The 268,926-nt window shown below is 41.4% G+C and overlaps 14 protein-coding genes across 26 annotated transcripts; 7 read left to right on the top strand and 7 right to left on the bottom strand.

Annotated features, from left to right (window-relative positions):
* The first annotated feature begins 49,318 nt into the window (after positions 1-49,318).
* thbs1a (thrombospondin 1a) lies at positions 49,319-58,096 on the top strand. 2 transcript variants are annotated; one of them, XM_027274665.1, is made up of 22 exons: positions 49,319-49,478; positions 49,576-49,661; positions 49,930-50,489; positions 50,604-50,682; positions 50,813-50,902; positions 50,996-51,105; positions 51,434-51,559; positions 51,934-52,024; positions 52,129-52,299; positions 52,394-52,570; positions 52,664-52,837; positions 52,923-53,203; positions 53,289-53,507; positions 53,613-53,720; positions 54,161-54,320; positions 54,413-54,531; positions 54,892-55,126; positions 55,291-55,518; positions 55,607-55,878; positions 55,970-56,067; positions 56,165-56,304; positions 56,401-58,096. In XM_027274665.1, the coding sequence occupies exons 2-22, from the start codon at positions 49,598-49,600 to the stop codon at positions 56,406-56,408; spliced, it is 3,510 nt and encodes a 1,169-aa protein (XP_027130466.1). In that variant the 5' UTR covers positions 49,319-49,478; positions 49,576-49,597; the 3' UTR covers positions 56,409-58,096. The 2 variants fall into 2 exon arrangements, with proteins under 2 accessions (XP_027130466.1, XP_019128729.1); XM_019273184.2 differs by having other exon boundaries at positions 49,319-49,481; positions 49,578-49,661.
* A 1,856-nt stretch (positions 58,097-59,952) lies between these two features.
* Positions 59,953-88,611, bottom strand: fsip1 (fibrous sheath interacting protein 1). 4 transcript variants are annotated; one of them, XM_027274667.1, is made up of 10 exons: positions 88,321-88,608; positions 87,655-87,712; positions 87,377-87,546; positions 87,202-87,283; positions 87,040-87,129; positions 86,220-86,359; positions 85,875-85,994; positions 82,882-83,043; positions 70,227-70,379; positions 59,953-60,843 (listed from the first exon to the last, which is right to left on the bottom strand). In XM_027274667.1, exons 1-10 carry the CDS (start codon positions 88,480-88,482, stop codon positions 60,736-60,738), a joined length of 1,245 nt encoding a protein of 414 aa, XP_027130468.1. In that variant the 5' UTR covers positions 88,483-88,608; the 3' UTR covers positions 59,953-60,735. The 4 variants fall into 4 exon arrangements, with proteins under 4 accessions (XP_027130468.1, XP_010748802.3, XP_027130469.1 ...); XM_010750500.3 differs by having other exon boundaries at positions 86,220-86,317; XM_027274668.1 differs by having other exon boundaries at positions 87,202-87,280.
* Positions 88,612-88,685: 74 nt separating this feature from the next.
* On the top strand, positions 88,686-95,955 carry LOC104934766 (sushi domain-containing protein 6). Of its 3 annotated transcripts, XM_027274666.1 has the most exons (11): positions 88,687-88,877; positions 89,379-89,400; positions 89,493-89,635; positions 91,061-91,252; positions 91,375-91,566; positions 91,874-92,065; positions 92,722-92,913; positions 93,578-93,772; positions 93,857-93,989; positions 94,112-94,515; positions 94,603-95,955. In XM_027274666.1, the coding sequence occupies exons 3-11, from the start codon at positions 89,518-89,520 to the stop codon at positions 94,626-94,628; spliced, it is 1,644 nt and encodes a 547-aa protein (XP_027130467.1). In that variant the 5' UTR covers positions 88,687-88,877; positions 89,379-89,400; positions 89,493-89,517; the 3' UTR covers positions 94,629-95,955. The 3 variants fall into 3 exon arrangements, with proteins under 3 accessions (XP_019128734.2, XP_027130467.1, XP_019128733.2); XM_019273188.2 differs by lacking the exon at positions 89,379-89,400; XM_019273189.2 differs by lacking the exons at positions 89,379-89,400; positions 92,722-92,913 and having other exon boundaries at positions 88,686-88,877.
* Positions 95,956-97,073: 1,118 nt separating this feature from the next.
* On the bottom strand, positions 97,074-101,581 carry LOC104934767 (sodium/bile acid cotransporter). The gene is made up of 6 exons (XM_010750503.3): positions 101,373-101,581; positions 99,433-99,837; positions 99,089-99,293; positions 98,549-98,727; positions 97,256-97,455; positions 97,074-97,131 (listed from the first exon to the last, which is right to left on the bottom strand). The coding sequence occupies exons 2-6, from the start codon at positions 99,831-99,833 to the stop codon at positions 97,082-97,084; spliced, it is 1,035 nt and encodes a 344-aa protein (XP_010748805.2). The 5' UTR covers positions 99,834-99,837; positions 101,373-101,581; the 3' UTR covers positions 97,074-97,081.
* A 13,713-nt stretch (positions 101,582-115,294) lies between these two features.
* LOC113744583 (protein max-like) lies at positions 115,295-120,113 on the top strand. Of its 4 annotated transcripts, none has more exons than XM_027274873.1 (5): positions 115,295-115,507; positions 117,492-117,599; positions 118,202-118,231; positions 118,562-118,685; positions 118,819-120,113. In XM_027274873.1, the coding sequence occupies exons 1-5, from the start codon at positions 115,472-115,474 to the stop codon at positions 119,001-119,003; spliced, it is 483 nt and encodes a 160-aa protein (XP_027130674.1). In that variant the 5' UTR covers positions 115,295-115,471; the 3' UTR covers positions 119,004-120,113. The 4 variants fall into 4 exon arrangements, with proteins under 4 accessions (XP_027130674.1, XP_027130673.1, XP_027130677.1 ...); XM_027274872.1 differs by having other exon boundaries at positions 118,547-118,685; XM_027274876.1 differs by lacking the exon at positions 118,202-118,231 and having other exon boundaries at positions 115,298-115,507.
* Positions 120,114-121,939: 1,826 nt separating this feature from the next.
* Positions 121,940-127,774, top strand: LOC104921403 (ras-related protein Rab-15-like). Its single transcript, XM_027274870.1, has 7 exons — positions 121,940-122,211; positions 125,088-125,148; positions 125,248-125,308; positions 125,408-125,485; positions 125,683-125,772; positions 126,726-126,791; positions 126,900-127,774. The coding sequence occupies exons 1-7, from the start codon at positions 122,082-122,084 to the stop codon at positions 127,047-127,049; spliced, it is 636 nt and encodes a 211-aa protein (XP_027130671.1). The 5' UTR covers positions 121,940-122,081; the 3' UTR covers positions 127,050-127,774.
* A 513-nt stretch (positions 127,775-128,287) lies between these two features.
* Positions 128,288-129,990, top strand: gpx2 (glutathione peroxidase 2). The gene is made up of 2 exons (XM_027274871.1): positions 128,288-128,660; positions 129,273-129,990. Exons 1-2 carry the CDS (start codon positions 128,439-128,441, stop codon positions 129,624-129,626), a joined length of 576 nt encoding a protein of 191 aa, XP_027130672.1. The 5' UTR covers positions 128,288-128,438; the 3' UTR covers positions 129,627-129,990.
* Positions 129,991-132,921: 2,931 nt separating this feature from the next.
* On the top strand, positions 132,922-166,134 carry LOC104921325 (signal-induced proliferation-associated 1-like protein 1). Of its 2 annotated transcripts, XM_027274814.1 has the most exons (22): positions 132,922-133,127; positions 148,007-149,726; positions 149,829-149,959; positions 151,050-151,238; positions 151,359-151,533; positions 152,302-152,405; positions 152,697-152,854; positions 156,439-157,018; positions 158,048-158,322; positions 158,407-158,667; positions 159,380-159,523; positions 159,613-159,770; positions 159,873-159,955; positions 160,074-160,492; positions 161,269-161,484; positions 162,079-162,241; positions 162,924-163,125; positions 163,364-163,513; positions 163,713-163,830; positions 164,035-164,113; positions 164,220-164,332; positions 165,949-166,133. In XM_027274814.1, exons 2-22 carry the CDS (start codon positions 148,235-148,237, stop codon positions 165,953-165,955), a joined length of 5,217 nt encoding a protein of 1,738 aa, XP_027130615.1. In that variant the 5' UTR covers positions 132,922-133,127; positions 148,007-148,234; the 3' UTR covers positions 165,956-166,133. The 2 variants fall into 2 exon arrangements, with proteins under 2 accessions (XP_027130615.1, XP_027130614.1); XM_027274813.1 differs by having other exon boundaries at positions 164,220-166,134.
* A 4,226-nt stretch (positions 166,135-170,360) lies between these two features.
* Positions 170,361-212,914, top strand: LOC104921326 (regulator of G-protein signaling 6). Of its 3 annotated transcripts, none has more exons than XM_010733823.3 (17): positions 170,361-170,714; positions 173,732-173,831; positions 199,830-199,929; positions 200,721-200,771; positions 200,888-200,994; positions 202,349-202,400; positions 202,880-202,944; positions 204,397-204,473; positions 205,137-205,218; positions 205,533-205,607; positions 205,881-205,982; positions 206,122-206,294; positions 206,609-206,734; positions 208,480-208,666; positions 209,339-209,428; positions 211,027-211,083; positions 211,352-212,914. In XM_010733823.3, exons 2-17 carry the CDS (start codon positions 173,745-173,747, stop codon positions 211,400-211,402), a joined length of 1,482 nt encoding a protein of 493 aa, XP_010732125.1. In that variant the 5' UTR covers positions 170,361-170,714; positions 173,732-173,744; the 3' UTR covers positions 211,403-212,914. The 3 variants fall into 3 exon arrangements, with proteins under 3 accessions (XP_010732125.1, XP_019119029.1, XP_010732126.1); XM_019263484.2 differs by having other exon boundaries at positions 211,024-211,083; XM_010733824.3 differs by lacking the exon at positions 211,027-211,083.
* Positions 212,915-216,077: 3,163 nt separating this feature from the next.
* Positions 216,078-232,829, bottom strand: LOC104921327 (zinc finger protein DPF3). The gene is made up of 11 exons (XM_027274693.1): positions 232,720-232,829; positions 226,573-226,733; positions 225,558-225,665; positions 223,199-223,326; positions 222,397-222,492; positions 222,147-222,207; positions 221,074-221,115; positions 220,394-220,537; positions 219,552-219,665; positions 218,647-219,438; positions 216,078-218,126 (listed from the first exon to the last, which is right to left on the bottom strand). The coding sequence occupies exons 1-10, from the start codon at positions 232,749-232,751 to the stop codon at positions 219,278-219,280; spliced, it is 1,047 nt and encodes a 348-aa protein (XP_027130494.1). The 5' UTR covers positions 232,752-232,829; the 3' UTR covers positions 216,078-218,126; positions 218,647-219,277.
* Positions 232,830-233,378: 549 nt separating this feature from the next.
* On the bottom strand, positions 233,379-242,706 carry LOC104921328 (zinc finger FYVE domain-containing protein 1). Its single transcript, XM_027274692.1, has 11 exons — positions 241,256-242,706; positions 240,622-241,126; positions 239,473-239,687; positions 239,214-239,320; positions 239,004-239,112; positions 238,777-238,874; positions 238,450-238,567; positions 238,133-238,303; positions 237,713-237,893; positions 237,462-237,575; positions 233,379-235,692 (listed from the first exon to the last, which is right to left on the bottom strand). Exons 1-11 carry the CDS (start codon positions 241,763-241,765, stop codon positions 235,460-235,462), a joined length of 2,361 nt encoding a protein of 786 aa, XP_027130493.1. The 5' UTR covers positions 241,766-242,706; the 3' UTR covers positions 233,379-235,459.
* Positions 242,707-244,683: 1,977 nt separating this feature from the next.
* Positions 244,684-245,955, bottom strand: LOC104921329 (rho-related GTP-binding protein RhoV). The gene is made up of 3 exons (XM_010733829.3): positions 245,532-245,955; positions 245,400-245,458; positions 244,684-245,317 (listed from the first exon to the last, which is right to left on the bottom strand). Exons 1-3 carry the CDS (start codon positions 245,695-245,697, stop codon positions 244,868-244,870), a joined length of 675 nt encoding a protein of 224 aa, XP_010732131.2. The 5' UTR covers positions 245,698-245,955; the 3' UTR covers positions 244,684-244,867.
* A 12,134-nt stretch (positions 245,956-258,089) lies between these two features.
* On the bottom strand, positions 258,090-259,857 carry LOC104921330 (glutathione-specific gamma-glutamylcyclotransferase 1-like). The gene is made up of 3 exons (XM_010733830.3): positions 259,422-259,857; positions 259,250-259,285; positions 258,090-258,889 (listed from the first exon to the last, which is right to left on the bottom strand). The coding sequence occupies exons 1-3, from the start codon at positions 259,590-259,592 to the stop codon at positions 258,497-258,499; spliced, it is 600 nt and encodes a 199-aa protein (XP_010732132.2). The 5' UTR covers positions 259,593-259,857; the 3' UTR covers positions 258,090-258,496.
* A 1,070-nt stretch (positions 259,858-260,927) lies between these two features.
* On the bottom strand, positions 260,928-268,235 carry LOC104921332 (delta-like protein 4). Its single transcript, XM_010733831.3, has 11 exons — positions 267,785-268,235; positions 267,432-267,683; positions 266,955-267,012; positions 266,215-266,478; positions 265,199-265,259; positions 264,833-264,963; positions 264,582-264,751; positions 264,102-264,321; positions 263,265-263,994; positions 263,042-263,150; positions 260,928-262,921 (listed from the first exon to the last, which is right to left on the bottom strand). Exons 1-11 carry the CDS (start codon positions 267,836-267,838, stop codon positions 262,916-262,918), a joined length of 2,055 nt encoding a protein of 684 aa, XP_010732133.2. The 5' UTR covers positions 267,839-268,235; the 3' UTR covers positions 260,928-262,915.
* Positions 268,236-268,926: the final 691 nt, after the last annotated feature.

Below are 268,926 nucleotides of genomic sequence, written 5' to 3'. Positions count from 1 at the left end.
CACCATTGAGTTTCTAACCTTTGACCGCGCTGTACTCGGCATATTGTTGTGTCACACTGAGTGAGACACACGAGGAAGAAGTTCAGACTGCAGAGACCAGCGGGGGGGTCTCAGACTTGTAGCCTAGATTGAATCACTGCATTTAAAAAAAAAAAATTTACAGTTGCGAGCGACCACAGTTATGGTTCAATAAAGGTTGATTGTTTTCCAGGCAGCCATCTGTGTACAATGTATATAAATGCAAAAAAAAAAAATGGATAGAGGGTTCTTGCCTTAATGTGTCACGTGTTCATGCACATTCCTCATCATTTAGTTCATGTGATTTCCTAAAATCCAGTTAAAAAAAAAAAAAAACATTGATCGCAATCCAGGAAAAAAAGAGCAAGGAGAAAATAACATGTCACTTCAGATCGCATGGCTGTTGCTGAAATATGATGTGCTTATTACCGTTTATGATAGAGGAACAGCAGGTTTGTGGTAGCGTGGTTGAAGGGCTTTGTTGACCTGCCTTTAATAGGGCAACAGATTTTCTAGCACTTCCTCGAATACTCTCAAACTTTGCAGGCTTTGGCAGGTCAGAAGTCCGACTTGTTAGCTTATTTAAAGAAAATCTACTTTGACGAATTCTGTGTTTACACTTTGAGGCATGAAGCAGAGTGATATCCATTCGAAACACCATGCTCCTCACTGATAGTGTGCGTCAGTAGGTTTGTTGTAACCAGTGACTTGTCATGTTAGGCTTCATCAGGTTGGTTTAACATTAGAAATCATTGTCAGTTCATGACCTAGTAAAACTGGAGCTGCTGTCTGGTTAGACTAGAGACCTTGACATGACCACATGGTCTTCCCACTTCAGTTAACTTCATTGCAGCAGACTAATTTCTAATGACATATCAACAGCTTTTTATCCTTTCCCAAGCTTATGGTTCAGTAAACCCTAGAAGTAATGAACTCTCTCAAGACCGCATTGAAATTGGAAAGCAGATGTCTCTTTCTCTGCACCAAAACAGCCCTGAAGCTTCTTTATAAGACCTCTCAGAGCACCCTTCAGTTAAACTCTGTGGCTTACCAACATTATTTATCTATTTTCAAGAATCTCTAGTAGCTCACACTCAACAACAAATTCCCTCAGGAGACAGGAGAGGAGATTCTGTGTGGTATTTCTTTCCACGGGTGATCAAGGGGCGGCACTTGATCGCAGGGTTAAACCATGGAGACTGGGGACATGTGTAATGAATTCAAGGCGCTCAGATGCTAGATCTCGGGGATATTTCATCAGTCCAGAAGCTCAGTGTTCTTCCATAACCAAAGCGCCACTATTAAGCAGCCTCAGACCGCCACCAGGACAAACAGCCAAGTACAGTCTGCTCAGGAACATCTCTGCACATTCTTGCCATAATTCCACTCTCAACATCAACACCACAATGACTTACAGGGCTTGAGAATATGCCACCACCAGGAACACAGCGTGAGCTTTGAACACGCAATATTGCCGCAGTAAATCTGAGGTAAACATGATAGCTTCCATGCTGAAATGGGGTTTTGTTTTTATACTTGCACAAAGTGTGTGAGGGAAATACAAAACACATTTTCTCCATTAGAAAAGCGTAAACCGAAATAGATCAGACTCTGGGTCTGATGAAAGCAGTATATTATTTCTGGAGATACGGGAGGCAGGCCGCCTGGGTGAAATAACACTGAAAGTCTCAAAATCCTCACTGATGAACCACCACCGGGGAGTCAAACAGCACGTGTCCTGTCTCCACACAGCACTCATGTGTGTAAATCACATCACTATAACAAAGACTGATTGATTACCTTAAACACAAGTACTGTAAGCTGTAACCACTAGTAAAAGCCAATGCAGCAGATGCTCTTCATGTCACTATGCATGAATACACTGAATCCTACATGTATCCTCCCCTGTTAACCTTCAGCTTCAGCTGAATGATTACCAACCAGGGTTGTACCCCACAATAAAACACACACACATTAAATATCTGAGCAGTACATGTTGTAACTGGGAATGTGTAACTAGTTAGCAGGTAATCAGAGACGTCTAAACAGTTAGTTAAAGGTAATAAAAGTGGTTGGAAATGGAGAACGCTAAGCGTAATGAATAAAACTGATGAAATCACTTTATAATGGATAAATGGCCAAAAAATATAACTTAAAGTAACATACTCAGTGGTAGTAGATTGTAAACTTGACCAAACTAACAATACAATATTCATCATTCATCATCATTGTTGATGTTAAATAACATCCTGTTTAATCACAGCGGATGTATTTAGGGCTTGTACCCATATGTTCATGTTGTACATCAACAAAATGTGCAAAACATTAAAACCCAGTATTCAACTGAAAATAGTACAAAGACAGCCTTTTAAATGTTCAAACCGAGAAGTTCTATTGTTTTTGAAAATTTGATGCCAGCAACACAGATCAAAAAAAGTTGCGAGAGTGGCAATAAAGGACTGGAAAAGTTGTGAAATGCTAAAAGAAAAGACCTGGTGGAACAGCTCACAATTAATGAGGCCAACTGGCAACAGGTCAGTAACATGATTGGGTATATAAAGGGCATCCAGCTAGGAAGTCTTTCTGAAGTAAAGATGGAGAGAGGTTCACCACTCTATGAAAGACTGTGCTGGAAAATAGTGCAACAATTTCAGAAAGTTTTTCTCAACTTAAAATAAAAGAATCTGGAGATTTCATCGCCTCGAGTTCATAATATCATCAAGAGATTCAGAGAATCAGAAGAAAGCTCTGTGCGCAAGGGACAAGGCTGAAAACTAATAGTAGATGTTCGTGATTTTCCAGTCCTCAGACGGCGTTTCATCAAAAACAGACACAAATCTGTTGTGGACGTCACTGCATGGGCTGAGTTGCACTTCCAAAAACCATCGTCTGGGAACACAGTATGCCATTGCAAGTAGAAACAGGACTGTTGAGATAAATCAACAATAAGACAAAGAAGGCTGAGAACCACTAATAGAAAGGATCATTCTGTACGGTAGTATGATTCAACATTTAAAAGGAAAAGTGCCGTTCTGACCACAAGCACAAACAGGTAACTCAAAAATAAAGCATGAGTAACAGTCTCTCTGCAGTCATCCATCCTGATTAGTAATGCTGCAATGTATCAGGAAGACATTAAGTCAAGCAAAGAGAACTCAGTATAGAACTCATCATCATCATCAAAATCCTGCAACAGTCAAAGGATTTGGCCCCTAATTTTTGTGCCTTCCTATCTTCTCATTCTCAAGTCATCAATCTTTCCCCTTGAGCAGGAGAACCTCAGGATACACAGGTCATTTTGTTCTGCATACAGACGAGGTTGTTCTTGAAAGCTGCAGCAGGCCAACCTGAGACTCCTCTCAGTCTGCAGGAAGCGCTTGCTTTGTGCCAGGAGGCAGAGATTCAATTCATTAACTCTGAGCCTCAACACTTGAGGGGTCTTGAGAGCTGAGTGACAACAGCGGTACGGTACCATGTCGGCTGCTGTTGGCAAGCAGAACTCAGGCATGTCACTCGGTTCAAGGAGACGGTGTTCTTTATTCAGCAGCCTGCCTAGTGTGCAGAAGCTAAATTCTTTAAGCCTGATCTGTCAACAGTATGACGTCGGAGCTCTTGCAAGTGACTAATTGTGAGGAAAGCCTCGCCATGCTGAAATAAGCAAGATTATGTATTGCGGCGTGCATTCCTATACTTTCTAAAGAGGTTATGTAATGGAAACTCTCTTGTTGTGGGCTTCCCTATCACCTAGATGTCACAACGTCAGCCTGTGATCTCACCTAACCTGCGGAATGACACCACTGCTGAAGACAATTACCCCTGTCTTCTTAGTCAGACCACAAGGATCCAACTCATTTAACTACTGCACACGTTCTCGGGCTCCGTCTTGCCTGCCTGGTTAAGACAAATTGCATGGCAAAGTTTGTCTTCTCTCACCGGCTGGCACTGCTGACCAATGAATGCAGTGTGCTGTTGAGAACAATGACAGGCTCCTGTGGCCTAAATGTTGCGAATACCAGCCAGTCTTTCTGTCTCCTTTAACTTTGGTTAGTGTTACGTCCTCACTCGCGGCTCCAAATATCAATGAGGGTTGTCATTGTCTAACAATGTAATGTTCTTGTCTATCCTTTTTCCGCTGTCAGATCTGCATCACTATGGAGCAGGCTGTGTTGAGGTGAATAGCCTGCCTTTGTCATTTTGGGTACAAAGCCATCACTCTATCGGCACTTGAGATCTGAGCTCTGGCAACGGAAAGGTCAGCGAGTTGTTTATAATACATGTCCAGTATTGGTAACACAAGAACCCCTTTAAAGCTCTGGTTTTAAAACCATTTAGATAGGAATGAGGTGATTAACAGTCATGATGGATTTTGCACTCAAAAATTTACTCTCTTACCTCTTAGAAAGCCTGAGAACCTTTGAGTGTTCTCAACCTTCCAGGCACGGGTAGAAGTCATACTTCACTCTCCTCACATTGGGAAACAAATAGAAGGGTGGAAACCGCAATCTCTTTTAAGCATGCCTGCTGCTACTATTTGACATGACAATTACCCAGTGGTAAGCAATCCCAGCAGTGCCTAAAAGACATCATTTAGCTATGTAAGACTGTTATGACAAAGGCATAACCTGACTCTAGAAATAAGACCATATTTCAACACCTTATTTCCCATGGGGAGTTGACGCAGGAACACCAGTGGTATCCACAATGCTACTGGCGGGGTGGCAAGCACTGATAGATTTTTCAGCACACTGCAGAAAAGACAGCAATGTCAAAGCTGCTTTTTTTCTAAACCACCTGAAGTAAGTCTGGCATTTAAAACTGTCCTCTCAAGTTCATGTGTCAACACACGAGACCTACCGTGGTTTGGAGGGCAGCAGGGATAACAAAAGCACTCAGGAGTGCCCTATGTGGACCCTGGTACAGGCCAAAAAGGGGTCACGAGCATAAGTGCCTGTGTTTGAGAACTGAGCAAGGGATAAAATAGAAAGAGATTAGGGGCAGCGCTGAAAGCTGTCTCTGTCCTAAAAGCCACATTACAGGCTGTAAAGGTAATCATCCCATGGAGACTGTATCCAGTGTTGTTTTTGAATGAGTGTGATCATACTAGACTGTCTTATTGATGGTAAAGTGGTTTTTAATGTTTATGGAGAGATTCAAATGAATGGGCAATGTAGATCTTCAGTGTACCTTGAAAAAAAACCCTCTCTTCACCAGCCTATTGGATGGGAACTGAGTGACTGGCCTGCTACAAAAACACAGATGTCTCAAATCAGAGAAACGAAAGTATTCAGAGAATCTGTCCAGAAATAGCAGGCGGTTTTGTCATTACAGGGCCTTGATGTCCTTGGCCTGATGACATGCTACAACTGGACTCATCCAGACAGGTATGTCCACTGTCTAGACCCGTGAGGATACCTTACGTCTCTTAACCTGGATCATCTGGATGAATCTGGCTTAGATTTAGGGATGAGACTTGGTGACACTTGCCACAGATGAGTTATAATGTAACCAAAGAACAAGACATTGCACTGTTTATTTCCATTCCATCCATTTCTACTGCAGTGTTCGGTTTAGAAATATGTCGCATTATTATTGTTATATTCATTTTTTTTAATAAACTGCTGGTTGGTCCACCAGGTTGGTTCAGACTGAAGTATCTCAACTCAAATGGATCGGAAAGGAATGGATAAACATTTGGATGGAAATTCATGGTCTTTGGGAGATGGTGACTCCTGACCAAGCAGCAACCTCCATAACTGTGAAGTGAACCAAGAAATGTTTTTGGTCTTCATAGTTAACTTGCCCGTTTGTGACAACTGTACTGTGTCTACATTTTTATGTATCTCACCTATTCAATTTGTTTTTTTTTTAGATTTAGGTGGAAGAGGCAGGACTACCATCATGAAGGCTTTAAATGGCTCTTCAGACACCTGCGGGTAACCTCAACCATTTTTTTTTCTCTAGCACCACCATCAAGTAAGATTTATTACTTGTTTAACTTTGGTTTGTGACCAAATACCTGCATACATTATGATATTCCTCCAGCTGTACTTTGTGTTTTGTGCTAATCAGCAAATGTCAGCATGCAAAATGCTAAACTGAGATGGTGAACATAGCAAACATTATACATGCTACCTGCTGGTATTGTCAGCACATTTGTTTAAAGCACTCCTGTGCCTAAGTACAGCTTCACACGTGCTTGCACGGCTGTGGACTCTTGGATTCGGTAAATCAGAAATGAAACTAGGATTTGAATTTCTCTGTGAATCCACAAAAACAAACATAAGCCACACACTGACAGCATATTACATTCTTCTTAGGTGATAACAGAAACAGGTGGTTGCACTTTTTGTACCCTTTCATTGCAAGCAAGCCAAGAGAGTTAACAAAACCATGACTTCAAGTGTTTGTTCTACCTTACAACAAGTATGTTTGACCACCCATTAAATGGACCAAGGCATGATTTTGGGCAAAGAGAAGCAAATCATCCCCGTGGCTGGGAATTGGTTTTGTGTGGCCACTGGCCGCCAGAGGAGCTTGTTTAAACAGACCCAGACTGAAAGACTTAATGACCATGCTGACAGCAGTCATTCGAGATGTCTAGTGAGGCTGGAGTGCTGTGGCTGTGAGAGAGAGAGAGAGAGAGAGTCCTACAGTTGCACAGAGAAAGGGAGGGATGTTGTGGTCGCCGTGTCTTTATGTAAGCTCCAGAGAAAAGAGGCGCATGAGATTCATTTTTAAATCTGACTTTGATATTTGTTCTCTCGCCAAACCTAAACCAACAGAATATAGGATATACAGTCCCATGGCAGCCTGCTGTGTTTTTCCTGCCACCTCAAACGTGTTCTGCTGTTTGCTCCAATGTCATTTCAATTAAACATTAGCATGTGGACGGAGAACAGCTCAGACTTAAAAGTAGGTTTGTGTTTTTGTAAGGTAGTGGTGAGTTTGGATTGCATCCTAAATATAATCGCACATATTTTAGAGTACATTCTGCTGATTTGATTGATTCCCCAAAACCCATGAGCTATTTAGACATCCTTAACACGTGCTGAACAGCAGTGGATGTGCACGTAGACCTTCTGGAGATTTTGTTTAAGTAACCCGAAGAAAAGAGCTCGATATTTTCACTTCAATTCTTTAAATGTCTTGATAATATCAAACACTGTTCCTCACTGGTTTTGACCCGAGATCCTGTGGGTAATTGTTATCTTCAGCCCCACCATTTCCCAGGCGTCACCCCTGCAGAGGAGACCACATGTGCATGAAATGTCCTCAGGTCTTTGGGCCTCTTTATCTGATAGAGACTTGGTCTGCTGCTACGTTTTAATCCCTCTAACTTGGACCAGGCCAACACAAAGAAGAGGATCCAGATATCAAGAGCTCTGAAGATCCTCATCATCAGTAGCCTACTCTGCACTCTATATACAGGCTTACTGTATGTAGTTATGAAACCAAACACTTATTATTGAAGATCTTTTCTTCTCTCTAGTCTCCCTAGTCTATGAAAGTAAACTGAGACTTAAAGTAGACCTCCTTGATTAAAGAATATGCATAACTTACATAACATTTTCAAATTAAAAAAAAGTAGCTTCAAAGCTCCAATAATTTGTGAAACATTTGTGAAACAATATAAATAAATAACAATAACAATAGAAAATCATGACCTCTTCCTGCGGACATACTGTTGAGAAGAGACTTCATTAGTGGAACCACTGGAACAATCAGTTGGTTGATAATTCACTGTGGGCTCATCGTTATGAGCACAAACACATAATAATGTGATTGTTAATATGAACAAAAATAATCATTAGAGCAGCTTTAAAGGCCCTTTGTGTAAGAAGGGGGCTTTATAAGGCCAAGGCAGGATGGGAGAAAGCATGAGTCTGCAGAATAGAAGTAAGATTCTGTTGGAGATTTAAGACTTCCCAGTCTGGATAATCATGGCTATCCTCCACATTCCAGCCTATAAGAGAGCAAGATTAAATACTTTTGGAGAGCGGTGTTGGCTGTCCTTCCTGCTGTGGTTAGTGCAATCGCCTTCAAGTAGAGAGTCACAAAGGTTATTGTGATGAAACTGTTTCCCTCTGCTTGTGGAAATCTGTTTTGCTTTATCTCAAAGGTCATTGAGCGTTTGTCCCAGACTCAGCAGTCTGCAACAGTAAGACCCCCCTCTTCAGTAAAAATACCTTCATATAAGAAATTTAATAATATGACATCTGTCTTCACTTCTGGGCATCTGGTTATTGTGAAGAAAGAAACAGGTTGATTTTTCAGCTGCCTGTAAGGACACAGTATATCATGTGGGATGCACATGATGGATCAGACGTAAAGACGAACAGTAAGCAAAAAGCAAACTGAAACACAGAATGTATCTGGAAGAGATTACTTTGACCAGTCTACAGGAAGTGGTGGGAGAAATAAACAGCGTCAGCAGCTCATCTTTTTCATCTAACATAGTCCTCTCGTATCCCCTCAGTTTCTACTTTTAGCTTTGTCTGTACCAACCTGAGACTGGCATTGGGTCATCTATGGCTTTAGCATTAAAGTGAAATGTTCCTCTTGTGTTTGGTTTAGTACTTCCTGTCTTTGCCCTGTGAGTCCACATAATTTCTCGTCCATGGTATGTAAACTATCGTAGACTGACTGCACATAGACCGTCTTGAGATTGAAACGAGAGTCCATAAAATGAAATAAACAGTGATTACAAATGGCCCATAACAAAAAGCCGCACATGCTCATCTTTAACTATTTTGCATTTAATTTACATAATCCTCCTGCACATTTCATCAACATCTTCAAACAGAAATTGACCCGTTATAATGTGCATCGGTCCATTTATTGATATGCATGTGTGACTTTCGACCTAACGGGTGTGTGGGCTCATCAACAGACACTCCTGTCAAGTATACACATGTGGAGTTTCTTTCCAGTCATTGGCTTAGATTCCAGCCATTTCCACGGCTGTGACGGATCCAAACACCTGTCAGTCACTGACCCTGCGGCAAGGCGTGATTCACTCCTTTGTGCTGCGTGACTCAAAGCCCTCTTCCCTGCCTCCTCATCTCCTACTCCTACTCCCACTGTCCTCCGCGGACTTGGGCTTGCCATTTGACCGGTTGCCAACTTGGACATGCTCCCCTAATGGTCAGCTGCGGGCTTGTATACGACATTTCTACGTAACCACAGTCTGTGGACATGCACTCTGAGGCAAAAATGATAAACAGATGGCTGTGGAAGTGAAGTGATTTGCATCTTTCCAAATAAAATGACTGGTTGTCCTTTTCTACATATTGACTCCATATACTCCAAATCAGTATTGAACCAAGAAGGGCCCTAAATCAATCTGATACAGGCACAACACTGCCAACTCTAGTGAGAATCTGCACGTGCAGATTGTTGGTTTGGATTAGATTATATTATACTTAATTTATCCCACGAACAGGGAAATTGAAGAAATGACTCTTTCATGAGGTGGCAGTTCAAAAACCCTTCAAATTGGTCCAACAATGAAAAAAGCCCACAAGTTGCCAGGTCCAGTTGAAGTATCATGCAAAGACTGAGCCCAAACAGGCGGATCTACTGCTGGGGTTAAAGAGGACCAGATGATGGGGCGAAGGTGTTTTCAGCTATGGGGTCTCCGAGAGCCATATTTTCTGAGAGGATGGGAAGAGAGGAGCAGAGCTGCAGATGTCGACGTTTGTTCTACTGCCCTGAGGTCTTATTTGTGTTGATCTCAATTCAGACTGGAGTACTAACTGAAGGCGATTATGCAAGATCGTCTCTAAACCTTTGTTGGCCCCTTTTATTTACTGATCTCACTGGACTTGCCACTGCAGCATATTTAAAATGTGGTGTGAAATGATCCCCTGGAAAGAACAGACACCAGGTCAGACGAGGTTGAAACGAAACAACGTCAGAATCCAGAGACCAAAAAGTTGCTCTGAGAGTTTCCAATGAGACACTTTCACTCCCGAGGATGCTGTAAAAAGCTTTCCTGTTCTTCTTCTCTTGAGTTTTGAACTCTGTTTTTCATTTTCTCACCAGAGTTGTGCAAAAAATGAATGTAAGACTATAAAAAAACAGTCACTGAAGTCAAAGGAGAAGGAAAGTTGGTCTGGCCAGTTATACCAAGGCATGGTGTCATGTAGGCCTGAGAGCCAAACACCACAGTGCAGCTCACACTCACAGGGAGGGGCGTCCACATTTGTAATAGCCCATTTTAGGATATACTGTGTAATGCCACTCAACATCCAACAATAATATCTTGATTATCAGTAACTGTTGTTAATAGACGGCTCAACAAAATCAACCATCCAGAGTCAAAAATTACCCTTAAGTGATCCTTTGTATTAATGGATCAGTGATTACTTTTGAGAACAATCAGCATCATCATGAAATCAACCCAGACATCATTATCAAACCCATGCTGAAGTTAAACTGTTGTATAAAATAACTATTATAAAGTAACTCTCAGCATAGATTCTCCTGGGCTTACAAATCCAGCCCACTTGTTACCTCCATTGCGGAGATGTTTGTTTTTGTGCCTTTTAGCAGGATTACAGACAGATAGGCCCGATTTTCATGAAACTTACTGGAAGGGTACAGTATAGCATGGGCCATTACAGAATCCATTACATTTTGGAATGGATTCGATTCATGGGGCGAACATAGCCTGTATATAGAAAAACAGATGTAGTTTCCGTGATGTAATTGGTTTCTGAAGAGCACAAGTGTGGTGGCTCTGACCATCGCCACCCTAGCAGTCCTGACACGCTGACCAACCAAAAAATGGGAAAAGGAATAAAGCGTGGGTTGAGCTAAGCCGGAACAAATGAACCATGCTTGCTCAAACAAGCAACCTATGATGGAACCTACCTGTCACTAAAAGAAGCCATGACCCTAATTATACACAATCTTAAGCCTTAATGAGATTTAAATGGTAGAGTTATATGAAAATGCATCCTCAGTACAGTTGCCATGAATGGGGAAACTAACTATAGAGACCAAAACCTATTTTGAACCAGGCTGTAAACATATTTATTTCTGCTGTGAAGTTTGGCACTTTAACATTGAGGCTTATGGAGATTGACTCTCTTCTGATGCCAGCCTCAAGTGGCCAGTTGAGGAACAGTTTTAGCACTTACATGTTGACCACAGAGGTTGCTGCCTGAGGGAGAATCCCCACTGAGAGTCCCCACTGGTTGCCGGTAACTGCTCCCAGACCAATAAATAGGCTAGCAGATATACAGTACAGTACAATATCAAACTAAAACCAAACTAGGGTTTGGTAGGCAGACTCTATTTTTGAATAGCCAGGCTAGCTGTTTCTTCCTGTTTCCAGTCTTTGTGCAAACTAAACTAACCGGCATCTGGCTGTAATATCACTCTTAGATATTCTGTAATTCTCCTTTACTAACTTTACTTCCTGTTGCTGATTTTTAATTTGATTTTGATTCTGTTTCACCCTGATTAGTTTTCAACTGTGTCTTGTTGTCCTGCCTTCACTTGTGTGTGCTTTGGTTTTAGTGTCAGTTTGTCATTGCTCTGTGCTCAAACGTTCCAGCCATTCCTTGTATTTTGTTTCCCAGTGTTGTTTGGATTGTCATATTGTGGTTTATTTGGTTTAATTCACACATTTTGGTGGATGAAGTATTTATTTAAAAGGTCTCTATTCAAGAGCAGATTTTTTGCCTGTTTGTTTAAATGCCATAAATGTTTGTCTTGAGCGAAAGGGGTATTGCCTTTTTTTTTTTGGTCAAGGGGAGGGGTTTTTGTAGCTTTATTTATGATTTATGAAAAATGAGATTTAGCCCCATTTCCCACTCAAATTTGACTATTTGTACAGTCTCTGTTAATGAGCCAATGCACAATGCTGGTTAGCGCACATGCGTTTTGTTACTCCCTGTAATATTTAAAACTGATGAAAATGACTGTTTGTAGATATATTTTTAATAAACCATAACAGCCAGTGACAAAATTGTTGCACTTCCTGTGACTGCTTCACAATAAAAGCCTCCCCAAGTTTCGCCAGTGGAATGCTTACATATGAAGCAGCCTTTGCAGGAAATGTTCAGTCTGCATTGACAGTAACTTAATCTGTAGAAGCTGTAGGAGAATGAACAGAAATGTTGATGTCAATTAGATAAAATCAAAAAAATCGTTAAGACACCCATGCAGTTAGGGAATTTGAATCCAGGGTGGGAACGGTGCCACTAACACTGAGTCCTATTATATAGAGAGATAATTACAGACTGGAAATATATTGAAATGCTGCCCATAAACACGATCAAAAACAGGATTTGACGCACAAAAAGGCCGGCTGGCTGAGTTTGCATGTTCCCTCTGTGCCTGTGTTAGTTTTCTCTGTCTACTCCCATTTCCAGTTAATTGCCAACTCTAAATTGCCCATAGCTGTCAATGTGAGTGTGAATGGTTGTCTGTCTTGTGTCAGCCCCATGACTGACCGGCGACTACAGTCACTATTGTAAATATTCACGCTGTAATTTCTATTATAGAACAATGCCAACTCTTCTACTGTAACTAATAGTTATATTTAGTCGCTATGGGTTAATTCTGCAAAGCTTTCAGTCACCAGAGACTATTTCAAGGAGAAAGGATCTGTTGAAGTAAATTGTGTCCAGTCATCCTTAAAGTCAATGTTTTGGATCAATAAGTGTCTTTGCTTTAGGCCCACTGTAGAGCTGAAAAACAATGGCTCACTGTGCTCTGATGCTAAACTATCTTCAGCTTGCCAAAGTCAATAAAGCTAAAAGTTTTTAAAAGCTAGACAAGTGGCTCCAAGCAACAATTAATATGCAATGTAGAGATTTTATCTCCTACTCTCCAGAAGAAGAAACACATTAGGGTCTTTCCACTGGCTGTTCTTTTTTTAATAAGAAATTGAGGACAGATGAGGTGGAGCGATAAACTACCCATAAAATAGTGGAGAAAGAGCTTCGGGTAGGTCCAACAGAACTCCACCTGGAAAACAAAACAGGTGAGAGGATGGAGAGAGATCCGTCTGTCTCCAAGAATTCGGGCTGTATTTTCCACCAGGCCCTGTGGATAAACATCATTCAAGAAAAAAGGGGGTGTTTGAGAGTGAGCTGTCAGTGGGCAGTGACAGCATGGTCAAAAAAAGGGACAGGAGATTCCATAGCGACTCCTCAAATAAGCAGCACGCGGCACGACACCTCCCTTCTCGGGATAACGGGAAGGAAGAAGAGATGGCGCGAGACAGAGACCTGCCTGTCCTTGGAGCCAGTGGAATGGGAAAACTAAACACCTCGGTTTAAACATTCAGCGATGGAATCCACTCATGCGTAATCAACAGCCCTTACAAAAATGAAGAACTCCCTTTTGTTTTTATGATTCATTTTTGTTCTATGTAGTAAAATAATAAAAAGTATTCGGTCTGAGTTCCAACTCTTTGGATGAAATGCCAAAATAAAGTTGACCAACCGCAGGTTGTCGGATGAAATGCCAAAATAAAGTTGACCAACCGCAGGTTGTCTACCTCCTCCATTCCAAGAGTACAGCTGCTTTGTGAATGCTTTTGTTTTGCATGTTCTCTCTTTTTTTTTTTTGCATCCCTAGAGCCATGCCACTAGCATGGAAGTCTTTGTGCAGACATTTATTGCTACCCAGAGGATGAATCCTATGAATTTTTGTGATCCCCTAACTTTTTCCATCACCATGCCTTAATTTTTTCTTCATCTGTCCAATACTTTATGATAAAATACCTAAAAAATGAATAAGCTTAAAGTTGAAAGCTAAGTTTAATGCTAATTTGCAATCACACAAATCTAAGCTATTGGACATGGTATAATATTGGCTAAACATCATGTCAACCATCACTCAGGCTCAATTTGAATACTTCTGTTAGTACACTTCTATGTAATACTATGTACACAATGTACTTATTGGTGTAGTGCTCTAATTTCAGCAGGTTGAAGGTGATGATCCCAATATTTACCACTTCGATCGAACCCTAGGGGTTCAGTGAGTCGGTCTCGGGTTCGGTGGAGCCTCCGCCCTGGAATTTTTTATACCATTTGTTACAACATATCTTTGTGAACAATCGTTTTCGAGGATGCTGGACATAAAAACTAAGAAAAGGAACAGACTTTGCTGTGAAAATGACATGAGACTGGCACTTGCCAAGGTGAAGCCACGCATATCTGAACTGGTCTCTCAAAGGCAACAGCAGAAGTCACACTGAGGTAAGTTGTTGTGAGTTCATGCACTGTGTTGGTTTTGTTATTTGAACAAGGTGATGTTAATGCACGGTTCATTTTGTGCACCAGTAAAAAAAATCAGATTTTATTTTTTACTAAAGAAGGGTTCGGTGAATGAGCATATGAAACTGGTGGGGTTCGGTACCTCCGACAAGGTTAGGAACCACTGGTATAAAACATATGTACATATTTGTATTTTGCAGTATTCACCATAACCACTTCAGCTCCGGCAGCTTTCATGGGCCGTCATTTTCACAATGCCTTTGGTCCCTCCCCTACCGTTACATAGCCAAAATGGCTACCATTGAAGGCAAGAAGTTTTCAACTTTTTTAAGCGTAGGTACTCAAAGTACACTGCATTTTGCTGACATTGTAAATGCACGTATGTACTCAAAATGGTTACACAAATTGAGAGACAGGGCATGTTTCTATGCTAGAGTTAGTTTGTTTCCTATGCTTTCATGTGTGGTGCTTAGTATAACAGATGATGAGAAAGTCACTGTAAAGATGCTATAATGCTTAGAGGTCCTTAAGAGCGTCTGTTATTATAAACCCCTGCCTGCTGTCGGGGTTTCCTGCTGATCTACAGTAGGTGGCCTCTGAGAGAAATATGGCGCTGATCTTTATGATGTACAGTGCACCTTCACAACAAACTCTTGAAAGGCGGCAGTAAAAATGATTTTGCAGCATTGAGCCTTCCGAGGTTGAACACACAGGGTTTGTTTAAACAAAAAGCCATTAAAGAAACGTGTAAATTACAGATCAACTGACATGAACAGAAATCTAATCATCATAGATTTTTATCATTACAGGCCTTTTTACCCGGCAGCAAACATGTCCATAAAAGGGTAAAGGGGAAGTGATGTTGTCAGAGTGTAACGATTCGGCAGCTGGTCTCCTGTGGAATCCTGGGCGATATTGGGGATGACGGAGACCAGCTGCTGACTCAGTGACTCATTTTTACCTCAGCAGGGAGAAGAAGGGAAGGAGTGAAGGAAATGGGAGAGCAGCAGCTCCCGCCCAGACAAAGAACAGACACAGCCAGCTCCAGCAGGAAGAGTGGCCAGTCTGCTATATCAGTTTGTTCCATCCTTTTCTTTTGGCACCGCACTTGATCCTGTTGCAATGTAATCATTTGGTTTATAAACAAGATATGATGAAAGAGTCATTGAGAAAGTATTCATCTTTTGGTTAGTTCAGTAAATAGTGCAGGATGACTGGAAGCTTGAGGAGGAGGAAGGGTTTTTGCGTGTAGACTTTATCTTTGTGGTTAAGTGACAACAGCTCTCTCTGCACCAGTTTTACTCTCATATTATGTGTGCAAGCCTGTGTTGTGTCTGGTTATTGGCATTAGTAATAATGTTATGTTCTGACAGATGAGAATGGATCAGTGGCTCTCACTCCTGGCAGTCAAGCTTTAGATTCACGGTTGGAAAGAAAAGTTGAACAGGCTATTCACGCAAAAGTGAAATTACTTGGATTGAAGAAGTGAAAGATGAACTTCAGTGTATTAAAACAATGTTCAAGGAAAAGTCAGAAGCCCTTTTTCAGACAACTATTAAAAAAACGAACATGTCTTAAAAACTTGCTCATGTCTAAAAATGCATTGTCATGAAGTTGTTCTAATCAATATTTTTTATATTTGTAATCACCTAACTCTTTATAGTGTCTTTCAGCTCATTGTTTTTTGTTTTGTTTTTCTATCTTCTACCTTTAGTAGTTGGTGGAGACCAAAAATAGAGCTAAAAGAGAGTGAATATTGGACTTACATTCAACAGGTGGACACAAATACAGCTCCAGATTAATGCCAACATTGCTTTGTGTTTGCTAAATGGGTAAAAAGGAGTAAAAGAGTTTGCTAACACGTTAGCTTTATCAACTTTGTAAGGAGATTGTAACATTGTAATGTAGTGTTTGCAGCTTGTCGTGCTCCCTCCAAGTAGCCAAACATTATTTATTGCAGACTGTTAAGATTGTTTTTCAGCTCCAGAAAAGTTAGTGATGAAATCATACGATCAACAGCAACATTCAGTGATGCTGTCATATGGTAACTCTTCTGTCAAATGGCCCTAACATGACATGCCACCACTGCGTTATGAAATCTGAAAAAAATTTCAGTGGCACTTATGCCTAAAGTTCAGTTTGAACTTTGACCACAGAGTGAACCAAATGGCAAGCACACTGCAAATCACATTGCGTCTGAAAGAGCCATTAGAAAGTTTTTCTTTACTGAATTCCTTCAATGACCAGCGTGTAAGATAGCGTGGAAAAGAAACTACTTTAACATGCAATGTGTGAAAAATGACTTCCTGTTCAGTGTCAGTGTTTTGCTTTCTGTTGTGGGTTACTGTAGGAACATGACGGTGCAACATGGTGGACTGGAAGAGAACCAGCTGTGTCTGTAGATATAAAAAGCTCACTCTAATGTTACAAAAACAAATAATGTGATAATGATGAAAATCAAAACATAGTTTCGACTCCTCCAAATAAGCAGCACATGGCACAACACCTCCCATTCTCAGGGTAACGGGAAGGAAGACGAGATGCGTATTAAATTCCATTTCTACCGTATTCTGTAAACAGATTTCCCCCAGTGTCTCACACAATAAACCTTTAGGAGGGAAAACGGATGAAAGCAAAGTTAAAAGAAAATAAACAGACACGCAGACACTTGTCATAGGTGGAAACAGGTGTAACAAATAAAATTCATGATGGCTTTGTTCCATGAAGAGTCCCAGTAATCCCTTCCAGTGAGCCAGCGGACAATACCCGGAACCTGGAACATGTTCAGCTAAATGGAATGCAGTCATCATCAGTGTTATTGATTACTACAGTGATTTGTGCTGACACGTCAAAGGTCTCTATCGTCTTGACAAGACGATAACCCTACAAGTGCAAGTACTTAAAAAAGTTACTTAATTACAACAACAAGTACTTTTAAACCACCGGTATTCTCAGATTTACCTCTGGCTCCTTAAAAGTAACTTAGCTCCCAGTTAAGATAATGTAATTTAAATGAATACCCTGGAACATTGTTGACAACAGCTGAAGCCAATCTAGAGCATGAACCCTGGCACATCCCAGAGAGACCACACACTCACACATGCACACATACAACACACAGATACACACTCTTCAACACCGCAAATTTGAGACAGATCTTTGTCTTTTTTAAATCTGGGAAAAGATGGTCTTCTCCTGTGAATTTCAGATTATTGTAAGTATCACACAGCGTCGAATTCCACTCTAATGCTGTTTGTCCCAGATGTTTTATGTCACAGTTCAAAAGTGGCAAATCTTTACCGCAGAGAGTCTGGGAGGGTTGTGAGAGTGTGTGCGTGGGTTTCTTTGAGGATTAATCTAACTGATAACAGTCTTGACTTCATAGCCACTATGCCTCCCCGACATAAATAAAGAGAGACACGTAATTTTTGATTCAACTCTTTTCCACAAACACTCTCCCTTAATCATCATTAGACAATACAATGAAATGTCGTTGCGGCTCAGTAGCACATCTTCCGCTACCACAACAAATATGACTCAGTTTGAGAAACCATCAATCAGTGTGCTCAGTGAGTTAAACTCTCACGACATCAGCGGTGACTGCATTGGAAAGAACCGCTGAAGATAAACAAATCTCGGCTCAAGGCTTGTAGCACAGTCTCGGACAAAAACTGTCCCTCCAGGAAACCAATGCAAAACTAAAATGCAAAAAGGGACAAACAGGAAACAGATGCACATAACAGCACAGATGAAAGACAGTACAAGTACATACCATTTCTGTGTGGGAGTGTGTTTTCTGGAGATTATGGGAAGCTCTGCGATGACACGGTAGCCTTTCCCTTATAAGGTGAAACCTGTCCTCATATTGTGTCCTCCTGAGAGGGACAACGACTGTAAAAAGTCTCAGAAACAGCAGACTTCAATTACATAACAGACTTTGCAGTGACTACGTGTATGCTAAAGGATTAAACCTTGATCCACACAGATTTTTCAATAGAGGTGGCTGGAATGTCTGGTATGGGCCGGTGGTACCACCAGCATACAAACCAGAATAATCTGCTGTTTGTTGATCCAGCAAAGAACAAACAGGCTTGCATCGTTGCTCAAAGTAAATTATTAAAGGTGTGTAACTGAATGAAAGTAAAAGACAAACATATAAATGAACATGCCAGACTGCGGGTCATGACACCGATACCAATAATCATTCTGTAAAGACGTGACGTCTGCAGTCGAGGATCAGCGAACGACTTCTCGAAATAAGTACAATCAAGCTTTTCCACTGAGGAGGCCCTTTGGATCTTCATTATCTTTTACCGAGAATCACCATGAGTCAGAGGATTTTACAAAAATAAACGGCCTGTTTTGATTATGTGTAATTTTTGGTCTGCTTGTAAGCGCTTTGCACCTCTTTGACACACACACAGACATATTTGGAACAAGACGTCCACAGTGAGTGAGTTGTTTGCCATGTTATGATAAATTATGTAAAAGCATCAGTGACGCTGATTCCGAACATGAGAGATGAAGATTCTGATTGTTACTGTAGTTTATTGGAAGTTTTATTGCTCAGTACTAGACAGAAGAATGTGTATTTTTTTTTTCCAAGCACTTCTTATCTTACATCTGCAACATATTAACCATATATGTATACAGCCAAAGAAAGTAACACAGATCCCTTGTAGCAGTGCTGACCAGTCTCTGTGTTGATAGACATGAATAAACAGAGTTGCTATGCAATGAAAGAAACTGAGGAAAACCCTCAAAACATACCAGCTGCTACTCCAGCTATTCATATATCTATGTACACTATATTTAAAGAGACTTACATCTGATTCAGTTTGTTTACAGCATGTACTGACCCGAGTACCAACTAATACTTTGACGTTTTGTGTTTGGTGATAGGATTACATAAACAACTGTACTTTTCTAGCTCATATGAAAAGTAGTTAAGCACTTTTTAATGAGTCCACCACAGAAAAGGACAGACAACACAACAGAACAAAAAGCCTGAGGCGCTCCAAAGCTGGTCAGTTATTACTGGCAGTCAACTTTAAGGGAGCCAATCACTGGGTAATTTGCAATCTGTTGTTATTTATATGTCTGGAATGCCTGGAGATATAATATGAAATACTTCAACTGACCAAAATGTAGCCAGCAGTCCAAGAAAATATGAAAAGTAAACTTTCCCGTTCAGGGTGCAGCATGTGTCAGTAAAAACATGTTCCATCTTTTTATTGGACAAGTCACTGTGTTGGAATTTGCCAAAGGAAGTGCAAATGTTCGATGAAAGGGGGTTCGGCCCGTCTTTTGTCATCGTTTTATCGATTACTGGAACTGCTTCTCTTCGAGTCCAGTCTCCTGAATTAAAACCACTGTGTGAGGGATCACAAAGAGGTCAGAGTGTTCCTCTGCAGGAGTGTTAACAACATTGTTGTCATTGCATTGGTTGTTAAGTATTAACTGTGGTAAAAGTTTGAAAAGAAAGATATTTGTATGCTTCATATGGGAATTTAACAACAGACAATTCATTTATAAGTGACACCACTGGAAACCACTGTCTAATTCACTTCAACCGCTACTATAGAATAGAGAATTTATCAGATTTTCCTTTGTTAAGTGGCTATTGTCAATATTTTTGTATTACAAAATGCAAAATTACACAAGTACAAGTACTCCATGCATGGAGTAGTTTTAGTGTCTTGGTTTTTCTGATTACTGTTTTGGTTCACAGATCTCATTGTTTCCAGCAGCAGAAGGCGGTCATTTTAGGCAACCCCATAGACAACATAAAACACTAACATAGCATTCGTGAGGTCACCCACAGGTTTCTGAAGAGTCGGTGAGAAGCTCAGAGTGTGGTGGCTCTGTCCGTCGCCATCTTTGCAGTCACGACTCTGCCAGGCTTTCCACTAATTCTCTAAATTCAGACTCAGTGCAGTTGTCATGAATGGTGGACATGATCTATAGAGACAAAAAACATTTTTTGTACCAGGCTGTAAACATGTTGGACATTTTAATATGGGGGCTTATAGAGATTGAGTCGTTTTGTAGCCAGCCTCAAGTAAGCTGCAGTTTTTGGCACTTCCACATTGGCTTCACTTCACAGTCATGGAGATTTCCATTTGGTAATTGCTTTTAAAACCCGCTGTTTGCTACCTGCCCAGCACCAGATGACAAACACACAAAATTAATGGCTGCTAATGAACATATATTAGTATTTACAACTAATGGCCAACACCAAGTTTAAAGATCAAAAAGCATCAATGTTATAAGAAACCAGAAACTATTTGATGCACGTGATGATAATATCTGATGCAAATGATACATATCTTGTGCACACAGGCTAGTAGGTAAAGACCAAAAGCCTGTGGGCTTCAGTTTTTGGTATGACAATGTTTATTTGGCAGGTTATTTTACACTGGCTTAAAAACATTGTGTACATTTCCCAACCATATGTTGAAGTAAAGCTTTCAGCGTGGGACGTGACATTCTGCATTAAATCTGGAGGGAGCTGCTGCGCTAGGTGCCCATTTTAGAAGTAAATGCAGCAAAATGTTGCACCAAGTCAAGGCAGCAAGTTTCATGTAGAAGAAAGAGGCTTTATTTTCCTCTCCAGCTGTGGCTGTTCTTGTTGGCAGCGTGTTGCTTCTTGAGAAGAATCCTGACCGCAATCTGAACAGTCTCTCCAGCTGAAGCTTGAACTCTGGGCTGTGATAAATGAGCAAGAAGTGCTGTAATTCACTCTTACTCTCTGGTGGGTCCTTGAAGACTGGTGGTACTATTTTCACCCAGACAATTTGCCTGGTAGCTGATATTGTCACAGGCTGTCTTGAATGTAAGCCCAGTTAACGATGACTGAGTACAAAAATCATTTCAAAAATTTGAAATAAATCTGAAGAAATTAAAGGTTAGTGATGTATTTCTAAAGTCGAGGGCTTGCCTGTAAACTTTAGAAAGTCAGACAGTTGACTCAAAGCCCAGTGAGAAACCTGACATGATATATACAGTGTTAAAGCTGTCTTGTTTAAATTATATAAAACCAGATTAAAACAAGGCAACTCTGTTTATGCAAAGTTTCTCTCCATCCATAGCTGTGGTTAGCCACAGCATTCCTGCCACAGATACCAGTCATTTAGTCATACCTGCTTATAAGCACAAGCCGCAGCAGCAGACAGACATCCAAATAATTATTCCATTTGTCCAGATGACTATACCATTCAGCCACCCAAGAAATGGTGCAAAGTTGAAAACTGCTTATATCTGAGTGAAGGAAAGTCAGAATATTTAATCCCAATGAAGAACACAAAAGCTCATGAACTATTAGTAATCGTTCCAGCACTGATTCATTACAATGAGAATCAGAAGACAAAGTTCTTGTTCCACATGGAAGTTTAGCTTGATTTTATGATGGATTTATGGAAATGAGAATTCTATAATAATGGCTCCATAAAGGGAGCATTTGGGGAAAAATAAATCCTGGTGGTGTGATACGCCTTGACTTTAAAGATGGTGCGGTTTTTAATTCCTGGTATGTGGCATGCTAATAAATGTCAAAGAGGATATGCTATCTGAAGGCCAATGTGGTAATTGGGGCTCATATAAAAGTGATTTACAAATTATTTTACTCAATTTATATATGAAGACATTTCTTCTTTCCTTTTCTAATTTTAAATATAGCGAAGTGCTGAGGAAAAGTGAAGCACTGAATGAGCAAATAACATGACTAAGGTTAACTCCCTTCTTCAACAAAAACACATACTAGATTACATTATAGTGAGCAGTAAGTTCAGATTTCGGACACTTACTTATTATCTGTATCTATAAAATATGCCACATTCCATTGCGGGATTGTTAGTGGAAAGTACACGTCATGGTTCTGTATAGTGGATTTATTCACACACATTTTTAGCCTCTTCTCATGCTAAGATTTGAGGAGAATGTCATTAGTTTATCAGATTCATGAAAATGTCCTAAATGGACAATTCAGGTATTTTGAAGTGTGTGTTACTTACAGTAGACAATGGTCAGCGCGCTTCAAGTTTGGAGAAGCAGAAATGGATCCCAGAACAGAAACAGAGCTATGCACTGCTGTAGACAGGGTCAGCAGAAACACATCCACATAAAAAGGACCACCTTAAACATGTATGTTTAAGTGTATGCTACATTAAGAATATTTTACATTCTTTAGTACTAATTGTACAACTTCTGTATTCCTACACATCAGCCCAGTTGTGCCGTGCACTGTATTACGCAACACATAAACTGTTTGGATTAAAGTTATAGCAGAACAACAAGAAAACCACAAACAAACACCATCTTTGACATTTTAGGAACATGAAATTTAATTTACCTCTCCTCTTGCAACTTTCTGACCCAAATAGATGATCTGGAAGTTTGGAAGATTTACAGAAGCATAGCATCAAAATAAAGACTGTTGGTAGGATTCATAATTTCAACCTCATAGATTTCACTTCCAAATTTCATAGCAATCCATCCAATAGTTTTTCAGAATTTCATTCTGGATGACAGTGGTGGACTGGCCAACTTTTACGTCTGTAGAGCTGCTGAAAACTTGCTTCTGTATAATTGTGTATTCATGACATCACTAATGAAATGTATGGTATGATGCAGATCAGCTTTGCATGAGTCATTTTGTCCCTTTGGGTGGCAGTGTTCACCTTCACAGCTCTGTGAAGTCACTGCTCGTTTCAGAGAATACAGGTTGTTCTGAAGATCATGCAGATTAGGTCATAATAACCTGATACTTTCATCAAGCTTTTTAACAATCTGGAAAACCTATTGACTCAATCTCTGTGATTAGTATAAAAATTCAGTTTCTGGTCCTTTGACGGTCACGTCTTCTGCTACTGAATAGACTTTTATTCCAAAAGGTATTGTAGACTTTGTTTTGGCTTTGAAAGGTCAACATATCATGTGGCATATTGAGTAACACGTGCCTCTGAGACATTTTTATTTCTGTAATACAACACTTTTATTTCATGTGCAAATAGCATTTTCCAGGAAAATCACTATGGGTCACAAATTCTGAACACTTTCATTTATTCCTTTAACTCATGTTCAGTGTCATATGAGGGCAAACTCCAGGGAAAGGGTTCATTATTAAAACACTGTGACCACATGGTGACCAGTGCATTTATTTTATTCAGTCGCTGTATGATTAATGTGGATATTTGAATAATAGACTCCCTTTCACAGAGAGACACTGTTGTGCTTCTGTCGCTAGGCAATAGGAGGATATTACAGTGGTCCTTTCAGTATGACACTGCAATTATGCAGGTCTGCTTTTCATCGTTTTCATCTGACGTCTGACATTTGTCAATTTTCCTTAATGACCGATTGAAGGCCAAAAAAAGATCTTCCTCTTACAGAATACTGAAGAGCTGCACTTTCACATACAGAGAAAAACGACACATTATCATGACGAAACTATTGTTTAACACTTGTCTGATTGATGTAAGCTAAATACATATACAATACATATTTTAATTTAAGGAATGTTTGGTTAGCTTAGCTTCACATGAGGACTGGAAACATGAGAAAACAGTTAACCGGACTCTGTCCAAAGGTGACAAAAGCATGTTAATTTTTGTTTGTTTAATACAGACAAAAAGCAAACTGTAGAATGGGGAGATTACATGTTGGACTATTTCTTGGCTGGGACCAGTACACTGTACTCATTTTTAAGTCAACACAGAAGCTGAACATGTTTTAAAAATAAGTATTTATTGTTTCCGTCCAAAAATGTAACCTTAGGCTCTTTCTGTTATTGTTAACCATCCATACAGCTGCAAGTCTTTGTCAGTTTCCTTACACCTAAAGTACATAGTAATTCTTATGTAACATGTTGCTCCAGACATCTAATTAGAGCCATTTCAGAAGCCATTCTGTACGAGTCGTCTGTTTTGAGAAGTGAAATGTGTGCCAGGGGCATTCACATGATAAAACAGAGTACAATTTCATGGAATACCCATGGAAAATCTCCTTGTTAAGGAGGATAATTGAGCTCCTGTGGTTGTCTCATATTTACTTCCCCTGTTGTGTCTGTTTACAATGAGACGCTCTTCGTAAACAGTGAACAATTTGGGTGTTGAGTGGAACATTTTATCAAATTTTGATGTGTTTATGGCGGTCCTCTCTTCGTCTTATTGTTAATATAACGAATGCAGTCATCCTCGGAGGGGGGGAAAGGCTGAACCACAGTCCTGTTTGTGCATACACTCAAACCTCACTTGTTCCACTCACGAAACACGCAGTCCTATCCAGCGTCTTTAAAGTCTGGATTATTTGAGATTTTAATTTATAAAATATTATACTATGGTGGTGCGGAGCAATATTTTCCCTCTTTCAAACCTCCATAAGTTTACGGCATGGTACAATAGTTTTGGTCTCTGTAGCTAATTTCCCTGTTACTGTACCGAGTCTGATTTTTTTCTTTAGCTCATCCAAATTATATTAAGTCTTAAAGTTAAGCCTAATTAACAACGTGTCCACTTTGAACTGACAGGTTCTTAGTGGACAAATCCAAAAATCAGCAAAGGTGGGTGCCATTACAGATTTTTGGATTTATCAGGAGGTGAAGGAGGCAGGACTGCTGACATGGTGGCAGACAGAGCCACCACACTCTGAGCTTCAAAAACCAGAAACCCATGGGTGACTTTATGTATATGCTGTCCATTTTTTAGAATGTCATTGGCCTTCTCCTGTCTCTTTAGCTGCTAGATGAGTTCAACAACTAGTCACTAACATTTTCTGTGTTTGCCATTTGGTGCTGGGCAGGAAGCGTACAGTCCACCTAACAGTGGTGTTTTTGTTTTCGTCTGCTGTGGCTGGAAACAGGATCGAGAAGACCAGAGAGCCTGAACTGAAACAGTTGCAGGCCATAAAATAAAGTACAAAATCTGAATGTTCTTGAAATGCTCCACAGGTGATAATTCTCTTAAGGTTTATTACTGTGAGCAACACCTTTCACATTAGCCCTATTTGTGACCTCAGTCATCCAGTGTACTTTCCCCTAATTTTAGGGCAAAAATAAAGCCATGATTTATTTTTCCACCTATTATCCAGCAGTGGATTGTGTCTTCAAAGGTATTTTTGTCATCTCACATAGGTCTATTTTGTGCATGGAATGATAAAATGTTTGCTCAGGGCGAAACCAATGTTTAAATCCAATATTTCCACAGACTCTGTCATTCCGCTCTTTTTCACTCGAACATACATTTATTCTGCTGTGCAGGCTGCAGTAGTGTCTGGCAGAGTCTATGGAAATATTGTATTTTAACTTTGGTTTTACTAAGGGCAAACATTTTAAAATTCCAGGCAGAAAGTAGACATCTGACATGGTGTCATTTCATCCATTCATTTCATTCATGCTGCTTCAGCCACATTCATAGTCAGAGTATCCTCAGGTTAATGACATTACCATCACTGATATCTGCTTTAGTTTAGAAAATGTGTCACTGAGCAAAAGACAACATGTCACCCTCTGGCAAGTGGGCTGATCAGTAAAGCATGTGTTGTTTTTATAGCGAGCAACGGAATAACTGATAAGGAGCCATCACTCTGTGATCTGGACCTGAACATGTATTCAAATGCTTTTCCCTTCTTGTCTCACATGATATTATTATGGAGAATACAGATGGAGAACAATCCATAGTGTTCCCTGATCCAGTTGTAGGCCACATGTGGTGTCTTTTATCAAGATCCTGTTATAGGAACCACAAAATGCAAAAAGCAGGAGGCCAACATTGGTTTGAATGAGTCTGTATGGTGACTTCAAGCAAACTCACAAACAGCCGCTGTGAAGTAATCTGTGAGCCTCAGACATGACGTGTTGGAGACAACCTGGCCACTGAGAAGGCTTCAAATGTTTATTAATGAGCTCCTCAGACTCACCACAGTTATGTTGCTGGATGCTTATAAAGACATGATCTAATTCTGTAACCTTCTCAAGCCCGTCGGATTACAGCTTCACTCTTCTCCGCGCAGCCTGCAGATCACTTTGTACTGTCATCCAAGATGGTATTGTCACAGAAGTTAACCGTCATAATAGGCAGAGAGTATTTGAGAGTGAGGCAGTGGTCACGTTCGCTGACTTTTTCTTGCGTGCTGAGGAAGTTGTGTTGGAAATATTAACATGACGCTGAGGCCAAACGCAAGTCAAAATCATTAATGGTCCAATACCCAGCATTTGTGGTGTGGATATCTCTTTCTCTGCGTCTCGAGAGCGAGATCAACACAAAGGCAGCAAAGCTATCGGAGCACTAAGTGATTTAGCAGAAGGAAATTGGTTGTCTAATGTCTACAGAGAGGTTTGTGCAGAGGTATGCTTGCAAGTTTTCCATGATTGCATGTTCAAATCACAATAAATATCCCTCTCTGCTGAGCTACTGAGCCCGAGGTAAAATGTTTTGTTGCCCTGCCAGATGCAATTGCCATTTAGAGAGCCTGGTGAGGTGCTTAGGGTGTAAAACACATGCAATGGTGCTTACTGCTCGCACCACTAGAGGGGAGAATGTGTGTCCTCTGGCTGCAGAGAAATATGCATCATAGCTGAGTAAGTATATGAGCACTGTGTTTGGTGTTTAGCCTCTATAGAAGCACAACGAAGTGTGCACGTTTCATTGACACATACTTAGATAGATTATCCTGCATGAAAGTTCATGAACAGTGCAGCCTTGTTTCCGTGAATCTAAAGAAAACTTTTTGGCTTCTCGAGTAAAACAGGTGAATTCTTCCTGAGTTTACATTTTTATTTATTGCCCCTGCCCTCTCCATGTTCTCATATTTAAAAACAGAAGACTTTCCTATAAGAACCATATAAGAACTGTGTCATAAACTCAGCCGTACGGTAAATGATATCATCGGAATAAAGCTAGAAACGAGGTATAAAAATGGTTCATAACAGTCCTGGAATTCTTTTTGCTGTAGATAATTTGCAGCACAGACAGACACCATATGGGATTGTATTTGTGGGGCTATAGTCCCAACACAGCTACATCAGAAAACGTGACTGTAAATTCTTGCTGTTTCATGTTCTGAAGTTATATGTAATAGAAGGAGTTCAGAAAAAAGACTTTGTCTCAATTTAAAAATCACGCTTAGAAGACCCCTGAGGTCAACACATACAACCGCAGAGTAGAGCTCGATGCAGGAGGCTGCTCTCAGCATGTTAATCCCACAACTTTCCAGAAGACTTTTTTTTTTTTTTGCAGCTCGGTTGAGTAGACTTTTGGCTGTTAGGTCCCCTATTACTGTAGAGGTATAGGCACAATCAGCTTTTCCATGTGGTGGACATTCCAAGCCACATCTGCTTTCAGTATAGCGACACATCCAGCTGTTCAGACCTAAAGGCTATCCGTCTTTTCCCAGTCAGTCCACTGAAGCTATGAATGTGAATGGCACCAAGACTGTACAAATCCACGCAGTACTGTGTTGTCATTGAGAATAGATTTTTTAAAAAGTAATGATATATATACTGTACACACATATAGAGGAGCAAATTTGTCCAAAATAATGAGAACATTGCACATCAGAATCCACCAGATTGAAATACGACTGTAGACAGCAGAGAGTCATGGATTAATTTAATTGCTGTTGTTTACACATTTCATAAGCCCATAACCACATTTATCACTGAAGTAGCATCCAGAGGATTGTCATTTGCTTGTAGACGTTAACAGAAATTACAGCTCTCTGTGGAAGGAAGCGAGCATCTGCTTTTGACGTACAATTTAAATCAAAAGAAACAACCAAGTCATTGCTTGTCTAGCCACAGTCGCCTGATGAGTCTCACTTCCCCTCAGTGTGTTATTTCCTTCATCTCTTTTGCACTTCCACACATGCAGTACAACTGCACTGGGACACAGTTGTGAGAAACCGATAGAATCTGCATCAGATATCAGCGGCTACCGCCTGGTGAGACAAGGGCGTATACGGTGTGTGATACTGAGAGAATTACAGGGGGATTTTTTATTGTCTTAATCTCTGTAAACATATAAATACCCCTAGCAGATTTATTCAAGGTCGCATTCCAGTGAAAACTGTTTTCTTGAAGGCTGCTTTCACATTAATCTTCTGAAGTAGGAAAGCTGTTTGGGAACCATCGGGCGTGGGTGACAAACAGTTTCCAAAGAAAGGTTCATGGGAAGTTTTTTTTCTCTTTATCAGAAGTAGGGATGTTAACCACATGTACATTTGCCAAACCAACCAGTTAGTCATCCAGTCTTTTCTCTAGTAAAACCTAAAAATACTGGCTAACACTTGGTTTTACAGGTCTGCAAATGGTGTGGTAAATGAGTGCAAACTAGTAAGTAACATATTTGAAATTTCTTAGAAGATTACGCCAGTGTGATTTAATAATTATAGTCTGCTATTTCCTGATAAGAACGTAATAAATAGCTGGTGATTTCTTCAGTATATAAGCAGGAATGTAATACAAAGTTAATTATTACACAAGATTTATTGTCAGGTTGATAATAAACTAAAATTAGATTTCCCATTCAGCAGTTGAAAGAGGTCTGGAAGTGATCTTTGCAGCATTTCTCAGCAGGTCTGACTGTGAAATTTTATGATGCAAATCTATGATAAGGTCTCTCAAGAATGAAGGCAGACAGCTAATAAATGGATTTGGTGTACAACATGTCCGTTTAAAGCGTTAAAAGCTGTTTTTAACACATCTGATCAGCGCAGCAGAGTCTTCTTTCAGTCTATCATCATCGGCCTTCTGGCAGAACCCTAGAGGAACATCTCTGATGACTTTTCAAACACTGAATTTACCAGCTGTTGCTGAAGATAAACACCATAATCACAAATGCTATGTTCAGCGACCAGGTCATAAAATGTCCTGCCAGTTCACTGAAGGTACACAACACATTCAAAACTAAAATTAAATGACATATTTGCCAATTCTGCAATTCTGTTTTCCATGTGTACCTTTATGTAACGTGTCCGTTACCACCTTCTTCTTTGTGCTGGCTGTCAAGCAACTATTCCCTCCCCTCATCAACCCAAAATAGCCCTTTGCTATCAACTCGCCATCACCGACTTGAGAGTTCATGTGGTGATAGAGTCTGGACTCATCTGACCCTGGTTCTCATCTGGTCTTTGGAGCTGTGTCAAGCTGCCCTGGAGGGGAGCTAGTCAAAAGAAAGATCCTTTCCTGGGGTGCTGCAGAGAGACTGCAGCCAATTGTTCTTTAGCTGTTTATTTGTCTTTTCCCAAGCAAACTTTTACACATTCCTTGTCTTTTCCCATGTTTGTTGACTAATTATTAGATTTTCTGGCCTGCTGGACCAATGGCTGTTTTTAATCATCCTGTTAGTCAAACTAAATCACACCCAGTCTCAGTCCAAGGACTCAAGTCATGATTTACAGTAGTTGACAAACTCTGCTAGTCCTATATATCCAACTGCTTAAGTCAATAATGCCTTGATCTGAGTCCAGCGCAGCCTCCCTGATGTTAAACTGTTTTACAGACGAGAAGCACAATGCTATTTCACAGCAGATGAATTTACCCCCTGGAGCAATGTCAGCATTTTTTAAGGTGACAGCTGATGCTCGCAGGTCAAGTTCTCCTGTGTGTTTAAACAGTTCTGTTCAATCAAAGAGGTCAGTCTCCTCGCTGATCCCTCAGGTCAGAAGCATGCCGCAGCTTCCACCGGTCAGTGCAGATGGTGAGGAGTCACGCCATGGTAGTATGATGCAAACATAACGCACTTTTAACATTTCTTTACTCTCGACTTGTCAAAACTCACCCAGTCAGGTGGACAATAGATTTAAAATTTTCCACTGGAAAGGCATTTGAAAATAAAACACAACTATAAAGAGCTGTAAAAGTGCTGCTGTGTCAGCAGTTTAAAAGCTGAATTCCAGATAAATAGTGCTCCCGTAGGGGAGTGAATTTCCAGCTTGGAAACTACTTGTTTTTGACTCATCAAATTGCTTGTAGAAAGATGTACGGCGTTGCTGTTTTCTTGTTCCTCTGTCAGTTGTTGCAGTGTCAAGATACAAACTGCTCCTATACCGAAACAGGAGCGAGCTTACATAACAGAGAAGTGAGAAATGTAGAGTAAAATGATATAAAAGCTTTACAGTGGAGTCTGGCAATAATAACGGAAAATGAAAGTGGTTAACACTTCCATATGCCGTGACCAAAATATTTACTGAATTATAGCCTTTCAGGCATTCTTTCAATTCATGCCCCAGATATGCCATCCAGGCTCTTGTCTTGTAGCTTAACAAGTTGCCATGTTTTTGTTTTTTTTCAAGTCCCCCACTCCAAAATACTGTCATAAGTATTTTCCACTGTTTCACTTAAGTGGAATTCTTAAGGATCCCTGACAACAAGAAGAAGAAGAGCAAGGACACATCCTTGTTTTATCCTGTAGGCACAGAAACTCCAAGTAATGGTGGTTATTTGGTTTTTGTACTGCATTCATATTCCTCTGCAGGAAGACATCAGCAATCAGAGGTTAGAGCAGGAGGTCAGAGTTTGTTTGTATTTTATAAAAGAGCAACCAGCTAATCTGTTAGACCCCGACTATAGTTTTGTTTTAAAAAAGGCCTAAATCATACGCTACTGGTCACTATAGTTTTATCTAGAGTTAGTCAAACAGGAGTAGATCTTGTAATCATTAGGGACTATTTTCAGATGTGGATGAAGATACAATTGCTGGACTATTGAGTATTTACAGGATGGATTGACTAAAATAATAATAAATAAACTTGCCTGTGTTCATTGTATACTGAACAGAACCATGTCACCTACTGTAGTGAAACGATGGGACTCATTGATGTTTTTATAGTTTTTGGACACCACTGGAGGTGTATGGAAGAGAGGAGTGATACAGTAGGACTAATTCAGTGTTGGTTTTTGGTCTTAACATGGTTTTAACTATGGATCTCTTAAACAAAGGGATCCTTTGTTTTTGTCCCATATCTGTCAGTACAATATAGAGTTTCTAGGACTGTTTGTGATCCATCATTTTGTGATTGCTATCCTGAGTGGCACTTAAGCAGGAGCTTGTCCAGCTATCATTTACCGTCATCAAAACTGAAATGTCCATAACTCCAGTAATTCCCACTTTGGAAAACTAAAGGACTAAAGCCACATAAAATCACATCTCCATATTTCGGCAATTGCATAAAAATATCACTCACTCTTGACCACAATCCCTCAATGGCCTTAAAACAATATTATGATGGAAACTGAGCAACACTGCCCTGTCTAAATGCGAGACTTCAAAGCTATGAATTTTAAAGATGACATTTTCCAGTTATACTCAGTCAAGGGTCTTCTTTGTCACAGATTACAACGCGGCTCAAATTCTTTGCACATAGTCACACGTTACAAAGCGTCTGTGTCAAGCTCATATACTATTCAGTAGGCAAATTCAAACATCGCACATCTGTCGGACGTGTTGCCTGGTGTTGAAAGGAACATTGTCAGAAAGAAGAGCTAGGACATGGTAAAAGAGCAGTTTTGCATGACAGGTCATCCAAACAGATGTTGAAGTGATTCATGTGCTGATCAGGGATGTGAAAGACATTTATTTGTCCTTTGTAACGCTGAAGTTTGATGCTTTCATCAGGCCTCTGTCCTGCTGGATAGCTGACATTCCTGGCTGTCTCTTAGATCCAGGATCAGTCAGACACGACTTGCACACACAGCGCACACATAAGGTCACTCTCCCTGAGGAAGACCAAAAGGTTATTTGTGCTAAGGTGCCCTTTATTTTATAAAGTAGTCATGGAAGTTTCCTCTCACCGAGCTCCCCTTGTATTATGTGGAAAAAAAATTTGTGTTGAGATTAAAGTCAAAAGAACCTCAGGTATTGAGTACTGACGCTGTCTACTTTAAATTACACTCTACTGTATCTATTAACAAAATCTAATAACTCTCAAGAGCTTCTTGCATGTGTCAACTTGTACATATCTCTCTAAAGGTTGACTGTTATTCTGACATAGCTCTGTCATATCTGCCTGTAACACTTAACTGCAGTAAAGCTGGACAATATCAAAGGGAAATCAGAAAACAGTTCCTCCTTGAAATATGATCAAGCTACACCAAAATCAGTGTAACGTAAAGTGTTTAGTACATCTCGCAGGTGATCATATGTACACACATACATAGTGCCGAAACGACAAATGACAAAGAGAGAGACCATTAACATATTACATGTCAGTGTAACATCAAATTTATTTTTAAACTTGTTATTTTATGGTAGAAAAGTTACATAATGTTTCTTTAAACTTATAATATCAATGTATGCGGATGATACAATCTTGTATGCACGTGGCTCTCTTCCAACTCAAGACTGTAGATCACAGTCTGCCTTTAACGTCAACTTTGCTAACTTTGTAAACTTGTACTGAATGATTAAGACAAAATGTGTTAAATTCTTTAAGACAAGAGGATATGATAATAATAATAATAATAATAACAATAATAATAATAAAATAATAATAATAATAATAATAAAATGAACCAATCCTTTTTTGTACTTCTTTTTTGTACTACTGTCTAATCTTCATGTCAATACAGACAGGTAAGGTAACATACAGAACACTCATCATTTGAACATAAACCTGACCAGCTCAGTCTCCATGGTGGGCCTAACTGGGAGTCCTCTCATGTTATCTACACCCATCAGACATCCATTCACCCAGAGGGTCTGTCAAGTACGCATTTTCTACAGCCTGAGACAGACTGCATGCCATATGACCAGTTAACAAAGAAGCGAGACAGATAAGTGTACCTTTGCACAGATTCCCTTTTACAATTAGTGAAACAGCATTACACAGAGGTGACTCAGTGAATGTTTGCTTCTGTTGGATGTGCTGGAGCCAAGTCTGCTAATACTCAGTGTGTTACTCAGACAGCAGCTGCTGATATTAATCTTCACTGTCCAATCCAAGCATGTTAAGTTAAAAAGAGGCTCAAGAAATATATATATATATGTTTTAAACTTTGCTGATCATAAAAATACTATACTATTCTGGCAGATATATTTGATGGGACCCTTCATTCAAAAGGTCAAACTTTATTCATCTTTATTATAGTCAAATGTTACAGTTTAAAAACATTTTAGCATTCTACAAGGACTGGCTGTTGTGAATACTCACCTACCTCCAAACTCCAGCCCTGTACGTGAAAACATTACAGCAGACACGTTACACACAGTCCTTGAGGTTGTGGTTGTTTGTATTGCTGAGGTGTATAGTAGCAGCCGTCCTGTGTAGACAACAGAAGCTGCGGCGCTGGCTGGGAGACATAAGAGCCCCTCTGGAGGAAAATGGGATTCTAATAAATCCTTCAGCCTGGGAGAGGGAGCTCTATAAAAACTGGCCTCCATTAAAAACACTCAGCTGTCATGGCTTGTCTTTGTACTCAAAGAGTTATTTCATTGTCAGCTTTTTTTATTCTTTTTTTTTAACCACTGGTGTTTTTCTAAGAGCAAAAGTGAGTGGGGGCAATTAAAGCTAAAGTTAAATTAAAGTTGCTATTTGTTTAGGCACTGCAAATGTAGTTTTGGCAAAAGTTATATAAGTTTTATAATCCCATGTGATGACATCTGGCTATTAAGTCTTTTTGTTTTTGTCATATGAAGTAAAACATTTGTGAAGGTGGGTTTGAGGTTTTGGGACATGCACTTAAAATTCAGTGTAGCTAGAGGCATAGCTGGTCTTGCATTTGGTCCAGGCTGAAAAATCTCAACAACTACTTAATTGATTGCTACCAAACATTCACGTTCCAGAAGATGAATCCTACTGACTTTGATGACTTCAAGGCTTACATTTGTGGTTTTGACTGAAATGTCTCAACAACTAGGATTGATTGCCATGAGATTTAGTACACTAATCCCATTGCAATTAAATGTAATAACTTTGATGATCCCTGGACTTTTCATCATTGCTACATCATCAAGTTAAACTTTTCATTTATCCATCCCTGCAAAACTATATAAAATGTTAGAATGCTGAACTATGTTGTTTAGCATGTTGGCATTACCATTTAGTTCAAAGCCCCATTGTGCACCAAGTACATTCTCACACAACAGCTAACATGGTTGTAGACTTATATAGCATTAAGAAAACACTACAGTAAGCTCAACATGATCATGGAAACTTTAGGCCTTGTCACATTATAAAGTGCTAAATATGATGCTAGAGGCTAGTGCGTGGACACTTGTTAGTTTGGTCAACCAAGCCGCCAGACTAACTGATAACAAATTAGGAAGATAGAACGTAGCCAAAATGGAGACCACGAGGGCACCATCAGGGTACTCAAAGTACAGTGACTTGTCTCATAACTGTCTGCAAACCATTCCTCCTTTTGGTGCATTTCATATTTAGAAAGGATATTCAGCTAATAGGCTATCGAAGCTTCCTCCATTTTACTGCGCAACTTCCTCAAATATTTTTCTATGTTTCCACTGACCAGTGAATTTGCTGCAAAATTTTGCAGCAAATGCTGCTGACTGTTTCTCTCTATGTCCTATAAATCTCGCAAAAAAAGAGTCAGAGTTGTGAGGGCAGACTAAGCTGTGAGGGATATGATCTTAGTTTGTTTGGGCATCAGCATTTTACCTTCCAACTTGTCTCGAGGCATGATAGAGACGACGATTGTAAAGGCTGCTGACAAAGCTCTAAGTAATCCTTTTGATGTCTCAAACACTAGTGGCTTGATTTTTGTTTTAGACCGGTCCGCCAAAGCAGGGTTTATAGAGCTTTAGCTGTTTTGGGTTTTCCACCACTTCAAATGTCAATGTCACCTTTTGAAGTGCAGAGATCAAATTACAACATCACAACCCTTAATCCATGAAAGAATGATATCCTCTTCCTCTCTTGTCGTTGGTGATATTTCCTGAGAAAACACACACTGCTCTTGTGTTGATTGCCATCTCTTTGTGTCCTGTTGTCAATTTTCTGAATTGACATGTCAGTAGTTTGTCATAGTCGTCACACAAAGCCATCAGGTAATGAGTGGCAGGAAAGTAGCCACATGATCCTGCCCAAAGTCTGGTCTTAGTCTTCTTATTCAGGACACAGTTTACTGATTTGTTGTAGCTGTGGTAACCCATTAAATCACCAGTTTCACATTCCCCAGTGGCACTCGAATGCTCAGTTTTAATTATAGGGTTTCTGGAATACATCAGCCAAGACAGCAAACTTTAAACGTAAAATATTATGAAAGTTTGGAATGAGATTACAGTGATTTATGAAAACTAATTGGGCTCTGTTGTCATTATTTGGATTACTGGTATTAGGGGCTAATTCTTCATGATACATTGACTTCTTGACGTCTGCGTAGATTGGTTAGTGGGCTATGGATCAGGGCCCAGAAGTGAGATTGTATGAGTCTGAATTAACTATGAATTTTTTTTTTTCAGGGGTAAATAATGAAGTACATAATAATTGTTATTATTTTCAACATTTATATTGCACCTTCTGGCCTGTTCCCACAATGTGTTTACATAATTTTGATTCATAATCAGGACCTTGTGTCAATTATGTATGCATGGCTTTATTATTTATTCAGGAAATACCCTATTAAACTTAATTACAATCATAAAACACAATATCAATCATGTTATTCTTATCCCTAGATACTTTAGAAACAAGTGAATAATATGGGGCCTTTGGATTTTTCTGCAGAGCATCCGAGACCTACCGGCAGCTTTTCTTGGCCAGGTTTCTGCCTCCTTATGGAGGTCTGGAAAACATATATCCCTGTGAGGGGCTTCAGTAGATGCTGCTGCTCATTGCTGCGGCCCAGCAGGCAGCGCACCCCTGTATTATGCCTCCCAATGGGAGCACCACCGGAAAGTGTCAGTCACAAGACTCTGGCATCTGCAATGTGAGGGAAGCAAAACACTTAGCTTCTGCTTCTCCACTTTCCCTGACACAGCACATCGCCAAGGGCACGTGCCTACTGTGTAGCACCTCCAGTGGAGTATCACACGCAGTGTAGTGTGTAGGGAAATAGTAGGTGTACATGTTTGGCTGTTCTATGTCATGCCTTTTTCAAAGTCTCATCTATTAACAGCCTCAGTTGGCTTGTGCCACATCTTCTTTCAGCAGATGACAAAGTACGCTTACAAGGCCAATATTCACAGACCCATCTGTCTGTACACACAACATTTGGTATCATTGCATGGTAAGAATGCCAGTCCAAGTGTTTCCTCGGGCCACACGGAGCTTGGTACTGCATATCTCTGACTTATCCTGGGGCTGTGATGTTGGTTCTGGTGCAAAGTGTGGAAAGCCTTGTGATGTGAATATCAAAATTAAAAAGACATTTCAGACGAAATATCCTGAATAAGTGACATGGGGGTTGAGATGTTTCCTGGCACACTTCTTGTTCAATCAGTGCTGTCTGAGTAAAGTTGTCAAGTAAAACAAAAGGGCTTCAGTGCAGGAGTGCAGCGTGAGGCAGTCTCTGATTGATTCACCAGTTCGTCTTCATCAGCATTTAGGGGAGTTTGATGAAAGAGGCTTTGACCTTTCTGCTGATTTGGAACATTATTCATCCCTTGCTATTCCTTAAAGCTCTAGATGGAGTTTTCTCTTCTCTCCTTCCGTCTGGAATCATCTGCTAAATAAATCTTGCTTTCGCCTTTGGAAAGGATTTGGCCCATGAAACTGCACCAAGGACTTCAGAATAAAAGTCACTGATAGAGAGGTCCTTTCCTGAGACAGAAAATATGATATATTTACTAACAGTGATCTGGCATGGGCTATAAACCAAACAGGTACTGTAATGTATACTGTAGGGAAATGCATACTGTAATAAGCCTGAATTTAAAACCAGCAGGAAGTCAGGGGGCAAATGCAGGAATGTGTCCGAGCATGTGTTTTTGTTTAGTAGCTCTATCTGTTACCTTTCACCAAAAACAAAAGACATGAATTACACTGATTCCTGCACTGCTTCACAGCTACGTCTGATGTCAACCTGCATCAAAATCTAATGGAATAATCACTTTAAAGTGGGTTCATGTGTATGTTGTACAAGCAATTAGAGCTCCCAAACGGAAAAAGTAGCAGCTGTCAGGTGACTGGTTGTATGCCCATGTGCCGAACAAATGACACGGCTAAATTATGGTTTATAACATTTGTGGTTGGCAGTTCATCAGACATTATTGCCTATAGGAACAGCAGTGCTCCAAGTTTAAATCTTTAAAACTGTATTTTTTATGTCATAGTATCTACAATAATCATATGCAACAGCCCTGCAGATATAACACTATTCCTTATTTGGTGAATAATCTTCCTTTTTCGTCAGGGAAAGCCTTTTTCCCCAGGGGCATCCAGACAGGGGCCCACCCTCAGTTCACTTCAAAACAGCCAAGTAAAAACATGGAGTCTCCATTTGGTCCCCAGAGACATAGCTGAAGCATGCTTCAGCTTTACCGTAAAGGCTCAGACATGACAGCAAGAGTTATAACTCCACCACTGGAGGGAACCTCCAATTTTGTGGGGTATGGAAAGATTTGAACAAGTGACGGGGGTGGGAGAGGGGTTCCCGGCACTCTTAAAGGGCAATGTCCTGATATTTCATCCCCCTTTTCTGAGAAATCACTTTTTTTTTTTTTGTCAGAGAGGGGTGAAGCCCCCAAAACGTGTGGGAAATTCCTCAGATTCTTGTAACTGTTGTAAGGTGTTCAACATGTTCTTCTATTCTTGTGCTTTTTATAGCACACTTGTGTGTCATGTTTGTTTCCAATGCGCCTCGTCACCGCACAAAATTCTTATCCCAATGCTGGACATATCTCTTAAAAATTTATTGACTGATTACTGGTGGATATTTAACGCACATGTGGCAAACACGTGTGGTGAGAATAATCATTTCTGTATCTGAACACAAGTGAAATGACTCTTATTATTTAATATATTTATTTACTAATCCGCTTAAAAAAAAAAAACTATTTGTAGTTATGATTAGAAAGCAGATTTTGAAATGATTAAATAACAATATCACCATCTGACCAGTTCATTGTTTCAATGAACTGCTAAAAAAGGAAAAAGAGTCTTTTATTTTTAAAAGAAACAATATTAAGCTGTGTTATTTACTACCTGATGTGCATAAATTATAGTTGAGAGCCTTCCAGTGAACATCTGCATGTGTTGGCATGTTCCCCATTACAGATGACTGGAAGTGATGCACAGTTCCTTTGAGACTTGCAAAGACGGCCGGGCTTAATCTGCTTTCACAATATGCTTGTTGCCCAGATTTCAGCCAGTACACGAGTCATCTCTTTATACAACAGAGGCTACACTTCATGTTCACAATGTGCTTTTAGGGACATGGATTGGAGCTCAGTCAGAGAACAGTAATCCAGTGAGACGCTTCCGGAAAACAGTAATATGTCATGTCACAGGTAGCACCTGTCGCTTGTGACGGGAATCTCAGAAAACATTTACCCTGCATAATGGATTTATTATATCCCAGATTTAAAAGTAAAAGCTGTGATAAATATTTTGGCAAAGAAATCTTACAACCCTAAAAAACTATTCTTTTATATTCTTTGTACGCGTCTGTAACTTGATGTACGACATGCTACGCCATATTTTTCATTTTAACATGACTGATTCCCCAATAGTCACGCACTGCTCTATATTTATTGCACTTCTGTATTTTAAACATGGTGTGTTGGTTCACTGATGTTGAACCACAAGAAAAATAATCAGACTTGGCCTGTTTTAGTGCCCTCTTGAGCAACCAAGACAACATGAAGCTAAGCTCGTGCCCCAGGCTACTGCTGAACAGGACTCATGCTTGAATGAATTATTGTATGTGAGCTGTTCGACAGTCATACCTGGCACTACAGTAAATCACCCACATATTGACGCTGTAATGTTTGCAAAGACATGTTAGGGCCATCTTTGGCTCAGCAGCCAATGACATGTTTGAGTCACGTTTAATTGGTTCCTACGTATTTCTCTCTAATCAGTGTAAAACTAGTTAAACCACACTGGGCTTACAGTATCATTCAAAATTCACAAGAATGATACCTTTCAAAGAAAGAGCTGTAATAACTCTTCTTAATGTACATGTTATGCCTGTGGATGAGAACGTTTAACTCTCAACAACCCCCTGCAGCTGCAGGAAGAAAACTGAGGGGAAGTGCAGTGATAGATTTTCAAGATGTAGGGACTGCAAACAGTAGTCAGCATTCGCTCTAAGTACTCTAAAAGCTGTTGCGGGCCCTCACAGGCCGAATGGTAACAGATTCAATTGGAGAATTTTTTTTTTTACCAAGACAATATCTGTGTTTGAGTACATTCTTAGGCAAAATTCCCAGACACCGACAGTGGCTTCGATGAAGCTTGGAGGTTGCTCTGGCCAAGTTTTTTCCAGATACAGGAACAACTGGAAGATTGTCCAAGTAGGTGATTGATGGAAGGAATGAGGATCAAATGGAATAGATGAGAGAACGTAAGAACTTCATGTCATCTCCAGTGATGGTGCTGAGAATAATCCATGATGTGTGCATCCAGGTTACATGGCATAAGAATCCTTTTTTCTATTAAAGTCGGCAGTGTCTCCGATTTTCTTGTGAAGCTTGGCAGACATCTTGCCAATGACTGGAAGGAGCAGCACAAGTGGCCGTAAATTAAAAAAAAACGTCTTTATCAAGGACAAAGGAGATAATAAAAGAAAACCGCTGCCATTAATTAGCTTCTTCAGTGTGACCCTGACAGACCCTGTTGATTAGTTTCCTGGAGAAGAGCAGTGGAATGGCTTAAGATGGCACACTCCCCAGAACACAGTGGACACTTACTCGACACAGCCAAGTGTTTTGAATCAGCGGTAAATACTTCATGGTACAATGACAGACTTTAAAAGTGGAGCAAAATAAGAGAAAAGAGTGCACGCAATCAGTCTTCACATGTGAATGTCTGGACAGGGGCTGTGAACATGACATGGACATGTAAACAAACAAGGACAGTTTGTATTATGTCTATATGACAAACTAAAATAGGATAAACCAAATAGGGTTTTAAAGTTGTGCACCAATCGCCAATTGGGCCGTGCAGCGACAGGCAAACTTGATCGAGTGCTGTCTGAGCTGGGAATTCCAGGACAACTCGTGCAGAAAGTGTATAGCCTATAGCTTAAGGCAAATCTGCTACTGGAAAATATCAAAAACCCACCTGGTTCTACTCAGCAAAAACATCTACAAAAATGTAAGGAATTTGAAAGATAGGGCATCTTTTGCATGATTTTGTATCATAAAAAAATGGTGCAATTGAATGGGACAATGTTGATCTGAGTCCTGCAGAGAGCGCCCCTGAAATTGGCACGGATGACAGCACATCACTTTTAGAGTTGTTTTCTTTTATTCAGGTCACAAATTTAAAGCTTCTCCTGTCTCCAAAGTAGGTCAGTCATGTGCCATGCATCGTAAAAGGATCGTGAATGACACATTTACTTCCAAAGTTCCCCCAGTGCACTGCGGGGTGAAGGATATTCATGTCCTAAAACATCTCTGATCTTCTCACCTCAATAGCAAAGAATGTTCATCCAACACATGTCCAATGATGTTTTCCAAGCATGTTTGCGAATTGATTTTTACACCCTGTTATCTCCAAGCACACGTGAGTAAGTCCTAACACCTGGGATGAAAAGTGCCACTAAGGCTCAGGATTGTAACATTTAAAGCTACAAGTTGTTACTTATGAAGACTTAGTGCCAAAACACACACATTAAATGTACTTTCTCCTTTTTATTTACACCTTGAAGGTTTCTTAGCTGCACTAATGCATATTTTTGTAATGAAGAAAATGACTGCATGTAATGTGAAAGGAGTGGTTTGCAGTGATTATCGCACTCAGCTCTAGTGAGAACACCTTTCAGCATATGTCAGCTCATTGTTTTTGCATTATGGCCCCCTTTACTGTTCGAACTGCTTTACTGTTTTGATTCATTCTCACCAATTTCAACATTATCCACCAGCAGAAAAACAAAAACGCTCAGTATACCATGTGACAAAGAAACTAGCTTGCAAAGAAACTAGAATTTAGCAGCTATAAAGCTAGTTAGGTGTTCGTAGACACCAAAACAGCTAAAACAAGAATGAATATAGGAGTTATATTTGCCAGATGGCTGCTTCATAAATAGGTAACTGCTGGTTACACGTTAGCCATAGCAACTTTATAAGCTGATAATCATTTTTTGTTTCATCCACAAAGTCAAATTCAATTCTGGTTATGTAAGTTTGCTTACAAGTTGATAATATGCAGACTTTGTGTTTACGACTTGTTTCACTGTCCCAATTTGAGTTCAATTGTAGCTAATTTAGGCAAATTTTAAAAGTTAAGAACACAATCTAATTTCTATATTGTTCCAACTCTATATTCATGCTATATCATGTTAATGTTGAGTTAAAGACCCAGTGTCCTGAAGCCAAAACCCTACCGGACAAGTCTCTGTCACATCGTGGCCACGATGCTGTTTTGGTCTGTTCTCCACCTGAATTCAAACCCCAAGGAGCGTTTCAGAAGGGGAGTGCTTTGCCCACCAAATATATGCAACATGCTTTAGTTTGCACAAGGTGTTTTATTTTGAAAATCAACTGGATCCTCGATGCTGTTTCTGCGTCTGACTTATGGCCACCTCGAGCAGGTCTGTGCAGCAAGATCAGCTCATAGCATCCATCAAAAACAGAACAGCTACGCGTTCTCGGTGGAGCCAAGCAGAGACCTACATCTGGGACTGAAATGGACTGTGACGCTTTAGTGGGGTTTGAAACATTGACGAGAACATCCTGGTGCACACGTCCGTGCCCGGTGAAATGCAGCCGTTATAATCTACCTTATTGCTTTTTTTCAAAAAAATCTCTGCTCCACTAGAATTTTAAATTGTCCCAAGTTTGTCTGCATGACTGTGTAATGATTGCCACACCATTTTGTCAGTGGGGTTGAAAAAGTAAAGTATTTATTTGCATGTTTTTAATTTAAGCATATAGGTAATAGTGGACTCGTATCTAAATACATTAAGTTATTTTGACAGAATTAGACCATGTGCATCATCACAGACCTATGATGTCATGGGAAAGATGCAAAGTGGTATACTGTACCGACTGAGCGCTGTGTTTCAAATGGCTGTTTAGCGTCTGAGAAGGTGGGAGCATTGGGAACTTTGGCCTCACCTGGCTGCCATCACTGCAGGTCGTTTTACTGCGAGTTTAATATCCTTCAGGGTCGACACGGCGAGAGCACACTTCCTAAAATCGGTGTGGAATTTTAATAGAAGGCCAAGAAAAGCAGGGTCACATAGCAAAATGAACAGTAAGTGTGTGTGTGTGTGTGTGGGAGGATGAAATAGTGCCATTAACTTTGAGTTTGTTCTGTACAGCTCAATGCACAATATCATCAGTGAGCTATTTTCTCTGTAAAGCTTCTATTTCCTTCTGAGGAATTGTGGGAGAGACGGGCTCTGATGGTGCTGTCCTAGAAAGGTTTGCCTTGGAACTTACAAGAACTTCACATGAACTGAAAACTGATGCACAATTCACATGTGGTCCATAAAAAAAAAAAAAAAGGAACACAAAAATAGAACTGTCATTTTCAGTTTTGCAATAGTACCGGATGTCCTCTAAAGAGCTGATGATTCCAGATGAATCTCAGCACGCGAAGAGCACACACAGTACTGAGCTCATCGTGTTACTAAGAATGTAACACGATGACTTTTAACTAAATATTTCCATCTTTGCATCAGAATATTTAATGTTTGACAAATGAAATGTTCCTGATTATCCATAAATCTCTCTGATGATGATGACACAGGAAGCAAGGGATTGGAAATTTTCGGAAAACCCAGAGTTGCTCCGCTTGTTCTTTAGACTTTGGTTGTTTCCACACAAAAATCTTTCAATGTAATAAAAATATTTTATTATATTATATATCATTATATGTTTTATGTGCTTCAAAGAAGAGTTCAACATTTCGGTATGAACACTTTCTTCCTAAGAGTGAGACAAGAGCAATGATGCCTCTCTCATGTCTTGCACATTAAATATGAATCTACAGATAACAGACTATTAGCTTACATTAGTGTAAAGACTTCTTATCAAAGCTGCTCAGGGGTGCATGAAGGCAAAAAAAGTTACATTTTTTGGGATAAAATTTCTCTTTAGATCAAAAGACCTTCTGCCTATTGTGTCCATAGAGCAACCAAGCTGCCACCTTCCTGTTTAGACCTCTGTTAACTTAAATGGGACTAAAATGACTCAAAGAAATTATGGGAAACACTATTTTTGGGCCAGTGTGCATCAGGTGATCATTGCTGCCATTACACAGCTTGGTCACTATGTCAAATTGACTTCAAAGGTCAGCACGCTTTTTAAAGGCAGATAGGAAGTTAGTTGTTGGGCTAGTTGGTGTCCTCTGCTACCATGTGTAAGTTGCACAATTCCTCCCTTCCCAGTGTTTTTCCTGTTGTTTTCCACTTTCCATTCCACATTTCTGTTGTGTGTTGGTTTCTAGTTGGTTTCACTGCCCATTCCTCATTTGCCAATCAACCACTGGCCACCCTTGTTCTATAACTATATCCACAAAGTCTTGCAAGTTATAGCTGTCTCTCCTAGTGTTGTCTTTAGGTGGACTTTTCCGTCATAAGAGTACTTGTTGAACCATTTGGATGCACTTTCCAAAAAGTCGTTATTCACTTGTGTGGTCATTGGTAACTCCAGTGTGATAAGCTTCAGTTCTTTCACAAACAAAACATTGTCTTGTGGCTCTTTCAAAAGACCTTTAACATTCCTGTGGACAGTTTTCTTCTTACAGTTGAGTGGCGTGTGGTCCGTCCACTCATTAGTCAAAAGTGTACATTTAGCAGGAGAACAGCAGCATGGAGCATTTACTGCCGTCACTCACCAAACCTAAAGCCCTCTGTGCTTGTACAAGTGGCATGCAAGGAGCACCATGGATGACTTGGTGTCAGTCTGTAAACAGTAAGAGAAGACAAGCTTTCAGAGCATTCGTCCAACATAATCAGACTCTGACATCACTTGCCGGAATTGAGCAGACTCGCTGCAACCAATTAATCATTTTCTTCCATGCATACATCCAAGGATGAACTAGCTAAATGCCACCGCAATCCTTCTCTGGTTCTTTGCAATGGTGGTGTTTAACTCAACAGATTCTCTGACAATGAAATTCTTTTTTTGCAAATGCAGTTAAACGTCTAAACACCAAGCACGATTGATGATCAGTGATGCATAAGTGTAAAATATTGGACAGCGTTTACACGTCTACAATTTTTCTAAAGGTTGTATTTTACCACAGACTGAGCAGGTTCTTAAAATGCTGTTTCACAGAACATCATTTTCACCAAGCTATGCCAGCTCCAAAGCAACCGGTAATGTCCATGTTTCCCTCTCTTATCCCTTCGAAGCCAAGCTTGGATTACAATCAGTGATTTACAATAGCCAATGGGTCCAAATTATTTTAGTGTCCTGGCATGTGGCGAAGACAAAACAGCTGAAAGAACCAAAAATAAATTAGTTTAGTTCTGGTAACAAATTGCTGTCAGTTCCTGTCATAAATACGTCTTTTAAACCTTTTTTGGAAGAACATTCAGCCATAAGTTCTACTTTACTAGTTTGTTTATCAGTGACTCATGGTGACCAGTAGCCATCAAGCCATCTTATTCTGTCTTTCCTGTTTTATTTTGAGTTGTTGTGATTTGCTTTTCACTACTTACTCCTATGACTTACACATGTGCTCCCCTGGGGCATGTTTTGTGACATGAACAGTGAAGAATGATTCATTTGAACACCGTCTGCTTGCCAAATAAAAGATGTTAATACACGCAAGTCTTTCATACACACCTTTATTTTTGTTCATGTTTTTCTGCTGTGAAACTTACAGCTGCAGGGGACGATGAAACCTCTCCAGTTTAAAGGTGGCACAGACTGGAAATGTTTGATGACTTAGTCATAGCAGATTTTAAGAGAAGTTCTTGTCTATGCGTTAACACTTGCGTCATACGTTATACGTTATTAATCCTATAAACTGCCCATCCTCAGATGTTATTCCAGTCCAGTGTGCTGTTTCCATGCTCTCATAAAAACACAAAATTGATGCAGCTTTGAAGATGGAAAAAACCCACATTGACTTGATATGCTGAAGGTGAAGTGTTTATAGGACACAAAAAAGATTTATCATATTGATTTAAGCATTTAGAAAACATAACAATTCTGAGTATAATCCTGTTTTTATTATTTCAGAGTAACCCAGTAACAGCGATGAAACTATTATTTAATTTCTTAAGAAGTGAATTGTGCAATCACTGGGTGTCCTTCATCTGACACACACAAGTAGTATAAACAAGCGTTAATATCATCATCAGAAGCCTGTGACCTTTAAAGACACCAAACTCCTCTTACAGCTTTAACCATGTTTTGGTGAATGTCTCACTAATACCATACAGTTTCTTATCAGGCTGGTTCAACTACATTAAGGTTAAGGCAATGTAAGATTGAATACAGTGCGGTAATACCTTTTTAATGTTATCTGAGCTTTCTCACTATTAGTCACCACTTAGCTCTCATTGTTGTTTCTAAGATTGTCTCTGTTGCCATAGATATCTTCATTGATATCTGTCTGCGTCATTCCTTTGGATTTGTTTGACTGTTTTGACAGTTTAAGGCCTACTCGCCTACTCTTTTTATTATATCAGTCCACATTATAGTAACAGTGTTTGAGCACTATCTCTGACTGTTTAAACCCAATGATCTCAGGTAAACACTCACAACTGGGTATGTTTGAGATTGTCCGACCATCTGGTGCTCAGAGGAACACTATAATGTTTTGGGGAATATTATTTGCTTGTTGAGAGTTAGATGTTTATACCGCTTTTGTCAAATACGTTATATATATATATGTATAAAGCATATGCAGTTTTAGAGGTGTTGGTAGGTTACCTTTGGACAGGGCTGGGCAAGCACCTTTTTTCTAGTCTTTGTGCTAAGATAAATGTCTGTTAGCACACACAACTGGAAACCCCTAGATTTCCTGTTCTGTGTCACTCATTATTACCTAACCCAATATAAAAAGATAATGTGCCACTTGTCTGAATCCAACACTGATTTGTCTGTATGAGTGTAAAACAGTCAATGGATTGTTGTCCAGGTTGTTGCTAGCCTCTTAGCTGGTTAATCATCATGCCGAAGAGAAAGCTGACCTTTTCTAAAGAGTTTCAGGAACCTTGGTAACAAACCCGGCAACAAAATTGCTGTGTCTGTGACGTTCATGTTGTTGAATGCTGTGCTAAGTGCTGAAATAATTCTGTATGGTGTGTGTATGCACAAATGTGGGGTATACTTAAAGTATGGTCCTCCTGTAAATGAGAGTGGTATCAGTCTTCTCATTTAATTCTGTGTATTTCTCATCATGTCTATGAAATTTACATGTATATTTCTTCAGGTAGTCCTATTTGTCTGCATGTATTGTCAGTGCGTTCCTAATACTGGCCATTTATAACAATGCCTTTGAACTGGGTCCGAACCCTTGAATAATGTCATTATATACTGTGCTGCAAGACAGAAATATATGTATGAATATTATAAATGATTACATTAATATAAAACATACTCTGGACGTCTATCCAATAAGGTACAGAAACAGATTAAACTAGATGAGGTCATTATTTTCTGTATCAGGTGTTTTATCTAAAGCTCATGCATAAAAGAGCAGAGAAATTTGGTGATTAAACATAAACCAGCTTTCCCACTGATGGCTGTACGCAAGCCCCACCACAGCTGATGAGCAATGCTGGCTAATACACGCAGACTAAACACTTTTATCGAACCATCTATCCATGTATCAGTAGTCCCCGCTGTAGTTTTGGCTCGCTTTAGTGGACATTCACCAGAACTTGGCAAGTCTCTTAACCTCCAACACAGTCTTGTCAGTTACACCACCCACGCTGTGAGCTCACAATCACACCCACCAGGATGTGCCCAGTCACACCTGCTTATGATATCTCCAAAAGTCTTTCCCATGAGACCCGAGACTCTGATCCCACCTTCATTCCATTTCACAGCCTTGAAGCCATTTTCCATTCAAATGACAGCTTGATCGGTGATGCATCATGAATGCCTTATTGCTTCCTGTAGGCTTATATTGTCCAAGCTTAATACAACATATATATAAAGTTCCTTCGGTATGTGTGCACGGGCTAAAGAACAGGTATCCAGATGTTGTATCTCATCACAATCACAGGTCCATATATCTAACCTATTTTTAGACAGTTGTTCTATTTTAGAGTGTAAGTCATCACAGCGTGTAGGCGACTCTGTGGTTTTTCTGTTTTTCCAGAAGTATTTCATCTCTGTCACACACATGCTCTCTCTTTCCTCAACTTTCCTCTGTATCTACAAGTCTCACTGGTGTGACTCAGACAGTTAGAAAACACTGATTTCTGTCTGCCATAAGAAATATGTCTTTACATGGTCTGGGAAAAAAGAGAGAAAGGGCCCATAGGTCAAGTGCTCGTTGATAAACCTTAACCTTCATCGGTGTGGTAATGTCACAATTTGGAAGGAATCTGTGCAAATATTTAGTTCCTAAGAAGTTTCTAAGATTCTAAGAAAATGTTTGTTTATACATATTTCTACTTCACCACATTTCTGTGATATAGTGAGTTTTAGACCACTACATTGGTAAGTTCATTGTCTTTTTATGAGGTTCTGTTGGTCCATGAAGAGGTTCTAGGAGTCCATTAGTAGGTTTAATTAACCATTGATAATGTTCTAGAGGTTCTTTGGAAGGTTCTGTTTGTCTGTAAAAAGGTTCTTGGGCTCTTTTTTTGAGGTTTTAGTGTTTTTTAAAGGTGTTCCAGTGGTAACTGAGATTTTTTTACGGGTCTTACAGCATTCCTTGTAATCTTACAAGAGGTTATAAAGGACCTGTAGGGGATTTGGGGGGTTCTGTAGATGACTGAATATCTAAAGGAGATTTTGAAGCATGTTAGACAGCACTCTCTGCCACCATCCTCAAATCATTAAATGAAAGAAAATCTTTTGGAGAATGCTGCTCATTCCTCCACTAGAGTTCATCACAGTTGGAAAAACCTCTGCCAAAGAGCACAGAAACTGTTCTGGATACTCGTAGTGGAACAACACCTTACTTCACACTTCATATTGTTGTTTTTTTTCCCCTTTAATTTGTCACCCATCTGCACATGGATTTAATGGGTGCGGTATGCAGTTAAGTAATTTCCTTCTATTTCTGTCTGCAGTTATATTTTTAGTTTAAACAAAACATTCTTTTCCACTCAAGCTTATTAAAGTCTACCTTTGGTAGTTTAGTGCGTATAATACTGAGATTACAAATATATTGTACACATTTAGCATTTTTACTTAATAAGTACATATCAAGCTCAAAACTTTGTGTTACTTAAAAAAAATACTTATATTAAAGGTATATAAAGAAACTCAGAGACCTCCCATCATACCTCTCATTCTCCCAGACTTCACACTGACATTCATTACTCAATGAGTCCCCTAGTGGTCACACTGGGAATAGCCAAATGAGCAGCACTCACCATAAACCATTGACAATCTCCTGCTGTGTGTATCATAAATATGAGCTGGAATTAATACGTGAGTGTAGGATATGGAATATAATTTAATGTTTTATATGTCTTTTAAATCTACTCATAACTGGTTTTGTATTACCAGTCTACTGAATTAATTGGTCTACTTATTTTGGATCATATTGAAAATAAATCTTTACTTTTTTGTGAAAAAATGAGTTTAATAAAAATAAGACCATTTGGCGGATAATTAAACTTTTATTTGACCGGAAACGACCAAGTCTTGGCTCGGGTGCGTGTATGAAATATTTGTCCGGTGATGGAAATTCAGCTCAGGAATGCATTTTTCCCCCTCTGTGTGTGCGTCTCTCGGATATTACTGTGACTGGCTGTGAGGTAAGACTCAAGTCCGTCCCTCTCTCTCATGCAGCCAGCCTGATTGGTCCAAACGGGACCTCAGGAATGTCCTCAAAATGTTTAAATAGCTGTTGTATCGGCAGGAGAAGTCAGAAGACTAAGTCCAAACACCGGCATAAAATCCGGAGAAGAGCTCATAGAGACTTTGGCACTCAAATTACGGGATAAAATAATCGGAGAATCGAGGACTTTTCTTCTTCTTTATCTATTTTAAAAAGGGGATTTTTCTTTTTTTTTAAAAGGTTTGTACACTATTTTATTGCCTTATTGTATTTGTTGATGACATGTAGTCTAGATGTGTCCTGTAACGGCGTGTTCGTTATTCTTGGCTGCATTAGGGACCACAGGAGATTTCGAGATGATGCTGTGTGGCATCTTTTTGCTGTTGATGCTTTGGACTTGTGAAGGCGCAAGACTGGCAGGTAAGAATTACCAGAAAAAACTCTTTTTTTATTCATTCTTATAGAGTCTTTAACTGTGACTGCTAATTTATAGCCAGCTCATTGATGTTTAACTTTAATAATGTTCTATAAAGACAGTTATGCTTAAAACATTTGGATAGTTTTATAGTTCTTGTAAATATATTATAGCTTATAACTTCTGAGGTTTCTTTGTTTTTCTGCATTTTCATGAACACTGTCATTATGGGAGAAAAAAACTGAACAATGCTTTTCTTTTCTTTGACCACAGAGGCTCGGGATGATAACAGTGTGTATGACTTATTTGATCTGGCCCGGGTAAGCAAGAGACATAACGGAGTGAGTTTGGTCAAAGGCGTAGATCCCTACAGCCCTGCATACAAGGTCCTGAATGCAGACCTGATCCCCCCAGTCCCCGACAGCTCCTTCAGGGACCTCCTCGACTCCATCCAGGCTGAGAGGGGCTTCATCCTGCTTGTCAACCTCAAGCAGATCAAAAAAAGCAGGGGCAGCATTTTGACCATTGAGAAGAATGACCAATCTGGACCCATTTTCGAGATCATTTCCAACGGAAGGGCAAACACTCTGGATGTGGTCTACTCCACTCTGAACCAGCAGCAGGTCGTGTCCATCGAGGATGCAGATTTGGCTACTGGACACTGGAAGAACATCACACTGTTCGTTCAGGATGACCGGGTGCAGCTTTTTGTCGGCTGTGAGGAGATCGATGTATCAGAGATGGAGTTGCCAATTCATAAAGTGCTGTCCCAGGAGGTGGCAGACATTGCCAGACTCAGGATTGGAAAAGGAGCTGTGAGGGACAAATTTGTGGTAAGTTGTATGGATAGGAAAATAATATTTCATGCAGTATTTTGTGCTCTGATGTAAGAAGACTGAGGTTTAATAGATTTATGTGCCATTTAACTGGAATTTATTGTCTCTCAGGGAGTTCTTCAGAATGTACACTTTGTCTTTGGGACCACTCTTGATGCCATACTGAGAAATAAGGGATGCCAGAGTGGAGGTAAGACTGAAAAACAAATAAAGTATATCAGTATATCAATATCAAATTTCCTTAACTGAGTCAATGTACAACCACATTTTGCACCAGTGAATAGAAATTTATTTGTCTTCTCTCCTCTCCCCCCCTGCAGCTGCCTTAACTGATGTCATGACCCTGGACAACCCAGTCAATAACTCCAGCCCTGCCATTAGGACTGATTACAATGGCCACAAAGCCAAGGGTAAGACCTCTCCTTCCCCAAAAAGAAAAGTTAGTTCTACTGTAAACTTCAAGAGGTGGTGTAATTTATTGGACTCTTCTCTCTTACATTCAGATCTGCAGTCTGTCTGCGGCTTCTCGTGTGAGGATATCGCCAGCATGTTTAAGGAGCTCAAGGGACTCGGTGTGGTTGTTAAACAGCTGTCAAATGATCTCCGCAAAGTGGTAAGCTCTAAGGGCCATCAGGGCCTGCTCTTTGTCATCATTCACTCCCTCTTTTCCTCTCCTCTCCATCTTTCCCTCTGATCCCAGTTAACGCATTCCCAGTGCGTAGCCACTTGTCGCTGTAATGGCACTCCCTGGCCAAGTTCTTAACGAGTCCCATGTGAATACACAAATATGTTTGGCTGTCGGCTGCATTTGCACTGCTTCGCTAGAGTCTAGCAATGTCTTAATCATGGTGTCGGTCAGTGATTCATTTGTATTGGAACTTTGGCAAAGTGAAAGTTTTCCATCCTCCATCCTGAGCAGTCCCCTTCTCTCTTTCCCCCAGTCTGAGGAGAGCACTGTGCTGAAAAATAAAATGAACATTCAGCATGGAATTTGCATCCACAACGGCATTGTGTACAAGGACAAAGATGAATGGACCGTGGATGGCTGCACCGAGTGCACCTGCCAGGTAAGTGTCATCACACCTACTGGAATGTAACCTTTAAACAAGTCAGGAGGAAAGTCGTCTCTGTGTTTCTCTGCTGTAATGAAGTGATAACAGTGTTTATGTTAGCACCTCCTGTAATAATCACATTGCTTCTGTCTGAAAGCCATCAACACTTCTTCACAAGTATCAACAAAGCAGCATAGGGCTGTTTTTCATATTGTGTAATTAGTTAGGTGTTAGTGATGATTATGTTTTCTATCAACACAGCAGCAGAGTATCATATCCCTGATAAAGATCAGTCCATTGTGAAATATAGCAATTAGGCTTGGAACAGTACCAATAGCCAGTCAGCTCACTTATTCTTCTTGTACTAATTCAACTGTTCCTCTATCCAGAACTCTGCTACCGTGTGTCGCAAAATCTCCTGCCCTCTGGTGCCCTGTGCTAACGCCACCGTGCCCGATGGAGAGTGCTGCCCTCGTTGCCGTAAGCTTCTTTTTAAATCTACTGCACCTTTGCAGAACTTGGATCTGATTTTTATCTGAATTTCTGTATTCAAATGTCCATACTTTATGTCTTCCCCCCTACAGCGTCCTATAAAGAGGATGGTTGGTCCCCCTGGTCTGAATGGACCCCTTGTTCGACAACTTGTGGTCGTGGCATCCAGCAGCGCGGACGCTCCTGCGACCGCATCAACAACAACTGTGAGGGCACCTCTGTTCAGACCCGTGACTGCTACCCCCAGGAATGTGACAAACGCTGTAAGTCACTCAGCATTCTTAACACAGCCATTGTAATAAGAAATATTCTCAATTTCAGAGCATGGTGAATTAATTCTGTATGTATTGCTCACAGTCAAACAGGATGGTGGTTGGAGCCACTGGTCTCCCTGGTCTTCTTGCTCTGTGACCTGTGGTGAGGGAGTCATCACCCGGATACGCCTTTGCAACTCTCCCACACCCCAGATGGGTGGAAGGGACTGCCAGGGAGAAGGACGTCAAACTGAAATCTGCAGAAATTCCCCTTGTCCTAGTGAGTTAAATTTCATTAGCAAAAATATGAGGTATGTTAGTGTGTATAAATTCAGGGAAACATACTGAATGTTGTGTTTATGATACTTTTCAGTTGATGGAGGTTGGGGACCTTGGTCACCATGGGACACCTGCACTGTTACCTGTGGTGGAGGAATCCAGAACCGCAAACGTCTCTGCTCTGATCCTGCCCCCAAATACGGAGGAAAGGATTGTATTGGTGATGGCACTATGACTCAACTGTGCAACAATCAGAGCTGCCCTGTTGGTAAGCATTTAAGATTAAACATATATTTTTAAAAAAACTTCTCACAACAGAATACCATTTTAAAGTATATTTTTTCCCCCTACAGATGGTTGTCTCTCCAGCCCATGCTTCCCTGGAGCAAGATGCATCAGTTTCCCTGATGGCTCTTTCAAGTGTGGCAAGTGTCCTCTTGGCTACACTGGAAATGGCATCAAATGTAAAGACGTCAACGAGTGTAAAGCTGTTCCTGATGCTTGCCATACACATAACGGAATCCATCGCTGTGAGAACACCGAACCCGGTTACAACTGTCTGCCCTGCCCAACACGTTTCTCTGGCCCTCAGCCATTTGGAAGAGGAGTGGAACAAGCAACTGCTAAAAAACAGGTTTGAGTTATTACTTGCTTGTAGTGCTTGTAGATAGTAGTCTTGTTTCTTGCATTTTTTTTAAACTCTCTGTAATTTTCTTTAGGTTTGCAAACCCCGCAACCCTTGCCAGGATGGTAGCCATGACTGCCATAAAAATGCAAACTGCATCTACTTGGGCGTCTACTCTGAGTCCATGTTCCGCTGTGAGTGCAAGCCAGGATATGCTGGGAATGGTCATATTTGCGGAGAGGACAGTGATCTGGATGGATGGCCCAACACTGACCTGCTGTGTGTGGAGAACGCCACCTACCACTGCAAGAAGGTAGCCAGGCCCCACATGAACAGAAATACAAAAGGCCATTATTACCCATCTGGACTCTATTATTGTGATGATTGCCTCCTTAACCACTCCTTTGTTCCTATATAGGATAACTGCCCCGTCCTTCCCAACTCTGGACAGGAAGATCATGACAAAGATGGCCTGGGTGATGAATGTGACCATGATGATGACAATGATGGGATCCCCGATGATAGGGTGAGTCATCACAGTAGCTTTTTTTAGCTCCAAACTGCGCTCTCCTCAGAGACCAAACATAGCAATCAGCAACAGCCATCCTTCCTCTGGGCAATAGGAATGTGAAGTCTCTACATTTGTGTGCTTATACCAGAGAGTTACAGTGGAAAGCAAGAAGCATAGGAATAGTGTAATATAATTTCAGCATAAAGCCAGACTTCAGGATGAGGTGGCTTGTTGCCCATAATTCTTAGTGTGGATTTGGAAAGTTGGGTAAGAAAAATGCTGTGGTATAAATTACCAGCTCGCTTGCAGTGGAATATCACATTCCAGCAAAAGTGAGAGAAAAAACAAGGCTTGAAAAGCAAGACTTATTTTCCGATATTTTTATTTTTATTTTTATTTTTTGAGTATGGACCCATTTTAGTAATTGTGCTTTTGATATTTCTTTATAAATTTAGGACAACTGCCCAAGAGTGTACAACCCTGCCCAGTATGACGCAGACAGAGATGATATTGGCGACCGCTGTGACAACTGTGTGTTCGAGGCTAACACTGACCAAACTGATACTGACAACAATGGAGAGGGTGATGCCTGTGCTGTTGACATTGATGGTGATGGTAAGTCATTTATCCAAACTCCATCTTTCTGTAGCTTTAAAATGCATTCCCATATTCCTGAAGGCTAATATGAGTATATTTTGATTCAACAGGCATTCTGAATGAGAATGACAATTGCCCATATGTTTACAACGTGGACCAGAGAGATACTGACAGGGATGGTGTGGGAGACCATTGTGACAACTGTCCTTTGGAGCATAACCCTGATCAGGTAATGTCAGATTTCATTTTTCCATTACATGCCATCCACAGCCACTGCACTCACTTAAATGGAAAGAGAGGAATGTTACATCTTTGAGGAAAAAGTGTGTAATGCTCCCTCTTCTCCTCTCTATTTATCCACCTTCAGAAAAAATCTGAATTAGTAATTTTCCTGAGGTACAAGGACACTGGACACTTGTCTGAAAGGACATTGCTTGCATGCCTGAAAACAAGGGGCTACATTTAAATCCCTAGAAGCACCTCTCATATCGGGGAGTGAAGGAGTGATTTCAAGTGAGGACAAGAGTCCTATAGTATGAGAGTCCATCTTTGGTAAATCTCATCATAAAGGAATTTTCTTCTCCTACAGATTGACTCTGACTCAGATCGCGTAGGAGACAAGTGCGACAACAACCAGGACATTGACGAAGATGGTCACCAGAACAATTTGGACAACTGCCCCTACATACCCAACGCCAACCAGGCAGACCACGACAAGGATGGCAAGGGTGATGCCTGTGACCATGATGATGACAATGACGGCATTCCTGATGAGAAAGACAACTGTAGGCTGGCCTTCAACCCTGATCAGGTCGACTCTGATGGTGAGTCAGTCTCTCAACATTCATATACAGTCATATGCGGTCTTCTGAAACATTTGTGCCATTAATGTGACAAATACAGAGAGTGCCTCAGTTAACTGGATGTTCTTCAGATTTTGTTTGGTAGAAACATCTCTGTAATTTCCATGTCCAATTTTTCCTCTTAGGTGATGGCCGTGGTGATGTGTGCAAAGATGATTTTGACCAAGACAATGTTCTGGACATCTATGACGTGTGCCCAGAGAACTTTGCCATCAGTGAAACAGACTTCCGCAGATTCCAAATGGTTCCTCTGGACCCCAAGGGCACATCCCAGATTGACCCCAACTGGGTGGTCCGGCATCAGGGCAAGGAGTTGGTGCAGACTGTCAACTGTGACCCTGGCATTGCTGTTGGTAAGCAAGAAACAATGCATCTCACTACAGGTACATGGACACAAAGTGTTACAGAACCAATTCTAAACTATCTATTTTCTTAATTCAGGTTATGATGAGTTCAGTGCAGTGGATTTCAGTGGAACATTCTTCATCAACACGGACAGAGATGACGACTATGCTGGCTTTGTGTTTGGCTACCAGTCCAGCTCACGCTTCTACACAGTGATGTGGAAACAGATCACACAAACCTACTGGTCCCACACACCCACAAGAGCTCAAGGCTACTCTGGCCTGTCAATCAAAGTGGTCAACTCCACCACAGGGCCTGGTGAGCATCTGAGGAACGCCCTGTGGCACACCGGAGACACAGCAGGACAGGTAAGAGTAGTCAATTAAAAGGTTAAAGATATAATTTAATACAATGTTTGACACTTTTCTCATCCTAACTATTGCAATTTATCCTTTTCAGGTGCGCACTCTGTGGCACGACCCCAAGAACATTGGCTGGAAGGACTTCACTGCCTACAGATGGCATCTGATCCACAGACCCAAGACTGGACTTATTAGGTGAGTACAAAACCTTAGAAGCATTTTAGTTTCTCCATTTCCAAAATGTATATTAAAATGGCAATGAGCTCATGTGATTCCATTTTCTTTTTTTTAGAGTAATCATGTATGAAGGCAAGAGAATCATGGCCGATTCTGGAAACATCTACGACAAGACATACGCTGGTGGGCGACTAGGCTTGTACGTCTTCTCTCAGGAGATGGTTTACTTCTCAGACCTCAAATATGAATGCAAAGGTAGGCACATAAATGATAGTTTGATATTTAAAAAAGAATGGTTTCATCACCTGATACTTTATTTATAACATGTTTTCTTTCTGTAATTTCTTTCAGATACATAATTGGACCACAGAGCCTTCCAGACAGAATCAGTCTGTCAGTATGACTATATATATATATATATATGGGACCTGGATCGATATCTCTTTAACTTTTTCTTTTGAGAAATGCACATTGGAGGAATGACGAGCAAGTGAACTAACGTGAGGTAAACTGACCTCAGGACTTTAAGCCAAATGAAAGTTCAATGATGATTCTGCACCACTGCACCAAACTCAAATTGTGAGCGCAGCTCTGCTCAGAAGAATTGGCCCTCTCATTTGTTGCTCTGATCTGCATTGATGGGGGGGCACGTTTTTAGCTTTGCACACCTGAACTGTTGTTAGTTGGCGGTATTTCTCCCTGGATGAGGGACCAAAGAGAGAGAAGAGTGTTTTATGTTTTTAATTATTTTTATTATTATTTTTGAGCATTAATATACATCTGCTGTGGACTCGAAGAGACTAGTGTCAGTATGAAGAGAGCAGTGAGAGAACTTTCTTAGGACGGGGAAAATATACCCCTTGAAGGAACTGTTGAGGGACCATGGACAGTATGGACTGACTGTTACTATCAAAGAGAGTGAATGTTGTTTGTGTGTTTGTGCATGTGTGTCAACCAACAAGCATAATTATGAAGACAACCATGTAAGTTTTTTATCTTTATTTCTCACCCCACTTTCATCCAGACCTGTATATACGTAGGTCATGAATTTAGTCGAGGCTTAGGGCTGGCCCAAAACATTTGTCTTCTCAGGAAAGAGCACTAGAAGAAACAAGGAGAGCACAAAATTCAGGACAGCACAGGGCCCCAAAGCAGGTGCACTGAACACTGCTTTGGAACAGTAATTATTAGCAAATATTACGTTAATATCTCTAATCTTTACTGACGGTGTTAAGGGACGTAAACAGCAAGGGCCAGTCTATTTCCTGTGATAAGTAAACCATTGTAAGTATGGCTGCTAATCTGGACTCATCTCTGTGTCTTGCCATATTAAAATCAATATCTAATGGCAAGATCTAGCATTACATTAAAAGGTAAAAGATAGGCATCATGTACAGTATCTCTGAATATTCTGCTTCTGCACAGTGTGCTTGACTTGTGTGGCTGAGCTTGTGTGTACATTTCTGACAAAGAGAATAACAAAGGAAAAGGAAACCCTTTATGTACAAATATTACCTCATTAATTCTTTTTGTATTGAGGCCAGCAATACACAAGAATCACTTGTCTTAGCAACAGAGTATAAATTGGTTGGCTTCTGTTTTTTTTTTGTTTTTTTTAGCAAGACTTTAGTATCATTTATATGCTGTATATAAGATATTTTTGTAGCGAGAGAAGCGCCAAACAGGAACGTAAAGGATTAAAGAAATGTTGTCTTGACTATATTGTGCTATATGTATTTCCTGTGCATTGTTTTGATAAATTATTATGTCTGTTGTATGTTGAGGTCATTTCATTGTGTAGATATATGCTATTTAAATAATTTATCTAGAAGCGTAGCCTCATATGGAAGCGTTTCTGTCTGTATAAACTTATTTGCACACTGACATGAGGATGTCTTTGTTGTTTTGTTTTTTTGTATGTCTTTTTTTAATTATTAGTGAAGCTTTTCTATAAACTTTGTACTATAGTTTCTACCCAAAGTGCTGTTTATACTCTTACCTGGTATTTTGTAATGTCAAGTGAACAATAAACATTTCTGGAAAAAAATATTGTCTTGGTTGGTTGGTGTCTTTTAGGGGAAACAAACAGTTCAACAGTTCAACAGCTGAAGACCTAAACTTCTTAGTGATTTTTGGACTTCATATCTCTTTTGATTGAGGTCTTCTCCTTAGAAAAACAAAGTTGGGCCATGCTGTGTAAGATGACTGGAATCCATTAGTTGAGTCTAGTGAAGCTTTGGAGAAAGGGAGTATCCTTCGGAGTCAGCAGCAGGAAAACTCAACATGAAGTATAACCCTCTTAAATAGCACATCCATAAAGATCTGATTACACGTTACAAAGGCGTCTCCTGACACCTTCAAATGACAGTTCACGTAAGAGGTAGACATAAGGAATTTTACTGAAAGTTATGGCTGTATCCCACTCAGAAATCCCAAATTTTCATAAAAATGTCTCAATAAAACTTGTAGATGAAAGTAGATGAAATATCCATACTCAGTCTGCAGCTCGACCCTGCATCAGTATATCATCAGCAAGTAGATTTCAGACTGCTAATTGAGATCTTTCACAGAGCCAGAAAGAGCTGTAATCTAATGCACCAGTGAGGGTCGTGCCAGAAAACCCAGACAGTCTCCGTATGCCTTAGGTCTCTTTACATGAGAAATGACCTCATTCTTACCATACTGAGCTCACTGTGTTTCCATTACCCCACATAAGCAGCATAGTCTATCTTCCCTACTGAAAATATAGTGCGTTAATTACAGATGGTACTAAAACAGACAAAAATACTTCATACTTATGCTGCATAACTATATATTACATTATTACAAATTTATCTCATGCAGTCAGTCTGTTTGCATGCTGAGGTGTCTGTTAAGATCACAGACAGATAGTGCTGATAACTGAACTCTCTTGTTGGGATTTGACCTTGGAGGCTCACCTGGCCGACATGTTTCAAGTCCAAAGGAATGTGAGATAATTCCTGCCGTTTAGACGGGGTCAGAATGTGTGGGTGAGGTGAAGAGTGAGACGAACAGACCCGTAGGTGTCCAGTGCCAGGAGAGAGGAAAGACATGACCTCTGGGCTGAGGTCAGCCAGGTGCAGATTGGCTAACTCACACTGTGTAAGCAGGAGCAAATAAGAATTGTGTCAACAGCTCAACAAATCTCCTAAACAAACCAAAAAGTGCAAATCTCAAAGCTGGTCATCTTTTGTCAGTGGAGTCCTGTTTCTTTAAATAAAAATGAAGCAGGAAAGAGGTCACGCAGGGTCCAATTTCAGAAGATCCTGCTAATCTGACTCACTCTGAAGAAGATCACCTATAGAGGCAGGAATGAAAGGAATGCTGGGAGTTGAAGTGGATCTGACGATCACGCCTGTGTAACTCACATCATCCTTCTGTCCTCAGTAAGAGTCACATGCTTGAACACACATTACTAACAGATACACAGAAGAGGCCTTAAAGTTAAGAAAAATAAAGTGTTCAGACTGCTATCAGCTGAGTGTTTATGTGTGCAGAAGAACATTCTGTGGCCACCGTACCCAGTTATTAGATTTAATGACAGCAATTTTCTGTTCTCATCTATGATACTAAGGTTAATACAAAGTGTGGCCCTGCTGCTCCTGTTTCCTCATGCTCAGTGCTATAAACACAAATAAAAACAATGGGACACAATCCAGCTGCATATTTGAGACAGAGAGAAAAAAACAAACAGTTGTGATCCTAAGTTAGCTCGTTACTACTACAATTTTGGACACATTGTGAAACATGCTCATAATCAATATATGTTACTGTATATAAGACAGGTTAGTTATATCAATATAAATCTGAAAGCTTTACAGTGTCCGAAGTTAGAGTGTTTTTTGCAATCATGAAATATTCTGGTATTAAATGTGTTTTTTGTTTTTTTTATCACAACCCCATAGTAGCCTGTTGGCCACTGTTGTGAAGAAATCTTTTTTCGCAGGTGTACAAGATGTCTGAGGGTCTTCTCAGATGGAGAGCGACTGACGCGTGGACAATCTGAAAGGCGGAGTGACAAGCGGGCTCGATCTTGTGAAACTGTGACAGTCATGCTCGTCTCGCGCACACGCCCGCTGGTCGATATTCAAAGCTGTGCCATTTCCATTGTTACCACGAGCAGAGTGCCTCACATTTACTCATGTCTGCTGGTTCACATGAGGAACGCAGTGAGAATGGAGAATTTATCAATACACTCCTCATGGCATGATGCCGCCTTAATTCTGAAGAAGCTGTCCTCTCTCGTTCATCTATATGCCCTCAGAAAAGTGACACACATGATCATGCTCAATTGGTCTACATGCAAGGAAATATGTTTACTCTGTAGTGGTCCAACACGGTTATCTGACTGTAGACACAGATACAGATAGGTACATAATATATAGACCATGTTATGTTATGTATCTATCTGTTGTGTCTAGAGAGGGAGACAGCCCGTTACCACATTAGTGATCAGAATGGCACTTGCTTTCCTAAACACAAGCATACAGCTGCTCTGTATCTCAAGGAGAGGAAGTCAGTGTCCCCTAACAGTCTAAGATTAAACACTATCCTTCCCTATGACTTCAGGACATAACCTCCACCCTGTGTAATGCTCATATGTGCCATGCTAGATTCACATCCCTGCATTTATTAGCAGGGCTTCAGGTGGATCTCTTCTTGGTGTCATGGTGTTGTGTCGATCATCTCAAGAGCCTCGGCCCTGATCTCGGCTAGCTCACATTCCTCCAGCAGACCACGTAACTGCTCCTCAGTAAGGTCTGGTGACTCATTCTGTGGGGAGACACAAAGATAATGTTTTAAAAATATATCTTAATATTTTAAAACCACAGGGTTAAATGCATATACTGTAAAAAACAACACCCAGAAGATGTGCAGGTGTGCGTTCTTACTCTTTTACAACAGATCAGACACGTACAGTAGATGTCTGGCAGTATCGAGGTCACACATCTCTCTTATTACCACAGTGATGACAGAATATTTTTAAGATATCTCCCTAACATCCTCCTTAAATTAGAAAACCAGACAATGTGCTGTTTTAATCGGTGATCGGTGATAACAGTGGCAGTTCATAATAATATATTTCACTGCTGCAGTCGTCCCCTGTGCCTAGTTGGAAGCTTCCTGGGAAAAAACACTTCCAGTTGGATTTAACGTTTGTTTTTCTACTGATAAGTCAGACTCCTCACAGGAAACCTTCTGGGAGTGTATGTGAGTTCAAGGACAGAAGCCAACCTCAAACTGGGTTATGAGGAAAAGGTTTCAGAATTTTAATAAATTCCAGTATCTTTTCATTGGAGTGATGTGCTGTCTGGCAGCTGCAACTGTAATTTCTGATCACATTCACATTATTTGGCTCTATACTATTATTCCTTTATTGTAATAACAAGGTGAGATAAGACCAATTTACCTATGCACGAGTGCTCAGGGAAAGTTGTTGTACTGTGCTTAGACAGCTGCAACTCAACAGTAATTTTGTACACCAATAATATTGACTCTTTACCTTTAAATCTCATGAGCATTATGCCAAAAACGTGTCCAGGAAAGCCAGACCTTAAATCTCTTATGAATAGTAATAATTGTCATCATTCTCTCAGCATGTGCGTTCATGTTTCTAGCTGCCATCCCACGCTGAACAGAATGTCCCTGGCCTTAAGGAAGGGATGTCCTGATCCAGTTCTTCTGTCACTGATCTTAAGTCAAAAGGCAGTATTCATTGATTCTTTTGGTCATTTTGGGAGCAGCAGATCAAGCTGCAGACACAACAATAGCATATCACTTGTAAAGTTAACTCCAAAAAAACTTTATCCACCAGACACGGACACACATTTGGAGTCATCTTTTTAATCCATCTATAAATATTCACTCTCCTTTTGGCTCTGAGGGAAATATCTTGGCTCTTTAGCTACTAAATGTTCCACTATATTCACTGTCTGTGTGTGTTGTCAGTTTGTGGCTAGGAGTCACAGTGGTGCAGTGGTTAGCACTGTCGCCTCGCAGCATGGGGCCTGCCTGTGTGGCGTTTGCGTGTTCTCCCTGTGTCTGTGTGGGTTCTCTCCGGATACTCCGGCTTCCTCCCACACGTTAATTGTCGACTTTAAGTTGCGCGTAGGTGCGAATGTGAGCATGAATGGTTTGTCTCTATGTGTCAGCCCTGTGATGAACTGGCAACTTGTCGAGGGTGTACCCTCACCCAATGCCAGCTGGGATAGGCTCCAGCCAACCACAACCCTGATAAGGATAAGAGGAAGGAACTAGATGGATGGAAGTAGCTTAAAGATGGGAAGCTGGGAAACAGTTAGCTATCTTAACTTGTTTTTGCACAGATTAAACAAAGATATGAAGTGTTAATTAGTGAGATTTCGAGGTGTAGTCTAAACTAAGCAACAGCTGCTCTTATTGTTCTTCAGAGCTTATTCTTGGCAAGAAAGCAAACAAGTGTCTAAATGTCAAGTTATTAAGTTAATATAAAAGTATTCATTAGTGCAGCTTTGTGATCCACAAATACAATGTTCAATCTGCAATCAAGTTAAATAACTTTTAGTTTCAGCCAAACACACACCTATTCAAAAACTGTCTAAAAATATGTGTTAGAAAAAACACAACCTGATGTGACTCATTCCAGGCACTCTGTCCTGAAATAGAAAGGAAATTATGGTTGTTTTCACGTCTTCCCTGCCATCCCGCTGAGTCATTCGAGATAAAATCACATTCCTGTGTCTCATCTATCCCCACTAGCTGAAGCTAATACTCTTCATCGATCATCTGTACTCCTCCTCTGACCAGACCACCCTCTGACACTCTCCAGCCCCTCGCTAGGATCCAGTTGCTAATATACATCTCTAGCAGACAGTCCTGTCCATGTTCAAAGTCTTTTAGACTGTAATGATGTCCCTTAGGTCATGGCAGGTTGGGCCATGTTACTCAATTATCCAGACGTTGCAGATCATCTCCTACCAAAGGATAGGAGACCACATGCAGTATGGACACATTCCAGTGTGGATGCCCCCTGCAGTACTGCATGTTTATGTCCTTTGACATGCAGGGTCGCGCAACATGGCCCTTTGCCTGTGGACTTGACTTCTAAATGATAAATAAAGATGACGAAAAGCCATTCGTATTCTATATGTTTTATTAGGTGCATAAATGGAAACTGTAAACTAATGACACATTTAGTTACAGCTTTTCTTCCATGTTTATTCTACAGTAAGTTAAAATAAATTATACCGGGCATGCCTGTGATGCACTCGATGCCCATTCTAGACAATGATTGAAGTGCCGCAGCATGTTTCATAAGCATCCGGTATCCGAAAAAATCAGCCGCATCATACAGCACAGTGCAGATCGAGCTGGCTGGAAGTCCGACAGAAAAACATTGAAAATCTGGTCAAATTTTCAAAATAAAACACCCTGTGCAGACTCCAAATAGTGAAAACGGACAAAAGTGCAAACAATCTAACTTATGCAGCCTACCTATGGATGGTAGAAGCACATATATGAAGGAAAAAATGACCAAATCTGAGCATATTAACAAAGTAAATAAAGCCGTGTGGAGAACAGACTAAAACAGCATCCGTGTCGTAACGTCACAGAGCTGTGCTCGAATGTAGAGGTAACTGACACCTCACTCACAGTAAAAAATGATTTGCTTGGAATGGCAACTGTAACATAAATTTGCACAAGCATAAGTGAGCCATTACTGCAACCTGAGACGTACGGCACAAAAAAAACTCACTGGTCATATACTGGCACGTTGGTGTGTGAGTGTTCATGAATGGGGTGATAAAAAAGTGCCCCACTGGCTGGAGTATTAATGGCCAGAATCGCCTTTAATCAGCACCAGCCGTCTTGGACCTGGGAAACACGAGTTAGACTTTCCTACAGAGAGGAGAGAAAAAGAGATGGAAAAAAGAGCGTGTTGGGTTTTTTTTGTTTGTTTTTTTACTGCTGTGACTCTTTAAAAAGTGGTTGACCTCAGGTGCTCTTAATACCAGGGAGGCCAAGGGTGCCACTTGAACAAAAGTCTTACAACCACTTCAGCTCTTTACAGTCGAGGGTTTCCCAGCAGACGCCACATTCATTTCAGTAAACAGCTGAGTAAAACGCTTCGAATACAGGAAATCTGTCCAAAGAAAATACATGATCTGTTAAACTGAGGCGGTTCCAGAGAGTACCTTTCTTCCATTGGGTTATCACCGGGACAGGAATAACAATGTTTAGCCCGGCTGGAAGTTGGTAAACACAGCATTACTATCAAACTGTTTCTACAAGGAAGCGGATGAAAGGATAAACGTTTTAGAAAAGTGGACAAGCTTCTGCTTTTGTGCAAAGCATCCACTAAACACACTGCAAAAAAGGATGTAAACACACATACGTTTGTATTCTTTAATTACCATTTCTCGGTAAAAGGAAGTGTGCTGCTGTGCGAGCTGCTATGCTTGAGGCTGGAGTTACATCCTCTGGCATAAACATGTGAAATACAAGCTGGGGGGAATCTACGGACACCTATATAACACCTATGTTACAATAACACTGACTTTCTGAACACTGCGAAGAAATACCAATTGGAGAATGAAAGTAACAGAAAAGCATATCCATGAGGATAACGTGCTTTGAAAACACACTCGACTTTCAACTTTTAAAGTGTATCCACAGACGGCTGCATTTTCAAGGTTCCTCCCTCACTGACTGCCTGCTTCCCTGCTGCTCAGAAGTTATTGTGAACATTTTCATTTATTGGAGTCAGAACAGTACATCAACAAGGAAATGGCTTTGCCGTGGCCACTCGTGAACCCAGACATTGTTAGATAATGATTTATTATTCCACAAATAAACAATCAAATAAATTATAATAACAGTTTCTGCCCTGGGCAACATTGGTTCACTTTCAAGATGTGCATCATTCATGACTGACGCGTCTCTACAGGCTTGGAAAAGACACCGTTCTGGTCAAATAAATCCTCCAGCACTATATGTCTGGTGGTTATTGTCAGAATGCCAGCATTACTGCTCCAGACATCTCATACTGCTCATACTGTGCTCTTGCACTCCCACCTGCTATCCAGACCCAGCAGGCTTATTGTATCAGTCTGGCCTGCAGCCACACTAAGCCATGTGCAGAGAAAGTAAGTGTAAGGGAAAACCTCTGTCATTGCCCTGTTTAGCAACTCTTTATGCTGCATGGACTGTAATTTGTCATTTCACTCCCTTGTGGATTTGAATAGCATCAACAGTGACAAATGAGTTCAGGGTGTTTCTTTACCCTCCGGACAGGGGAGTCCAGTTCCACTCTCAACAAAAAATGGTAGGGTGGGTGAATCCCCAACCTTTGGTAAAAGATCAAGCGTCTTGGTCAAAGTCTTGTATCAGTTTTCCACCTGGAGAGGAATCTGACAAAGCCAGAACTGTTCAGCCCTCCAGCTATCTGACCTGCAATGGACCACCACCTCTGTACAGCTCACTGTTGGCTGCTGTACACACAGAGTGCGGGACCGGCTTACCACAAGCGTGGGCTGCTCAACTTTCAAGGTCACCGACTTCACTCACATACCTCAGCTTTATCGGCTACAGACCCAGGGGCCAGTTCTCCACTAATATATGACGGAATTCTATTCATTAGACTCGATGTGCTACTATTCAGATGTTGAGAACAACTCACAATACTTTGAGAAAGAAGCCTCTTGGGTGAGAGGTAAAGCGTCTTCACGGAAGACGAAAAAGAAGAAGAAAAAACAGGTTCATCATATGTCAGATAATGTGGATAATATAGCCCGAGGGACTCTCTGAGGAACCTCATTACAGTCAGTTTGAAGTAAAAATTCCTGGCTGAATTGGAATATCCTCATTTTACCCCATCATTTCCCCACATGGAACCATGCACACGCACTGCATGAATGACAATATCGTGCACTTGAACTTGAGCCTTGTGCATGTGACTCATACTTTGCTCTGGTTGTTGTGACTTAGGCATTAAATGATAGATTGGTAACTTGGACTTAAAGGTCCAGTGTGAAAGATTGGGAGGCCTCTATTTTCAGAACAAGGCAGACATGGAATATAATATTCGCAACTATGTTTTCATGCATGTATAATGACATAAATAAGAATCATTTTAGTTTTTGTTACTTTTAAAATCTACAGTGAGAGCGGTTCCTCTTCCATGGCTGCCATGTTGAAACACGATGTTTCTACAGTAGCCCAGAACAGAACTAAATACTGACTCTAGACCTGGCCTTTCAAGTGTTGTTTCTCCTTTACACTAGGGTGTTTTGAGCAGACTGCAATGCAGTAATTACACCACTAGATGCAACTAAATTCTACACACTGGACCTTTAAGTTGGAGGATAGGTGGCCTAGAGACAGATATCTTAAATTGCTAACTGCTAATGCTCGTTTGCTACACCAGGCTATGATGTAGCACGCCACATTAACAGCAGTCTAGCAATGCTGGCTCTCAAATATCAGTTAAGAGCTGCCATGGTGGACACCCACCAAGAGGCTTACAGTAGACGTTGTTTCCATGAATATGTCCAAAACTCTCTGAACCTTCTTTTGAAAAATGTAAAGTACATGCTGTAAATAACTGCACTCTCATCATAGTTTATAATTCTTTACAAAAAAGACGGAAGAAGAAGTTCAGCTACAACTTTGAATATTTGAAATTGATCTGAACAACCTGAAAGGTTTAACAACAGCAGTTTTTGGTACTGCAGTACATACATAATGGTTTACAAACTGGAGATCATAAAGTAGCAAAAAAGAGCAAGCAGCCTAACAAGTCAAAGGCAAACAGCTAGAAGCCATGGATGGAATGAGGTAAAGAAGAGGGTGAGACAAGCTTAGAGCGAGAGAATCCCTTTTTCTCCATGGCTCCACTTTTCTGGCAAACCTGACTGTGGAAAATTAGTTGTGAAACTGCAGAGTTGGCACAACAGTTCCTGAACAGATTCAAGCCAACGAAACAGAGTTGAAAGGACTTTGTGTGTTCGTGCACACCCTGCTCTGCTCCTCTTTCAGTCTGATTTTTCTGCAATATACCAGGATGCTATAGTTACTCTTTGTGGTTTTAATTTAACTTTCATCATCCAACCACACTTCAAAAAGGCAAAAGAGATTTGGGAAGTCGAAGTTGAAGAATTGAAAATCAAATATATTCTAGTCCAAATATTCTTGCAACTAATGTGAAGACATAAAGCTAATAAAAAGAATCAAACAGTGTGCTGTCCACCAGAGATGGTAAATATTAATGTGCTGTTTGTCTGGCATAATAGACAAAAATGAAAGCTGTGTTTTAAAACTTAAATTGTACTAGGGAATCATGGCTAACATCAGAAAGACTGCATGATTAATTATGTCAGCCTGACCAGACCAAGACTGCCCTGCACCATCCTGTCTTACTGTAGCTGCTGGGATTGTCCTTCCTTTTGCAGTTGATCTAGGAGTGCAGCCAAATGAAGTGGCAGGAAAACTAGCAGCAGATCAGCAAATCACAGATTCAGCTCTGACAGCTGAAAGAAACCATGCTGAACTTGTGTTATCTTTTCTTTCTGGAAATGTTTTTGGCTGTATTTATGCGTCATAGTGCATTAACAGGGAACAATGACATTCATTTCATTAATGCCTTTCTTTGTAGAGGACAGGCCTTGCTGCACTCACAGGCAAATATTATTAACAGTGAAAAAAAAAAGAAACTGGAAAATCAAAGGTGAGAGGAGAGATTCTTTGGCACACATCACTGGAATGGGGGATTGTTTGGATTGAGAGAAGCGAGAAGCCGAGCTGACGCACAAAATTACAGGTCTCAGATCTGAATCCAACACAACTTGGCTTTTGTTTGAATAAATCACTGCGAAAAGGTAAATCAGGTAGATCTCTAGATAAACACTTGGATTCTCAACATACTGGAATCAATCAAACTGAAGTAGAGCAGAATCTGTCATCTCTGCTACAACGTATGAGAGTAACCTCTTGAACATTTTCCACCTTTACAATAAGAGTTACACTCCAGAAGCGAGCCAGACTAAACACAGAGCACCATACTTCCCATTTGGAGGGAAAACATCGCGGATACCCAATCAATCCTGGTAGTTTTTGTTTTAGAGATATTGCACTGCACAGTGAAACATTTTTCAAACATATTGCTAAAGCAGATTTGTGAACACTCAAACTCTATGTTAGCTCTATGTTTCATTCTCTAGCGCTTCAGCAGACGTCAACAGACACTAAACAATAGCATCATCTGCACCACAGAATGTGTCTGTGGTTTACCACAAAATAAAACGTTTACCATTAGCCTAACCTAGCCTAAAGACTGAAAGGAGGGGGAAATGGCTAGCAAAGGTTCAAAAATACATATATCTTGTATAATCCACACATAAACAGAAATGTTAAAAATGTATCTTGTAGTTTTAGTAGGTGAGTAGTTTGTTGTAAATATTTCGTAGGGAACAACAGCTGAGCGCAATGACTTCCCAAAGTTTTGCCATCGCCGTACGCCTGCCGACATTCAGCTGAGGTGCTGCATAGAAATGTTCGGCAAATAAATAAACTGTCCCGTTTTCTCGAATCATAATTTTTACATTTCTCTGTGTGTACACATTAAACTAAGATGGGTGTTGGTAAGCATATTGTTTAGCTTTGGACAGAGCCAGGGCAGCTGATTCACATTGTTTTTAGTCTTACCACTCAAACATGACTTTTAAACAAAGAATGATGAACTAATATTTTCATAGTACTAACATAGCATCACAAGGAAAACTGCTTGCTCTGGCTCTGGCTTTGACTAAATTGTTCAATTTAACACAACAAAAAACTCATTCTATCCAAAAACAATCTCTTCTTGCTCTTATAGTACACTGCCTGCAGATTTGGTACACACCTCAGGTGCAAAAAGACTGTGAGAAGACGTCTGAGTTATGGATGTTATACAAATCAACTTTATGAGTAAAGTGGAGCTGTGTGAAAGTGTTCGAGAAAGCCCTTGCAGACAAATTCCAAATAAATCTTCTCTAACCACAAAAAAAGCCCGGTGGCACTAAGAATATACACAGTGAGTGTGCTGTTTACATCGCAGTTGCTCCCTGGCTTCAATCACTTAGTGACAGTATATAAAATGCAGTGACACACAGCTAAATGTAAAGAGTGTAGTAAAGAGATGGTGGTTTTGATGTTTTTTTGATCATAATGAGAGAATGGGCTTGGCTTAATTACCAAAAAATTCCACTTGTGTCTCCTTTATTAGGCCAGGAGTAGGTTTTTTGTTGCATGGCATTGTGCCGTGTTTGATGTAAGGGTGTGGCTGCCATTTAATGTTTTTACTACCTCACTGTTTATAGGGCATCTTTTATGTTTAAATTAGGCAAATATGCATCATGTTGTGGTCAGTTCGTGTGAGAAGTGATGTGTTGGTAAAGGTTAAAGGATAACGTGTGAATTTGTATTCCATCGACAGCGGCGTCATGAAGACGCAAACAGGTAGTTTGTTTGTGGAGAAGCTGCCTGTTCAAACAATGACAAAGTCAGACCACTACATTTATCTGAAATGTTTTTCTTTCCTTCCACAAAAAAATGTAAAGTCATAAATGTCAGAGGAAGCCGAAATCAGAGCTATCGACCTTTGTTCTTGAAACATTCTTGTGTTGTGCCTTTAGCTACGGGGTTTGGGGAAAGAGTGACAGTTTTGTGGTTGTAACTCTGCAGAGGCTCCTAAAAGCAGACTGAGATCAATGGTCTCTAGGGAACACTGTGGAGCGTGGACATCATCTCAGTGAAGAATGCTCTAAAGTAATTAAACACAGTGTACAAAAGCAAAGCAGAGGAAGATGCTTAGCTCCTCGCTGAAAGTCAAAACATATTGTACACGATACTGTAAACTGTAAACTGATTGTGTAAGTGACACAAGAAGAAGAAGGAAAATGAAGAGGAAAAAATATTGGCCTTAAGAGACACGAATATTGCAAGTGATTTCATCGTCCCCTGGTGAGAATGGCTGAGAATGAACTGTGCATTTGTAATAATTTGTCACACACGTGTCTACAGATATAAGCACTAAGGGGTGTTATAATGTTTCACACAGACACAGAGTGGATTAACTACTTATGTGAATTTGAGCATGTGTTTTGTTGTGTGTGAACGAAACATAGCTGCTTTGAACTCACAGTCATCTCTTGGCTCTGGTCCAGGATCTCCAGCTGCTGTTCGATCTCTTGAAGCCGCCTCTCCAGCTCTCTCCTCTCCTTTATATCCTGCAGGACCTTCTCTCCTGGCTGCGGGTCCCCATCACACTTCCAGCTAACCTCTGAGCCATGGCCCTGATACACAACAGACTGAAATTGACACCAACAGACTGGTTCTCACGAGGAGCAAACAACTTTTCTCACATGTGGACGTGCTTGGGTGCTCTCCTAGAGCTGCACTCACTTAACTTATGGCCATCACTCATGAGCATTTAAATATGGATCAAAACCATATAACAGTACATCAGAATTGATTTAGGTGAAAGGTTTCCACTGCTCCAAGACTCCTAATGATGAACACCAATGGTTCTGCTTTTTACAGACAGCACAAAGTGTGGTATTGGGCTGAGAAAGCCACAGCTACAGTCCACATGAGGTCCAACATAAATCACACATTCATTGTATCCACGTGTGCTAGGTTGACACAGTGAACCGCAAACTGCATCCAAAGCAAACTTTGAAAAAGGGTCAGAAGGGAAATGGGTTAGTCATGAACGGAGGACCAATCCACAGCGAGCTGATAAGAGAGAGGCGTGACTTTCTGACCACGACAGATAAATGTAACGTCATCAGACACATTTAGATTAGGTTTATCACAAATATTTAAAAGTCTGGGTCAAACTGTTAACATCCTTCCCCACCCCAACCATGATTTATGTCTTTATAAAGAAGGATGGAAAAACATGACATAATTAACAACAATGTACAGACTGACCAGTGAATGACCTGTGCTACGGTCATATTGTGACCTCTAAAAATACACAGTTACTCTATAAAAGCAGCAGCTAGTTCACAAAAATTGTTGGGTCTGAGAGGATGTTGCCAACCGCAGGGCTGTTTTGGAGTGTCAGTCCAGCGCCATGTGGTTGAAATCTCCATCTCTTTTGGTTAGTCTGGATGCCAGGCAGGCGTATGTATGATCTAATAATGTTGAAATTGATGGATATTTCATAAAATGTCGACGTCTCAATAGGGACTTGCATACGGCGAAATGGTAGGTTACCGGAGACAGCGGGATCCAGCAGAAATCGTGAACTTGAACACTCAGTTACTAAATCTATTATGACACATTTATGATAGGATGTAATCTTAGTTAAACCCAGGGTAGAAGGGGAGTTCAGTTAAGTCGAGCCAGTATGTTGAGAAGAAGGATAAATGCTTCTTAATAAGAAAAACAGACGTGCATACTCGACTAATATCATGTCCTGCATTTACACAGATTTTAGGCGACTGATTGATACTGTGATACAGTGTGATTAACTTTAATATTTATATCTTGGCAAAAACAAGAAGTGTGTGTGGCCTCACCTACCAGTGCCCTCCGTCTCCCTATAGGGAAATAATGACAGCTTCTATCTGAAGCCTCTTTTAAGTGGTCGTTACTAGAGCCCGTCAGTTAAGACTCCCTCATCCAGACAACAAAAGCCAGGACCACGACAGGATCAGACTCCTGTCATGCACCAGAGTGAGAAATAGAGCATTCCAACCAGGAAAAATAAAAATTAAAGTCTAGCTTTACCACCATCCTCACACCACTAAATGCATGTTTCTAAAAAAGCCAAAATCTTCGGGAGAAACAGTTTATTTAATTTGGAAACAACATCTGCCCTACTTTTCACGAAATATAGACTTTAAAATTGCCTGCACGGCTTAGCGATGATAAAGCTATCACTGACCAAAGTTTGAATGAATTTGGCATGTAGGTCACATATTTTCACTAAACCAATTCTCTGTGGCTAAATTAACACCCTGCGACTTCTGGTGAGTGTGAAGGGGAAAGTCCACAGTCTCTTTGTATAAGCTTACTGACTTAACTCTAATCACAGAAAAGATAGATGGTCCACCAATTACACATCATCTTTCCTGGCTTTCACCTCATCATTAGTGTAACTCTGACTTGTATTAGCTTAGTTACGACAAAGGAAAGTCTGAGAGATTTACATAGTTTGTGACACACGCAACTACTGTCAAGTCAAGTAACACCTGGGTCTCACTCACGCCCTTTCCCCAGATTCTCTTTTCTCTCTCCCACTGAAACCAGTAATGACATGCATACATACTGATACAGACTGTTTATGGGGCCAAACTCATATTCCACTTTTACAGCATGATTTTCAGTCGTCTTTCTCACACGTGCCCAACAGAACAGATACACTTCTCTTGTTATCAGTCCAGCTTGGCTTGCATTGTACTTGTGTAAAGGAGACACACTTCAAGTCTATTTTCTTTTATTGCACATGTAACTACACTGACTGTGTGTTGGGCTCTGAGCACTGACATTTAATACTGGGCTTGCTGCTGCTCTGCAAACACGCTGCTTACCTCCTGTGTAGATGCTGTGTTACACTTCGAGTGAGCTTCACATCTCGAGGGAAAGCACTTTAAAATGCAAATTATAATCATTTTTGCAGGTTTTTGGTCATAAACCAAATTACATTTTGACTTGATTATGGTGCCAAATAAAAAGTTGCATTTGGATGTCATGCCAAAAAAATGTCATGCCAATCCGTCTGATAGTTTAAATATTTCACTTAGCCACAAATTTGTACCTAATTGTGGCATTAGAGAAAAAGTCAGGGGGTCACTAAAGTCTTCACCGTCTGAAAACCTTGAATATTTAGTGCCAATCCATCCAGTAGATGTGCAGTTATTTAACAAGTAAAACCTGCTGGTGGTGCTATAGGAAAAGTCAGGCTACCACCCTAAATCACCAAGAAACCATTAGGATGTATTCTCTGGGCAACATGAATGACAACATAAATTTCATGACAACCCATCTAGTAGTTGTTGAGATATTTCAGGTTGGATCAAAGAAACCAGCCACAGCGCTAGCATGGCTAAAACATCACGGCAAAAGTAAAACTATATTGTATCAGCATTGTGCAAGTTCATCTATACACATTAGCTCTAATACTTGAAATGAAATGCCAAGATAAAATAGATTAGACATTGTTAAAAGTTGCCTGAGATTGTAAGTGTTGAACCGATCAGGGTTAATTTTCTGTTTCATAAAAACAGACTTTGACTTATTTGCAGTACTTTGTCCACAATGTTTCTAAATATATAATTGATTAAGCTGTAATAATAAATCAGTGCAACAACTTTAGATCCATTTCCAAGTCACTGGCAAGAATAAACAGTCGATTTCTGCCAATTAAATTGTAGTAATGATTCAGTTCTTGGAAAAGTCTATGGGAATAATTCTTCCAGACCTTAATAGACTCAAGCGATTGTTCTCTTACATGGCAGTATTTATGCTTCTTCTCCTGGAATGTGTGACAGCTTTAAGCCAATGTAAGGTTAGACTGACAGGGGGAGAGAGACCAAGGCGCAGTTTATCTTAACATCAGTAAAATGCTGGTAATTGTCTTTCCTCAGAGTATTCACTTGACATGCTGTTGAAGATCTCCGATAATCACATCACCTATCTGGGTCACAAGACCGCTGGAAGGCTACAACGATACAGACTTTGTTTTGTTTATGTATGAAGAACATGTCAAACATAATTATCTCTTGTACGAGAAAAGGTATGTCAGCTTATCGATGATGAATGTATTGGAATTTGATGTTGCATTGGTGTCATGAGTTGATAGAAAGTGAAGCATTGTAGATACAAAATATGCCAAGTGCAGTTGAAGGCAGAATGAATGTTATTAAAACAGAGGAAAGGCCCATTCATGCATGATACGACAACTCCTGAGAAGCTGTCCTTGTTTTACCTCGCGGTTCAGATTTTGCTTTCCCACAGTATGAAAAAAAAAGTCATTTGCCAATTGTCATGAGTAAATCATCTTTAACTGATTATTTGTATGAGTTTTAAATGACTTAAGTCAAGCCTGCATTACATATCCATTAAGTGCTCATTGATATCCTGTAATCAATTTTAAGATTTTAGATAGATGAAATACATTCCATCCTGAGGTTGTCATGGTGGTCAAGTCTGAAACAGCTGCAGTGGTTGATGGATGATCCACTGCTGACGAAAATTAGACAAAATATAAAGAAAAAAAAAAGCGAGACTGAGTGTGCCGTTTCTTGATGTTCCCATTAAAAGGAACATTTAATTCTATTATATCAATCATACTGGTTTCGTTAGACAGAGGAGGGAGCCATTGAGACTGGTAGTATGTAGCTTCTTCTCTGCTCCAATATGGGTTGCATCTGTGGTGTGATTTGCCAGATCTAACAGCTGGATCGTCTCATGCAGACACATGCAAAGAAACGTCTCAAAAACTGCAGGAAAACAAGACAAATGACTAGGTGACCTTTATGTGTTATAGTGTAATGTGCAACGTGTGTGTTATATACAAGAGGGCGTACCAGCCCACTGTTTACTTCAAGTTCCTTCTTACATTAGGTGTTACGAATTAGTGCCTGAAGCCAGATGAAGACCCGCTGAAAGAGCTTGATGACCTTGTTCACATGCTCCAGACAAGCTAAACTGTGTCGGCGGGCTCTGAGGAAGCCAATCCAAAGAAGTGTCAACATCAAAATCATAAACTTCACTGCATACTCCAAACAAACTAATTTGTACAACATGTGGTCTTTTCAACCACAGTCTCCATACCTTTTTTTTTTCGAATCCAGCTGAAGCCAAAAATAAACCGAGAAGCTACATGTCATGAGGAAGAAAAATAGAGACTTCTGGGCTTCTTTTTTTTGCAAAAAGTTATTAAAATCAAACAATGGGAAACAAAAATACTCTATGTGATGTGGACACTAGCCAACATTTTACACGGCAGTTTGTTTTAGTCGGCAGCCACAAAATGGCTCATTGGCCTTGAGTCGGGGGGTCTTTCTTATATTAGGAATGTCTGGTGGCCACTCAGTCTTTAAAAAAACAGCTACACAAATAATAGAAACAAGTTTTTTTTTATGCCATTTCATTTGGTAAACTATCAGTCCAATACAACAGCCCCACAATAATTCCTTCTTCTTTAAGATTGGAACTGAGGTGTTGATTTAAATTTACAACACAATGTAGTCATTTTAGCCAGTGCTGGTTTATTTTTGTTCTACAAAAACTAAACATGAAGCTTCACAAACGTGGATTTAATCAGATATTAAAGATGCACCTGACTATTGGTCAATCAGTGTACCTCTTTATAATACAATGAGAGTCTCATTCTCCAGAAATGGATTGCTATTGCCTGGAAAAGATACTCCTCTGTGTTTGCAGACAATACATCTTGTTAATGACCTTTGGCTACACAACACTGCAAAGGGACAGTGCTATTATAATGAAAGAGAGCCAGCCAGCGATGGCCAGTGTTGTTCAGAATCATGCTCCTCTCTTTCCCATTCTGTTTCTCTCCCTCTGCCTTTGCTCAAATCTGAAGTATAGTAGGAGCTCTGGCTGTGCCACGTGGACCCAGGCTACCTGCCAAGGCCTGTCCACATGCCTTGCCATGAGCGCTCCCTGTGAGGGGAATAAGCTGTTCGGAAGCTACGGCTGTGAGTCTCTTGACTTCTCTCTCTCTTTTTCTCATATTTCTTCCTCTTGTGTCTCAGATTGTCATTTTTCCCAGCTATGACCTGTGGTCATCTGCCAAGTTCTGAGGCAGAAGCGCTGTAACACAGATCACAGATGTCTGTCACACATGGTATATACCTACCTGCATTCTAATGCTTGGATAGGAAGCAGCGTGATGCAAACAAATGTTTTTGACCCTGCACAACTCACCTTGGACAAAGGCATAGTCTAACTCTTAACACCACAATTCCTTCCCCTCCCCCCTCTGAAAAGTTGGACTAAGAATTGATCTAATATTGCTCCATAGGAGACAATGTGAGGGTCTGTATATCACCATCTTAAAAATGTCCTAGATATGAAATTTGTTTGAATCCACGTTGTCTTTTCCATTTCCAGAGGTCGTGATTTTACATCAGTATTTTGGATCTGAGTAGATGACTTGATGATTGCTGAACATTCCTGAAGTATTAGAAGATTCACTTGTGGGTCATCTGGACTTTATACTTGTTTTTTTTCAGTACTCAGGGTGGTCTGGAGCAATCACTGTTGCACAGATCAAAACCTTCTGGTGCATCCTTTAAAAAAGGTAGGTTAAAGTATCCACACCACCATGTGTGTTTTCAGCATTTTAGCATCATCCAAAGACCAATCAAAGGTCGAGAAATACTTGATCTGTTTGAAGTTTTCACTTTTTGGGTTGTGGAAAAAAATCTCTCTCCTAACCGTTGCAAATACTTCACAGTCAAGAGAGACTCATAGGATCATCTCCACCCAGCATCACTTTGCTAATATAAGGTAATTTCAGTGTTTGCCAAATAATGACACAGTCAAAATAAATGTGAACAAAGAGCTTAAGAAGCAGACCATAAATATTTATCAAAAGCATCTGGAGGGAAAAAACGTCCAAGCATCTTTTTGCACCTCTCGTCCCCCAATGACACACGCTGCGCATTGTCAAGCACAATATCTGACCTAGATTTGAGCTGCTAAAAGTCTTTTCGGTTATGAGAGATGAAACGTAGGACAATGAGCGTTATCTCATTCTCATTTCCATCTGTGTATTTTTATTCTGGGAGTCCACTAGATAAGCTTTGCATGATTCATGGTTCAAAAACATCCTTATTTATCTTATACTTGCCCTTTATGCCACCCCTCAGTTCATCCTGTCTGAAACAAGCCGTTTTAGCTCCAGTTTCTTTAAGGCCCCCCCTAAAAAGCCAACTTTCTTCTGATTGGTCAACTTCTCGTAACCTGATGAGAGGCAGCACCAGTGACGGTATATCCAGCCAGTCTGTAACCACAACCAATCACACTCACATTCACATGTATGGCCAATTTAAGGTTACCAATTAACCTTGACCAATGCAAATGCATGTCTTTGGACTGTGGGAAGAAACCGAGGTACCCGGAGAGAACCCATGCAGACATGGGGAGAACTCCACATAGAAACGCCCCAGCCAAGGGATTCGAGCCAGATCTTGCTGTGAGGCCACACCACCGCGTCGCCCGTGATAATATTCCAAATTTTTAAAATGTTATTTAATTTGGATCATAAAGGCAGGAGATTAGCGAATATTTTAAGCATTGTTTATTGTTAGCAGATGATTTTGTGAATAAATAATCCTCCGTGGAGTGTCATAATGAGTGGAACAGTCAAAAGTTAGAAGCATGGCAGGGAAAAATCTCTCTCAACCACTTAAACACAACTCCTGCTGTGGGTAACACCAGTGGGAGAGGCGTTTATAAGAAAACAATAAACTGGGTCTCATAGGAATTATAGGGTGGGGAAGGGTGTGGAGTCTATTCTTTTTATCCAAGCTAACCTTGTGAATAACACCAAGAATGCCACATGTCAAACCTGTCATCTCAGTTCTCACCATGCAGCTGTAAAGAGATACTCCTGAAAAAATATGTGAGCCACAGGGGCTGCAAAGATGATATTTAGTATTAGCATACATTCTGAATTAAAATTCCAACGTTTTTCTGCCAACGCACTATAAAAAGAACACATCCCTTCACAGTGAAGCCGGCTGACATTGTGATAAGTGCTGAGTGCTGGTCTTAAAGCCAAACGTCAGTCTCTGGTGAGGAACAAACTACAATTACATGCTTTTCTGGTATGAATTAGCATATTTTCACAATTTCAGTCAGGACATGAACATCGTATTCTAGAGAGAGAGGACAGTTTCTTCCTTAGCACAGAGGATACAATGTCTTTTCCTGCTGTCACCACTCTTAATGAGAAACATAGTGTTCTGTTAAAAATCGACTGCCTTTGAATGCCTTTTCTCTCTAGTCTGTTTTTATTTTTTTATTTTCAAAGCGCATGCATATTACATGTATACTATCTGTATCACACTTCTGAACATTATGTTAAGGCCTGCCTGTATCCTGACTCCCTGTCATGAATTCTAATACAGCTTACACTTGATGATATAAAATAAAAACTAACCTACATTTTAGATGAATATAACATGACCAAAGCGTTTCCACAGCTGTTTAATTATATGACCGAACCAAATAAGATAAATTTGCAAACTATCTGCTGACCACATTGTGTCGGTCAAGAGGGCGTTTTCTGCCCAAAACTCTGCTCTCTCACTTAACATTTGCTGTAGTTAAAATCATGGGTGCTCATCAGCAACCACACAATGTGACTAAGTGACCTCATGGTCTTACATCAAAATATAGCCAAGCGATACACAACAAAAACACAGCTGGAGTTACTATGCAGACACAGAAGGAGTTGGGGGAGGGATCCAAAGCAATCACAAGCAGTGGGTCACTGACTGAAAACTATACTGTACCATTCATTAATTTTCATTGTAACCAAACACATTTGAGACAATAGCATGCGTAATTCTGATCTGTGAAACACACACACACACACACACACACACACCCATGTCACAAAACACCCAACACCAGCTAATTCTCATGACAGAATCTCCCCTTCTTCTGGCTTCAAACTGTGGGTGGTGCAGGCATTACCACACAGTGGTACAGTAGGAGGGGTGCACTGTACATTAGTCCTATGTGCCAACAGATGTTTTTAATGACAGAAACGCTATTTCAGCTGAAGCCTGAGAAAAGGAGAAAAAAAAATTAAGAATGCATAAGGAGCAATGCTGTCATAAGCACAATATTGGCAGGGTCCAAGGAAAACACTGTTCAAAACTGTATTGTGCTTCCATTCACCCCACATAATGAACGCAGGGTTTGTAGCTACCTGACCTAGTTCCTATCATCAGAAGTCATCAAAAAAGAGCCAGAGACCTTTTCTTCAAGACTTTTCACCATGCAGCCATATGACAAGTGCTTTCACTTCCAATACTGATTCTGTGGTCTATGGCTTTTTTCAGTCCGTCTGTACAATGGCACTATATACAATGGCAAAGACGTGGGTCATCGTCAGACCTGACGTGGGCTGTGACCCCTGGGTGCTCAAACAAGCCATCTGTAGCGGCACCTACAGTCAGTAAATGTGGCCATGCTGTTATTTAAGCATAATTTTAAGTTTTGATATCATTTAAACGAGTGAGTTATATAAAAATGTAGACACAGTAGTAGTAAATTAGCAATACAGACCAAAACCGTTTTTTGTACCAGACTGTAAACATGTTTATTTCTGCTATGATGTTGAACATTAAAACATACGCGCTTATGGAGACTAACTCGTTTTGTAGCCGGCCTCAAGTGGCCATTCAAGGAACCACAGTTTTTGGCACTTCCACATAGACCTCACTTCACAGTCACCGAGGTTGCCACTTGGTCAGTACAATGCCACCACAGGGTCGGACTGGGAACAAAATTCGGCCCTGGCATTTTTCCTCTGGACCGGCCCACCACTGGACCGATGAACTCGCCCCCAAAACACATGCACTCAAACATTCTCCCACCCACCCATACTGAACCCCCAAATACCCCATAAATAACACAGAACATAGTATGCTTAATGAAGATCATGTTCTACATGTCTACACCTCATTAAACTTTGGAAACAGTTTACTTACAGCACTGATTTGAGCTACAGAGCAGACAATTAAGTTTGAACATATAGGAGTGGTGTTTAGCTCGGTAGCTTAAGCAGCTGCTCCATATGCAGAGGCCCAGGTTTGACTCCCGACCTGTGTAGCCCTTCCCCGCATTTTAACTCGGATTTTCTCTGCTCCTCCTTTCCTCTTTTTAGAACCTCTGTCGTCCATAATTTATTGTAAATAATATTAGTGCAACATACAGTATGAAGTTTATCTATAGACTAGTCTATAGTCTATCCCTGTTTCAGTTTCACATAAACCTAGCAGCTGCATGGACGCATCCATTTGAGGGGGCAGGGAAGGGGGGGAGTAAATCGTAACTTCTGAACCTGTCAGGCAAATAATAACCGATATTAGCCAGTGCAACCCAAAGCCTATTCCAAATGGATGCAAATGGGCCGTCCGAGCCTGTGCCACCACATTGCCTTATAGGCATGGAAAGACAAATAGCTAGTCCCAGTGCACAGATATGTGATTTATCACTAAACATGCAAGTCTAAAACCTAGAATCCACAGGTGACCACATCTGTCCAAGACATTTTAGTTTGTACAAGCTACAAGTAGATGACTGGTTGGCATATATGGCTATTTCTATCCAGTATACAGTAGTCTTTACTGTATATGTAGTAAGCCTTCACGCATGTGTTAATATCACCAAATGAAAGGGAAAACCTTGTTCCTTTTCTGGAGCTGGCAGTCCTCTACCTCCACTACCTCTGTAATTAGGTTCTAACGGGGGGCTGACTCTCCTCTGTGGCAGTAACCCAGCTGGTGCCAGGCCTCACAGACTGTATCCGCCCTCACGGAGTCAAGCAAAGGACCCGTTTAGCCAGACAGGCTACTCCTGAGGTGACTGAACAGGAATGCAAGAGTCGCTTTTCCCTTAGAATATCAATCACAGCTTATTAGGAAAAGGACACGATCATTTTCAGATTCAAGCCCTAACTGATCCTTCATGAGCAAGTGCTCACTTGGGAGAGGTGAATAACTCTAGAATGGTCGATCTGACGCAGCCAGAGAACAAGAAACAACAGAAAATGTCAAAATCTAGGCCTTGATTTAATATGATAGGGAGAAAAAATGTTTCAGTGGTGTTGAAACAGGGATCTGATGATCTTGTTTGTGTACATTACAATTTCTCTAGAATGAGCAGGCGTACAAACAGGTTCCTGCATCGATGCCAAATGGTTTCAGTTTGGAATTCTGACTGATGCAAGCTACCGCCAAGAAGAAAGGTAACCGCAAAACAAAAGCATATTTATTTTTATGGCCACCTTTAAGATTTATGGGCACTGATGTGGATGAATGACCGGCTCTGAAAGTGATTTACTGTGAGTGGAGTCTATCTTTAATATATGCCACAACAGTGAGACGAGGCAGTGTAAGGAAATACAGGTGTGGTGTTTGCCAAAACCTTTTTTTTTTTTTTATTCACCGCACGAAACCACTAAAGTACAGTGATGTTTTATTTTGTTTGTCATGTTAGCAATCTGAATCATCTGCAAACAGTTACTTGAGAGAAAGAGGTTTTGTGTCATTGTTTAATTCATATTTTACATCATTTAAAAAGGAATGCCTGCATTAGCCATTTTCAGCACTAATGGAGAGCAGATGATGGATGGATGATGGGGAATTTTACTTTTCCAAAAACTTTTTTAACCAGGCAAGATGATTAAAGGGTGGGAAGGGAGGGGGAAGTAGGTTACACAAAGTAACACATCCAGCCGCCCCAGTAATATCACAGTTTTGTACTATTGGCTCAAAATCCAGTCCACATCATGTGGGGAGCACACAAGGGAGGGTGACAGGGTTATACTCATTCACGCTAAGCAGCAGCTCAACTATTACCACTAGATTAAACATTAGTTCATGAAATTTGGGAGTTTCGAGAAGCAGTAAGTCATGTCTTCTAATCTAAACACTATTTCAGCTCTAAATGTAGCACCAAATTTTACAAATCACTCTGATCATATATTTATTTTAAAGCTACATCCCACTCAAGACAGTTGATTGAGAATCCTGATAAGGCACATTGTACTGTACCGTTCTCTGACCTCAGTGCCTCAACTTAAAATTTTAAGCTTTGTTCTGCCATCTCCTCATAATATCAGATGAATTACTCTTGTATGTAAATTTACAGTTGGAAAGTGAAATGATTAGCCCAGAAATATAAATATCCCAGACATTATGACATTGCTTATGTGTTATTCCAGCACTGGCATTCAAGTTTTTCCTTGACTACATCCAACAGTGATAGTAGAAAACAGCATCCTGAGTTCACAAAACTGTGTTGTAAAGTTTTTATGACTTCAAAAATATCATTTTACACTGACAAGCTACGCAGGTGATGAGCATACCATATGGCTTTTAAAATGTAGTGAGATAAGGTCCTGAGATAACTCACTGAGCTCACATCAGGGAGGTTGGTTCTCTACTGTCTGATGTAGTAGTGATGTACTGATCATACTCTGAACTCAGACAATGTATAGTATTTAAAGATGAGCATTACAAGTTGGTACAAACTTAATTCAAAATGTATTGAATATATACATGCAACCCGGGGAAGGAACAACAGTGTAGAGTACATGGACAAAAGGTCATTTGCATTAATGAAAATGATGGATGTAAACGTACCGTGAACCACATCAGCATGTTGAAATGTCGAAATGTATAAGATTTGCCATTGCTCATTTGAAAATAACTTGAACCTTAAAGCCATAATAATAGTTTTACATAAAGTTTACTAGCAGAAAATCACTAGGGGCTTATAGTATGGAGTTCATATGGAAACGTGTAAAAGTGGATGGAAAACTGAGGCAATTCTCGGTTCCAAATTACAGCATCTTACACAATACTATTTTCTCTGACTTACAAATAGGGGTGTGACTCCCTGAGGGTCAGTAACAAAAAATTTTACAAGATGTTGCTGTCGATGCCCGGCTGAGCTGACCTTGTAAGAATTAATGACCTTGCCTCAGAGGAGTCCTGGGTGGTGTCTGGAGGAGTTAATGTAATAAACCCATTGCTGTTCTAAGTTGTGTAGATAGTAGTGGTCTTGGATACATACCTGGGACAAGACAAGGTCTGTGTATGAGCTTTGTACTGAGATAAATTCCTCGATCGGAAGGAGTCGGCGAATTTTGGAGTGGATGTCATTCAGCTGCTCCAGGTCAGAGGGCTCTGGGGTGTAGCCCTGGCCTGTCAGCACGGACACAGCCCACATGTCGTCCTGGAGGAGAATCATTGCTGAAGTAAGTCATGGTCCACAGGGTATAATCCTAATCCTTTATTTTGTGGCAACCTTAACAAGGGGGTGATAAACATTATCTATCTATGACTTATAACAACTTTGTGACAGTGATGTCTAAAACAGGGAAGAGGTACAAGCCTGACTCCAGAACTTGGTATTCACTTCTGGATGGTGAACAGAGTGATGATCACTCTTCTCCACACTGCATGCCAGCTATATAGTCAAATGCCAAAACTTTTTTGTCTCTTCCTCACAGTGACATCCCAGTGAGACTCCCCTTACATCCAATGGGAAACAGTGGGTGGGTGGTGAGCTCATCACAGCCCACTGGTGAGATAAGAACGTGTAGTAAGTTTTTCATTCCAGAGAAGATCACAACTGTGGAAAGAAAACAGCTGCGACCTCTCAAATTGTGAGGGAAGAGCAGAAGAAAACTGGCAAATGACAACAGACACAGGGGTCTGTCAACTAGGTGGATCACCATACAAAGCCAAAATTTAACAAGAGAGACACAAATTCTTCTGACACTGATTCGTGTTCCATATTTGCAGTATATTATGTTTAAGCAACTCCATGTTTTAACCATTGTTGTGGTTTACTTGGATTTGGAAGAATACCTCACTCCGAGACTTCAGACAGGCCTCGGTTTATCCTTCGTGTTCACATACATCTTTTATGATCATTCTATGAGTTATTACACAGACATAACATGAGTGAAAACCTTGTTAACACCTTCCCAGGGATCGGTTCTACATAAACAAGGAACACAGATAACAAACTAATTCCATTTTTTAATTTTTGCTTTGAGCCATTAGTTTAGCTTAGACTAGAAACAGGGGGAACGGCTAGCATGGCTTTGTCTGCCAAACAGCTGCTTGATGTTTTGTACAGATTAAATAAAACTAACACAGGAATTAAAGGTCCGGTGTGCAAGATTTAGGGGATTCGATCTTCAGAAAATGACAGACATGAAATATAATATGCATAACTATATATTTTTTCTACAGTGGCAGCAGGTTCTGTTCACAGAGACTCGCCATATTTATTCTAGGAAGGTGAAGCAAGGGGATTGCAACGCAGAAATTACACCAGATGCAACTAAATCCTACACACTGGTCTGTTAATGAGTTTTGGTGCTATATTAGAAGGATTTCTTTACTTTTGGACCAAATGTCCTGCTTGCTGTTTCCCCCTGCTTCCAGTCTTTATGCTAAGCTACAGTAAGCTAATCGTCCCCTGGCTCCAGCTTCATGTTTAGCGTGAGATTGATATATTATATTTCATCTAACCCTTGAGTTCTTATGGTACGCTAAGGTAACTAGCTGTTGGCTGTATATACACAAGAGTGGTATTAATCTTCCCATCAACTCTTGACAAGGAAGCAAACAAGCGTATGAACTGTGTTGAACTTCTATTTGAATTTTCACAGCTAAATCATAATTTTGACTAGTCAGAATGCCTCAGATAATACAGATAATAAGTGTCTTTTTGAACATCAAACAGATGTTCTTTAATCTCCATAATGAGAGCTATTGTTCCTTAAGTAAAATTACAGTAAACTTAGCGATTATATCACTTCTACAGTACGAAAATGTTAAACGATTACTGACTGCTTCTGATTTACTGCCTCAGGTTACCAGAACCACACCAAACTGTGGAGCTTGTCAGGACAAGAATAACTACTATGAAAAAAAACGTGAGGCCAACAACAGAGCAGCAGCTTGTGATTGATGTGTGGGGGATTCTGCCAAAAACTGTGAAGTCCTCAAAACTAAAGACACTGGTGACATAAATAATGTGCTTTGCTATGTTATGGCCATTCTTAATAGCATGTCTTGCAATAACAGGAAGTCTTCTTCCAGCCAGTGAAAAAACACAGCACATCTGCACTCCCCTCAGTTTGGTATCTGCCACCACAGCTAGAGCAGTATTGTTCTAAAAGTGAAAGTAAACATCATAAATAAAGCATAAAAACCTGGCGGGCTGTCCCACGGATGTAGCGCTGTCGGGGTCAAGCTAAATGAAACCGTATGTAAAGTATGTTCCCTTTTGCTTCAGGCATCATCTCATCTGAGTTCAAAATGTCTTGACAGCTGCCAAAAGCTCCAATAAAGCAAATGAAAACTAAAACCATTGGAAGTTAGGATGGTGTAGGTGAGTCTAGTGCTTCAGGTGGCACAAGGTCTTAGGTGAGAAAAACAAGACACCTCAGTCACTTAGGCTCCATCAGCAACACCCTCACTGTGAGGTTGCAAATGAAGCTCATAGCACGGCTACATGAAAGTTTCCAGCCCCTGAGTTTTCCCAGAAACGCCATAGAGAGGAATTGTTATGAAAATGTGATAATAAAATGAATCCATGACATTCCATGTGTAGCACATACAACACATCTGGTTCATAATGTGAGCTGTTTTTAGGAGTCAGAATCTTCTGCCCGGAGGCTCTCTCAGCTGCCAGGCAGTCATCAAAATACGGATATCTGACCAATGCTATGTGCTTTTCCAAGGTTACATAATGTGTTTAATAATGCCATTCAAAAGGCCAAATATTAGATAATGATGCCGATTCCAACAAGATCACAAAAGGAACATTTTATAAATACCAAGATTGTATTAAAAGGCGGTGACTAAGTACTATTTGCCTTCTATGAGTAATTAACTCATTGTGTTCTAAGTGTAGTTAATATAAGATCAAACTGTTGGTAGCAGGTCCAGATTTCTGGGCCTACTTCAGGGGGAAGCATTAAGAAACTTGAAAAAGACACTCATCCTGCAGCATATGTTGTCTGTTAGGGCTTCATGTCAGCCTACCTCGCTGTCTGCACCTCTGGCACTGTCCTCTTCTGTTTGGTCGTCTTCTTGAAGGAGTTCGGCCAGACGCTCTTTCTCTGCCTGGGTCAAAATCACTTGGCCCCCCTCACCGTTTACTAGCTATTGCATTACACCACATTTGGAAAAAAAACAGAGAATGAAAATCATTATTTGCACAACATTTCTACTCTCTTTAGTGGTGCCCTAGTAGGCTTAAAATATGTCTTTCTCTTGAACGAGAGACAAATATTTTCCTCACTGGAAAAACAAACAGTTGAGAAACTTGCTCCAAGTCATGCGATATACCCCAGCACTGCATTCGTGCCGACGTGAACTTTGACATACCTCAATGTTTCTCTTGACAAAGTCCTTCTGTTTTTTCTTGCCTTTGGAAGCTCCACAGTGGCTGCCTTCAAATTGCTCCTCTCCAGTCTCCTCATGGTCTATTTCAAATGATTCAGTCAAACTGTATGGCATCTTTTCACCTGTCAGATAAGTCACACTTTTAAAATTATAGCAGATAAATATTGTAAAAGTAAGTCAAAGCTTTAATAATAACCATTAGCTAAATCTGATAAAAGTCACAGAATTTCTGTGGGAGTCATTTTTAAACCGGGAGTACTTCTTTGGTATTCAGAGTTTGCAGCTGACCAAATAATCTTGAAAGAAGGTGACATATAAATCATTTGTAAATAAAAATACACTACTCTTATGCCAGCTGTACAAGTTGGCATAGTGGATGGGAAGACCATGCTTTGACTGAACTGTAATAGTTTAAAGACCCCATGATGACGAGCAGCCAACCTGCCTCTGTGTCTCTAAATTCCTCATAGTTTCTGGGCTGATATGGTCCAAGATTTTTTTTTCCTTAGAGGATCAATATCATAAAAAAAGCCCACAAGATTTTGATCAGGAAATTGTTCATGGGTTGCATAGTGGGTAAACTATTACGCATTCACTTCTGGAAAACTGCTGTAATATCTGAGTTAGTGCGCTACTGTCTGCACCAGGTTACCATGAAGAGGGAAAACAACAGCTACAAGTTCCCTGAGCTCATGGCGCCATCAAGTGCACAATATAGGGAGTACAACAGATTTTTTTTTTAGAGAGACTTATAACCAAAACACACCACATTTTTTGACATGTTTGATTTTCTCTTACTTACTTTGCTCCCAGTATTGACTGCCTCTGCTTTGCCCACAGTCAGGGACCTGAGTTTCAAACACAGGCACAAAGTCGTCCTCCTCTTCTGTCCCTTAAAGATAAAAATATATTTAAGATGTCTCACAGTCTCTGATGCTGATCTGTATACGGTTACTAAGCTTACCAGAGAGTTCTTCCAGAGCCAAAAACAACCTTGTGTTTAGAGATTCCTGGGCACATTCAGAGCGACCTTCAGGTTTATTCTGCTGCAGAGAGATACACACTATAAGATCACACCATAAGTAAGTCAAAAGCAGTGCCGATCTAATGTAAGTACAGTGAATACAAAGACTGTCTACCAGGAACTCTTGCCAGAGCTTTGCTTGAAGTTCTTTCCTTTGTCGCTTCACTTCTTTCTCTTTGCACATTTTTGCAGACAGTATTTCATCGAGTCGTCTCATTTCTTCAATGGCTCTCAATAGTTTGGAATCATCCTTCTCTTCATCACTTACATCAACCTGACACTGACCTAAAAGAAGAACAAATATGACTGTATTACAGTGTGTGATGATTTAATTAAAACTAGACCACCCTAAAAGTGAGTGCAGTACTTTATTTTATTATACAGAATACTTACTTTTGTCCTGATCTCTGGTTGTGGAGTTGATTATGCTTTCTGTAGAGCTGCTCCGAGCCTACGGGGAATATCTTTATTATCATTAGTGTCAAGTTTCAGGTTTATTTATCAAATGCAGGTTAACACAGGGTCAAGAATACAACGAAATGTGTTGGACAAGAGGAACCGGTCAGCTCAGCATTAAAAGTGTGTAACAGATAGAAATAAGCTATAGAAGTAAAGTACAATACTATTTAAAAAATACATATTCTGAATTTTATATCAAAATATAAAGTATACAAAATATAAGAAAAATATAAATATGCATAACACACTAAAAAATAGAATATGTTTGAATCTTCTATACAATGTACAAGGTTGTGACAACTATATTCAAGTATTACTGTATTAGATATGAACATACTTTATAAACAGGATATATTACACTACTGGAATACTGACTGTAGAGTAAAGAGACAAATTTGCAGACAGAGTAAAGAGACAAATGTTTTACAATTACAATTACAGTGTCAGTAACAACTTTATTCTGTGTATTTCTTATTTATGAGCAATTCCTTATCCAGCTTGTGTATATGAGCTGCTGTGACAAGTGGATTCCACATTTATTTTAAATCAGTAACCATGAACATTGCACTGTCACAGTGTGAGTCTCCAGTTTTACTTTACCTGGATGTCAGCAGCATCGTTGCTCAGAACAACAAGGGAAAACTGAGTTGTAGGAGATATCCTGTCACTATGAGGCAACGACACGCTCGACACACGGCTACCTGTCTGCTCACTCGACGCAGGTCGTGAAATATCATCTAAACTCCCTCTGATAATTTCCATTGCGGGATTTTTTCTCTTTCTTTCTTCCAAGAAAACTAAATATTTTTGATATTAATCTTATTAAACAGCGGTTGGCCCAAGTAAAACCGCTTGTCAACAGAAACTTCCGCCTGTTTTCGGTTACTATGGACGCAAACAGTCCCGGATGTTGTAACTATGGACATATGCTTTTGTTACTATGGCTACCGGACGAAGTCGAGGCAGCCCCAGCTGATGCTTCAATCGATGCGGCTAGCTAGTCGTTTAGCCGCAGTAGCACCCCGTCGGCTCGTTAAACCGTGTCCTTGTCGTGTCCGCGATAACGTTAGATGTCTTCGGCGTAGCTCAGCTGTCGGCGATAGATGTCTACAGCGTGAGGAAGCGAGGGGTGGAGGTTTCGAGGCCGTGTCTTTGTGGTAGGCAAACGATTAAGCAGCAAGCCTTTGTAATGTCTAGCTAGCGTAAGCAAGCTAAGAAAAAAAAAAGAAGCTAATATTGATTATCGGGTAAATTAGCTGATAGCCGAACAATGAAAGCCAGCTATGGTTTGCTCTGTTGGGCTTTAATTCTCTGTAGGAGATAGCACAGTGGCTAGCTAGTTAGCAACATCATATCTTTTGTTTTGGCCTTGTTCTCTGTGACGTTATCGAAGCTAGCTATCATAGCTAATAAAAAAAAAGCACCGAAGATGGGTGTGTATGCGCTTGGACGGAACCGAGTTATGTTTATATCACATATTACATGTATGTATGTGTAATTAGCTAAAGTCATTGCTTCGTCAAAAAGGAGGAGTATGATATACGCTAGCCTGCTACATGCTCACACCATTATTACTCGTGTTTTTCTCTCTCTGTGTCCTGTCTTGTCTTTGTACCACTCTCCCGTAATCACACCCATTTCGCTGGCATCTCTCCAAGCTCTGCAGACTACCTGCACCAGGCAGGTGTCAGCATATGGTCAAAGCTATGGGGGATTGTTTTTTTGTGTGATATATTTAAACCTTTTTTGTTGTAATTTTCTGATCATACCAGGTTGAGTTGACTCTGCAGGGGGAAGATGTGCAATGGAATGATAGAGTCAATATCAAAAGCCCCCCGGGCCCACACCTCAGCCACTAAACGGTCCCTTGTGTTGCTGCTCGTACTTACTGTAGTGTCTACTGGGCGAGGCTCAGGTAAGAGGCATGCATTTATGTTTGCACACTCATACAATACGGAGCTGTGTTTATGTCTGTATTGTTTTCTCTGTTGAAGATATCAAATTAGTTTTGTCATTAAAAACAGACCAAATCTGCCTTTTTCAACGTATATCACAACGGATGGATCATTAGTTATAGCACAGCCCCATAAATACCTGATATGATAATGCTGCCTCAGTGTCATTTGTGTGTTGTTGTTGTTGTTTTTTTTAGTATAGCTTACTAATGAGCTATATAATTTAACAAAATAATGAACTATTCGTGAAAGCAAGAGCTCAGCTCTTCCAGATTTAAGCAAGCCATAGATATATTTGTCTACATTTGTCTACACAAACCACAGATTACTATTCCAATAGGAAAGGAAGCAGTAAGGATGCGCATGGGTTGATATTGACCTCATTAAGCAGATCAGATATCCGCCATAACACGGCCAATCCACACTGAATGGAGTATGTCGGTTGCTCTTTGGACCAGTTAATGTTTTGCTCCATGTCAGTGTGTAAAGAAAATAAATAAATAAAAACGAACGCTGTAAAATTTCTCATTCTCTCTTGAAGATTCAAAGTACTGATTGTGGTGACTCATATTTTACTGCTCTATCACCGAATTTTCCACTCCCACATGCTACTGCATAATAGGAAGACTGCGACGACATTTTCTTTTTTCTAGGCACATGAATTCTCTCCTGAATAACATGTTTTAAAATGTATTTGATTCGTGGTTATTACTACTGAACTTTGGTTAAGGTAAATGAACGTGCGTAAAAATTGTGGATATGAAACAAGATGTTACAAATGAGCAGAAATTTCTACCTTTAATGCAGATTACATTATATTCAAATAATTTCCTCTGTTACATTTAATTTTCCCTTGTTTTATATGTTTAAACACACGTAGGAGCCAAAGTGTGTGTGTGTGTGTGTGTGTGTGTGTGTGTGTGTGTGTGTGTGTGTGTGTAGTTTGCGTTATTTATTTTGTTTCTGGGTCACCTTTAATTCCGGTAACTGGCACAGGGGCTGTGGTCGTGGTTACACCTCGTTTTTACCTGTGCACTTTTTTAGACAAAGAGGGTGAAAGGCTCCAGTATTTTCTATTGACCGTCTCACTTATTATCATGTTTCACTACTTATTATCATCTCAGCACTTATCTCGTTTCATATTATATCATATGGTATCGTTTTGTCTAAAAAACAAAAAACAGCTCTGTCTGTCTGCCCCTTGTATGTCGCAATATGGCAAAGCCTTTCTAGTACAGATGGTTACCATATGTCACTCTGTGTGTTTGGTACTGGTGGCTTCACTGGGTAAACAAACAAGCTCAAGTATTTTTTAGTTTCATTTCACTGAAAACCTGAGCAGTTTAACAGAAATCCTTCGTCTTTCTTTGGAATTTTCTTCCCAGGATGTGTGAGGCCATACATGGTCCAGAACAGCTGGGTAAACCTCACAGAAACCAACAGGGGCTCCTTCCCCGTGGGCACAGTACTGCAGTACAGCTGTGACCCTGGTTACCTGCCAGACGGACCCAGCATCCTCACCTGCACCACACTGGGGCGCTGGTCCTCTGAACCTCCTCACTGCATACGCAGTGGTGGTAAGATATTCTCTCCACCACTGTCTTTTCTGATCTGTCTTTTTAAATCAGCTTGCTGTTGTATGAATTAACGTTTTAGATTTTACATGTTGTCTTTTTTTTCTCCCTCTTTTGTCCATCAGCATGTCTACCCCTCTCCAAACCCGAGAATGGGGGCTACACCTGCCACCCGTCCGCCTGTCGAATGTTTGCCCATGGCACTGTGATCGAGTTCTTCTGTGATGACGGCTTCGTCCTCAGTGGAGACTATAACTACCTGACCTGTCAGGACGGACAGTGGGATGGTCCCATGCAGATCAGTTGTGTGAGCCAAGGTTCGTCAGTCCTCAAACTCACATCTATCAAAAGTGTTGTCTGTCAGCAAAACAATGCCCAAACAATTAGATTTTGTGTATAAGTCCGTCATCAATGAGGTAGTCTTAATACTATCACTATACTAGAGTCTCAGCTGTCACAGTTTATGACCCTTCAGCTATTTTAATTGTTATTAAATGTTTTATATTTTTAACTTGCTCATTTTTGTAAAATATGCTACATCAACAAAATCTACGTATATATTTATTATCAAAGACACAAGTACAGATATTAACTGTATTTTTGAATGTTGTCCCATTTTTTAAGGTTGTAACAGACCCTCTACAGTGCAGCATGGTTCAACTAATCTGACAGACACCAACAGGAGCTTGTTCCCTGTTGGCACAGTACTGCAATACAGCTGTGATCCTGGTTATCTGCCAGCTGGACCCAGCACCCTCACCTGCACCACACTGGGACGCTGGTCCTCTGAACCTCCTCGCTGTATACGCAGTGATGGTAAAGACTCCTCATTGTAGTACTGTCTGCAATTCTAAACCCTGTTTACACCTCAAATCAACGTGTACTGTAACCTGAACCAATAGAGAGTATCTGCTTTATGGTTAGAGATTGACTGTTTATGTCAGTGTGGTCAGAGCACACATTTGGGCTCTGATCATAAAATCCAACAGAGGCACATTTGTATATTATGACCAGCGTACTGCAGATTGTAGCATACTCAGAATTTCCATGGAAGGATGCAGTTTTTATTGCAGACAGATGCACCCAGATGAGACATAGCGAAACCTTAGTGACACAATATACAGCACTGGAGTTGATCTCCATATCAACCAAAAACCTGGGGACTACACCTGCCACCCATGCAGAAGACTTTGTCATGGCACTGTCGTTTAATATTTCTGTCATGAGGGTTATATTCTGATGAGGGGGGCTATAAATTATATAGGTTATATCAACGTACCGATGAGTGTAGGAAATGGGACAACTGAAAGCCAATCACTTGCCTCATGAAGGGAGCTAAAGGTAGATTAGCAGACACATTTGAATTATTAGATTAAAAAAAAGAGTGAGACTTTTTGCTTATTTTAACTCCATTTAATTTTAACTCAATTCCTGTTACAACTATTAACTGTATTTTTGACCTTTTTTTTAAGGTTGCGTAAGACCCTCTACAGTGCAGCATGGTTCAACTAACCTGACAGAAACCAACAGGAGCTCGTTCCCTGTGGGGACAGTACTGGAGTACAGCTGTGATCCCGGTTACCTGCCAGACGGACCCAGCATCCTCACCTGCTCCACCCTCGGACACTGGTCCTCTGAACCTCCTCGCTGTATACGCAGTGATGGTAAAGACTCCTCACTGCACTGTCAGCGTTTGTTTTTTTTGTTTGTTTTGTTTTTTTACTGTAGGCAACAAAACAACGTGTACTGTAGCCTGAATTAATAGTTAAGGATGTACTGGGCCAAACTCCACAGGAGGTCAAGTTTTTGTTACAGATACACAAAGAAAAAGTGAGATACAGTAGAAAAGTTAATGCATCTTCCAACAACAAGGCACCTAAAGATAAAACATGTTTTCTAAATCCTGCTGAGACACGCAGACTTTGAGTTCTTAATGTATTTGTAAGATGGAGGCTGATTTTAGAATTGTCTTAATCTAGTGGTTATCAAAATTTAGGCCATGGCTTCACCAAGATTTCTGGTTTCTTTTAAAATCCTCAAAACGATTGAATGTTTGGTAGTTTTGAGCAGGGCCAAAGATGTTTAAGAGATTTATGCAGAAAACAAAAGCCAAAATGAAATATACATTTATAACAGACACATGAGGGTTAAAGATTGAAGCTGAGCTCTGACTGTTGATCATTCATTTTTGGCTTCAAAACAACATTTAGTCACATCCAGTTTAATGTGCTTGCTCAGTGCTTGTTTGGGACTGTGCTGCTTTCCACAACGTGAGCTGACGAGTCTAGCACAGATAGCTTACATCATTGTACTCCTTTCCATTGACAGTATGCCAGCCTCCATATGAGCCAGAGAACGGGGGCTACAGCTGCCACCCCTCCACATGTGGAAGACTCTCTCATGGCACTGTGATTGAATATTTCTGTGATGAAGGCTATATTCTGAAGGGAGACTACAAATACCTTACCTGTCAGTATGGGGAATGGGACAGCCAAGTGAAGCTCAGCTGCCTTATGGAGCAAGGTAAGAAATATTAGGTGATACATTTAAGTAAATAATTGCAATCAGTTCTGTATACATAATTGTTGCTGTTTACCTGTCTCAAAGACAGCAATCCAACTCTACCATTGGGGATGCCCGCCTTGTCTATAGTGGCATCCACAGCTAGCTCTGTGACCCTAATCCTGCTCTTAGTGGTGCTGTTTGTACTCCTGCAGCCAAAACTTAAGTCCCTCCATCGGTGAGTACACCCTTAAAATGTTGCTTATACCCGAACCAGAGGCTGTGGTGTGCACTTATCACTAAGCAAACTAGTCATAGAAGTAGATACATTTTCATTTTCCTCTTGTTCTCCACACTTAGACGTGATCAGGGTGTCTCCGGCCAGCCCGTGTCAATCATGGTTGAAGGTGTCCAGGTGACTCTGCCCTCATATGAGGAGGCTGTGAGTGGTAGCGGCGCTTCAGCCTCAGCCTCAGCCGAGTCCCGGGTCCAGATAGTGCTGTCTGAGGGTCAGCATACCACAATGCCAGAGGCTGCCCCCTCTAGGCCTTCTTCCCTGAAACAGCAGCAGCAGTCAGAGATGGCGGTGGTCCACCCTGTACCACCGTCCTCATCCTCCTCCTCGCACTCACCCTCGCCCTCATCCTCTACCTGGGTTCTGGAGCATGCGGGCGCCGCAGCTCCTTCATCCTCACAAAGAAGGCCGTCTGCAGGCAGCGACCAACACAGTCTGTCTCTGGACTCTGAGATGGACTACTCCGATGGTGAGGCCCTCTTTAGACACACTTTTTTAAAAACGTATTTAAGATCCTAACTTTGTACTAACGGCAACATCTGTCTGCTTTTTACAGATATGCCATTGCTGAAGGAAGCCTGAAAAATGCTGCAGCCTTAACCGAGACAACCAGCCTTGCTACTGACCTGTACTGGTGAGCGGGATGCCTCTTGAGAGTTCGTCAACACAGCTGTCAACACAGACAGGCCCAACTAAAGAGGCTCTGAGCAAAGCTGCGGGTCACCCAGAATAGTTCCTCTGATCATCCCAAAGGAGAACAGAGAAGGGATGCACGTGTACATACATGCTTACATTTTTTTATAGGAATTCCTCGACTATGTATGTATGTCTAATGTCTGAAGCTCGGTTTGAAAATGGGGAACGAAGACAGAAAGGAACATGCAACCCTGAAGCAGTGTTTCTTAAAGGCTGTTAAAAAAATTATGGACGGATTTCAGTCGAAGCTGCAGACTCACTTTGGGAGCTACTAATCTCATCAGTGTCTTGTTTACTGTTTACTTTCTTTAACCACATATCACCCCCATTTTAAGACACACTGGCAAAGATGCATGAAGACCAGATAATCTAGATTGTTGTCCATGTCATGCACACTTCCATTCAAAGATTTTTGTGATTCCTGATTCATTATTTAAGATGTTATCAATCACGACTCACTTCATTCCATGTCTCACTGTACATTTTAAGGCTGCCTGTCACCTAAGAGTTCACTCCACGGCGATTTTCATTGAATGAGTGCCAACATTTAAAGAGACTTCTTGTTTCAGGCCTGCATTCATCACATTTCATCCTTGCAATGACTTCAGATGTATTCTCTTCACACCGTTGCCCCCCCAATGGCCTTAGCTTTCCACTTCTATGCACAGGTATCTCTATGTAAAATAAGGAGTTTTAAAAATGAATGTCAGTTAAATGCCTCCGATGCTTAGTGATATTATGTGTGGCTTTTTCAGACACATCACTTGTACACAGGAAAATATTATTCTCTTAATTTATGCAGACTGCTTGAAAAAAATCCTGTTTTAAGTTCAGGAAACTAAAATATGTATTTAATTTATTTGTGTCCAGAATGCTGTTGATCAGCCATAGCTTCTTTTGATGCTTCCACAGCTTTCAGAAAACGTTAAAACAAAAAGTTTACTTTGCCGCTTCACTTTGAATTCTACTGCAGGCACGTTATATGTGACACTGTAAACGTGGTTGGGAAGATCCAACACAAAAATGAGTAAGTGTACAGATTAGTGTAATGTCAGTGTTTACTTTGTTTGACTGTCCATTTGATTTACTTTTGGACTGAGGAATGGATTTTTTTTTTTTTGTGAAGATGGTATTTTAATATATGTAAAAAGTTTAAGTTAAGTTTACTCTGTATATACCATATGATCATTTTGATTAAATATTATTTGAGGTGGTCAAATTGGCAGTGTCCTTTTTCATTAGACCGCTTTGAAACACATGATGTTGACCTTTCTCTTAGATCTGATATGTTTGAAATAAAGGTGCAGTCTGTAGGATTTAGTGAAGAAGAAACTACAGTGAACATGAAACACACACTCTATCTAGAGCCAGTGTTTAGTTTGTCTGTTCTGGACTACTGTAGGAACATGGTGGTCTTCACAGAAGAGGCCCTTCGGCATCTATAAATATAAAAGACATCTCATTCTAAGAGAACAAAAACAATTTTTATTTTCAGATGATTATACACTAAAGTAAATAGTTAATACACATTATATTCTTTTAATAAAGCTCTCTAAATCTTACACACTGGACCCTCACAATTCTCCAGTGTAAAAGAGAAAACAATACTGGGTGGTATTTAGCTCAGTTGGTAGAGTCGAATCCGACCTGCGGCTCCTTCCCGCATGTCCTTCCCCATCTCTCTCTCCCTGCATTCCTGTCACTCTTCAGCTGTCTCTATCAAAATAAAAGCTTGAAAAGGCCAAAAAAATTATCTTTAAAAAACAAAAAGAGAGAAAACAATAAAAATCTGTTATTGTGGTTTAATAAACATTAATTTATACTATATTTATTATATTTATTAAATGTATGTATCGTTATTTTTATGTAATATTTATTAAAAGGTGCTAAAGTGGCTCCAGTCATAAAAATACTAAATTTACACCAGATATCTTGAATATAAAAATATAAATACACAAAGGAATTATTTATAATCATTGGATACCTACTTCTTCATTACCCGTACCTAACATTGTATACATTTGATTAAGTAAACATTAATTAAAATATAATGTGTTGCACATGCTGCGGCTGTCTCTATGTTCCCTGCAATGAGCTGGCAACTTGTCCAGGATGTACCCCGCCTCTCGCCCAAAGTCAGCTGGGATAGGCTCCAGCCCCACCGTGATCCTGATGAGGACATGGATGAATGGATGGATATTCTCTATGAAGTCAGTATCACAGGCCTGAGTGAAGAATGCAGCTTATATTGAAGGTCCTGGATGTCTGCATCCTCTGTAGGTCAGGTTCAGTTCTCCTTTATTTCCCTCTCCGGCACTGGTTGGTCATCTGTGATGCTGTCATGGCTGTTTCAGCTCCACTTGTTTAATGTCAACACTGTTGTATGCATCTGTGTAAGAGAAGGGTGATATTTATTTGATCTGAATTCAAAAGACTACAGATGTGCATGTGTTCATCTGACCCCTCCTCCCAGCCTTACTTTATGAGAACACACAGGCAGCTGTGACATTTACCTTCAGCTGGTCGCTTGAATGTTTGGTAACATCTGAAGCACCCGGCCAGGATAAGGGCCTCAGTACACTGGAAAGTTATGTATATCAGAGGGAAGAGGAACATGGGTCCAATGATCTCCGGGGAAAAGGCCACCTTTAGGATGACAGCGCACAGCTGGATGTTTTGACACCCTGTTTCCATGGCGACAGTCCTGCTGCATCTAAAAAGAGGTGAGTCACTGCATTAGTTTTGATATTAAAGTATTTAAATGTGGGTATTCACGTTTCATCAAAGGTACAGGTTGAAAGTTTTGTTTATTCGTCTGACTCTTTTCTCCACCCATTTTTGCTGCTTTATGACATACTAATTGACATCTCATATAATGTATATACATATTACTAAACAGAGAATTAATTCAAAATCTGTGTTGAAATATTACCTTTAAGGAAAAGTAGCAGTACTTTGTATGTAATACCTAATGCGCTGTAAGTATGATGCAAAATATGAGATCCATTAGCTGTAAATAACTTGTTTGATTTTGTTTCTTCATGAGGTTTCTCTGTCTCTAGTTCATGTGAGGAGTTTTGTTCATAATTTTCAATTTAAGGGTCAACTATTCATTACAGGAAGACTTTTGAAAGATAACCAAACATCCCCTGGGTCACAGCAGGATCTGTGCGCGTGATAGTTGGTCAGACACTGAATCACCTTGTGTGTGTTTGAGAGTGAGAATCTCTGACCTTTCAGCTGAGATAGTTATAACTTGGTATTCCCTGAGTGGTATTCTTTGTAATGATGTTCTCACATGTTACAGTTGAATGCTCATATTGTCTATTAACCTCATTTTAGTCTTACGCCGTTGGATAAACCAAAGATAAAGACAGTACTGGAGTAACTTTGTTCATTTTTTTTCATCTCTCATTGGAATTTCCACCACATACAGTAACTATAAGCTGTGAGATAAAGTAGTAGTGGAGTAAAGAGCAAAGTATTTCCATGAAGCCATGATGGCATGTAGTGGAATAGAATGACATGGCGATACTCAAGTAAACACATCTGGTTCCAAAACTAGGGATTGTGTAACCCCAGGAGGTCCTAAGATTAAACTGGTCACAAGGATTAAATCAACAAGGAAGAAAAGACACTTTCACAAAATGATGTTTTTAAAAAAAAATACTACACCTCCACTAGGGTCTCTGTACAGTTGTTTCTTTCTCTTTGTGATGTTCAATTGGCACAATATACTATGAGAAATAGTATGTTACAAGCTATAGATTGACTCGTTGACCAACTCAAAGTGTGTATTCACTTACTGTGGACTGAGTCCGCATATAATAGATATGACATATCCCAGCATGAAGCCACTCAGTGGCATTAGTGCAGCTACTGACAGCATATCAGGTGTGAGGATCATCCATATCATGTTTTTGACGGCGATGCCAGACAGGATGGCCACTATGATGGCGGACATGATCAGGATGCTGACACCAGTCTGCGGATAAATAGATAATGAAAACATGTTGCGTGAGTCTACTGATTTATCTTATGAATGTTACTTGAATCTCAGCATCAATGAATGACTGTATTTCTCTGTTTCCAAATGTGGCAAACATGACCTGGAAGCATCACTTTCTGTTGACTCACGTTCCTGTTTCAAATTAATGATGATCATTTAGCTGCGTCAGTTTCAGGGTTCTTCTATTGTGCATGCTGGCTCACTGTCACACTATCATGGCTTACTGGTACACTTAAATTGAATGGAGCCACCATTAGTGTTAGCAATAACCCCTGTGCTTTTCCTACTATGCTGCGTCCAGATAATGTTTGTGTGAGGCACGTTTCAAGAGTCTCACTTTTTTCACGACTGGTGTATAGTTTGGTTTGTAGTGATTAATGCCAATACCAATGGCACAAGGCACCAAAGTGAGAACGAGAGCGGTGATGATGCTGCTGTATGGTACAGCATTTTGCAGACCGGTGAAGCCTTGACAGAAGAGATAGAGCAGCAAAGGCATCAGACCCAGGGCCATGAAACTGGAGCAAGTAGTCATTACGATGCTGTGTGGGTATCAGAACAAGAAGCATTATTAGACGGACATACCTGTAATGAGAATGTCTCAAACGTTACATGTGAAACAAGGCTCTTGTTTTGTAGGAAGATTTAACAGGAATCAATACATCAGTATGAGAGGCTTACCTGAGGTTCATGTCACCCTTAATGGCCAGGGAAAAAATGTTTGATAAGCTTCCTCCGGGGCAGCAGCCACAGATGAGCACAGTCACAGCTTTAATGGGATCCATCTGTAGGATTTTGCCTAGACAGAAAGCAGTCAAGGGCATGATGCCGAACTGGGCCAACAGCGCAATGGCAATTCCTTTTGGCTTTAAAAGATGGTTTTTAATTTTGGAAATCTCCATTGTACAGCCAAGGGATATCATGGTGATAAGGAGGATGATGATGACGAAGATATCTAAGACTTTGTTTAGGGCGAGGGGGATGGACAGGATACTCGTACTTCCATTGCCTTCAGAGACATTTCCATTGTAGATGTTAGCTAGTCCCTCGTTGACTTCTGTCAGATTCATTGTGGCTTTCATTCAACTGTCAAAGCAAATCAAAAACATTAACAGTAAATAATTTACAGACTGGGGTTCTTCATTAAATGTTCATACACACACATATAATAATGCATTTTCACTTCATTTCCTCTTTAAAGTTAGTTTGCCTCTGTATTAGGTTGGGTAGTTTGAGAACTTTTTCCATTTGATTTTATCATATTTTGTTCTTATTCGTATAGTTCACTCGAACTTGTTAACCTACTCAGCACTCAGAATGGGGAACTTCTCATGCTCTACAATCCTAAACAGTGCCAGTAGTACCAGACTATTTACACCGTAGATGTTCGCATCAATGTCGCCTTCTACAGGCAAAGAAAGTAACAACTACTTCACTTTCAATAACGGCGCCCCCTGCAAGCAATGATTGTCAAAGCTGAAATAAAAGGTTTCATAAAATGTAACATTAGAGTTCATCAAGTAGACATTTAAAAATAAAGTTTACTGTCAATAAATCCCATGAAAAGACCATAAAGGTCAATGCATTAAACAGGAACCTTTTCACTTCCCTGGCCTGTCTGTGGCAAGAAGCCCTGAGCCAATTCATGTTCCTACCACTGTCAAAATGTTATATATATATAAAAAAAGAGGTCACAAATTCTTTTTAAAAAAAAGGTTATATCATTTTCCAAAACACCTGAACCCTACAACATAAGTAAATGGTGCATTTGTTGGAGATTATTTTCAGGGGCAGATTGAGTGGGCTAAAAAGTATGTGATGTGAGACTGCCTTAAAGATGCAGTTGTAAATATTTAAACATGTAAATATGTAAATAATAAATGTGTAACATAAATATGTAAATAGTTAACTGTAACAATTGTAAATGCATTTTTAGTAAATTAAAATTATATTAACTTCTGAGCCTTACAACAGTCAAATATGAATTAAGTTCACTTCTAAACCTTACAAGTATTTATACAGGACAATATGTGTGCGATTAACTCAAAATAAACTACATCGCAGATGTCCGTAGAAATGATGTGTTTTCAATTATGATTTTTAGTGTTTCCTTTAAAAACAACCAAAAATGTATACCAATGCAATTTACAGAAAGATGTTCACAAAACAACCAAGTAAACAAACAACAACAACAAACATTTGTAAAATTAATTGATTAAAATAAATAATACTGAGCTTTTTGCCCACATATTGTCTCATTTTCTTTTAGGCAGTCCATGTACAGGGGTAAGAACAACCTCTACACCACGACTACCGCTGATCTTTTTGCCAAGTGCCTGGTGAGTGAAATATCTGTTTGTTGCTTGGTATTTGCCGTTACTATCAGAATCCACTCAACAAAACAAAGAGAAAGACACGGTGACTTGCACTTCTTCCCAATTATTGTCTTTTTATCCTAATAAAGCATGTGTCTTCACAATATTTTTACAATATTTATGTGTGTGTGTGGGGATTTTCATGGAAATTGCTAATAATAATGTAAGATTTAAATAGTGCCAGTCTTACCCTTTACAGAACAAATATATTGTAATGATAAGCAAACTAATCAAGCCATTTCTTACCTTAACTTCATGCCGACTTCTGCTGCTTCACTCGGCTTGCTCACACACTGCTGCTCTGTTTAGCACATTCTTTTGTAACCCCTTTTCCCTGCTGTTTGAAACCCCATGCCCTCCCCTTTATGTCACATGGGATCAGGACAATAGGTGAAAACACACCAACTCCAGAACCAAACTATAAAAAAAAGAAAAGAAAAACTATTTCTGTGGAACTGTTTTCATGTGTGACACAAATGTCTAGTGAGCTTTCACTTTCACCAATTAGCTGGAAGTTAAATCCACGTCAGAAAGTTTCCCATAAGTGGGCTCGATAATCGGGAAAGAATGTTATCGCAGCTGTACCACTTTGTTCATTCGGCCTCATTTGAATGTGTAAACAAGCCTTCAGTTAAAATTACACAACCGGGCAGAGGAGGCAGTTTGCCTTGCCAGAGTTATCTATCTTTTCAAAAGGGGGCCTTCTTTTATTGTGAGCCGGGGGGCTCTGTACACCAAGACCTTTTATTTACAACTCACACAGCAGATCAGATATGTTAGGCATGGCTCAAATGTTTTTGCACTAATCTTTAAGGCATGGTTGAGATTAAAAGTCTCAGTGCACCTCACGTGCCGCACTGACAATCTGGAATCTCTTACAGGAAAACCCAACTGGGGGTTAAGGAACCATTTCCAAACAGCCATAAAAGTCAAACAACAAACAGAAAATAAGCAGTAAAGATGGACCAGGCAATGATGTGATGGTTAAACATTGGCAGTGATGTTTTAGATTGTAATAAATTAGAACCTGTTATAACTTTGTATTTGCAAGACACTGAATAGGTTTATTGTTGACTTTAAATTGCCCGTAGGTGTGAATGTGAGTTTGAATGGTTGTGCCTCGTGATGAGCAGGTGATTTATCCAGACTCTTTGCCCTAAGTCAGCTGATATAGACTCCAGCCTCACCATGACCCTGATGAGAATAAGCGGTTATTGATAATGGACGGATTAAATATCGGCTAAAATATCATCTAAAACTGAGCTGAATTGTAAACTGTAAATAAGAGAAGAGGAGAAAAAATGGGGCTGAAGACAGTTGTAGACAAAAATAGATGCAGCAGAAGATAATCCAAAACAAATTATAATGGACCTTTTTTATAGTTGTTGTTTCCACTGGGCTCTGTTCCATCCAGGAAACAGGTCACACATCTGGGTGCTGCTGTTGTTCATGTTGGCTCATTTAACTTTGGGAATGAGATTTCAGATTGTAATGTAGATTATAACCTTTGAAAAACAGTGGAAAAACACTGGTGTGGAAAAGATTGGTTGCAATATGAATGAATAAGAAGACAGTCAATGGTCAATAAAAGCTCTTTAAAAACAAAATGTTCCATCCATTCATTATTTGTAACCACTTATCCTCATCAAGGTCGTGGGAGGGCTGGAACCTATCCCAGGTAATTTAGGGGCGGGGGTACACCCTGGATAAATCAAGTGAAATACAGATGTATCTATTGATGAAGAGATTTCCATTTCATAAATATCACCATCTAAAACTGAGCTGAACTGGAAACTGGAAATAAGAGGTGAAAATATGGTGAAGACTGAAGGCTGAAGACAATTGTACAGGGAGATGCAGCAGAAGATAATCCAAGCAAATTACAAGAGCAGCCATTTTGACATGAAATAATAGGTAAACACAGGTGTTCTGTTCCATTCAGGTCAAACAGAGGTGCCTCAACTCTGATTGGTTCTTCCCAACCTTTGTTCACTTCTCATTTACCTGATTAAGTTCACCTGTTCACTTGACCCTGCACACCATTTGACTGACTCTTTTCCTTCTCTTTAGTTTTATTCCGTGGATGACTAATTAAGGTACAATATGTACCCTAATAACACTTTTAAAAATGAAAAATAACAATAAAAGTTACACAAAAATACACTGGTTCCTAACAATGTATATATATAATATATATAAATATAATATATATATAGATATAGAATAATATATATATCTATATATATGAATCTATATAAAAATCTGAAAAACCCAGTTCTCCTTTCTTTCACATGGAGTCAGAGATAGTCAGAGACAAAGAATAAATTGTATGGAACTTGTATACGTAAGACTGTGAATTACGAGTAATGCAAAGTATGTTAACATTTATGTTTAAAACATATCACTCTTGCTCTTGTCTTTAACAAAATCATTCAGAAAATAATATTTTGTGTCACGGCTACAGATATATATAACACCAGCATTTATGTCCTTAGAGGTTCAAATGCTTCGTTATGTCACCCAAAAAAGCCAAATCTTCCAGCCATACAGAATCAGAATCAGAAATACTTTAATAATCCCAGGGGGAAATGATTTTTTGTTACTATACTCCAGTATACAAACAAACAAAAACAACATATGTAAACACGTAACCATCTATTAAGAACAGTATATATATATATATTAAAAGGTCCAATGGTGCTGCAGGCAGATGTTGGTTTGCATGCAGAGGGAGGGATGGACAGGACAACGATGCTCACATGCGGGATAGTATCGACGGAGTCCAACCGCTAGCAGGTCAACAGGTCAACATCCGGGATACAGAGCTGTTCCTTGGTTGTGATGTGACAGGTTCAATCCCGGTCGACAGTGTGAAGCCATCAATGTAGATGTTCTGATCTGTAGCATAGACATATATACATAGACGCCGCATTGAGCGGGTTGGTCGTTGGTCGCGATACGTCAACAGGTCCGCCATATTGGATGTGGCAGATCTGCCTGCAAACTAATACAAGGAAATGGACTGAACTTCATAAAGCGCCTTTCTACAAAGTTCTTTAAGTTGATGTCTCTTATACACCCATTCACACACACACTAATATATCTGGGAAACAAACTTAATCTGTGTCTATAATAACCAGATCCTGAAATGTAGATGTGACATGAGGGTTTTCTGAATAAAGAGCACTAACGTGTACATTACACGTGAACATATATACATACATATAGTACACACACACACACACACTTGTAAATATATATATATATATACATATATAAGAAATTAATAAATTTATATTAATATATATTATATTATATTTATATTAATTATATTATATTATATTATATTTAATATTATATTATATTATATAACCGGTACACATAGCCACAGAGCGGCTTCTTCCGTTCATAGTCCCGCCACCGATGGCCCCCGGAAGGAGTCAAGCGTGGGAGGCCGTGGCTCGTCTCGAGCCGCCACCCCGATGTGCGGGCTGGCATCTCTGAAAAGTTTATAAATAGGAGCCAGTTCGCTGATATTTTGCCAGCCAGAGATTTTTGCTGCGCGCTGCGGACGCCGCGTTGGGAATGGCAATCAATCCACGCGGCGGGGACGCAAGTCGCTGGCTGTAACCTGCCATGTAGCGTCGGCAACACCCGGTTATGTGCCGACGCTCATCGCCGGGTACTGCCCGGTGCGGACGCCGCCGCATTTTTTTTTAATCTAAATGCTAAATATAAATCTAAATGTGCTGGCGTTCACCGTCTAGCAAACAAGAAGCTACCACCTGAGCTCAGGTAGGCCAACGGAAACACGTCTCCTTTGTTAGAAATGGAGGTGCTCTGTTATATACAAACGGCTCTGTGTTATGTGTTCACAGCTACAACCCGACAATAATGTTAAAGTGGATGGTTTTAAAAACCGAATATTACTTAGTATGTGAGTTTTATCGTAGAATGTACCTTAATATATCAAACGACATCCTGGAGCAATGTTGGCGAATATGCAGTATCATAATGAGAGCTCTTAGCCAAAAGGAACACAACTGAAATACTGAGTAAGGCAAGAAATGTAAAAGACAGAACAGTACACCAGTAACTACATCTGGGCTTTTGTCATTGAGCAGTTTTATAGCTCTTTAAATACAGCTGTCGATCCTCGTACTCAGGACACGATCAAATAAATATAAGAAGGGGGCCCCCACCCAAAAAAAATACCCTAGTTTTTAGCCAAAAAAAAAAGATTTAAAAAAGATACTAGGAATACTTTAACAGAAAGAAAATCAACAGTAGTATTTGGACATGTAGGCCGACCCTATCTTATAATAAAAATGTTATTTTGGATGTGTTTGGGGTTATGTGGGGGGGGGGAGGAAGTGGGAATGGGGTGATATTATGTGCTAAAGGGGCCATATTGGGTGAGCTGAAACTGAGTGTCACAAACAATGTTTATGCACACAAAGGAAGCACCAACTAAGAAACAGTGTACCTGTTCACCAATCACGATATACTTACAGGACATTGGTACTAATCATTGTTAGCACACATTGGTTTATTTGTGTAACGTTTAATAATTGTAAATGGCAGGCCAAACACTGTGGGCAACACACAAGCCCACTTTTTGGGGTAGGTTGCTGGGTGGCGGGAACAAGGTCGTTGGAGCGATTTATGCGCAGGAGGGCCGTGTGGTGCCAACCTCCCTACCGTGAAAGGGACGGGAGGGCAACAGTCTCCTTGCCACGTTACAGACCATCGTTTAGATTGAAGGTTGAGTTGCCTAGGCAAAGGATTTTAAGCGCGACACACTATTAAGTTTCTGGGTACTCTCCATCATTTTTGGTACCAGGGGCCTGTTTCCTGAGTTTATTATTTATTTGGAACATAATTCGGTGACGGCATGGTTGAAAGGCGGGAATGTGAAATCCGACTTTTCATGTGGTTAAACCTTCATAGACATACATTCAATTTATGTAGTTATCTGTTGTGTACAAGATTTAAGTTCTTCCTAAGTGACCAGTGTGTTGAGTTATTGTCTGTGGGTCATAGAACAGACAGGGTACCAACAAGTTTTGTCCGACAGGTGTAGAGCTTATGAGACTGGTAACCGTGTGCTTGAGAGAGCATCAGCGTCCGCGTGTCCAATTGTGGCTAGATGCTTTCTGAGGACGACAGGTGGTAATTATGGACCAAAGAGGCGGACGCTGATTATCACAAGTGGATGAGGTGTATGTAATTCAGAGGAGACCAAAAAGGGGGGAGAGGACGACGGTGGGGTTAAGGGTCCGGGAGGAGGAGCGGGTCCGGGTGTGGCCGCGTGACTGAGCAGAGGGTAGGGTGATCTGGTAGCACAGGGGCTCATGTTCAAAAACAAGGCAGGAAACACAGGGAGGATAAACAACACAGGAAGACCAGGGGGGAATGCACACATATAAGAATATCAAACACTGAGAGTTGACAAGTCACCAATCCGAAGTGGATCCTTATAAGTTACCACGGGGAAATGTAAGATCAACTGGACTAAAGATAATGAATGGAGAACCGCTGTATATATCAATCATAATAGCTTAATTAGAAAGACTTAGACCTCAAAGAAGTGTGTAAACCAATGATACCACAACAAGGACTGACACAACACATGAGTCCACTGAATGCAAACAACACCAGAGACATGAAAGGAGGAAAGGAAAATAGACACGTGGACGAGACACATCAAAGATAGGTCAGTGTCCATTGTACCAGAAATACCAAAGAGGAAGGCAGAGTGGAAAAAAAAATAAACCAGAACCAGGATTATGAAGAACAGCAAAAGAATGAGAACGAAATGAAAGAGAAACACCGATGAAGAATGAAAAAATTAACAAATCTGTGTGTACAAGAAGTGGAAGCTGCTAGTACAGTAGAAGTAAGCAATAAGAAATTGCTAACTATGCGACTAGGTAACCACAATAGGGCGGAACATGGGACCAAAAATTCTGACCACTGGATCAATAAAAACGATAAAAGAAACAAAAACCATACACGCTGAACAACAATAGAAACAGAAAACAAAAACACCCACGCAAGCAAGCAGCATCACAAAATAAGACAAACTGAAGAATGAAAAAGCGAAAGCCAGAACAATAACGATGCACCGCGGCCAGCCCGTGCCACACAAGCCTAACCGCCACACCCCACCCCCCCGCTCCTGCGCCGGCCCACATTCCGAAAAAAAAAAAAAAAAAAAACAAAAAACAAAAACACAGAACACACAAAAAAAACAAAAACAAAAAACAAAAAAAAAAAAAAAAAAAAAAAACGGAAAAGAAGGAAAAATTTTTTTTTAAAAAAAACCCAAAAAAAAAAAAAAAAAAAAAAAAAACCATCCCGGCTAAGCCCCAGAGTGGGTTTGGGGTTGTGGTGATCTACCATTAATAACTAAAGATAATATTAAAATAAATATATATTATATATCTATATATATCTGGACTTGTGTGACCAAATAGCACTTCGGCCCATGGGCAAATGCACGGTTCTGCCAGATGCCAGTCGTGCCCTGATGTTCCACCCCTGGTACGATAGACTGATAAGGGAAGGTGGATGATCAGGAGGAGAAAATGTGCTGTCCAGGCAGCGTGAACGAGTCAGGTGGAGAGAGGAAAAAGGCAGAAGAGAGACACAAGGTGGCAACGAGTCAGAAAGCTAGCAGAGGGAGAGAAGAATGAACGAGAGAAACAGAGAAGACTTGAAAGAAAGAGGGGAATGGGGAGAGGAAGGACAAGCAAACCAGGAAAAAGAAGCTCCAAATGTGCGGCTGGCTTCAAAGCTCAACACATGGTGGAGCAGGAGTTTCTGTAAGTGAAGCCATTCAGCGAGACGAGGTCAGAGACAGAGGTGCTGCAACTTATCTAATGTCCGCTTAAAGACCGAACTGATAAAAACAAATTGAGTGATAATGCCCGTGTACGTACAGTGGACGGGTTGTCGCGCACTGTGCTGCTAAGTTCGACAAGACAAGTATCGTACTGTCCCTGCCTTAGGTTGTCCCAAATTCAGGGATCTACCGCATCATGGTGAATCAGCCGTCCATACTTGACTTTTATTTTGAGTCATATCACTGTTTGGTTTGTTTTTTTCAGTTACATCTATTGTTTCCTGTCTTTGTACTCCCGTCACATCATGTGCTGTGTACTGTACAGTGACGGAGTTGTCGGCACTGGGCCTGCTCACAGTGTCGACAAGTCAAGTAATCGTGACTGTCCCTGCCTTAGGTTGCGCCAAAGTTTTCAGGGGATCTTACCCGTCATTGGTGAATCAGCCTTCCATACTTGACCTTTTATTTTAGAGTCATACACTGTTTGGTTTTGTTTTTTTCAGTTAACATTTTGTTTCTCTGTCTTGTATCTCCGTCACATCATTGCTGTGTTACGATGCATGTGACGGAGTTGTCGCGCACTGTGCCTGCTCACAGGGTCGACAGAGTCAAGTAATCGTGACTGTCCCTGCCTTAGGTGTCCCAAAGTTTTCAGGGGGATCTTACCCGTCATTGGTGAAGCAGCCTTCCATCTTGACCTTTTAATTTTTAGTCATATCACGTTTGTGTTTTTTTTCAGTTAATATGAGTTGTTTGCTCTGTCTTTGTATCTCCGCACAACATGTGGCTGTTGTACGGCACGTGACGGAGTGTCGCGCACTGTGCCTGCTCACAGTGTCGACAAGGTCAAGTAATCGTGACTGTCCCTGCCTTAGTTGTCCAAAGTTTTCAGGGGGACTTCACCCGTCATGGTGAATCAGCCTTCCATACTTGACCTTTTAATTTAGATATCACTGTTTTGCAAGTAAACAGGGCATATCACTCTATTTTTGTTTTCATCGTTCGGTCATTTTACACGAGGACATTAGATAAGTGGCAGCCACTCTGTACCTCTGACCACGTCCTCGCTGAATGGCTTCATTTACGATAACTCCTGCTCCACCATGTGTTGAGCTTTGAAAGCCAGCTGACATTTGGAGTTTTTTTCCTGGTTTGCTCTGGCCTTCTCTCCCTTTCCCCTTTCTTTCTTTCAAGTCTTCTGTTTCTTCGTTCATTCTTCTCCCCCTCTGCTAGCTTCTGCTCGTTGCCCCTTGCGTCTCTCTTCTACCTTTTTCCTCTCTCCACTGACTCTTTTTTCACGCCTGGACAGCACACTGTTTCTCCTCCTGATCACCACCCCTTACCAGTCTATCGTACAGGGGTGGGACCAGCAGATAGTAGCAAGAAGAATTGCTACGTTCTGCTGGTTCACTCCTGTACAACAGATTGGTAATTCTTCATCTTCATCATGTTCTCTTCATTCCTCATTCTTTGCTGGTTCTTCCTTAATCCTAGCCCACTCCGGCCTTCTCTTTGTAGTTCTGGACAAGGGACACGACCATCTTCTTGTCTCTTCCAGGTCTTTTCTTCCTCCTCATACCTGGTTGTGCACCGTGCAGGTGTGTCAGTCCTTGGTTTGGGTATCATTGGTGTGAGCACAGTTGGAACTCAAGAATCGACCTCCTGCCTTTTGGAAATGTGAACCTGCTAAAGTTATTTTAGAGAGTAGCATGTGTACTCCTCCTCCAACATGATACACAATACACAATACACACAATACAGTACAGAATAAGTGCTAAGCTTCAGTCATATTCCAGCAAGTTAACATGAATAATCTTTCCTTCACTGTTTTATTTGAAAGAGCTGAGAAAACACAGAGCAATGACTGCAAAGCTTTTACCATCCATGAAAGCACCTGTCCTGTGAAGAAAGATGTTGAATACAGTACATTTGCACATGTGGAGTGAGTGAGGCAAAGTTTAAAGACATCATTTTGTCGTTGGCAACCTCAACTTCTTATTAAAAATGTAACCGTGAAAGTTTACTAGCTTAAAAAGACGCGAGCAGGAAAAACAACACATGCTCCTTCCTCCAGACATGCCGTTCAGAAATGAGACTTGTAAGAAAACGACTTGTTAAAACCAGCTACAGGGCAGTCGTCCTCTTCAAAGTTCATCGGAATGAGTGCTGACTCTCTTCTCTCTCTATATGGCAAATATCTTCAGAACACAAAAACCAGTTTTCATTCTAAAGAGAACTGGAATGTGAAACTCTCATTTGCATACATTAAATCATTCAGCAATGAAATGTAAATAACACCTGCTGAACAGATCTAACTTTATAAATCCCCCCAATAATGTAGGGTGGGAATAGTTACCTAATTATTATTTTCATAACAGCTATCAGGCCCCTCCATCACACTTAACTGATATTAAAGAAGCAAACAGCTATTATGGATTAGCAAACTGCGTTAGACTAACAGTTTATTATTGTTCTGCAATAGACAAATTATTTTAATGAAATTATCTTCATTGGTACCTCCGTCGTTTGTCGTGTTTTTTTCCTCTCTTCTTCTCTTTTCTTCCATCGCTGGACACGGACCGCAGAGTTTTGGTCATTTTTCTATTTATTTATTATCTAACACTATCTATTATAATTATAATTAAAATAAATAATTATTCATATTTATTTAAATGGACTATTATCTCCTTTCAGATGCCTTGCGGCCTTCACAGCATTTTAGGACATAATGTTCCTTCCCTTGTCACATGTGAAAGTCATATTAATATACTGTAGGTCAAAATCAAACACAAAATTGCCTCAGAGGGTTTACATCCTCACAATTAGACCCTTTAAAAAAGATGGAAAACCTCCCAAAAGGAGAGATAAATCAACAAATGTGATACATTTGTGTACGGGGCAAATCGTTTTTATTATTATATGCATTACCCTTTGGCACATAAGTAACACCAGCACCTTAGAGACTAACAGTTGTTGTTTTTTAAAAGAAAGAAAAGACCAGAAGACACATTTCTGTATGTGTGGTAATGACATTTTAGAAAAACCACAAAATAATGATATTACATTCTTTTGTAGAAACTAAACTTAAAGGCATGACAGAACATGTTTCTGAACCGGTAACATAAATCAAAGTAATAATAAGGCATTATCATTCACTGTGAAACGCTGAGGGTTGATTATAATGGAGAGAAGAGAGAGGCCAGTTAACGGAGAGTAACTGGGTAGCGGTTCACTGTCATGATGATCAAGATCTGTACCATGTACGACAGGAGCGGCAAACACATAAACCATAACGTGTTGCAGTTTTTTGCTGTTCCGTTTGTTTTGAAATATTTAATTATCAACCAAGTATCAATGTAAATTAAAAAATACTCTAGGTGGTACAAACACTGTAAATCTCATAGATACATTTTGTGCTTACACTACAGATGGGATGAGACAGAGTTTAACATCTCCACTAAATGACCCATTACTTAAAACACCCAACTACTACAGGATGATTGAAGGACATGTATATTAAGGGGTAAAATACTAACAGATTGTACAACTGTATGAAATTCAATGTGTATCATGCTTATATAGAACAGCTGGAATTAATAAAAATGACTTAAATTTAAATAATATTTTCTATTTTTATAACAATTTGTTTGAATTCTTCGAGATACACCCAAAGACTTGAATGAATGAATCTGCATCCAGCTCAACAATTTTGTTGGGTCTACCAAGGCTACAAATCTTCACCATTTCATCATTTTCCAGTATATACACTCTATAAATATCTGATTTATGGATGGATTTTGTCATATATTTGTACACAGGAGAGCTCAGTGTGTGTGTGTGTACTATATGTATGTATATATGTTCACGTGTAATGTACACGTTAGTGCTCTTTATTCAGAAAACCCTCATGTCACATCTACATTTCAGGATCTGGTTATTATAGGCACATATTAAATGTTAAATATAAATATTTCAATATTTATCATCACAGTAACAGTGTTACACACATTAGTAGCTGGAAACACTCAGCATTAGAAAAATACATACGTTGGTTTGGTGCTTACATAAGGAGTAAACATTTATAATCATCAATTTAAAAGTTACATACGTTGTTTTTGGTGCCTGTTTGTTTCCCAGATATATTAGTGTGTGTGTGAATGGGTGTATAAGAGACATTAACTTAAAGAACTTTGTAGAAAGGCGCTTTATGAAGTTCAGTCCATTTCCTTGTATTAGTTTACGGGCATATCTGCCACATCCAATATGGCGGACCCGTTGACGTACGATTCAGCGCTCAATGCGGCGTCTATGTATATATGTCTATGTATATATGTCTATGTATATTATGTCTATGGTCTGTAGTGTCTCTGTGAAGCACATCAGACTGCATTCATACTCTGCGTGTCTCCACTTTAGCGCCCTTAGCTTGTCCATTTGTTGCTAGGAGACCGCACATGTCCATAACAACAGAGGGAGACACGGCCCAAATCCTGTCCTCCTCTCTACAAGCCCGTCCCGACCCTCCTCTGCATCCTCAGTGTGTTGTCCTCCAGAGTTCAGCTGGTATATCGGCTGGTCTTGCTTCTATGCCGGACGGCATTAGCGCAATCAGCTGTTCCCGGGAGTAAACAAAGTTAGCATGTCCAGGTGGAAGCGGCAGTTTAAAAAACAACACGACAAAAGCACAAAAACTCTCCAAAAACAGAAGAACAGACAAAAGAGGGCAGGACTCCACAGAGCTACAGCGAAGAAAACAAAAATGAACAAAAGAGAAAAAAGCCAAAAAGCGACCCCAAAGTCCAGAGGAGCATAACAGGCAGCGTGCAGCTTTCGCGCATAGATAGATAGATAGATAGATAGATAGATAGATAGATAGATAGATAGATAGATAGATAGATAGATAGATATACTTTATTTATCCCAAGCTGGGAAATTATAGTGCAGCAGCAGCATTACACAAAGTGACAAGTGACAACATAAGAATAAAAATATACTATAAAGCAAACTATACATAATAAAATATCAAAAAAGCAATAGTAAATACGATAAAATAAGATATATTGTACAGAGGTATATACAGCAAGTTGGCAGTGTTGATATGTACAAAGTAAGGAGAAATGTGAGGTGACTGTAGATTATGACCTAGCTGTTGTTATACAGTGTAATGCATGTGGCAGGAAAGATTTCCTGTATCTGTCCCTTCGACAGCGGAGCTGTAGCAGCCTGTGGGAGAAGCTGCTCCGCTGTCTGTCCACTGACATGCGCAAAAATAAAATCTGACAATCCATAAATAATATATTATAAAATTGAAGTTTAAGGCTGCATGAATCTGACCGCGGGACGTGATTGGCCCCCGGGTCGTACTTTGGACGCCCCTGATCTAAACTCTGATACTCTACCTGAGGGGGATTGCACAAATCTAAGATAAGGCTATGTTTGTTATCCTGGCTGAATTCAGACTCAAGTCGGTTGCATGAAAGCAGCTCAAACTTAACCCGGCCAAGTTACTATGGTGATTTATTCTCTGCAGCTAGCCTGCTCCAAACCAGACTAACAGCCAGGCTAAGGTTAATCCTAGTGATTCACCTGTATTTCCACAGTCAATCCTGTGAGGAATGAATGTGTTTTACAGCATGTCCATGGTCTTTCTAAGTATGTTGCATCAGTTTAATTATCCTGTATTAAAATATTACATATATAGTCATTTCTCATTTCATTTAAATCTGTTGGCTGTTTGTAATTGCAACAATCTTTTTATATTTATTCAAGTAGTATTATTATTACTCAGGCCCTCTTCATAATGGCTTGCCCTTTTTTCGAGGATGTACTGGATGAGGAAGCCCTAATCCTTAGACAAGCATTTAGGCATGAAAGAGTCTTCTGGGACAGGTCAGACCCATTGGCCTTTGGAGATGACTATCTGATTGAGAGATACAGATTCTCAGGTGATGGACTAAGATATTTATGTAGGCTGCTGGGTCCAAAAATACAGCACTAGACGGCGCAAAGCCATGCTCTCACTGTACCACAGATGGTATGTGTTACATTGAGATGGTTTGGGAGTGGGAGCTTCCTTTATTCTGTCGGGGATGCAGAGAACCTCAATAAACTAACCATTTGCCGCACAATAAGACGCGTTTGTCTGACGCTGATGTCATTACGTTAACAGGAAATCCTTTCACGGCATCAATGTTCAGGCAAGAGTGATTTATGGATATTATGACCTACATACATTTGTGCATTTAATGACCTTAGTAGGTTACAACTTAACATTTCAGATGATCTGTGATGCTGACTGCCTTGTCAGCAATTTAGAGGCAAAGTGGCCTGGCTTAGTGCATGACTCCAGAGTCTTTCGGGCTAATCCAATTTACGAGTGACTTTCACAAGGTAAGCCACGTTTTATTTGTATTGTAAGCACCTTGGACATCATGAGTGTGTAACTCTGCTGTGTTGTTTTCTAAATGATATCTTGTATTGTCAGGCGAATTCTCTGGTGTGCTGCTGGGAGACAAAGGATACATTCCTCTTGACTCGCCTTGCGGACCCCCACAGCAGGCCTACAACCATGCACACAACAAAACAAGGGTTCTGAAATATCGGTTTCAGTGCCTGCACCACCTGAGGGTTTTTCCTGGACAGGGCCTGTGATGTGATTGCTGCATGTGCATTTAAGTAAATCAAACAGCCAATGTTTAACTCTCAGTCTCATTCAAATTAGACCAAACGAATCTCTGCACAAAGATGTGCTTCATATCTTTGTCTAGCTGCAGCGAGGTTTATACGCAGCGATTGCTTGCTGCAGAAGCTATTTAAAGGTCCCATAGAGGCAAGTGTGCAGGCATGGATGGTGAGTGGGGGAGGGCAGGCAAAGCGAGCTAGGCCACCATCTGGCCTCATAATCATATGCTGAGAAAGGAGCCTAGTTATTGTAGCACACTACCCTGCTGACCACTGAACCATAAGAGTTCAGCACAATGCATGCTGGTCCTTCACACCACATAATCATATTTATGTAGAATATTTTAAATCAAGTATGATTTATTCATTTCAATATGATATTTTTAAATATATATATATATTTATAACTAAAGAACATTCATAGTGCACTTGGGGAAGGCACGCTGAAGGTTTCCTGAGGCTGCTGTGTTTGCAACTTGAAGGGAGAGAGAGGATAACGGTGTATTTTAGTGGGCGCGTCTGAACCCGGGGGGCATTGTGGGAAATGTAGTTCGGGTAGCAGAAACCAGCGGCATCGCAAACAGGGCCGCGTGTCGGCGGATTACTTCATTACCCACGAGGTCTCGTTTCTGTCGCGCATGCGCCGTTTGTGTTTTCCCGTCCATGTGTAGGCGAGTCACGTGTGGACGAACCGTTGATCGTCATGTATCTGCTGTAGCGAGGCTCCGTGCTACATTTTTATTTGCCTCCGGTTTGTTTTGACAGCTGTTTGTTTTTTTTCCTCCCCCCTTTTTTCTCAGACCTTTTTCACCGAAGAATGAGCGAAAACGATGACATCGAAGTCGACAGCGATGTATGTGGCTTTCTAGTTTCTCCTCTACAAGTAGCTAGCCAGCTCGTCAACAGCAACTTTAACGCTACCTGACCGAGCTAACTGGCTAGCTAGCTGGGCGTACATTAAGTGTCGTTGGGGGTCGGCGGGTGTTTATTTTAAAATGCTGGCTGGCTTTACTTTACAGTAAAGTCGAGCGTATTATTGTGGTGAATGATTTGGGTTTGTTTTACAGCCGTGTGTACCGTCGTTTGCGATAACCCCCTTGCTAAGCCCTCCGCTCCCTTTCGGGATTTTTTTGTCACGCATCTACACGTGCAATTACGGTACAGGTGCTGGGAGCGACCAAAAAGGCAAAAAAAAAAAACTGCAACGACTTCTCACGTTTCACACAGCTAATGAAACTAAGGTGTCTCTTTTGAAACACATTTGTTATACATTTATCTGCCTTTTAAAAATAAATAAATATATGTTCAATATATTAGGCCTGTTGTAATGTAGTTTCCTGTTTTCAAACTTTAATTTAAAAAAACCTTTACCCTTTTACTAGATGCGCTGACTTTCCCAATGGCTTTTGTTATCTAAATAACGTGTAAAAAAACAAAAACAAGTTTATATAGCACTGGATAAGCCACATTTCAAGTGAAAAAGTTTTCCCAAAGAGGTTTGCTGGATGTCTGAGACATGAGTGAGTCACTCCGCTGTACACCTCTGGAGGAAAGTGAAGGGAAAGCCTCGTTATTCATCGTCATAGTCCGTGTTTTTGTCAACTTTGTGCAAAAACACAGTGAGAGTGTTTACGCGTCCATTTTGGCCACTCCGAGCATCACTACCGTAACGCCAGGAATAGGCGCAACAACAACAAAAAAACCTTAAACGGCAGTGCAGACAGGACACTGTGTTCATGTTTGTTTTTAAAAATGTTTTGTTCATTATCTGCCAATGTCTGCTGGTTGTCGCCAGAACTATGCCCCCCATTTTATTAAGCTGGCATCTCCAGCTTTGGATCCTCATGGATTCACAGTATACATAATACTGCTCGGCCTAATCAGAGACATCTCGACTTGCACTTGTTCTACCATAATTATTCTTCTGATATATCCTATGTCTAAACTAGAAAACAAAGAGCCATACTGTTGCACTGCATGGCTGCACAGTACACAATGCTTTATACATTAATTTATTGTTTGTTTTCATTTATTTTATATATAATTTCCCCCTGGGATTATTAAAGTATTTCTGGTTCTGATTTAAATTGCTGATGGTAAGGTAAAATAGTGCCAGTTTTCTTTTAACAAAGATGTCATAATAATGACAAAGGTGTGAAATACTGACCTCCATCAACATGACCTCCATGTCGCACTCGTTTCCAATTATATTACTAAGCCTACCTAAGGTTACGGGATAGTTCACACTTAATGTAAAAGACAAGTTCTTATTTTAGTGGCAGAGCTTTTTTAATTTACTTTATCATTGGCTATTTTGTTATTGACATGCAGCTACACCTCTAAATTAAAAATGGCTTTAGCAATTACCCCCGAGAAAAATGTTATCCTGTACAGTATGTATGTCATGATATACATGTTTACTATATCTGTCCTGGCAAATTGTTCTAGTAAGCCTATGATAACTATAATAATAATACCAAGAAATACATTCATAATTATTTACCTGTATTTGTTTTGTTCCCCATATAATGATTAGGTCGGGGAAAGTGTCTTCATCAATCTTCTGTGCAGCTACAACCTCCCTGAACAAGTAGACAGTAGGGGGTGTGGTCAAAATGAGCTTGTTTAACGCTATCTCTGTCTGGAAGTAAGACAATGTTAGTTGGGTACATTTGATTTACGCAATGTACACACAAGGATTCTGTGACGCAAGACCACTTCACAATTTAAAACGGCAGTATTTGCATTGCCCCTCGTCGTCGTCTTAAATGTCAGTCTTAAGTCACATGGAAATCAAGTAACAAACTTTTTTGGTGTGTTTCTGTGTGTGTTTGCAGGCAGATAAGCGAGCACATCACAATGCGCTTGAGCGCAAACGCAGGGACCACATTAAAGACAGCTTTCACGGTTTGCGAGATTCTGTGCCTGCATTACAAGGGGAGAAGGTGAGAGGAAAATATATTATATAATTTTATAAATTCCATAACTCGACCAGCAAAGAATATACATACATATATACACACATTTTTAAAAAAGATCTCATTTCCTTTGCTGAATTTTGTTGTATTTACTTGTGCACATGCAAAGCACTTGTTTAAAGCACGAGAACTGTATGTTGACCTGAACACTGTTAGCAAAAGCAACATAAAGGTCAGGAGACAGCTACATCCCCGTCGTTCGGACAACCAGCAGGTCAAAAAATCAGCACTTTCATCTTTTTGACTTTGTTTTCACGGCCCTGCAAATGTGATCACCCTCAGCAGTAAAGTCTCATTAGCTGAATTTCCAAGTTCACAACACTCAACCACTTTATCAAACAGGGCCCTAGTTTGTACCCCTCAAAGCCGACGCTGTTCTGTAGTGTACGGCTCAGAAAGCTCTCTCTGAGGTGAAAGAGAAAATAATGGGGTCATTTTAAAAGATGGATATTTTGCCAAGCAAAGCTTTCCATGTGTCAGACATGTGCAAAACAACATAACCTTCATGTATCAATTTGAGATTGTTAAATAACCCATGATATCTGGTAATCCTTGTCACAATCTTTCAGCTTAGTCACCTAACTATTGGACAAAGAGAGGTTTGTATATGTTCATTTTTGTACATTTAGTCATTCAAATTAAATGCAAAACCCTTTGTGCTAGAATTATTCTGTGATATGTTAGTCAAATCAGCTTTTGTTTATATAGCTGACCCACAATTTGTCTCAGGAGGCTGTACAGCTTGCATGTTGTACTCTCTGTCCTGAGACCATTATTGCATGTTACACACCGAAAACTATTTGATATATGACATATATGATCTTTGCATAAATCTTTAGATAGAATGCCATGTTTCATCTGAATAAATAGACACTGCAGCTTTGTCCCATGGCTCTCTGAATTTTTGCTGACAGAACTCTGTCAAACAGGCTTCCCGAGCACAGATTCTAGACAAAGCCACCGAGTACATCCAATACATGAGGCGAAAAAACCATACCCACCAGCAGGACATCGATGACTTAAAGAAGCAGAATGCACTGTTGGAGCAGCAGGGTAAGTGGAGAAACAGTCGTTGATGTCTTTTTAGGACAAGGTGATGTAGTCTGTCATTAGCGATATTTAATGAGTGTAATTAACTGTAGTATTTTTTTTTGTTGTTGTTGTTTTCTTTCCTTGTGTGCTGCAGTTCGTGCACTAGAGAAGGCCAAGGGGAAGACTCAGCTCCAGACAAACTACTCTTCTGATAGCAGCTTGTACACAAACCGCAAAGGAAGCGCGGTGTCCGCCTTCGATGGCGGCTCCGACTCGAGCTCTGAATCAGAGCCGGATGAGCCGCCCAACAGAAAGAAGCTGCGCGTGGAGCCCAGCTAGACTCGGGCTGCCCGCAGTTCTCCAAACAGACTCTTTTTGCCCACCAGCCCCCGACTCCTCCGACCTGTCCGCACTCAGTCCTGCCTTCTTACACCAGTCCAGGAGACAAGGCGGAGACTGTGTGAGAGAGGTGCTATTATGTATAAAACGCTTCTACCTTCCTTTTTCCTCCTGGCAAGCATCCTGTCGCTCCTTTTGTGGCCCGGCAACAACTTTTAAGACCCCCAAAGTGAGGCAGCTCTGCAGTTTTGAAGGACTTTACGCATTTCAAACCTCATGATAACCATTCATAATCAAATACGGAGATGTGAGGCGTTAGTAAAGCTACATCATTTTTTTTTTCTTTGTTGGAGTTGTGAGACTTTATGACCTTTGACAAAATGGTAATTAGGGATAGTTTACCTTTTTAATATTCATACTTTTCCAAAAAAAAGAATGTGAAGTTGCTTTTGGAAAAAAAAAAGTCTGTTATGCAACCCTCCTTATTCAGTGTAGGTGGCTGAAGTTTGTGTCCTTGAAAATGTTTGTGTAATCAAATTAATCCCTCTATTTATAGTGATGCACCGAAATTGATTTCGTACCCTCGCGTCTGATCTCCCTCATGGTTTGGCTTGAGATTTTCCAGAGAACACAGGAGGATGATCAAGTTGACCTGCTGTTTTAGTGGATTTTCCACAGGTTCAACTATTTATTTTCCTCTCTTTTTATTATTATCAGACAAAATGTATAAAAAAAAATCCCCTAATGGATACTGAATGTTAAGCAATGCAGTTAAAGGGCAGTGACCTTTTATTTTTGTGTGTAGTATATACCACCGTATACTCTTAAATGGTGTCCACTCTGCAAAGAAAAGCCTTCCCTTCAGATATTTGCCTGTGCTGGGAACGTTTATCTTTTTATTTTGTTTTGTTTTTTTCTTCTTTTTTTTTTTTTTTTTTTTTTTTTGTTATTTTGCAGAGGTAAATTAGTGTGTACGTGATCAATATTTGTTTGTTCCATTCCATGGAAATTACAGGTATGTTGTACATACTGCCAACGGTTGTCTTGCAAGTTAAGGCACACCTTTATTATGAGACTATAAATAAAACTATTTTATCCTTTTGGGATGTATTTGTGACTCACCATGTTTTGTAATAACATCATAGCTTTTTGTACATTAAGCGGTTATTTTTCCTAGGTATTAACTGTACTTTTGTACCGTATCAGTCAAAAATTTGGACACCTTCTCATCCAATAATTTTATTTTTTATCGCTTTCTACATTGTAGATTAACACTGAAGACATTGAAACTATAAAGGAATACATGGAATTATGTAGTAAACAAAAAAGCTTCAGTTTCAGATTTTAGATTCTTGAAAGTAGCCACCTTTCGCTTTGATTACTCTTTGCACACTCTTGCCATTCTCTCAGTTAGATTCATGAGGTCATCCCTTGGTTTTCCAACAGTCTTGAAGGAGTTCCCAGAGGTGCTGAGCACTCATTGGCTGCTTTGCTTTCACTCTGTGATCCAATTCTTCCCAAACCAACTCAACTGGGTTTAGGTGATTCAACACTGACACGTCAGCTTCCTTCTTCAAATAAGACCTTACATACCCTGGAAAAACAAATAATGGTTTCTCGAAGGGCAAAAACAGGCTGGGATGACAGCAGCTCCTGTGACAGGTTGAGCTTCCTCTGCTGGGACTTTTTGATGATAGCGCTTGTTTACCACATAATTCCATATGTGTTGGTCTTCAGTGTTAAGTATTAAAAACAAAGATAAAACATTGAATGAAAAGGTGCTTCTGAACTTGCGACTGGTACTGTATGTGTTTGAGATTGGGGAAACAGCAGAGTGATGGAAAAACTCAATTTCTAATCCCAGTTAATAAAATAATCTGATACGTTTAATCAAATTTAAACAAATGTTAATCAAAACAATCAACAGGGATAATTAACGGAAATATTGGATGATCTTAATCTTTTAAAAGTTTCTTGATAACTATATTTGAATTGTAGTTTCAGTGGTGTAAATAAAGGCTTTTCTGCTCAGTTTTTAGATGCTAAAATTAAAAGTAGGAACACCAGGGCACAAAGCATGCACCCCATGTATCAGGGCTAGAAGTCCTTACTGCAGTGACCCAGGTCCAAGTCCAGCCTGGGTCCTTTACTGCATCTCATCCTCTCCCACCTCTCCAGCTGTTGTTATCTAATAATCCTTTAGACTGTGGGAGGAAGCTGGATTACCCGGAGAGACATGAGGAGAACACGCAAACTCCTCACAGAAAGTGCACCGACAGTGCTAACCGATCCTTAATATGTGGGGAAATTTGGGGCATTAAATGACATCAAACGGAGTTCATCTTGAGGGGATTTCATATGTTGTACACATATTTTTTAAAGAATTGATTGTGATTGTTTTAGCCTCATATATTTTATTGGTTTATGCACACAAAACAAACAAAACAAATGACAGTAAATTTGTAGTTTTTAGTATTCTCAACCAAAACTACATCCTGGCACTGTGGAGGAACAACATGAAATGTTACATCAGCATGTATAACACCAGACTCAAGCGCTGCCAATGAAGTTAGTTTAAATATTGAATTTGGGTTGAGTTCAGTGTGATGAGACGCACTGACACTCCCACTGCTTCTTCAAGGATGCAGGTTGTGTGATGCCTTCTTGAGCCGTAGGAAAGATCACTCAGGACTGTAAACTACAACTGAAATAATTAGATAAGAGAAACTGATTCTAGGATTGTAAAGGAGAAAGTATGGAGGCCCTGGCAAAACAAAATGCTGAGGTGATTTAAATTGTGTGGATCACATATGAGTAGGAAAAAAACCCACATTGTTAATGTGTCTACATTATTTTTCATCAGCTAAACGGAACCATAAAACATTTCTGTCAAAAGCCACTTAAACAATCTGCTTTTGTGAAATGGTTAGAGCTGTTGTGGGTCGTTGCATTCATGGTTTCCGACTTTAGAAGTTGGAGTTTCCGACGGTCCCTGGAGGCAGCACAGCTTACAGCAGTGTGTGAGGACATCAACCAGCAGCTGCATGAGAAAACATGTTTTCTACTATGTTTTAGTTTATGGTCATGGCTAAACAGTACGACGTGTTGTTCAGGCTGCTCATGCTCGGAGACTCTGGGGTTGGGAAGACTTGCATGTTGCGCAGGTTCACGGAAAGTGAATTTGATCCTTCACATATCTCCACCATCGGTAAGCCATCCAGCAAGTTTTCAGTGACGCCTGTTCTTAAACATTATGCGTCTGTGTTATGTTAAGCTCAAGTTAACCGGATGAACACCAATGGATTTTTATTGATTTATTTGTTTTTATTTCACAGAATAAAAGCTGTAACTTTTTATTGAATTTCCAGATTTTTTTGTTTTAAAGCGTATAAGCAGGCCTGCTTAGCTATTAGGATTAGTACAAACTGCCTCAGGTCATAACAGCTTTGAAACTAAGTGAAAAGCACAAAGAGAATTATAATGGATATTAGACTATGTCCATATATTATGAGCATAAACTAACATGGACATGGTTTGGAGGAAATTGATTTTCCTTGTAACCATAGTGTGAGGTATTCAGGGTAAAAGGTTGTGCAGTTCAAGGCTTTATATATGGGATTAAACTCCAGTGCATGAGCGCTCCATGCTTCTAGATGTTTGATAGTATTGGTAAACTTTAGATAGATTCAGTCATCTGTCTCCTGCACCCAGGTCCAGTGTCTTTCAGAGGGGTGTACATTGTAAACATTTGGACATAAGTGTCTTCTTAAGCCAAATGTTAGAGGGAGTGCCTCCAGTGACATTGCATAGAGGGATGTTCACATTTTCCATTCATTTGAATGTGACATGCGAAACAAAATATTTATTACTTTAGTTTCTTCAACAAAAGTTGAAAAGTAAATACAGGCTCAGGTGTTTAGTACAGTGCTGTGAGGTGTAGTGTAGTGAAGCTGAAATGATTAGTCATCTAATTGGTCGATTGACAGAAAAAACATCAGCAACAACTGGCTTACTGGGACACATGAAAAGAACAGTACATGTACTTTTAGTTAAAATGTCTGTTGTAAGGCCGAAAGACCAGTAAATTAATCAATCTTTACTTTTCATGCAAAAATGCCAAACATTATCTTGTTCTGGCGTCTCTGTTGAGCATTTGCTGCTTTTCTTCTTTTCTTGTTAGTCAGAAAAAAACAAGTAATTTGAAGATGTCCCCTTGTGTGTTGTGGGTATTTTTCACCACTTTTTGGCATGTTTATTTGACCAAATGATTAATCGAATAGTAGATGCAGTCATTATTGGAAATATACTGTTTATAGTATAGTATGGTATATTGGCTACTACCTTTTAAAAGGCAGAGAGCAGTAACAACAGAAGTAAATTAAGAAAAAGGGTTCAAGGTTAAAGTGTTCAGGCTGGACTGTAAGCTGTAAACAGATAGAAATGCATACCAGCACCTGAACTACCATTACTGTGAAACACTCTCAACTTTAAAGGTCTTTTACAGAAATGTAGCTGTTTTACATATTACTTCACGTGAGGTGGAATGTGTAATGGATACAGCTGCATGTATTGTATGTGTGTCTTAAAGGTCCAGTGTGTAAGACATAAGGTACAGAACATGGCAGAAATGGAATATAATAGTCATGGTTGTATTTCCATCAGTGTATAATGAACTGAAATGTAGAATAATTATGTCTTTGTAACATTAGAATGAGCCCTTTATGGGTGACCTGTGGCTCTTTCCCACATGTCATTCCCCACACTCCTGTTGCTCTTCAACTGCCTCTATACAATAAAAGCTTGAAAAGGCCAAAAGAATATCATTAAAAAAAAAAAAAAGAGCCTTTTATGTCTAGAGATGCTGCAGGTCCTCTTCCACGGAGTCCACCATGTTGCACAGTCATGTTTCTACAGTAGCCTAGAGCTGACAAATCAAATCAAACCAAACTGTGAATTCTGCTGTATATTTACTCAGCTTTAGTTTGGTATTGATTTACATGTCATAACTTTTTAGTTTTAATTATAACAAATCTAAAAAGCTTTAAGCTCTAAAAAGTTTTCAGAGAAATTACACAGTTCTATGGCCTAGTATTTTATATAGTTATATAGATAAAGGTTATTAATCAATGTTGACTAAATATCCAGTGTAGTGGCCGTTTACCAAAGGCCCAAGTGCCTCGGCCAATTAGTCAACAGAGTAATCTTATTTTTGACGCGTCCATGAACCTAACACAACACTTGCGAAAACCCACTGCAATCATGGAGAGAGATGTATGTGATCTTGAAGGATGATTTATTTAAAACTTAAAAACTTATAATGGTACAAAAATGAACAAAATCCACATCTTAAACTGGTCCAGTACCGACTCGAGGCAGTCCTTAATGTGTAAACAACGACGACAGTCAAAAACTTATATCGAACCCAAACATCTGTTGACTTCAGAGAATAATTCTAGAAACAATTAACCAAACATTTTTCTGCGTCCATGCACACTTGCATGACGGCATTAACAAATAAAGCTATATGGCTTGAGTAGCTCTGACATCCAGTTTTAACTATGTTTTATCTTTGACATTGTATATTTAGGATAAATAAAGTTAACAAAACTAGAATACTACAGTTGGCCTATATGAATTTTAAATGTCTTATTTGTGGATTTTAATTTGTGGAGGCAGCATATAATTTCAGAACATATGCAGTATATTATCTTTACTTATAAACGGTATTTAAACAAATGAAGTGGTACCATCCAGTTGTTGGCAGTCAGCCTTATGTTGTCACATTTCTTAGCTATCAGTTGCAACCCCATTGTGGAGACTGTATTGTGTGGACATGATGATTTAAAAGTTGACACTGTGCAACGTCTGTGATACTATTCATTAGGGATAATAGTGTCTCTGAGCAACCCTCATTAAGTGCCCACAAACCCACAACAGCCCGTGGAAAATACCACAAAGCAGGATTTTTCACTAGTTTGTCACAGTTGCTTTAGTGACTTCTGTTTCAAACTGCTTCTGTTGTGTTGTGTTGACTTTGAAAATGAAATTAAATGTAAGTTTCTCTGTTTTTTGTTTTTTTGGTAGGAGTTGATTTTAAAATGAAAACGCTAGAAATAGATGGAGTCAAGGTGCGAGTACAGATATGGTAAGTTAAGTTACTGCATCGTTTTATTTAATTTATAGTATGCTGACAGGCATATTGTTGGATCTTCTTCTGCTGATGTGTGTTTTGTCTTCTGTGCAGGGACACGGCTGGTCAGGAGCGTTATCAGACCATTACCAAACAGTACTACAGGCGAGCACAGGTGAACCACTCCATATGAACAATCACTGGAGTCAAATTACCTTCACGGGTCACTGTAGCTTCATTCTTTAATTGCTCTTTGTTGTGTATTCTTGTCCAGGGTATCATCTTTGTATACGACATCACAAACAGGCCATCCTTTCAGCACCTCGCGAAGTGGGCCAGTGATGTGGATGAAGTAAGGCAATAAACATCAACAACACAAACAACTCATTTCACTCTCTTACACTTATAGAGCCCTTCACAGTGACCCAGTATTTGTGCACTGCTTGCTGCACATTTAATGACTTGATATGAGTGACAACATAATGAAGTCCCTTATCTCAGTGCTGTCTCTCTTGCCTTTTTGTTGTTGTTGTTGTTGTTGTTTTGCAGTTTGCCCCAAACATGGTGCAGAGGATCTTAGTAGGAAACAAATCTGATGAGGAGCTCAGGAGGCAAGTGACAACGGAACAAGGAAACAAGGTTTGACCGAACTTCATTTTGTAGTTTTTATTGTCTTTTTCTGCATTTGTGAAGTGCTGTGCTGTGAATGTAGGATTATGTAGATATACACACATCCAAGAGTTAGTCAGATAGAACACTAGCTTGGTAAGTAGACATTACTAAAGAACACACAGCGAAATCTGACAGTTCTGCTATGGTACATAAATACTGCATTAATGTAGTTTGACTGTACAAATCTATACATAGTGGGTGATACATAGTTTTTGAATTTAAAGTCAGTGTAAACGCAATTCTGAGATTTCTTTCAAAACACATAAAATATGTTAGTAAATAGTTGCTGAAAACATGAGAAAAGACTTTGAACAATATATTACTGAAATGTGGCGTTAGAGGTCAGAACGGTTTTTCACCAGGTTTCCAGTTCAGGTTTTTTTTGGGGGGGGGCGGTCCTAAAGGGTGGCTCGATGACACGCTGAGGCCACCCTGAGCATACCCCCTCACCCCTAGCAGGGAGATGGAGATTAATTAATCTTTCTCAGTGTGTTTGAAAGTTAATCTTGTCAATTTCTAAACTCATCTGACACATTTCAGTCGCTTGAAAATTGCTGCTTGACTGCTCCCACGAGTGGGCGGAACTTCAGCACCTTCAGTGGACACACATTTTTACCCGATTTTGACACCTAATTTCTTAAACTTTTTAATATTTTTAATCATTCAGATTTGGCTGGGTGGTTAATAACACTTTCTTCTTTGGACTGGCGTACTCAGAACACATATTTATTCTTACTTTCCACAGACTTTAAGTTCTTCCAAAATTTGACCCAACACATCAGCTAATCTGTATCAGTATTATATCAGTATCTGTGGAGCAAATTATGTACTGAAGACAGATTGATGACTGTCTTTGATAATTGAAGTTAAACCATCCTGTGTTCATTTACTTACGGACCACATTTATCTGGATCTTGCAGCTAGCAGAAGCTTATGGGATGGAGTTCTTTGAGACCAGTGCCGCCACCAGCAATAACATCAGTGAGGTAGGAAACAGAAACTGTCTGACATTAGAAAATATTTCTGGGGAACTCCCCTGCCACATTCTTATTTATTATCGGTGCATTTATTTTTTTACTTCCTATTTCCTTCAGTCATTCACTCGTGCGGCAGAACTGGTGCTGCAGGCTCACAAGAGAGATGTTGACAACTTGTTGGGATCTCTGGATGATTATCTGGAGAAGGTCGGTTTGGATGACGAGAAGAGCAGACAAGATGTGGACAACAGGACCTGTGCCTGTTAGAAAGAGAGCCACCACAGTGCCATGACTCGTACTGCAGCTAGAGATATTTGTTCTCCACCATGATTTGACTCTGTCTTCTTCATAGATACTGTCACCTGTTGACCAGCAGTGTGCACGATTGTTTTCACTTTTTTGTAAGTTGGTCATCTTACATGGTGGAAAAATGCAGTAAGTGGCAACAACCAGCAGAGGGCCAATTCTGTTGCATGATCATTGAACTCAGCCAGTGACTAGTATACCTACAGTGTATTTCCTGGGCAAAGTGCATTGTACTTTTTGGTGAAAATCTTTTCTTTCTTGTTACTTCTTCAAGTTTCACACACAGGCTACACGTCTACAAACTTATTGGTCAAATGTGGATCCATTTCCATAAAAATCTGTTTATTAAGGTGCATCAAGTGTATACGCTACAACAAATGAAGCCAGAGGAGAGAGTTGAATTATTTACACTTCGAAACTCAAACCAAGCAGGGATGGATTCATTTACACAATGGACTTATTTCCTCAAGAGGGACAGTGTTGTGCCATGTTCAGTGACCTTTCTGAATGCAGTACATGTTTGTTTACCATCCTGAATGTATGTGTACAGTTTGTTTTATGAATGTGACCGCCATCGCCTAGTCTGTGTTGTGCATTTAAGCAGCGTTACTGCTGCCTAAAATAATGTTTTCAGGTGCTAGGGGTGCCACAGATATTTAATTTTAATATAATGTTTAAAACTTGAGGGTGATAATCAAGGAATGTATGTGTAAGTTAATAAACTGAAATTCTTATATTTAAAACATATGAATTGGGTATCTGGGCCTTGCTGAGTCACTACATTTGGATTGAGAGTGAATTTAGGTCCACAGAGAGTTCAGACAGTAGGTTCATTCATTTTTTATCACCTGCTGTGAAAGACAGGCGATCACAGGTTAAATTTTTAATGACTGAGAAAACAGATCCATGCCATACAGGTACCATAATACATGCCGAAATGCATGCTGTTTCCCCCCCAACTCTTTTAAATGGGGCTGTCAAATACATACTCCGGATAATAATTGAATTGTTTAAAAGCATTCTGGTGAGAAACAGCAAGTAACCTTTGGGTTCAAAGAAATTATTATAAAAAAACACTTTTAAACGCCTATCTGAAATGGGAAAACTCACAAAATTGTAAATCATGTAAAAACTACTTTATGTAACTGTGTGGTTTTACAATCCGTTACATGAGTATATCTTAAAATTGTAAAGAGTATTGTATGTCACATGTAGATCAGTTTCTTGAAGTGACATTTGACACCCATGAAAGGCAGCTTTCTGCCTCAAGTGAGTCAGGTGACCACGCCGTTTGATACAGTCCCAAGCTGAGATCCCGTCTGCCTACAGTGTGGAAGCACAGGAGTCAAGATGACGTTCATCGCCAAGACCTTCTACGACCTGAGGGCCACCACGTTGGAGGGAGACTCTGTGGACTTTAATGTATTCAGGGGACGGGTGGTCCTGATAGAGAATGTGGCCTCGCTCTGAGGCACCACCACCCGGGACTTCAGCGAGCTCAACCAGCTTCAGAGCAAGTACCCCCATCGGCTGGTGGTCCTGGGTTTTCCCTGTAACCAGTTTGGATATCAGGTCAGTTGAGCTGCATTGTTGCATTTGGTACAACCCCGCAAGAGCTGGTCTTGGTGTAGGCCAGAAATATGCTGATAATCTTTTATTATTCATGTCAGACTCGTTGCATCATTTAGCCACTTACTTTCTCTGGGCATGAAATATATTTTCCTCAAATTAGTAACTACACCTGATTTTCACCAGATGTTCAGAGCTGATTTCAATCTTATTATTATTATTATTATTATTATTATTATTATTATTATTATTATTATTATTTGATCAGTTTAAACAGGATCTTGAGCTTTCTCCTTGTATCATAGCTAGGCCAAGTTTTACTTCTGGAAATTAAAGGTCTCCCATGTTTGAGAATGATTCCCACTGTATTCACCCACCAAGTAATTTAAAAGAACACCATGATTACATAGTGTACAAACTGTACATGATATTTTAGCTTATACAGCAATTAGATTTTAAGTATCTGCCTGACAGTCTTATAGAGTGATTTTGTTTGCTACAGTGTAATCAGCTTAATTCCTGTTATTACCCAAATTAGAAGGAAGCACTGATCACACTTTTGCTGTGGAGTATGAAACAGCTGGACAATATGAAAATGAATACTGTTTTTTTCAGGAGAATTGCTCCAATGGTGAGATCATGAATTGCCTGCAGCATGTGCGTCCAGGTAGCGGCTTTCAGCCCAACTTTACCATCTTTGAGAAGTGTGACGTCAACGGAACAAACACGCATCCAGTCTTTGCATATCTTAAAGACAAGCTCCCCTATCCCGATGACGACCCCAGCTCCCTCATGCAGGACCCCAAATTTCTGATCTGGAGTCCCATCAACAGGACGGACGTCTCTTGGAACTTTGAGAAATTCATCGTCGGGCCAGAGGGAGAGCCCTTTAAAAGATATAGCAAAAAGTTCCCCACCATTGATATAGAGCCTGACATTCAAAGACTGTTAAGATTAACCAAGAGCTAAGAATAGCCTCTATCTCCTAATGACCTCACATCCATCACAGTCAAAGCAGATATGCTGTCCTCCACACTTTTAAGCCTTATTAAATGAGGGTGATATTCTGAAAAGCTCAGGGAATATTATCTGAGGCCTTGTAAGTGCTTAAGAGTAGTGGAGAAGTAAAATGAATTTTACAGTACATGTTTAAACAAATGTGGGTATACCGTCTTGAAAAGCAGCCTTTACTGTAGCTTGTCCTTTTGTTTCTTGTCTTATGCTAGCCTGGCCAGTAGATGGTGCTGCTGATCTGATCATACAAACCTCTGTCATGATTTTATGAATTAACATTCACCACACACGCTCACACTCACAAAATGTTTGCACTGGAATAAAAGCCTAATTCTCTCTCACTGATGTATCTTTTCTTTTTAAATTAGATTGTATATTTACAGTGAGGCTTCTGCTGTAAAGATGTGTGCCTCTCATGCTAGGTTAGATGTTGTCATGGATGAAACAGCCTTGTGTGGGTTTGGTAATGAGGCTTGAAATATAGTAGGAAGGATGTGGAACGGATGTGCACACTAAAATACCTGACGTGTGGTTCCTCTGCAATATGCATCCTCTAGACCGCTGATTCATTCTTTATTTGTTCATATCTATATATATTCTGCACCAATGCATCAGAGCTATACATTTCCAAATAAGATCCTGCAGATACAGCAGCCTAATACAACAACAGGAATGCTTTACTGCCACAATGACACCTGACGACAAGTCCTAAATCATGCATTTAGGAAAGCATCGACCTTGCCACTGCGTAATGAGATCTTATCCAGATTTAATTTTCTATGCACAGTATGCTTTGTTTGTAAGGTCTGCAGATTAACATTGGATTTTCTGCACATCCGCTCATGTCCACAGCAGCAGATAATGTCAGAGCCACAGGCTACACAGGCCGGGCAGTGCCCTAATGTCTTTGGCAGGTTGCTGCAGGGACAACGTTAAAAAAAAAGAAAAACTCTGTTTGTGCATAACCTGACTCACTGTTTTTGCATATCACATTAAAATATTTGTGTTGTCACAGTGCATGAGGGTATTTGATTAATATATTTCCCACTGGTCTGTGGGTGACATTCAGGTAAGTAATGTTGCCTATTAGAAGCAGCAAATATTGGAGGAGGAATGCCAAGGGGCTCTCCTCCACCCTCTGCACTACTCCCCTACACACACACACACACACACAGTTTGCAGAAAAATATCATCAAAGATCAGTTATGAAGGAGTGATGAATCACTCACTTCAAATCTGGAAAATAATCGATTAGAATGAAACAAAGAATTACCTCAGCTAAATTTGTATAGAATGTTACACAGATTTTAGCTTCATTCATGTGCAATATGTTTGATGTGGGTGTATTTTTGGATAAATAATCCTGCATGTTCCCATATATATATATATATATATATATATATATATATATATATGTAGGGATTGACCTACCAGAGGGCAACATAGGTTATATCCACAGACAGCTACCAGTACCTTGGCATCCCACAGCTAATGAAACCATGAAGAGGCCACAAGAAAGTCAACCACAGCCAAATACCTCCAGAGAGTAAGGCAGGTCCTGAAAAGTCAGTTGAATGGTAAGAACAAGGTCCAAGCCATCAACATGTACGCACTACCAGTCATCAGATACCCCGCTGGCATCATAAACTGGCCAAAGGAGAGATAGAAGCCCGTATCAAGACTAGAAAGCTCCTCACCATGCATGGAGGGTTCCACCCCAAGTCCAGCACCCTGAGGCTATACATAAGTGGAAAGAGGGAGGCAGGGCTAGTGAGCTCAGGCCCACGGTCCAGGATGAAACATCGAAAATATGAGAAGATGAGGCCCGAAGGATGAACTGCTAAGTGAACGTCTCAGGCAGCAGAACCCTGATGGAGTGCAGAGGAGGAAACAGACAACCTGGGGGACAAACCCCTACATGGCATGTACCACCGTCAGATAGAGGAAGGGCTGCTATCAAGAAATCCTACAGTGGCTGGTAATGCAGGACTGACAGACAGCACAGAGGCACTAATCATGGCAGCACAGAACAGCCATAAGCACAAGAGCCATGAGGCCAGGATCTACAGAGTAGACCAGACCAAGATGCAGATGTGTAAAGAAGCCCCTGAGACAGTCCAGCACATAGTAGCAGGGGTAAGATGCTAGCTGGATCAGCGTACATGGAGAGGCACAACCAAGTGGCTGGGATAGTATACAGGAACTCTGCAACCAGTATGGAATAGAAGTACTAAATCCACGATGGGCCATACCACAGAAGGTGGCTGAGAACAACAGGGCCAAGTTCTGTGGGACTTCAGCTTCCAGACTGACAAACAGGTCCTGGCTAACCAACCGACATAGTGGTGGTGGACAGAGCAGAGAGGGTAGTGGTGATAGATGTGGCGATCCCACTGACGCCAACATCAGGAAGAGGGAACATGAGAAACCTGAGAAGTATCAAGGGTTGAAAGAGCAGCTGGAACGGATGTGGAAGGTCAAGGGTGCGTGGTCCCCGTGGTAGTGGGGGGCACTGGGGCAGTAAACCAAACTGGGAGAGTGGCTCCAGCAAATCCCCCGAACACATCTGAAGCCTCAGTCAGAAGAGTGCGATCCTAGGAATCGAAGAAGATATGCGCAGAACCCTAAACTCCCCGGCCTCTGGTAGAGACCCGAGCTGAGTGGGTGAGACACGAGATCAACCCAATACCTACCTCTTGTGCATAAATGAACCTGTTACATAATTCATTTTAGCGTCCTTTGCACTGTGCACATGCAGTCGTCTGCTTGAAAGGGGAGTAGCATGATTCAACAAACTGGTCAGGAGGGCCAGCTCTTTCCTGCACTGCATCCTAGACCCCCTAGAAGAGGTGGGGCGATCGATCTATCTATCTATCTATCTACTATCTATCTCTCTATCTATCTATCTATCTACTCATCTATCTATCTATCTCTATATATATATATTATATTATTATCATATATATATATATAATATTATCTATATTATTATTATTATTCTTTATTTATTATTTATTTATCTTTATTCATCATATATCTGTGTGCATCTGCACTACTATGTATGTGCTTCTCTGTGTTTTCAGACTTACAGCCTGTGTTGTGCGCAGAGTGAGACCTCTTCGTTTCCGCTCTCTCTGCGTCTTCTGCCCACTCCAGGTGAGCGCTGTTGCCACGGGAACGTTGCTTTCCCCGTGAAGCTTTCTCGCGCGACTCCGTGGCACAGCCGAGCGAGGAGAGAGAGAGAGAGAGAGAGAGAGAGAGGTGGAGGGGGGGTCTGAATGATCTCATCCCTCCAGCAGCTGCATAGCGCAGCGAGGCAAACCCGTAACTTTCTATCAAACTTCCAAGTTGCCTTTCGGAGGAAGACACCGGAGCTTCTTCTTCTTGTTTTTTTTTATTATTATAATTATTATTATAGGCACGGCTTCATCCGGAGTGAACACGTTTCCCGTGAAGGTAAGAGCCGTGCGCAGTTTATGTTTCGGGACTTATTGTAACGAGTTGGAACAAAAGGAAGGAAAGAAAAAAAATCGCTTGGTGGTGTGTGACATCCGGAGAGGTTTGAGGGAGAAAGGTGAGACTTGGACGCGGTGGCGGTGTCGGTCATGTGCGGGGTGTTTTACACGCAACATCTGTCGGCTGTCTGTGGACAAAGCACATCTTTGTGCTGTGTGAAGGTGCAGTGGAGCCAGCCAGTGCGCAATCAGTGCCACTGTTATATATATATACATATATTGTGTATGTGTGTGTGTGTGTGTAACTAATGAAGACCAAACGTTTCTAATCGGTTGTCAAAACGTTTCGCTGCGTCGCTGTATGTGTCAAGGGCATTGTTCCCCACTGCACTGCTTTTAGTGGAGACGATTCACAGGTGGTATCGTACGCCACTACATGTCACCATGCGAAAATCAGTATGTTTTTCCATCATGGTATTCCCCAGTGTTGTTGCCACATGAGGAGGCAAAGGTGATTTCCTTATGCCTGGATCAACATCAGATTAGGCCAAGCCTGATTGCATTCAATCTAATCAATATGTTAAACAGGATGTCCACAGGGGACATTTCTGATGTATGCGTAATGTGCAGAATATAGGAGCCACTGTGGGGGCCACACAGAGCAGACACTGTTTTTTTGATCATTGAATAGGAAAGATGTGGCACAGCAATGCAAACAGAGGTGTGTTTTAGATAGTAACAACCAGGAAACTGTGCCAAAGTTTTTTAAATGTACAAAATATCAACTCCAACTATGCAGGTAGGAAACTGAAAATCAGTGGGATTTCCTCTTGTTGAATCACAGTGCCCACTCCAGTAGCAGTTGGATAACTGAGCATGAGTCAGAAAAAAAAAAGGAGAGCTTTGGAGTTTAGCTTTTGGCTGAGGATCAAGGATTTTTAGCATTCTTGATAGGCTTTGCCAAACCTGACTGATCATACAACTGCACTGCCGTTTTTTTTTTTTTACTGGTCAGTTTAATCTCAAGCTTTGTCCCATTTGGTATTATTATTCACACTGGACTGCTTTTCGTGTCCTCTGATGGGATTTGTTATAGAGGATTAATCTAAAGCATGCACGCTCTGTTCTAATCAGAACTGTCAACATGTCTGTGTTTTTAAAAAAACACCAACTCGAGGTTAGGATTAAAACATCTCATTTAAGGAGACTAGTTTGTAGCCAAGGCAGCGTGAAGCTCATAAGAGTAACAACTCACTGAAGAGTCCAAAGATTAGTTTTGTGCTTCCCTCATCAAAATGCACAAACTCAAACAAAGCCATCACTTCTCACGTTTCCCCATCAGCGTAAATGATCCTTCCTCTAGTTTATTACTGAAGGACAATGTTTCTATTTTCACTTACATGAATCATACCTCTCACATTGCAAAGGCAATTGTTATTGTGCTTCATTTGTCGTAGGGTCTTTCAGACGTGCCCACACATTCACGGAGGGATGCTTCCTGTTGCTAAGTTGAGCTTATGTTTCTATTGTCTCTTGTGCATCGGCTCGAAGGGAATAGCTCGAGCAAAGATAAAAGACAACAACAAGAGGAGCGTTGTGCCGCTTTATAATTTGCCACTGTGGAATGTGTGCGCTGTAATTATACTAACTGGGCATCAAGAAATGCTCACGATAACAGTTTTATAATGATTATTAAGATTATTATGATTAAGCTCAATGTATATTATTCTTTATTGGGTTCATGATGTTCATGTCTAAAGTTCATGTCTTACCCTCATAAAGTTACACGAGAAATGCAGCTCAATGAGCTTTACAACAAAAAACTAACATGCTTCACATAAAAAAGACATAGATTGATCATAAAAACAGGGTCAGAATGACATAATTGATCTAAAATAAACAGAAAAATAAAACCCACTTGATAATTATAGTGAAATAGAGTTAAAATAAGATGGAAATAGACAAAGGTTACATCATTTCTTGACCTCACTTTTTGGAAATGTGCAGTACCACCTGACTGACTGACTGACTGACTGACTGGCTGGCCCTGCCACCTCAAACTGCCTCTCACTGATGACAGACCAGACGACAAACTAAACAAACCTTGTGATATGGCCCTGGATGATCTGGTGCACCGACATGACCGATGTTTGCTACAAGGCCCATTTCTTCATGCGTGTTTATTCTATGACTGAGACAGAAAGAAAAAAAAAATATGAGTCATGTGTTCATGAGGTTTGACACAATCTTCAGCTGAGGCTTGAAATATATCACTTTTCCAGGAAAAAAAAAAGGGGAAGCTCCGTCAGTTTTAACATGAGTGATGTGTCTGACCAGTATTAGTCATCCCATAGTCAGAAGTCAAATGACTTGATGATAATATGGCCTCCGGCGTTTTTTGTCTTTTCGCTGGTGACTGAGCGGGTCGATGAGTTTGACTGTAATGAGGTGTGACTGTGGGTCTGCGTTTCCTGCTTCCTAAACTGTTGGAATGCTCTGTCTTTGTCTGGATCGGATGGTCCACTGTATACCAGCCAATAGAGGAAAGCAGAGGGCTCAGAAGCTACAATGGTGATGATGTAATCCCTTTTCAGCGCACTGTCACAGAGTAAATGCGTGCAGACAAAGGAAAATTTTACCCCCACCTCCTTTTCACCCCACCTGCCACAATGTTTGGGGAATTCTGACCTTGCAAAAATAAAAATGCAATGCAATTCGGACACTGTAATTATCTATGTGGGAGCTTCTGTAGGCTGCACAGACGCTGAGGGAGTTTAGTCGTGGGACAGGTGTTGCTATTGAATCCGATGTGGACCTTACCTGACTTACGTTTGGGTTTGCATTCAGTGGTCTGTTTGTATTTTATAAGCTCATGAGCTGAAGCAACATCTCTGTGACTGGTTTTCTGTCATCCTGCCTCCAACTTTCAACCCTAAACCAAAACCCACAGTCATGCAGAGATCAGACACTGTGTAATTCCCCTTTTCTGCTCCCATCAAACCTCATACACGCTGGAAATAGCACGACATGGCGCAAAGATCGGAAGATGGGGAAGGAAAAGACGCTTTGACAAACAACCACTTTAGTTTAAAGAACTTAAAAGTGAGAGAAGAAGGAGGAGGAGGGGAACTTTCCATATTGAATTCTAGGATTGTGATGATGATGTGTTGCTGCAGGCTATCTCCGCTGCCACACGGTGACGACGTGCTCGGTATTGTCTGGACATGTCTGCCAGTTGCTATACTGTCTCTCTGTTTTGGCCTGCAAAAACTCTCTCTCTCTTTTTCTGGAGCAGATTACAGAAATTCTGCTCGGGGAGAAGAATCAAAACATCAAGCAGAGTTACAGGCCCGTGCCCCATGCAGAGCCTATGTGGGCAGCGGTGGAAAATAATTCCACATCCAGAAAACCACCGAGGTTTTTGCTGTTGTCCCTCCTGTGGACAGAAATCTGAGAAGCAGGCAAGGAATGCACGAGGGCTTGGTCATGGCTGAGCTCAAAACAGATTTCAATGCGCAGACAGGTCTGTTCTCATTCCTGTTCATGCTTACAACTGTTTTCGTTACTTTCAGGAGCCGTGTTTACCATGCGATATGTAGTGAAGCAGGAATGCTGGCACGAGTTTACTGTGCCTCAAGTTTTCCCCTGATCACTCTCTTGTTTGAAGTGCTCTAATATAGCGAAAGCATTCTTGCTGCAGTTTGTGTTGTGCTTTGTTTCCTGTACTCAAAGAAGAAGAAGAAGAAAAAAAAAATCCCTCCTCATATTGCTCGAAAAAAATTCCACATCCTTTGCTTTTGGAACCAGGGAATCCATTTCCACCCTGCGAGTTCCTGCTTTGCTCTCAGAAAAGCTGAGAGGGAAGAATGAGAGCACTGTGAAGGCGAAGGCCGTCTTTGCTACATTCAAATGAAACACACGTTTCAGGTGGACGGAGTGAAGTGTGGAGGAAAATGTCCCTCTGTCATCATTCATGCAGATGTGTATCATTACCCCAGCCTTTAAGAAAACAGAAATAACTCAATACTGATGTTAGAATATTGAGGCTATACAGCCTATACTGTCTTTCTTTCCATGTTGCTCCAGGTGCAAAGGGCAGATAGGGCCGGCTAATAACAAACATGGCTGCTTTCCCAGCCTTTCCTCTCTCACAGCCTGTTTCCTGTGCGTTTCATTGATGTATTCCTGGATACCCTGCCTACAGCTTTGCTACACAAGAGAAGCACATTTGCAAACTGAAAGCTGGCATGTAAATATGAAGATGGGCGTGTGCTTGTATAATACATGCATGTAGAAGCTTATGAACTTTTTTGTGTCCCTGTGTTAAACCGTATGTTATCACATTCCTGTGCGATATCTCAGCGGTTATCATTACTCTTAGTGCGAGGGAGGAGGTTGTTGTCATGTTTGTGTAAACCTATTACTCATACTCGCCTCGAGTGCTGATTAAGAGTAAGTCACCATTGTAGCTGTTACTAGACAGAGTGCGCATATGTCCTTGGTTTGCTGCCGTTCCCTGGATGCTCACCTTTTTGCCTCGATTCTTTTCAGATCCTAGAAACACAAATCAGGTGTTAAAACACACAACACTAGCAAAGCAAACACAATACAAACGAGGGACTCACAGAGAGCTCCAGTCAAAACTTGCATATTTTCCTCCCCTGTGACTTGTGGGGATGCAACGTCCTGATTAATGCCAGCCGTGGGGATAAAGAGGGTGTGTGTGTGTGTGTGTGTGTGTGTGTGTGTGTGTGTTAATTGCATTATGCTTCACTGTGTTTCTATGAACCGAGACTAAAACAGAAGAATTATTGGGACAACTGTCTGATGTTGTCCGATTAATAAAGCAGATGTTCATTTGCTGTCATGTATTTTAACAAACAGCAAACACTGCACCATGTGCTGCTGCTTGCATGGAACAGGCTCGGGGAGCATGATAAACCAGAGTTGCAGAGCTGGCTTGAGTGTCCCAGTACGTGCAGTGCAGAGCAGTGCAGATTTTGCACTGTGATTTTTCTGGCACAGACTGTGATTTAGCAGGGCTCCACTGTTATGCAACACTTGCTGACTTATCGCAGCCCAAATGACTCCGTATGAATTGATTAACTCTGCGGTCTGACTGTTTATAATTGGACTGGAAGTGTACTGGGCTATGCACTGGGCACGTGCCAGAATCAATGACTGGAAATGGTTCACGTGTACAGCGTTGCCATGCCGTCGCTGTGGATTTCCATTCCCCGTCGAGCCTCTCCAAGTGCGTAACCGCCTCATTTAGAAAATACTTGCCATTTCTGACAATTAGCAGTGATTACTGAAGCACACCTGAGCTTTCCACTGAGTCCTCGGCTGGGGGATTTAGGCTGCCCTCCAAGCTGTAGGGAACAACAGTCAGCCAGGCTTCTTCAGAGACACGGCAGAGAATCCCCCCGAGGTTTTCTGCGAGGATAATAAGCCCTTCCTTTGTTGCACACCCCCCCAGCCACTCCACCTACTTCACTGCACTGGTCATGTCAGCTCGTGCTGAAGCTTTCCCTCTGTCTGTCCCCAGCACTGCAGAGCATGCCGTTGTTACCTTGTTAAATCGCTTACCTAGCAAGATCCTACTCTTATTTTTGTGCCTTCATCCTTGCAAACTTTGGGTTAATTACAAAATTGCACCGCGCGTCTTGTGCACAATTTATGTCTGGTGGCAGCACAGCAGCTATTTGGCCAATGTAAGGGGGTATTAATCAAGCTTTCACCTTGACTCTGGCCTTCCAGGATGGCTTGCTGTGTTTTCCTTGTGACTGCTGCTCTCTCAGCTAAGGATCCTATTGTTTCCCATGCTCGTCTGTCACTGCTATTAGTCTGTGGGGAATCCTTATACTGTGGCATCCCATTATAGCTGCCCCAATTCATCTGTGCAGTCAAATCAGATTTGCTTCACCCTGATTTCTGCAGAGGTCTACTTGTTTGCCAAGCAGTTGTTGATCGATTGATTACTGGATAAGTTTGACTGATGAAAATGAACTCCAAAGGATAAGCAGAGCATCCTATGACAGATTTCGTTCTCAGGGGGCCTTTTAAATAGCCTGTGGTCGATGCTGCTGCTACAGCGAAGCTCATGTTTCTCATGTTTGCTCAAAGGGGTCCTGACCCTTCCCAAACTGCGTAATCAAACAACTGCTCCTCTTCCACAACATCACCGTGCCAAAACCTGTCCAGACAACCCTGTCAAAATGAAGAACAAATCAACATGTCATACTCAAAGTAAATGTGATGTCAGCAACACAATGAGTTTCTATTGAAAGTTTCGAGTTCCCTGACAACTATCTGTTTCTTTGTTGCTGACAGTGTTTTCATTCTGTTTTTCCTGCCAGGCTGTTATCTGATCTGGCCATTTAGTTAATGTGTCTGTGTTTTTAGCAACAGATGCATTGTTGTTGTCGCACGGGCACATGATTTTTCTCTCTTAACGCTTGATTATTTCTGAGTTTGCGATGAATTAAATCACGCTTTGCTTTCATTGTGGTGTGGGTGGTCTCGTCGTAATTCTCCCTCTGTGATTTGGCTTGTTTGCTACCTGTGTAATCGGGCAGAGGATGTGAGAGGACACGGCAGTGGATGACTTCCAAACATCACAGGCATCCGTCATATTGACACCTCTCCTGTGAGAATCCGTCAGACTCCTGTCGACTGACCTTTCCGCTCATACACAGTTGTACTTGAACACCTAACTGCCCTCACCCCGGCCCTGTCGTCATGCCAAACCCACAAGTTCATACTACATACATGTACTCTTTCATGCACTCATAAATATAATCTCATTTGATTTTTATTTTGATGATATTAAGGGGTAAATATATTTGATGTATGATATTAATATTCAACTTGCAAATAGCACATGAAAATGTCTTCATACCATAGATAGATAGCTGAGAGGTTAGATGGTAAATAATTTCATTGATCATTTATGAGGCTTCTTATGATGCTAGCTTACCCCCAATTACTAAATTACCCCCAATTTCCATTTGATTCCTGCAAATTTCCATGGAAACTTTCCAATTTTGAGTATTTCCAAAATTTCCCAGTTTATGGTGGAAAGTTTCTGGAAATTTCCCAGAAATTTCCCACCCCTTTGCAACCCCACAACCAACGTTATCACCCTCTGAGCTCTAAGCTCTCACTAACAGGAGTCTAAAAACATTGTGTTTACAGTTGGAACAATGGGGCCACGTGATTTGGCATCCCAGTGAAGATTTGTACATGCTTGTTGTGTCTAAGCATGATGATATTCAGGAATATTATTGACTGCCTCCCATTCATTTCCACTGTTAGTAGCCATAGGCCACAGGAGTAAATGGCTGTATTGGCCTGGGCCCAGCAAGAACTGGCGCTGGGCATGTGACCAATACTCACTGATGGGCACACACATGCTCACAGCATGGTTTCCTGGCACGCAGTGTGTGTGACCACTGGATGCCCCCAGCCTTGAGCAGCCAGCGGTGCACGCTACACACTGACACATCTCATGTCCGGACCACCAGCACAAACAAAACACCATGATATGATTGAAGTTATGCTCGATGACCCGCTCTGTTTGTCCCTGTCAAAACTTTCCTACAGCTTCACAACTCTGCTTGCCACTGGCGGTGACGTGACATCGATCAAACAAAGTAGTCGAAATGAATCTGAACATGCTAGATACATGAGATGTGTGAGCAGCACTTGCGGGCTTACTCCGATTTGTCTTGCTCGTGCATGCCTGTGATCCGAGAATGAAGTAATGGCAGGCTTGGAAGTGTTTGGTGAGCCCCCTGGCTGAGCCCCATCCTCACGCCTTCTGGCACGTGGAGAGACTGAATTATAGACGGCAAACACAAACTATTCACTCAGCCCCCCTCCTTGCATCAACACTGTTAATTATGCTGCCGCTCCTCTCGCATCCCTTCTATTTTAATCCTCGACTGAAGGAAACCACTGCATCCCCAGCACACACATTTGAGCACACACAGAGAGATGTGTGCCAGCTTCATGCTGAGCTAGAAGTATTTGTTTTGTAACACATCGGTTCACTGCTTTTCAGGTATTATGAAAGGCATATTTACTTTTTGTTGGGCGAATAGAGAAAACAGAGTGCCTCTATAAACACCTCTCTGCCCCAGCCCACATTGCCCTGTTTAACAAGGCACACTGCTGGGAAATGCTCCCATTTCATTTGGGGTTAATCTAAGTGGCCTAGTTGCTCAGGTCAGCGAGGCAAATTTTTATTTTTTTTTGTCAAACACAAATGGCTGTGTTTTGTACTACAGTGTAACAAGTGGAATCCCTCCAACATACCAGCAATAAAGGTGCAGTTGTTAAATTCAAATGCATGACTGCCAAGTCTGGAGTCACCTTACAGCCTCCTTATAGGAGCTGTCAGTAGAAACAGGAGGTCTAAGACGCTTTCAAAGAGCTAGGGGTTAGTTTGAAATCCAAAGCTCCTGTGTTTATCACGCCATCTGATATCAAAGTATGTTTGTCTTGTTGGTGAACCTCAAGTGTTGTGTCGAAACTCGAGGACATAGACTATTCTGTAATCAGCGACAAAGTTTCAAATTTGTGGAAGGTGTATTTGCATTTCATCTACACAGCCGTGCCCATCTGTTCTTTCCTCATAATATATGTGTAGGCCTCTGTGTACCTGGGCTGCGGTTGTCCAGGAAATTTGTTGTTCATAAGGTTAGCAAATGAATCGTAAAGTAACATAATTTGGCAAATAACTGATCATAATAATACGATGCAGGTTTTTGGATAGTTATACGCAGAAAGCTCAAGTGCTAATGATTACAGTGTTGAGTGTGCTCATCAAGCACCTGCGGGTGGAGTTTATTGTCGGAGCGGCAGTTGACAGGGTGAACTTTTGGACTTTTTCACCAGCTTTTGGCTTTTTGCCACCACTCGTGGCAAACAACTATCTTTATAGTGCTCCATCGGTGTAGTGCACTGGTTCTCAATCTGTGGTATGTGTACTCCCTGTAGTGTTCCCTGGAGGCAATTGCACTTTTTTTTTTTTTTTTATGAAATAGATTCATTGAAAAACACATTATACCATTAAAATACTACAAAATTTAGAATGAAAATAAACTATGAGACTGCTGGTATGCAAATAAGTTTTGCATTTCCTGTAATATTTTGTCTGCTATGTAGACACGTTTATGCACAGAGCATGCACACACATCCATGATTAGTTGCAGGCTAATATGTAACGGCAAGATAGCAAACAAGAATAAAAGGAATGCTGCAATCATGGCTCCAAACATAAAATATTATGAAGAGAAGAACCCCTTTTCCACAAAATTAGCTCTGGTTCTTGAACCAGATGCTGAAAACATGTTGAGCTGTGTTGAGTTAGTCTCTGCAGTGGTGGTGATTGAAACTTGTCACCATGTTTATTTGCATGCACTGTACATTTTCATTTTTATTTATGTTGAGAGAGATTATGGAGACAAAATCATGTAGACGTTTTCACGTTCTCAGCAGCCCTGACTGGACCCTAGGCAGAAGCTATAACTTCCATTTCAAACGTGCGATTTCCAAGAAAAGGTAATCTTTATTTGAGACGGGCTTTGCAGAAATAGCATCTCGATGAGTTGCCAGGGGACAGAAAACTTTCTGTCTTTGATGTTGGCAGAAACAAAAAGCAGTTTGATATGTCTTCAAAAATAGCTATTGTCCCATGAGCTCCCTGGGTTTATGCTTATGAGCCAAAACGTCTGGTTTGTGTTCGTGTAGTCTCTAGCAAATTTGGTTGTTTTTGCTCTCTGGGTTTTTTGCACTGTCACGCATGTGTGTGCGAGAGCTTTTGTCTCTTTGTATACCTGTCCATGTGCATCAAATGCTCACTGTCTCTCTCTCTCTAATGGAGTCCTAGGGTTGAGACGGGCAGAGAGGGCAGGGAGAGGGAAAGTGCAGCCTAGAGCAGACTTCCACTTTTTAAAGCTCGGGCTCCAAACTGCTGCAGCTCAGCAGCCAGGCAGCCACCTCATTAGAATTTTTTACATTCCTCTTCAGGCAGCAGCACACTGCTTTCTCTCCATTGCTCTTTACAGCACTGAGCCTTCTCAGTAAAGACAAGTCATCTACATGTATAACCTTGCGTCAGATATGAGGCACTAAACCAACTCTGGCTTCAGTCTCTTTAGATTAATGTATTTATGGACCATGAAGTTGTTAAACTTCTGTGCAGGCGGTGGTTTTATGTCATTTAAATCAATTGAATACAAGTCTGTTTAAGACTCTGGACTTCTTGTTTTTGACAGAGCGGCTGACAGATCAGAGTATAAGAAGTAGTAACCCTCCTTTACTCTGTATAAGCAGACCACCTAAGCTGTTAGCGGTGCAATTAGATTTTTTTTTTAGAAGTAAATGGCCCTCAAGGAGTTGGACAAAGGCGTCATTGTCAAACTCCTGGCCCACCCAGATAATGACATTGGAAATAGGAATGGCTTTGCCATTGCTAACTATAAACTATGTCAAGTGTTTCAAGTGTCTATTTATCCTGCTGTCTCTCCCACGTAATATGTGAAACCCTGGTGGAGTAGTTTCTGGAGGATAAGACGTGAGAGGAAGGATTGAGGACACCCTGCCGGAGATAATGCCAATGAATATATTCTGGCACTCCTCCAGAACTGTCTTCTTGTGCAAGGCTGTGAGTGAAATTCACTTTGCCAGTGGTTCGCTATACCCATTACTCACTGAACTGTGCTGCAGCGATAGCGAGGGGCCCAGAGTTAGGGCAGAGAAGCAGCACATGACAGAACAATGGCGATGATGAATGTCGATGCGCCGCCGCCACCAGTTTCTAAAGCGCTCAAAACTACACATGCATTTCATGCGTGTGGTCAGCTGAACAATTCGTCAGTTCAGTTCTCATGTTATTGTGGTAGCTGCAAAGACGACGAGAAGACAAGCCTGCAGTTGTGAAGTCGTGCAAGGCTTTAAAGTGTTTTCTAACAGTCGGGACAGTCAGTGTTGCACTTCTCTCCCAAGAGTTTGCCCGAACATGCCCTTCTTCTCTTCCCCCCTCACACAGACGTTCATCACTTCCTCCGCTGAAATTGGTGGAATTCCAGGATCTCGACTCGCGGTTGGGTGACGCTAGTATCGTTTGTCTGCCAGCAGGCCTGCCTGTTTTTCTCCAAAGGTGTCAGGTTCTCAGATTTGCTCAATCAGACGGGCAGGTTTGTGCCTGGTTCTCAGCCAGATGTTCATACAGGAGGAGGGAGCAGACATAAAATAAAAAAGAAAAGAAAAGAGCAACCCCAGATGGAGATGCTTTGTTACTTCCTGTGCCTTTAGACAGTCGTGGTTAGGCTGCACCTTAGTGGATGTGAGACCCCAGCTTACCTCGTCACTGCTCAAAATAATGTTGTGTAGGAGTCATTGGAGTTTATGTTACTACAGATGTTTTCTGACTGGGGAAAGCTTGCTCACTGTGGACGAGTTTGAGGTTTAACTGCCGTCTGGCTTGAGTCTTTAGCTCAAACTTGCCCGGAAAGAAAAGATTTTCCCACGTTACTTCCCCTAATCTTAGTCATCTGTCAGATACAGATGTGTAATCCTTTTCCTGTCCAGGTGTAGCTCTTCTTCTGTCTTTCTCTGCTCATCGCAGCTCTTTCATGCTTCTGTTGCCCTTGTTTCCAAATTCTGGTTCAGTGTTTGCTTTGTCTCTATCTTTCCAGTTCCTCCTTGCATCTAATTAAGTTGGTTTTCCTGGCAGGCCGCATGTACACAGCCATAGCGAGGTTCCCGTGCCAGGCGGTTTTCAAAGACTTCACTATGTTGGAATGGGGCCCCAGTCTTGCCCAAGCCAGGACAGAGGGACCTTTGTGCCTGCTGCCCAACAGCCCAGTGAGCCCTTAGAGCAGGAAAAGATTAGGAGACAGGGAGAGCCGATGGGCTAAATGTTAGGGTGCCTGTTTGAAAGCCAATGGTGTCAGCCAAACAGCCCCTTAGTCCCATTGAAGCACGCAGTAATTACAAGCTTGTAGGGCAATCCTTTGGCTCCTTTGTCTCTGCTTTGGAGACACTTGCCCAGTCTACTGGGAAACTTCATTCTCCCTCTGTTTGGAGACCCAGGACGAAGACTCTTTCAACTTCAGCGTGTTGTCCTTTCTCTCTGGGACACCAGTTAGCCAAGCCAGCTCAGCAACAGTGCCTCGCCTCCAGAAGGAGTGTCAAGCACCCCATGCTGCGTCTTTATGATGACTAAGCGCTTGTTCTTTTAGTTGCTCTGATTTTTATGAGTCAGCTATAAAAAAGACCCAGACCCAAGGTTCATGATCATGATTCATCGCCGTCCTGCTGTCTGTCTTCCATCTTTAATTCCATGTAGTATGTCTGTATGTGTGTGTGTGTTTTGTCACAAGATCCTGGAGAGCCTGCTGCCTGAGTCACCTGTAACATATGCAGGCTGAGTCGTCAAAAAAGGGCATATTACTCAATCGGAGCGCAGTCCTCTGAGTCTAGACTTTACAAACAGAACAACAAATTGTAGCACTTCCAGAGGTGTGCCGCGATATCACCAGCCCTTCTCCTGCATCCTCATCTTTCGACGGGCTTTACAGCCCAGATGGGAGGTCAGAGCCCCAATTACAGGAGGTTAACCTCATTTAGTCAACAGGCTGTAGCTGTCTGGACATGTCCCCACAGACTTATGAAAAAAAAAATGCTCAGTTTAATTCTGCAGGCGATGGATGAAGGAGATAGTGTGTGAATGTTGTGGGTCTTTTTTTTTTTTTCTCTCTTTCCAGCTTCTCTCTGACCGTCTCTTGCTCTCTCTCCATCACACAAGCATACATAAGACACACTCTCTCTGTCTCTACGCCGCACTCTTTATTTTAATCTGAAAAGACCGTCATCTGTCTGCATGTCCGGCAGACAGGAGATTAGAGGCCTGTTTTCTGGGGCACGTGTGTGTAGCTCCTATTCTTCCGTCTGTCCCTGTGGGCACTCAGCAGCATGAGGGAATGAGGCCCAATACTCTGGGACAGGACCCGCAGTTTAACTTACATACACTTATTCATGTCAGAGACATTAGGGTGTTAGTAGGACATGATTTTTTAATTTTTTTTTTATTACTTAATGAGTTTTTATTAATCTGCTCTCTACATTTTACTCCCATGCTCCAAACAATAAGTTCCCAGGGAGGCTTGATGAAAGATGACAGTTGTGATATTTGCTTTCATCTAATTTAAATTTCTTCTGGCTGAAGATTTCACATCATGTAACAATGAAACTGTTATATCCCTGCTTTTGAAATCTGAATATCGGCCGGTCCATTTCATTTGATGGTATTATGCGAATAATCTAGCTCTTATCATCTTATTATCAGACTCTTGTTAGCATATTAAGCTCCTCTATAATGAATTTCTTGTTTGAGGACCTCGTTCACTGCTGCTTTGTGTTTGTGGTTCAGAAAGGTTGTAATAAATCAAATAACAGTTCAACTCGCTTTTGGACTGGAACATAAATTATTAGTTTTGCCGCACAATCTTTTGTTGCTTGCTTTGCTCAATATTAGGCTAACACAGTGGGTCTCTGCTGCACAATATTCACAGGTTTAGAGGTTTATTGTCAGAAAATGCTCCTGTTTTGAAGAAAAGCTGACTCGGGATGCTTTGCCTCAGGCACTCTAGGAGAAAAAAAAAACTCCTGAATCATATCCCGAGTCTTGAGATTTGAGCCTTTGTATATTGATGCTGATATCATCAAACAAACTGCATTGTCTAGGGAACATTTGACACAGTTAAGCCACTGTGGTAGTATTGTGGTATTCTGCACTCCTTTCCATGTCTTTGACTTCTTTGATTACTCTTATTGTTTAAAGCAAAGGTGAATGACTTGGGGTTGGGGTGCAGTGTGAACGTGCCTGTGCTGTAGGCCTGTCACAGTGCTCTGATTGCTAGTGGCTAATGTGATCACAGCCACAGCCAGGCGGGGCTGACTGAGAGTGGAGCCTTAATCTCTCCTAGTGTTTCACTGCCAAATTGGCCCGATTTGTCAGGCGGAGGATCATCACTCACTTCTCAGATGACTTTCAAAGGGCCTCTTTGCTTTTTGATGTGCAGCCTGGGATATTTGATTGAGAAAACTGCAATTCAGCGTTACAATTCGCTAATGTTGGCTTCTGACGAGTCACGTCGAGAGAGGCGTTGGCGACACAGCAAGGTTTTAAGGAATGCCAGCTGAAGAAACGAAAGTTTTTGATAGAACCAGATGATTTTTTTTTCTCTCTTGGTTTTAACAGAATTCCTGAACAGGTTTATGAAATTTCTGAATAAGTCGTCTTTACCGCTCGCTTTGTATAAATTAACTGATTTTGGGCAAAGCTATGATTTTACTTAGGCCCTCAAGAAAAAAAAATGACACACATTGTTGAACTCATTTTGAATTTGGCTGAGCTTTCATGTTTCCCCCTCGATGCTTATTCTGAAATTGGTTTGAAACGTTGGCCCCCTTATCTGAAATTGAACATGCCAGTGACTTTTCACTGGCTCGTAAAAACCATTGGGGGGGGCATCCACGTTCTATTCTGCAGGCGGGTTTGTGGTTTTTATGTTTTTATGTGTCTCTCACTTTCGACATCTGCATATTTGTAAAGATGGCCTCCCACTTTTCACAGGAAAGGCTCACATGTGGTGTGGATGAGTATTGAGTAAGAAGAGTTTTCAGAGCAGGAAAATTTAAGGAGCAATTTGAGCTGTGCTTGGCTCAAGACGTGAGATTGTAATTACCATTGTGCTTTCTCCCATGTCAAGGAGAGTGTAGCAGAGCACTGATCAAAGCCAAATAAATGTAAAATCATCTGGTTTTCCTGTACTAAAGTTGACTAACTGATTGTTCTTTTCTTTTCAGGATTGAATGGTTGGAGTAAGAAAAATGCCAAGTGGCAGTGTCGACACTGTTAAGGAAGCAGTATGCAGGCTTGAGTGCTGAAGAAGTGGGCTTGCCCCTTCCATTTTTCTGCCTCTTCACCTGTTGATCCAGACAATCAACCTGCTCATGAAGTCAGGGAGCGGCAGAGGGAGCCGAGAGGCAGTCATGTCTCCATGCTAAGTGCCTTTAGCCTTTGGCACTGGTGTCATGACCAGCCTGAAGCGCCTGCCCATGGAGCGCACCGTTGGGGGTTCCATCCCCGCCACTGATGAATTTTACACTCGCCACCTCCGTTTGGTCAATGGAGGGGCTGTGCCAACCCGCACAGACAATGTCCATGCCACTGTGAGCACAGGAGTGCCTAAAATGGGTGTACGGGCTCGGGTGGCTGACTGGCCCCCAAGAAAAGACATGGCAGGGGTTGTTTGGCACTCGGCTACAGAGCCTGAGAACTCTAGTGTTCCCCCCGCTGGAAAAAGTCACGTTAAGTTAGGCTCTATAATGAGCCCTCAGGACTCGTCAATGCTGCGTAACATCCACAATACTTTAAAGAATCGAACCCAGGCCCCTGCTAACAACTACAGCCCTGATAGCCGTTACCTATCCCCAGGAGACTACAGAGGACCTGCACACAGAAACCCACGACAAAGACGTATCCGTCAGCGCAGCAACAGTGACATGACTATCAGTGAGATGGAAGGCAGTGGAGACAGTGGAGAGGAATGGGGTCCACCATCAGGACCTAAATGGTCCCCTCTCCATCGCGAATATGGTAGCACCTCCTCAATAGATCAACATGGAGCATCTGGAGAGAGCTTCTTTGAAATGCTTAAGGGCTATCAAGGGGACAAAGTGGACCAGCGTAGCCCCGCACCAGAGAAGCTAGAGGACATGCTGAATGTTGGATCCAAGCAGGCCAGCATTGATCTTCATGAGGATGCCGTGGACACCCAGCCTCCTAAAGCCAAGGACAGAGATAAGCCCCCAAAGAGAAGAACTAAATCTGAGACGGGGGGCGAGTCTATATTCCGTAAACTTCGAAACGTGCGGGGTGAGTCGGACTCTCCCAAAGCTGGGTCTGATGTAGAGGACAGCCGGACAGATGACATGGGCCCTCCTTTCAAGCCCTGGGTGTGCCAGAAAGGCTTTGCCCACTATGATGTTCAGAGCATGCTGTTTGACCTCAATGAAATTGCTCAGTTGCGGCAGATTGCAGGCAAGAGGAAAAACACCACCACAGGGGCATCTGCTGCTGCTGTAGCCTCGGCTACCTCCACCCTCTCGTCCACACACAGCCTGCCTTACAGCTCCCCGAGTGGCAGCCAGGAAGAGCTCAGCTCTAGGGACAGTCCTGGTCTGGACGCAGGGGATGAACAGAGCAATGAAATGTTGCTAAGTTGCCCCTGCTTCCGCAACGAGATAGGCACTGATAGCAATGGGAAACGCAGATTGGGAGGAGGCGGGACAGGGTATCATGGGCTTGTGGGTGGTGGGACAAGTAACAGTGCCTCAGGGACCCTGAGTGGGGATGTGAACATGTATGAAACATCTGTGAGCACGCACTGCACGAATGCTGGAGTAGCAGTGCTAGAGGGACCAAAGGAAGGCCTCAGTACGATCAGCGAAAAGGGGAAACAATACATTGTGGAGCACGTGGACCTGGGAGCCTACTACTATAGAAAGTTCTTCTACCTAAGGGGTAAGATGCACGTGTTTTGTTTAAAGCAGTAATGTTTGATATTCACCAAGACTCTTGGTTTTTAAAATTTTCCCCGTATCTCTGACACTTCCTCCACCTCAGAGCACTGGAACTACTTTGGTATCGACGAGGCGTTGGGTCCAGTGGCAGTGAGCTTGCGCAGAGAGAAGCTGGAGGAGGACAAGGAGCACGGCCAGCAGTATAACTACCGCCTCATCTTCAGAACCAGCGAGGTCAGCCATGGTGTCATATCCTTACTACACCCTAACCTCAACCTCAACCTCAGCACCACATCACATAAATTGTTGCTGCTGTGGAGTGAATCCGCCCACAGTGTTTAGCGATGCAATTATTATATTTGCACTCACAAATTTTGGATTTTGATTTTTTGGAAAGAGGAGACATTCATTTTGTTGTCATCATGTTATTATGCTTGGATCTTGTCCTGTTTATCGGCATAGAAAATGTGTATAGCTCAACTCCTGCTAATACTATGGAGACCAACTCGAGGTAAAACCAGTCTTAGCCCTTGTTTCTTATTACGCAACAAGCCCTTAGGCTATTCAGCTGTCTCCCAATATTAGCAATGTGTGAAGTAACTTCAGGAAGTGCACTCATCTTCCAGCCTCCAAGGCCTGTCAGTGCCCGACAACCTCAAACCACTGTGTGGAGAGCTTTACTTCTGTGTTTCAGTAAAAATAGAATGTCATATTTAGTTGCAGTGTTGGCTCCCAGTCCTCTGTTTGGTTTGGGATTTGGGGTTTTAAATTTTGACTTTGGGGATTTACTATATAGACGTACATCCCAAGACTGAAAGTTAAGGCACCTCCTCAAGGCTGTTTGTTGTGGATTGAAGTGGGACAGGTGCATGTGATTAAACCCCCGCAATTTAGACTGAAGTACCGCAGGACCCCCGCCCCCCTACTCTACCTTCCAAACATGGGGAACACAGATCCATTGTAAAGACAGACTCTGCACGGCCTCAAACTCACAGGAGAGAAAGTCTCGGTCCGTTCCAGCTGCTTATGATAGCCGAGTGATTGAGTTCACTCCCAGAGCCCAGCACAATGCAGACCTTGTGTACAGAGAATGCTTGGACAAGCCCTCCCACCTCTTCTTCCTCAGTTCTACTTAACCGAGGCCTTGAGTCATAATGTTGTTATATGTCAGCTTTCTGAAGATACAATAAGAGGAAGGTATTACTTTAAAACCTGCAGCGACTTATTTCTTTTTTCCTGGTGTTTAGTCCTTTTTTTTGGTATCCGTATGCTCCATTGCATTCCTTCTGTTCTCACACTCCTCTCTGTAATCTCACTCATTCAGCTGACAACTCTAAGAGGTTCTGTCCTTGAGGACGCAGTGCCTTCCACCTCTAAGCACGGCACTACCCGAGGGCTGCCCATCAAAGAGGTACTGGAGTACCTTCTCCCCGAGCTGGATCTGTCCTGCCTCAGACTGGCACTCAACACACCCAAAGTCACAGAGCAGCTGATGAAATTGGATGAGCAGGGGGTAGGAGCTTAAAGCATGATTGAACCAAGTATAGCGCTTGTCCAAATCTGTACAGAGAATCCTGTGTCCTGAGGTGAACTGTTGAAGAAATTTCATGTGTGCTTCTTTCTTGCTCCCCAGCTAAGTTTTCAGGTGAAAGTGGGGGTGATGTATTGCAGAGCAGGCCAGAGCACTGAGGAGGAGATGTACAACAACGAGACGGCCGGACCCGCCCTGGAAGAGTTCCTCCAACTGTTGGGGGATAACGTTCGCCTCAAGGGCTTCACCAAGTACAGAGCCCAGCTGGACACCAAAAGTAACAACTCCAAAACACACTTCTAGTGCACACATAGCAAACACACACACACGTAATGTGTGCTTTTATTCATTTCTGATCTTTACAGCACAGATTATTGTAGTGTATTTTGTCGCCTAGCACTTTGCCTCAGCTAGCCTCGCCTAGCCCTGCTGTAAGTTAGTTTCACTTTAGTTTTGACAATAAAAGAAAGGACTTTGTCCTGGTTAGCATTTTGGGTTTCCCTGCCTTCATATTGCTGTGCTTTATAGTGATTGTACTTTGATTCTTTATCTTGCTTTTGGTCAAATATTTCCTTTCACTGGAACTAATTCTCCCGCCAGCTTTGTCCGTGTGAGACTTTCACTTCACTTATCTTTCCTTTTTAACTCTACTCTAGTGTCCCTTTTTCTGTGGTGTGTCCACTAAGATATACTGCAAATGCATAAATTCCTTTAGGTAATCTGACTAAAACAAATCTAGATTTGGTTATCCAATGCTAAAGTTAATACTTTCTGGTTTATGGCTTTGTGTTTTCACAAAGAAACATATTATTTAAACATTTAGACACTGTCTTTTGTTCTGTAAATTGCAAAGAGCTCCATTTACAAGAGGTTAAACAGTTGACTGAGCGCTGGTTTTGACACTCATCTCATTCAGGCTGACACTGATCCACGGCGGTGAAATTGCATCCTGTCTTGCAAAGAAAACACCTTAACACACAGAATACACATGTGAGTGAGATGGATGGCAGTAATTGTACAATGGGTCTTGCTGTTTTTCCTGCAGCGGATTCCACGGGCACTCACTCCCTGTACACGACTTACAAGGACTATGAGATCATGTTCCATGTGTCGACTCTGCTGCCTTACACACCCAACAACAAACAACAGGTAAAGATGGAGAGCCCGGCCTTTGTGCTATTCCATTAACCGTGTATCAGGAAATGGAGAACTCCTTTGTTTGGAAACTGATGTCACAAACAAAACTGTAAAGGAAGGGTGTACCATTTAGAGGAATGCATGATATAACTTGTATCAGATTTGATTCCCATACAACTTGAATTCTAAAGAAACTCTTTTATTGTTTTCAAGAGCAATGTTTTGTCATTAAAATGTACTGTATGCTTTGACTGTCAGATACTTCTTTAATCAAAACCTTGTTGTTGTTTTCCCGATGACTAGTTGCTGAGGAAGCGCCACATAGGGAACGACATAGTGACCATCGTGTTCCAGGAGCCCGGCGCTCACCCTTTCACCCCCAAGGCCATACGCTCTCACTTCCAGCATGTCTTCATTATCGTACGGGTGCACAACCCCTGCTCGGACAACACGTGCTACAGGTGAGCCCTATAGATAACACAGCCGAATAACATGAACGTGCTATGTGGTTTGTGTTTGTCAAGTAAAGGAAGGAAGGAAAAAAGTAGTTATGGTGGACATGTACTGAACAAAACATCTTCCTGGATAAGTACATGTTATGATACGGGGTTCACCATCACAGAGAATTATGGAACTGCGCCTGACAGTGAGGTTAAAATGTCAACCCACCAACTATGACTATATATATGACTGTATCTGGTGAGTAAGGAGTTACCAAACCCAGTAGTTGGTTTTCCATCTCAGTGCAGAGCTGAACCCTTTTTTATGGGATCCTTAAAAGCTCCGCACCACTTTCAGTGCTACCAGCGGTGATGTTTTTATGCAGGTTGCTACAGTAGCATTAAGACAAAAGCCCTGACTGGAAGGCATGGGTCAAACATAAAAGCCTGTTGCGTGAGTGTCCCTTCTTTCTGGATTGTGTACGCTCATGTGTCTGCATAAGTACATGAACAGATAGATTAGCCCTCAGTAGCCATCAAACTGATGGGAGATAACCTCCTCTTCTTCTTCTTCTTCTTCTTCTTCTTCACTGGCTGATTCATGGCCTCGTGATGATCATACTGCAACTTTGTGACACACTTGTGCACACTTATGCATCACTACCCCACCGCGCACACTCTTTCTGAGCTAAGCATTCACAGATATTATAAAGACTTGCTCCCTGTCACTCTTGCAGTCCCGTCTCTCCTTTTTACCTCTCTCGTGCTTACTTGCACACAGTTACACACACGCATGCATGCACTTTTTTCCCATGAACTCCAACCCACTCAAAGCCCACTCTTCACACACTCATATAATACCCCTCTCTCCGCCTCCTCCTCGTCTTCCTCCTCCTCTCGCTGCCTGCCACTTTGCCTTTGGGCAGCATGAGCCAGAATGGTCTAAAGGAGTTAGCGCCATGCACATGAAGCGCTCTCTTCACCCGGACATGCATGTGAGCGGAGAGCACTGTTGAGGACTCCCTCAGAGCTCACAGAGTCCATCTCAGGAGTGGACGGGTAAGACAAGCCTTCTGTCTCTCAGCTCACACTCACATTAAAAGCGGGCTCATTTATTCCTAGATCTTCTTTTATGTCTCTCTGACAATTTTTTTTCTGAGCAGCTCCTCCATCCCCATCGACTAAGTGGACGCCTTCTTGCTTTTTGCCTAAAGGGGGCATTTTTTTGCTTGGGAAACGAGAAGGGGTGACATGCTAGTTCTTCTTGTTTGCCTTATGGATGAAATGGAGAGGTGCGGGACACAGAATCCTTGAGGACAATCTAGCTACCCCACCCAGAGAGACACCCACCCACTCCCAGCCTTTTGGCTTCTACTCATATTCTGTGGATCGAGGCACCATATTCTTAGACTTCACTCCTGACTGTTGGTTACAAGTCTTGCCATGGATGCTTTTCCATGATGGTTTGGGGGGTGAAAAAACGCGGACAGAGGCTGCAAGGATTTGCTTACACCATGCTGAGTGGTACATCTTGAGTGTCGGATTGTAGCTACAGAACGGAACGAGTCATCATCAACCCGGAAAATCTTTTTTTTTTGTCGCTTTGCAGTGATTGCGTCAAAGATTCAGGGTATTGTGCGGTAATACTCTGAAGAGCATGCTTGCTTTTTGGTGAAACCAGGAGGTAAGTTGAAGGTGTCTGTGTTGATGTTTGTGGTGAGTAGTAGAACAACTTACTGGATACCAATTTCTGTGGATTGCTACTTCTACATTTGCAAACATAAACACACATCCAACAAATAGACTATTGTTGGACGAGTGTGTCTTTATATCTGATGGAAATCTGTCAATAATGGGGCGTCTTTACTTCACTAATCTCTATTTAATAAAGAGCATGTTATGATCTTGTTGAGTCATCCAGTTATTAATAGCCTGTTGTTGCCTGCTGCTGAGATTTGGATAATGCTCAGGTCATATTGAGCCAGTCTGGAGCATTAGAGGAGTAAGTGGCCCAGGGCCAGCGGGGTGCTAATCTGCTGCTTTCAACCGCTGCCTCAAAGTCACACGGGGCCAGCAAGGCAGATTGCATAACTAGACCTTTGTTTAGGAAACATAGGCCATTTGTGCTTGCTAGCTCTAACCGCTGCACTGTTTCTCCATACTGTGATGTAGCAGAGAGTGGCAGGGTGTCAGCACTGGGAGCTGCCTTGTCAAATGTGATTGGATGTATAGTATTTATACGCCGGGTTAAGTCAGGCATGGTTTGCAACATTTCTGCTACAGGCAGTGGTTGTGTTATCTGTGTAATGGACTGGATGGAGACTCGTCAGGACTGTCACATCAGCTTATCCAAGACCAAGTCGCGTGTTTCCTTCTTCTCAGTGTATATGCAACTGCTGTGTAGCCTCCATATAACCATATTTACAGTAGAAATTACACAGCCAGAGTGGGTGCAAACCTACTACCAACGGATTTGACAAAACATCCTAACAGGTGAATGAATCCCATTGTGTTTGAAAGCACACTTGGCTGAACATGTTCTACAGTGAGTCTGTTTGAGAGAGCAGTACCTGCACCTGTTCACTAATTTATAGTAATTTAACTCGAGGACAGTCATTGTGTTCAAATGGAATAGGAGTAGTAGAGGGTAACAAGAGAGCCTTGCCCATAGGAGTTTTAACGCCCTCCTTTATGCTCACACGTGAAACAGGTCAAAGGCAACAGTACCTTTTTAAAGGAAACTACGTAAAGAAGTCTCCACTGTGCTGTTTTAACAATCCTATGTGTTGTTTGTCCTCGAAAATGTAACTTTTGTTTCCTCCGGTTATGTTTTTTATCCTGTCATGCTTCCGTTTTATGAATAACATCTCCTGTGTCATGCTACAATATACTGTATTTATCATTTATAACAATGTACTCGTCTTCACATTGAGGCTGTCACGATGCTACAACTTTAAATGGCGATACATTATCATATTTCAAGTTATTTTTTGTGCGTGTATATACAGTATATAACGGCATGCAATACCAAAATCTTGTCACTTGCTGCACACACAACTGCTTGCCCCGTCTCTCTCATTGTTTCACACGGGGACAGCAGTGTTTTTTATAAAGTTCTCACACCAGAAGTTGAAAATAAACACGGCGTTGTGTATATATCGTCTTCAGGGTAATGCTGTTAATAACTCTCTCAATGTGTCGATGCAGAAGAACTTTGTGGTTGTCAGCAGACCACACGGGAGAAGTAGAGTTAATCAATCATGCATGGCGTCCTTCTGATTGTACATCTGTTTTTAATAACTTCAGTACTTTAGATACTGTCGAATGTTTGAATGAATAACCAGAGATCGTATCATTTTAAGCATGTGGTATCCAAAAAGTATCAAAGTATATTTATACTTTTCACAACCCAGCTTTACACAAACATATCCAATACTCCAATATTTAATGTCTTTTTTTTTCCTGTATGTTTTTATTGTATTTATATTGTTTTATGATAGAATCTAACCAAATCAAACCACACTTTTAAAGGCCTGGTTTACAAGTACGGATTGGTAATTGATAACAGTGACCTCAAACCTTTCCCTTCTTTTTTCTGTCTGCAGTGTGGCTGTCACCCGTTCCCAGGACGTTCCCTCCTTTGGCCCACCAATCCCCAAGGGCGTGACCTTCCCCAAGTCCACCGTCTTCAGGGACTTCCTGTTGGGCAAAGTCATCAACGCTGAGAACGCAGCCCACAAGTCCGATAAGTTTGGCGCGATGGCAACACGCACACGGCAGGAGTATCTGCGGGACTTGGCAGAGCGCCATGTGACCAGTACTCCAGTAGAGCCCACTGGGAAGTTCCCCTTCATCTCTCTGGCACACAAACGACGGGAGAAGGTGAGACCGTACAGCGGGGCGGAGCTCCGGAGCCTAGGGGCCGTGACCTGGCAGGTTCACGCTGAAGATCAGGTCGCTGGAGCTGAACGTGAATGCCTGTTGGCCATTTCAAATGACTTCATCATCCTGTTGGATCAGGAGGCCAAAGCTGTGGTGTTTAACTGCGCGACACGTGATGTGATTGGTTGGTCGACGGGGAGTCCAGCCTCCATGAAGATCTTCTATGAGCGTGGCGAGAGTGTATCACTGCGCTCCATCAATAACAACACAGAAGACTTTGGAGAGGTTGTCAAAAGACTGGAGGTCAGTGGGGCAGCATTACTGTCATGACAGTACATCTCATTAGCACGCACCATCTGCTGTAGCTATCCGAGGTTACACTGAGCCAAACACCTCATCTCTGACAAACATCTTGTAATGAACCCACAGTCCTTGTACCTCTGACTGTCTGACTCCTTATTACATTCGCATTTCGACAGTAGAATAAACATACATTTCGAGGTCAAGAAACTGGTCGATGAACACAAATGTTCACCGTAGCCAGCGGACAGGTATGTAGGCAAAAGGTGCTATTTAAAATGTTCAGTGGCTTCCAGTCCTATGACGTATGAGGCCATAATATTTCATCTGTCCACAACAAAAGTATGAAAAAATCAGAACTAAGTGTTGTTGGTGTTATTATAGCAACACAAGGGTGTAGTCTAAAATTATATAGTTACCAAAAAGCCACAGCTGTTGTCTTTACTCTATCATTATAAGTCATACTAAGCATTATACATAGTAATTTGGTGATATGATATCATTACTGAGGGTTTCAAAGTGGAGGTACGGTTGGGCCTTTTTTTGTTTGGGCATTTTGATCAGTTACCTCATGACACGGCAGCTCTTGCTGGTGGTTAAAAGTTCAGGACTGTATTTAATGTTGCCTGTGACTTGTACTGGTACACGCCCTTCTTTGTAAAGCAGGAATGTGTTGGTTTTATTTTTCCCTTTTTTTTTTTTTTGTCATTGCTTTGTTGTGGACATCCCGACATGAATCACCACTGTAGCTAATTGGAACTGTTCTCCTTCTGTCATTTGATACTAGGCTGTGCTAACTACTATTTACTTCTCAGTTAACTTCCCACAGGTAGGGGGAGAGCTAGACAGGGTGTGTAATGGTTGAATTTAAATGCTGAAAGTGCTTAGTATTCATAGTATGTGATTGAAATATGCGCCTCAGCTTGGGTGGGATTAAAGCGAGGGTCAGATCCATTTTAAAAGATGTAAGACGCTGTGTTCATTTAAGAAGTTTAATACATTATGCATTTACATTTCTTCTCTGTCCTGTAGCTGTTGACCAAGGGCAGTCAGACCACAGAGATGACCCTGCGCCGTAACGCCCTGGGCCAGCTGGGCTTTCATGTCAACTTTGAGGGTATTGTTGCTGAGGTGGAGCCCTATGGTTACGCTTGGCAGGCTGGACTCAGGCAGGGCAGCAGATTGGTGGAGATCTGCAAGGTGGCCGTGGCCTCACTGTCTCATGAGCAGATGATCGACCTTCTCAGAACCTCCGTTACTGTCAAGGTGGTCATCATTCCCCCACATGAGGACTCCACACCACGCAGGTAAGAGTTGGTGATACTGGATGCAGTTGTCTGTTGAGGCTGTCTCGAAATAATTCTGACCATGAGCGCTTCATGTACCAACAGAGGCTGCTCAGAAATCTACCACATGCCGCTAGTTGATTACAAGAACCACAAGGAGGGCATGCCCTACGAGTTAAAGTTCCCCTTCCGCCCCAGCACCAACAACAACACCAAGTGGCCACGCACCTCATCCAGTCCTCAAACACGCACTGCTGGGACAGGAGGAACGCTGATCAAAGCCCCACCTTCAGACTTCAGTGACCGCAACTCAGCTGCTATTCCCCGAAGTGTGTCCAGCGACGGGCGACCCCTCAACCCCAAAAGGTCACAAATAAATACTCACAAAAACACACTTTAATTAAATTGTGCTAATGGGCATATATTTACAAAACAGAAAACTGAACGTTGCCACGTTCCAAACTCTTGTTTCATTTAGTTGTCAAAGGTTTTAACTAAGAAAGAATCAGAAAATACTGTCAACCGCCATTAAAAAACTACATTTTTGCCATATTTTTAGGAATAAAATGTTCTATAAAACAGGCTATGGATAACATATGAACAAACTACTCTGTAAAACCATCGGATAGGAAGAAAACTGCAAAGTTTGGGGTTTGTAAGTGCTACTGTAGTGAAAATCTCTGGCCTAGAGGAGCCTTCAAAGATATGTATGTAAAATTCCATTAATTTTACAAGACTACAATGTATATCAATTCTGTTTGTAGGGTGCATTATTCAAGACAAAAGGGTTCACTATCTAAACCAACATATCACCTTGAAACTTTCCTAGTTGATTACTTACACCAAAATATACCAAAATATTTAAGTTTTCTGAAATTTTATCTTGAAATGCAAATGAAACATTATCTGATGCTAACTATTGGTGACATCTATAGGTGCAAAATAAACACCTCAATGTATTTTGGGAATTTTTCTTCAACTGGTCTGAAAGAGTACATGGTCATAGAAGTGACCGGTACAGAAAAAAACAAGTTTTTGCCTGTACTGTCTCGCCTTACATACTTTTACGTCGTCACAGATATTCCCCAGGGAACGACAACTATGCTCTTGCCTGCTCCATTGTGATGGGTCGCACCATGCACAACACAAACTCCCCTTCCAGCCTCTCCTACACAGACACTGGGGGCTCCAACCACTGGAGGCAGAAGTCTATGCCTGATGGGTAAGTTCTAACCCCTCGCTGTGGGTTACATTATGCTGCTGCGTTACCTGGCAACATACAGTAGGTGACCTCCCTCATCTCCCCTCTAGGTTTAATAACAACAACTGCCAGTCCCCTGTGTCGTCTGTGCGGCAGGTGGCAGGTGACGGGGTCAATGGGATGAAAGTGGGCTCTAGCACTGGTGTTGGATGGTCCAGAACTGGGGAGGGGGAAGCAGCCAGCAGACTGGGAGACAAACCCAGTGCAGGTAAGAAGAAATCTGGTCTCAGCCTTAGCGATAGCATTGAGTAATTGGTGTGCTACTACTGTGCTACAGACCTCATTACCCATATTTCTTTGCGCCTTACAGACAATGTGGTTTCCAAGGTGGTGATTCCTCGACTCCAGCCGTCGGACCAGAGCAGCCACATATCTCCCAACAAAGGCACTAAGGTTAGCACCATACTGTATTTAATTTCCCTACTTGTATTTGATGTTATTCTCATGTGCCTTTGTGAAATATCTACTGTAAAAACTAAAAATGCTGATTTGATTTCTCATCTCTGAATAGCCGGATGCTCCGTATTCATCCAGCCAGTCAAGCAGCAACACACTCTCAAGCAACGCCTCCAGCTCCGCCCACAGCGATGAGAAGTGGTATGACGTGGGCTCACGTTCAGGAGTTCGGAGTGATCTTGAGCTCAATGGCTATCTTCAGGGCACTTCTACAGACAGCGGCATCGATGCCACCTCCTTCACTGCCACACAAAGCAGCACGGCTTCCTCTACTGGGGCTTTCAGGGCCAAAGACAAAATCGCTTGGCAGGACGACCAAGCAGGCAGCCAGAGCACCTCCGACACTCCGCCTCCGACACCGGACTCTCTTGTAGCCATTGGAGGCATCGAGATCCCAGCAAAGAGTCCGTCAGCCTTTCCCCTACTTCCCGATGGTAGCTCCTACAGCCTGAGTGATGCCGCCTCCCACTCCAGGTGTGCCGCTGTTCTGTTACAGTCAGCTGTAGGCAGCTGAGGAATTTGTGCCTCTGCATCAATGTTTCATTAAAAAGACAGTGATTCATTGTAGTCCAGATATATCCTGGACCATCCCAGATGGAAAAGTCCAAAGCTCTGCAGTTTGGCATTAACAAAGGGAGGGAGGAAGAATGAAATAACAGTGTGTGTGGTGTGTGTGTGTGTGTGTGTGTGTGTGTGTGGCATTGCATTTGTATGTATCTCCGTCTCCTGGTGCCCACGATAGAAAGGAAGTGCTTGAAGTTGCTAGAAATGCAGACTGTGAGCTCAGCACTGTTTCCCCACTTCTAAAAAACCAACTTCCTTTGAATCAACTAAAGTTTTCCTCACTCACTCTCTTCACTCAGCCAGCTCCAGCAGACCTGTACATTGGCAGTTTTGTTTTACAGTATGTGCACGCACAGACGCTCACGCAAAACTCGCCGTTTGAAAATTCAAGCTTTTATGTCAAACGACAGCGGAGTGTTATTTGAAGAAATGGAGTGCAAGGACACTGTGTCCTATATTTTTTTTTATTTATAAATTCATCAATTGTTCCCATCTCCAGAGACAGAAAAAGTTATGTGTTTACCTTCTGTTTATACATGCAAACAATCTTAATGCAACTGCTATGAAAAGCCTCTAATTAATAGTACTGTATTGACACTTTTGCAGCCACGAATCTGCTCTTGATTTTAATATTTTTTACTCATACATACTGTATATCTCACCTCCCTTCTCCTGTCTCCATTTAGTTCTGGCAACTCAGGGAGTCCGATTGGCCAAGGCTGCAGCCCCACATCGCCACAAGACGAGGCAGCTGCTGCAGCCACCTCGCCCTCGTCCCAAAACTGCCAGTCCCCCGGGAGCAAGAGTTTCTACCCTCGTCAAGGAGCGACCTCGAAGTACCTGATTGGCTGGAGGAAACCGGGGGGAACTGTCAACTCTGTGGACTTTGGCAGCACTCGCAAGTAAGATAGGAACAGTTTTTACTAAACATCTGTGAACGTTTAAAGCTGCGTCTCCTGCAGTGCTGCATGTTATGAAAATGATCATGTACAAAAGCGTCCTGCTGCCTGTGGTGTTGATGTTTGATAATCTGTCAGGAAGGAGTTAATATTTTGTCAAATTTTGGCCCACTGACTGCTCACCTGATATACTGATATGGCCAACACTGCCACCGTGTGGTGTGTTATGCTTTGAAATCTTCTTTTTTTTGTTTCCCAGAGAACAGTGACTAAACATAATTGGCCCCCTTTCATTTATTCACAGCAGCTTATGTCTCATTGTTTAGCCCAAAGGGTGACTGCACCATTTGTGGTTGATGACAGCTGCCGTTTTCACTGTACAGCTGTTCAACAAACCACAGTTTTTCCTGCCGAACCATTTAAATAGTGTCTTGTCATTTACAGACTCACATCCTGTCTTAAAATTTGATCTGATGACCTTTAATCACAGGCTTACATTTTTCACCTCCGTCATTTGCTCTCTGCTTTTCTATTTAATATCTGCTCTTTGGATTCAAGTGGTGTTCCTCTGAGTTGAACCTTGCCTTTTATCTCCAGACGGCACCAGAGTGATGGTCTGCTCGGTGGTCAGCCGCAGCTAAGGGCTAATCTCCGGGGCTCCCAGTCGCCCCAGCGGCACACTGCCAAATCCAGCCTGGAAGAAGACTTGAAGAAGCTGATCACGCTCGACAGCCCTCCACCCACTACAAGTGAAGAGAAGGTACTGGGGCTGTGGTTTGAATGTCCTATACAGATGATCAACTGAACTTAAAAACAGAAATTTAGATCTGATGAAGAATATATCCACGTGTTTTAAATAAACATCTTTTAAGTTACTTTGTATCGCCTTCACACAATGCTGGAAACAAAATCATGTGGTGAGCATCCAGCAGCGGTTCGGCCACCAGTGATGGTAGAGGGAGCTAAAGCAACGCCTGTTGTCACATGACAGATGACACCAAAAACACACCACTCATCACCATATTTGCTGCCAAAGAGAACAAAACATATTTGTTAGTTTAAGTAGGAAAATAAACAGCCACCTTTGTGCGACCTTAACTATATTTATATTAAGCTGGCCATCAACTGGAGTCAGTTATAACACTTTAATACTAGTTACTAAGTAAGCAAGTTGAAATAGTTACCTTGAAGTAAGTAGCACAAATACAAACTAGAGCAAAGGAACCTGTATATTGAGAAAAATATTGTAAGATTATCCACTTTTATATAGTTAATAGTTTTATAACGTCCAGATTATAATCTATTAATCAACATTACGGTCGATGAAGCTCACTGTGAGGCCCTGTGGACACCACTGACTTAATAACATCTTTAATTTGCAATATTTCTCCGTTTGTCTTACCTGAGTTCTGTCCCTTGTCTGTTCCCGTCTCCATGCAAAGCCATTGTTTCCGGGTCCACCGCCCACTCGCCGCTCCCTCCAGAGAACGCTGTCAGATGAGAGTATTTACGGCGGGCAGAGAGAGCCATCTTCCAGTGGACAGTGCGACACGCCTACTGACCTTCTGTTCAGCTGCTCCACCATGCCACGCTCACCCACCACTCGACATGGACCAAGCCGGCGAGCGTCACACAAATCCCTGGGTGAATCTTCAGTATTTATAGCTAATCATAAAGAAGGTGGAAGCGTGATATGAATTGTCCCGAGGACCTTGAAGTAATGAAGTAGGATAATGTCTTGAAAACAGAAAACTGACACATCCAAAGGCTTTAAATTTTGTCTTTTTGAATGTGTTTATTGCTAAATGTATCTGTTTTTCTGTCATGGGAGAACAGACACACATGTTGTCCAGTGTTTTACTTTGCTGTTCCTCCTTCCCAGGAGATCTGTCGGCCACAGAGAGCTCAGAGCTGGAGCAGGAGAGGAAGAGGCAGCAGCTGCAGGACCCTGTCCTCATGCCCCTGCCTGACAGTGGGGCAGATGGCCCGCTGGACTGGGCTCACCTGGTAGATGCCGCCAAGGCCTTTGAGGGTAGGCAACACGTTGTGTTTTCATTTCCTCCTCGAAATCAGTGGAGTAAAGGTTAATCACTAAGATTACTTCTCAGGGGGAGGGTGTGGCAGGAAAAAAACATGCAATGTTTTTTTCTCACCAGAAGAGGGCGTTGTTAATCTGTGTTTGTTTTCTCTCCAGGTCTAATGATATGTCTGTTTACTGTTCTTTTATTCAGAGCAGAGGCTGGTCTTCCTAGCAGCCCAAGAGGAGAGCTCCATGGCTGAGAGCACAGCAGCCACCAGCCCCCAGCAGGCTGAGCCTCAGGCAGCCCCGCTGAGACAGCCCTCGCCTGGGTAGGCACTCATCGAGAACCCTTCAGATTTCACTCCAGCTAACACAGCTGATTAGTCCTCCAATCTAATTGCTAAACAGTAAAATGAGCAACTATTGTGTTTGGCTGTTTGTAAACCTCTAGTCGGCTAGACTTGGAAAAGACTCAGCTTTAACCACTGCTGAAGTTTCAGTGTTCCAGCTAACATCCTGGTCCTTCTTTACAGAGAGACTCCAGCCTGCTTGATGGGAAAGGTCAGCCAGCTGGAGTCAATGGTCAAGGTGCTACAGGAGGACTTGAAAAAGGTCAGTTACTCCAGGAAAAATAAATAACATGTTTAGGTAAATGTGTGTTCAAAGTTTTACTGCCACGATCTAAGATCAGATTATTCATGAAGTCTGTCACCACCAGGAGAAAGATGCCAAGGTGTCACTGCAGGCTCAGATCCAGAGCCTGCGAGAAGACAACCAGCGTCTCCTGGAGGAGTCGTACAGCGCCTCAGCCAAGCTCAAAAAGTTCACAGAGTGGGTCTTTAACACCATCGACATGAACTGATGCACACAGCCGCCGACTGCTCTACTTTAGGAGTGTGACCACTTAAACTGTTCAGAATTGCACATACGACAGAATTACTAACTCGCGACATGAGCTGTCTCTCTCGGGCTTTTACAAACCAGTGGCAACATGGACGTACAGTACATGTCATCCTGTGTCAGCCTCGTGGACCTGCGGTATGATCACCATGAAAGGCTACATTATTTGTGTGAAAGAGCGGGGGGGAATAAAAGAAAAGAAAAAAAAAAGAGCGGTGGTGGTGCGACTGTGTCAGTTTTAATCAGCATGCACTCCCTTCCTTTGAATTACACAAACGTGATGCTATGTGTCCAATTTAATGGATTGTTGCTATCCCTGCATGTCAGAGACAGCAAGATGATGAAACTAACCTAAAGGGATTTAAAGTTACTGTCCCCATTTAGCTCCCCAGCTAACCTAATTACAAACGAACAGATTTCCAATTAAAAAAGCCGCAACGCGATTTAAAATGAGCTGGTAAAGCGGCCCTATATTCCTCTGATAGAGGTCGACACTTTCTAAGAATTTAGCGACGCGGTGTGTTGTTGATTAGTTGCTGTTTACACTTTTTTTTTTCTGTTTTCCCTATTCAGTGATAACAACACTGAATATATATTTTTTATTACTAACCAAAAGAAAAGAAGCTATATGATATAATGGGTGGACATCATCTCCTGTAAAGACAGTGTGCTTTTTTCAGTAGCAGAGTGAGTAGGTAGGCACAGACAGACCCTTTGCATAGCACATAACTGTAAACACTGTAAGGTCAAGTGCCTGTCTGTACTGCCTATATAATGAAATTGTACAAGTGTATCAGATGTTTAATTACTAGAGGGTTAAAAGCAAGTATGTATAGGACTACTGGTCACAAGCTGATGAAAAGAATATATATTGTAAACAATATGGGTGCCATAAAGATAGAGATGTGTCACTTATTCAGATTATTGTAAATACATGATGTTATTTTCTCACCTCTGCCCTGGACATGATGTATAAAGAGTATTTATGACAAAGACGATGGCCAATGAAAGAAAAACAGCCATATGCAGCCAAGAGATCTGCATGTACTTATTATGATCAGTCTCCTATATGACAGAATATATATCCCATAAACCCAAACAATGTTATAAAATAGGAGAATCCAAGATACTAAATCTTATTATTGTTATTTTCTTAAAAGTCCATTTCCAGCCTGATTGATTGACAGTGCCACCTAGTGTTGACAACATGTAAAATGCTACATGGAACTGACCCCTTCCTCCATCCATAGCATGCTAAAAGGCCTCAATCAGATCCTTAATTCTCCAGATAGATTCAATCGGTACTCTTCGATATGTGATCACATAGTAAGATATTGTGTAAATCCTGAAATTCCAGCTGCAGATTTTTCTGCTTGTAGGCCTGACCTGAATTGAAAGTCCTTATTTAAGCCTCATAACTGTTACCTTTTGTACTCGGATACTGTGCAACTGTATATAAGGAGATATTTGATATTCATCAGAATTTGCACCTTCATTCTTATTTTCTAAGATTATTATTTTTGACGTATTTCTGCTTTATTGGCTAGGATATAGTGGCGAGTGAAAGGACCGATATGAAAGATAAACGGGGGATAAGACAGGACAAAGACCATGAACCGGAGTTTCCCTAGCACAGCAGACCACCCCCCTGCACCTTCATTCTTAACATGTGTGACAGCATGTGATTCTGTTTCCATTGAGCTGTGATGTGTAAAAATGTTTATATCTATTAAAGATATTTTGTTGAATTACACTTTGTCTTACAGAGTGGTGTTTGATGTTTGAACGTGCTTTTAAGAAAAGTAACTTTCGAACTTTTTAAGAGTAAATAAATATTCAACAGCCTGGCAGGAGGTGGCTGCATGCTGTTGTATTGTAATTAACAGAGAACTGCTGTTTTTGCACTAAAACACGATTACACAAAGCAGTCGTCCTGACGAGCCTACATCAGACAGATTGATGGATGAGAATAGACGCCAGGGTGAAGGCGATTATGAAAGAAATAGAGTATACTACTGCAAAGTTGTTTCTGGATATTTAATCGAATTAGACTGAAGAATAGGCTGTCTTAAAATAGTTGATACAGGTATAGCTAAAATTGCTCCTCCTAAACCACACTGGCTATGAAGAGAGTGTGATTCTCGCGGAGGAGATGGGTGCATTTGTTAAGGTGACGTTAAAATGAGGCTTTAGCAGTCTGATTTAGATAAATCTGTTTGGGTGTCTTCCAAACCTGCAGTCTGTTTAGTAAAAAATCCCCTCCTCTGTTTACACAGCGTTTCTTTGAGCTGCAGTGGAAGGATTGTAACAAGTAACATCTTCAGCCCTGCCGGCTGCTCTGAGAGGCTGTACTTTGGCACGCCAGTGGTTTAAGCTACACGGCAATGTCAGCATATTAAAATGCTCACAAACATACTGGTGTTTACCATTTTCCAGGATCACTGTCTTAGTTTAGCTTTTTGCATGTCAACACTGAACACTTAAAGGCCCAGTGTGTCATTTTTAGGGGGCTCTATGAACAGGATATGACAGAAATGGGTTATAATATTCATAACTATGTTTCCTTTACTGTGTAATCACCTGAAAATAAAAACTTACAGACAGTCCTCTTCCACATCCATGTTCAACTGCCACGTTTCTACAGCAGCCTAGAACGGACAAACTACACACTGTCTCTAGACAGGACCAGCATAGTTTTTTCCACGTAGGAAGGAGAGGGTGAGGCGTCAGGTTTGCAATCAGTAGCTACACCTGTAGTTGCCACTAAATCCTACACACTGGTCCTTTAAATTTTGACTTGATAATCGCCTGAGGAGCACCAAATTCATACAGATTGATCCTCTGCTATCCTGGAATATTTACAGCAAATAATTATGGCAATCCACCCAATAGTTGTTGAAATATGTCAGATGATAGACCAACATTTCTGTCCCTGGAGCCACACTGATAAAAAATGAGTGTGTTCCATATTAAAAAGACTATATTTGGAAGATAGCAACTTGAGATATTTAACACAGGCTGCTGAATCCTCCTATTTGTTTAGGCTGAAGAGAGTAAGGACTGTCGCCCATGTCCTAAACCTGAAAATGCATTAGGAATGTATCTCAGCATGAGCAGCATGGAGAGAAATAACCAGCATGAGGTCCTTTAAATAATTTCTTACAGTCATGAATGTCTCCACTGTGTCTCCACATGTTTGGATCCATCATCTCACCTCAGTGTATTTATTTGTCCAGCTAATAAATACACCACCTGGACCCTTCACATTACATGCGAGCAGCATCTCTGTGGTGTCGTGTGTGGCCAGTAGTGTTGCTCTCTGGCAGCGGTGTGGCTGTGAACAGCCTGTTCAATAATTTGGAATTAATGCAGATTATAGCAGGGCTGGTCCCCTTAAAGCAGATTAGAGTAGTTGCTGTCTGTCTGTCTGTCTGTCTGTCTGTCTGTCTGTCTGTCTGTCTGCTTGCTTGCCTCCCTGTCTGTCTGTCACCTTGTTAATGATGGCACTCCTTAATGCCAGAGCAGCTCACGGGGCAGGAAGATATGCTGACCGCAGGTCAGTGCAGCGTGGGCCGTGTGTGGTTTGTTGAAATCACGGGGGGCGGGGGGATGGGTGATAATGTTATATTGCTATATGGTAGATGTAGAAAGAATGTGTAGCGCATGTCTAGTTGTAATAACAGAGCTTTAATAATGTGGGGGATGGGGAGTGGGGATATAATATACAGCGCTGCTCTTTTCCTGCTGAAAACTATTAGAGAATGTGTGGGGTAAGCACCGTGGGCAGACAGATGGTTTAACAATCTAATAGGTACACCACTCACGCAGGTGTTTGACCTTGGTTTCCCTTGGTTACCACATTTACTAAGAACAGCAGTTTTGAGTTATTTTTTAAAAAATCTGTCCGCTTTCATCTAATGAAAGACAATTGTGGACACTAAAAATTGTGCTTTTCATCTTTCTTTTCTTTTTTTCTTTTCGCAATGTTCATTCAAGGTCTTTTCTGTTTGAAGAATATCTGGAGTGCCTCAGATATTTCCAAAAGCAATAAAGAGAGGAGGCTTCATAAAGCCAGGACCTTTTTGCTTTGATAACAGCTGAAAGAGAGGAGAACACACGGCGAAGAGAGAGCAAGCAAGATCGCTCTCTGATAACTGGTGAACTGGTTCTGTCAACACAAACATCTGTATGTGTGTGGTTGTGTGTGTGTGTGTGTGTGTGTGTGTGTGTGTGTGTGTGTGTGTGTGTGTGTGTGTGTGTGTTCACTCTCCATGCATGCATTCACAAATTGGCCATGCCATGTATTTCTGGAGTATCTTTCTCGGGGGCTTTTGGGATCTCATTTATTGCAGGAAAAAGAAAAAAAAAAAGGTTCATTCGTTCAGCTTGCCATTTAAGCTTGAATGAATCCAGAGTTTCCTTTAAGAGAGAGCGAAATAGGCATGCAAGAGTGGTGAAGCTGGAAACAGAAAGAGTGCATGTTTGCCATGCTGTAAAAATGTTTTACGGTAAAAAACTGGCAGCTATGGTTTAACTTTTGCCAATATTACGGTAAAATGATATTAGCACTGTAGATTTTACGGTTAAGGTTGGCGTTAAATTTCATATTTTACTGTATAAATACAAGGTTTTCTTTGTTTTGCCAAATAATTAACAAGAAAGTATCATAATGTTGGTAGTCCTGCCTCTTGGTTAATCTAAAAATTGGCAAAGACGTGGACCTCTGGTGGATCCTTGGTGGACCTGAGGCAGGCCAAAGGACGCCTGAGTGCTCAAACAAGCCATCTTGCTGTATTTTTAAAAAAATATTGCTTTACACTTGTATTTTATATTTCATGTTTGTTTGCTTATCTTGCACCGGTGATATGACAGAAACAAAATTTCAATTCTCTGTATGTCCTGTACATATGGCAGTGTTGACAATAAAGTTGACCTGACTGTTAATTATGCATAATTCTAAGCCTTAATATAATTTAAACAAGTGAGTTATTAAAAAAATCAGACTCAGTACAGTTGTCATGAACAAGGAAATAAGCTATAGAAACCAAAACAGTTGTTTGTACCAGGCTGTACACATGTTTATTTCTGCTGTGAATTTGGACATTTTTATATGGGAGCTTATGGAGACTGACTTATCCTGTAGCCAGCCTCAAGTGGACGTTTGAGGAACTGCAGTTTTTGGTACTTGCTCATTGTCTTCCCTTGACTTAAACTAATATAAAATACTACTTTATTCAATAAAGTAGTATTCACAGGACTTGACTTGACTTGCCCAAGAAAAAAATACTTGTGACTTACTTGTGACTTGAAGGTTAAGACTTGAGACTTACTTGAGACTTGCACATGTGTGACTTGGTCCCATGTCTGCTTTATTGTGTATAAATTCCCTTAAAATCCTGTGTAAATAAAGTTTTGCCATGAACAACAAAATGGACTTTATATCAATTTGAGGAGATAAAACCTTCAGAAATACAAACATAAGTTGTCTAACTTTGGATCGCAGCCTTCTAAAGTAAACCTCTCACAAAATAAAAAGCACTGCTTGCACAGAGAGTCTTGAATATATATTTATAGCCTAACGTCTGTGTGTGCTCAGTAACAGTAACTTGTTTTTATATTAACGTTTCAATATCTTCCTAATGAAATGTTTCTCATTTTCAGCATCGGTGGGCGCTGCTGCAGTGTGCATCTCTCTGTCCTCCTTTCCTCCTCACTGCTCACACACACACACACACACACACACACACACACACACACACACACACACACACACACACACTCATACGCAAACACCCTCTCTCTGTCTGTCTTTTCTGTATTTTCTTCTCTATATTCTCTCTAATTCCTTCATCCCTCCCCCTTTACCAGCTCTCTATTGCACAGCATCTCCCTGCCTCCCTCTCCCTCTCTCCCTTTCCCTCCCTCCCTCCCTCCCTCTCACACACACTCACTCTTTCGCTCCCGCTCAGACTCCAACACTTGCAGACAGAGGGAGAGGGGGGATGAACGAGGTGCACACATGTGAGGATCTCCTGAACTGCCGGGGCTAAGGCAGGACTGGTGAAGAGAGAAGAAGAGGAGGAGGAGGAGGAGGAACAGAGGAATACTGCAGTGACCAGCCAGCTTCTCTCTCTCTCTCTCTCTCTCTCTCTCTCCCTCTCGCTGCTTCACTGCTTTCATCACCCAGTCTTCTTCATCCCCTTCTCTCTCTCTCTCCCACTGCCAATTATACCATGAACCTGCCTGCTGCTTGTTGCTAAGGGGGAGCCAACCGGGGGAAGCAGAGTGGACCAGGCATTATTTTGTTTCTAAGGTAATGAATGCTTTAGTACTGGCAACTGTCAGGTGTCACAGATGTTGCATTACACTCGGACTAAACATGGCTTTGGGACTCACAGTCACAGTGTGGTTCTGGCTGTATCTGGAGCATGGCTTGTTCTGTGCATGTCTGTGTGCGAAACTCCAGTTTATTCAGTTTGTTTCAGTTGACTGGGCGTCTATTGGGTTGTTTATTCGAGCCACTGCGGGGGGGCTCTGCCATGTGAATACGTGTGTGTGTGTGTGTGTGTGCAATATCCTTTTGTGTTTGTCTCCTCGTGAATTGCTGCTGTGTGTTGTTTGGATTTTGGATTTGAGGTTGTGCATGTGCAGAGACACTCTTACACTGCAACATGAGGGCATACTGGGTGCTCTCGGTTTGTCTTTCAGGAACTCTCAGGGTCTGTACTCCATCACTTTGACACAAGCTTTCAATTAACATCTTGGATGGGCCCTCTGTGGAGTTTGATTTGCATGCTTGAGCAGCTTGTTTGGGAGGAAGTTGCTCTCTAGAATTACAGCTTCCTGTCCACAGGGGACCTATTGGCACACTATTGTTTTATTTAAGCAGGTGCTATGCAATCCATACTGCCATGCCTTTCTATGCGGCCCTCGAGGCAGATGCAAAGATTAGCTGTCTAATGTGCTCAGACTCTAAAAAGAGCACAGACACGTTGGGGAGTGCTGCACTCCGCACTTCTGGTGGCAATAACAAACAGTAAGGCGAGAGCGGATGATTACTTATTCACTCATGCGCATCACCATCATACTCCGTGGTGTAATAGATTAAAGTGTTCAACTACGGAGCCAAAGCCACCTTGCATGTCTGCTTTTGTGAAAGCCGGTGGCTTTTCCAGAGCCATTATCTGCAGTTGTTCAAACTTGTAACATTGCATGGCTACAGTTATATAATTCAACTACTCCAAACCCCTTACCAGTGGCCGAGGCCCTTGGCAAGATGCAGTGTTACTAATTCAGTTAATGTATGAAGGTTTCATATTGTGCCTGCTCATGTGTGCCTGACATAAAATACTGTCTGTGTTCTCTGTGCTCATCATAGTTCTTTTCATGAACAAATAGCAGTGAACAGTGAGGCCCAGTGAGCCGTGTGATTATTTTCTTTGCCAGGCAGCCTCATCCTCTCGCACTTTGTGTTTTATACAAGTACCAAAAAAATTATGAATGTGTCGAACTGTGTAATCCAACCCCTTCACCCCTCTTTCTTCCGCATGATTAAAGGACTAACAAATGGTTTAACTCATTTTAACACACACGGGAGTCTTCAATGGCAAAGGGTAGACGGGGCTAAGGAGGCTCGTTGAAGCCCAGTCGTCAGCGTGGGTTATGGAAATCCTTAGTTAAGCAGAATTAATTCTCCTGAGAGAGTGAGAGGGAGGGAGGGAGGGAGAGGACAGCCTAGAGAAAGTGATGGGGACTGTGTAGAGGTTGTAAATAAATCCCTTAACAGCAGCTCTCAAAGAATGAAGCCTGGGGGGGGCGGGGGCGGGTTAATATGAGGAGTGCAGGCAGATCAGAGGTAACCATCATATGATTGCTGTTAATGGAGTCAACACTTACAAAACGCTTAAAATAACAAACATAATGGCCAGTATTGACCACAGTTAAACCCTCAGTATCAATGCAGTAGGGCTGCATTCATTATGAACATCAGTTTCTTATAAAGATGACTCATCAACCTCGTCTCCACATTGTGGCTACGTGTTGTAGACACATCTCTGCTGTATAATCGCCACCCTGAGTCCCATGAGCTGATTTACTGCAGAGGTTCCCAACCTATTTTTGTCAGAAATCCCCCTTAATCGACACCCAACGTATTCAAATGTGTTTATTTGAATCGATTTGACTACTACTGATTATATAAACATGTTTCATAAACTGTCACTGTGGTCAGGTTATAGACCATGTTGAGTGGCAGAGGTTTTCTTTCATTACCATTACATTAACTAGTTCAACTGTTTATGCAATACTGTTAGCTATCCACCAAGTTCACTTAAGAAATTTAAACTAGCTATATATTTATCCATTTTAAGTTATATGCAACTTTTAAATATGACCATGCAATAACTAACTACTGTATATAAGTCTTAGCTAACTGTTTGAGGTATTTATATATGAGTCTTGGCTAAATTTGAGGTATAAGTACTAAGTACTAAATATTTCAACCGCTGTTTTATACGTGACTTTTAGCTATATTTACATTTACATTTAGTCATTTAGCAGACGCTTTTATCCAAAGCGACTTACAAAAAAGGGAAACAGTTGTGGTAAAGTGCAACTAGGACATGTTAATGCAGCAATAAGTACTGTGACAGTACCAGAGGGATATTTAGCATGTCCAGTTTTGGTAGTGCTAACAGAAGAGCTGGGTTTATCTAAAGAATATATACATGACTTGACTAAATTTGAGCTATATGTGACTGTGACAACTGTCCACTTTAAGTATACATGACTTTTAGCTAACTATGTGAGGTATATGTGACTTTTGACTGTTTTAACTGTTTATCCACTGTTCAGACCTCTCAGCTCATGCTGACAAGTTCATACTCAATTGCAAGCCTTAAATTATTACAGCTAACCTAAAAAGATATCTTTTTTAATAATGATAATATCAATTTTTCCTAAAATTAGTTAGTTGTTAGTTGTGATTAATTAGTTGAGCTACTTCACAATCTTTCATGCTGGTACCCCACAATAAGAAATTCTAGTTAGGAATCACTGCAGTATTTTGATTTGACTTTGTAGCTTAGTTAAAATTCATCTTGCATCAGCCTACCCGAGCTCTCTTATCTGTCCCTGTGTGACAGGCGTCTCCTCTCGGAGACAGCAGCACATTTTTGGCAGCTGAATGTCATCATGACGATAAAGGCTGGAGGAATGTTGGGAAATAAAAAAAATACTGACTGATTTTCATCAAATCGTTATTTCGTGTTCTTCCACCGACCAGTGGATGCTGGCTCCTGTGTTCATGTGGTTCATCTGTTTCATCGACAGGACTGAGTAAAAAATGGCAGAGGGGTCCCGAGACCAGGGAGGTGTGGTGGGCACGACTGATCCAGAGGAGGACTCCCCCAACATGATCGTCTATAGAAAGGTAGGGTCGACTCCATGTGTGTGTGCTACATGTAGCTTATATGAAGGGAGAAATTCGCTGAGAGGCAATGACCCGTAGACGGCTCCTGACAGCCCAGTGGTCTGTATCAGTGTGTATCCACCACACACCGTCTAACTCAGGTGTCAGGAAGCCTCTCTTGGAATAAGCTCTTTCTCTCAGTCCTTCTTCCTACATCTGTACCATGGGAAAATTCAGTCCTCCAATGTTTTAATCAGAGAGCGTTTGGGCAATGAGAGGTCCTTTTAGGGTCAAGGGTAATTACCTTGTACCCATGGTGCCTCACTTTCAATAGCTGCTGTTTGATTGGAGAGGGTGAGCGGTATTGGGGGCTAATTACGTGAATGTTCTGCCGGGAAGAAGTAGCTGATACTTCGGAGCTGGGATTGGGAACGTCCAATGAGGGGGTGGTTACTTCTCCTTAACTGACGAATAGCTTGTTCGTTTTCTGTCAGTGCTGTGACAGCCCACTTAAAAAAAAGAAAAAGCTTCTTTTGATCAGACTTAAACCACGGGATCCACTTAAACCACCAAACCACCAAGCCTTGATTATGGTGAAAATTGTGCTTATAAGCAGAAGGATGGAGTTGACAGAACCTGTCCCACTGTCCCAAATCTGTTGTTTCATCCTGCTCCTAATGATTGTCCGTTTATAAAGCGATATAAACAGATTAGTGGAGGGATGGGCGAGACAGGATGTGAAATAGTTGTTGGCAGTGGCTGTGTCACTGCTAAAAATCTCTTTTCTCTCTCGGTGTGTTTGTTAACTATGTGTCACTGTGGAGTTTCAGTGACAACTGCATCCAGTCTGCAGCTCATCTGGAAAAACTGCCAAGGATCTTCTTTGTTCTCAGAAACATGATAAATCTCTTGCAATACTTCTGATAATGATGCTGCTAGGATTGTGTGTCGCACGTCAGCATTTGGCAGTATAAGAGGTAGTGGAAGTGCATTGCCAGCAACAATTCACTTGTGTACTGTAAATACTCAGCCTGTTAGTGTAGCAGTGGGCATTTCTAGTCTCTTATAGTCTCTGCCAGGATTTCAGCAATGATAATCAATAATAAAATCAGAGCTATAGCCATAGCCAAAAATATTGGTACCCTTAAAATAATTCAAGCATCCTTTAATTTGTGATTAAACTCACATGTAGCAATTTACAGGTGCTAAAACATTTTTTTGGAGGAGCATGAACAATTTCAAGGCTACTCCAGAGATCTTAATGATCTTGTGTCCACTGTGCACAAGATTGCGAAGAAGTTTACTGTAGCTAATCTTCCTGGACCAGGACAAAAGATGAAGAATTGATGAAGAATTTCAATGAAATGGAGCTTCATTCTTCTGTATTCAGAAAACAAAATGAGGCCTTCAAAGAAAAGAACACGGTCCTTACAGTCAAACATGGTGCAGGTTGGCTGATGTTTTGCCGTTGCTTTGCTGCGTTAGGTGCTGGATCTCTTCACTCTGTGCATGGCATTATAAGATCTGAAGACTACCAAAATAATTCTGGGGCGCAATGTAGGGCCCGGTGTCAGAAAGCTGGGTCTCCGTCAGAGATCATGGGTCTTAGAGCAGGACAACACTTTTAAAAAGGCCCCAAAAATGGTTTAAGACAAAGCGCTGGAGAGTTCTGAAGTTGTCAGCGATGAGTCCAGATCTAAATCACACAGAGCGCCTGTGGAGTGATCTCAAAACAGTGTTTGGGAAAGACCTGAAGCAGCTGGAAAAGGAGAGTGGTCTGAAATTCCAGTACAGAGGTGTAAGAAACTCACTGGTGGTTACAGGAAGCTAGATATTTTTATTTAGAGTCAGGTTATTATTATAGTATAAAGCGGATGAGGGTGCCAATAAATTTGAGTTTTATGTGGAATATTTTTTTTGTGTGTTTGTCGTTCCAAAGCAAACAGAAGAAGTAAACATAAAAATACCAAAGCATTTGTAATAAACTACTTTTTGGGAAAGATAGAGCACTGTGTCAGAAATGCAGAGGTGTCAGTATATTTATCCATGACTGTAGGATCGTTTTGAGACAAATGGCTTCTCTCACTAAAGCCCACATGATCACGACAGGTGTCGCATAGCCTTTAAAGAATATTTATGTACTGTGTGTGTGTGTGCATGTTTTGTGCCTATACTACATGGTAATGCATTCATTGTTTATTCAGCATCGTCATTATCCTCCGTATTCTAAGAACCTGTCACACTGCAGAGAGAACATATTGTAGTTGCATGTAACGCTGGATATCTTTATGGATTTCACAGCAGAGCTTGATTATGTAACGGTACACATGCCTGGAGGCGACGCATTTAAGAGGCTAGTTTTTGCTTGTCAGGATGCCGCCTGAGGGAATATTCATCATTCATCATTTCACGTTTTAGTCATACGCAGTGACAACAGACAGATGATTCTGAGAGCGACAGGATTTTTCCGCCCTTCCTGCTTTGAAAATGTGATTTTGGATTTGAAGCTGAAAGCTGAGGAATAATAATAATAATAATAATAATTTGAGACCAAACATTTACCTTTAGCGTTTGGTCGTGATGTAGCGCCTGACCTTCCATTTAATTGATTACTCATTTTTGCCTCATCGCCAATAACTAGCGGAAGATGTCAAAGAGGCGTTTGGTCGTGATAGAGAGGTGCTCGGTCTTTGAGGGCAGAGCGCCCATAGCCTCTGGACTCGGTGGGTGGGAAGCCTGGCGCAGTGTGAAGGCACCGCTCACAGAGAGGCAGATGGCCACCAATATGCTCAGTCGAGTGGGAAAACACTGGCAGCTTCATCCCAAAGGCCTGAGCCCCTGTCAGCTGGATGACATCAGTATCTTATTGCAAGAAGACAGAAATATTTCAAAGTGTGGGTAAAATTTAAAGAAGGTAGGGGTTAAGATACCTTTACTTCTATTGCTGTATCTGTTAGGTAAACTGTGTAGGCAGACAAAGGTGAATGTGATGTATTTAGCCATTAGAGAGGATGAGTGCTCAGGAGGGGAGGAGGCTGTCTCCGTCCATGCAGTGTAGGTGCTGCAGTGCTATCTTGCTCTCCCACGAAAAAAAAGGAAGGAAGTCAAGCAAAACAATCCAATAACTGCAGGACGTCTTATTGCCCCGAGAACTCGGAGAGAAAATTTGGTCTAACAGAAGTAGGTTGCACACATACTGCAAAATGCACTGCCCGTGTTCCTGCTGCTGTGCTTTTTACCTCGCTATGTTTGGTATGCTCAGCAGACAGAATGTGAATACAACTGGCACCAGGAGGAACACAAAAAAGAGACCACAATGAGAAGCACTACTGTGTTAGGAAATGCAATAAAGCCGAGGAGAGATGCCACTTTACCGCTCACTAACTATTAATAGCTAACATCTCTCGACCCTGAGTGTGTGTCTTTCTCCTTTTTAGCCCCCTCCGTGACTCGCGGGGCCAAGACTGTTGCTGTGACGGCTGCCTGGTTTTTGACACACGCAGTTAATTATTGCCGAAGGCGCTCTTGTCCTAATCAGGGAGAGTTAAGGATTTGTACCCCCATCCCCTCCTTCCTTTTATTCAGGTCATTAAATGTTTGATTGTATAATTCTTGGCAGCCAGCTCTTATATCTGAAGGCGGGTATTAGCTATAGTATGTGTGGTAGAATCGCACAAAAATTTGATCCAGATGAGTTTTTTATAGAAGCTATTAGTGGGTAAATATTAGTAATGAGCCATGCCAGGAAGTTCAAAGGCACCACGTGGTGCTAGTGTCCTTTGGGTATGTGTGAGGTTTACTAGCAGAGAGTACACATTGGTTGACTGTTGCAAATGTGTTACTAGCAAGTGGCAACCTCCGTGGCTGTGAAGTGAAGCCAGTCTGAAAGTGCCAAAAAAAACTGCAGTTCCTTGAGCAGCACTTGAGGCCGGCTACGTTCCTGACAACTGCACTGAGTCTGGATTTGTTTAACTCACCCGTTATGAATTATATTAAGACTTCAAGTTATGCAGAATTAACAGCGTGGCTGCTTTGACTGACAGGTAGGTGTCGTTACGGATGGCATGATTGAGCAACCAGGAGTCATTCAATCCGCCTCAGGCCAGCCTCAGATTAGATGTACCGCTCCTTCCACCTCCCGCTAATCTAAATATCGGAAAAGACGTGGATCATCGGTGGACCTGAGGCAGGCCAAATCATGCCTGGGTGCACAAACAAGTCATCTGGCTCGAGGAATTACAGTTATTAGCACTTCTGCAGTGGTTTCTTTTCTCAACACCGGAGGTTGCCGCTTGGTCTTTTTACCCATACGGCATCAGTTCTTAATATCGTCAGCAATGATTGAACCGTTTTCAAGTTATTTCACAGTAAAATAAAGATCAGTCAGGTCTGTGGGCTAGCTTTGACAAACATGACACCAAAATGAACAATCTGAGCTCTCATTTAGCTTCATTATAATTTTCATTCTATTATTTTCAGCAGCAGGAGTAAATCCCTAAAAAAAAAAACAAGAAGCTTGACGTTGATGAAGTTGTCATGTGCTTTAATTGTTTGTTGGTCTCATAGCTTCTGCTTCTATTGTGTGATGAGGGCTCCTCTTGAACCGTGACAAGCTGTGTTAACTCTGCGTCTCCTCGCCTCTCCTCTCTCCTGTTCAGGACTTAAAAAGGATGCAATCAGCATGCCAACCAAAATCTAATCAACTCTTGTTTTTCTTTTTTGGCTCAACCAATTATTTGACAAACAAACCAAACAACATAAAAAAGATACTATTGTTCCATCCTATGGTTAAATACTCATCAATGCTCCTATTGGGCTGACAGATTATTCTATCAGCTTTCTAATGCTATTTATGACTTACTGCAGTGTAATCAGGTGTTGGAAATGTTTCATAAATGTTGTCTCGTCACAAAAACATTTGAGAACCACTGAGCTAGTACACGAGGCAGCGGCACTGTCACGTCCTGACTCATCTGTTGCACCAGCAACAGGCGATAACTGCTTCACCTCCTCTGGCCTCAGCTGAACCCTGCTGCCTTCATCCTTTTTCTTTTTGCAAAAGCTTCTTACATCCACAGCCTTCAAGTCTTGACTTAGTGAATTAACTCTCTTTCTCGCTCATGCGCTCTTGTATGTGACAAATAGTGTAAACCCCGGTACTTTTTTTTTTTTTGCTTTTGCCTCTTGGATCAAACATGTTGATGATGTTGGGTATTTATAAAACATTCAGGGACTGTAGCCTCAGATGCCGAGGCCCAATGACACCACTGCCGGCCAGGCACCTAAAAAAGAAACACAGCATTGACCCTCGTGCTAGTGTTAATGTGTCAGATGCTGCCTGCTCACCAGCTGGGACCTTCTTTTTTTTTTTTCTGCAAACACTGGACGACAACTCTAAAAGAGCGATGAGCAGTATCATAGCTGCCATTTCAGGGCAGAGATTGAGCGATTGTTGATGCGATTGTTTTTCATTTAAATGTCAGGTGATTTTTGTGAGTTTTCTTAATATTTGGTGGGCGAAACTGTGGAGCATAAAATGGAAACCACACTCCAACCATACTTTCCAGTCATGTCCGGAGTTGAGTCATTTTTAGAAGGATGTATTAGACGCGTTGAGGGAAGCGCTCCACCAAGATATCCCCAAAGACCCGAAGGTGGTCCTCCTTGGTTCAATTTCTGAAGGCTTAGAGGGGAGAGACCAAGTCTAACCTGAACCGCCAACAACAACAACATCTGGCTTAAAAAATATAGTAACTGTATGAGATCAAACAAATGACGTACGTGATAAGGCTGCAAAGATCCATATTTGTAAAAAGGTGAAACACGGTGACGGAGTTCTGAAATTCATGCCACACCAACCTCACCCCTTCTTCTGTTGTATCATGATGAAATTTGTGATTTACACCCTTGGGGATCTAACTAACTCCGTGCTTAGGGACTTTTTACTTCCTGAGTCACAGCCACGTTACACACTTTTAATCTATTATTCTGTTATCTGAAGAACTAAACGTTGTATTATTTGTTTTTGTTTTTTGTTTTTTACTACCTTTGCCATTTTTTTCTTCCCCCCTCCACTCCACTTTTTCTGCTTCTTGCTAATTAATAATTAAAGTTCATTTCAAGTGTTCCATCTTTGGAAAAAAATATCCGTTCCTCTGAGACATCATATCCCCCATTCATTTATGCATACCCAGCACATATTTTTTTATCATCATTTGGTATTTTTATCCATGTATGTGCTTGTGTATGTGAAGAGGAGAAGACTAAAAGGGAAAAACAAAAGGATGTAAGATGTGTTTTAGTGCCTTATCAAAACATAGTATTTCTAAGTCAGATTGACAGATCTTTAAATGTGCATTTGCATGAACATTACACACTGTTGTCATACATGACATTTGAAATTTGCTCCGGTAGTAGGAGCTATAGAGTGATCGCACGTGTCACTCCTGACAGGATAAATGTTCAATCTAACAGCCTGAGTGACGGGAGAAGACGTGATAACCGTCGATGCTAACCTCCCGCACCGTCCACATCAGTGGCTGTCAGCTGGATTTAGACACAGGACACAGGAGGAGTTCACTCCTACAGTACAGTGCAGATGATACGGAGATACTGGCGATGCAACTAAAACTACGGCAATCACACCAACGGAAAAATGCTGAATTTCCCTTGAGTGGCAGGAGAAGATGAAATTACTGTAAATAGCAGCTTCCCACATCGTCCATTCACCTACCACAGCAGGGACTGACAGCTGGTTAAGTTTGAAGGGCCAAGAGTGCTGAATCGCTCTAGTTCTGCTGGTCAGAACGAAGGTATCCTGCATGTTGTTTTTTTTTCTGCTGCCATGAGTCACACTCTCTTCTCTCGCTCAAGTGCCCCTGGGGCCCATGGAGGGTATATCTCTCCTCTTTTAAGACTAACCTCCATCCGAGGTGTCTATGGGCCACTAGTTGTTGTTCCTGTGTGCACTTAAGATATCACAGTCCGGCCAAATGCTCTGGATATCACCTCTGCAGCTGCAGGGACGAGTTCTCCCTGCACTTTATCATGTATGACCATTTTAACGCCATCTCCACTTGCACCATGGGAGCCTTTATCTGATGCGCTGGTATGGGCTGAAGTATCAGGGTCACGATGAAGCCTGTGTGCCTGTATGCTAAGTGCCAGTGTGGGTTGCTTTCCTAGTTGGGTCAATAAGATAAAACAACAGTAACAGCGTAAAGCTCTATCTCTTATATAACCAATTCCTGTTGTGTGTTGGCCTCTCTTCTTTCCAGTTAAGCAGAAGGACCAACACATGAAAATCCTGGAAGTCCACTGGAAAACAAATTATAATTGGATAATAATTCACAGTGTTTTGGCAGCCTGTGCCCTGTGTTGACAGGATTATTCCCCTCATCCATAGAGAATCACTGTGACTGAAATAAAAGGCTTTTCTCCAGTGAGGAAAGTCCTTCCTGTGCCAAAGCCTCTCCTGGGCTCCCTCACTGTTTGCACATTGCTGACAGTGTGCACCTAAAGGAGCACATTTAATAATGCCGCCAGTGTTTCTGTGCTTTCGTATTGAGACTGAAGCGTGAAGCTGCATATGCATGCATAGGGTGATGTTAATAGGGTGCTTGGTGGGGAGTCGTCTGCCACCACCACTACGTCCCACTTCTAAATGCTCTCCAAACCCCTTTGAGCTTTTTCACTTATTGCACCTTAAATACCTCCTGCTGTACTCTGAATAACCTCGGCATCTCTACAGGACACTGTCTTGGGGTTGATGTAATAACATCAGCGAGGATACTGGCAGGTTAAACTGTTTGTTGATGATGATGCTGCTAAAGAATAAACTCTTCTTCGTCATCATGTACAGTAAATACTAATAACTTATTGGAACCGGCTCTGACATTTGTGTGTTAAAAGCTGCTGGTACGAGGTCCCTTGGGGTGACACTTTGACGAGCATGACAGCAGTGAGTCGCTGGGCAAACTGTAGCCCCGCGGTAGTGCTGACACAATGAATTAAAAAAAAAAATTGGATGTGAAAAGACTACAAGCTTTTACAGAGCCACATGTTTTTGTTACATTGAAAACAAATACTACGGAAGCCCCAAGCGGTCATGCATTCATACATTTTATTTCCTGTGTTTTCTCATTTTAATAAATTGATTTTATTTGTTTTCTTGAGCTCTCAAGTTATTTATGTCATTATGTTGAAATAATAATAATGTTTTTTCCTGTTTTCTGAGATGAGATAAAGCTCTTTTACACTACATATCTCATTCACCCATTCACACACATTCATAAACTGATGGCATTGGCTGCCATGCAAGGTTCCAATTGCTCGTCAGTTTGAGGAGCTAACCATTCAAACACATTCACACACCGATGGTGCAGCCTTCGGGAGCAATTTGGGGTTCGGTATCTTGCCCAAGGACACTTCGGCGCTCCCGATTCTCTATTTAAATTTTATTTTGATTACCTCCAAGCCACAGCCGGCCCTAACAATGCCATAATTAATTAGAGATCTGGAGAAAACAAAAGGATAGTCTATCATATTAAATCACTGCAGGAAACATCATTCAGTGTAGCAATGTCAGAGTACCGTATGTTGCAGTGTCAATGATTTAATGTGCTAGACCAACCTTTTGTTTTCTCCAGATCTCAAATTAACTGGCATTATCTTGAAAATGTTTCATCATCTTGAGATTTTGAGAAAACCTTCAACAAACATTTGTTATTTTGACATAATGACATGACATAATAACTCCAGATATTGAGAAAACAAATAAATTTAACTTGTTCTTACAAGAAAACAGGAAATAAAACGTGACTGCTTAAAATCAATATGAAATATTACGTAAATATTACGTTTTGTTTTTCAACGTAGAATGAGCCTTGCAGGTTCTTCTACGGAGTCCACCATATTGCCCGTCATTTTTCTACAGTAGCCCAGAATGGACAAAACCAAACACTGGCTCCAGATAGATTTTTGTATTTTTGTGCTTCAAGGCTACCGTAGTTTCTGCTTCACACTAAATACAACGCTAGATGCCATAAATCCTACAGACTCGCCCTTGAATAACTACCTTAAAAAATGAAAATTAGAGCGCAGTTTAGAAAAAACATTTCCAAATACTTAAATACTTCCTAGTAAAGAATACCAATAACTTGGTGTAGCTGGGGGAGTAGCCTATCAACTAGCTCTTTTGCACTAATTATGACTTCAAGTTAAAGATGTATGCATTTTCAACCCCTTTCTAATACATGCCTTTCTTAATATGATATAATATTTACAGAAGGTTTAGTCTGTAATCGTATTAAGCTTTTCTGTCCACTGTTTTGGCGTCATTAAGCCATAGAGATGGATTCACTTTGTGAACTGATCTGGTTTTCAAGGGTGCAGTAACATCCAGGGCTGATGAGCATAGGTCATTAAAGTGGCTAACCAAATCATTTGTGCGTGCAGTGTATGTGCAGAATGAGCCGTAAGTCTGCTTTTACTCAATTCGGCTGATGAAAATTTAATAACTGATTGAGCATTAAGGATGCAGGAACAGATGGTTCATTTGTCCCGCAAATTAAATAACAACCTTTATCAAGCAATGTTCGTGTGATCAGAGTCAATGATCGTCAGTGTGGAGTTCCTTCTATAAAGTTGCAGATATTATTGATTGAATCAGACACGTGATGGCTAAATTAAACAGAATTCAGATACATGCCTGCAGATTATTTTCAAAATTTGACCTCGCTGCTTCGTCTCGTACAACTTTGTCTTTTTCATGCTTTAATTTCTGCTGCAACTTCAACTCCGACTTGTTCAAACCGTTGGGGATCCTGTCTAGAAATTCTCCTTGCCTCCCCCCTTGTCCCATTTTCACTCTGACAACACTGCTAATCAAAGAAAATGAGTATTTTGTCACCACTGCCAGTTTTTTGTTGGCGGTACATTTTATTTTTGAATTGGCAGACCAGCCGGTGATGAGAATGTCTTCAATATGCTGAATAGAGCTGATGAAGTATGGTTCTCTGATGGAAAAAAAAAAAGAGAGAAAATCTGTGCGCCACTTGCCCGATTACAAGATTTTTCATATTTGAATCTTTGAATGCCTCATTAGACTGCTCATTCTCTGCTCAGACACTAAAAGACATTCTTAAAAAATGAAAAATATCAGAAAAATCTAGCCTCACTCATTCACGACATTGCCTTTAATTACCTCTGACAAAGGCAAAGAGCATAATACAGTGCTGCTTGTCACACAATGAAGGCTGTAAGTGAAATATGCTGATCAACGACACTTTGACCAACCCAACAAATGTACGGTAATTGGAGCACCATCTGCCAACTCTCCCATTTGTATTGTTTACAGACACATCTGATAGGATGATGGATAGAAATGAGTTCCCCTGAAAATAGAAGGTCTGACTCAAATGGAGACAGTCAGAGAGGGACTGAGTGTCATCTGTGTACTGTTGAACCACAGGTAATGATGGAGTGTCTGTTGCTGGAGTGCTGTGACTCTCTGTAATTGTCTCTGTGTTGAGGCTGAAGCAGGAATGAGTCACCCAGGCCCCAAATGTTAATCACCATCGCCAGCTACTCTGACTAAACCACCCCTTGGAGGAGAGACCACTCCAGAGCGTGGACCTGCACCCCTGAATCACATCCTTAGCATCCTCAGTTCAGTTCAGACCACCCTGACTCTCTAACATTGCCCCTTGGGATTTCTCTGTTAAGTTGTTCGCTGTCACTTCAGCTCCCCAAACTTTGAAAATTAATTGGACAAATGACTGAAATGTCCTTGTGTATTTGTCTGGTTCGGTTACAGCCGTGGTCATAAAAGATCTAAACAACCCATTTGTCAAAAATGACATTATCATCCTCTGGTACGAAACAAGATTTCCAACTGAATTTGGCACATTAGGGAAGCTGGACATTATATGAGTGAATCAGATAATCTGTGGCAGATTTTCTTTCATTTTTTCCTCCTTGGCTCGAAAATAATAGAAATGTCCTTGTGGGAGACCTTGCTGTCTGCCGACTCCCATTTCCACTCCAATTGCTCTGTCAATAACTCATACGACAGAGGCCAAATCCATAACAAAGCAGAGGCCATATCCATAACAAAGCCGTGATTACTTTCATCAAACTGAGCGAGAGAAAAACCTTAGCAAGGGGAAATGCAGAATGTGGCATAAGCTGGAGGTTGAACCCGCTCTTATCTGGTGTACTTTACATTTGAATTTCACATACACATACAAGAGAGAGTCCTCTACACCAAGTATCCTATATCTTCTACCAGTGCGAGAAACCTTTATTAATCCCAGCTTCCTACTACTTACACGTGTCAGGCAACATGAGCCTAATTTATTTAGACACTCCAATACATCCAGCTTTGAATCTGACACCGTTGCATTTGCTTTGAATGGAAATTTGTCTTCATTAACGGAAAAGACAGAAGAAGGGAGTGCTGAAGCTTTTAAGCTTAATAATCATCAGAATCGATTAGGTTCAGGCCGGAGAGAGAGCGAGGCGGTGACTATGCCACGATAGGGTGGTAACACGAGAAGAGGCTAACATGGTTATTCCCACGCTTCGGAGGCACAGCTGGCTGCAAGGAGCAAATGCACATTCATAAATGTGTGATCTTTTTTCACGGTGGGGACCGTGGCTTTGAATATTGCTAGGGCTGTCCCCATATCAGGAGTTGTTTTTATAAAGACTCGACATTATTACTGACGTCTTTTCTTTAGCACCACTTGTTTAAATGTGAGAACATATATGTAATATTCACTCCTCTGCCCAATTAGTGTCAGTTCAGTGAACCTGCAGAGCTGCTGCACCCACACTCAACTCCTATCAGCCCATGTTAGTTTCATGTTTCACTTGTTACACCTCTCTTTTCTATTTTTAGTCCTTTGTTCATCATCTGTGATGTGCAAACATCAGATATCTACATAGTCAGAGAAGGTAAAAGTGTGTGACCATGCCATAGTTCGCTTATAAAATCCAAGCACACCACGGAGCGTCTCTCCCGCCGGGCTGCTGACAGCACTGTCAGCCCGAGGAGTCAGTCAGTTCAAAAGTAGTTTAGCTGACTTCACTAACATTTAGTGGCAGAGCTGAAAGGGAATGAGGAATAAAGATGTTATAAACTGTGCTTAAAGCAGAATATGGATTTAGCGCTCCTAAACTTCAATGCACTCTGGCAATGACTTCTTTCACCATGAGTATCTTTAAGGACAGACTGCCTGAAAACTGCATTAAAACTACAAAGACACAAAATTCTTGAGAGCAATCAGCTGGGATCCAGCTAAGGGGAAGTTATGACAGTAGACTTTTCTCTCTGCCTTTAGACGTGGTTGAACAATTGGTCATACAAACTGCTTTGTTTTAAGTATACTGAGGCCTTGAGAGGCTAGCCTGCCAGCTAAGAGGATCAAACATGAAAACAAGACAATTCAGGGGTTACCAGGTGTTTTGGTGGAGGCTAGCTGAGTCCCCCAACCTGCAGCCTGTGTGCTAAGCTCACTCGAAAATGTTGAGAGTGATACTGGGATTATCTGTAATGTTTAAAGTCCGTGTAAATAAGAATAAATATGTATTCCGAGTTTGTCAGACCAAAGAAGAAAGTGTTATTAACCACCCAGCCAAATTTAAATGATTAAAAATATTGACAAGTTCATGTTTTATGTTATATTAAGTGTCAAAATTGGGTAAAAATTAGCAGTATTAGTAGTAGTAGCAGCATTTAAGCGGCAATTTTGAAGCGACTGAGTTTATGACTAACTTTGAAACACTCTGAGTGAGATGAATTCATGTCCATCTGCTCGGGGTGCAGCTGTATGCTCAGGGTGACCTCAGTGTGTCATCAAGCCACCCTTTAAGGACCGCCCAAAAAATCTGAAACTGGACTGAAAACTGGTGAAAAACTGTCTCTACATTTCAGTAATATATCATTCAAAGTCTTTTCACACGTTTTATTTAATGTATTTATTACTGTGACTTGTTACTCTGTCATGCTTAACTGCCCAACACTATGTGTGTGATCTCAGAGAAGGCTATCCTGTAAACTGTTTATTTGTGGTTTGTGTTCATTTTACAGAAAAGCACCAGAACGGTTTTAGAATCGCACTGTGATAAGCTAAATCCTCTCCTCTTGTCAAATAGTGATGTTAGCTCAACTACAATCTTATTCAGCTAAAGTATGACATCCAGCTTCAATGGTAAAAGTGATTTTGCCTGATGACGTCACGCTAAATGATGACATATTGTTAAAAAAAAGGCTTTTCCTTTGGATGACATTGCTGTTCTTTGACTACTCTGTTACAGCCTATTAAAACTACATTTCTTGCTTCACGCTTCACTGGTGCACTGATAGCTACCTGCAGCTGTGGACAAAACAAAATTACTGGTCATTAGCTCATAAAACACACCCAACACTGGTAAAACATGGACTCATATCTTGGATTCGCCATCAACAATAAACTTGTTCAGCGCTGCATCACTTCTATCCATGTTATCCGTGAAGTCAGAGCACTGTCTGTTGCCCCCAACTTCCTGTTGTTGTTCTTCACCATCTCGACCACCCCCAGCAAAAACAAAATTACCAGTGTCACACATATTGCCTCCAAAATCATCTGCTCCCACCCGCCCAAACTTTCAGACAGAGCCATCACACGCCTAGCACCCACAATAGCAAATGACACTGATCACCCCCTCAACCATCACTTCACATTACTGCCATCTGGACGGAGACACAAGACCTTAGAATGGAGGAGAAGTCGCATCAGCAGGATTTTTATCCCCGCTGCATAATCTGCCTCGTTGACTATGTTTTGCTGTTGTGCTGAGATGTATGGATGCATTTATGGGGACTGTCTTTATCTGTACATTGCTTTATTTATATCTCCGTGTCTCTATGTTGAACTGGCTGTAAAAACAAACTCCATCTGGGGCAATAAAGTCTACATCTTGATAGTTCTGATCATGAACTTTCTGCATGTCAGGATCCATTAATTATAAATGCACTTGCATTAGAAGAAAGAAGGCACATTAGTAGATGCTAAGTTATGATCAATGTCCAAGGCTCTGCAGAGTTTTATCTCAATAATACAAAGTCATCAGTCTCCTGACTTCCAAAAATACAACTTGCAAACTTCACTGCTGTGATGAGACACTGATATTTTTGAGTGATAGGAATATCCTATGCTGAAGTCAGGGAAGTGCTTTTAGCAGTTGCCAGTGAAGAGGAAATACCTAGACAAGTCTGATGTACAAAGTCAGGTGTGGCTGAACAGTCTGTTTGTTTTTGCTAAATCATAGCCAGTTGTCACACACGGTATAGTATACAGCTGGGTGATGAAAACAAAAAAGGAGACTTCACTTCACTTTGAAATATTTTGAGACGATATTAGATCACAAAGCATAGTCCCTTTCTAGGAACCTTATTCAATAATTCAAGGGGGTGTGATGGTTAGGTTGCAAATTCTAGCTTTTGCAGACATAATAGATGGTTCATTTTTGGCTCCCTTGGGGTGAAAATATAAAAGATTTATGAGCAAGTTTGGTCGCTGCCTAGCAATGCATTAGCGAGCACCGAAGGTGGTCTGTTGACATTATAGATAATCAATCAGCAGTGAGTAAAGATTTAATGTCATAAAGCACCTACTGTAGCTGCTCACGTTTTACTTTCTATCGATCCTTTCATTCAGTCAATCAGCCCTTTAACGTAATACGGCTTTGTAACGTATCCTGTTATGAGACACATTTTTCTGCCTGCGATGCAATTGTAGGAGTGTCCTCCGGCCTCCTCAGGCCTCATTCGGTTTCATTAAAACACAATTAGAGGATAATAATTGCTCGAGTGGCAGGTGAGGGAGAGGACGACAGTGTGACAAAGGCCAGCGCTGCCGACATGTCCCCTCTCTGGAAGAGGAGTCACTCCCCCCCCACGGGGACTGAAGGCAGCAAAGAACATTACAGGTGCATGGCGCTGCCAGCTGCCCCGTGGCACTGCGAGATGAGATTTTCCTTCCACGTGTCAGCCCAGCCACCCGAATTTCATTACCTGTACCTTCGAGTTGGAAGTAACAAGGCTTTATTGCCAGCATTGGAAATCTGTCACCCAGCGAGAGAACAGAGTTGTTGTCATAGCACCTCAGCAGACTTGAAATGATTCTCCAAGAAAAATATCCTATAACGTTGCTCGGTAATACACACAGAACTGCTGCTGAATGTGGCGCTCGCTGTTTGACAGCAGGTTTGACTTATGTGAGTTTCTAAAGATCTGTGAGGGTCCAGAGGCACATTTCCATCCCCCACTTGTGCTCCACTGCGCCTCCTCTCTCTTTCAAAACAGCCCTTTTCACTTAGTCCCTCTGTTGTCACAGTAACACTCCTTGCCCCTAAAAGCCTGTCAGCATTCTCACACTCGGGGATGGGGGTAGGGGGGGGTGGAGAACCAGCACAGGTAATAGGGACATCAGGTCTGCAGCAACAGCAGTGTATGAGTGACAGTCGTACCACGGTGGAAAGAGGGGGAAGGGGATGGAGCTTAATGATACACAGCGGAGCTATAAAAATTCTCTCTTATACCAGCAGCCGTGACAGGAAATCCATGCATCTTGAAAGGTCAAGGCCTTCTCTTACTCACTGATTGCATGTGAGCATAGGAGCACATGAGGAGCAGTGCTGAGAAATAACATAGTTTTTGAGCTGAGGCAGAAAACACACCATCTCCAGAGAGAAAGAAAGAGAGAGAAAGGAGGAATTAGGAGGAAATAGTGTTATAGAATGATATTAAATGCCCAGTGTGTCATATTTAGTAGTATTTATTGACAGGAATGGAATACAATATTCATTAGTATGTTTTCATCAGGTGTATAATCACCTTGTTGTGTTTTTGTTGAGCCCTTAATATCTACAGTGAGAGCAGGTCCTCTTTTATGGAGTCCACCATGTTTGTACAGTAGCCCAGAACAGACCAAACCAAGCCCTGATCTAGATATGGCCTTTTGCTTTTTATGTGAGTTTGCCAGCAAAAATTTTTCTTACATGCTTGGAAAGAGCGTGTGAGGCGTGCAAGCTACTGAATCATACACACTGGACCTTTAAAAAAAAAGAAAGAACATCCCTTTAAATCAAAACTTGGCTAAGAAAATGAGATTTGGCTGTGGAGTCCCCTCATGCTTAGACACTCCTCACACCGTTCCCATTCAACAGTTTACTAATGCCAGGCTAAGGAAACATCTGTGTTTGTGTGTGTGTAATGGATGGAGCTGAGCGCAGATGGAAGAGGCCTGGACCTACCCACCACTTGAATTTCATTGTTACTCGAGAACACATCTTGTCATCTCAAACAACTGCCTCGGATGTTGGCTGTGTCTTTTGTGGTCGGCCTATCAAATATCAGGCATAGACGCTTCAATAGAAGGACGTGTTGAATAGGAGCGCAAGAAGAATGATGAGTTTTGACTGTGTGTTGGCAACTGTTACGATATAATATCAAATCTGGGGTAAATATTGAAAGGAAGGAGTTGTCGGATTGTCCTTCATGATGATCTCTTCCTCTCCTCTCCTCTCCTCTCCTCTCCTCTCCTCTCCTCGAAGATAAGTAAACTCTGCAATAAGAGAGTTTGTCTCCTGTGTGTCAGACATCAAGAACAGGCTTGTGGGCCCAATGAGGGACGAGGCAGACTTGGGCTTGATGACGCCTCCTTTCCTCTCTCCTTTTTCTCTCTGTAACCCAATTACCCTCACGCCTTAAGGAATGGGACCGGCAGGAGTAGTGCGTCAAGGGACGATGCCAACATCAAAGATAGACAGATGGTCCTGAGGTTTTTATCACCTCAAACCAATCTCCTGCAGATATTATTATACGGTTAGCTGGTGCAGCATCCCAGAAAGGAAGCCAGAATGAAGACGTATCTATTGAGAAAGTGGAAAGGATCCAAACTGAACTTAAATTCAGTGCCACCTCTCTCAAACAGACAGCTACAGTTTCCATGAGCCACTGAGCTCCTTAATTGGCAGCAGCAGAGAGGATTGTGCCCAGTCTGAGGCCCCCAAAGGGGCTCTAAACGGTGAGCATCCTCACCCGCATCCTCAAAATAGCACAGTGTTATCCACTGCCTCTCACTCATCGCTGTCACACCATTGTTGATTCCCACTTTTATGTTTTAGCAGCTTGACTTGCATAATGCCGAACACGCTGCGACTTCGAGGCGAGACTCGCTCGTGACTGAGAGCAAACGCTGATAAATCATATAATCATATAAAAAACGTCAAAAAGTCAGACTGATAGCAGGGGATGCTTTACACCTGGTACAATCTGTTAGCCCTCTCCACAGCGAGCTATCGCATCCCACCTCTCTCCCTCTCTGTTGTTTTTTCATTACCACACATGCAAGTAGCCTTCCTTTGCTTTTCTTCTCTAATTACAGACTAGTGGCTGTAAGGACACTGGACCTCATTAGGATCTGAATCTTTAGTCCCACAGGCACTCAAAATGCAGGTGGTGTGAGAGGTGTTTGCAGAAAAAGTAGCCTCCCTGCATGTAAATTGCTGTCGGTAAATGATCTCTAAGGTAAATCTTGCAGAGGAGTGAACTGCGGGTAATGTGATTCACTCCCTCCAGAGCAAATTACCTTTTGTATAGCTTGTTGTAGCCGTGGTCCATTTTGAACATGTAATAAAACCGGCACAGTTCTGAGTTATAAAAGCAGACAGTTGAATGTGTGGTTGCTGATGCCCTTCATTTCAGACAGTGACTCTTTCGAAAGTAGCCCCTGTATCTGTACAGGGCACTTTGTTTTAGAGTGGACTATCTATTCAGAGGGGCAGCAGACTCCTGTTTTCCCTGCACTCAAGCCCTTAGCAACCCATGGAGTATCTAACAACAGACATTTACAAGAGGGGAGATGATCTTTTTCTGTCCTCCTTGAGTCTCATCGACAGAAAGGTGACCTGATGAGTCACTGTGGTTTGTGTGTAGGCTTATTCTCTCCTGAGTGAGCCTGTCTTAGTCTACCAGTATTTCCATCTGCATTTGCCAAATCCAAAGCTTTGATTTGAAGTATCTCCTTTTGATTTGAAGGAGCTTATTAATTCTTCTTCTTTTTTTTTCTTTTTTTTAAGTCAGAAAGCACAGACAACAAGATTATCCCTCCTGTCCAAAGAGCTCAATCTGTAATTGTAATTTAGTCTAGCTGGCTTTCTGCCCGTGCTGCAGCCGAACTTGACAAACTTTTAATTGCTTGGCTCCCCTTGTCACTGCGTTACCAAGGAGATGGAGAATCTAAGCTGACGCACACACATGCACCCCATCCCATCTTCGAAATCTCCACGTCGCACCCACTTCAGTTACCATAAGGGATCCTCAACTGGCCCAAACAAGTGACAAACGGCCTCATCAACACTCTCTGTCCCAACATATGGGTCTGGTTGGTTCAAGGCGAGGCGCAGTGGCACAGTTAGACACTTCTGGATCTGAGCATGTTTCCCTGAGGAGCATCCAGCTTGTTTCGGGCAATCAAGCAGCGACTAATTAGACTCTTCGTACAGTCCTGTACCTCTGGGCCTCTTTGTCTGGACAAGGTCTCTATTGTGTTATTGGCCACATGAGCTAAAGAGACTTCTAATGCCTGGTGTGTGATTAAATTGCACATGAATCCACAGGGCGACACCTGACTCGAAGAAAGAATGTGACTGGAAATTGTGGCTAAATTGCCTGGTGCGCAGGAATAGATGTAAACAGTGAAAGGTCCTCACCTCTATAATGGATTGCTTACATGCTTGGCAACAGGAAACACGGGTTGCTTCATCCTTGAGAAAACCTGAAAAAGCCATTCAGTGGAACAATACGGAGACACGCTGCAGCATACGTTTCATCTTCAGCAGGCTTCTCTCGAAATGATGTAACCCAGTGTGCCTAGATTTTAGTGAATAGAATTCCTTTTCTCAGCGTTCAAACAATTAACTTTAGTGCGTTCACAATCCATCACCACTAATGATCACAGGGATTACATATGAAAGGTATTAGCAAAAGGAGAAAATAGCTTCACTTGAGTGTAAAAGGCATTTTTCAGCTGCAGGACCTGATGGGGAAAACAGTTGTTTATTGCAGCAAAGAAAAGTCTTTCCCTGCAGGGCATTCCTGTGGAGATGGTAATTTGGAGAAGAAATGGATCAGTGAATATGTCTTGTTCACGACCGTTAGGACATAGCTGATGCCTCACTGAAAAGCAATATTAAACGTAGCAGGTGATTTGTTTTTTTTTGTTTTTTGTAATGATGAAATTTGCCAATTTCGTTAAAGCAACTGTTTTTGTGCACATGCTGTAGACATGACTGTGCATGGGTATGTGTCAGTGTGTGATTGAGTATGTGCGAATGTGATTCATTCACACGTCTCCAAAGCAGTATAAGTTTCCAACCATCACACATGGTTGGCGGGGCTTTTCCAGTCTGCTGTGTTGCTCTTGTGTGGCTGTCAGTGTCTCTCCCGAGTGTGTCAGATCCAGCAGAGAAGCTCTCACACAGCTCCCTCATCATGACTTGGCATGCTAAGAGAGTTGGATATGTGGTGGTGACAGTGGGAAGGAGAGATGGGGAGGGAGGGAGGAGAAGGCTGGGAGGGGGGTCTTCTCTCTCCAGCAGGCTTTATTCTCACCTCGTTCCCCGGGGCATCACACACCAGCTGGAACTCACTTAATTATGCACCCAGTATGGCGCAGAGGTCAAAAAGGCACTCAGAAAAGAAATGTGTGACAGGTTGTGTACTTTGGAGAAGTTACTTCATAAATCAACATCGAACAACTTATAGGCTTGGACAGAAAGTGTGCAGTGAATATGCTGTATGTTATTTTGTTTGCAGTTTAAAAAAATGTACTGTGATCTTTATTATACATTGTGATGTGGCTGGTGTCCTAGCCCACAAGTGTCTGGAAACATAAGTACTGCAAAAGACAGCACTTATGACAACACGCTCAGGGCGAAAGCACCCATTGGGAAGGCCACTGTTCTGTGAGCCAGTGAAGTCTGGGTGTGAAGGAGGAGAGTTAAAGGGTTTAATGCCGGACAGCTGTCAGCAATCCAAACAACATACAAACAGAAAGTATGCGATTTAATAGTGCTTTGAGGCAAGAAAGGAATTAAAAGTGTATAAAGCGATTCATATGATGGAGGGCAAAGCAAAACAGCTCGTCTAGGCCTATGATAATTGGCACAGCAACTGACTGGAGGCAAATTAGAAAGCAAAGTAAAAGACGTACTGTAAGGCAAAGGCAGTACAGTAACAGCTTCAGGTGAGAAAAGGTAATTTAAAAAGTGTAGCATGCTGCATCTAGCCAGACTTACAATCAACTGCTTCTCATTAGTCTCTCCTCAAAGGTCAAAGTGGCACAACAGTGCTCAAACAAGCCAGACACCCACCTGTCAATCAAAGAAGCCACACTGCTAATTATGTGTTTAACTTGAAGCCTCAGTACAGAATGAACGGGGAAATTATCTATAGAGAACAAAACTGTTTTTTGTACCAGGCTGTAAACATGTTTATTTCTGCTGTGAAGTTAGACATTTAACATGTGCACTTATGGAGATTGGCTTTTTTTTTTTTTGGCCCCATTGGCTTCGCTTCCTAGCCACGGAGGTTGCCGCTTTGTCTGTAGTAGAATAGAAAACAAGTCTTTGAATTAAATTTTTATCTCCAACACTCGAGGAAAAGTGGAAAATACAAATTACCACCTTATGAAGTTAGAATGAACCACCATTTAAAACATCAACTCATTTATCTATAATTATACACAGTATCTGTGCTGAGGTCAGATGTTGAATAATCATTTACTACTGTTTTTCTATTTATTGTTGAAGGTTACTCAGTTAAGAGTTATTCATATTTTATCAGACTCTGGAGCATTACAGCAGAGTGTCCTGCTAGTGTGTTGATTATTTTAATAACTGGAACACATTTTTTTTTCATGGTATTTGAGATGTATTTGAAATTATCTCTTAATACTCTGGGCTTTTAGTTTCTCTGCAAATTAAAACAAACTTGCGGAAGAAGAAGAAGAAGTGAGTGCTGGCCTTGTTTTGTCATATTGGAACCATTATTTCATGCTGCTGTTGTATTTCCAGCCACCTGCTCTCATTTATAATATTATTATGCATAACTTAATACAATCCTAATAAATCCTGATACATTTCAAATATGGTTATGTTTTTTCTACATTATATTTTTGGATAATCATTAGAAAAAATACAAGTTATTCTATTGTAATGAAAAGCTTCTGAGTAACTTTAAAGGTCCAGTGTGTCAGATTTAGTGGCATCTAATGGTGAAGCTGCAGATAGCAACCAAATGAATACTGCTCGCCTCACCTTTTTATTCCAAGCATGTAGGAGAAACTACACAGAAAACTTGGCAGTGACTCCATGTAAGAGGACCCACTCTCTCAGTAGATATAAGGTAACGAAAACACAGTGATGAATATTAGATTTTATTTCTAAAGGCACAAATTAACCCTGGGATACTCAAAACAAGGCACGTATTTACACAGAAAGTGCTGCTTAAGGTGTTTAAGAATGACTTGGCAAAAAACTTTTCAAAGCCTCATCACTATTCTCATCCCTTTATCTTCATCCAGCTCTCACCGACACGTCATAATTATCTCCAGGACAGAAATTTATCTTTTTGCCCATCACCTGGGCAGCCGCATTTTTTTTCCCCCCGAATGTCTTTCAACAATGACAAGTGTGCCCGATCCCGCTGATGACTGCTGAATCATTCATGGCGCTATTACCGCCTGATACATCTTTTAGCAGCAGCTGTCTCATTTCTGAAGACTCGGCCAGTTTTTAATAGCTTCATCTATGGCCATTTTTGGAAAAAGGGGCACAGCGTTCCAATTAGCAGGAGAGGTGAATGTTTCCAGAGTTCAACATGTTGCTTTTATGTGATGGGTATTTATGTCATCGACACTCATTTAGTCGGTATTATTTCACTTCATTAAGTCCCAATTAAAAAACCATGTTACAGGAAGTAGTGACATCTTGTTTTAGACTTCAGAGCACAGAAGCCTGCCCTGACATTAATGTGGAGGAAAGCTTGTTATAAACTTAACTGTTGCTATATAGTCACTTCTATCTGCTCCATCACATCCACCCTACACCTTTACCCTCCTACATGTGCCACACAAAGTGCTAGGGCCGCCCTCGGACCCATAAAAGATAAAATTGACAAATGACAACACACACACACACACACACACACACACACCTACACACAAACTCACACAGCCATGCATTGGTACCGATCTGCACACACACACAAACGAGTGCAGCAAATGCAAACATAGGGTGGCAAGATACACAAGTGTTCTCCTGATAATCATTTATAGAGCTCGGTGGCGAGGGGCAAAGTGCTGTTATCGCATGGTAGCAGCAATTTTCAGCTCTCAAAAACCTCCACACCAAGCTGCAAACACCATTAGCTTGTACATCCAGGAGATACAATGTGCACTTTCTGTAGCTGTGCCAAGTACTCCTTGTCTGCTGTCATCCTATAGGAAGATAATGAGTTCTTCTTTCTGTACTGCTACTACTACCCAGTCCAGGGTCCATTATTATATGAGAACAAAAGGACTTAATCCTTTCCGTGTTGTTTTGTTGTGTCTCAGGGGATTTGCGGAGTCCTTCAGAGTTGGATCGAACAGAGCCAATTTCAAAGCTTTTCCCCCTGTTGTTTTCCCGAGTAGGAAGGTTTGTCTTCAAAGGAAAGACGGTGATGTTTCAGTGCTAATCTGCTGCGCCCCTGATTGTGTTCGTGTAAAACTGTTCATGCTCACATGTAGGCGAACGCAGGCCTAAAATACCAAGGTTCTGTTCGTAGCACACAGGGTAGATTCAGCACCCCGCCCCTTCAACTGTGAGAGATTTATCAACAAGAGTTGAGGCAGTAATTCTCCATTGTGGATGTTCAATAATTCATGCCAAGACACTCTCTCAAGCTTATGGTGAGAGATTGGTAATTGTCTTGCCACGCGGCGCGCTCTCTCTCTCTCCTCTCTGCTCTGCATTATGTGTGTGTGTGTTATTAAATCCATATACATCTGGGTGTTTTGTTGGAAGATTTATGGGGTGCGTGTATGAATCATCCATTTAATTCTTTGCCAAGGAGGATGATTACCTTTGATTGTAATGGTGGTTGAGTAAATGTGCTGTAGCGTGCATGCAGTCTCTGCCTGTTCTTCTATTTTTACCCTCCTATCCACTTTTACAAAAGATATTGTAGATTTTTGGCAGACTATCACTTTAAGAATACAAGCGTTGCAGAATTAAAGAATATGAGGAACAATGGGTTAAGATGTAAAGCTGATAAAAAAGGATTTATATAAAATGCTATCTAGCCCAGTGGATGTATACACAGATACAGGCACATTTAAAACTAATTTGGTGCTTATGGGCGCTTAAACCTGAGAATTGGAAACATGTAAATAGTTCTAAGTACATGTATATTGCCAAATAACAAATATCTGAGTAATCAAGCGCAGGTCACAAACTGGAAAAGCTTAGATTTTTGACCTGATGGTGGCGCTAGATGTGAAGTTAATGCATCACTAGAGATGTTACAATTCATCCTGAGGGGGAACATGAATATCTGTACCAAATATCAGTGCACTGAGTTGAGGTATTTCAGTCTGGACCAGATTGCACAGACTGACATTGGCATTCCTAACACATACAACACATAAATAAGCACAATGTCTTAAGGATGTACAGGGCATATGCTTATTCAGTGCTTTAGAGCCTGGCATCGTGGTGGGAGCTCACTTACAGATATGCTGTGTTAAATGATAAATGAAGAGTGGAGGAAGGAGGAAAGAGAGAAGGAAGAGAGAGTCCAGATGTATGCTGGAATGGTTTGAACTGGAGCACAGTGTGATGCCGTGTACCCGTGATCGTGACTTGTCAGCTGTGAACATTGTGGGATGAGGAGGGAACATGCTATAGCCTACTTTGGATGAGAGGAGGCATAAAAAGGCTTTTTTTTTTTAATTCAGTGTGTCAAGCCTGTGTGTTGAACCCTGGAAATCACCAAATCAGCTTCATCATACTGTAGCAGCGTGTGTGTGCTTGTGTGCTTATGCCTGTGAGTGTGTATGTGTGCTTACTTACCACACAGATGCTGCTTAGGGAGCCATAAAGAATTCAATAGCCAGCGCAACAACCTTAGCAGCTACTGTACTGCATAAGGTTGTCTGCTGATAATATAGCTAAGCATGCAAAATCAGGATCTTTGATGTAGATTGATTTCAAGTGAGACACCATCAGGCAACACAGCCCTGACTGTGCACATCAATACAGGACCTGAGCTGACTACTTATGCACATAAACAACCTGTTCAAAGACTTAACCAAACACAGATTTTTAAAAATCACGTTTCTGAACTCTGTATATGAATTTCTGTGTGTGTGTGTGTGTCCTTAAGTGACTGGATGTTCACTTGTTTACTGTATGTGCTCTCTCTCCCGTGTAGTGAGTGTACTGAGTGGCAAACTCTGCCGTGCTGGGCCTAATTTTAGTGCTGCTGATGTGTGATGTGTTTGGGGCTCTGGCTGTGTCGGAGGTGTGATGTTTATCTGTGCCTCTGGGGAATAGCTGTGACAGCCCTTTTCAATTGGCTTCTGACTGAAGCCCTTGTTACAGCTAAATAAATCACTCCAAAGACATGTGACTATATTATACATTATTATTCTATCTTTGAGGTTTGAGCTTTATAGAGCGCATGCCACAGGGGTCATTTTATATCACTATGGGTGATCACTGTCACTAAAACCACATATGCAACCTTGATCTTCACTTGTATGGATTTCAACTGGCCTCAGATCAGTTTCGAGCACCGTTAGGCTGGTGTCCACAAGGTATTACATTACAAAAAGTTGCTTTATGGAGGATGTTGAAATTGAGTTGCGGTAACCCCCAGTGGTACTCTCATAAAAGATGCAGATAAAATAAATAGACTAAAAGCAAAGGATAGAAGTTGTGTATAGAAAAATAATGAAAAAGTGTAACACATCATTAACTTTAAAGGTCCAGTGTGTAACATTTAGCAGGCCCAATTTACAGAAAAAGGCACAAATTGAAAACACATTTTCATTAGTGTGAAAACCTGAAAATAAAAATTTGCCTTTTTTTATCTACAGATGCTACAGGCACTGCTGCGCCACCATGTTTCTACAGTAGCCCAGAAGAGACAAACCAAACACTGGTTCTACATAGGCCCTTTCACGATTATCACGTTTTGTTGCCCCTGTAGTCTCTCCCATATATCTTATACACAGCACCTTTAACCAAACCTGACCTGAATGTAATGACATGACCCCTCAGCTCTATTTTAGCATCTTTAAGCTAATTGTTTTGGATTTATGGACCGCGGTTTTACTGTTTTGTGTGTACTGTTAAATTCTCACCGTCAGCTCCTATAAATCCACTTTACAGTGCCTGACCAGCAACGAGCAGCAGATAGACAAAGCTAGTATAGCGGGCTGGTGAACTTACAGGAGCATTTAGCTGCTAAAGAACCAAATATTTCCCTCAGAAATTGGTGAAAACCAAAAACGGAGCTAAAAGGAGAGTGAATATGTTACATTTAATTAAAAATGTGACTCTTATTGGAGAGTGAATATGTTACATTTAATTAAAAATGTGACTCTTATTTGCAGGTTGTGTAACTTTTTTAAGTGAAAATGTGTTAATAATGGATTTACAGCTTGTTTTGATGCCCCCAAAGTTGTCAAAAATCAGTTGTGGCAGCTTTAACTCAATCCGTAATAAAATTATAACTTTAAATGGCTCTTCTAATTATTGAAAAAATATCTACAATATCCTTGCACTGGATGTTTCTCTTCTACTTAATTTAATATCCTGGAAAGAGAGAACAAAAACCTCTACAGATGTGTGTAGAAAATATACGATCTGATTTCTGTTTTTATTTGTACTTTTAACACACTCTTTTTCTGGCCTTCCCCACAGATTGAAGACATCGTCACACGGATACAAGATGAGAAAGCAGGCGGTGTTGCCATCCGGACTGTCAAAAGCTTCCTCTCCAAGATCCCCAGTGTGGTATCAGGTTAGTATTGGTGTGCGTAGGTGTGTGTACATGCCTGTTTACTGCATGTGATTACACATTTACATATGCTGCGGTTCCTTGTGTACGTCGTCCTTAATAAGAGCTTGCCTTACTTGATGTGCTGATAATTGTGTGTGTGTATGTGTGTGTGTCTTTTATTGTCTGACCCAGCAATTTGACTTAGAGAAAATGCACAAGTCAGACTCAGTATAGCAAATATGACCTTTTGGACTCATTTAAATTGCTGCAACTATGGTTGGAGGCAGATGATGTCTTCGCCAATAAGTCCTCAGCCACTGAAGACACTGCCTGTGGTGTGACGCTGTCCTTGTCACGCTGCAGAAAAGCTACTTTCTCCTTCTCTTTTCTGTCTGTGTCCCTGTGTGTGTGTGTGTACTGTACTACTTTGTGTGTTTGTGTATGTAATGAGTCACCAGCGTTGGACGAGGGGGTCGCTCCTGTTCTCCCTGGGGTTGTTTTTTGGAGTCACTCCTTCACGTGGCACCCCCAGGCCTCATGGCCTCACAATCTCTCTCAGTAGACTCTGCCAAGCACATGGACCGAGCCAAATATTGTGCTGTCCAGGAGTAGAAAGAGAGAAAGGGCCTGCAAACCTATTAACATTATGTTATATTTAGACGCTTACTCAGCTGTGACAGCTCTGACCCACAGCTTTGAACAAAGACTTTCTCAGAGCTCATTTGTGTTTGTGGATTGCAGCTTTTGTTGAAACTATTGTAGATGTAAAACTGTGATGCCACTTCTAACCAATGTCCTTCTGTGAATACCAGGGGCGGACATTGTTCAGTGGCTGATGAAAAACCTCTCCATTGAGGATCCAGGTATGCCCGCTGAGCAATCTGTCATTACATGTAAGCACAATAGAGCTCGACTGAAGAGGAAGGCAATTTCAAACCATGCCTCCCTCCCGTCTGTGTGCCTTCTCTCATGTCAACAGCTGAAGCCATCCACCTTGGGAGTCTGGTCGCTGCCCATGGCTACATCTTCCCAATCTCTGACCACGTCCTGACACTTAAAGACGATGGAACCCTTTATCGCTTTCAGGTACAGAAATCTCACACCAAGGGGAGTCCTCGATACGTGTTGGGAGTCTTCTGAATAGAGAATAAGATGATGGTAGTTTATCAGAGGGATATGTTTATTGCGCGATCCTAATGAGAGCAATCCTTTCTAAGCCTATTACTCATCCCACCAAGGTCGATGCTGTATATCCCTGCTGGACGCTGCGTCACAGCAGGAGGTGGGCCGCGGTACAGTGCCTACGGGCCAGCGGTGCAGCTTGTCAGAAGGGTGTTTTTTTTTTCTTTGCTCCATCTGATGCAGCATGAACTTTGACGCGTCCTTCTGATGGCTACAGGCTCCACGATGACTCATTACTGTGACTGGGCCATTAGCATCCTAATCCAGCCAGCCAGCCAGCCAGGCAGGCAGGCTCTCCTATGGGAAGCACTGAGCTGGCTGCGCGCTGGCTCTGCACTTTTCACTGTCACCAGTCTGCCCCTGGTCCTTCCCCTCAATCTACCTCTGAATGCATTTATCTTCACCTCTATTGCTCAAGATTAAAAGCCATTATTGTGCCTGCGTAAGGAGGGCAGCGTGTGTCACACTTGCTCATTCAGCGGGGGCTAAAAATATTCCCTCTGATGTTGTCGTGATGCAATAGGCCCACGTCATTAGAACATCTATAAAGAGTCCACGGTGCATTAGAAGTGTGTTGGCACAGCCACAGCTGTGTTGTAAGGATTAGTGACAGGGGAATGTTTGTTTGCTTGGTCTATAAATACATACAACTCTGGTAGGAAACCCAGATGACAACTGTCTTCTGTTGTTTGCCACATATTTGCAGATTTGTGCGTGCGGTGCAAGTTTTATAGACTCAACTTGATCCTTTCTGAGTTGAAATGACAGTTATAATGCCCATTGAGAGCATGTTAACTTTAGTTCACTACACTCAAACAAGCGCATTCATCAGCATCAGCTTTTTGCTCTCAGGCTAATCACCCTTATGAGTAATAGTGGAAATGAAATATGTGGTTGAGTGCCACCAACTTCTAATTCTGCCCCCCTTATTAAGAATGCATGATAGATGTGAGTGATCCATTATTAATGGGCTTGGGAATGAACTTTGAATGTGTAATATCATTTGCAATAGACAATTAAATATGGATAGAGAGAATAGAGCTACCATTGCTCCCCAGATAGTTATGTGCAGCACACAGATGCCAAGGATGATCATCAAACAAAGAGTTGTCTTTTGCGTGGAAGCACAGGGAGGGAGCGTGTACTTGGATGAAAGGAGATTCCAACATTCAAATCATGAGACTATTATCTAGAAAAGAATGTAATGCTGATTACACGAGTAAATAAATAAAATATGTTTCTGTTTCATCGTCTCCAGTCTCCATACTTCTGGCCTTCGAACTGTTGGGAGCCTGAAAACACAGACTATGGTGAGTCACACATTGTTTTTCCTCGTTCTCCAAACCAGTAAGATCTAGCTAATGCCTTCGGCTGTCTCTCCTCCTCCAGAGTTGAAGCACAACTCATACTGTAGGATGTTGTTGACACTGAGTATTGATCCACGGGGCTGTTCCCTGTAATACATCTGGCCCTGAGGAGCCCCTACTACAGAGAATCCTGTGGGGCAAGATTAGCCTAACAAAATAAAGGGGACAGTCAGTGATATGAGCGCATCTCCGGCTCTGTGCGTGACATTTACTCGAGGCTTGTTATTTCAGAAGACAACACATCGCCTGCCTGCTCCATTCATTAGTGTTGGTTCACACAGCTGAGGCCTTAGTTAAAAAAGAAGAGCACGATCCACTGGAGATACTTCTTTTTGTATTTTGTAGTTACAAAGCCAGACAGCCCATCTGACTAACTCTATTGCCCTCTTCATGTTTCACTCTGTCTCTCTTTCCTCTTGCAGCCATTTACCTGTGCAAGCGCACCATGCAGAATAAAGCCAGGCTTGAGCTGGCTGACTATGAGGCTGTAAGTACGCTGTCATTTTGTTTTTTAGTGATTGTCGGGAAGCTCTCGGTCCAATGCCATCATCGTGTATGGACCATATTATGATGACAGTCTGTATTTCCTGTTTTCTATCACTTTGCTGAAAAACAAAAAAGATGTCCTCTGGGGGCATGGAAATGCCCAAATCCATTTTTCCCAGCAAAAAGCCATTATCGAATTACAGACTTCTATACAAATCTGTTGGTCATTTTTCTTTTTCAGGAGCCCCATTTGGCAGAGTACAATACAGTCATTTACTGGCCACAATACATATCCAAACGTATCTATAGGTCTACTTGGCATTAGCGGATCAATGCGGTCTCAAGGGGGACATTACTACAGTGCTGATCTCTTGTTTGTTATACAATAGCAATGCACTTTAATATTCTAAATTACTCTGCAACTATTGTCCAGTACACTTCCTTTCTCTCATATTCAGGTCGCTTTATGCCTCCAGGCCTCATTGCTCTCACTGTTAACATCCCTGTTGGTACACCACAATTATTTCTCTCGTTGTAATGAGGTCATGTACTGTATCTCTGACAGATGCTTCTCTGGATGGTGTTATTAAGGACACACTTTGATATGTGTACATTCTAGAGCTTTTAAGAGCTTTATATTTCTTTCTAAATTTATCATGCGATGCGATGAGTTGAACTAAATATACTCATGAGTTTGTGGTTGTGACCTTTACTGGTAATCGTCCCCATGCTGGACTCACATCAGAGATGATATCTAAAAATGCAGCTCTGAAATGAGCATAATCCTCTTTTATAATTTATTTCTGATAGCAGTAATAGTAAAAAATCTAACATATTATAAATTATTTTGCATGTTCAACAGCACATATTGTACATGGCAACTAAAAACGTTTAAAGGATTAGTTCAACATCTTGGGAAACCACTCTCATGTCTGTATGTTAAATATGGAGCCAGGAGCTTAGCTTAGCTTAGTACATTGACAGGAAACAAGGAAAGTGCCAGCCTGGCTCTGTCTATGGATTATACAAACTATATATACAGATATATTATGTTGTGCTTTAGAGGCGCAGGTCAGTTTTGTCGCCTTTGGACCGAGCCAGGTTGGATTTTTCCCCGTTTTCACTCTTAAAGCTAAGCAAGCCGGCTGTTTGCGGAAGCATAAAGCGAAAGTGGCGTCAATCTTTTCAAAGCAAATAACATCCCAGATGTCAAATGATTACATTAATAATGATTAGTTACAGTTGTTGCACTGACTGATTCAGTAATACTTCATACAAAAACAGTGCCTAAAAATCTAAATTCAGTGTGGTAGCAGCATTTCGGTACCTTGCTGAGCAAAGTTAATCCAAATTTATGGCATGCCATCACAGTAAATGGATAATGTAATCATCTAAAGACCTTGAATTCAAATAACCCGTCTCCCCTAATGTTGCACCTGATTGGTTCCTCTAGGAGAACCTTGCCCGGCTGCAGAGAGCTTTCGCCAGGAAGTGGGAATTTATCTTCATGCAAGCTGAGGCTCAAGTCAAGTGAGTACACATGTATGCGTGAGTCAGAGCATGACATCGCTTGACGTCAGCGTCAGTGACGGTGGGGATGAAAAGATGTTGGTGAAATTACATTTATACATTCACACTAACCTTTGGCTGCATGCATGAATTCGGTGTGTTATTTCCCCAAGGAAGACTTCAGTGTGCCGTGTCAGTTAGGCATCCGGCCAATGCTCTTCTTGTTAACAATGCTCTGTTTTTAATGCTTTAACTGGAGGGGCGCATGTATTAAATACAGCAAGTATTCCCCTATGGAATTAGACACACACAATTCTCTCTCTTCGTAAGACTTCCATCTGGTGGCTTGCATGTGTAAATACATCACTAAACATTCCTCTCCTGTCTATGCAACTCTTCAAAGTCATGCTGCTGTATGTTGGCTGCTGTTTTGTACAAGTAGGCGTGATGTGGAAAGCAATAAAAACAATACCTTAGCAAGGGCCTCTCAGTAAATGTCAGTTATCTAAGAGCTCGGCCCGACCAGTGGCAAATCCAGGCATCGCTTGGTGAGGCAAGCAGACAGGTTGTGACCCACATTCAGCTTTTTGCTCCCTAGTCTGGCCTGCCAGTGGTATTAGCATGTGTGTGTGTGTGTTTGACCTGATATTTCAAAGGTGAGTGGCTTGTTTTCTCTGTTAACAGGATTGACAGGAAGAAGGACAAGGCAGAGAGGAAGATCCTGGATAGCCAGGAAAGGGCATTTTGGGACGTCCATCGGCCAGTGGTGAGTTAAAAGAGTTATAAAGGAGGGTGAGATATGGTGCAACAGTGTAAAAATAAAAATAATAATAAGAAAGGAAACAAAGACTGGTAGTTAGTTAGACACATTTAAAGTCTGAAATCAGGAGATTCAGATCCACATACTGCTCTGTTTTGTTGTTGTTGGTAGCAGAATCAGATTTGGTCACTTCACATTCAAGCCTTTTGTGAGTGTGCAGCATGACTGAATAGAGGAACAGCATTGTACCGTGTGCAGACTATACAGAAACACTGTTATCTGACCCAGAAACACACTCTGTCTCCTGCCACCTCCCACAGCCAGGCTGTGTCAACACCACAGAGATGGACATCCGCAAGTGCCGAAGAGAGAGGAACCCACACAGGGTAAAAAAGGTGAAGAGAGGAGGAGATTTTTTTGCTTAGTCATAGAGATTTATATATTTTTTAAAATCCTGTGTCATTTTTGTGAAATTGAAAAATGTAAACTCTTATTCAGGTTAAAATCCCAAATTCCCTGACACATTACTGAGACCATGACCTTGCCTTCAACGGTCCCACAGCTATTACCTGACATTCATCAAACTGCAATACTGATGTGTCAAGATTTAACAAAGTGCCAGTGACATAAAAACAAAACTAGGTGTCTCTCCTTGCGTCCTCCTCCAGTCAGTCTACGGGGTACCAGATGATGGCCAGAGCCAGCCGAGTCCCATCCACATTAGCTCCCAGCCTACCAGGAAGCCCACCAAAGAGGACGTTCAGAAAGAGGTAACTCACGGTGTGACAGTCTTCTCCATAGGTCATTACCAGTCTGCCTCACCCATCCATCATAACGACAGTCGGGGACACAGACTGATGAGTTGTTACCTTATTTAGCTTCCTTATTACTCTCTCTCTCCCTGTCCAGATTACCTTCTTGAACATTCAACTGGACAGACATTGTATGAAGGTTTCCAAAGTGGCAGACAGTCTGATGACCTACACAGAGCAGTTCATGGAATACGACCCCTTCGTGTCGGCCACAGAGCCCTCGAACCCCTGGATCAGTGATGACAGTACCTTCTGGGACTTGGAGGCAAGGTGAGACTGGAGGGGTCGTGATCGGATACGGGCTGAGAGTTCATCATAGGCTGATAATGCTTTAAATTGATGGGGAGGTCAGGTAGAGCCTAAGGGTCTCAGTGCTGGTGAACTGTTGTTGTCCTGAATTGGGTGGGATCTGTCTGTTTTTATCTTGTCTCAAATGAGAACTAATGCTGACATTCCCAAAAGGTTTACTGTGTTCTGACATCCTGGCCTCTGCTCCCTTGTAAATGACTTTTAAACCACTATTTTTTTCTTCTATTATATCCTATTTTACTCTATTCTTCTCTTATCCGTTTTATTCTGAGCAGTCGTGAGCCGAGCCAGCAGCGTGTCAAGAAATGGGGCTTCTCTCTGGAGGAGGCGCTGAAAGATCCAGCAGGACGAGACCAGTTCCTGAAGTTCCTGGAATCAGAGTTCAGCTCAGAGAACTTGCGGTGAGGCCATCATTGTACCTTGTGTATCTATCTTAAAGCGGCTGTAATCAATATTTTTATATTAAGAATGGATCACATGAATACTTGTATGTAAAATGAATCACGCGTAGTAACAAACCCACAGAGAATTATCGCCTGACTGAGTTTCCTCCAGCTAAATGAAGCTTTTTTGGTATCTTTCATTTCATTGTAACTTTACTCACGTCCAGAAGCCGCTGTCCTCGGCATTAAAAGTTCTAAAAAAAACACTGTTCATTACCTGCCCAGCATCAAACCGCTGACAGACAAAGTTAGCAACTAACTGGTAAACATAGTGGAGCAATTAGCCAGATATTTCCCTCAGGGGTTGGTGGATAGCAAAACAGCAGAACCTTATAAGGAGGGTGCGTATTGGACTCGACTCCAAATGAATGCTAATGTTGCTCTGTATCTGCTGAATGTGTAAATATACAACAGTTTGTTAACAAGTTTGCAATATCAACATAATAGGTGAGATTATGTGAGTGTTTCCAAAGTGGCTAAAAATGTAGTTCAAGAGTTTTGTTTTGTTTTGTTTTGCCATGTTACAGTTTGTATTTTGACATGATGATGCAGTTGATACAGTAACTAGACAATAATATAAATAGAGCTGATGATATAATTAGGTTTATATAATATAATTTACATCTTTTCTCCAAAAATACTAAGGTGTTAATGGTAACTTAATGCTCCAGACACACAGATGATATTAATATCATCTGTGGAAAGTACATTTAATCAAGTACAAGCAGCTCAGTCTGTAGGGACTTGAAATCTGAGAAGTCCAGTATGGAGTGTAGACTGGAGAGGTGCCAGTTTCCTGAGCACTGCTTCAATGCCCTTGAGCAAGGCACAAAACCCTGAACTGCCCCCAGGGCACTATTCCATGACTGCCCATCACTTCCCCATCTCTCCATGTTTGCATGTCTATAAACACTTTGTGTGTTTGTATTTCAGACATATACACTGTTTCACATTAATTTGAAATAAAATATTTTTTACCTCTTCTCATGAAATGATTGTGACAATGTGATTGATAGATAAAGTGTATCTCTTCTAAACATAAACTTATAATTAACCTGATGTTTATAAATAGAAATAAAAAGAGGAATGTGCCTGAAAAAAAAATTATTCCAACTTTATTAGCAACCGTGTATATGCCTGAAATACAAACACACAAAGTGTTTACAGACATGCAAATGTGTAAAGTGAAAAAATAATTTCCCCATTGAGGGATTATTATATTCAGTTTTCTTCTTCCTCTTTACTTCATTATTTCCAATTTATGCTACTTAAATAATGTGTGTCACGTCACATTTACAGTTACTTGATTCCTCCTGATTAAGAATAGAGGCATTATTATTAGTTATCGATGTTCACCCAACAGTGAACAACAATTAGCTCCACTTTGACCTGTTGAAATACTGTTTAAGTTAGCATCACTAATTATCCAGTAAGAAATAAAATGATAATACTGAGAACTACTAATTATACTTATACTACTTTTGATACTTTAAGTACACTCCTGCTGAGATACTAATTTTATTTAGTCAACAATTGCAAACAAGTTTGTTACCTTCGTAGAAATATTCATATTTCATCAAAATTAGTTAATCAATCACATTAAATGGCATCGTCAGCATATATGATTATAGTGAATGTAACAAAATGGCCACCACCCTACATTTTGAGGAACTTGTTTGTGATTAGACATGATGCTGTTGCAGGTTCTGGTTAGCAGTGCAGGATCTGAAGCGTCGGCCGCTCCAGGAAGTGGCGTCCAGGGCGCAGGAGATCTGGCAGGAGTTTCTGGCCGAGGGAGCGCCGAGCTCCATCAACCTGGACTCTCACAGCTACGAGCGCACCAGCCAGAACCTCAAAGATCCCGGACGATACAGCTACGAGGACGCTCAGGTGTTGTTTCTTCCTTGTGGATGAAGTCACATGGCTGTGCATGTTCACGCACGCATGAACACACAGTCACACGAGTCTGAATCAATACCAGAAACATGCAGTGCTTACACACCTGTGCCTATAAACATAGATACAACTAATACTTCTCCAGCGCTACAAACACCTCCTCTTTATACCTCATTATAATTTTACTTTCTATGTTACATAAGCTCCATTTTCTAAGTAGCAGGGCGTAAAAGGAGTTCAGATGCGTTTACCCTCCACTTCAGTCCTGTTTACAACACACACAGAAACACTGAACCTTTCCACCCCACTCGTGTTACACAAGTGATTGAATGAGAGGGCAGAGAGGGATAGAACGAGTGAGGAGAGAAGAAGAATGACAGAGTGTGTTTGTGCCAGGGCCTAATGAGCCGAGTAATGCCATGAATAGGTTGTTCACCATGGTTTGGTTGGTTCAAAGTGAGTTGGTGATGTGTCACTGGCAGGACATTACTCAGCTCTGTCTCCCAGGACTCCGTTGTTCATGTCAGTATGCCCGGTTTGCGTCACGCCCTCCGTATCACACACGCTTTCATTGCATTAACACAATCACATCCTCTCTTTATTTATCCTTCCTTTTTTTCCCCACAGGGCCAACACACACTCATCTGCTTTTCTTTCTTATTACAGGAGCACATATTCAAGCTAATGAAAAGTGACAGCTATGCACGCTTTTTGCGATCCAACATCTACCAAGACCTCCTGTTAGCCAGAAAGAAGGTGAGCGGCACTCACTGACCCCCATGTCACCTCTTATGTTGTTTTCTTGTTGCATCTCTCATATTGATTATTTTTTTATGATTTAAAAGACATTCCAGGTTCATATCTATTGTATGTATGTAGTCAGTAATATAGATGCTATACATCTATCGTGTAATATGAACCCACTCGGTCATGTAATATGAACAAACCACCTCCTGGTCACCAATCTAGACACCCCAAGAAATTGATATGTCATAACCAAAAGAACCAATCTGATTCCCCCAGACGAACACACACTAATAAATACACGCACCTGCACACACTGAAAGCACAATAATACACACACTCATGCTTACATACACACAATATGTACAAAAGTAGGTCAAAACAGTGAATAAAAGAAAAACAATAGATATAAATATAGAAATTATAAAAATATCAAATTTGATTTATAGGTCATGATCAGACTAACGAGGTCCTAACTTTAGTTACTTTGTAGATTCAGACAAATAATACAAAATATATTGGATATATACTGATTGTAAATCTAATGCATTTTTATAGATTAAGCTGCCCAGCAGGAAATATAATGTGGTTCAAATTTACTATTTAATGCTTAACACGTTAACGTATCAATAATTATACTCCGCAATATAATACACTGTTGCCTATAAAGTTGGAATAAAACATTTGTACCTCTTCTCATGAAATGATCATGACAATGTGACTTTATTCTTGATAGATAAAGTGTAACTTCTAAAAACTTTTAACTTTATTCCAAACATATCACAGTAAAATGCTGACCATGCTGCATAATGAGTACATTTATCTTTGTTATTTTAAGCATATTTTGATGCTAATGCACTTTTCATTTTGAATGCAAAGTATTTATTTCCATCAACAGTTAGAGCTGTTTTTTTATTTTTTTTAAAAAGCAACGTAATCCAAACAACTCGAGCTTTAGGACTTTGAGATGATCTTACCACACATACACGCTACAAAGGTGCGTCATTGTAACATCATGAGACGCCCAACAGAGCTCCCAAAAGGCAAAACAACTGTGCTCAAGACACAGGTGCAAGTAAACTGCTAAATTATGTAAAATGTCAGACATAACGTCATATGCTAAACACAGACAAAGAGAGATGAACATACAGTACATAGATATGACAGTAAAGGTTGGCAGATGCAGCCCAATATGTTGTCACTGTGATGATTTTGCTAGTTTTCTGTTATTTTTCTTCCTCCTGTATATTATAAGTATATTTTTTTGCACAGCTAGACATGACTAGTCATTTAGCTGTTACTGTGTAATATGGAAGCTTTCCAGCAAATCACAGCTGCCTCTGTTCATGCTAGCCTTTCTGCCCTTTCCCGTTTGGACACTGCTCCTCCTGCTGGCCTGTCACTGACCCCACTCCATTTCCTAAAATAAATAATAAAAAAATAATAATAATCATAATGCAACTCCCACATTATCCTTGGCCCTCATTTTTGCAATGCTTGGCCCCCTTTTTTTCCTCACTAACCACATCACCCCCGACTCCCCCACCCACCCCGTCAACACCCGTACCTGACCCAAACACTCACCCTGCTTCCCCCTCCCAAAACAGCAGCCAGCAGACACTGAACAGGGCCGCCGCACCTCCTTGGAGAAGTTCACCCGCAGTGTGGTAAGTCATTTGGAGCTGGGGCTGTTCATATCACAAACCACACTGGCTGGCTCACTATCAGTGGCTTTTTGCAATTATAACCATATTACACTCTATTATGGCTCTTTATACCTGTTATAGGACGTGTGTTTGTGAAAAAGATAACATGTTAGTCAAATCAATGGTTGCAACCAAGCATTTTAGATACAAAAGCACCTTGTGTGATTCATGTTTGTAATGTCAGCATCTCTGTCTAGTAATGTATTTTCATTTTTAATTGACCTTTTAGGGCAAGTCATTGACGGGAAAGCGCCTGACAGGCCTGATGCAGTCATCCTGACACAGCCTGTGCTGGAGGGGCACCGCCAGACCCTGTTGGGTGGATGACTGCCACACAGGGGCCGGGGCGGGGGCACAGACAGTGGAGCTAGGCTGGACGGGGCTGCTGTGGAGGCTCTCAGACACTGCTCCGAGGACTGCCATACTGCTGGTAGTGCAGCAGCACTGAGGCCTGCTGGGGTGAACGGCCCCCAAAACAGAACCACTGAGGAAGACAATGCTGACAAGGGGAAGCTCAGCCAACACACCACATGGCATGCAGCATACAGTATAAGCACATTCAGACCTAGGGCTGCCCTCTTCTCATCACTTAGTCGTCAAACTGGCTGTTAGGCTTTTTGTCGACTGAGCTGATCCGTTTATATTGATTTCATTTTGTTTTATATACAGGTTTATTGGATAAGCACATGTCTGGTATTGCAACAGTATTCTTTGATAATAAAAAAAGCTATTTGCCACATTTGCAGTGAACTGATGATTGGTTTAGTTGTCCTCGAACAGCTGTGGTCAGTCCTAACTCAGACATACTTACAGCTGAAATCTAAGGTCAAAGAGGCACATCAACACAGACACAAATTGACAGTATTTTGCATATGTCTCTGCCAGCAATAAATAAAGCCTGAGACCACTTTTTTCTTTTTTAGAAATGTATCCGAGCTCTTTTTATATCCTTGAAATTTATATATGTTCCTTATAAAGCATATGACATGTCAGTTAAATAATGAACATAGTTTTGGCAGTAATCAAGAACACAAACTTGTTTTTTTTCCCCCATAAGTTACATTTAATGACGTCTACAAAACTGATTTTTGAAGGTATAGTTTTTCATGCTTCATTACATTCCAAAATCTGGCATAAGGGCTTAATGTAGCATTCACACTGCACCGTCGCACGTGTCATCCAAATGTCTTTGTTGAGGATTAATGTTTCGTTTCCACAACAGTGCTTTGTAATGAGACTTATGGCCAAAAAAAAAAGAAGAGATGAATTTAATCCAGTTGGCAAATTGGTTCACTGCTTCGTTCACAACTTCCCTAGTTCCGAAATGTTCAGGCTGCATAATTTAAATGAGTTCCCAAAGTCTTTGTGAATAACTGAGACACTACAACACAAACAAAGGCCCACACACGGTTGTGTGAATCACAGTGAAGTTTTACTTTAGTCAAAGTTCTAGTGTAAACAGTCACATGTGATATAGCTACTGTAATGTCTTTTTTATTTTTTTTAAGTTTCCAGTGCCATGGGTCCATCTAGTGGTGATTTAACCACAGGACCAAGCAACAGAGTGTTACAAGTCTGTATTAAGCTGTGTTCACATCATATCGAAGGACATCTTGATGTCAAAACTAGTTGTTCTCTGATCATGGAGATATTTCAAGGCCTGCAGCCTGATATGGGATCATTTATCTTTTGTTGTTTGTTTGTTTGTTTTTTTTACTGCATGAATATATCATCTTTTGTTTTCTCAAAACAATGAAATCTGCCCACTTCTGTTTGACAAAATGTATGCCGTGACTCTCCACCTAATAATCGTCATGTGTTTTAATGACTGTGGGGAAAATGGTGCATGTTATTGGACTGTAATGGAGTGTTCATTTTCAGGGGAGATGGTTTGACTCTCCAAAGACAGCACGCAGATGAAGGAGTGGGGGCGGGGGGACACTCCTCAGTGGACAGACATCAAGCCCTGAAATGCAACTGGGAACAATATTTGACCCATCATGGGCGCCGTGCACTGAACATTGTGTGCTCCGCTGTGGCTTCAAACTTCTTCTGCAGACAGAAATTGCTGAGGACTGAGGAGATTTTAGTCTCACGGCTCCCCCATGAGGCCAGTGTCTGCTATAGTTACAGACTACACTGCTGAATGAGTCAATCATCTATTATTTTCTATTAGAGTCATTGCAATGCACTGTACAGGTCATATTAATAATCATTATTATCATAAACCAATAACCTTGACTATAAGGTAGAGAGAGATGCTTAACTCGAGTCGATGTACCAAATGTTATTCTCAGCACAAACACAATGACACTATGTACAGGGTGCGTTGTCGATGTAAATTGGCTAAATTTCATTATCCAAAAGCACATTTTATTATGATATGGGCACATTACTATGCATGTAACATATTCAGGGCATTTTGTGCTTTTAGTTTCTCAATCAGCAAGATAACTACTGGCACTCCAAAACACTCAAGCACCTGATATCTATTCATGGGTACCAAATAATAAAAACTCTGGACCTGACTGTTCTGTGCTACTCTTTTGTTGGTGTTCTGTGTCATGTAACAAAAGAAGTCAAATGTGTCTCCTCTTGTCACCTGATATCTGATGTATTTTATCAGGTGCTCATGCAAATTACTGCTGTTTTTTTTTCAGGTGTATCACAATACAATGCTACAGGTGTACTACAGTTTGCCCAGTATCATAATTGCCCCACCCCCAGTGGTCTAATGGAATGGCACAGGCAATGGCTGCGAAATGCTGTAATCATTCAGCTACCAAGGCGCTCCACGAACTCGAATTATTTTTAGGTTGTCAGCTAATATTACTCACTCATCCAACAGCAAGAAGCCCAGCTCCATGTCTGTCTTCCGTTAGCTCTTCTTTTCACAAAGCTCACGCCAACAACCAAAAATTTGTTCCAGATTTACTCTTGTCCGGCAGCCTCTTGCTCGGTCACTCTCCTTTTCTCTTCTTAGCTTTCACCATCAATGTCTTCTTCTGTCTTTTCTTCTGCCATTACATCCATAGAGGTTGCTGAGCCTGGTTACAATGCCCACTTGCCCAGCTCTGGTTCTGGCATGACACCAGCTCCACTCCCAGTCAGCACTCGCCCACGCCTCTGGGCTGAAAACCTACTCTTCCTGGTGGTCCAAAACGGCTGTGGCACAAACACTAACACTCCCCCAGTGCTCTGAACTCAAAGTCCGGACAGAATGGCTAACAAACTGAATTAACGCTAGCTAACAGCAGCTACAGTTGGCAGCAGTTTACAATCAGGAAACTCTGTAAATCACAGAGAGTTAATGTGCAGCCTTTGAAGGACATCCGAGGGAGAACCAGAAAACATTTTCTCCATAAAATATGATCCAAATGAAATGGTTGGTGGTGTATGACTTAGTGCCGTAATGTTACATATTTCTCAAGGGGTATTGTACCCAGAGCACAAAGTTATATAAAAGAGGTGTACAGGGCGCAGAGTGGGAATGAAAGAAACACCATTCATCTGATTACAAGTCAGTGTAGCATCAAAAATCAAAATCAAAATCTGTTATTTTATGGTAGAAAAAAATACACAGTATTGCTTTAACACACACAAAGTGATCACCAAAGTTATGATAATCTTAACAGGAACTTGGATGATCCCAATTTTATGTCAATCCTAGCTATAACTGTTGAGACATTTCACACAGATTGGACTTGGAGACTAGACATTCATAACATAAAGCCTTGCGTTACAAATCGCAGCATGGAGTTACAAGATTTACCAGGCAGGGTGGGGTCTAATGAACAGATGCTTTGGAGGTGCGTTGTGGAAAATGTGGCATCCAGCATTTTTTGGGGCAGTCGAAAACCAATGTCGAAGTGCCAAAAATTGCAGTTCTTCAAACGTCCACTTGAGGCTGGCAAATTATATTAAGGCTTAAAGTTATGCATAATTAATACCATGGCTGCTTTGATTGACAGGTACAGTATGTGCCATTATAGATGGCTTCTTTGGTGTCATTTAGCCCACCTCAGGTCCGCCGATGATCCAAGTCTTTGACAGTTTTTAGATTAGCCAGGAGGCAGAAGATGCAGGACTACCAACATGGCGGCAGCCAGAGCCACATATGCTGAGCTTCAAACAGCTCTTCAGGAACCTGCGGGTGACGTCACAGATATGCCACCCATTATTTATACTGTCACTGCTCATACTGGGACTAAAACTGGATATTTCTGCTTATTCTGATATTTTGACCATCCTTTTTAACATCTGCCTCTTGTCTTTGTCCAAACATCATAGAAATGCAATACTAAATCGACTGTGCGCCCCTTTAATTTCTCCAGAAAACATGCTGGACAAATTACATGTGACAGAATTCCACATTTAGACCTAAAATATGTTGCTTGCTAATGTACTTTATGATTAAATACCTTCTATTAGTGAATATATAGTGCCTCACAGCTAGTCTCATTTTGAGAATTACATGAATCCGATCTAGTGATCTAGTTTCTTGTTCGTTTAAATGCTGTTGCCATTGTGCAATGAAGTGATTTAACACATTTGATAGGAGGAGGACTTCAAACCTTTCTACTTTATACCTGCAGTTAACACTGAGACCATATACTGCTATTAATAAATACCCCTCTCTGCAGGGAGACTCTATTGTCCATATACGAGTTCTACAGACTTGTGATTTCACAAGCAGCACCTACCGATCAATAAGAGCTCCCTGTGCTCGAGCCTTTTTGTTGTCTTGTTCTTATTTAGAGTCCAGAGCCACCATCGCTCTCACAACCTCAAGTCCTGTTTTGTTTTTTTCCCCGTCTGCTCAGAGTCTGAGGGTCAGTCCAACCTATCGATCCAGTCTAGGAATCTTCTGCTTATCAGCAGCCTCTTCAAAAAAAGAAAGAAAAGAAAGACAACCAGAGACCTTCCTGAGGAAAAACAAAAAACAAAACAGCATCGAGCATTACCATTCATTCTTTATTTTTTTTTTCAGAACAATAAAAATAGTTTAACAAACAAAGACTTCTTCATTCTCTCCATTTCGACTCGTATTTACAGCTGAAGATGAAACAAACGCCCAGTCATGTCCATTTCATCTCCTCTTGGCTCCGTTCCCACCCCGATCCTCCCTCTCCACCCCCTGGCAGGCTTGACAAGAGAGTACCAGGGCCTATTGCTGTGTCTTTGACGAGGTATACAGGCTATTCAATGATTGGTGACACGTAATTCAAAGCGGACATCACTGACTTTTGCATTTTAGGAGCTTCACCTTTTGTTCAGAACTGCACCACACTAGGCCTGTTCGTATACGGTTGGTAACATTAAGCAGGTTTATGATTGATGACACATGCTTCCACTTACTGGCATGACTTTGGAAGATAAAAGACACAACGACCCATTTTTTTTTTTTTCCTACTGTGGAAACACCACATAACTGATACAAGAAGAAGAAGACAAGATAATTGAGAAGTCTCAGATCCATTCTTTGTCCGGAAGAGATAAACTGCTGTGTGGAGGGTCCCTGAGGGAAGTGAAGAAATATGGTTTGAACGCACGAGCACTTACGCAGGTCATACCAGACACATAGGATTAATGGTTAGCTTCAAAAACGGAGCGGCTATTATTACATTGCAGCAATACTGGATAATCACATGGAAGGACACAGACATCTTACGCAGTATGTGCAACCTATGGACCGCAAAGGCTTTTTGATACAGGACTTCAAGCACCTTTTAAATGTCATAAAGCAATTAGGCCCTCTAAAGCACTCAACGGAAATGTCACAGATAACATGGATTTACAGTTCTCACTTCTCGCTAAGTATGTGGATCCGAGCAGAGTTATACTCTTTAGCAACGATATTGTTTTCCAATGCGTCTGAGATGATTCTCATGGCGGTCACAATCTACAGAGACTGAACAGAAAGGCGGGACGCTTTTTGCATGGATAGTGTTGACGCCAGGCAAAATCAGCAGAGGCTAGACAAAGGTTGAAGCTTTGTTATTGCGATGTTTTCCTATAGCATGAGACCGCAGCATCCCAAAAAATCCCTCCTGGGAGTTGATTACAATGGGATCGTTATGTGGCGTTATTGTCCCTCCGTGCCGACTGAATACAATCACATGAATCAGGGCTGAGTGGCTGAACAATCAACAGCAGAGGAAATTAAAGATGCCTGAGTAGTTGTGGCTATTTGTGCACCTGATCAGGACAGAGGTATCAATACAGTCTGAACAAACCCAAGAAGTCATACTAATCAAACTTTTAAAGAGTTCAAAACATAGAAATATTATACAACAGAGGGAAAAAAAAAAAAAAAAAAAGTATTACTGCGACGCATTCGAGTCAGCCAGGCCCAGAAAATACAGAGCAAAGACAGACAGAGGGTAAGAAGCAGAAAGATAAAACCTTTGTGTCCATGTCAGAGTATTAATACAGTAGTCCAGAGGTCTGCATGTAATAGTGGTGGATTTGAGCACCATCTCTATGGCTGGGGGGTCAAGGGGGTCACCGGTCCAATCAGGTTGGAGGGTCATGGCTGTCAGAGCTGGTTTCCAGTGCAGAGCGGCAGGCTGGCACAGTGATGAGGATAATGACGTCTTAGTGTCACATCGGATCACACAGCAGACACAGAGTCACAGAGCAGGAGTGGGCAGGCTGGGCCCCCAAATGCACCCGTTTGGGTGCAGACAGTCGGAAAGGCCTGGCCTTTAGTGTTCCCATAGTTCGGTGGAGCTCCAGCACAGTGCAGAAAAAGGATGAAATGAAGCTGGATCTACTCACATTTCAAATGTTCAGAAGGGATCGATACATATCGTCAAGGGAGCAGTTGCTTCAATTAAGCCACAAGGCCTGTAGAAGTGGTGGATGTCCGTTCATCCATTTCAGTCTGTTATTTTAGGCCCAAATCAGGAGGGACATGAAGGCTCGTTAGTTTTTGAGAGTTAAATCCTCTTCTTCACTGGTCACCCCCGCTGCTGGGCCGCATGCCAATGTGTTGAGCGCTCCTACAGCATATAACACAGACAAACATGGGTTATGGGACTCGTGCATACCATATCTCTGAACAAGTCTGTACCCATGCTAGCACCTCTAAATGCTTATGTCAGCATTCTCACAATGACGACGCGAACAGCTGCAGTTTGAGTCGACCGTGTCCACCCTCTTAGTTTAGCATGCCAACATTTCCTACAGTTCAGCTGAGGCTGATGGGAACGTCATTAGTTTTGCAGCTAGTTAGTCAAAAATCAATACTGGACAAATCGAAACTGTGACCTGCATGAAATTTTATCCATCCTGTCGTTGTTGGAATTATTTAGTCTGGACACTGACTGACATTCAGTGTTTGATTTGATTATTTGCAAACTGTCCAATAATGATAGGACAATGTATTTAGTCCTAATCAAATTTAAGCTTGCAACACAAAAAACTATTCCCGTAATCTAATAATAATAATAATGATAATATCAGTTGTATAACTTCATCTGCAGAATTTTGTCCATTTCTAAACAAAAACCTGTTGCTTACCTTTCATGTATTTAGTCCCGTAGATCTATAAAGATTATATTTATAGGTTTTTTTCCATCTCCAAACATCTCCAGTGGCCTGTGGCAGTCCTTTCATTCATTGGTTCCTTCATTTTCATACAAGTTTAATCCAGAGTTAGAGCAAAAGAAGAGACCTTCATAGTCACAGCGACTACTGATTCAAAAAACATCCAGTAGCTCAAATATGGGTCTGCAATGACATTCAGTCATCTCCCAAACGTGCTGTGTTATTTATGCCTTTAAATTTTTCAATTGTTCAAACTTCTCCAGTGTTTTTTGTTCAGAATGTTTATACTCCTTCTGCTCCAGTGAGGGGGGGAAAAAAACACTCCAAAAAACATCTTCAGTTTTGCACGGAGACCAAGTCACTTGTCAAGAAATACTGACAGTTGTTCATTGCCTTAAAAGTTAATATATATATTTATATATAAAAAAGGTGTTCATAAATTATTCAACAATGTTCAGTAGATAAAATACCACTTGCATTTCTGTCCTGAAATTATCACTTTGTGCTTTCTGCAAACAAAAAACATTGAAAAAGAAGCAGCAGATTTTTGCCAGAGGTTAATCCATATAAAAAAAATTGTCTCTTCAAATCTAAAAGGTTCTCTCTATCTGTGTCGGTTGGATATTCCGTTGCTGTTTGTGGCGGGCTCCTCTAGCTCGTCGTCCTCGAAGCCGTGAAAGGTGGAAGTGTCGCTCTCCGAGGTGGTGCCGAACAGCTCCTCTGCACCAGCAAAAGTCCCGTCTTCCTTCTCTTCTCCACAGTCAGCTGGCAGATGGGACGAGAACAGAGTACATACATACGTTACGTAACATCTACTTTTATACATCTACACACTTTTGGACAGAAGATTTATGTTTGCATCGTGTATATGAACTCACTTGTGCATCGGCAGGCTGTGTATGGAGTCCCCGATTTACCCGTTTTCTTGTTCGAGGCCTGGCATTTATTACAGTAGTTGTTGGGAATGCTGGTCCCACCTGGACCCTTTGGACCTACAAGGAAAAAGAAGTTGTAGGCACAGATGACTTTAAGATAAGGCACAGTAAAGCTGTGCAGGTCAAACTTTTAATACAATACTTACATAATCTGGTATTGACACAAAAGCAAAACTTTCGTATTGTGCTCAAGGCATCTTACTTTGCTCAACATAAACTTTGAGCTTTCTGCAAATAAAAGAACCCCGGTCAAAGTTAAAGTTAAAGTAAGAATAAACGTGTGTTCTGACTTTGTCAAAGAAAAAAGTGTTATTAATCACCCAGCCAAATTTCAATGATTATAAAAAAAATAGACAAATTTATGAAGTGAGGTAAAAATAAGCAACTCCAGGACTGTGGGGGTATGTCTGCTGAAAATGCTCATGTTCAGAGTTCAGAAAATGACATGACTAACTTCATCAGGCCATCAGCCTCAGGTTATGAAACACCAGTTTGTTGTATTTCATCTTGAAGAGAGCAGTATCCATCTTTTTTAAGTTGAAAGTTATGAGCCTGCTGCTTTATAATCCTTTTAGTATCTCTGCTGTGATCTATTTATCAAATCAGCCAGACACATAATATGACAAAGCATTCAGTGTTAAATTTTTGTATGTGACATTTTTTCACTACAAACTCAGTCAGCTGGAGTGAAGCAGGGACACTCACATATGGTATGTAATGCTAAGCGATGGTTTGTTTAATGAAACCGAACATTATGTTCGAGGCGCCGCAGTTGGACCTCTTACGTTTGTGTCTGTCAGTCTGTTGTTGTGCAGAGGGGGATCTGGACGCCACCGAGCTTCTCTCTCCGGCTCTCTCCTCCTCTGCCAGGTGGGAATGGGTGTAGTGGTAGCTTAGTCCCGTACGGTTCCTGTAGCGCTTCGCACAGACTGTAACAGAGGGCAGATGTTCAGTCCTATTATTATGACCGGTTGCATTTCGGCATTTAAAAATTATTTCTGGCAACGCATCATTTCTAAATGCGGGATTTGTTTCCTTTTCTGACCACTTGTGTTCACCACAGTAAGCTTCGACTGTAATGAGACCCAGTGTCTGGAAAGCTGATAATAAGTCCTAAAGCAACAGAACTAAAAATATCTACAAGCTATTTTTTTTTCCAGGTGCAGATTTGAATCAATGATAGATGAATGAACAGGACATATGATGTTTAATGGAGGCAACTATTCTTAAAGGAAGAAAAGGAAGCACTTTAGGATCTGATTACAATAGTCAGTCAAATAAAACACAAACACAGACGACATAATAACCACGTCTCTGTTTCACAGCACCAAGGGCACTTTTCAGCTTGAGAAAGGTAAGATAATATACGGCCTAAATCAATAATCACAGCACTTGCGACACAAACACTCAACAATCTATCAAAACAAATATCCTGAAAACAAAGAAAGTCAACAAACCCAGGTACCTGTGGTCGAAGATTTTGAGTTCTGCTTTTGTTTGTATCTGTCTGAAACAGAGAAGACGTAAAGCGAAGAAAAGGGAAAGAGAAAACAGCGTGAGTATGTGTTTTTGGAGAAGAGACGCAACAGAGTCACAGAGGGTAAAATCCAATACCCTTCTACCTGGATTTTCCACATTCAACATGCATGTACAGGAATACTTGAGGCTACAGTGACACTAGTTCACCCTGTTTCATTCTGCAGTTACATCCCAAACAAACTGTTAGTTATTGCGTTAGTCACTGACAACAGAGGCCCTGCTAGTTTTGAAATAACTTCTATACAGTATAAAGACAGTGAGTGAAAAGGGGACAAGTAAGTCTACGGGTTTTATTTATAAACTTTAAAAGTTCTTCAGCAAAAATACTTAAATACCAAGAATGTATATTTTACACATGAATTTGTAGTGTATGAACCGAATTTAAACAGAGAAGAAATTAAAACAAGAAAATTATTAATTAGGTCCAATATAATAAAGTAAATCTGATATACAGAATTGAGGGTACATTCAGACAGGATCAGGCACTACGGCCAATCACCGCAGGGTTGTGCAGCGGTGATAATAACTTTTTATTTCGCTGATTTACCGGCTTTCTTCATGCCAGCGTGACGTCGGACTGTGTTTTCCCAAAAGCTGGATCCACTGAACTACTGAATAGAAAGAACCTGCATTTTCGCCACAGTGCCAGCTCCTGTCTGAATGTACCCTTATATACAGTAATATTGTGTTTTGTGTATTAATTAGGTAAGAGAGCAGTCGTACATAAAATAACATATATTCCCACTCGATTGATCAGGGAAGGCGATCAAGAGGTGTGGTGAAGCACGTTTTCCCACAGTGTATTTTATATATTACACATTATGGATAAAAGTACATTATATACTATTTTTGTGATATTTTGACAGGTACACATTAAGATTAGGGCTCAAGAAATCAGCAGATCGTCTACAGGCTACTGTACTGTAAACTCAGCATTGCACAGTCACCATTTAAAAGAATATGACACAAAAACAAACCTCATGTTTCATCTCTACTTACTGTCACAGACGTATGGCTTGTCGTCGTCCATATCTGCCCTCCTGCGGCCTGAACCTCGACCCTGAGGAAAAACATCAAGATATCTAAAATATCTGCAGTAACATCCGTACACTGAGCCTTCCGATGTTTAGAGCGATCAAATATTTACTCATTTGTAAAAAGAAAAAGAACTATTGAAGAAACTGTCTGAAGAAACACCCGACTACTGTACAGTAAACTTCAGTAAATGATATCTGGAGTGGTCACTTACTCTTCCTTTGCCCCGATGTCTCCTCTTGGGAGTGTCCACCTCGTAGTCGTCATCGTCGTTGAAAGCATCTTCTGCTGCGTCCGCCTCCAGAACTCTCTGAGAGAGGGAAAAACCATTTCAACACTGTGATCAAAGTAGCAGCTTGCTGAAAACACTCTGAGCGGCAACAATAGACAGAGAGAGAGAGAGAGAGGAGAACAAAAAAATCAGTTTTTTAGTTCAACACAATCTGGGTGTTATTGACAGATGTAGTGTATGTTTTGTTTTTGTACAAATGTCTGTTTACAGATCATACAGCTACTTAATACAGACATGTGTGTTGTGTTGTGTTCAGAAAAGGGAAGAGCCACTCCAAGCGCTCTTTTCCTACAAACATTCATGTGTGCACAAGTATATCTGGTGGAATGTTTGATGTTCAGATATGGCAGCGGTGTTTTTGCCATGAGCATGAACCGAAACGCTGGAGTTAATGTTTTTTTAAATTTAATATAATCATTGTGCTGGCATTACGTGTCAGCATAATCACATATAACAATCAGTGAATGGACAGTCAAACGGTAAACCAGTGTACTTATCCAAAATGCCTCTCAGTGAGATGGCAGTCAGCTAACGAGCCCTGCAGGTCACTTGGAAAAACTGGGCAAGTTGCCTTGACAACCAGTTGAGGCACAACACTTCATGCTCAGTGCCAGGGCCCTCAATCGTCTGAGTGATACCACTGAACGTTTGGCTTTTAACTGCAGCGTCTCACACATACACACAACGTACAGTGATTGTCTCAGACCTTTCTGATTGAACTCACCTGGATCTCCAGCAGGCTCTCCTCGTCGTTTTTAGAGTTGTTCCTCTTGTCTAGACCCTCTCCTCGTAGCAGAGCCTCCAGCGTGGTGCTCTGGGTGGGCAAGGTGTCCTTGGACATGATGCCGCCGTCTGCGTGGAGACAAAAAAAACGAGGCAACACGTGTTAAATCACCAAAATACCAGCTCCGTGTTTATACATTAAAGGATGCTGCTCACGATGAATGAGCAGCGGTATGTTACGTTACATTCCCCTGCGTGAGCATCGAGAAGCATCAGTGCTACAGTCTCTGACCTCTGAGAGCAGTTTTCTATCAGCACATTTCCATTATGTCTCTTCCACTCACACTAGACCTAATAAAAGCATGTGGCAAATTGCTGGAGCATTTGTATGTTATCTTCTTCTTTTTTTTTTTGGCCTGTAATAGAATATAGTGCTTTTTTTTTTTTTTTTTTTACCCGGCACCATATTACTGAAAGAGAAGAATGCATTGTCATTGGTGAGCTCTCAACAATGCTGCACTATGCAGACACTGGGCTGACTTTGTCCACAGGAATCTCCGAGGTACAATGTAGTTAAAGTGGCGTATCGTGTTGGACCTGAACACATCATGCAGATATCTCCTCCTACAGCGAGCCCGAAGATCTAAACAAACAGTGTAGGAGGCAAGCAGGTTGAGCAGACAAAGCAGAGCAAACAAAAGCTTTGACAGTTAGTCGGATCTGCGGATCTTATTTAAACAATCTCTTCTGCACAGACGGAGCTTCATGGTCATCCAGTTGCTTTGTAGATGTTTGAAAAGTGGACACACTTCAAAGCCCCCCCCCTGACTCCCAGCTTTCTATGAGCCCTTCATCTCGCCGCTGCGCCCACTAGAAAGACTTTTGCAGAATATTGAACATGAAGTGCTGGAGCAACAGAAGTCTGCATAAGTAAGAGGCAGATATAGGAGGTAGGCGTAAGCAGATACAACACACTCCTCCAAAATGGGCCTCTCCACCATGCGGCGGTGGCGGCAGCCCCTCACCATTGTGTCTGCACACGTTGACTTTCAACTCTCCGCGACGAGACAGACCCCCCCCTCCTCCTCCCTTCACCCCCTTTCCCTCCTCCCTCCCTCCCTCCCTCCCAACCCATGGGAGCTGGGGGGCTAAAAATAGAGCCGGCAGCAGCCTGCAGCAGGGAGCTGATTCTGCATGCAGCCCCAGTCTCTAGCACAGCATCAGTTAGACAAGCGAGCCGAGGCTGCGAGGCAGACTCTGCTGCCCTGCGCCGGCCACCTCTGGCCAGCTGCACAACGTGCTCCGTCTGAGAGACGCTAGGTTAAATCAGGGTACGTTTCCCCTCTGCTGGGCACTCGCCGACAGCACATACAATCCACTGTTGCTAGAGAAGGGAAGGGACAGCAGGGTGGTGGTGGTGGCGGGGTCTAAGCGAGTGTGAGCTCAGTGGAAAACAATAGGCGACAATGGGATGTGTTTGGGAAACAAAGGCTTGGTTCATCTGCTATCACTCCATCTTGCTTTCACTTTCCGCGGCTCTGCCTCTTTCTTACAGTCCTTCCACCGCGTGTTGCAGAAATTAAATGTGAACTAAAGGCGTTGTGATCGCGAAGATTTCTATGAAAACACAATGGCTTCCATAGAAACTATTTGAAAGTGAAAGCTGTGACATTATGTTTCTGTGCAAGATTCCCTCTTTTGTCGTGTTCATTCCTGAGGGTAGTGTAACATCCCGTTGGGTATGCAAGCCGTCGGCACAGAATGGACCAGTTACTTGAGAGCTCAGGAAGGTTGGCGACAAAACACACACACACACACACACAGACAGACTGCATGGCAGACTACAGGGGGAGATGGAGAGATGAAAAGAGTTGCCAGAGAGAAGGAGACAAAACCCATCAGCAAGGGAGGTGGTGGGGAGAAAATAAGATAGAGGAGAAGGTAAATGTGTTGAGTGAGCTGTTTCGAGTGGCAGCCAGAGAAGGCCAAACTCTATTCCATAACATTTATTAAATACTGTCTTCAGTGGCCGAACTCTGTCTCGCTGCTCCCAGCAGTGGTAAATCTAATTACATGTTCTACTTCTCACAAAACAAGTTTACCAGCCGGGGTGAACACAGCCACATTTCATCCTCTGAAAAATGACTGGCAGCCTGTCCTGCTCGCTGCGCTGAGACAGAGTGATATGCTTTTAGCCAGATTATTCCAGATCATCACCAGTAATCACATGAGTGGAAGGAGGTGGTGGTGGAGGCGGGTGGGGTAGGAGACAGGAGCTGGGCTGGGTGGGAGAGAAACTAAGAGGAGCAGCAGGCGACGGGGGCAGGTGGTCTTGAGGAGAAGAGGCTGCAGGATCTTACCGAGCTGGAGGCCGTAGATGCCCAGGCGTGGATCCGTGGTGTTGTGCAGCCGTCTCTTCTTCCTCCAGCAGCGGGCGGGGTATGTGTACATCTGCCCGGCTGCGACCCCTGTACAATAACAGTTGTAACCATGCCAACAAGTTTTAGCTGAAACAACATGAATGAGAGCATGAAGCATGAAGGAGAAACTACAGTGACAGAAAAACTACTGTAGAAACATGGTGGACTCGTCTCTGAGGTAACAAAAACATAATGATTTGTAATTTCAGATGATTATACAATAATGAAAACATAGTTCTGCCATATTCTGTATAAAGAGCCTCCTAAATCTTACACGCTGGACCTTTAAGTTATTCATAGAGCAAAAAGTCTACAACCAAGCTGACTGTTAATTAGCACTTTAAGTATTAGACAATTATAAAAATGTTCGACCCCGTCATGGTGCTAGTTGTTGACATTTGTTTTGAAGAGTATGTCAATGAACGTCTCTACCAAAATTTCATGGCACTCGAAATTTACAAAATGTTGACCTCATGGTGACCCTAAACGAAAGGGCAGGGGTCACAAAAAATACAATATCGTGCCAATACTCCTGGAAAACGTTAGAAACTGAAGTGAAAACTGTTGGTGGCGCTGGAAGAAAGGTCAGGGAGGTTACCAAAGGAGGTAACAGGGCTCCATGAATGTTCATGGCAAACATCTGGTTCCAGCTTCTTCTTCTTTTACATCAGTTTAGACTGAACTTGACTGGTTAAACAAAATAGGCTGGTTAAAGGCGTCACCTTGGGCTTTGTAAAAATTGTGTGGTGGGGATATTTAAATATTTTGACATTTTATTGGCTAAATAATTAATTTATTACACACAAAAAAAGCAATTAGATGAATCAATATTTACAACCGTAGTTAATAGCTTTAGATTAAGTAGACGCAGACATCATTTTCACAGGCTTAATGGAGGAAAAACACTCTGTGAATACATGTGTATACGCATGTGTGTGTGTGTGTGTTTGCCCACCGGGGCTGCGGTGGTGTCGTTCCATCCAGATGTAGCAGTTGTTTTGGGCCACGCCGGTTTGTGAGTCCAGGAATGGCAGGCGGACGCTGCGTTCAGCACACAGGCGGGCATTGTAGCTGCGGCACTGCTCAATGGCGTCCTTATAGAACTGGTCGCCCAACCTACAGGGAGGGGAGGGGAGGAGAGAGGAGGGAGGGGAGGGAGGGGATGGTAACGTCAGGTCAGTGACACTGGGTGATGTGGCTGACACAGTCGAGTCACTGATGTTGCAGCTGGTACTGAAGAATAACCATGATGTAATTATATTTTGCAGGATCTCTGATATGGAGATGGAGTCGTTTTATCCTGTGTGAACGCCTTGATAATGGCCTGTTGCTTTGCTGGTTACAGATCATTAAATCAGTAAGCTGAAGCAGCTACAAGATTTGTATGCAAGTCCCTTAGAAACACTCATCAGCCCACATAACGCTGTTAACGTCTGTTCAAACTTCTTATCCGCGTTGTTCAATACAAGCCTCAAACTGACAGCTGAGTTTCTCTCTCCTCTTCCAGCTTGCCATCGGGAAGAATTTGCAGGAAAAAAAAAAACAGAAGAAGAACAATGCAACCCAGTTACGGCTCAGCTGCTCCCACTCCTGAAGTTAAACATATTATTACCTCTGTGGGCTCTTTGTCTGATCTGATTCTAGATGGGTTGTGTAGCTACGGCGCCGCTGACTGAGTTAGTTTATCACAACAACGCAGAACCTGGGGTCTCATGTGAAAGTCAGTCCACCCGATCAGCGAGCAGCTAAGACTCTCACACTTTAGTTCCACTTTTCTTAGCACCACTGAGATTTTGGCAGTCCCTCAGGGTTTCAATGTTAATATTCAGAGTGAAATGGGGGAGGATATTTCACATTCAAGCCCTCAATCGCTGCCACACGCCTGGTATGGTAATTAGCCTACTTAATTAATCTCAGCAGAGTGCCTAGCACAAGGGCAGGTTCTAATTTGACTATATCAAAGATGGGGGTAAATGCGGCAACTCTGAAATCATGGCAAGGTGCTTTGTATGTGATTTACAATTTGTTGTTATATCAAAAGGTTCAACAGGGCAAATTATAGCTACCGGTTCTTCTAGTATGAACATCTCCGCGTAATGAAGTTCCTCCACGTGTTTTCAATTACGACATTAGGAAGACTGCCATTTTGAAGTGAAACTAATGAGCTGCGGGGCTGCGAGTCGAGCCTGGAATCTTAAACCAGAGGTGGAGGAGGTGGGAGTCTGATTTGTCGGCGTGATCCAGATCCTGTGCTGCCCTCCTTCTCTCCTCCTTTTACCCCCCGAACCCTTCTTGACGAGACGACGTCCAGCCGATGAACGGCCACGTTAGGAATGCTGTCCCGCACAAAGCCCACTGCTCTGCGGTTCAGACAAAGCCACAGTGTGTGTGTGTGTGTGTGTGTGTGTGTGTGTGTGTGTGTGTGTGTGTGTGTGTGTGTGTGTGTGTGTGTGTGTGTGTGTGTGTGTGTGTGTGTGTGTGTGTGTGTGTGTGTGTGTGTTAGGCTTCTGGGAAAGAGAGGCTTCATGTCCGTGTGACTGAGAAGAGTAAACAGTCACAGGTACAGAGCGAGTGCAGGGAGGGGTGGAAAGGTGTGCGAAAGATAAAGAGAGAAATAAAAGACAACAAAGACGGGGATGACGGGGGAGAAAGAAGGTTGAAAGCTAACAGGCGGATCATGACTAATAAAGACGGGACCTGATGTTACAGTCATATCAAGATAGTGACTTTATTGCAGTTAACAATCATATCACTACTACTCTCTGCCTGGTAATGACACCTTACCGTGTTTCTTAGCACAAATGAAGTCAAGGAAACACCCATTTCTGACATGTAGCGGTGCTTTCTCACCCTTTAAGATGCAGGAATTTTTACAAGAGGAATCACGCAGGGATATACTCGAAACAGATTGGCTATAAAGCTGCAAGTTCAGAGGTTTGACATCTTCAGCAGTAGCTTGATCAAGGATTTACTTTCAAAGATAAATGTTTGGCTCATAAAAATTAATGACACACAGCTGTGTTCTAATACGTATAAATTGCTTAGATGTATTCCATATGTGGGCCGAGTGTACAGCAAACTAACCCTTTCAGCTTCGCTGGTATATCATACCTTGATATCAATGCACGGATCAGATTGGACGACGTATTGTTTAACTGTAAACGTCCACGGACTGCCAGGAAACTTGGCAAACGAATCCCCGTAAGAGAGGACGCCGGTCAGCCTCGCGTGGAAACGTGCATAGGAGTTGGAGGGGGAGTGGGAGAGAACAGAATAGGTGGTGAAAGTCATCTTGTGGGTGCTGGCTGTCTGTGCAATGACAAGCTCTCCATCAGTGGCCCCCGCAGCCCCGAGCAGCAGGTGCACTGGCTTAGGTGAGAGATCTCTCTGACACTTGTAATGAGTGACAAGACCCACACCACCAACGCCGCCACAGGAGGGGAGAGAGAGAAAGCCACATTGACACATACACACCACCCCTCTCACCCCTCTTTTCGGTTTGTTTTCTCACTACCATTTCAAAAGAATAAATCCAGTTTCTAACAACCTATCATTAGCGACAACTTTGGACTGGCTAAATTAATTGCAGAGACTTGGGAACTGAGCAACATCACTGAATGGAAGTCAGACGAAAGCAATCTGACGATACAGATTTGAGACTAAGAGAAAAGTAAACAGTAAATTTATTACTCAAACCGTCCGTTATAAACATCCGTCACAGTTTACAGACCAGCTTCCTGGTTCAACCGGACCTACCGTACTTACCATAAATGTGTGCACGCAGTTTCCTGTACAGTGATGGATCATTACCAACATTTAAAGTGCGCGCTTTTTCAGTTTTGCTTCCAAATGAAATGGTTTAGACAGTAGTTCTCAAGCTTTTGGGCTTGTGACCACTTAGAAATTAAACAATGTATACTTGCGAACTGTCATATGTATAATGAAGGAGAAGGAACACAAAGCTAATATTTGAGTAGAGCATTGTGTGGCAGAAAGTTATTTTTCTGCTTCCCACTGATACTAATCATCTCGAAACCACTCAAACTTATCTTGCAACCCCTCGAGGGGTTCCAAACCCCAGGCTGGGAAACCACTTTCTTTCCTTTTAACAGTAATGTTCACAGAGCTCAACAATTACTTTTGCGAATCTAGTTCTACCTAAAGTGAAAGAAGCGAAACTATAAAAACACAACACACGCTGCACGAAACCAGAATCCTCCTTTAGAGTCGAGCTCTGCAAAAGAAGGTGGCAGAAGTGTGTGTAGAATCAAGGTGAAGCAGAAACACTCGTGTACGACGCGGGGCTTAAAAAGCTGCCTCAGAGGTATGTGCTACACATCCTCAATATCTTCCAGTTGAATAGAGAAGGTAAGTGTGTGCGCTTGAGGGCGAGGAACAAAAGCAAATCTTGTGGCCAGTGGGCCTCCGCTATCAGCATGTTCCTGTCAACGGTTCGCCGTGTCACATGGCCGCGTCCGTAATGTGAGCATGTGTCAACACTCATTTTGCATATCTGACAACAAACTTTAGTTTGCAGGAGACCAGTTTGGCAGAGATGAAGTGATATGCAGTCAGGACAAAACTCCAGCGTCTACTTAAACATAAATTAAAAAAATAAATGGACCAAAGCTCAAGAGATCTGACTTCTGAAGAATTAATGAGAATTTAAAAAAAAAACATGTCTAAAAACACAACTTCAGTCCCTTCAGCAGGTTTCTCAAATTTGCAGGTGCACTGCTGCTGCTTCACAGGAAGCTCGAGCTACCACATAACAAGAGACAGAGAGAGGGAGGAGGAGGTGGAGGAGGATGAGGAGGAGGTGGAGGAGGGCCTTACAGAGTGACTGCATCCTGACAACAACCTCTGATTACACCAATCAGAACAAGACAGTCTGGGTGAGGGCAGGAGTAAAACCAGACCATACACCTCCACACTGCAGTGCCAATAAACAGCAGGCCTGACTCACTCAAAGTCTACTCCAACACCAATGACAACGTAGCTGCCGAACAGGGCGAAAGGATGGAAGATGGAGGAGTCCAACCCATAGAAAGCTCCAGCTGTGGCTGAAATTTTAATGAGCGGCTTTATGAGCTTCTTTATTAATCAAATATTTCAGACTCCATTTTTAATCAGCAGATTCTGGAGATTACTGTCCTGCCCATGCTCAGACCTCACGCGCAGACGTGCACAGGCTTGCGCGGTGCAAGCTTCATTCGCCACATCTCTCTCACAACAAAGTCAAGCCGGCGTTTCATTTCCCTAAAGTGAATCATCTTAATACAGAAAGGAGAAAAAAAAAAAAGGGTCAAACTGGTCCACGGGAGCGACATCCAATTAGTGTCAAGTGTGACTAATTATAATCTGACAAACGTGTGAAATGAAGTCAGAAACCCAAGACAGAGGCTAATTATAGCACATTGAAACACTTCATTAAGCACAGTTTATAGCAAGGAGACATTCCACATCAGAATGCTAAAACGTCTCCGAGATGAAACAGCAGCTTGACAGCAGACGCACGACCGAGGCTTGCTGGGGACACGACAACAAAAAGATGAAAATGCACTTTCCAATAATAGTCTTGCTCATATTTAAAAAGGAAAAAAAAAAATCAATAATCAAGGATCTACAAGCAAGTGTTTTGACATCACTGAGGTGTTCAGGTATTGGGCAAGTCCCTATGAAACTGTGAAGCAGGGCGTTGGATGGAAAGTCGACTAACTATAAATACAGACTGAACAGAAGATTTGCATTTAGCCACCATCCTGTGCACCGTGCAATGACTGTGCACGTCTGGGCTAAATGCTCCTGTATGCAGCCTCTTTAAAGTACAAGCTAAATAGTCTCAGACACACACACACACAACTGCATCCTCTACTAGGTGTAGTAATAATGTCACAATAACAATGGCAACAGGGTGGAGGATGTGCAAGGTGTGTGTGTATGTGTGTGTGTGGTCCACTCCCTGCGCTTTACAGTCCGCCGAGGTGCCAAGGTACCTCTATGGGAGGAGCAGATGGTTCTCCTGCTTATGCCCAACACTTCCTCTCTGTCGGAGCATCTCTCTGACAGATGGGCCCAGGATCCTGGACCAAAGCTAATCTCCAGCACTCCTCCACTTAAAGGCACAGTGGAGCGCCCTGCTTCTACCTCCACACACAGTCCCACAAAACCAGAGAGAGAGAGAGCCATGGTGGTGGTGGTGGTGGTGGTGATGATAACACACATGCAAGACAATACACACTGTCACGTCTTGTCAAATTATCTAGTTGGGAAAAAAAAGGGAGTAAAATGACAATCAGCAGGAGGCCAATTGTGTCCAACTTGCAGCAGAGGAATTGGTGAAACAATACAGAAGGAACAAAGGGGGAAAAAGGTGGAGCATTTCTTTGAAGTTAGGGGATAAAAATGACAATTGCACGGGCTATTTAAACACGCGCTGGGTGGTTTTCCAAACGGCGGACTCAGATTGCTGTCACTTTTGTCGATTTCGCCAGCAAGCATGCATGCATGCATGCATGCACATACAAAATGCCTCCTCCCTTATGCCATTTACCGGGTCCTGACCACGTCTGCGCTCGCAGGAGCCAAAGTTGACATGTCGACAATTCACACCAACTATAAAACGACTTTCGGTATGTCAGATGATATCCGTCTGCTGCTGCCCTGGGCCGAGCACGGAAAGAAAAAAAAATAAAAATCGGCTTTTTAATTATTCGGAGCGGCCGCAAAGGCACGTTGTCGACAGTTTTCAAATAAATTTATAGCCCAGGAAAGACGACACTCTGTTGTGTTGGTGTGCAACCGTGTGGAGGAAAAAGCTCTCCCGGTGTGGACAAAATGTCAGGCAGCAACCCGCGCACATGTTAAAGACTTTAATGTTTAAATCTTAGTGGAATAAAAAAGAAAAAGAAAAGGAAAAAAGGAAAAAAAGAAGTATACGAGGCTACTTTGCCATGCAAGAAGTACACAAAAATGAATTTAGACAGCTTCGTCTGACACATGCACACGGCTGGAAATCACATGCACGGACGGGCGGTTTCAACGTACAAGTTGGCAACAAAGTAATTGCTCGCACATTTTCTTAAATGTCTGAATTACTTACGCTTTTAGTGGATTCTGAATGACAGCCGCCATTTTGCTACAATGTAACGCAATATCGGCGTCTTGCAGTTCTGAGGGAAACCTACGGGAATGGACCAATCAGAGCTCGGGGTGAATTCGTGGACCAATAGATTTGCGGCATACGCGAACGGGGCGTGGCTTTCTAGGGGTAAACTGTCAAAATTATTTTAAAGGGTTTTCCCTTGTATTTATATTGTACACTGTAACAGAATAACAACACTTTTTTTTATCTTAAAGAGACCCTCACTGGAGTCTGGATACATATCAAGTGTTAACCCTCCATCCTGGAGACCATGCAGTGCAAAAGTAGCACAGAATATCAACATGGAAGCTTGGGTTTAATTATTTATTAAAATAATTATAAATCATTTATCATCATCAATAAGCACCAAGCAAATTATTTCATTTTTTTTTTCTTCCTCCTCACTTTATCTGAAGCTGCAGTGATGGGAGAGGAATGGAAGCAAAAGGCTCATAATACACAGGCGTGCACACGATCTATTCCTCCCACATACAGTACAAGTAAGTGTTTTGACACAGGGAGATTTAAACACACAAAACACACACACACACACACACACACACACACACACACTAAAAGACATGGAGGCAATTCCAGATTATGTTTTTTTTTTTTTTTTTTTTTTGACAGACGGGAGCTGATGCAACTTTAATCTTATGCAAATCTTCCATCAGTTCAGCAAGTATCCACACATCATCATCATCATCGCTTCAAGTCAAGTTTCCAACAGTTTTTAAAATGCATCAATCATTCCTGTTTGATTTGTACTGTGTAGGTGGGAACTGTCGACGATAGAACCCGACCTTAATTGAAAAAAACTGGACTGTGTAAGGATATCTGAAGCAGACGGCACAAATATTTGCATGGGAATGAAATCCAGTACAAGTGATCCGGCATGATGTGATTCCTATTCTATACTGTGCAATATCAGGGTCTCAGAGGAGTGTGCTTGTGATTGTGTGTGTGTTTGTGATGCAACATTCAGACAGATAAATCTATTTTGAGACTGGACAGACAACATTTTCTCATCAGAACCAAAAAGTTCCACGTTACGAGCAAAAAGGGAGAAATTAACTTTATCTACAAAGCTTACAATCGACAAAGACCCTTTTTTTCTCTTTTTCTTTTTAACAATGAAATACAAGCGTATGTGTTAAAGGCATCACCTTGTGCTTTATATGACATCCAGATGTGACGGTCTCATTACCTGGTAATGCAAAACTAGCAATGATGCAAGACAAGTTAAAGCTCTCATTCACTAAATATGGTTGAATATCTCCTCACTGCCACATCTGTTTTTACGTGAAATTCTAAAAGACAAAAAAATAATAAAAGACAACATGATAAAAACGATGGGTCACGTACAGGCATTACAAAGTATATAAATATCCATACAGTATCTAATGTCAAACAAAAAAAGAACATATACAATGTGTTACAATAACAGATGTAAAATAACGTAGAAACTATGCGCTAAACAGAGCCAAAAATGTGCTGACCTTTGCCAGGAGTCCAGGATAAGGACTCAGCCTGTGCCTAAAGAAAACTGGAGGCATGAGTGTAATTTGTAAAACTGGTTTGAAGACAAATTTGACTACTCTTCAGTTCTGCTAAATAACAGCCAGACAATCACGCAGGCAGCAACTGCAAATATATAGAAAACAGTTCAAACCAAAGTGTCAGGAAAACAAATGTGTACATGAAATACGTACATTTTATAACGTGTGTGTGTGTGTGTGGACGCTAAAATGCTGTTCGGTAAAAGAGACAGTGAGGTTTATTCAGAGACCATCCTCTGAATAAGTAAAAGGCCATGGATTTATCAGACTGTCATGCATGCCGCCACGAGTGCGAATATCTTTTTTTTTTTTTAAACTTCAATACATAAATAATTTTCAACAATTCAAATGTACACTCCTCTAACATAGTTCTATGTCTTCATACAACCACAAAGTACATGATAAAATATAAACATTATACCAGCACAGACACAGTGACCTGAATGATTTTTGGCACACCAGATATCCACAATCTAGAGCTACTGTAGTAGATTTCAGCTCAGTTTGGGACAGACTACATCATCGTCTGGATATCTGGATTTTGGCCATGGTAAGCAACAGCCTATAACAGCTGAAAAAGGCTTAGTGCAAAAACTAAAATGTTGCAATACAGCATGCAATGGAACCTGCAGTTATACCTGCACGGATATAAAATATCTCTTTGCCATTACATGTAGGACATCAGAGAAACAATGCTTATTAATAAGAATTGCTGGAAACTAATCACACCGACCCCGCAGGGTTCTCAACTGACTAATATTTCTTAAACGATACATTTTTTTTTCATATTTTCTGATAGTAGAAAAATAGCTTAACAGCCTTATTCAACGTAAAATTAGGGATTTGTGTCAATAAGAATCAAAATACTCACTCTGTGAATAATCAGAGTGGAAATGCAGGTTTCACACTCAGTCAAGTAACTCACATGTTGGCTGTTCTACAAAGGCCACAGGAACTCTGAAATCCCAAATTTGCTAATGTCCTATATATATTTATATTTATATATATGCCTAAAAACTTCCTTTCCACAGATACAAGACAGAACCATTAGAGTAACAGAGGTAAAGCAGTGACAGACTGCGAGCTGAGTGAGCGAGTGGTTCTCTCTGGTGCTCTCCGAGGAAGGAAGGCCGTCCCTGTTAAAGTTCTCCAGGGTTCTGGTTGCAGCTGGTGCACACGCGCACGGGGTGGTCCCAGCCCCGCGACGGAACCGGACGGCGCTCCGGGGAGCAGTCGTCACACACTCCTTGGCCGCAGGCGCGGCAGTGGTGCTTTGACAGCTTGGCAGTGAACTCACGTTGGCAGTTGTGGCAGGACAGGATTTCCTGGTCAGGCACCCAGTAGGCAGGACGGGCTGCATCTTTCACTAGGCCTACGAGGGGGGGGCACACATCAGACAGACACAGTACAGTTGTCGTTATAGTGAAAGGTAACAAATACATCTTTTGTATTTACAACACATATGATAGTCACTTTAAACTTTAAATATTATAGTGCAGATAACAGAAAACTAATTTCTGGAGGATATTCCGACAATTCACATGTTATATCGCCTTTGTTCAATCCGTACAAATGACACGCTGGTTGTGGTTTTATGGGGGTTATGTCCTGGACTTGGCAGGGAGCAATGGCTTCCTGGAGTCTCTGCTGGTTGCCTGGCAACTGCTCCTGGCCAAGAAATAGTTCAGCAGATAAACCCCCCCCCCAACCTAAAATGTGTATTTCTCAAAATGTTGAGCTATTTCTTCAATTTAGAGGTGCAGAACATGCACTATATGAACCACAGTTATTATACCTCCCATCTCTGCTGATTAAATAACGTTTCATGCCACAGTGCCTACATTTACACTTGTATTCACTTACTCTATTTAAAATACTAGACTGTTGATATCAAAACACTTTTGATTTCTCAGTCAACTAATAGCTGTCTTGGTGGGGGTATCCATGGAAACATGGAAACAAGATTTGGATCTGGAAAGACTGTAAATTTTGTTGTGATTGGAGCGGAGCAAGAATGTATTTTTGGGGGTTGGTGATGGATATGGAGAGGCTTTAAACGGGATGCGAAAGACTATATTCATTTATGCGCTTTATTAGTAAATACAGGTCAATCACGGGCTTACATAGCAGCATTAATTTACATTAGTAATCATACTACTTACCCCGTGGATTAAACAGATTTTGAGGTTTTCCAAGTATGACTAAGAAATGTGTGAAACAACAACCAGAAGGGGAAAATAAGGGCTATAATTTGAGTTTTTTTTTGTGTGCTTGCAATCTCTTTGCAAATTCTTTCCATGCAGCAGAGCCAGTTCTCAATCTCAAACACTTTTTTTTGACAGAAATCTGTCATATTGGCCGTTACAAAAATATTCTTCTCATAAACACTCGACCAAAGTGCAAATATTTTAGACTGTGGAAGAGTGCTCAACCACTTCAAAACATGTATTTTACTGACTCTTACACAAATATACAGTAACGGTAAGTTTACAGCTACAAGTCCCATAAAGTGAAACGAGTTAACAAGATAACCGGTCATCTAACTCACCTTTGAGCTAGTTTGTGTTAAACATTAGGTAGCAGGACCCCTCTTTGTAGAAGCACCGATATGTTCTGAAGACACTGTCAAAGGCAGTTTCAGGTTCTGTAGCCAGTGTGTAGGAGGATTTTAATTTTTTAAGTCTATGTTGGCAGGAAAGTTTCAGACAAATATCAGTATTTGAAGATCTAATAACTTCAATCACACATTGCCTAATAATATGTTCAAGCACGCAGAACTGCCTGCGAATGGATTTAGACTATAACTTATTAGTCATGTGATAGATCAGTTGTTTCCTTGATCGTGACATTTGCATCATTTACAGCGAGCAAGTGGACATGTAATTGTACAGGCTCTATTACAACTAGGCCACTGGGGCATCTCATATTCCTTATCAGGGAAGCTGGTCAGACTCCTGCATGACATCGTTGAATTCCAGCTCAAACTAAAAACAAGACCTCAGTACGCGTCTTTCTTACTGTAAATAAGCATGTTACACCTCTGCCACCAGAGGGCATTACATCTATTCAGTCACATTTACTGGGTCATTTGTTCCTGTTACATAATAATCCTCTTCAGGTTTTGTTTTGAGCAACACTCACCAAGTGGGATGTCAATAGCAGTGACCACAACCCCTATGGTGTTGGTCACTGCTTCTCCAACCTTCCTGGCGAGGGTTCCACCTTCCTCCTCCTCGAGCTCTGCCTCAATCAGCTCTGCATAAAGAAAATATCTTCGCTTAAGCAGAGCTCACCCAAATGTTAAACGGCTATATAACACACACACACACACACACACACACACACACACACACACAAAGGAACATTTGACATTAGTGAGAGTGTGTGTATACCTGCGTATGAGGCTCTCTGCTCGAAGCAGACGTCACAGACTCTGACAGGGGCGAGACCCCAGCCTCTCTCGGGCACGGGCGCAGCTTTGGAAGAGCAGCCGTCGCAGAAGCCCTCCCCGCAGGCACGGCAGTGATGTTTGGTGTCGTTGTCCTGGAAGACTGTGTGACACTTGTGGCACACCTTGTACACGAGAAACACAATATAACAGAGAACAACAACAACAACAAGGTGTTATTGACCATGAGCAACCCGGAAGAGGACGCAATCTGAGTCCATACAAGTTTTATCTTGTGACCTGCAAACATAAGATTGTGTAATAGGCACAGAACACCAGACTGTAAACATCCCTCTGGACACGAAAGTGTTGACTTGGCTGTTGGTGGCGGGTGGCAGAGGGTGGGGCTGTGTGTGTCACTCACCAAGATGAGGGAGTTGGGTTTCCAGTAGGACGGGGCGATCTGATCTGTCAGCCAAGAGGTGACGGCCTTGGCAGGCTTGACACTGAGCTCTGACACAGACTGGGCCACTAGGTTAACGCCATCCAGAAGACGCTGTGCTGCATTGCTATTATCCTTCAAAAAGCCGTCAGACTGCAACAAGCAGACAGGATTGTAGAAGAGTAGTAGATAAATGGTTACCTTGAGGCATAATTTTAGGTCTCTATGATTACAGATAATTATGGACATTTCAACTACTCAGATAAATGTATTAAATAGCTCCTCTTAGTTCCTCTTACCCCCGGCCATACATGCTGGATCTCAGTGCGGACAACAGTATCCACAGGGTCCTGATTCCCATACCAGTATTGACGGCTCCGATAGATCACTCCACAGGTGGGACACTCAATAACGTACCTGAACAAAAAGGAGATAAATAAATGTACAAATGAGTCTCTATTCAAATAGAAATGTAAATACATCTGTATCTGAACATAAAACTAAATATAAATAGAAAAAAATGATTTTAGGTCAGAGTCTGGAACACCAGAGCTAAAATTAGGGTCTATAAAGGTAACATAAGCCTAGTTGCGTATGACCCTGCAGGTCAAACCTCTGCAACTCACCCAGACCAGGCGTATTTGGCGAGGCCCATCCATGGAGAGTCTGAGGAAGCGGAGGTCTTCGGGACAACTATCACTTCTTTTCCCCCTTCATAGCAGGCCTGAAGAGATGCACCACACGACAATTTTACACAACATTAGACTAATCAGCCGTCAAACAGTACAAAATCGGTGGCGTGGAGAGAAAGCTCAGTTCGATCTGAGCAGATGAGCTACAGCGCTGCGCTTACCTTACAGGTGTAAATGCGATTATCATACTGGACAGAATAACGACAACGATACTTCGCCTCATGGCACACTCGTTCTCCCAAGTGGTTCATGCTGTTCTTGCAGCCGGATCTGGGATGAACCAAATACATCGGTGTGTTTAACAACAACAATGACTGAAAGAGAGGTTATAGTGGTTACAATCTTTTTTTAAAAAGCAGGAGGGCACTTACCCACAACTGAGGCACACACTAGAGCAGGTGAAGTACTCATCAGGAAAGAAGCAGCTGTGGGCTACAAGCTCACCTGCAATTTCCCCATTAAAGCGTTCACTCAATGCCTGTACACAAAAAAATGTAAAAAAATCAACCATGAGTGGAAATTAGCTCGAGACAGACAAAACCAAGTGTTGCACCTCCTCCTCCTCCTCATACGGCGATGGCACTGGCTTTACAATAACAAACAGGCTGGTCTGACTTCATACAGCCCTACCTGCAGGGCTTTAAAGATGACCATAGGGGTGCGTGGGGAACGGGTGGCGTTGTTATCCAGGAGTTGCTCCAGTTTATTCTGCAGGCCACAGAAGTCAGTAGGGGGGTTGAGAGTCTGCGTGCCCCAGTACTGGACGGAGCTGAAGGCCTCTGGGAAACGGGAAAGCTTCTTGAAGCGCTCCAACAACAGCCGGTCTACTGACTCAGATGACTTATCTTAAAACAAGACGCAGATGAAGAGGTTACCATAGACGGTAATCAGAACATGTATGTGTAGTATTCACCTATCAGCGCATCAGATGCAACGTAGTTCTTTAAATGTTACGTATAATAGTATCTATTGAAGTGTGAAGAATGTAGCACCGTCAGTCCTCGCACTTAATAAAGCTATGAGCCCGAGCAGTCATTTACACGACAAGGTCTACCACATATATTAAATGTCTTTCTTAAGCAGTCATTTGTTTCCATATATCTTCTTATGAAGGGTGAAAAACAACTTGTAGAGACTTGAGTAATGTAATACTCCACAGTTAATATCAGGTCTTTAATTTCCTCAAGGTAAATCATCATAAAAAAAAACAACAACCTGCATTTACAATGGAAGAGATAACAGAAATCAACAGTAAAAGCAGGCAACAGGCATCAAGCTCACTACGGCAGGGTTCCATAACTAAAAAGGAAATTGCAAGTCTCTGCAAGTTGAAGAATAGAAACCAGTAGCTGCCTGGAAGTTAGAGAAAAACATCTAAATCGTAGTGAATTGCACACTACGATTGCTGTAGCAACTGGACTGAAATGTGCAAGAAGTTGGCGTTGTCTTTAAGGTGTGCGACTACTGATAAAAATATGTGACACTTCTGACTTCACTACAGAGTATGGATAGGTATCTTTTTTAGTCCAAAAAGTGGTGTTTACACATTTCACAAACAGTTGGAATGCCAATTGCTACCTCCGGTGATGCAGAAGAAAGAAAACGAAACACTGTAGGCTAATATTTGCTAAACCTGCAATTATCTGCAGATGCTTAACTCTGTTTACTTTAAAGGCACGGCCTCTTCTGGTGATGCAGACCTACATTCATGGTGATACGAGAGATGTACCATTGTAATTGTCTTAATAAATGTGTAACAGAAGTGTTCAGATATTTTACCTGAACCAAGCAACTTCGTGTGGACGGTTTCATGGAAGATGACCACAGCAGGGCCCAAGGTGGACAGTGGGACATCCAGGCCACAGCGTGCCGTCGTGGCCTTCAGTTCCTTGGTGAAATGCTTCAAGTAAGCATCCGATGCGTCCCCGAGGAACTTGAAGAGGTCATCGTGGAGACGATCGGCGTGGGTGCGGTAAATGATGAGGTCGGAGATGGCGAGCACCTTGAGCAAGAGACGGGTCCTCTGGCCCTGTTTGGAACTGTTCCCAAGCAGCCCCTCTGTGTCGATGACCACGACGTTACGGATGGGATCAAATGCCGCCCACACGCCCACCGTGCAGGACTCTTGTGTGGGAGAAGTCTTGAACACTTCTCTGCCCATGAAGAACGTGTGATTCAGGGTGTGAGATTTGCCCTCTCCTGTGTTGCCAAAGATGGACACCACCTTCAGCAGCTGGTCGGGGTAGCAGCTCAGTCGCTTTATGAATGAAGCTTCATCTTTTATCTTAAGAGAAACAAGAGTTTGGAAGTAAAAATTTGTTATTTAAACAACAAAATGTGCAATTTAAGTAAATAATTTAGATTTTTTGGTATTTTGACTGTGTTCCTAAAGTGCCATGTTTGCACAACTCACCTGCATCTCCTCATTTTCATCCACCAAGAGAAAACTGGAAACCTTCTCCAGAAGCTTTGCTCTTTGAGATTTAGTCTCATCGGCTATTTGAACAGCAGGTGGGACAGACGTCTGTACAGAGTTGACCATTGCAGGTTTGGCTGGTGGAGGATAAGATGTGAGCTGGTGTTTCTTCTTGTTGCCTCCGCTGTGGGTGCGTTTCTGACAGTCTTGGCACAGGTTAACTTTGCAGTTCTGACAGCGGACCACGGATCTATGACGTTTGTTACTGTCTCCGTTACCTCCTTTACAATTATCACAGTAAGGTACATGCCCAGGACCTATCTGAACCCGCTCGTGGTTCTTCAGACGCTCCTGATCATGGAGCTCCAACTCACAACGAACACACTGCAAGCTTTTGCATTCATCGCACTCAAACGCAGCCTCCTCAGAGCCACCGCAGGCATAACTCTCTTGACATATTAGGCTAGTATTGACTCCCTTTTCTGAAGATGAGCCATGCCCACTCATCGTTTCTTACAAAGTAAACAAAGAGCAGTGCTTATTGGAAACACCTTGTCAACAGCACCAGCAGTTTCCAATAGCAGCCAATGACAAAACGTGTAATAATACTGACTCAAATGACCAAATACAAAGGCTAAAACAACTTAAATAAGCTGCATAGTAACGAGGCTGGTGATTCATTGACTGTAACAGCACATCTATCTTTCTGCAGCATTAATTTAAACACACGCGGTTTTTAATAATATAATTTAGTGCAACTAAAAGTGAGGCAATGAAGCGGAAACACCTGATATCTTCGTACCACCAAAACACTTCGCCAGCTTGTTCACGTATTAAAGTAAAAGCACTACAGCTGCAGCATGACATCAAATCAAGCTTAAAAATAACACAGAAATCAGCTCGTACGCCTGCACCGACCGAGACAATGAAACTCTCCCTGAAAAGATGAATGTGCAAATGTTGATGCTAACAACAGGCTAGCTAGCAAAGCTGACCCTCGACAGCTCGCAGGCAAACTCGGTGGATAATTTGGCAACAAAAAAAGGACAGCGACACTTTACAGCTACTTGTTTTTTTTCTGACAGGCAGTTTCAACTTTTTTTTTACCAGAGGAAATCTTGTAATTGGAGAGCAAGCGAGTCCTAAGAGTACACAGCCCGTCCTAACAAACAGCTAGCCTCCAGTCTGTCAACTGATCTGTAGCAACATATCAACAAAAACAAACCAGTCGATGTCACAAAGCTCGGCTACCCGCGGACTCTTCTGCTTTGAAGAAGGAGGGCAATCCGCTCGATCACGTCTTTTTTTTTAAGTCTTTAAAAGTGTTAGTGTGTTTGAATCCGTCCGAGCAGTGTCATTGTTTTGTTCTTCAGCCCCCCTCCCTAGCAGATCTCTCTCTCTCCCTCTCTCTCTCTCTCTCTAGCTACGTTATTTTGTTGCCAGGTCAGATCAGCTGATCAGATTATTTTCAGTCACAGGGTCAGAGGAGGGTTAAAGGCAGCGGTTGCATGCTGGGAAATGTAGTAGCAAGTAGCAAGACAAGCAGGCCGAGCTGAGTCGACAGTATGTGAGTGTTTCGGTTTAACGAGTGACCGTGTTAACTGGTGGCGATATATCTGTGGTTACCGCGGTTACGGCAGCCGTTGAAAATAGGAAGATACGCAGCTGTCCGTCTGTGTTTCAACGGCTGTCGTAACCACGACAACCGCAGGTACATTCGACCAACAGTTAACCAGTTAACACGGTCGCTCAATTAATCGAAACACCGGCTTACAAAATATTTCCAGGTGTGATTTGACCCTCATGACCACCATGTTTTATTGTTATTTACACTTCAAACAATTGTTGACATAAAATCTGAAGCTGCTGGCTGCAGAGCTGCAGGTCAGGGTGTCTACATGTAAACAGAGAAAATGTTAAAGGAGGGCAAATGTTCACACCCAGCCCTAACCTTTTTCCACACAAGCCATTCTGACGTGAAATAGTAGGGTAAACACAGGTGTTACCAACTAAGGTCCCGTTCCATTCAGGTCAAACAGACTGCATGTCTGCTGCATGGAAAGGCTCTGCTGCAATAAATGGAACTGAACCAAAATGGCTGCTGTGAAATAGGTGTATTTCCTCTAGGCTATAGGCAGGTTAGGACCTCAAACCAGCTTAAATTCTTTTGCTCTCGCACAGTGACTGTGAAATAGCATACATTGTTCACAGATGAAAGGAAGAAGCACAGCTACATATTTAAGATTGCTGTGCAGATAATGCATGTTATTTGCAGGAGCTTATTGATCCTCTTCAAATGTAAAATAAAAAGACCTAGGTTGAGTTGGTATAGTAATACATTTTTATATGTATACATATACAGTATATACGTATTTTTTTGATTTTATTTTGAACATGTAAAAGACAAAATAACGTTAAGTATAAATGAAAAACAAACAAACGTGATTAAATTCTCGCAAATAACAAAAATTATTATGTCTCCGCTATATCAATTATTTCATAGACTTGAATGAAAACGAGTATGCACACATGCAGTACATACAGATACACGAACCGGCAACTTTATTAGGTACACTTCTGGATGTGAAAATCTGCCATAAATTCAACTTTTATGAAGTTTACATTTTTTTCTGTTTTTTCTGACATTTCATTTGACTCATTTCATATATATGTTGTTATTATGGCCTTCTCTGAATGTAAATGGGTAGCCAAATAATTAGAAACACCTCTTGTATAATGCAGTCCACTTTAACACTTCAGCCTCATTAGTTAGCATAAAAGTTAAATGAATACCTGTCTGACAGTGTCAACAAGACAAAAGCTTATAAGCTTCATAAAAGTAGAATTATTTTAAGTTATTGCATTGGTTTACTATCTATCTATCTATCTATCTATCTATCTATCTATCTATCTATCTATCTATCTATCTATCTATCTATCTATCTATCTATCTATCTATCTATCGAAAGACACACCTGACTGAATGTTATCTTTTGTAATAGTATTAGAATTATTTTTGGTGACCGATTAATTATCATTTTACCAGAAAAGAAAGTTCCATGTGGGTGGTTTGTTTTAAAGGTAATTGTTAGAAACAGGCCTCAGTAAGCTTTCAAACAGGATGGATTTAAGTGCCTTTTGTCTTGTAAAGTAGGACTTCAAAGTATCAGCAGGTGACCATTTGTCCCAAATGTGTTTTCCCTCCGTTTCTTCACTGACAGTACGCTCCACTGTAGCATCTATAGACTGTATGTTTCCAGATGTTTTAATTCAAGCACCAATTTAAAGAAAACACAGAAACTGACAATAAAATATGTTACAGTAGTGCATTTATTACAAACTCGAACACACACACATAAAAATATGAACATAAGCTACAAATAAAACATCAAACCAAGGAAGAGGAAGAGCAGAAAATACAGGTTTCTAAATACAATTTTGGAAGATTGGCACATTTCATACAGGACAGATGTCAGTGCAGTATCAGTATTATCTAAAATTATGTTGCTTTGATTCATGATCCACATTGCACTTAACTTTGTCCTAAAAATCCACAAACAGACCATGTCCACCAGGCTGAGTACATTCAATCCACTCTTTGTTTCTGCCTCAGATGAATCTAAAGATTTTCCTCCATCCACGATCACAAAACGTCTTTAAACGTTTTAGCAGGCCGAGTCTTTTAGAGTTTGTGCCAGTGTGCTTGTGCTTGATGGCAGCGAATATAGCACAGTCAAACACATCTTTGAGGTTGTGTTGTGTCAGAGCTGAACACTCCACATAGTCGTGAGCTCTGATCCTGTGTGCAAGCCTTCTGGCCCGGCTGAAGTGTACTGGTTTGGTGCTCCGATGGTCCAGGTGAATGAGGACGTCCACATTGTGGCGAAGGTCTGACTGAGTCCCGACCAGAATGATTGGAGAGGTCGAGTTTCTAGCACGGATCTGTGGGATCCATTTAGAGGTGACATTGTCAAAGGAGACAGGGCTGACCAGGCTGAAGCAGAGGATGAAGACATCCACGTGGGCATAGCACAGAGAGCGAAGATGGCCAAACTCCTCCTGTTAGATTAAATATAAATACAGATGAGGGGAGAAAGGACTAACTAACAAAATAAATCATCATGTGGTGTGGAGTATCTACCTGTCCTGCAGTATCTATCAGCTTGATCCGAGTTGGAAATCCATTCACATGAACCAAACCTGGAAGTCAAGTAGAAATAATTAATTGCTGATTCAAGCAGCCATTAACCGTTAAAGAGGAGCCTACACTCACCAGTGAAAACATCAAAAGCTGTTTGTCTGTACTCGCTGTTGTATCCATTGAAGATGTAGCTGATGATCATGCTGGTCTTCCCCACGGCTCCATCACCAACCAGCATGCAGCTCAGCTCTTCCCTCAGTCTGTTTGCTTTGTCATGTCTCAAACAGTCCTGTGCCATCTTCCTTTAGACTATGACTCCATCATCTCAGCAAGTTTCAACACTTTCAAAGTCCATGCAGGGAGTGCAGCATTACTGTAAAAGATGTCTTCTCCCCATAGAGGCCGGTTGGTGCCAATAAAGGCCAGAGGACACCTCGATTTGAAAGAACAAAGGCGCCCAATCAGATGAGGGAGGCCCCCCAACACTTTGTCTCTTTCCGTTTGATGGAGATTAACATAGTCACTCCCACCAGGACGAGCGGGACCACTGAAGATCAGCTGACTGAGGATGATAAAGAACAGAGTAACTGTAGATTCAAATACACCAGTTATAATAAAGTTTATACACTTGCTCAAATTGTATATTATCATACAATTTCGAGCTATATACAGCAAACTCCTGCAGACAACTGTGACAGGAGATAGAAATATAATGAAATAAAACACTCTCTAATTTTGTGAAAACGTTATTCTCACGCTGTTGTTTCATGTTTAATCTAAATGTTTAATCGTGCTGCTTCTATATTTGCTGTTGCGCCTCGCAGTCTGCTTTCCATTAAATTCATACATTAATTGGTTGTAATGCCACCATCGGTCCATAGAGGGAGGTGTTGCCCCAGCAACGGTATATTGGCGTCCACCTTTGAGTTTCATCCAGATGCTGTTTTCAGTTTCTAGTTCAATAATTTGCAATCATTTGACAAGTATTCACTGTTAATCAGACATTCAATGACCTTTTTCTATGTATAATGCACCATGTCTTTTGTATTTTAAATGGTAACAGTGGTGTTTAGACTGACAAAGGATGATTTAATAATTAATTTCACTAATTGTCAGTACAGCTTTCAGTATCAATGCTCTATACACATCAAATCTCAGTAAATTTTATTTCATTTTTAAAATTTTCTCAGACATGTTTACCACCTTAGCGTATTGTTCATGTGTTCAATCTATAAATTCATTTTTCCGAAAGCACTCAAAGGCAGATTTATTCTCCCATGTAAAAGGGGCAAAGGGCACAGCTGAGGGGCCATTGTTGGACTGTCACCAGCTGCAGTTTATAGCAGAAACTTCATGTGCCATGTTTCATCCTGCCATGTCATCCTGGGGTGACTGGGTTCATAAATACTATCCAATTAATATTTACTGGAAACAATTACACAATTATAAACACACATTTGAGGGCTGCACGACTACTTATTACCACCAATGACAGTGTGCACTATGCAATGACCGCACACTCTGCACAAAAACTGGATACAAATTTGGATTATTGTTCTTTCTCAGCCAGCAGCCAGTCACACTTCAATACAGTAATATATATATATAGGCTGTTAATCTTCAGCTCAGTGCAGACTGCTTTACTTTCATTATTGCAGATAGATAGATAGATAGATAGATAGATAGATAGATAGATAGATAGATAGATAGATAGATAGATAGATAGATAGATAAAAAATGTGCAGAGGAGTTTGCATAGAAAATAAATATCATATAACTGTTAACCCGTGCTAAACATCTATACAAAAAATATATAAAAGCAGAAACTATCTGTAGAAATAATAAAAATATAAAGTGACTGCAGAAATAAAATGTTTTGTACAATATCACACTGAACTTATTTTTCTGTGTTCAAAATTTGCATTGTTGCAATCTGTTGCTCTAAACTTCCATCATGCATTGCACAAACTATTAACGTGATTGGACATCTGTTCTTCGCTCAGCATCAAAAGACACGAAAATACCAACAATAACCAAAATAACAACGCCTCGACCTCGACTGTACTGCCTCTTTTGGTGCACAGCTGTGGGATTTAGATAGACAGATAGATACATAGATACTTTATTGTCCTTACAAGGAAGTGGATTGCCACAGTCTATACAAAGCCTACCATAAATACAATTTACAGTTAGTTTTATGAAAATAAGAAATGTGCGGGTGATGATGCTCATGATCAAGCCTTCAGATCATCATCACACAGAAAATGTTTGACTGTGAGTCTGTGTTTGACCTCTGACCTTATGCAATAGGCCTACATTTTCACAATTTTATATAGCAATGGTTACACATTGTCTTATCGTGTTTAGTATCTTTAGGTAACTCTGTTACTTGATGTGATGAAACTAACTACTGCAGTTATATTGTCCTGAGATATTAGGGCTCACGATTTTCAAAGAACTCAAAATCCACATTTTCTGCCCCACATGATCACAGCTGTACTACAAGGGGAATTGTACGAGCATTGTAAGATGTGGTTTTGGAGATCGGGAAACGTTTGGGGTTGAAAATACAGCTTTAAACAAAGTGGTGTTCCTTATCTGTCTGAGCCTGCAGGAAACTCTGCAAGCATTGTGTTGTAAGGTCTCTGCTTCCTGTTTGCCGTTGTTTCTCACTCGTTCTCTTCTCCCTTTCTCTCCCCGTTTTTTTCCCACCACCTGTGGTGTGAGTGATAGTTTATTCCCCATAGTAGGAGGACAACATCTGGTCCCCCCCCTTCACCTCCTCTCCCTGCCGACACACGTCATGTTGTCAGCTCTGCTCCCATGCTACATCTCTGCAGCTGTGAGTCACAATGCTGTTCCTTAATCCAAGGTAAATGTCAAACACAGGAAACGGTCTTTAAATATCTCCACATCCAAAGATTCTTTTTTCCTGTAACAGCCACTTTTATCATCGCAGATCAGCCAGTGAGCTGCTCTTCAGTGCCACAAATGCAAATACAGTCACTTTGCAACTGCATGCAAATGTGTTTGCAAAGGTTTGCATGTACCTTATCTTGTGCAGCAGATGTCAGCAGTGTGCGGATGACTTTAACAGTAGCTCAAAGGCTAGAGATAGTCAACTGGGAGGCATATATGATACTGTAAACATGTTTTGTGTCTGCATTCTCACGCTCTTTTTTTTTTTTGCATGACTAGACGTGCAGAAATGTATCCTGACATAGATTTATAGAGGTAATCTGCTTAGTAAGGGTGTCTCAGTGTGTGCAGCTTAGGGAGAGTCCCCAATATACACACAGCACGCTTCAAAAATCATTCTGTCTGACTCCTGTGAATTTGCAAATATTTGCTGTAAGATGAACTCAAATGCCCCAAATGTTTCTGTGAAGTATGGCTCTCATTGTTAAGAGGTAACACAAGTGGCTGCCGCATATCAAATCTGGTAACAATAGAGATATCTGCCAGATAGGTGTTAAAAGATTAAGCTCCTCCCTAAGCCAGAGATAAGCATGGCACGCTTCAGACAGGCCACAATCAAGTGGCTGACACGGAGATGAAGTGATAAACAAGCCATTTGCATAACATAACTCCTGCATAATGTGTCTTTAAGTAGATATCGCTGAGGCGCTTAAGTGGTAAGGATTAAAGCAGGATGGGTGCTCCCATCACATTGAGACCTCACCTAATGGAAACCCTTTCCCTCTCGATCTTTAGTTCCTAGGTGTGACTTCACGGTCACAGTGAGGGCACCCTGTCACTTGCCATGCATGCAGTGTGTTCAACATAATCTCCGTGATACTGTTTGCAGCCTGATGTCAAAGGTCCTGACCTGCTTGCTTGAATTTGAATTGAAAAACATAGACTGTGGGGGATTGTTCTGTGTTCACTGATGACTTTGGCCTTAGCGCATAGAGTTAAGCTTTGAACTCCTTTACAGATGCACCACTAAATATTACTCTGCATTAAACGGGCAACTAAAAATGACAACATCTAACGTAAGTTTTACATTTTCGATGTTTGTATTACAATCACACAGCCATGCCAGCAGCCGTGTGAGGCTTTAGTAGTAGTAGTAGTAAATGTATATGTGCTCACAATGACAAAGCAAACATGTTTAGTAGGCATAGGCTATGTTTACTTTGTTCTCTATAATAGTTTAGCATGTTAAGCAAGTTTAATAAACAAGATGTTTTTCATATTATAACACGGTATTTTCATGTTATTATAATATACAAACTTATCATGTTATTTTAAAGAATGGACAGTGTATGCCTGAAGTCTCCCATAGGTTTGAAGAACTGAAGCTGACAGTCCAGCCACTTCTGCCACCCAGCTTGAGACTTGACCAGAGGTGGGCTATCCATAATGGCACACACCTGTCAATCAAAGTGTCCATGCTTTTAATTATGCATATCTTTAAGTTTCAATAGAACTTGGACAGGTGAGGCGGTTGTCAAGAAAGGGGAAATTACCTACACAGACCAAAATATTTTTTTGTACCAGGCTGTAAACATGTTTATTTCTGCTGTGAAGTTGGACGTTTCAGAATGGCCTCTTATGGAGGTTGAAATGTTCTGTAGCCAGCATTAAGTGATCGTTTGAGGAGCTGCAGTTTTTGGGCTTCACTTCACAGTCATGGAGGTTGCCGCTTGGGTATTATAAGAAGCATTTCTTGTAATAACAATGTACTATTTGATAGCTTACGTTGTTATTATAACAAGATAAATAGTATTTTCCCCAAAAAATGTTTCTTAAAAATAAACTATTTATGAAATTTAATGAAAACGACCAACAACCAATGGTTGTTGAGACCTTTTTAAAACAAAAAGGACTGAGGACTGAATGTCTGTATTAGATTTCATAGCAATACATCTGATTATCAAACTATTTCAGTCTGTGGCTAAAAATGCAGAACTCATATTGCCCAGAGCACTGAGGTTTGAGGTTTGAGGTTTTCTGCTCCATGACAGAGACATACCATGTATCTCCTCAGTTTATTAACAACAGGATACAGCCCCCTTCCCAGGTTAGCTCAAATTCTAGCACCTTGTGGTCACTGCACCAAGTGATTCATGGGAATTCAGACCTCAGTGGATGTCCCCCGCCCCTGCCCTACCTCCTAGCTGACCCCTGCTGTTCACATTCTTGACTTGTAGCCAGTCATCGCAGGAAAGCATAAACTACGTCTGCATTGTAATTGTACGAATCAACATATACATGCCTTGCGTTTTTTTTTGTTGGATCAGTGCATTTGCAGTTAATCTGAATTAATATCATAACCAGCATTGTATCATTTGGCTCTGAACCAGCTTAGGGTAAGTCAGCATGTCCCAATTTTTAAGTAAAGCCTAAGTGTTTTTTGGGCTTTTGTTGGCCTGCAAGCATCCCTGTCAATTTAGTTATGCCTGCTCCATTAAACCCTGGCAGGGGTCCAGAAGCAGCGGACTAATCCTACTTTACCCTCCAGAGAGCATCACAGGGGGGTCAGTCCTCTGTGCCTCGTGAGACATACAATGGCCAAAACAGTCACACGAGTATCCTTCTGTTGATCTGCTTGATGAACATGCTTTAAAATAAATAAATGGATTGATTTAGGACTCATTTAAAAGCTCTGAAAATGTATTTTCACATGAGAAGTTTCTGTTTGTGCTGGTTTATCTGTACTCTTCTGACTGGTTTGAAGAAGACAGGGCCATTGTGGAAAAGGTAATGTCATGTATTTCTGTGCAACAAACAGATTTTAGCCATATTTAGAGAGTGCGATGATATTTGTGAAAACACTTGCTTTCTTTACTGAGAGTTAGATGACAAGACTGAACCCTGTCTTACCTGTTACCTGTACGGTAAATGCAGTCCTTTCTGAAAATGATAAATATGATGTTAAGTTTGACAAACCTGTTTTGCACAACTGATTATCGGAATTTGAGGGCAGATCATTATAAAGCAAAGTTTGGAAATATTTTAGTGTCTGTAACTTCAATGAAAATGCACAGTTAAACTGTACAAGCTGGACAACACCGTGGATTTCATCATATCATTGAGAGTATCTCATGTTTAAGTTCAGTCTGTGGAGCTCTCTGTAAGCTGTAAAAGTAGGTCATATGAAACTGTTCTGGAATTGTACTGGAAATGCTTCTTTGCCTTTTTTCATTATAACATGTAGTCACATCTGGTGTACATGTCTGCAATGATGACTACTGTTATTACGCACATAAATATGAGTCAGGTGTGATGACACATATTTTGTTTTTCCCATTCTGGATTAACCAAGAAAAGAAAACAAAAGGAAAAATACAACATTACAACAGATGCCAGTCAACTTATGATGACTCAACATTCAAATACAAATGAACACGAGTCCCTAAACTTCCAAATGTTTGATCTGATGCATCACAGGGAACTGATAACAATATCACCATGGGTCTCACCCTTTGGCCTTTGAAGCATCTGTGTTTTCTTCTTATTTTAGTTTCAATTGGCTCCACATCAATCCACACAGCAGCATATGTTCTTGCAGAGCCCGATTAGAATCTATTTAAACAGGAAACTCTGCCGCAATTGGCTGATAATCATGAGAACACGATCGTTTCAAAGGGCTAAAACTTTGCAAACAAACATAAAGCATCATTACTTGCCATTACACATTTAGGAAACATTTGACTCAGACTGAAAATGTAACATTTAAAAGAAAAAAAGCTTGTTTGACTTCACGGTTAGGTTGATCAGATTGTTAATAGGTTACAAAACTGACCATATAATCACTAAAATACATTTCCAGTTAGATAGAGGCTATAATCATAATGTTGCATCTAAAAACTACAAACCAGCATTATTGGTTTAGTGTGATATTGGAGCACAAAATCTCTCTCTCACAGTGACTCTGCAGCTGCCCGATTGTGTGTTATAGTGGTCACTGTAGAATGGCATTGATATCGAACCTCTCTGAGTGTGTGTGTGTGTGGGAAACAAAGCTGCCTTTCCTGTTCTTTGAGAGAAAACACTCCAGAGAAAAATGGCAGGAAACCTCCAGGGCCTTTTGATTCAAGCTAAGAAAGTGAGTCAGAGTACCTGAGAGCACCGAGTCCTCGTGATGTCAGGGCCGTCTTTAAAGGCAAATGACAAGAAAGTTAGTATTCATAACTCACAAGGTCTTGTTGTTACTGTTTAGAAGTCCCTGCAGGGTTGGTTACACCAAGTTTCATTATTTAAAGTAAAGAGACATGACTGCATATATTATAAAGCATGATTCCAGTCCCTGATTTGCCCAAATATGATGTTTTATGACTTGGTTTTGTTAAGTTTGTTTTTTAAGTTGGCCCGTATCTGCCAACAGGGGGGGCTGGAGCCTCATCCTTCATCTGTGCTACTTCCACTAGAGGCCTTTTTCTATTAAGACACAGCTCAATTATATATATTTTTTGTTTGTTTGTTTGTTGTTGTTGTTGTTGTTGTTGTTGCTGTTTTTTACAAATATCACATTCATCTTGAAGTGACAAGAATTGTGTTAATCTTTTAAATCAAAGGCAAATTTGGGGGCACATACAAGTTTCTCACCTTTAAATGAATGTTCAATAAATCTCAATAAGTTAAGCACAGATCGATTTGGACTGCACCTTATCCTGAGAGTTTCTTGACGTCATGGGTGGCAAGCAAACAACCATGACATTTAGCAGCTGCCTACGTCTCAAGCAAGTTCTGGCACGGCTCCCTAAATTAGAAATGTTGTGAAATCATTTTATTTTTGGCATGTGTTGACATCCACAGAGCATCAATACAAAACAAAAGAAATACATGTAATTGTAGTCTGTACAAAATTGGAATGTTATGTCATTGCACACCTCTGTGTACAGTATCTTGATTCCAAGTAGGTCGCATGTGCTTTGACACAAAATGGAAGGAGAAAAGGTAGTTGAAGGCGTCTTTGCCCAATCATTCTCAGGAACAGACTGCAATGCAAACACTGCGTGTTGTTTTTACCAAAACAGACACCTGTGCCTCTCTGCATGGAGTGTGATTACTACACACTGCACCGACAACCTCAGTCTCACTTACCATAATTCCCTCCTCCTGACATGGCTGTTCAGCGAGGTTATGTTTTGTTAAATGTCACAGAGGCAGTACTATACTTGGCACTGGATGGCACTAAATTAATCTCCACCTGCTTCACCTGATTGTTCTGCCTTCACAAGGTTACCACCACGAGACGTTTATTTGGCCTCACAATGCGTGATTAATTACAGTGGTCGCTGATGTGTACGCTGCCAAAGCGAGGCAAGACTACGCTTGAATGACACACTCAGACCTTTGCACCTGCAGATGCTCGTGCTGGGCCACCTGCAGAAGTGAAAGAAGTTTGTGCTGCTTAACTGAGTTGGACTCAGATGTTTCCTGGCATTTCTGCAGAGTGGGGCAGGAAGCATATGCACACCCTGCTCGCTCTCTTCCACTTAATACCATTGTCGGCTCACATGCTTTCAATGAAATGTAAGTCACAGCAGACATTTTGGGAAAATATGCTTATTTTGCGTCATTGTTGAGTGTTAGATTAGAAATTGCTCCAATGTCTATACAGTAAGCTACAGCCAGCAGCTAGTTTAACTGAGCTTGGCCAACGGTAACAAAAAACGCTAATTAACACATTATATCTTGAGTGCTTAGTCATGTGGCGATTCGTAAATGTATCTTAATGCATTTGTCTTGAATGTCACTAGACATTTTGGGTTCAGAGTAAAATATCTGGACAGCTATGGTTTTAAGAATGGTGGTTGTATCCGTGGTGTCACACGTACGTTTCTGTAGAGTTCTTTTGAAGCTCAAAATCTGTGCCTCTGGCCAGCGCCATGTTGGTTATCCCGCCTCTATCACTTCCTGGCTAATCTAAAGATGAGCAAAGACGTGGATCATCGGACCTGAGGTAGGCTGAATGATGCCTGGGTGCTCGAACAATCCAATTGTACTGATACCTACCCACCATGCTGTTAATTAACTTTAACCCTTAATACAATTTGAACAGGTGAGTTAAAAAACAAACATCCACCAGACTCAGTACAGTTGTCATGAACAGGGAAATTAGCTATAGAGACCATTGTACATGTACATGTTTATTTCTGCTGTGAAGTTGGACATTTTAACATGGGGGCTTATGGAGACTGACTCATTCTGTAGCCAGCTTCGTGGATGTTGAAACTACAGTTTTTGGCACTTCCACATAGTCTTTACTTCACGGAGGTTGCCGCTTGCTTACCATTCCAAAACAGCTATTGTGGCGTCTCGCATGACGCTCAAAATGAAAAAATGTGTGCATCCAGTTCACACGCAACTGTAAAGTCTCTCTAAGTGTTAGTTTTTTTTTGTTTTTTTTTTTGGCCTTTTATGCCTTTATTGATAGTACAGCTGAAGATAGACAGGAAGCAGGGGGCAGAGACAGGGGGAGTGACACGCAGTAAATGGGCGTCCGATGCAGGATTCAAACCGGGGCCAGCTGCAGCGAGGACTATAGCCTCCACACACGGGGCGGCCACTTAACCCACTACACTACCGACCGCCCCTAAGTGTTAGTTATGATATTCTACAAGGTACAAGATATAAAAATGATCATCAGGGCTACAATGACTTCCTTCATGTTTACACATCACACAGTATAACATACAATGTGTACAAATACTTTTGGTGTTTTAAGTTAAAACAGGTAAAAAGTTAATTCACTGATGATCTCACAGGCCTCAGGGCCTGACACCCGCCGGTCAGGCCGCGGGCATCTGTGATGCGTTTGAGTGTAAAAGAGATTAGGGAAATGAAATTAGGAGCAGCAAAAGTGCCATTCCTCAGGGATAGAGCAGGCTAATGAAGCAGGAGGCAGCTCTCTGGCCGGAGCTTTAATTTTGTCAAGCTCAGTTCAATCCCCAGTCCTGCTCCAAACAGATTGAATTAAAACATCCAGTGAGTGTGAGTCATGTTCTGTTTGGATGAGAAGAAACAAATTTTACCCCAACCACCTGCGATGATGAATTGATTAAAGAATGGTGTTTATCATTGCACTTTGATGGATGAGTCTGAACTGTGTTCTTTCTCCCCTGCGTCATGAAACAAGATGAGCAGCCAGCTCACGCCCCGATCACAAACCAGATTCAGTCGTTTGATCTAAGCTGCTCTTCTGCTGAAATATCTAACATATGGAACATTAGCTTCACTTTCTGTTTTGACGACTGACAGAGGTCTGAAAGAAGGCATGGGGTTTATTGCCAAATCATTAGCCATTGTTTGCGCCTTTTTAATGGACGCTCTTCCTCTTGTGGTTGAAGAGGCCTCCGTGACCGCACAGCACTCACGTCCGTTTGGCAGGAGCCCAGCGAGAGGGTGAGGTGACCCTCAGCGGACAGAGTTGACCTCCCCAATATGAGAGGGTTAGGACTCTAAAGCGGATGGACTCCATTAGTGGCCCAATCACTTTCTCTTTAACACACTTCCAGGGTGACCTTCAGCCCTGCACTGACCAAGCCAAGGTCGAGGGTCAGGGTTCAGACTAGGTACACATTAGCATGCAGGTGGAGGCTCCGAAATGCAGCTGTAGGAATGATGTTTTTGGGGTGATGTACATCCTTAGGACATGACCTCAATCTCCACTTTATGTGCGTTCCTCATAATCAGCGGGTGCTCTCTTTAGAAGAGAATGACGGACATCTTTTCCTGGAGAGCATGTGACCTCAGGAAGGGTAATAATATTGATCACGGCCCCAAAGTGCAGAGGGGAAACAATGTAGCCATGTATATGCATGGTGAATTTTTTACCTTATGTCAACAGAATAAGCTTTTTAAATGGGATTTTATGTGGTTTTATGGTATAATTGCTGTGGATGTATAAAGAATAGTCAAAGTCAGACATACGGACATGTTTTGCACCTCTCTTTGTGACTAAGTCTCCTCCGACATGGTGCTTTTATATTCCTTATAAACCTCTCCAAGGGGCTCTAACAGTGAGGTAAGGGGCTTTTATTGATTTACTTGTCTTTATTGCTCTACTTCTAATGAGAGGTGCCAGAGTGAGTTATAAATCAAAATGCTCTAATGAAGCATAATTGCAAGTAGATATGGCACGATGGTGCACTGGTTAGCATTGTGGCCTCACAGCAAGATGGTTCTGGGTTTGAACCTCAGCTGGGGCCTTTCTGTGTGGAGTTTGCATGTTCTCTTTGTGTCTGCGTGGGTTCCCTCTGGGTACTCCCTCCCACAGTACAAAGTCATGAAGTTAGCAGTTTAATCGGTAACTCTGAATTGCACATAGGCGTGAATATGAGTGTGAATAGTTGTTTGTCTCCATGTGCCCTGTGATGAATGAGGATTATGAGGTTTAAGCGGTTACAGAAAACAGATGGATGGATAAATAATAAACATATTATAACAGTTTGAATAGGGCCGCAGTTTTAATTTTGCAGTTGTAGTATTCTGCAGTTTTTGTTAAGGGTGGAGACAATTAGATTAGATACTGGTGTGAACATTCAAATGCTTGACAAGATCATCAGATATTTTTATTGTGTACTAAGCATACATGTGTTACCACATTGTCCGCCAAGCCATGCCTGACGATTTAATCCTTGATTGCAGAACACAGAACGTCGTGTGATTTGTTTTTGAGTCACGATTTAACAACACAAGGAGTCACAAGGAGTTGACTGCTGCTTATGTAATGAGACATGATTTATTATGATGTGTCCATATCCAGAGTGTCCATGTCCTTCTACATTACGTGTTCTGTACACAGGAGCTGTATGTTCCCGTGCTCCGTCTAACAGCTCAAACCTTTGACCCAGTTTTCATCTAATTTCGAGGAAAGTGGAGCAACTTTCCACAGAAACTCCTTTTGGAAAAAAAAGAAAAAGAAAAAGAAAGAAGTCTGACATGTGGCATGTGCACATGTTTTGGTAACGTGATTCAAGCTCAGACAGGGAAGGTAACCCTATCTGTACCCCCCCACCTCCCTGCTAAGCCCCTGTCTGCTCTTACTATACTGTAAGAGCACATGGTGTGTGGTTTCATCTACAGCTGACTGAGTTCACTCTAATAGATTTCTATTAGCTCCAGGACAAACAGGACAAGCAGGACATGATTTATGTCTGATTTTTCCTTTAAATGACCTCCTGAGGTTTCTGTACACCGAGTGAAATGTGTCCATTTTCTAATATATATCTAGATGTTTGTGCATCACTATATATGCATCTCCATGTAATTAACTCAGGCATTTTTTGTTTTCTTTGGGATCTAGAATAGATTTTTAAGTAAAGTTTTATGTGTTTTGAAGAACGCTTGGCCGCTCAACAGGAATTTTAAAAGATGGTCCCACAACTATGCCTGGCATCGTGTTTTTTTTATAGCTTGTGAAATATATTATGTCTATTAAATCCTGTCTCAGTGCAGAACAGCTCCAGAATAATAAACTATTTAGAGTAGATGCATGTATACATTGCAGGGTAAATGCACAAAAGTGTCTATAAGCTGCTTGTGTTGTGGCCAGTTAGGAGTTCTGCGAGGAAAAAACTGTGTTTCCTGTAGGGCACAGACTACAGCTATACATTCCTTGCCAGCCTGAAGTGGGAGTGTGAGGCCGTGGGTGGAGTTTCAATTGTAAACATGACTGTATAGACTCGCAACAGGCAAGAGCCACAAAGAAAAAAACAAATCATAAGTACCTACATAGAGATTTTCAGTGTTTTTATTCAAATACATTTAAAAAAGAAACACAGTATACAGTCACTTCTAAGACCCTTTTACAACAAAGGTATAAGACATCATGTATTTAAAGAGAGAGCTCATCTCTTTGTGCGATTTTTTAAAGCATCACATGCTTCTGTACGTCCTTATTATAGTCTTCACAGTCCAAAAATGTGAGGAGGTCAAAGGCAGAGACACGGGATAACTCTGCGAGGTCATGTTACGACAGAAAATGTCACCATAGTGTTTTTATATTCTCCCTCAGGTATTCCTCTTTCACGCAACAAATCCCCCTAAACCTATGTCTTCCTTTCACCCAGTATAAAACTTTAATATTTTTATGGTAGAGTGCTTCATGTAGTCTTTTATGCAGTTCCCTGCAGCATGGGTTTTTAGTCTGGGGGGTTGATCTCTCCACAATCATGGAAAATGTTCAGAACAGCCGCCTCAATAGAGAAGAGGTGCTCATCTTCAACCTCGGGACAGTAGAGCCTCATGAACTCTGCCAGACGGAGCAGGTATTCAATATTGTGGCCCGTGTTGCCCCTGCAGGCGGAAATCTGGGCGGCAATTTCCTTTTCCGAAGCCGGGCCGAGGTAAATGGGGTTGTCAGAAGTAGCGATGTAGACAAGGGCCAACAGTGGAGCCTGACCCTTCTCCTGAGGGATGAACTCCACCATCTCTGTTATGTAACCTCCCAACACAACCTCTCTCATGTTCAGATATTGAAGGGACTCTTCAATCTGGGAGTCAGCAACTTCGTAGGCCACTCCCCATGTGCAGGCCTGCAAGGTAAACAAGTGAGAAGTGAGACGTAGGAGTTATAATTTGACTTTCTGGGAACTCTGAACACTGAATTTAAGATATTATATCTCTTTAACTTGATAGAAATGTTTCATAGATAGAAAACAGTGTCATAGCAGTACTATACATGTTGTATCAAACCTGTATTATCATTCACATCCATTTGATGTGGATGTTGATGTTGTGGTGTGATGTTGTCACCAGTGTAAAGGTTACCCAGCACCAATAGATGTAACAGTTTGCATAGATATTGTATAAGACCATAAAGTTGGCTTTCTTAATGATCACATTTAAAACTGGCTCTACAAGTTTGGGTGTTAATAGTAGGAGAAAACTCTTACCTCCTGATCCTCCACTAGTGTAACCACTCTGCCTGGCTGTGGAGAGAAACACACACATTTCACATCAGCATAATAAAATATGAACAATAAAATGAATACACAAACAAACTAAAATCATCATTCAGCCACTAGGAAAATATTTAAAGGAGAAATGTGTTGCTACAAATCTCACCTTTTCCTTGTCCCCTCTATAAAAATCATCTCCATGCCAGAAGCGCCTTTTGTATCCCACAATGTGGCCGATTTTACTTCGCTTGTAAGTAAAATTTGGTTTCCACACTAAGGAGCCATATCCAAATATCCACAGGCTGCTCTTTTCTTTGATAATGTCCTGAGGTTTCATTTTGATCGCTCGGCTGTGTTATTATTATTATTATTTTAAACGAGATGTCAGCTTCTCTTTCTTGTTTTGATCGTCTTATACATTAAAACACATCAGCTGTGTCGATGTTATATTATAATATAACGTGCTGAAGGCGGAAATAATCTCCCAAATGTTGAAGATAGAAACGTCCCCTCTGTTTTTGTGATCAGTGCCGTCAAAAGTACCGTCAAGGGGATGTTTGTGTCCCGCCTGTCTCTCCTCTGTGTCCATGTGCAAACACGTGTATTTGTTGTTCAGGGCGAGTCTGCCTCGACCAATCAAACCACAGAAGGGGCGGGCTTAGCTAACCTATGAACCAATCAGGATCATTGTACACTTTGAAGTTGTGCAAACAGAAAAATACTGTAATTGCAATAACAGACAACCAGTATGTTACAGTTTGAAGTGATAGATTATCCCAACGATTCAGTGAATGTGGTTGAATGTTTTTCTTTCTTTCTTTCTTTCTTTCTTTCTTTCTTTCTTTCTTTCTTTAAAAATCTCTTTTTCAAGGGAGTCCTGGCCAAGACAGGCAGCAGCACAAGAACAAGTCAAGGGAGTCCTGGCCAAGACAGGCAGCAGCACAAGAACAAGTCAAATTAAAACAGATACAAGATGCACATCATAGCAAAATAAAACAATAATAAAAGTTTTATTGCTTTTGAATTTATTTGATTTATTAAGTTTTATGCCTTTATATTTAAAATGTGGGGAGCACCTCTTGTACTCTTTGCGTGTCACACAGTCAGAGAAAGTCCAGCAGGTAATCACATTACCTATAAATAGCTGGGACTGTTATATCTGTGCTGTCTTAAGCTCATTACATGTCAGTGTTCTCCTCAGGTTTGTCTAGTACACTGGCTGATCACTTATCACTGTGCATGATGAGCTGACATGAGAGTGGAAGAAGTTCATTTCTTCCAACCTTCCTTCCTTTTCTCACAAAGTTCACTGCCCCCAAGTGGTAGTAAAAGACATTTGCTCCATTTCTGAGACTGAAGCAAGGATACTCAACTTGCAAAATCAATGGACATTAATGATATTTATCAGACAAAATGAATAAACATTATTATTGTTGATGTGGATGAACTTCAAAGTCGTGATCTTCACTTTTTGTACGAGGCGAGAATGCAGGACTGTAGCTAGCATGTTTTCGACCCAGCACACAACAATTGTCGTTTGGCAAATTAAACACAATGGTTTAGGATTGAAATGAGGTGACAAAATAAAGGCAATTATCTGTTCTTTTTTTTTTTTTTTTTATCGAATTGCATGTTTTCGTTGTCAAGTTTTCGACCTATGCGACCTTCACTCATCTTTCCGGTCCAAGGAACCTCGCGGAAATGTAAATCAAGCATGCCCAGTTGTTGGTAGTGGTAGGAGAGGAGGTACTCTCTGAAGAACTGGGTCTTCAGGAGATTTCTGAAGCTCTGGTAAGAACATATATAAAGATGTTCAAGTAAGTGGGTGCAGAACCAGAGACTACTTTGTAGGCAAGCAGCCCTCTCCTCTGGCAGGGGGCTTTCATAGTTTGTGTGTGTTTTTAATATGGCACAAGAAGAGGCAACTCCCCTGTATATTCCCCCAACATCCCTGAGTGACAGTGTAATTTGTTGGTGTCTGCTGGCTTGTTATGGTCCTCTGCCTCATGGCCTGTGGGGCCCTTGTTTGCTGTGCTCATGCTTCACGAGTTACCGAGTATATGCCAAGTTTTGTTGACTTCTTCTCATCTCACTCCACCCTATGCCCCCTTCCCTTTTAGCCCTAAGAGATAACTTATCAGTGTCTCAACTTATCAGTGTTTTGTTCCTAAGAGGCTCTGTTACTCAGCGATATGATATTCGGTGATACAGCAGCAGAAGTACTGTAGAAAGACCACAAGGATTCTTTATTTTCACATACATGTTTTTTTTTTTGTTTTTTTTTAAATATATATCTTTTTGTTTGAGTATTTCCTTACATTGCTGCCAATTACAATACTGTCCACTGAATGATTGCTAGCACATTGATTTCACATCACACCGACACAGATGTCATGGACATAGACATGGAATCATCTGAAATGCTACCTGGCCAAATATATGACTGTATCTATAGACAATGAAGCCACCTCCACACCAGCTCAATACAAATAAAGTTTCTAGATGACTCCAACATTTAAATTAGGATTTCTATTTGACCACATGTACACTCAACCACTGAAGAGTAACAAACAAACAGTGTACCAGATATGTATTCTTTGTTTCTTTTTATAACAAAAAACATAATAAAATAAAACACCAACACTTTTTAAAAATAAATTCACCTTTTCTGGGCGTCAACTTAAAAACAGATGTTCATACTTCTAATCTCAACATATAAATATACATTATATACAAAATAATCTTATAAAACATAGAAAGAGAAAGATCAGTGCTTCATATTCTTAAATTACTAATGAAATACTAATCTTACAAAATAACATTATTGGTTCAGTAATTTCCTTTGAAGGCGTCCTTGGTACGATAGTCACTTCTTTGTCTTTTTTAAGGGTGATGTTGCATAAGGTAAATATACTTATCATGAGTCTCTCTGCATGGAGCTACAGCGTATTGCATCTTTTGATCTTTAACCTCCATTTTTCTGTGCAAAGGAACCAAGATAAGGTGGGGCACAATGTTTTTCTTAACATATATAAGGCTTTGTGATCTAGGCTGCATACATTCTTTATTTAAAAAAAAAAAAAAAGGATTTACAAAATTGATAACCCTAAATATTCTTCAAAAATGAACCGTTTTCAGTAGTTTTTGTCCCTTTTTGATTTAGCACAATGCTATTTTTTTGTTGCATAGTGCATTGCAGGCCACAAAAAAAAAAGAAAAAAAAGACAAAGGCTGGCTCCTTCCACAGGCTTGTTGGCAGTAAGTTGATTTGTTGATTGCTGATTACTGCAATAAGGTGGAGAGGTGTGCATCAAGATAGTCCTCTTCTTCTAATCAACACGCAGGCATAAACATCTTGGCTTGAAGCCCTTGGATGAGCTTGGACTGGGCAGACAAGGGGGTCGAGTCGAAAAAACAACAACACAGAAAGCGCATCCGCAAGTCAGATTTGCTCATTATTTTCTGCAGTCTTTTTCAGTCTTTACATTCTGACAAAGATTATTAGCTTTAGTTCTATTGAATTCAAAGAGCGCACCGGCTCCATCCAGTTATCAAGTTTTCAAGAGCAGCAACTTGCATTTAAATAAATCCCAGTCTCTCCACGCTTGTAAACAGTCCACAAGAAATCCAATGTTGAAAGTGAATAATATCTTCTATTTATTATACCTGAAAAAGAAGAAGATAGAAAATCTCATCAACTAATGAAAAACAGAAGAAACACTGCATCTCCTTATAATAAAAGGTCATCCTCTAAAGAAACAAGAAATTCATGAAATGGAAGCTTACCTCAGTTGCAATGATGCATTCGTTTTTCTCCTCTGCTATTACGAAGACAGACTGGTACATTGAATCTCTGGAAGAACATATTGTTGATATTCTACACTCTGGCCTTTCACTGTGGAGTGAAGATACATCAAGTTAGTTCAAACAAAAATGAAAGAATTATGACTCACGACAAACAAAATGACCATAACACAGCTCCTCATTCAACCTTTTCTTGTGCACGTACCTGTACATTCTACTCAAATGCTTCTTTTCTTCTATTGCCTTTTCACAGTTTTCATCTTTGTCCAAAAGAGACAGTTCGTCCTTGTACCCCGTGGAGGTTTTATAGTCCAGGTGGTAGTGGTTGATGTGTTTGTGATTGGACTTTTCCCTGGGACAGTCCACCTCCAAATCAATCTTTTTATTGTTGTTCTTGAGCTCTAGAGTAGAGATGAGGTTCTCTTTCTGAAAGTCGCCCTTGGAAAGGTTGTTCATCGTATCTGAGTCCTGCTTCTTGTTTCTCTGCTTCTTGATGTGACGTATTACTACCACTAACATGCAGAAAAACACCAGAACAGCCACAAGGCCTACGCCCAAACCGATGGCTGCCAAGTTCAACTTGTCATTGGACTCCAAGCCTATGTTGGGTGAAGGCACATCTGGCACGGACTGGCACTGGGGTCCGCTGTAATGTGCAGGGCAGATGCAGGTAGGCTGGCCTTTTGCACCAGTTGTGCAGGTTCCACCGTTCAGGCAGGGTTGAGAGGCACAGCGGTCTGTTGGCCTGTCACAGTGACGCCCTGTGTACCCTGCAGGGCAGGTGCAGGTGTAGTCGTTGATGCGGTCTATGCAGGTGGAGCCGTTTGCGCAGGGGTTCCTGGCACACTCATTAATGTTGATCTCACAGCGCAGACCCGTGAAGCCTGAGCGACAGCTGCACAGCCGGAAGTTACCGTGGTTCACACAATGTCCACCTACGGAAAACAAAATAAATTATAGAAGCCTCCCTCATGTTTCAGATTATTTCTACACATACAAAAAGGGGTGGATTATTCCTGATGTAGAGAGGATGATGTATTACCATTGGCGCATTGCAGTGAGGTACATTTGTCCACTTTCTTCTCACAGTTAAGTCCAGTGTAGCCTGCTGGACACTCGCATGTGTAAGCTTGCCCATTGTCCTTCTCTCTGCACTTGCCACCATGAAAGCAGGGGGTATCTGCGCAGGTCAGCATCCTGTGTTCACAGTGTGTCCCTTCAAATCCCTGCGGGCACACACACCTATAGCCATTCTCAGAGTCCTGCAGGGGGAAAAGATATAAAGTTTATCAAAAAGCTCCCTGTCAGATGTTTTGTTTTATCATATCCTGTTCGCGACTGCCCCAACGAACCCCATTATCCTTAGTTTGAATTCTATTTACAGTCCAGACTCTGTGAACTGGGTCATCTACTGACTTGACAATCGATAGCATCCTCCTGGACTCGCAGATAGACTGAGGCAAAAACAAAAACAGGAAAGCCTGTGTTGTGGGAAAGGAGAGAGAGAGACTTCCGGACTCACCATGCAGCGGCCTCCGTTGCGACAGGGCTGGCTGTCACACTCCCTGACCTCCAAGTCACAGTTAACCCCGGTGAAGCCTGGCAGGCAGGTGCAGGTGTAGCTGCCCTCGCCCGTGTTCATACACGTGGCCCCGTTGGTGCAGGGTTTGTTATGGGTGCAGTAGTTCAGATCTGTAAACAAATGGGTGGAAACATTATTTTATCTATAGTACTGACATTTCATTTAGTTTAGAGAAAGAAACGGCTACACACCTTGGTCACAATAGATGCCTCCCCAGCCTTCCTTGCAGATGCACTGCCACGGCTCTGTACAGGTACCATGTTTACAGGATGGATGGATTTTACACACATCACAAAAGAGTCCTTGCCAGCCCTTTCTGCATCTGTTCACACATGAAAGAGTACAACATGACTGTTGGCTCACAGTGCAATCTACTTATTCACTCCTGGAGATAGATCCTAAAAATCAAAACACAATGTTATCTCTGTAATCTACAAACAGATTATTTAATCGTTAACAAAGATGTTTTGGCAGTTTGCGAATCCCCTGGTGGCAATGAACATTTAATTGGATAATTATGAATAGACAATAAACATAATAAGTCAATGGATACTCACATGCACTCTCCAGGTAATGTGCAGTTTCCATTCCTTTCATTGCACCCTTCCAGGCAGATTGCTGTAAAAAGGAAAGAAAAGATTTAAAGTTTTTTGGTTTGTTTGTTTATTTTTTTAACTTGGCGTTTATAACGAGCAGTTCATTATAATTAGAAAACTATAATGTTCCGCGCGTGCTTTGGTGTCTATGTGTGGTTGTTGTTGTTGTGTGGTGTTAAACGGCCGCTGAGTGCGGAGCAGATGCTTGTTCTCAAAAAAAAAAAAAAAAAAAAAAAAAAGCAGGACAGCTGCCCCATTGTTATCGGTGGGCAGTCCGAGTCCCGTTTGCAGCTGCTGCCCTTACACCGCATCAACAATAGAGCCCGCAATTTAGTGGCGCGTGGCGGGTTATAATGCCGCGATTAACCTCAGCGAGCGCGCGCTGCTGCTGGTGCTGGTGATGCTGCCGCGAGACCACCGCCCTGGATTAAAAAAAAAAACGCACGCGACCATCATCATCAGAGAGAAAGTGGGCTCTCTGCTGTCTTCAGATTTCAACAGCTCGTATTTCCGAGTGTATTTGAACGCGTCAGAAAGAAAACACACCTGTGATGGTGTAACAGGTAATTTAGACCGAACAAAACTGGTCGTTTGCTCTGAAATGTCACGTTTTAAATGAAACAAAAGCTACGCACGTATTTTACAGAAATAAAGTTTGTTCATTTATACTTTTTTTCACATGAAATAATTAAACACAGGTGTTACAATTGATACTAATTACGGTTCCGTTCCCTTCAGGTCATACAGAGCCACGGTGCTGCCGTGGTGCATCAGTGGAAAGGGTCTGCTGCACTAAATGGAACTGAACCTTAATTAGTATCATTGGAAACACCTGTGTTGACTCTACTGTTTCATCTTAAAATGGCTGCTGTGGAAAAAGGTCTGTATCTAAGTAGACTTTCAGCTCAGTCTTAGGCTAACTCTGTCTAAAATGTGACCACAAACAAATGACAGTGTCCATATGATGGTGTCCTTACGTTCTTGGCAGTATTCTCCCTTCCATCCCGGTAGACAGGCTATTTGCCCGTTAGACTTGCAGGTGTAGTGGCCGAAATGGTCGTCTCTCGGAGCGCATATTTTGGAACAAGTGTCCCCGTAGTAATTGTCTTTGCAGATGAACCGGTATGAGTACCTTAGCTCCGTCTGCGTCCCGTTCTGCACAAGCTGGGACCACTCATGCCCTATTCCCAACTGTCTTTGGATGGCAAAAGAACTAATCAAGAAATCAGGGTTGGTGGTGTCTGTGAATAAAAAAAAAAGAGGCATATAAAGATTAACAGAACAGTTTATGTAGTCGTTGATAAATCTAACAATTATTCCTTTGTTGATTTGTTGAAATTTCCCCTTCCTTTCACATTATTCTCCTGTTATGAAGGACCTAACAAAAAAGGTGTAAAATCCAGGAAAGGGCTGTCATGGGACTTTTGGCACGGCTTCATGTTCTCACTTAAGCTTGTGCACTTTCCCATGCATGCCAAAAATAAAACAAGGGAAGTGCAATTGTGTTTGGAGAGATTTGATTGTAAAGAATTGTCGTGTGACTCATAAGGTATCCTAACAAACACGGAATCCGTGACGGTGAAAATGCCAGATGCATTTGCCAGCACGCTGAGTGAGGGTTATTGATGATATGTGTGACAGGTAATAAGTCAACTATAGGCTGCACATCGCATGTCTCCCTCTAGTGGTTTGTACAGGCAGTGCAACGTTTCCTCACCTCCAGATAGGTCCGCTGCAGGAGAATACCAGGCTTCAATAACTAATGAGAAAGCACCCTGTGGGGACAAGTAAGGAAATAAACATCACTAAATATATTAAGATATATCACGTAATATTTACTCTTCAGCTTTATTTCACTAAATATATATTTAACTTTAATTAGAAAGAATTGCAAGATGAAAATCTTTGAGAATAATGATTTTTTTTATCTATACCTTACACATTAAACGCACATTTTTATACATATATAGACATTGCACATATATATGGTTTCTGCGATTAATAGGGAGTAAGTGCTAAAATAATAACGACTTAATGATAATTATCTAAAAGCATTTTTTAAGCAATGTTTGTCATGGAAAGACGTTTTCAGTCCGTGTTTAAATCATGTGAAAATCATATGCAGTTTGGCGTGTGCGTATTTGGTTAATATATGAAGCCATTAATCCGCCCGGTACAGGACAGGTGCTCTTACCGGCCAGGTGAAGTTGAGCGGCAGACGCAGCCTGGCGTCCTGCTTGATGCTGAACGAGTCGGTTCCCAGAACAGGTGTGGTGGCTTTACCAAATATGCATTTTCCGGGGGACACCACCGTCTGGAAGTTCTTCAAACAAACCCTGAAATAAGTCCTGCAGCCAGTCATGCTGCAACTAAGTCCATTTGCCAGCAAACCGTTAGTATTCTGAAAGTGATGGAGATCTAGCTCGAACACACCTGATCCCAGAACCTAAAAGAATACAAGAAGTGAGCGACAACAAAATAATGTAACATTTTATTCATAAAATGACTTCCTAAATGTGCAAATATCAAATAAAAAAAAGAAGCTACCTGAGTAAATATTGTCATAACTATTGCGAGGATAGAGGTGAACCAAACGGCCATCCTTTAGTGTTTGATGTGCGTATCCTTAAAAAATCAGTTTGTCCTCCAACAAAAACGCCCCTATTCCAAGTGGTGACGGCGAAAAACGGAGTGATGACAAATAAAGTGATCGCAATAAATATAATCCTTCTTCAAAAGCCTGTAGGACAAGATCCAGCTCCACAATCCGTATCCAGAAGAAGAAGTTGGAAAAGACCGAGTTATCCAGTGCTTGAGGTTAGACAAATATCAGTAACGTCAATATCCACAAGTGAGTCTGTCTGCGGTCTTTATGTTGCCCATCCATCGTGCCGGTCAGATGTGGTTTGAGTTTGCTGTGCTGATGCGAGCCTTGTGTTGCCAACAGTGATGCGGGCATGTGGCGGAGCATCAGCGCATAGTGACTTCCAGTGAAGGATGTTTGACGTCCCTCCCAGTTTATATACCGCTGTGTAGTGCCATTACAAACACTGTCAGTCACTAAACACCGCCCACTCCCCCCTCCACCTTCTTTTTCTTGTTGCTTGGAATAGCATCACCAGTCATTATGATTTGGAGGAGATTCGCCTAATCTGATGGAGAAGAAACGCGCTTTTATTTATTCAGAGTGTGCATCATTTAAACCCGTATAAAACAAATAAAGGTAGAATAATTCATGATAAAACATTCAAGTCGACAAGATCAGTGAATTGACTGTTTGCTGCCACACACTCAGGATGAGTACAAACAGTATCTTTAAGAAAAAACAGTAATCTTTCACCTCCTCTGCAGAGATCTGCCTGATTGTGCGTCTTTACGCGCCTGGACGCGGCAAGTGCCTTTTTATGCTTGCGACCTCGCAGCCTTCCCTCTTGTTTCTTATGTTTATTTTAGATAGAGAGGATGGAGTGGGAGATAACTTCACAGCTGTATGATAATGGATTCTTATTGACATTGAAACACTCATACTCATAAATCAGAGGGGGACCCCGCGTTTGAGAAAAATCTGGCGCGTAAATGAGTAAACATGGGCCGTCTAATGGTTAATGTACAGGGTTGACATGAATAATAATGTAATTGTGCTTCGTGGGAAATATTTACAGATCTGTTACTCTCTCTCTCTCACACAC

Source organism: Larimichthys crocea, chromosome XXIV, assembly GCF_000972845.2.
Source record: "Larimichthys crocea isolate SSNF chromosome XXIV, L_crocea_2.0, whole genome shotgun sequence".
Classification (NCBI taxonomy): Eukaryota; Metazoa; Chordata; class Actinopteri; family Sciaenidae; genus Larimichthys; species Larimichthys crocea.
The sequence above is the reverse complement of the archived record's forward strand: the minus strand, read 5'-3'. Positions and strand labels throughout refer to the sequence as shown.

Excerpts from the sequence above, each read along its gene's own strand:
- LOC104921326 (XM_019263484.2), top strand. The coding sequence starts at position 173,745 with ATGGCAGAGGGGTCCCGAGACCAGGGAGGTGTGGTGGGCACGACTGAT. Across the intron at positions 204,474-205,136 it reads CAAGCTGAGGCTCAAGTCAA|GATTGACAGGAAGAAGGACA; the intron begins GTGAGTACACAT and ends CTCTGTTAACAG. Across the intron at positions 205,608-205,880 it reads ACCCACACAGGGTAAAAAAG|TCAGTCTACGGGGTACCAGA; the intron begins GTGAAGAGAGGA and ends GTCCTCCTCCAG.
- LOC104921327 (XM_027274693.1), bottom strand. The coding sequence starts at position 232,751 with ATGGCGGCTGTCATTCAGAATCCACTAAAAGC. Across the intron at positions 225,666-226,572 it reads ACGACACCACCGCAGCCCCG|GGGTCGCAGCCGGGCAGATG; the intron begins GTGGGCAAACAC and ends GTTATTGTACAG. Across the intron at positions 222,493-223,198 it reads AGAGCCTGCTGGAGATCCAG|AGAGTTCTGGAGGCGGACGC; the intron begins GTGAGTTCAATC and ends TCCCTCTCTCAG.
- LOC104921329 (XM_010733829.3), bottom strand. The coding sequence starts at position 245,697 with ATGGCACAGGACTGTTTGAGACATGACAAAGCAAACAGACTGAGGGAA. Across the intron at positions 245,459-245,531 it reads AGCTTTTGATGTTTTCACTG|GTTTGGTTCATGTGAATGGA; the intron begins GTGAGTGTAGGC and ends CTTGACTTCCAG. Across the intron at positions 245,318-245,399 it reads TGATAGATACTGCAGGACAG|GAGGAGTTTGGCCATCTTCG; the intron begins GTAGATACTCCA and ends TTAATCTAACAG.
- LOC104921330 (XM_010733830.3), bottom strand. The coding sequence starts at position 259,592 with ATGAAACCTCAGGACATTATCAAAGAAAAGAGCAGCCTGTGGATATTT. Across the intron at positions 259,286-259,421 it reads ATAGAGGGGACAAGGAAAAG|CCAGGCAGAGTGGTTACACT; the intron begins GTGAGATTTGTA and ends TTCTCTCCACAG. Across the intron at positions 258,890-259,249 it reads CACTAGTGGAGGATCAGGAG|GCCTGCACATGGGGAGTGGC; the intron begins GTAAGAGTTTTC and ends TTTACCTTGCAG.
- thbs1a (XM_027274665.1), top strand. The coding sequence starts at position 49,598 with ATGATGCTGTGTGGCATCTTTTTGCTGTTGATGCTTTGGACTTGTGAA. Across the intron at positions 52,571-52,663 it reads CAGAAATTCCCCTTGTCCTA|TTGATGGAGGTTGGGGACCT; the intron begins GTGAGTTAAATT and ends GATACTTTTCAG. Across the intron at positions 54,532-54,891 it reads TGGAGCATAACCCTGATCAG|ATTGACTCTGACTCAGATCG; the intron begins GTAATGTCAGAT and ends CTTCTCCTACAG.
- LOC104934767 (XM_010750503.3), bottom strand. The coding sequence starts at position 99,833 with ATGAAAGCCACAATGAATCTGACAGAAGTCAACGAGGGACTAGCTAAC. Across the intron at positions 99,294-99,432 it reads AAGGGTGACATGAACCTCAG|CATCGTAATGACTACTTGCT; the intron begins GTAAGCCTCTCA and ends ATACCCACACAG. Across the intron at positions 98,728-99,088 it reads ATACACCAGTCGTGAAAAAA|ACTGGTGTCAGCATCCTGAT; the intron begins GTGAGACTCTTG and ends ATTTATCCGCAG.
- LOC113744583 (XM_027274872.1), top strand. The coding sequence starts at position 115,472 with ATGAGCGAAAACGATGACATCGAAGTCGACAGCGAT. Across the intron at positions 115,508-117,491 it reads ACATCGAAGTCGACAGCGAT|GCAGATAAGCGAGCACATCA; the intron begins GTATGTGGCTTT and ends GTGTGTTTGCAG. Across the intron at positions 118,686-118,818 it reads TGCACTGTTGGAGCAGCAGG|TTCGTGCACTAGAGAAGGCC; the intron begins GTAAGTGGAGAA and ends TGTGTGCTGCAG.
- fsip1 (XM_027274667.1), bottom strand. The coding sequence starts at position 88,482 with ATGGAAATTATCAGAGGGAGTTTAGATGATATTTCACGACCTGCGTCG. Across the intron at positions 87,284-87,376 it reads AGCTCTGGCAAGAGTTCCTG|CAGAATAAACCTGAAGGTCG; the intron begins GTAGACAGTCTT and ends ATCTCTCTGCAG. Across the intron at positions 83,044-85,874 it reads CCAGAGGTGCAGACAGCGAG|GACGACATGTGGGCTGTGTC; the intron begins GTAGGCTGACAT and ends ATTCTCCTCCAG.
- LOC104934766 (XM_019273188.2), top strand. The coding sequence starts at position 89,518 with ATGTGCAATGGAATGATAGAGTCAATATCAAAAGCCCCCCGGGCCCAC. Across the intron at positions 93,773-93,856 it reads CAGCTGCCTTATGGAGCAAG|ACAGCAATCCAACTCTACCA; the intron begins GTAAGAAATATT and ends CCTGTCTCAAAG. Across the intron at positions 94,516-94,602 it reads TGAGATGGACTACTCCGATG|ATATGCCATTGCTGAAGGAA; the intron begins GTGAGGCCCTCT and ends TGCTTTTTACAG.
- LOC104921328 (XM_027274692.1), bottom strand. The coding sequence starts at position 241,765 with ATGAGTGGGCATGGCTCATCTTCAGAAAAGGGAGTCAATACTAGCCTA. Across the intron at positions 241,127-241,255 it reads ATGAAAATGAGGAGATGCAG|ATAAAAGATGAAGCTTCATT; the intron begins GTGAGTTGTGCA and ends GTTTCTCTTAAG. Across the intron at positions 238,568-238,776 it reads GCCAAATACGCCTGGTCTGG|GTACGTTATTGAGTGTCCCA; the intron begins GTGAGTTGCAGA and ends CTTTTTGTTCAG.
- LOC104921403 (XM_027274870.1), top strand. The coding sequence starts at position 122,082 with ATGGTCATGGCTAAACAGTACGACGTGTTGTTCAGGCTGCTCATGCTC. Across the intron at positions 125,486-125,682 it reads GGGCCAGTGATGTGGATGAA|TTTGCCCCAAACATGGTGCA; the intron begins GTAAGGCAATAA and ends GTTGTTTTGCAG. Across the intron at positions 126,792-126,899 it reads CCAGCAATAACATCAGTGAG|TCATTCACTCGTGCGGCAGA; the intron begins GTAGGAAACAGA and ends TATTTCCTTCAG.
- LOC104921325 (XM_027274813.1), top strand. The coding sequence starts at position 148,235 with ATGACCAGCCTGAAGCGCCTGCCCATGGAGCGCACCGTTGGGGGTTCC. Across the intron at positions 149,960-151,049 it reads TCATCTTCAGAACCAGCGAG|CTGACAACTCTAAGAGGTTC; the intron begins GTCAGCCATGGT and ends TCACTCATTCAG. Across the intron at positions 151,239-151,358 it reads TGAAATTGGATGAGCAGGGG|CTAAGTTTTCAGGTGAAAGT; the intron begins GTAGGAGCTTAA and ends CTTGCTCCCCAG.
- LOC104921332 (XM_010733831.3), bottom strand. The coding sequence starts at position 267,838 with ATGGCCGTTTGGTTCACCTCTATCCTCGCAATAGTTATGACAATATTT. Across the intron at positions 266,479-266,954 it reads TGCAGCGGACCTATCTGGAG|ACACCACCAACCCTGATTTC; the intron begins GTGAGGAAACGT and ends TTTTATTCACAG. Across the intron at positions 264,964-265,198 it reads ACATTACCTGGAGAGTGCAT|ATGCAGAAAGGGCTGGCAAG; the intron begins GTGAGTATCCAT and ends ATGTGTGAACAG.